Consider the following 255,377-nt stretch of genomic DNA (forward strand, 5'->3'; position numbering starts at 1 on the left):
GGACTAATGCAAATCCGTAGTTAATATTAAATCATTGACCCGTGAGATAAAACCCATGTGATTCAATATTAATAGTCCCGTTCAGTGAACTCATTCCTATAACGAGCACCCACTCGTCTTCCTTTTGTATCTTATAAAGAGTGGTACGAGACCCACCAATCTTGTCTTTCGGTATCTTATACCGAACAAGGAGGAAAACGATGTGCCAGCTTTTGCGAGTTACTAATTATCCAAGTTAGGAACTCCATGGCCAGGAACATATTTATAGTATAACGTATTGTGGATTATCCGTCTCGATTATTCTTAACAATTAAGAATGGTATCCACTCCTTATTATACTAAAGGATATTTGTATGTTCAATTCAAATCATATTGCAATTTCAATTAAACATAAAACTTGCCATTAAATAAGGTTTAAAGAATTATAAGATCAAGCCCTATTGTGTCACTAGAACTGGTCTTAAGGGCTTATATCTAACAGGTCTGACCAAAGAAATTGGAGCCACTAGGCTTATTGCAAGGAGCGATTTCCAACTGGTGGCTAATCAAGTCAAAGGTGAATTCCAGGCAAAAGATCATTAGCTCGGCAAGTATTTCGATAAGGTTAGAGTCCTATCCGAAGCCTTCAAGTCTTTTGACATTGAGTACGTCCCAAGGAAACAAAATTCAAGAGAAAACTTGCTCTCAAAGCTCGTTAGCACCAAGTCTCCAGGAAATAATCGGTCTGTTATATAGAAAATATTGGATTCACCAACTGTTGACCTAGAAGAAATGCACGTCATGGGGGTTCCCCATCATCCAATTCTTGAAGGAAGGAGTGTTACTTGATAGCTCAGAGGAAGCCATAAAGTTGAGGAGGATGGCCAGCCTTTATACCATGATCGGTGATCAGCTGTACAAAAGAAGCTTTACCATGCCACTTCTCAAGTGCGTGGACAGAAGGCAAGTTGTTTATGTGATGTCCGAGGTTCATGGGGGTCTGCGGAAGGCACATTAGAGGTCGGTCCTTAGCAACAAAAATACTACGGGCCGAATATTATTAGCCGACCATGGGCAACGAGTGCCTGGAATACGTGAGAAGTGCCAGAAAAATGCAAATGCACATCACTCCCCATCGAAAGAACTGCATAGTCTTATCGTATCATGGCCTTTTTACAAGTGGGAGATTGACTTACTCAGGCCTTTTCCACTAGTCCCGGGCCAGCTCAAGTTCATTATGGTGGCCATTGATTACTTCACCAAGTGGATCGAAGCTGAGCCTCTAACAACAATTGCTGCGAAAAAAGTCAAAAAGTTCATCTGGAAAAATGTCATCTGTAGATATGACCTACCCGGGTTAATCATTTTCGACAACGACACTCAATTTACCAACGGAAACTTCTGAGGATTTTGTAAAGAGCTCTGCATTCATCAGGTCTTCACCTCGGTCGAGCATCCCCAGACAAATAGGCAAGCCAAAGTTGCCAACAAGGTCATCCTTGTTAGGCTTAAGAAACGACTGGACCAAGCAAATGGGGCCTTAGTAGAAGAGCTCCCTATGGTGCTATGGTCATACCATACCACAAGACAAATATCAACGATGGAGACCTCTTTTGGGCTTACCTGTGGGTCGGAAGTAATGATTTTGGTGGAAACACTTCCAAGAATATACCAATGGAGACAAGCAAAAAGTTAATTTGGATCTCCTCTAAGAAGTACGAGACCTAGCCCATATTCGAGAACAAGCATCTAAGCAAAGGGTAGCATGGAGGTACAATTCCAGGGTCAAGCCCAGGAGTTTTCAGGAAGGACACCTAGTCTTGAGGAAGGTATGGATCGCAAGGTAGCAACTCAGGGAAGAAAAGCTCAGTGCTAACTAGGAAGACCCCTACCGCGTTACTCGTAATCTCGCCAATAGAGTTTACCACCTTACTGAGCTCTTAGGGTGACCTCTACCAAGGTCATGGAATGCAGCTAGCTTACAGATGTATTATAGTTAAGTAACGGTCTCATGATTGTTCTTGAGAATTATTTATGGTTCAAATAGTACTTGAATTAATTTATGTTACAGTATGATTTCGTGTTTCTTACCTAGATTTGATCTATTATATTCTTTGATTATGTCATTGTTCCTTTTGTTCTACCATATGGTATATTATCCGGTTCTACACCGGTGTCTTCTTATCAATGAAATCAAATATTCAGTTCTTTTGCATGTCACACCTCTTAAGCCGTGCCCTACTCAACTAGGCTTGGTTAGTCTGCCTACCTGTACTCGGGCTAGTCCCGGTGGACGAAGCTCGGGTCATCCTGGTCTCTTAATCCGTGAGGCTCGGTCAATCCGCCTACCTGCGCTCGAGCCAGTCCTGGCAAATGGACCTCGGGTCATCTCGGTTTCCTACGCCGTGCCATACCTAGGCAGGCTCCGTCAGTCCACCCACCTGCGCCTGGGCCAGTCCTAGCGGGAGGACCTCGGGTCATGTCGACCTTCTCAACTCACTTTGAAACAAACGCACTCACTCGACCTAGTGTTGGAAGTAAAAAGGAGGCAATAACAAAATATACTATGCATAGTCAAATTGACATGCAAAATCAATCACGTGCAATAAATAATCGAGCAAAAGTGTCATTTAAAGAGTTAAAATTATAGAAACCTTACACCGAACAATGTAGAAAATCGATGAAATATTATTACATTTCCTGACTTAGCCTTAGAAAGAAAATAGAAAGCAACATAAGAGATGCAGCCAACAAATAGACAAACATCGAACAAGGCAAAAAATCAAGAAAATATTCTTTATTGCATCAAAGTTAAAATTACAGAAGATATGCTGACCTATACTATAAATTTACAATAAAAAAAAGAGAAAAAATGAGTTAAGGTCCAGCAAGTCGCACGACCACGGGCTCAACAACTGCTCCCGAATGAACTCAAGGGTAGCTATGGGCTCGCTAGGCTGTTCGGCGTCCTCCGGTCCCCCTTGACTGTCGACACTTTTGCCAAAGCTTCAACTTGGCCAGCTGGATCCGCCAAAGGCAATTCCACAAGCTGACCAGCCACGACCTCTGAAAAGGCACCGCATGCTGAGAAGTCGGCCTCAGGAAAAAGCACTTGAGTTTGGGACAAGGTCTTCACAAAACCATTCAAGAATTGGTCGACAGCCTCATCTTTCAAGTTCTCAATCTCGGTTTGCACTGTGGTTACTTGAGTCTTCAACTCGGTAGCCTCGAGTTTCTCTTGGTTAGCATAGAGGATAATAGTGGCAAGGTCGGCTATTAGCTTTGCCACCTTCTCAGCCCCTTCTAGAGTAGTGGCATTGGCAGCTTGAGCTTCCCCTTTTAACACCCGCAGTTGCTCCAAATTGCACTCCCGCTGTTGTAGAAACTTCTTGGAACGTTCGTCAGCCTGGAGAGCTAGATCATCTGCCTGTGCCACCCACTTCTGTAGCCCCTCCATCTTAGCGGCCACCTCCCCCCTTTCCCACTCTATTGCCTCCTGGCAAGCTTGGCCGAACTAGGTCCGAAACTCTAACTCTAGTGTCCAGCAAGCGCTAGCGAGACGAAGGAACTGTATCTCGGCCAGTAGCATAGCTCCCCAACTCCCTTTGTCGATCGAATGGGAGGGAGAGATGATCATCAATAAAGGCCTTGAGCTGGATCTCCTTGGTCTAGAGGCTCTTCGAGTCGGTCTCGACGTCATTGCAACCCCACAAGTTGGGCCTCGATAGAGGTTGGCCTGCGCCCGGGTGGCTGATAAATGATCGAGCTTGAGTCCTTAGAGTCCTTATCTCGAGTAAGTCTTGGCCTTTTCTGCTGCAACGGGGTATCCTCGACGTTAACTTGCTCCTTGGCCCATTAAGGGATTGTGCCTTTTGAAGAAGCAGGTTGAGAGGCTGAATGGGGAGCTGGCGCTGTACCCTTGGACAGCCAGGCACCCTTCTCCAAAGTAGGGGCTTTCTCGACAACTTTGTGTCCTGACCCCAAGCTCGACTCCACCCCTCTCTTGGGAACGAATGCTTTCTCACCTCCTTGACAGTCATCTTGGGGGCCATTTCGCCTGAAATAAAGAACAAATAGGGTAAGAAACAAATAAATACAATCGAAAAAGAAAAGAAAGACAAAAACCAACCCATATAGGCGGCCAAACCCTCTTGCTTATTCCCCTATTTGATAAGGGCCAAGCTCTCCAACACCGGGTAGTCCTTAAGGAGATCCATCATTAGTTGGTCCTCTAAGCTTAAACGCTGGTATTTCACCCTCGTGATGGAGCTCGTCTCCTTGCTCCAGCACAAAGGGAATTTGGCGGTCGCTTTATTATCCAAGAAGAAAGCGAGAACGTCTTGCCAAGAGGCCACTTTGAAGTAGTTGGCCTTGAAATTCTTATAAGACCTGTCGAAGGCCTTCAATAATTTCCTCATTGGCAACCTAATCAAAGAGACCTAGCTACCCTTGTTAACTCCTTTCCACTGGAAAATAGAGAAGAAGACCCCCATGCTCTTTTCTCAACCTAAGAAGTTTAACAACGCTTCAAAGGCTCTCAGAATGGCCCAACTGTCTGGGTGCAATTGGGTCGGGGCGACATTCAACATCGCCAACACTGAGCATTGAAACTTGATAAATGGGAGTCAGAGATGAAGACGTGTGAAACACGTCTCGTACACAAATATTGACCCCGAGTCTGCAGCCATGAAGACTCGCTCTTCCTTATCACAAGGTTGACACTCAAACGAACCCTCGTCCTCAATCGCCAACAAAAGGATCCATGACCTCAGCATGACAACACTGCCCGGGGAGTCGTATATTGAAACGACCTTCGATACATCCTCATTTACCCAGCTATAATCACCACCTGCACTGGAAAACGGACTTGAAGGTGACCTAGCCATGGATGTTGCACCTACACTGCCCTCGGGGGAACCGGAGAAAACAGAGTCATTAGAAGTTGGTACCTCGCACCTACTTAAATCTATGTTTCAACTACCCCAATCACTTCCCTAGGCTCAACCAGCAAAGCGCAACGACCAAGTGCTAGATTCCTCGCCAAGAACTCTCCTACGATGGTCACGAAATCACTCCATCCCCCAGATTCGCTCCTCGAACTCGTCATAACACTAGATAAACCAACAGAAAATAGCAGAAAAAAATGGAATAGTGAAAAATCAAAAGAGTTGATTGCTTGAAGTTACCTGTACAAATGAGTGACTCTGTAGAAGAAGAAGTAAAATGGGAACTTGTCCCAAACACATGAGCGATCGAAGGAAGGAATAATGCAAAAGCTCTCGGGGCACCAAGGTTCGAAAATCAGTCGAGCGAGAAGTGGGAAAATGACCTACAAACGTCCTCATATAGATATCGTCCAACAATTATGATCTAGTCCCATCCCAGATAACAAATCAGCACCGCACGATGCATCCAACGAAGAAAAATTAAGCGTCGGCAATCACCCATAGAGATCATGCCACTTGTCATGTCGCTTGACAGACATTAAATGCCTTGGGTTAAGGTGTTGGGATAACTCCTTATTTGCCCATGACGTCACATATTTTGGAATAGATGCCTCAAGTTTTGAGACCGTGTGTGCTTCTAGTTAGTGCCACAAAAAATGGCCCCTAAGAATTGTCGAACCTGGCTTCACCAGGCTCGGCTCCTGCCAACTTGGCCTGAGGCCAAGGCAAATCTAGGTGTTATCTTCACCTCAGCTACGTTCCAAGCTCGGATGCTCACCCCTGTGAACATCTGACCTGGGGGGCTTTGGACCATATTGACCCATTGGGTCGTTCCTAGCCTGCAAGCTCGTCACATGGCACCTAGCCCAGTCCTCAAGCCAGATCTTGGCCCATGAACCTCGAATAATGTTTCTATCTAACTCGAGATTCTTGCACCAATAACATATTTTATCAACCTCGAACAACTTGCATATTGATTTTCATCAACTCGTAATTTTCATCAAATCCAAGATCCTCGAGGATGATCCCTATCACTACTGTGCATCTTGGCCTTCTACCCTCCTACGACGGCCGGCAACACGCAAGGCACCTATATTTCTATATAAGTCAGTTTGATCACAGGCCAGCATATCATGTTCTTTCTAAGGCTTACCAACGTTCTGATATTCTGAATCCTTACTGACTTGAGCGTCTGAGTGTTTGCAGGTGGCAATCACCCTCATTTCAAAGATCGCCGGATTATGACATTTCACCGTCATTACAACCAGTCCTACCAACCTCGTTGGGTCGGAAGGAACAATAGGGTTAGTATCAAAGGTTCTGAAATTGAAGTAAACCTACTAAACCTTTGTTTTGTTTTATTGTCAGTGAAATACCTCTAACAAAGGAAAAGCAAAAGAAAAAGGAAAATTGGAGGGAGAGAAATAGGGTGGACACAACACATACAGTCTATGTATGCCTATTTTCCTATATTTTTTTCTTAAATCTTGTTAAAGAAAACTAATTAAAATAAAGTTAAAATAAACTGGAATTCGTGTACTCATTTAGAAAAATCAGAACCTCATTTAGAGTTTCAAAGCATATATAATCGGAAAACTCAAGTTTTACACTAGGTTTTAAATAGAAGAAGAAAGCATTTTTACGTTAACTGTCGAAACAACCTGTCCTTTGAATAACCATATATATATATATAATATATCTATATATTTTGATTTGCAAAGTTACACTGAAGTTTTGAGACTAGATTCTACAACACCCAGTCTGCTTATATATATAAAGTTTTCAAAACAATTGTTACACTGTTCACACAAGGTTCCAACACTAAAAATTTGAACTTCATAATGTCTCGAAACTTGTTAGTTTTTTGGATTTTCCCATTCACCCCACTTGTGAAATTTCCAAAGCTACTGCTCTGAGAAGAAGAAAAGAAGTAATTAAAATAAAAATGGATGATTCTAATGTTTTAAGTTGATGTTCTTGAGAGATTTAGGATCACGGCAACAAAAATAATTTTTTTTGTCAGTTTGGCGCTTTAATTTTTCAAGATAAGTTTCGATGATCAAATTGATATTAGACAGTAAAAGAATAACTTGGACTAACAAGTAAGAGATAAATAAATGGTTATCTATTGTTAGAGAATTGTGGACTTCTATAACTTGTACAGTGACAATTTAAGTGTGACTTACATTGAAGATCTTATTTGAAACGTGACCCCGAGTATGATCAAGACATAGTGTTAGGGTCTCGAGCCATGATCATTAATGATTAAGGCTCCAAATCTTGCCATGTGGTAGGTCCAGATGCTTTCCAAGTGACATTCAGGTTAATTTATTAGGATTGTGCCACGTGTTAATTTTTTATCGATCCACATATCTTATTTTGGATTAGCCCACATGGTGTTTCGGGTTTCCCTAGTAGATTGATTAATTATCTCTATTTTTTTGCCTTCTACACTTATAATTGACTTTACTCAAGTGTAAAAGTCTTTTTGGCTTAACTCTTTTAACTTATTTCTTGATATACTACTTTCTTCATTTTTCTCTTCTATTTAGGTATTTCAATAGACATTTTAGATTATACCATGTCATCATATAAGGAAGAAAAGGAGAGGCATCTCAATAGAAATTTTAAATTATACCATGTCATCGTATAAGAAAAAAAAGGGAGAGGCATCGTGATCGCTTGCCCTTCTCTCAAACTTTATAAGTTTATGATTTTCTTTTGTTTGAACACTTGGTCGAAAATATTTTGAAATTTTTGTAATTTAAAAATATATTTTGATATACTTGTGACGTAATTCTTTTACTAGAACCCCAAAACCCCCCCCCCCCCCCAAAAAAAAGGTAAAGAAGGGTGTTAGTGCAATTCACCTTTAAATAGAAGTAAACAAGGACGCAGCGTTTGGGAGGGCCGTGTTCTACTCAATTGAAGGGGTTTCTACGCATGCAAAGCGGGGATAGCTCAGTTGGGAGAGCGTCAGACTGAAGATCTGAAGGTCGCGTGTTCGATCCACGCTCACCGCAATTCATGTCCTTTTTTTTGTTTTAGAGATTCCAGCCACAGGGAATGGAGGGCGGGCCGCTGCTGTGAATCGATGGAGAGAAGGTGAAGCTCACTACTACACATAGATCCACTGCCACGAAGACGAAGACGGCCTAATCAAGAAAAGAGAAGGCCACCTCCGCGGCTATTGCTTGCTAATCCTATCTAGACTCCAACATTAGATATATAACCTTATCCAAATTACTCATATCAACAACACCTTCCTCTCCCTTTTCACCATCATATAATTATATTACAAGTTTGGTAATCTATAAATTATTTAATAAGTATTTAGTGTTACGAATATGTTATATATATATATTAATGTTAAAATAATATAATTATGAATGGCTAAAAAAGTATTATACTATATATTATAATTGTAATTGTGTTGTTATTATGATATAATAATATACTAATTTTATGCACAAATGTTGTATTACTTTTGGATCGAAAACAAACTACTACCAAACACACAAATGAATACAAAAGATTTATGCAAAAAACTCAAGTCGGGCATCGCTACCTAGGAGCTACTAGTAGTAAAACACAAAAATGCCCACAATCTACTCACATGAATCCTAAACTGAGCCATCCATCCTATGAAAACTAAGGACGTGATTAGAGTTACAATCGAGCTGAACCGAATTTCCCTAAGCTCAGCTCAACTCGACAAATTTCAACATTAGTTCGAGCTTGAGCTCGAGTCGAGCCTGGAAGTTAGGCTCAAGCTCAAGCTCAATTAACATTGTTGAGCTTGAGTTTGGCTCGAGCTAGATCTGAAATTTTTAATTTAAAAAAATCTAATAAACTGATGTACAATAAAAATATCAACTTATAATCAATAAATATACCTAAATTAACCCAACTTGATAATCAACAAATATAACATCTACATGATAATTAAGTAATAATAATTTTAGAAATTACAATAAACATAATAATATCATTTATCATACAATAAAATAATCAAAATACTTGTCTATTTTTAAAATACAAACACAATTAAAATTACAACATATCAAATCGAGTGTGTTTTTACAATTTATAATATATAAAATATAAAAATCTTAATAATTGTTATGAACTATGAAGTATTAAGTATGAACTATTATTGATAATAATAATAATAATAATAATAATAATAATAATAATAATAATAATAATAATAATAATAATAATTCTAATCACTATTATAAACTAATAATTTTAATCACTAATTCATTATTATTTAAAATTAATAATATTTAGAATGTGTATTTAATACTAATAATTCTAATCACTATTATTAATATTATGAACTATTATTGATTTTAGATAAAATTATTATAAATTTTACAATATCATGACAGTTTATATGTTTTGTTTGTAAATAAAATATTTAGAATGTGCATTTAATATTGTCTGTAACAATAAATTTTTTAAAATTTAATATAACATTAATAGTGTAAACTAATTATTATTCAAGTGAGATATGCAGTTATTAAGTATTTTAAAATTTAATGATACAAATATAGAGTTATTATTTTAACCCATATTTATTACTCGATACTTAAATTAAATGTTATAGTTCCTTAACTAATGTACCACTTAGTCGATTAACTATTTAGTTATTCAATTAAAGTCATTCTATCATATATTTGAGTAAAATAAGTATATAATTGATTAATCTATTAAATGTTTAAGTTTTACTTGATTAAAAATAAAAAGTCAGTATAAGATTTGTTAGTTGTTACTCAATTAAACATTTCCTTACTCAATGAAAATGATAATTATTCTATTAAACTCATAAATTAATTTTAAGTCACAACAAATATTTTTATTGACATGTTCTATTAATGATATATTGATATTATTATAATAATATAAAGTTTAATAATTTTATGTTAAATAATATCTCTATAAAATTATGAATAATTTTATTAACACATACACATTCCATTTTTAAGTCACAAAAAATCTTTTTTTCAATACATTCTATTAATGATATATTGATATTATTATAATAATATAAAGTTTGATAATTTTATGTTAAATAATATTTTTAGGAGTGTATGAATAATTTTGTTAATATATTTATAAACAAGTCTATTCAAAATTATGAATAATTTTATTAACACATACACATTCTATTTTTAAGTTACAAAAAAATCTTTTTATCAACACATTCTATTAATCATATGTTAATATTATTATAATAATATAAAGTTTGATAATTTTATAAAATAACGAATAATAATATTAATGTATTTATAAACTAGCCTATTCATGGGCCAGTTCGTGAGCCTATAATCAAGGCAACTCATGAGTCTATAATCAAGCCAAATCTCGTTATTCGAGCTAAATCGCTAGTCTATAATCGAGCCAGCTTGCGAGTCTATCGAGCCAAACTTTATTGAGTTCAAGTTTAGTTCGTTTATAAATCGAGTTCCAAAATTAGGTTCAAGTTTGGCTCATTTATTTTAATGAACAAACTCGAATAAGTTTTTATCGTATTGAGCCGAGCCCGAATGGCTCGGCTCATTTGCAACCCTAGACGTGATGATGATTACAACGAGCCATCATAACCTGAAAGAAGAAGCTAAAGCATGGATCCCCTTCCATAGCCCATGTGACCCGTGCACGAATTTGAAAAAAATAGAACTCTTGAGCTAAGGTAGTCAAAAATTTCCCACTCAACTCAACCTTGTTGTTTTGTCTTTGATGATGTTTTGACTATGAAAAAATTTATATATTTAGTATTTAAAAATGAATTATATTTTATCTTTAGAATTTAAAAATGATCAATTCAATCCATGTCAAAGGATATATATGCTTTGAATGTTTACAAAATCTTTTATATTTGTTTTTGTAATCAAATATTTTGTATTTGTTTTGAAATCAAATGTGTTAAAGTATCAAAATATTTTTCATATCATGAACAATCTATTTAAAGGCAAAACTGTCAACTATTTTATGTTTTTAAGTTTTGGGTTGTCGACCATTTTAGGTCTTTCAACAAAAACAGTCGACCGTTTTCTTGATCTGTCGACATGGCAAATTTCTAGTCTATGTTCTTTTCATGTAAGTTCAAAATTTGTCAACTATCATTATATAGTGTTTGTTTTCTCTCAAATCTGTCGACTTGTTACTTCAAACTGTTGACCATTTGTTAAAGAAGTTAACCTCTTTTATAAAAGAGTCAACTGATTGCCCAAAGCCATTGTGAGCTTCAAATTTCTTGAAGAAAACTGGCAATTGATTTGGTGAAATTGTCAACCATTTCCTTCATTGACATGTTTTAACGACTAGTTTTTATAGGTTCTAAATGTCTCCAACGGCTCTTAACGACTCGTTTTCTTTAATGCTCAGGAGAAGTCTATAAATATCAGCCCCAATGATACACTAGAGAGGCAAATGGATGGAAATGAAATGACTGGAGCATACAAGAATTATTCATCTTCTCACTAGTGCTTATACTTTCCTTTTTTCTCTCAACCAAAGTTATTTATCATTTGTATAATCTTATTTAAAGCCTTTGTGTATTTATTTGAGAGATATTGTAACTAAGAGATTCATCACTCAAATAATCTTTTTTGTAATTCATTGTTATAATTCCTAGCGGTTGTGCTAGAAGGCTTACTTTGGTACAATTAAGAGGTTGTATTTTCTAGCAGTTTATACTAGAGGGCCTACTTGGTAAAGTAGGAGGATATAGTGGATTTTAAAATCTCTAATGAGAAGTTAGAGTAGTGGAGTAGGTTGGGTTTAGCTGAATCACTCTAAAATTCTTGTGTTTTTAACATTTTTTTTTTATTTTTTTTTACTTATATTTCACTATTTTGCTATCTATTTTCGAAACATCCACAAAATTTTTAAAATTATAAATATCCAATTCACCCTCTTCTTGGGTGTGAGGTGCCATTGTTTACATAAAGCTAACAAAGTTCTATTTGACGAAGAACAGAGCCATGGGGGCTATCAATAAGGGATTGATGCAATTGAAAGAACTGAGAACGAAGATCCACTACTCTATCGGTAACATGACCATTAGACTTATTGAGAAGCTTTATGGTGGTTTTCACCACCTTGAGCTTTCGAACCAACCTAAACATAGGATGCTCACGAACCTCCATTGCCCAACAAGTAGCCACTATGCTAAGAAATAAAGGATGATCCGTTGTTGTTTCAGTAAAGCATCAACTTAACAATGCTGTTTTGTAGACTAAGGCGATGGAGGGCAAATGACAACTGCTTATTGGTTGCTCTAAAACGTGGTCGTTTTGGAGCCCATGAACTTTGAGGGCCAAAATGGCAACCTTCCCTGTTGTTTCTTCAATTGGCACATTTACCTTGTTGTTTTGCCTACTGCATTGAGAGTCATTGATCAGAGCTTATCCCAGTCATTGCTTTGCCTATTTAAACCTATCTCTTTCTCAGGATTCGGGTAACACAACCGATTATCTTCTTAGGGTTTCAGTCTGTCTTCTCTATTTTTTGTTCTTCTCTATACATGTTTTTTTTTTCTCTTTGGTTCTTAGGATTTTGACTCTGATCTCTATTTTGTGGTTATGTGGTATTTTTGTTAGCAAACCATTGAGTGTACAGTGAGTGAGATATGTATATGAAGACTATAATTGTTTTTTTCTAATTAGTGCAATGAGCTCTCCTCACTAGAGCTCAATGTGGACGTAGCCCTATTGAAATGGTGAACCATGGTAGAAATCGTTGTGTGCCATTTATGCTTTCTTTACTGCTTTCATTTCTGTATATGTGTGTGCTTCTGTTTATTAAATGTTCTTTACAGATTTTTGTTTTGAATCGAAGTGCTTGAGGTGGCTGAGACTTGTGCTCGACCCAACATATGCCAAATGGTTAAGGAAGTGAAATGAACCCCTATTAGACCTACTAGAGTCCAACATGTTAACCACCACAGGGCTATGATTAGAGATCCCCGACTGCAAGAATAAAGCCTTGCTATGTTGATACCGAGAAAGCTAGTCATCGTTAACAAAAGCTCTATTAAGCTTACAAAAAATACAATCCTCCATTGACTGCTTATTATTCCACATTAGGGTGGTACCATTATAAATGAAGTCCTAAAGCAAGAACCCAAAAATGAAATTATCAAAATGGCGCATGTTGAGAGACAAGGAGGTGTTGTCACCACACATCTCAGAGATATACCAACAAATATTAAAGTCACCCATGAAAAGCCATGGGTTGTCAAAAACTAACAGACCCACACTCTTAAGGGAGGACCATAACCTAGCCTAATACACATTTTCATTCTTAGCATACAGACACATTAAGAAGAAAGGGTGCAAAGAATATCACTCGAAACTCAAAAATGGAAAAACTTGTTAGACTTACTTAGACAAACCAAATTAACAACCCATCCTATCCAAATACGACTGCACTCACAACAATCATAATAAAAAATCGAATCCCAAAATGACATAATCAGATGAGAAACATTATTCACCCAATTCTCTTATATAGAGATAACTTATACTGGGCAACGAGAGAATGAACTTCTCACTACTTCGAGGCCTAATTAAGGCCCCCTAATGTTCCATGATGCAAGTTGTATCATGGTACATCCAAATTCTACTGACTCCTCGGGCTCGAACCAAATGGGCACTTACTCTTCACACCTTCATCTCACTTCCTTTTTTGCTCTCTCTTAGATCTTGATTTTGATTTCATTTTTTTCTTTGGATTACTAGAACTTGAACTATCCATTTGATCAGGATTCGAAACCTTGTCATCCTCACCGTTGTTAACACTACCTCGATCTTGCCCCTTTATTGATAGCATCGTCCTTTTGCTTTTTAATAGGCAAATCCAATTCCCTCAAAGAAGGGATATCATCGAATTCCTTAGCTAGCATGCTAAAACGATTAGCTATTGAAGTTTCAACATCCATAGGTTGGATAGTCATTGTCTTAGTCGCATTATTTAAGATATCGACAATAGGAAAATGGACTGTATCATGCCTAATCCTACTCACAGACAGTAGGGCTGACCCTGAGATGTTAAGAACCCTAAGTGAAATTTTAGAAACCAGACCATAAGTTGATTAACCTTTACTTTGGAGGTAAGATGGGCTTGGCCCATTTGCTCAAGAAAGAAAACATAATTCCCTATTTCCTTAACCTAAACCTAATTATCTCTATATAATTTGGGGTCCTCCTTCCTCCTTCTGTCCTCAGATATTCGCACAGCACCTAAAACCCGAGCCTCCCTATTTTGTTGTGTTACGACTTCTTGGCTGCCCCATTGGTTTCTCAGGTTTGATTGAAGCTCGGTGCTTCTGCTATCTTGATCAACTGTTGGCTTCCTTTCTTTCGCTCCTTGCTGTGTTCATCGAAATCTTTTTTTATTTATGTGATATTACTTTTCTTTTGCAAACTTTACTCTATGTAGAGTATGGGTTTTCGTGAGGGCTCGATTTGGGGATTGAGTTGTTCAAAGTTCAATGGTCCTATTCTATGGTGTTGCCTAAGCGGTGTGTCAGATATCAGATCTGAACATTGTGCATTCACTATTTGTGATTGCCATTGGTTGTCGAAGGGAGTTCTTCAATTTCTTTCATATTTTCGGATTTATGGGTTTGTTTAATCTTTGCACTAACTTGTTTCTTTGTAAGTTTTTCCGCTCATATGTATCAACATTATCAAGATGTAATAACATTGGTAAAAAATTATACGCAAATTGAATCCTTTTTTGACAATGACATGCAATCCAAATTAGTCAGAGATTGAGTTGTTTCCCTAACAAACACCACAAGATCGACCAAATTTATTGGGTAGGATATTCCATTCAAAAATTGAAGAGTAAAAAGATAGATATGTTGACTATAAATGTACTTGAAGAAGTAATTAGTAATTACCTATATTTATGTCATTGAGTACCAAAAGAGATGTCTCCAGCATGCTCATGTGCTTCTAATTTTAAGAGAGAGAGAGAGAGAGAGAGAGAGAGAGAGATAAGCCAATTACTTCAAATGATTATGATCAAATTGTGAAAGCAAAAATTGCATACAAACATTGTTGAGGTGTGATACCCAACAAGTCCAAGGTAATGATGTGTTTGGTCAAGTAAGTCATCTATTACAAGTCTCTACCCAGGATTGATAGTTTTGTTGAGAGGTCTAATCCCACAAAGAGATTGCCTAACAAGAAGATGGCCCAAGCACATTTACCTTGTGTTTGAGGAAAGCTGGGCTTGGCCTAGCTGCTCAAACCAAAGACTAAGCCCACTTGTCTAAACCCACAATGCCTTATCTAAAACTCCACATATATATACCTTATCTTGACCTAATCTCTTTGTTCTGTTGAAGGTTGTAGCATCTATTCTTCCTTGGCCGATTCCAACGCAGGTTTGGACGTTACGTAGTTTCTAGAGGTTTGATCACACCTCAGTTGATCAGCTTAATACTAAAATCAATCAATACTTGGGGCATCATCTTGTTGATTGAACGTTCATGGTAGATAGAGATTTGATCATACCTCTCAACGAAGATGTAAAAAACAAGTTCTTAACCTCAATTTTTTTTTGGAGGATTACCACCAAAATACTATGGTTGAGAGACAAGTGCACTGAAAATGTTGCTTATAAATTTAGATCCTGCTCGAGTACTTTGAAATAGAACTCTGCTAATACGCTAAAGTTAGGGTAACTATTTCATAGATGCAGAAACCTCATTTTTATTTTTTTTAGTAAAGAAAATGTTCAGGCAGATTACACAACTATAACAAGGTAATGTTTCATATTAAATTAAACACTTTAACTTGAATGCATTTATAACATTCCTTAATTTAGGACATATATTTCAATTCCTTATTAGTCATTTTAGACTACTTTTTGTTAGATTAGACTGTACATAGAATCTTTTCACATAACATTTTTCATACTTTTAGTATTATTAGTTGTCAATAAATTGATAATTTGTTCGGATTACATATGCTAAGATAAATAAGGGTGGTTCCACATTTACTTGCTAACCCATTCAATAAATGATAGTTGTACACGCATGTCAATAAACAAGTTGCACACCCACCTAGGGCTAGTACACAGGAAAGAAAGAAAAAAAAAAAAAAAAGAGAGAGAGAGAGAAAAAGACCAAATAGATATATATAAAGGAAAGTTGTTGCAGCTCATGTAGCCCTAGCACGAGTCTGTTGGTAAGCACTATTTTTACTTTATTAAATGAAATATATATATATATAAGAATTATAAGCTTTCCTATTCTTTCAGTTACAATACAACTACAACTACTAAAATAACAAGTACAACAATCAAAAGAATTACTACCATATCCTTAGGGTCGACAGACAAAACGAGTCTTTAGAGACCAAAATTGAGGATTCTTCTCCACCGGTCATGGTGGTTGTTCGAAATATTGGTTTAGGTTGAGGGCTCAGATACGATGAAGAAGTTCAAAGGACAATATGTCTCTCTTTCTCTCTCTATTTTCTTACTAACTTTACAATAGAAAACTAACATATATACAGAAAATACAAACATCTCTTTGATATGGAAATTACCTATTTAGAATATGAAATTACTGATATCAAGGAGGAAAGAACTAATCTACCTTTGAAATAGGAAACAACTAACAAACACTAGGGAATCCTACAGATTGACTATAACACATTTCCTAATACGAACAAGGAAGGTAATTGGATTTAAGGTAGCAATCTTCAGTAGAGAAGATTGCTGAAATAGGACAGAATCTTCTGATATCCACAAGATGGATTCTTCTTCTTACAAGGACTAGTAGAAGCAGGCACCAACAAATGAAGGAGACAACTCATTTAACCCACAGTCAGCAACAGATAATCTTTAGGCTTTTTCCTTTTATTTCCTCGAGTTCTTTTTTCTTGCTATTTTGTTTTAAGGCCTCAGTTTCTAGGCTTTTATCCAATTAAGTTCAGTTTTGTCGAACAGTATTGTTTTTTTTATCAAAAATAATTTTAAAAGGCAAAGTTGGGGCAAGTGTCCAAGTACCCCACAAGGAGTGAGATGAAGGTAAAATTGTCTCCAGATAATTGTAAAAAATGCAGATCTCTTTAGACGAATGACTCAATGGTGAGGCGTTGCATTGGTTGTTTTAAATTGTGCATTTACACCACGTATGCTTGAGTCATACACCAAATTAACTAACAAAATTTAATGAATTTTTTCTATTATGACCATTTATTATAACATTAATTACAGTTGTTAGATACTCTGACTTTGATTAGACTGCTTATGCTAATAATAATAATAAAAAAAAGAACTAACCAATGTAGAAATTTAAGAGACTCAAATAAATTGATTAAAGTTATTTTATTTGACAAATATGATTTATTAGTACCATTAGTTACTAATCATTAAATCATTAACTTGTTTATGAATTATTTCGATAATAGAATTTTAATTAGTTACTCTTATTTATTATTGCCTGCAAGAACAATACTTTTAATAAGTAACAACATTGGGTTACAAGGGTTACAAGGGATTCATATATTTAAATCCTCCTTTTATACCTTGTAACATGTTCATTTGATACTTATTCAGCCACATTTATTTTTTTTTATATTTTTTCTAAAATTTTCCTATATGTTTAATAAAAATTTTATTCTTAAAATGTTAAAAATTCAAAATTTCTATAGTTTAGGGTTTAGGCCTATACAACTAGTGCCTTAGGAAGGTAAAATGTCTCATGTTGTACCTTTGTCTTTTAAAATACTATTTGGAAAATTAATTTACTACTAAAATTCTGTTAAAAAAAGTCCCTCACATTTTACATATTACAATATTCACCTCTTTTTTTATATTTCAAAGTTTCATTAAATTGACGGTAACGCCTAGCGTTAAAGATCTATTAGTAGATTTAACTAAAATTTGATGGCAGAGGCAAAATATGAGTTGCATTACCCAATATGTTCTTAAATAAGTTAGATGACTATTGTACTCTATAAATCGTTAAGAAAAATATCAAACAACCTTCTATTATATTTTTTTATGCCCAAAATGCCTTCAAGATTAAGAGTGCTCATGGCCCAAGTTAGTTTGAGTTTAATAGGAACCTAGATCTAATGCACTTGTGATCAAATTTGTTATTTTACTAGTTCAACTATATTAAAGTCAGGTTTAATCAGGTTCGGCCTTGGTCTAAAGATAGAAAAAAAGATGAAGCTTGAAATTAACCCCAAGCCTATTCAATCATGTTTCCAATTTGGATTGTACTATTTGTACAAAAGAGGGTTTACAAAACTCTTTACAGACGTGATTTGTCGCGATTTTTGTTCACCCCCTTCTCTCTCTTTCTCCCTGCTCGCCTGCTCTCGTCGCCACCTCGTCTCCTCTCGCCGTTGCCGCCTCACCTCCTCACCACCGTATCCTCCAGCAATCGGCAACCACCCAAACCAATTGAGGATGCAGTGGGCAGCAATGGTCAGCAAGCGGCAAGGGGGGGCGAGAGAGAGAGTGTGCGTTTTGGGTGAGTTTGGGTCATTTATCATAGGGGCAAAATGGTCATTTCATCATTCTGTAACCCTCTTTCTGTACCAATAGCATTATCCTTCCAATTTTTGTAATTGGATTTGAACCAGCTTTGACAAAAGAATGGAGACAACCCAATCCAATCACCTTAATTCTATTCAATTTTGAACATATGCACTTCTACTCAAGATAATAACACACCGATTTCAAGATTATCAAAATAAATTACTCATCTTTTTTGAGAGATCATTGAAGTGTGCCTTCTCTTTCACTACCCATAGTCACTTCTTATTTTTTGGGTTACTGGCTAAGATTCTTCCTTCTCAAACTTCAAGTTCAAGTGTTCGTGTAAAATAAAGAGAAATTTGGTTGGTGGTCTTACCTTGAGAGTATATACATGGGTATAAAAGATGTATAATTGGTATATTTCTTAAGGATTTAAAGAGTTAATAGAGAAGTAACTAGTTCGTAAAGCATTTTTAACATTGCAACTCAGTTCACTAATGTCCCCAAATTTCAATTAGTCTGTAGGCTCACCTCATTTCTGTTCCTCATTCTTTGCTGGGCCTTTCCACTTGAAGTTGTCTGCGTAAGCTTTTTGCTGCAAACCAGGCAAAAAGCAAAAAGGAGGCTTACTATTATAAAATAAATGTCAATAAAGCAATGTTTAGAACAAACAATCCTCCCCTAAGGAAAGTAAGGCTGCTTGCAGAAACAACTCCGCAATGCGTGAAGTCTCGTGCATAGGGACATCCCCTTACACAAATGGTTTAAACGCAATGTAAAAGTTAAACATATGGCAAATACTTCCTAATTTACCCAATGAAAACCAATTCAATTTTTCCATACGAATAAGAAAACATAATCACCAAATGACCCAAAATTGCATTGTCTTTGCCACATAAATACAAAATAACGAGAGAAGAAGGATTTAAATGCAAATGTATTCCAGAGCCGAAGAATTTAGGGGTAACAAGTGAAGGAAGTTTTTCCGTCACAAAGGATGCCACTTTTTCTCCCACATAAAAAATACTTGACTAATCAAAATTTCTCTAAGAAAGCTAATTAAGTAAATGTCCAAAAACAGAATTACCTTCAGCAATGGAGTGTGACGCTTCTTAACCTGCACAAGAGAATGAAATGTGTCAAATGAAATACAAGAAGCTCCAACTTGAAAACTGCTGAAGGTAATTTGTGAGGTAATGTTGATAAGCCCCAACAAGAAACACATCCAACACAAGTAACCTAGCAACTTCATTTTTTTTTTTTTTTTTTCTGCTTGGTCAATCTAGCAACATTTGCTAGTAAGCAAATGCCTCGTTTTGCTACTCTTTTTCTTTTTGATGTTTCTTCTTCGATCTTCAGCTTTCTCTTTCTGGTTTTGGATTGCAGGTTCTTATTTGTCTTACCCAAGGTATCATTTCTTTGTCCGACATTTACAACAATTTGAGTTCACTAATTTGTTTGTTAATTAGTAAGTTGAATCATATAGTACGAAATCAGTAATATTACCTTAGACTTGCATTTTGAAGGCCCAACACTTGGAATTCTATATCGTATCAAATGTTTAGGATCCTTCCAAGGGAGGGGGGTTTCTGAGGAATTGCTCTTCTATACAAACACCATTATTGAAGAAGTGATCAAGTCTGTGAAAGGAGATTCTGAAACTAAAATCAATAAGATTCAAGTCATTGCTTATTTTTTAAATCATATAATCTACAAAGAAATCCATCACTTTCCCTGAGTCATGACAATAAGACGCTGCCGTTGTTATTAATCCATGCTAGGTACAACTCTTGATTACTTGGAAACAACTCTCTCCAAATTTAGAGTGATGGAACCTTATTTCTGTTATTTTGATCTTGGTTTTGGTTTTGATAATGAAAAACATTGGTTTTATATCCATGCCCAAAATCCATTTATAAGAAGTTTTTGGTTTCAATGAAAATCAATTTCCAACTCATCTTAGAATACAAATTATTTCTTTGTCAAAATATCTAGATGGAGATTGGAAAAACAAAGTTTTATGATTCAAAAAATTCTCCTAAATGTGTTTCAAATTAAAGTGTTGGAAAAAATGAAGCAAAATGTTTTAAAAACCAAATGACAAGCTATCGACCAATTCCAAGGAACGGTTGACCGTTTTTGTTCTCGTTGTCGACCGGCCTTCACAGGTTGTCAACCGGTCAAGTGATAGCTCTCGGTCAAATGCGGTCAACATTTACTGCATAAAAATCGGTTGACCGTTTTTAAGCATGTCGACTGTTTTTGTTCTAAATGTCGACCGGTTTTCAAATTGATGAACTAACTTGTCGACCGATTGTTAGAATCTGTTGGCATTTTTAACGTTGACTTCTCCAATGACTAGTTCTGGTAGTTCATTAAATGCTCCAACTACCCACCAACGACCATATTTTTGGAAGCACTCGTCAAGCACTATAAATAGAGGGCTAGCGGACCATTTAAAGTTCTTAGAGGAATTTATTACAAGCATTCAATTGTCTATCTACTTGAGCTCAGATTGTTTTAAATCCTTTCTCTCTTTAAGTCTTTATTCTACATTTGTATCTATTGCTTTAAGCCTTGTGTTGTTTGAGAGATCTTGTAACTGAGAGTTTCTTTTCTTAGATTTATATCTTCTGTAATTTTGATTGCATTTTCCTAGCAAGTGTGCTAGGGGACCTACATTGATTGCAGGGGGTTGTAATTCTTAGTCTTGAGTACTAGAGGGCCTGCTTGTGATCAAGTCGGAGGATATAGTGAAGCATTTAAAATCCTTAGTAAGAAGTTAAGGGAGTGGATTAGACCATTTGGCTGAACCACTATAAATCTTGTGTGTCCCTCTATTGCTTTTATTCTTCATTTCATTTATCTTGTTAAGCATTCCCCTAATCGCCATCACTTGCACTAAATCCTTATTTTTCAACAAAAAGATTTCCGTTTCAATCAAAAATTTTAAATAACCCAATTCACCCCCTCCTCTCGGGTTGTGTGCCATTGCTATACAATTATATCACTTTCTTGGTTAGTTTAGTCTAGTGAGTTGCATTACCAATCATGAAATCTCGTGTGTGTAGTGGTCCAAGAACTGATATCTAATCACAACTAAAAGATTAGTTCGTTGGCCCATTAATATGGATAAAACTAAGAGAAGCCAATATCTTCAAATTTGATTTTGACAGTGTTGAAAGTGATATTATGCATTTGGAGAGATTTTCTCAAACTCAATATCAGATGGAAAAGTTTTTAATTTTAGGATAAGCAGGTAGCTAAAAGTAAAAAGCATAGTAAAGCACCCATTCCTATAAGCCAAGTAGACTTATTTTTGGTCTTTCTAGTTTTGGATTGTCATTTTTTCTTTCTTTTCTTTTTATGCTATGGTAGTGTTTTGCTTTCACTTTCGTGTGGAAGTTGTTGAATAATTGAGTACTATGCAATCCTACAAATCTTCCTAAATCCAAAAAGAAGGTATCTTCATTTTTATCTAATTCACAGTGACATATGGGGTCCATCTCCAATTCCTAATCTATCCAGGAGTTGGTGGATTGTTCTATTTATGGATGATTGCACACGTGTAGTTTGGCTTTATCTTTTAAAGGCCAAATCAGAAGTCTGCACCATCTTTCCCAACTTTCGCAACATGATTAAAACTCAATTTGGGGTTGAAATTAAAAGGATTAGAATAGACAATGCCAAAGACTTCTTCATCCAAACCCTATCTAATTTCTTCCAACAAAAGGGTATAATTCATGAGTTTTCTTGTGTTTATACCCCTCAACAAAATGGTGTAACTAAGAGGAAAAATGGGATACTTGTTACAAGGGCTTTGCTATTTCACAATAATGTTCCCAAACATTATTGAGGAGAAACAACCTTGACAACAACCTATCTCATTAATAGGAGAAGTCTTGATTCAAATAGCCCAATTCAGCTACTCCCTAAAGCTTTCCCAGATTTCATGCCATCTAATGGTCTTTGTCCTAAGGTGTTTGGTTGTGTGAGTTTTGTTCATAATCACTCACCTAATAGAGGGAAATTGGATTCTAGAGCCCTTAAATGCATCTTTGTTGGATACTCCTTCACTCAAAAGGGTTATTAGTGTTTTCATTCTCCATCCAAACGTTTCTTTATCTCAGCTGATGTAAGCTTTGTGGAAAAGAATTCCTATTTCAGTGATTCTTATCCTCAGGGGGAGACTGGATTCTTGGAAGAAATGAATAGGGAATTGTTCCTCCCAACTCTTCCTTCTTCCTCAAATCATTCTTCATCTTCTCCTCAGGATATTCCACAGGATTCTCTAAAAGTGATACACAGGGAAAAACATCAGACTTCTCCTCGTCCACTAAAGGTGTATTTAAGGAGAAAGGCCATAGATTCTCATCCTATACATGTCGAATCATCTGAACGGTGTTTAGAACCCTATAATTCCAATGTTGAACCTACTTTATCACCTATCCAACATATGCAGTCCACTAATCCAGCTATGTCAAAACCAGACCCAAGTACCTATCCTCAACCTGAACTTGAATTTAATGACCTGGACATCCCCATTACCCACAAAAAATGAACTAGGACCTGCACTAAACACCCTCTCCATCTGTTAATGACCTACTCCCACTTGTCTCCTACTCATAAAATCTTTTTAACCAACTTGAATACCATACCTATCCCAAAGACCTTGTCTAAAGCATTAAGTAATGAAAATTGGAAGGATGCCATGAAGGTTGAGAAGGCAGCCCTTGAGAAGAACCAAACCTAGGAGTTGGTTAGTTTGCCAAAAGGGAAGCAGGCTGTAAGGTGTAAATGGGTATTTACGATCAAGTACAAATCTGATAGGTCTCTAGAAAGGTACAAAACTAGATTGGTGGCTAAGGGGTATATTCAAATTTATGGAGTGGACTATCTTGAAACTTTTGCCCCTGTAACAAAAATGAATATTGTTAGGGTATTGTTGTCCTTAGCAGTTTATTATGATTGACCATTACATCAATTTGATGTAAAAAATGCCTTCTTACATGGGGAGTTAGAAGAAGAGATTTATATGGAGATTTCCCCAGGATTTAGGTTGCAAACTGAAGAGAAGAATGTTGTATGTAGGTTGAAAAAAGCCTTCTATGGGTTGAAATAGTCACCAAAGGCCTAGTTTGGAAGGTTTACTAGAGTTATACTTGGGTTAAGTTACAAGCAAAGCTAAGGTGACCACACTTTATTTGTTCATCACTCAGTTACAAGAAAGATGACAACACTCTTAGTGTATGTTGATGGTATTATTGTTATCGGTGCTGAAAAAGAAGGGATGGATAAGTTAAAGGCATGTTTGACAAAGGAATTTGAGATCAAGCAACTGGGAAGCTGTAGAAGTAGCAAGGTCTAAGGAAGGGATATTCATTTCTCAGCACAAATATGTGCTAGATTTGTTTACTGAAACAAGCATGCTTGGAGGTAGGGCACTTGATACTCCTATTGAACAAAATCATAAAATTGGTGCTGATTCTAAAACAGGAACAGTGGACAAGGGATTGTTAGCTGATATGTTTAGAAATGCTGCCAAGTTGTCATGTTTTGAATATTTCAAAATATTGTTTCCTAGTGTTTAGGAGTTTATTATTTATTATTTCCCAGTGTTTAGGAGTTTGTTAATTTTCTGATTAATATGTGATCAAGGCTTATTTTTAGGACCATGATCTTAGTGGTTAGTTATTAATTTTCAAGTCTTTTTAATGTAAGTTTCAGAATTTATTAAAATATCTCCTCTTTCGACATAATTTTGTGTGTTCTTTTCTTTAATCTTCATCTTTCTTTCCTTCCTTCAAAATTATCTTTGTTTTCTATTGCAACCTCAAAACAACAACAATTGACATCAAAGCTCCCTTCTTAAGGAACCTGAGAGAGTTTGAGATTGAATTCACGTGGACGCCATGGATGCAGAAGCCAGTCTTTCATCAATTGTTCCTCCAGTGTTCGACGGAGAAAATTATCAGATTTGGGCTGTGAGAATGGAGACCTACTTGGATGCAATGGATCTTTGGGAAGAGGATTACAAAGTTCTTTCTCTGCTAAACAACCCCACGATTGCCCAGATGAAGAATCACAAGGACAAAAAAATAAGGAAGTCAAAAGCAAAGGCCTATTTGTTTGCTTCTGTCTCATCGACTATCTTCACCTGAGTCACTCAAATAAGCAAAAGCAATCTAGGATTATCTCAAAACAGAGTATGAACGAAATGTGAGGATCAAAGGGATACAAGTGCTGAATTTGAATTGCAGAAAATCAAGGAATCAGAAACCATTAAAGAGTATTCTGACAAACTTCTAAGCATTGCCAATAAGGTAAGACTGCTTGGGTTTGATCTACATGACTCGATGATTGTTGAAAAAATCCTAGTAATGGTGCTTGAAAAGTTTGAGGCAACCATTAAGACCTTGGAGAACACCAAGGATCTGTCTAAGATTACCTTGGCAGAGCTCTTAAATGCTTTATAGGCGTAAGAGCAAAGAAGGGTCATGAGGCAAGAAGGTGTTGTTGAAGGAGCACTATCAGTCAAGCATCAAGAAAGAGGGAAAATGAGAAAAAAGAAGAAGAAGAAGAACAAGAAGAATTTTGCTGCAAGTGGCGATGCTACAACAAACAACAAGAACAAGACTGAAGGTACGAAGGGAAATCATCCTCCATGCCAACATTGTGGCAAAAAGGGTCATCCCCCTTTCAAATGCTGGAGGAGACCTGATGAAAAATGCAGCAAGTGTAACCAACTTGGACATGAAGCTACGATTTACAAAGGAAAAGCTCAGCAGCAAGAAGTTGAAGCCCAAGTTGAAGATCAAGAGGTTGAAGATCAGCTCTTTGTAGCAACATGCTTTGCAAGTAGCAGTCCAAGTGAAAGTTAGCTCATTGATAGCGGTTGTACTAATCATATGACTCATGACAAGGAACTGTTCAAAGAATTGGAGAGCACTACAATCATAAAAGTCAGAATTGGCAATGGTGATCACATTTCTGTCAAAGGAAAAGGTACTATAGCTATTGAAAGCTGCTTAGGTACAAAAACCATCTCTGATGTCTTATATGTGCCAGAAATTGATCAAAACTTGCTAAGTGTTGGTCATTTGATAGAGAAGGGCTTGAAAGTGATTTTTGAAGACAGATGATCAAAGATGCAGCTGGTTAGGAGATGTTGAAAGTTAGAATGAGAGACAAGGAGCTTCTCTCTAGGTCCAATGGAGGAGAAACAGGCTGCCTTCCCCATCTCAGAAAGCACAACACAGGTTTGGCACAAGAGGCTTGGTCATTTTCATCACACAAGTGTGCTGTACATGCAAAGGAAGCAGTTTGTGCAAGATTTACTCCCTCTAGAAGAGCACCTACCAAGTTGCCAAGCACGCCAGTTTAGCAAGCAAACCAGGCTGCCATTTCCTATAACATCTTGGAGAGCTACTAAAAAATTGCACCTGATTCACACAGACTTGGAAGGGCCTCTATTATATTGTTTTCATCGATGATCTAACTAGAATGTGTGGGATTTTCTTTTTAAAATTCAAGTTAGAAGTTGTTGCCGTGTTCTGGAAGTTTATATCAAATGTGGAGAACCAAAGTGGCTGCAAAATTCAGGTTCTGAGGTCTGATAATGGCAAGGAATACACCTTAGAACAATTCAATTTGTTTTGTGAAGAAGCTAGGATTGAACATCAGTTGACTGCTCCCTACACTCCACAACAAAATGGAGTTAGTGAAAAGAAGAATCGATTCATCATGGAAATGACTAGGTGTATGCTACACGAGAAAGGACTGCCAAAGAAATTTTGGGCAGAGGCAACAAACACTGTTGTTTTTCTTAAAAACAGACTACCCACAAAAGTAATGAAGGATCAGACACCATTTGAGGCATGGCATGGGTATAAACCTTCATTGAAATTATTTAAAGTTTTTAGTTGCTTAAGCTTTACCTATGTGCCTCAAGTTAAGCGAGATAAGCTTGATAAAAAAGAAGTTCCTGGCATATTTGTGAGTTATAGTACAATATCCAAAGCTTACAAAGTATTTCAGCCAGAAACAAGAAACATGGTGATAAGTAGAGATATGCATTTCATGGAGAATGAGCAGTGGAACTGGGAAAATTTAAAGAGAAATCAGAATTAGAATTCAAATGATGAATGATCTGGTGGATGATCCTCCTGTCAGAGGCACTAGGTTGTTATCTGACATCTATCAGAGGTGCAACATTGTTGTATGTGAACCTGCAGGATACGAGGATGCAAAGAAGGATCAAAAGTGGATAGTTGCAATGCAAGAGGAGCTGTCTATGATTAAAAAAAAATCAGACCTAGAAGCTTGTTGATAGACCTCAAGATAGAAAAATTATTGGGGTCAAATGGGTGTTTAGAACCAAGCTCAATGCTGATGGATCCATCAACAAACACAAAGCCAGGCTTGTTAAAGGATATGCTCAAATTTTTTGTATAGACTATTCATACACATTTGCAACAGTAGCTAGACTTGACACTGTCAGGTTGCTACTTGCTGTTGCAGCACAAAAAGATTGGAAAGTGTACCAGTTGGATGTAAAATCAGTATTTTTAAATGGTTTCTTGCAAGAAGAAATCTATGTTGAACTAGAAGATTTTGTGAAGAAAGGAGAAGAAGACAAAGTTTATCTCCTCAAGAAGACTCTCTAATGATTGAAGCAAGCTCCAAGAGCTTGGTACAGCAGAATTGATGATCATTTGCTAAGTTTAGGCTTCGTAAAAAGCCTATCTGAGTCCACTCTCTATGTCAAGTATTGTGAGGTTGATATTCTTGTTATTTCTCTTTATGTAGATGATCTTTTGGTGACTAGAAACAATGCAGCTTTGATTGATGAATTTAAGCTGGATATGATGAAAGTATTTGAGATGACTGATCTTGGATTGATGACTTACTTTCTCGGAATGGAGATCAAGTAGAGTCAAGATGAGATTTTCATTTGTCAAAAGAAGTATGCAAAGGAAATTCTCAAGAAGATTCATATGGAAGATTGCAAGTCAATGAGCACTCCTATGAATCAAACAGAAAAGTTAAGCAAGGAAGATGGAAGTAAAAAAGTGGATGAGGCACACTTTAGAAGTTTGATTGGATGCCTGATGTATCTTACAACAACAAGACCTGATATTTTGATTGATGTGAGTATTTTATCTCGATTCATGCACTGTGCAAGTGAAATGCTCTTGAAAGCAACTAAGAGGGTGGTTAGATACATCAAAGGCACAATCAACTTTGGCATCAAGTTCAAGAAAAGAAAGGAATTTAATCTATTTGGTCTTTCTAACAGTGACTGGGCAGGATCCATTAATGACATGAAAAGTACCACATGGTACTGTTTTAGTTTTGGATCAGGAGTTTTTTCATGGAGTCCTAAAAAATAAGAAACAATAGCTCAATCTTCATCTCGAGCAGAAAGAAGACACTAAGATCTTTGTTGATAATCAAGTTGCAATAGCTATTTCTCACAATCCAGTTTTTCATGGAAAAACTAAACATTTCAACATCAAGCTATTTTTCTTGAGGGAAGTGCAGAAGAATGGTGTTGTAACTCTTGTTTATTACAGAACGGATGAGCAAATAGCTAATGTTTTTACTAAACCATTACTAGTTAGCAAGTTCGAGTTTTTGAGACTGAAACTTGGTGTTTGAAGTCTCTAAAGCAAGGAGGAGTGTTAGCTGATGTGTTTAGAACTGCTGCCAAGTTGTCATGCTTTGAATATTTTAAAATATTGTTTCCTAGTGTTTAGGAGTTTGTTAATTTTCTGATTAATAATATGTGATTAGGGCTTATTTTTAGGACCATGATCTTAGTGGTTAGTTATTAATTTTCAGGTCTTTTTAATGTAAGTTTTAGAGTTTATTAAAATATCTCCTCCTTCGACATAATCTTGTGTGTTCTTTTCTCTAATCTTCATCTTTCTTTCTTTCCTTCCTTCAAAATTGTCTTTGTTTTCTGTTGTAACCTCAAAACAACAACAGGGCTCCTATCAACGATTGGTAGGGAGGCTTATTTACTTGTTTCATAGTTGGCCATATATTGCTTATGCAGTGAGTGTGACTAGCCAATTCATGCATGATCCTAAAGAAAGTCATCTAAAGGTTGTACACAAGATTCTCCACTACCTAAAGGGCACTCCCAATAAGAGTATTTTATTTAAAAGGCAAGGAGATTTATCTTTAGAAGCATACACTGATGCTGATTATGCAAGGTCCCTTGTGAATAGAAAGTTCACTTTAGGCTACTGCACATTCTTAGGGGGGAATCTTATCGCTTGGAGAAGTAAAAAACAGAATGTCGTGGCTAGATCTATTGTTGAAGCTGAGTTTAGAACTATGGTCTGATAGAGTTGTAACTTGGGAGCCAATCATAAGAGTTGTGAGTTGACTGCATCTCTTATAAATCTCGGACATATTTTGATTATTAAAAGTATTTTTCCTTTTCAATACTTGGCAATACGTTCATCTTTATGTTCTCTTATTTAGATGAAGCCCAAAGAGTGTAGCAATGTCAATCAAGTTACGATGAGATCATACTAATGAGACCGAATAACTGATACTTCATTCTTAAACTATTCCTGGTCGTAGGACTATAGAGTGGAGCCTCTATAGTATCATCAAGACTGGTACACACTATGCATGCTCATAAGGAGGGTAGTTAATCTCATTAACTACTTGTGTGGTGACATTAATGCAAGTGTGTAGGTGTTCATTGGTGAATGAGTTTACTGAATAACCTAACCTGAGAACACCCAAATGGTAATTCTTACTAAATGTCAATTGGGAGTTCTCTGTGGTGACATGTGCTAGTAATCTCTTTTCCTGAGATACCACGGTTATCTTGTATGAGGAGTGTCATTTTTTGATGCCACTGTACGGGGTTCAGCAAGATGGCTCTCTAATAGGGTGGTTATTAGGTATGATCTAATTCATACGAAGGTAGGTGAGTACACAATAATGAATCTATCGACCTTAGTAAGAATCTTGAAAGGTATATGCTCTATGTGAATGATGAAATCACAACTCAGAAAGTCGTTGGCCAACGCGGATAGTTGAGAATTAATAAGAGTTATTAATTCAACTATAGAAGTTGTGGACTTAGCATTCATACACATAGTGTTGGTTATTAGAGGTTTGACATTTCACCATACTTCTAGACTATATCGGGGCATTATGATAGAGGGATCGAATAGCACTGAAACTCGTCGTGGAAAGTTTCATTTGAAGTGTCGATTGCATTTCATTATGACATGAGGGCCATGATACATTGCTAAACATCGATTTTGGTCTAAGGGCAAGATGGTAATTTTGTAATGTGATGACATAAATTATGAGTCATGGTCAAAGAGTTTGATTAGGAGTAGGATTCTAAAAATTGTCATTTGCCATCTTCATAGTGAACCTGTAAGGTCACACACAAACAAAGAGAAGTTTTATAGTAAATTCAATAGGATTGAAAAGTGTTATGGGCCCGGATGAATTCGTGGGTTTTTTAGGCGAGCTAGCACTCACGGAAAAATCCATGGGATGTTAAAAAGTTGAGCAAAAACGAGAAACGGGTGAAAAAAGGCAACGGGCCTGGGACCTGCCTACAAGTGGCCCAGCTCGTGGCAGGGCACTCATGCGTGCACCGGCAGCTTTGGGTTGGCCACGGCCCAACACATCCAGAACGTGCTGGGACTTTGTGTTTTACCCTAGTATAACTAGGGTTTTCCCTCCCCACCTATAAAAGGCCTCTTATAGCATTTGCCTCTCACGGGAAAAATTACTTTTGAGAAAAGTAAAAGAAAAATACCCGATTTTTATGAAAAATTGAGTTAGATGTTGCGTTCTTGTTGCAAGAAGATTGAAGAGGCATGCTCGCTAACATTCATAAAGCTTCTCTCTAGTGTGGATCACTTGTAGAGGGTGGGTGACACCTCACGACACGAAGATCCAAACTTTTCTCGCGTCGAATAACCAAAAGGTTGGTCTTCATTATTTGTTTTTAATTTTGAAAAGATTATACATTTGCAAACTATATCCATTCCTTTTGGGTTTCACGATCAGTGAAAGAGTTTGGTTAATTAAATAATTTTGAAATTTCCACTGCGTTTCGTTCCTCAAAACCCAACATGGCCCTAGGTATTTCTGAATTGTTATGGCTGAAGATTGTGTCAACCGATTTAAAAATCAGGTAGACAGGTCCTATGAGGCTTTATTGTGACAATAAGTCAGCAATAAGCATAGCCCATAACCCGTAACCCGGTTCAACATGATAGGGACCAAACATGCTGAGGTAGAACGGCACTTCATCAAAGAGAAATTTGAGAGTGGCCTGATATGTACACCATTTGTTCCTACAAGAGGTCAGCTGGCAAATATTTTAACTAAGGGCTTACTGGGACAAGTGTATCACAAGCTCTTGGGAAAGCTGGGAATGTATGATATACACTCACCATCTTGAGAGGGAGTGTTAGAAAACGAGTAGATCCTTGCCATCCTGAACAAACTCGGTTCCTAGAGTAGGGAAACCAGAATTCAAGCTGAGTTTATCATCAATGAACTCGCATTTTGATTGAATAGATAGGAACCTATTTATACAAACTTTAAAGTAATCTAATCCTAGAATTTAGGAACTAGTATACAACAGAAAATTAAAATAAGAGAACTTCTATCTATTCCTATAATTTTTCCTAGATTTTAGGAGCTTTATCTAGCTGCATCTTTATCTCTTTTTTGAAGATTTTATCCGCTGGCATCCGCTTCTCTATCTTCTTCCGTGACTTCTTCATAGGTTAGGATTCTCTCTCCAACACCCCTCCTCAAGCTAAGGAATAGATATTTCTCATTCCTAGCTTGTTAATGAGAGATTCAAAACCTGGTCTAGCCATGGATTTTGTTAGTATATCTGCCTCTTGTTCTGTTGTGGGAATGTAGGTGAGTTGTATTCCTCCATCTTTTATTTCTCTTTGGATAAAGTGTCAATCAATTCTGACATGTTTCATTCTATCATGCTGTACGGGGTTGTTAACAATGCTTATAGCCGACTTGCTATCACTATAGAGTCGAGTTGGTTTGGTCAACGGCATTTGTAGATCTTCCATCAATCTGACCACCCAAATTAATTCACAAACTCCTTGAGCAATCGCCCTAAATTCTGCTTCAGCACTGCTTCTTGCTACAACGGATTGTTTTTTACTTCTCCATGTGACTAAGTTACCCCATAGCTTTGTACAAAAACCTGATGTAGATCGACTATCAGCCACTGATCCTGCCCAATCTGCGTCAGAAAATCCTTCGGCCCCTCTTTCATTAGTCTTTCTGAACAACAGCCCCTTACCTGGTGTGCTTTTTAGATATCCCAGAATGTGGTATACAGCATTCAAATGTTGTTGAGTTGGGGCATGCATGAATTGACTTATGATGCTTACGGAATAGGCTATATCTGGACGTGTTAAAGACAGATAAATCAATCTTCCAACTAATCTCTGATACCTTTCTTTGTCCACTAGCGGATCATCATCCTTCTTTATATACTTCCAATTCCTTTCAAGTGGCGTTTGTCTTGGTTTGCATGCAAGCATTCCTGTATCTTTCAGAAGATCAAGAGTATATTTTCGTTGAGATATTACGATACCTTCTTTACTTCTTGCTACTTCCATTCCCAAAAAATACTTCATATTTCCCAAATCTTTTACCACAAACTCTTCTTTCAATCTTTGTTTTAGAGCTGCAATTTCATTAGTATCATCCCCTGTAACAATTATATCGTCAACATACACAATCAATATGCATCTTTTCCCATTTGAGTGTTTAACAAATAGAGTATGGTCAGCTTCACCTTGCTTGTAGCCAAATTTGGTTAAGGTTGAGCTAAACCTTTTAAACCATGCTCTAGGGGATTGTTTCAATCCATAGAGAGATTTGTGTAGTTTGCATACCTTCCCAAATCTTTCCTCGTTTTCAAATCCAGGTGGAATCTTCATATATACCTCTTCTTCCAGTTCTCCATTTAGAAAAGCATTCTTAATGTCAAACTGAAATAACTCCCAATCTAAATTAACTGCAATTGATAGAAGTATTCTAATGGAATTTAATTTTGCAACCGAAGCAAACGTCTCTTCATAATCTATTCCATAGGTTTGAGAATACCCTTGGGCTACCAACCTGACTTTATAACGTTCTATGCTTCCATCTGATTTATACTTGACGGTAAATACCCATTTGCAGCCTACAATCTTTTTATTCTTTGGTCTGTCCACCAGTTCCCATGTATTGTTGCTGTCCAAAGCCTCCATTTCTTCCATCACAGCATTCTTCCAGTTTGTATCACTGAAAGCTTCATGTATATTGCTGGGAATAGAAGCTTCATCCATAGTTGCCGTGAATGCCCTGAACTGTGGGGATAATTTAGAGTAATTTAGATGATTTGATATGGGGTATTTCACACAAGATCTGACTCCTTTTCTGATTGCAATAGGTAGATCCAAATCGCTGCTAGCTGTTGTACCTTTTCCTTCATTTTCTGGACCAATCTCAGGTTCCAATAACTGGCTGATTTGAGGAGTAGGATTTTTTGGCTTTCTTGAGTACACTTTAAGTTGTTTTTCTGGACTCAATTCTTCCCTTAGGTCAGTCTCCCCTAGTTCATCTGGGTTGTGATGAGATTTTGGACTTGTAACAGCTGATGGTTGACTGTTGCTATGTTCAATCATTGCAGGCTGTGAACAAACAGCTGCAGGACTGTTGCAAGTAGTAGTGGACGATACAGGCAGTGTGATAGGCATTAAAATTGTAGGATCCCAATGACTTTCTTCCACTAGTGATGCAGTACCAGTGTGATAATAAACTGTTTCATCAAATATTACATCACAAGAAACAAAGAATTTTTGTAATGTTGGACAATAACATTTATATCCTTTTTGGGTAGGTGAGTAACCAACGAAAATGCATTTGAATGACTTCGGTTCTAGTTTGTGACGATTTGGACTGGTTTGATAGACATAGACCACACATCCAAACACTTTTGGGGTAAGAGTATTGAGAATCCGAACATAAGGAAAGGTAGTCATCAAGTTATTCAAGGGCGTTTGGTATTTTAGGACTTTGGTTGGGAGCCTATTAATCAAGTAGGCGGCTGTTAGAATTGCCTCCCCCCAATACCTATTAGGAGTAGAACTTGTGAACATCAAGGATCGAGCCACTTCAAGTAAATGGCGATTTTTTCTCTCGGCTACTCCATTTTGTTGAGGAGTGTAAGGGCATGTACTTTGATGAAATATTCCATTTGTACTAAGGTATTGAGTAAATGGGTAAGAAAAATATTCTCGGCCATTATCAGTTCTAAGGATGCAAATAGAGGACTGAAAAACGTTTAGGACGAGCTTATGGAAATTTTGAAAGATTGCACATACCTCAGATTTTTCTTTCATTAGATACACCCAACATACCCTTGTGTGATCGTCAATAAATGTCACAAACCATCTGGTACCATTCAAGTTTGAAACCCTAGCTGGACCCCATATATCACTATGGATTAAATGAAATGGTTTGGAAGGATTACATGGTTTTTGAGAATAGGAACTGTGAGTTTGTTTGGCAAGAATGCAATGGTCACACTTGAGCTCCAAATTGGATTTATTGATGAACAAATCAGGGAACAAATGTTTCAAATACTGAAAACTATGATGACCAAGACGTTTATGCCATAATAAAATTTCTGAATTCAAACTAACCGAAAGAGAAAAACTACGAGTCAACTAACTAAGGAAAGCCTTGTTGTCCGACACCCAATAGAGCCCATCCTTCTCCTCAGCACTGCCAATCATCTTCCCCGTGGACCGATCCTGAAAAACACAATGTGAAGAGAAGAATGTCACAGTGCAATTTAGGTCATTAGTGAGTTTACTCATAGATAGCAAGCTACACTTTAAATTAGGCACATATAGGACAGATTCGAGTACTAAACCAGCCACACACACTTTTCCTTTTCCCTTAACTGAAGATATCGTTCCATCTACCATTAACACAGTTAGATCCCTATTTTCCAACTGAAAATTTTCAAACATAGCCATGGATCCGGTCATATGATCGGATGCTCCTGTATCCACAACCCAGCTGCTGTTGCTTATCCTTCTAGTAGTTAAAGAAAAGACTAAGTTACCTCTTTGAGTCACAGATGGTGTTGTCATGGCTGCTGCTGGTCCATCTGACTCCTTTGAAATATTTGCACCATTCAGTAATTTCTGCAAGAAGTCTACCTGATCTGCTGTTAGATTTAATCCCATACCTCTTTCATTATTAGGAGCATTTGCAGTTGCAGGTATACTTGTAGTTGTATAGGCTGATCTTTCCTTCTCCTTCTCCTTCTTGTTTCTTGGTTGCCAATTCGGTGGCTTTCCATGAAGTTTCCAGCAGTTGCTTTTAGTGTGGTAGGGCTTATTGCAGTGTTCACACCACTGTTTAGCCCTCAGGTTTTCCTCTTTTCTTGTTGTAGCGAGAGCAGAACCAGTGTTGGGTTCTGCTGGAATAAGCATAACTCTTCTGCTCTCCTCGCGTCTAACTTCTGCGAATGCTTCTCTAAGTGTTGGCAGTGGTTTAATACCTAAGAGGCGTCCCCGAACCTCATCCAAGTCCGAATTGAGGCCTTGAAGGAAGTCGAACACCCATTCTTTCTCCTGCATCTTGTTATACTTCTGGCTGTCACTTGAGCATTCCCACTTTGGATCATAATAGAGATCCATCTCTTGCCACAACTCTAATAGATTGTTGTAGTATTCAGTAACAGAGAGTCCACTCTGTTTTGTAGTTCGAATGGCTGCTCTAATCTCGAAACATTGAGCAGTATTCTCAAGATCCGAGTATAGCTCATGCACTGCACTCCATACTTCCCTTGTAGTCTTATAGAACAGATAGGTTCGACCTATCTTTGCTTCCATCGAGTTGATTAGCCACGCCATGAGAATAGAGTTCTCTACTTCCCATCGCTGGTAATCTCCAAATTCTTCTTGAGGTGTTGGAACGGTTCCAGTGAGATAGCCAAACTTTCCTTTGCCTTTAATCACCAAAGTCACGGATTGAGACCACTCCCTGAAATTCCTGCCATTTAGTTTGTGCTGTGTGATTTGCAAAGTCTGGCTATCCATGGAGAGGGTGCTGGCTGGAATAATGGTAGGTTGCATACTCGATTGTTGGGATGCTACTCCGAGAGAAGACGACTCATCTGTCGTTGGAATGGCTGCTGGATTAGGGCTAGCCATCTAGATACTCAGTTCTGAAAATCGAGCTCTGATACCATGAACAAACTCGGTCCTTAGAGTAGGGAAACCAGAATTCAAGCTGAGTTTATCATCAATGAACTCGCATTTTGATTGAATAGATAGGAACCTATTTATACAAACTTTAAAGTAATCTAATCCTAGAATTTAGGAACTAGTATACAACAGAAAATTAAAATAAGAGAACTTCTATCTATTCCTATAATTTTTCCTAGGTTTTAGGAGCTTTATCTAGCTGCATCTTTATCTCTTTTCTGAAGATTTTATCTGCTGGCATCCGCTTCTCTATCTTCTTCCGTGACTTCTTCATAGGTTAGGATTCTCTCTCCAACACATCCTAATATGGCTCTTTCCTAATCTGATTTGGATCGTGAGTGTGCGCTGATTGATTTGATTATATTTGTATTGTAGTTTACAGTTCCAAAGTCTTTATTTTTCTGTACATATTTCCAGTTGGAGAGTCCTAGCTGCTAAGGAGTTAACATAAAGAGAAGAAGCCGTAGCTAATATGCAACAATAGGAGAATGATCCGGTGGTGATAAGGGATCAAGTGCCGTTAAGATAAACTCCTAAAAATCAAGATAAATAATAGGAGTAAAAAATAGAAATTATCTTGATTTATTTGTACTCTAAAATCTGTTGTTTATTATCTCCTAAATAGTAGGACTAGATAGCATAGAAACTTGTATAAGTAGAATTCCTACCTTTGAATAAAAGTATCAAGATTTTTCATCTCAATGCTCGATCCAAATCCTAGGTTCCTTGTTTAGGAACCGACTGTGTTCATTTCCTAAGCTACTTTAGGAAACTATCTGAACACAATCGGTTCCTAAACCAAGAACCTAGGATTTGGATCGAGCATTGAGATGAAAAATCTCGATACTTTTATTCAAAGATAGGAACTCTACTTATACAAGTTTCTATGTTATCTAGTCCTACTATTTAGGAGATAATATACAACAGATTTTAGAGTATAATTTAATCAAGATAATTGCTATTTTAACTCCTATCTTCTCTTATTATTTATCCTGATTTTTAGGAGTTTATCTTCACTGCACTTGATCCTTATCTTCATTGGATTATTATCCTCTTGTTGCATATCAGCTACAGTTCCTTCTTTTTGATAACTTCCTTAGCAACTAGGACTCTCCAACACCCCCTCTCAAGCCTAGGAATAGATATCTCTCATTCCTAGCTTGTCAATGAGAGTCTTGAAACTTGGTCTTGACATAGATTTGGTGAGAACATCTGCCACTTGATCTGCTATGGGAATATATATCAGCTTTATATCTCCCTCTTTAATCTCTCATTGGATAAAACTTCGATCAATCCGAACATGCTTCATTCTATCATGTTGCACAGGGTTGTTAACAATGCTTATGGCTAACTTGCTATCACAATATAGCCTTGTTGGTTTGGTTAGAGGCATTTGTAGATCCTCCATTAGTCTCACTACCCAAATTAGTTCACAAATCCCTTGGGCAACTGCCCTAAATTCTGCTTCTGCACTACTTCTTGCCACAACTGTTTGCTTCTTATTTCTCCATGTGACTATGTTTCCCCATAACTTTGTACAAAAGCCTGATGTGGATTGACGGTCAATAACTGAGCCTGCCCAATCTGCATTGGAAAAACCTTCAGCCCCTCTTTCATTTGTCTTTTGGAACATCAATCCCTTACCCGGTGTGCCTTTTAGGCGCATCTCAAAATGTGATAAACCGCTATCAAATATTGTTGAGTTGGAACATGCATAAACTGGCTTATGATACTCATTGAATAAGCTATGTCTGGCCGTGTCAATGAAAGATAAATTAGTCTTCCAACTAGCCATTGATACTTTCCCTTGTCAACCGGTGGATCATCATCTCTTCTTTCATACTTCCAATTTCTTTCTAGTGGAGTATTTCTTGGTTTGCACCCAAGCATTCTTGTCTCTTTTAGAAGATCAAGTGTATACTTTCTTTGGGATATTATCATACCTTCTTTGCTCCTTGCTACTTCCATCACTAGAAAGTATTTCATTTTCCCCAAGTCCTTTACCTCAAACTCTTCTATCTGTCTCTGTTTTAGGGCTGTCATTTCATCGATATCATCCCCTGTAATGATAATGTCATCCATATATACTATTAAGATGCATCGACTTCACCTTGCTTATAGCCAAATTGTTTCAAAGTTGAGCTGAACTTCTTAAACCATGCTCTAGGGGATTGTTTTAAACCATAAAGAGATTTATGTAACTTGCATGATCCTCAAAACTGGGTGAAACTTTCATATATACTTCCTCTTCCAACTCACCATTTAGGAATGCATTCTTGACGTCGAATTAGAACAGCTCCCAGTCTAAGTTTACAGCAATAGATAGAAGCACTCTAATTGAATTTAGTTTTGCCACCGGAGCAAATGTTTCCTCATAATCTATCCCCATGGGTTTGAGAGTACCCTGAGCAACTAACCTTGCTTTATAGCGGTCTATACTTCCATCTGATTTGTATTTGATGGTAAAAACCCATTTGCAGCCTATGATCTTCTTGGTTTTTGGTATATCAACCAGTTCCCATGTTTGATTGCTCTACAATGCCTTCATCTCCTCCATCACAGCCTTTTTCCAGTTTGGATCTCTCAAAGCTTCTTGTATACTGCCTGGGATCGATACTCCATCCATGGTTGTATTAAATGCTTTGAACTGAGGAGATAACTTGGAATAGGTTAGATAATTTGATATTGGATGTTTGACACAAGACCTTACCACTTTCCTGGTGGCAATTAGCAGATTCAAATCGTTGTTCACTGTGTTGTCTTCTTCACTTGGTGGACTTATCCTTGGTTCTAACAATTGGCTAATTTGAGGATCCAGTTGTTTTTGTCTCTTTGAATATACCTTAATAGGTTTTTCAGGACTCAAGTCTCCCTTTATATCAGTTTCCAATAGTTCTACTGATGGGTGAATAGATTTAGGACTTGAGGTAGACAGCAATTCAAGGCTATTTTGGTTATAGGTGGCTGGCTGAGAACAATTAGCAACATCTGTTTGAACAAGATTTTCATTTGGAATAGAGGAGGAAATAGGTAGGATGACTGGTATCAAAACAGTGGGATCCCAATAGTTTTCCCTAATTTGTGACTGATTACTTGAGTGGTAGAATTTAGTTTCATGAAATGTTACATCACAAGAGACGAAGAACTTTTGTGATGTAGGATAATAACACTTATACCCCTTTTGTGTGGGTGAATACCCAATGAATATGCACTTGAATGCTTTGGGTTCTAATTTATGGCGATTAGGGTTTGTTTGATAGACATACACCACACATCCAAAGACTTTTGGAGGAAGAGTGTTGAGTATCCTAATACGATGAAAGATGGACATGAGGTTGTGCAATGGAGTTTGATATTTTAGAACTTTGGTTGGCAGCCTATTGATCAAATAAGAGGCTGTTAGGACAGCTTTTCCCCAATATTTGTTTGGAGTAGAACTAGTAAACATTAGGGCTCTAGCCACTTCAAGCAAGTGACGATTCTTTCTTTTAGCCACTTCGTTTTGTTTTGTTGGGGTGTATAGGGGCATGTACTTTGATGTAAGATTCCATTTGTGGTGAGGTATTGAGTGAAAGGGTATGAAAAATATTCCCAGCCATTATCAGTACTAAGAATATAAATGGAGGACTGAAATATGTTTAGAATTAACTTGTGGAAGTTCTAAAAAATTGCACAAACCTCAGATTTTTCCTTCATTAGGTATACCCAACATACTCTTGTGTGGTCATCTATGAAGGTCACAAACCACCTAGCACCACTCAAGTTTGGAACTCTAGCTAGTCTCTAATATCGCTATGGATCAAGTGAAACGGTTTGGAAGGAGTATATAGCTTTGGTTGATGAGAACTATGAGTTTGTTTGGCAAGAATACAATGATCACAATTGAGTACCAAATTGTTTTTATTGATGAATAAATCAAGATATAGGTGTTTCAAATATTAAAAACTAGGGTGACCAAGACGTCTATGCCATAACAAAATTTCTGAATTCAAGCTAACTGAAAGAGAAAAACTAAGAGCTAATTGATTAGGAAGAGCCTTGTTGTCCAATATCCAATAAAGACCATCCTTTTCCTCAGCACTACCAATCATCTTCCCCGTGGACCGGTCTTGAAAAATGCAATATGAAGGAAAGAAAGTTGCAATGCAATCCAAATCCTTAGTGAGTTTACTCACTGATAGCAGGTTACATTTTAAATTTGGCACATACAAAACAGAATCAAGAGTTAAACCAGCCACACACACACTTCCTCTTCCCTTAACTGAGGATACGATTCCATCTGCCATTAAAACCGTTAGTTCCTTCTCTTTAACTTGAAAATTTTCAAGTATGGTGGTAAAACCGGTCATATGATCAAATGCTCCGGTATCTACAACTCAATAACACTCATTCATCCTTCTAGTAGTCAAGGAGAACATTGAAGTACCTCTTTGTGCCATAGGCATTGAAGTATTGGTTGTAAATCCATCTGATTCCTTTGCCATATGGGTGCCATTTAATAATTTTTGTAAGAACTCCACCTGATCAGCTGTAAGATTCAACCCCATACCTTTTTTTGTTGTTTGAGCACCTGTTGTTGTTGCATTCTGAATACTTGCAGCTGCATAAGCTAGTCTTTCCTTCTCCTTCTTACCCCTTGGTTTCCAGTTTAGTGGCTTTCCATGAAGCTTCCAACATGTTTGCTTCGTATCACATGGTTTGTTATAGTGTTCACACCACTGTTTGGCCTGAGAAACTTCTTCCCTCTTAGATGCAGCAAGTGCAGAACCAGCATTTGGTTCTGGTTGAGTCAGCATAACCCGTCTCCTACTTTCCTCTCTTCTGACTTTTGCAAAAACTTCTCTCAGAGTTGGCAATGGCTTGATGTCTAGAAGCCGACCTCTTACTTCATCCAAGTCCGAATTTAAGCCTTGGAGGAAGTCAAACACCCACTCTTTCTCCAACATTCTGTTGTACTTTTAACTATCACCCGAACACTCCCATTTTGGATCATAAAACATATCCATCTCTTGCCAAAGCTTTACTAGGCTATTGTAGTATTCGGTGACCCCGAGACTACCTTGTTTTGTAGTCCTAATAGCTGCTCTGATCTCAAAACACTGGGTTGTGTTTTCAAGATCAGAGTATAATTCTTGGACTGCATCCCACACCTCTTTTGCAATCTTGTAAAACAGATAGGTTCAGCCTATCTTTGATTCCATCGAGTTGATCAGCCATGCCATGAGAATAGAGTTTTCTACTCCCCATCGCTGGTATTCCGTTGACTCTTTTGGAGGAGTTTGGATAGCCCCGGTGAGGTAACCGAACTTCCCCTTGCCTTTGATCACCAGGGTTACGGACTGAAACTATTCCCTGAAGTTTCTTCCGTTTAACTTGTGTTGTGTAATCTGCAATGTCTGGTTATCCATGGTGAGAATGTTGGCAGGAGGTATGGTCGCCTGTGTGATCGGTGGTTGAGGGACTGAACTACGAGAGGATTCTTCTACTGTAGGAGTTAGGGTTGCTGGATTGGAACCAGCCATATTGATCAAGAGTCTTGGTTATGATAACTGAGCTCTGATACCATGAACACAATCGGTTCCTTAACCAAGAACCTAGGATTTGGATCGAGCAATGAGATGGAAATTCTCGATGCTTTCATTCAATGATAGGAATTCTACTTATATAAGTTTCTATGCTATCTAGTCCTACTATTTAGGAGATAATATACAACAGATTTTAGAGTATAATTTAATCAAGATAATTGCTATTTTAACTCCTATCTTCTCCTATTATTTATCCTGATTTTTAGGAGTTTATCTTCATTGCACTTGATCCTTATCTTCACTGGATTATTATCCTTTTGCTGCATATCAGCTACGATTCCTTCTTTTTGATAACTTCCTCAGCAACTAGGACTCTCGAACACTATGTAATTAGGAATCTTCCTAATTAGACTTAGGAAACTGCCCATTCGAATGATAGGTGTGTATATATGTTGTTTGAGCCTTGGAATGAATAAGATTGGATGTTTTTTGTCTCTTTTGACAGAGATCAAGGACTTGGGACCCCTAAAGTACTTCTTTGGGATGCAATTTGCAAGATCTAAGGAGGGAATCTTTGTCAACTAACGTAAGTATGTCCTGGATTTACTTAATGAAACATGAATGCTTGCGTGTAATATAGTTGGAACTCTCATCAAACCTAACTTGAAACTGCAACTTGCTGAGGCTAAAGATGTGGTAGAAGGGGAGAAAAACGAAAGACTTGTGGGAAAACTCATCTATTTATCCCATACTCAACCTGATATAGCATTTGTAGTAAGTGTAGTAAGCTAATTTATGTACTCACCAAGTTCACAACACTTTGAAGCTACCTACAGAATTCTAAGGTACCTAAAGGGAACACCTAAAAAAGGACACCTTCACATAGAGGCTTATATAAATGCAGACTGGGCAAGCAGTATTATTGATAGAAGATCTACGTTAGGCCATTGCACCTTTGTGAGAGGTAATTGTCACGACCCTAGGGTGAATTAGTAAATGGTCGTTAATAACTACTTGTATGTGATGTTAGTTTCTAACTAGCTGGGGGTTAAGTGGTTAGGGAATTACCTTACTGTTTTGACTGTTATGTTAGTTAGCTGTTATATTGTTAGAATGTTGTTATGGTTGCTGGAGGCTCTATAAGAGACCTACAGCAGTATAAGGAAGGATCATTGGAGAATAATATAAAAGTCTTTCTCTCATTTCTCCCTCGCATGTTCTCTCTTTCATTTCCTCTTGTTCTCTCTTTCTCCCTCCCTCATTCTATCTGTTTTCCTACATTCATTTCTTTCTTGGAATTCAATCGGAATTCCCTCAATTGTCCAGCCCATAATCTGAGGGCTTGACAAGTGGTATCAGAGCCATGCAATCCTTGGCTGTGAATTTTTTAATTTGGGCAGAACCTTTAAGCAGTGCATTGGGGGTTTAATCCGACACAAAACCAGCAGTGTCGGAAGCGATTGAGTTGCAAGAAGCAGGCCAGTGAAGTTAATTTTGTGGATGACGGCTCGGAATTAAAGTCGTAGCAGAACGCGTGCAGGCAAGGTAGGACATCCTTGGGTGCCAAATTGAACGATTCGTAGGTCGACTCAAGAAGCAATAAATTCTGGTGATTAAGGAAATTATAGAGCTGGCGGATTCAAGATTTTTCCAATTTCATGAGGGTCAGTGATTGGGTAAGAAGACTCGAGCAAAGCCGGATGATCTTGAGGGTCAGAAGCAGAAGGTGGCCATTGGACAGGCATTGGAATTGGCTAACAAAGGCCGTGAGGGGGGTGTGATCGGAGAAGTGCACTGTCTAATCTTGAAGATGAGGTAATACGCGGCTGTGAGTTTTGTTGATTTTTAGCCATCAGATTGAGATCGACCTAGGATCAATTGGGTTATGGGAGGGTGGCGAAGTAGTTCTGGGATTTCACCTTCTCCAACCCTTGTTAATTTTTGTCGGGTTTTGGCATTTCGGTTCAGATTTATGGATTCAAGAAGCGATCTTGCTAAAAGATTCAGAGCCTAGAAGTGGTTCCCATAAGCAGTTCGGATTTGAGGATTGTTTCATTTGTGGATCAAATTCTGTAAGTGAAATAAGAGGTGGTTCTCGGTTGTTGTTTCATTGGAACTAGGATTGGAAGGCGTGAAATGGTGAATTGAATTCTAGGCAGATGACAGAAGGTACAAGATTGAAGCAATTGGAGACTAGATTGGAGACAATGGAAGTTGGGATGTTCCATACCCAAGATGCCATGCACCAAATGCGAGAAGAATTAGCGAATTGGAAGGAAGCCATGCAAGCTGTAACAGAGTAACAGAGAAGCAGCAAGAAGCTATCGAAAGGTGTCAAAAAGCAGTCAAAAAGTGTCAAAAAATGGTAGAGCAGCAGGGGCAGAGGATCAACAACATGTTAAACATGTTGGCCTCTCTACCCCAATTCTGGTTGCCGTCAGAATTCACACTAAAGTAGGCATCTGAACTGATCTTGCCTCATCAAGGCAATCGGTCGGGAACCTCAGGAATTCTGGAACAAGTGGATCAACATACATTCCAAGAAAATCAGGGAAGAAATCTGCAATAATTGAAGCACGCCCATGTACTTATGCCAAGGTTAGAGATTGATTCCCATGTTCGAGGGGAAGAAACCACGATGGTGGGTAAGGAGGTGCGAAAGGTTCTTTCAATTCTACTGGATTCCCTAAGATCAGAAGATTACCCTAGTGGTGGCCTATTTGAATGAAGTGGTAGATTCGTGGTACCAAGGGTGGGTCCAAGATGAAGGGTTGCAAGGGGATTGGACAGATTTCTTGGAAAGGCTATGTGAGCGCTTTGGGGAGAAGAATATGGCAGATGTTGTATAAGAATTCAGCAAGCTGAAGCAGGAAGGGACTGTAATGGAGACCAAGCCCGATTCGAGGAGCTGAGATCCATGTTATGTATGGTGCAATCAGGGCTTACTGAACAATACTTGGTATCCAGTTTTATTAGTGGATTGAAGGAGGAGTTGCGGCCCATGGTGAAAATGATGACACCCTTGTCTGTGAGGCAAGCTGCAGAAAAAGCTAGGCTGCAAGAAATGACCTCAGAGGCCATTTTCAAGAAGCATAATGTTCCCTACGAGCCGAGTTTATTAGCCGGGCAACATAGAGGTGGTAACTCTAGGCTTTTGCTTGCAGGCCCTAATCCAGAGGCAGCTAAAGCACAATCTTATAATAATGGCACAAAGGGTAACCTGATAGAGCAGAAGAGACAACTAGGGCTATACTTTAGGTTTGGAGACAAATTTAGCCTTGGCCATCAATGTAGGAGGTAGTTGATGAATATGGAAGGTTATGATGGGGAAGAGGAAGAGGAGGAGGAGGAGGTTTCCCATGAAGAAACTAGTGAATGCAAGGTGATCATAGGGGAGGAATCACAGTTGCATTCTATACCAACTGAAATATTTGAAGGAATGATTAAGGCAGCGGTGGAACAATCAGAGGCTGTGAACACTGCTACATTTCTACTACTCAAAGGGGAAGTGCAAAATAGTAACAAGAAGAGAAGGAGGCAGCAAGTATTGAAGGTAGGGATTGGTTGAACCATAGCCTTTGCTATCAATTCTTGGGGACAAGAATTGTTTGAAGGGGTGGGGATTGTCATGACCCTAGGGGTGAATCAGTAAATGGTCGTTAATAACTACTTGTATGTGCCGTTAGTTTCTAACTAGATGGGGGTTAAGTGGTTAGAGAATTAGCTTACTGTTTTGGCTGTTATGTTAGTTAGCTATTATATTGTTAGAATATTGTTATGGTTGTTGAAGGCTCTATAAGAGACCTACAGCAGTATGAGGAAGGATCATTGGAGAATAATACAAAAGTCTTTCTCTCATTTCTCTCTCTCTCTCTCTCTCTCTCTCATTCTCTCTTTCTCCCTCCCTCATTTTATCCGTTTTCCTGGATTGTCTAGCCCATAATTTGAGGACTTGACAAAAATCTTGTCACTTGGAGGAGGAAGAAACAAAACATGTTGGCCAGAAGTAGTGTTGAAGCTGAATTTCATTCGGTAGCCCACGAGATTTGTGAGGTTATATGAATAAAGAGGATATTGGAAGACTTAAAGGTCTCCACTTTCTTACCGGGTAAGGTTTACTGTGATAATAAAGTTGCGATTTCCATTACCCACAATCCGATACTCCATGACATGATTAAGTATATAAAGGTGGAAAAAGACTTTATTAAGTAGAAAATTGACAATGGGATAATCTGTATCCCTTACATTCCAACAGTTGATCAAGTCGTTGATGTTCTTACAAAGGGGTTACACAAAAATCAGTTTGAAAAATTAGTAAGCAAGCTTTCCATGGAAGATATCCTCAAGCCAGCTTGAGAGGGAGTGTAGAAATCGGAAAGGAGCTAATTTCCCTCTTTGACTAATGGGAATTATCTAAATCACTCACTTGATTGATAGATTATATTATAGGAATATTATGTATACATTCTTCTTTCCTTTTTTTGTTCTCTCCTATTATAGGAATTAGCATATTTGGATATACTGAAAATAAAGAACTTTATTTCTCCATCTCCTTTAGTTTATAAGACCATACTCTATTCATAAGACATTTTGTTGCTAAAAAAATGATTGTTTTGTTGGTCAATGTAGATGATATTATAATGATAGGAGATGATTTGGAAGGAATGGAAAGCCTAAAGAAGTTCTCAATAAAGGAATACAAAATTAAAGAGTTAGTCAAGCTGAAGTATTTCTTGGGTATCGAAGTGGCTCACTCTCAGCAAGGTATTTTGAAATCCTAATAGAAGTATATACTTGATTTATTAACTGAGATTGGTATGCTAGGATGCAGGCCAACTGAAACCCTTATTGAGCCTAAAGATGTAGCAACAGATAAATGTCTCTACCAAAGACTAGTTGGGAGACTCATTTATTTATCACATACCTGACCTAATATAGCATATACAGTGGGAGTGGTAGTCAATTTATACACAATCCTAAGGAGGTACACCTGAAAGCAGTGCATAGAATTTTGCATTACTTAAAGGGCACACCAGGTAAGGGAATTTTGTTCAAAAGAGGACAAGAACTAACTCTTGAAGCCTATATAGATGTTAACTACAGGATCAATAGTTGACGGGAGGTCAACATCCGGGTATTGCACTTTCCTAAGAGGAAATATTGTAACTTGGAGGAGTAAAAAGTAGAATGTTGTGTCAAGATCAAAAGCACAAACAGAATTCAGGTCCATGGCCCTTGGGATTTGTGAGTTACTATGGATAAAAATAATTTTAGAAAATCTAAAAGTCAAATGGAAAGATCATATGAAGCTATATTGTGATATTAAGTCAGTCATTAATATTGCACACAATCCGGTGCAACATGATTGCACTAAACATGTGGAAGTTGATAGGTATTTTATAAAAGAAAAGCTTGAAAGTGGTTTAATTTGTACTCCATTTGTGCCTAAGCTTGCAAATTTACCCACTAAAGGTCTTCCAGGAACATTTTTTCAAAAGTTAACAAGCAAGCTGCGAATGAAGGATATACATTCTCCAACTTGAGGGGGAGTGTTGAAAAATAAGAAATAATTTTCAAAATTATCAGATTTATGAATTATTGTTTTTTTCATATAGTTATTGGTTTGTTTTTTCAGTTGTTTTTATCTGGTAGTGGGCTGAGTTATGGTCCTTAATTAGTGTTTTGTTTCAGATTAGGTGGTTAGATAGTGGCTCTTTATTTTATTTTAAGGAAGTGGGTAGTGCTTCTTCTAAACTATATATATAATGAGCTATTGTGCTGGAAATAAAGTATGTTTTCAATAGGTGGCCTCTATTTGGGTTCTAGGGGCTTTTGTGGCTGGGAATTGGACTCAGACTCGGTTCGGGGTTTAATAGGAGTGGATTCTAGAGAGGCTGGAGAGTCAAGCTATTGGGTGGCAAGAATAGGAAAGGAAGGACAAGAAGTTATTCCAATCATTTTCTTCCGCAGGCCTAGGCTCACCCTGAAGATTATGATTGGCAAAGAAATGTTCATGTTCAAAAAAAGTGACATCAGCCGAGACAAAGGTTTTGCGAGATGATCAGTGGTAACTATTAAATAAGATAAGCAAGGGGTATTAGTGTAATTAACTTAAAATATTTGTATATATATTCTCTTGTATTATACATTTTTAGTAGAATACAGATTATTTTATTCACCTGGTATTAGAGCCATTAGATAAACCTTAACCCTAGATCCAGCCGTTGTAGTTGTTGCTGCCAACCGACGCCATCACCGTCAATCACTTCGTCCTTCACCGTCGCCGCCGCTATCCAACGCTAATTTCTCAGATCTCGTGCATCGCGGCTAGTTTCCCAGATCTCATGTGGCTATTTCCATCTATCGTCATCGTTACTTTGCTGATTTGCCTTCGTTGCCGTTGCTCCATCCGTCCTAGCAAGACATCTCGCCTACTTCCATCGCGACAGGTTTAAGATCTTACCTCTGTTGTTCCTGTGTCCCAAATTTGTCGTCACCATCAGCTTCTGTCACATGTCACTGGCTGTTGTTCCAATTTCCTCGTCACGATCGATCCCTACAAGCTTTTTCTATTGAAGAAGCTTCTAGCTTCTCACCCCAATCTTGCCTAGATCTGGACCAGATCTAACTTGATCTAGATCAGGTTAGCCAGAACAACGGGATGTTCCTTCTGTATCATGTCCTCATCTACAGCACACTCTTCATCCACAAGCCTCTCCACTACGTTCACAACTGTAACTATTCCCCATTTTTCGGGCACACTAGTTATTACCACGGAGAAATTGAATGGACAAAATTATTCTACTTGGTCATCAGTGATTGAAATTTGGTTTCTTGGACATGGCCTTAAGGATCATTTATCAAAGAACATTTCAACTATTCTCGAGGGAAATCAACCTCCTTGGCGACAGGTCGATGCACAGTTACTCAGTTTGTTGTGACAAACTATTGGGATGACTTTGATTCCTATATTTCGACCTCTTCATGAGTGTAGTGTTTTATGGACTCGAGCTCGTGAGCTGTATACAAGTGACATCACTTCTATTTATGATGTGATCGGTGTTTTGTTCAATTTACAACATGTTGATTTAGATATGACCACCTCTTTGGATAAGCTCCAAGCTTTCATTACTAATTTTAACAAGTTAACGCCCTTTGATCCAGATATGAAGAAACAACAATAACAACATGATCAAATGTTTATTGTCTTCTGTCTTCATGGGATTCGACCTGAGTTTGAATCAGTTAAGACAGATTCTAGGCAGTGCCTCTCTACCTCCTTTGACAAAAGGTATTTGCCAGGTTACTTAGAGCCTCTTCTATTACTACTAATCATGGCACGTCTGTACCTGGAGATCACTCAACCCTTGCTACTAGCCAGACTGATTCTCATCCTAGTCAAGGAAGTCATCCAGGTGGACGTCGTGGTGGGCGTCCTCGACCCTAATGCTCCTATTGTAATAGTCTTGGTCACACTCGGGAGACTTGTTATCGTTTACATAGTCGCCTACCTCAAGCATCTAGTACTACTAACATTTTTGTTAGCGCTTCCAAGGCTTAAGCATCTATCACATCCAGTGATTTCTCACCAGTGACTATCTCCGAGAGGGAGTATGCTCAGTTCTAGGCAGCACAACAACCCTTGCTCTCACTGGTAACCCTACTGTTTGCTTTACTAAGTCCTCATCTTCTCTTAGCGCATGGATCTTCAACTCTAGTGCCACTAATCACATGTCTAGTAATTGTTCTCTTCTATCCCATATTAAAACTTTGAAGTCTCTACAGTTAGAAAACTTAGATTTGATCATACGTAGTGGAATAAAATTAATTTTTCAAGTATCACGTTTTTCAGAATTTTATGGTTTACAAAATGAAAGAATAAACGAAAGAATACTTGTTGACGAAATTCGATTTCAGTCTTGGGTCACCCATTGTTGAATCCTCCACATGTAGGATCTCGAGTCGGTCCATCTGAAATCACTTTTGATCCAAACGCGTCTCAAGAGAAGAAGCATAAATTTTCTGAAATTTTTTACTGAACCTGGATTCACACACATTGATTTTTGGGTTTATGGTCCTACTTATAGGGAACTATAAGGAAACCCTAAGCACTATTAGGTCAGGCTTAATGTGCTAGCATAAAGCCTAATCCAATTATTAATAATTAAATAATATAATTATTTAATTACCCTTATTTATCTAATAAATAAATGCGTCAAAATTAGTAATTTCCAAAATTACTAATTTATCATTCTTCTCTTTAAAAGTGATTTCTTATTGAGTGAGACTTTCTGAGTTCACAATTAAATTGACAATAAAAATAATCAATTATTAATTCTCATAAATAATGAGTGACATCTAGCAATATGTCATGATTACCTAATTTAATGTAAAGCAAGTATGGTGAACATTTTACTATGATACCGTGTAATATGGTCCTTCTATCATTGTATATCTCGACAAGAGACGAGATCATGGACAGCATGTCAAATCTCTTAATTTCGTCATATGACCAAATCTGAAATCAATCTTGACTAATATGACGCAACATATGACGCACGCATTCCATCGTCATATTACCTCGACCAAAGATTTATCGTCAAGTGATTATCGGATCGCATAGAATATCCTCCTTGCAAATCTTGTGGTGATAGATTCCATGTCTAATGCACACATACTTTATGCACCACTAAATTAGGCACATAGATACGTATAATTGTTCTTGATTAGAACAATTATATAGTATCACTGATATCCTAATCCACCAATGCACATATATCTATATCATCTCAGGTCTAAGGACTAGTTGCACATTCGCAGCTAATATTGAATTATTGACCCATGAGAAAGAACTCATGTGATTCAATGTTAACAGTCCCGTTCAGTAAACTCGTTCTTATAACGAGCACTCACTCATCTTCCTTTCATATCTCATATAGAATGACACGAGATTCGCCAATCTTAACTTTCAATATCTCATACTAAACAAGGAGGAAGACGATGTACTAGCCTTTACGAGTTGCTACTATCTAGGGTATGAATTCTACGGCTAGAAACTTGTTTATAGTACAACGAAATGTGGATTAACCATAACTCATATTCTTAACGCATAAGAATGGTATTCACTCATTATTATACTAATGAATATATGTTTAATTTAAATCATATTACAATTTAAATCAAAAACATAAACTTGTCATTTAAATAATATTTAAAGAATTACAAGATCAAGTCCCTTTATGTCACTAGAATTGATCTTGAGAGCTCATATCCAACATCTACCTCTTGTTACATTGGTTGATTGCTCTCGCGTCTCAATCGCGAGTATCAGCACAACATCACCCCTTCCTACTTTACCATTGTCATCGATTTTACATTTACCATAGTGTCCCTTTAATTTGTTTTCTGTCAGTCAACTCACTCGTAGTCTTAATTGCTCTATAACCTTTTTGTCAGATTATGTTCGTGTTCAGGATCGAAGGACCGGACGAATCATTGGCACAAGGCTTAAGTCTTATAGACTCTACTATCTATCTCACCCTGCTTCATCAGTGGCGTGCACGATGACTGCTTCCCCACCACAAGGGTCCACTGTCGGGTAGGACACCCGTCTCTACCCAATCTCAAGAAGATGGTTTCCAGTCTCTCTAGTATTTCTTCCATAGAGCAGTGTTCTAAAACGCGGCCAAGGCGGCTGCCTAGACGCTAGGCGGCCCTTGGCCACCGTGATTAAGCCCTAACCGACACCCTAGGCGCCGGGCCAATTAATCCGGCCCGATCGGCGCCTAACCGCCTGGGTTGGGCGCAGCCTAGCTGCTGCGATTTGTAAGAGCCGTGTAGAGATGGTGGACGAAGTGTCCTCGCTGTTCCATTCTGTCACTGCTTCGAGAAGCGGAAGAGGAAGAGGAAGAGGAAGAGGAGGAGGACGAAGTGTCCTCGCTGTTCCGAGAAGCGGAAGAGGAAGAGGAGGAGGACGAAGTGTCCTCGTTGTTCCATTCTATCATTGAACAGAGGGAGAAGAGAAGAATGGAACTCATCTGGGAGACGAGAGATTTAGGGAGGGGGGGAGAGAGAGAGAGACCAGACACCAAAAGTAAACAAAAGTCAAATAGCATATGTTGAATGGGCAACAATTAGAAAATTTGGAAAAAATGTGAAATAAATCAAGAAAAATATATTTTATGAGTTAAATTATTGTTAATATATAATTTAATTTGTGTGTGATTTACTATTAGATGAAAACACAAAATAATGCAAGAAAGCAACAAATGTTACAAAATAATGCAGGTTTATGTGCTGAAAATAACAATTTTCCTAGGCCCTGCCTAGGCACCCTAGGAGCTAGGCCCCGGTCTGGCGCCTGACTAGCGCCTAACGCCTTTTAGAACACTGCCATAGAGTGTGAGTCTTGTCAACTTAGGAAACATAGTAGTAGTTTTTTCCTAAGTAGACTCAATAAACGTGTTAGTTCTCATTTTTCAGTGGTCCATTCGGATGCATGGGGTCCCAATCATGTCAGTTCAAAAGATGGTTTTTGTTATTTTGTAACATTTTTTTGATGATTTTTCTCGAACTACATGGCTATATTTAACGAAAACGCGTTCAGAATTGTTTTTTGTCTTCACTACATTTTGTGTTGAAATTAGAACTCAGTTTAATGTGTCTATCTGTGTTCTCCATAGTGATAATGCTCTTAAATATTTGTCCTCACCATTTAAATCTTATATGGTGTCCAATGGGATTCTTCACCAAACTTCGTGTCCTAGAACCCCACAACAAAATTGTGTGGCTGAACGAAATAATCGTCATTTACTTGAGACTGTCGTGAATCAAGGTTGTGATCATGTGTGTGATTAGTCAAATATTCTGTAGATTTAAACGCTGTAATTAGTAGGAGTGTTCAAAAAAACCGCTGAACTGCGATTTCCGGCCGAACCGAATCGAACTGGACCGAACCGACCGATTTTTTGAATTGGCGGTTCGGTTTGGTTTGAAAAACTGCCAAACCGCTCAGTTCGCGGTTTGGCAAATCGGCGGTTCGGTTCAAAACCGAACCGCCTGCATAAAATATATAATTAAAAAATAAAAATTATAAATATAAAACCCGCCCCTCTTCGTCTTTGGCTACGGGCTACCTCTCCTCTTTCTCTTCATTTCCCCCCAACCAAACCCTAACCCACCCACCTGCTGCATCGTCTTTCTCTCCCCCATCCCTCGGACATTGCCGATCGGCGCCAACCCACCGGCAGCCCCCACGTTGCAAGCTCTGGTCGCGGCTGACGCACCTCAAACCGAGCGTTCCACTCACCTAACGCCTGTCGCCTTCTTCCTCCTCCCATTCCGATCGCCGGTTGCGAGTATGCCGAGTCTCTCTCTCTCTCACAGTTAATGTTTCTGTTGTTTACATATTTTGAGTCACAAAATGCTTCTGAGGAAAAACTTTCAGCGGCTGTCGATCCTTCCTTTCAGCGACGTCTTGTATTTTCTGCATTTTTACTTATTTTACAAAAAATGCTATAGCGTGTATCTCTGTATTAGCTTGGATTTTCGATTTGTTCTGTTAACATTATATTGTTCTGGTTATTTGTGTGTCTGTTAAGTGCCTTGATCCAAATAAAGTAGTCTAAATCTGTTGTATTGAGAATGCATTTTACAGTGACTTTGTTCAGTGAGTTGATCCTTGTGCTGAAACCGCTGAAACCAAACCGAACCGAACCGCAAAATGCAGCGCGGTTCGGTTCGATTTTCCACACCAAATCAAACTGCTCGGTTTGATTTGGTAGCAAACCGAGCCTGCGGTTTGGTGCATTAAACCGGCTCAAAACCGGCCAAACCGAACCACGAACACCCCTAGTAATTAGGATATAATCATATCTATATTACTGTAAATAGAAGATTACTCAATTAGGAGATTTGTTTCCATAGTTAGGTAGACATCCTATGTGTATATATGTATTCTCCAACTCAATGAGAAAGTAAGCCACATTTTTTCAAATGGTATCAGAGCCTAAGAAACCCTAGGACTTTTATTTCTGAGCCTTCATCACCAACTATTCTTCTGCTGCTACCGATAGCTCATCACCAGCAACCTTCATTGTTACCTAGCCTCACATTCCACTGAGACTTAGGACTTGGTACCTCTTTCGAAAGGTAAGTCTAGTGTTGGTTGTCGTTGGGTTTACATTGTTAAAGTTGGTCCTGACGACCGGATTGATTGCTTTAAGGCTCGCCTTGTTGTTTATGTGGATGACATTGTTATCACAGGGAGGGATCATCAGGTTGGCATACAGAAACTGAAAGAACATCTACATCAGCACTTCAAACCAAAGACATGGGCAAACTCTGGTATTTCTTGGATATGGAAAGAATAAGTTAAGGGAACGATAAATTCTTCCACCATACTAACTTCATTGACTATAGGAAGACTTATATATAGAAAAACAACTAAAAAATCTCCTAGAAACTCTTCTGTTTTACAAGAATGGACAACAACAACCTCTAACTAATCTAATTTATAGATTTGGGTTAGTATGACTTGGATATCTTTAGTTGATTCCATGATTACTTTCATCCTTACTCTTCTTTATCTAATAGTTTAATTTGCTGTGAACTTTTACACACTCTCCATCCTTTTCCATCCGACCTCTTTCTTCTTCCAACAAGTATTGATGATATTTCAATCTCTTAGAGGAAGTACGCATTTGATATCTTAGAAGAAACGGGTATGGTGGATTGCAAACTGGTTGACACTCAAACGGATCTGAATGTCAAATTCTTGCCAGGATAGAGGGAGCTCTTTTCAAATCCTAAAAGGTATCAAAAACTGGTAGGCGAGTTGAATTGTCTCACAATCACTCGTCCCGACATTACTTTTGCTTTTGCTGTGGGATACTATTATCCAAATTCTGAGATACATCAAAAGAGCACCGAGTAAAGGCCTACTCTACAAGGATAAGGGACACAGATATTTGTTGTTATGCAGATACAAATTGGGCAGGATCTCCTTTTAATTATAAGTTCACCTCTGGGTATTGTGTTCTTGTGGGAGGAAATCTGGTTTTTTGAAAAGTAAGAAACAGAATATAGTAGCTAGATCTAGTGCAGAGGCAGAGTATCGAACTATGACTAATGCAACTTGTGAGCTCATCTAGCTTAAGCAACTCCTACAAGAACTCAAGTTTTGTGAAGTGTTCCCTATGAAGCTTGTTTGTGATAATCAAGTTACCTTGCACATTGTTTCTAATCCAGTGTTCCATGAACGGATCAAGCATATTGAAATCGACTATCATTTTATTAGAGAAAAGTTGGTTAAAGGTGTTATTGTTACAGAGTTTGGTAACTCCAATAATTAACTTGCAAATGTCTTCACCAAGTCTCTAAAAGGTCCTCGAGTAGAATATATTTGTAACAAACTTGGTGCATATAATATCTACTCCAACTTGAAGGGGAGTGTTAAAATTATTAATATAGTGTTGGAGGAAGCTAAGGAGTCTCGGTTAGCAGTCTCATGCAGATAAGGAGTCCAAACAGAAAAGATAAATTTTAAAGTTATCCTAATTGTTGTTAGATTAGATTCGTAAAATAGATAACAAAGGGTTGTATTCTACTCCTATAAATTAGGAGAATTGTTAGGAGAAAAATCATGAGTTTTTGTAGCAGATTTTTTAAGAGAAGTTTTAGGATTTTTGTGTATATATATTTTTCAGATCAATGAAATCAGGGTGTAGTGTTTTCCCTAATTCTTTTAACTAGTTTCTTCATGGTATCAGAGTAGGTTCTTGTGGCACTTGGTAGCTAGAGTTCTATATCATAAAGGACTCTTAGGCTCACGCAATGGTTGAGATTCCAACGAGACCTCAACCACCAATCCTCTTCTAATGAAGAACAATCAGGTTCCAATTACTACTCTTGATAGTCATTCACTTCAGATTACTCTACACAAGCTGAATGGAATCAACTTTCAAGAGTGGTACCAATCAATTATGATGGCAGTTCGAGGGAAAGATAAAGCAGGCTATCTAACTGGAGATATTGCAAAACCGAGCAACGAGTTAACAACTTATGGAGTATGGGAAGCTGAGAATGCTATGGTTATGGCTTGGCTAGTAAACTCTATGGAACCCAATATTGGAAGAACTTATTTAATTTACAAGACAGCTAGTGAGATTTGGAAGGCTGTCAAGGAGATTTACTCAAATCTTGAAAACACAACCCAAAGTTTTCAAGTCCGGTCTATCACCTGCTCTACAAAGCAAGGTAATAACTCTGTTATTGAGTATTATAACACTTTGACTGAATTATAGCAGGAGATGGATCTCTTCTATGAGATTAAATGGGAGTGCTCAGCGGATGGAAGAAAGTATGACAAGATGGTGGAGAAAAAAAGAGTTTTTGACTTCTTACATGGTCTAAACTCAGATTTAGATGAAGTAAGAGTTTTTGACTTCTTTCTAGCTTTGAGAGAAGTGTTTGTTGAAGTAAGAAGAGAAGAACGTAACCTCCTCTAATCATTCAAACAACAAGGTATACTTTCAAAATTATGCCCTAAATATATCTCGAGAAAAGCTTCCAATCACAACTAAAGGGGAGGTGCAAAAAGACAAATAGTGGTGTGACCACTGTAATAAACTCTATCATACTAGGGAAGCTTGCTAGAAGATACATGGCAAGCTAGCCAATTGGAAACCAAGAAATTAGTGAAAATGAGGTCAGTCCACATACTTGGTAGAAGCTAAAAAGGGAAGTTCAACTACGGTTTCTCTTACAACAGATCAACTAGAGGCTTTATAGTAGCTACTAAGCCAAACTAAAGTGCATATGGCAGCTGAAAGTGCAGACAATAATCCAATGGTTTCCTTGGCAAAACAAGGTAATATAAGTCATTCCTTATTTTCACAAAGATTTCTTATAGATTTTAGGATTATAGACACTAGAGCATCAGACCACATGGTTCTCTCCAAATTTTATCTAATTATGAACCTTGTAAGCAAGGCATTGCTGTGTTTATGGCTGATTGCACAACCTCTCTAGCCCAAGGGAGAGGAACAACTTACATAGCAAGCTTAACTCTAAATTTAGTACTTTATGTACCAAACTTGAGATGCAACCTGCAATCAGTAAGCAAAATATCTAAAGACAGGAATTGCTCAGTAACATTTTTCCACTCTCATTGTGTTTTTCAGGACATATCCTCGAGGAGGATGATTGGCAAAGCTGAGGAAAATGGTGGACTTTATTGTCAAGCCTCGAGGAAGAGGCCTTGAGGCTTGAGTTCGACTACTTAAGAAGAGAAAGAGAAAAGGATCAGAGAGAGAATTTAGGAAGGAAAGTGAGAGAAGAAATTAGAGGGAAAGAATTCAATTCTCATTCTACAATGAATTCTCATCCTCCCGCTTAAGAGCCTTATATAGGTTGTTCCTTGTGGTTTACATGCAACCTGAGGGTATTATGGTAAGAGCTACTAACAGAATCGGTTAGTTCCCTCTAATTCTACAACTGAAAATTTAAAATGCAAATGAAAAATACAAAACAGCCCTTGGGGTCGTGACATTCTCCCCCCCTTCAATTACATTCTTGTCCCCAAGAATCCTTCATAGTAGACCGACCACTTGTGAGGACCTTGTCAGCAACTTGGGTAGGTTTTCCCATGTAGTATGGTCCGGTTGTAGTTGCGACCATTGGACTAGAACTTGTGTTAGGGGTGCTGCTCCTTGATGACCACCCTCTTGTCTAGGATGGCCCACGACTCTAGGGTCTCTTCAAGCTCATCTTCTGCTATCGGTAGTTGTTGGCTGATGGAAGCCCTTGGTTCAATGGATTTCTTGAGAAGTGACACATGAAACACTGGGTGCATGTTGATTCCTTCAGGTAACCTTAACTTGTAGGCTACTTTTCCCACTCTAGCTTTAATGACATAGGGTCCAAAGTACTTGGGATTGAGCTTTAATGCAGGTGTGGAAATGAATGGTTGTTGCAATGACCTCCTAACCTTAAGGAACACCTTGTCCCTAATCTCAAAAGTCCTGTCACTTGTCCTCTTGTCCGTTGCTTGTTTAATCTATTAGATCGGGAGGTGCTATGGCACACACCAAGAGGGGGGTGAATTGGCTATTTTAAAAATCTTGATAGGACTTGAAATCTTTTTGACCCAATTGAGGTTTTAGTGATTTAAAACATTAAACATATGAAATGACAAATATAAAGCTCAATGAATGTAAAAGCAGGAAGGATAAATGACACAAAGAATTTATAGTGGTTCGGCTTAAACCAAGCCTAATCCACTATCTTAGCTTCCACTAAGGATTTTAAACCAATTCACTAAAACCTCCTACTTACACAAGTAGGCCCTCTAGCTACACAAGCTAGGAAATACAACCTCCTACTTAAACCAAGTAGGCCCTCTAACTACACAAGCTAGGAAATACAACAAGTATAACAAAGAGAGGATCTAAGAGATAAATCTCTTAGTTACAATGTCTCTCAAAAATGATACAAGGCTTGAAATGAATAATTACAAGTGAAGATCAAATCCTTAAAGAGAGAAAATTAAAGCACAGTCAATATAAATACAAATGTGTATACGATATAAGCTCAAATAATTTCCTTTCCATCCATTAGTCTTCTCTTGATCATCCATGACTTGTATTTATAGGCTTCCCAAAAGATTGAAGAGAAATGTAGCCGTTTGTGACCGTTGGAGTTGAAAAACTAGCCGTTGGAAGCTTTCTGCAAAACACATAGTCGACAGAAGAAAATGCATAGTTGACTATTTTTACAAATAAAACAAAACATAGTCGACAGACAAAAATGTATAGTCGACTATCTTATAACACAAAAATCCCATAGTCGACAGATACATATGCACAGTCGACTATTGCAAAAATGTAAAGAAAATTTTGAATTTTATGAACAAAAATAGTCGACAGATGAAAAGCCATAGTCGACTATCCTTACTTGATAGTCGACAGAAGCCTTAAATAGTCGACAGATCAAATTAGCATAGTCGATTATCCTTATGCATGGTCGACTATTTTCAGGTATAGTCAACAGCATTAAACCACATAGTCAACTATCCACAAACATAGTCAACAAAACATAAACACATAGTCGACTATTCTTTTTATAAAAACTGAAACGATAAATGATAACATGAAAAAGAATATTTTGAATCATAAAATTCTTTAACATTGAAATCTCGTAACTTTATTTCATCATCAAAAAACAATTGTTTTTCATCATCAAAATTATATCAAATGTAAAACATCATCATCCTGTTTTGAGCACCAATTAATTCCTTCTTTAGAACAGAGAGCATATCCTTTCTCTATTGTAAGTACTGCTCCACTATTGCTAGGCTAGAAGAATTTCTAGCTATAGCTGGCAGTAGAGGGGGTTTGTACCCAAACACAGCCTCAAAAGGACTTCTCTTGATGGCACTATGAAAACAAGAGTTGTACCACCATTGGGCTAGTAGCAGCCATTGGTTCCAACTCTTGGACCTTATAAAACACATGCACCTTAGCTATGCTTCTAGGCATTGGTTGACCCTCTCTGTTTGGCCGTCGGTTTGAGGGTGGTAAGCAGTAGAAAGTTGCAACCCAACTCCCAGCTTCTTGAACAATTCTTGCCAGAAATTGCTGGTGAATATTTTATCCCTGTCAAATACCATTGTCTTAGGGACCCCATGTAGCTTTACCACTGAGTCCAAGAAAATCCTAGCCACCTCTTGGGCTGAGAAGGGGTGCGTGAGGCTGATAAAGTGCCCAAATTTGATTAGTCTGTCCACCACCACTAGAATCATGTCTTTGCCTTTGGATTTTGGTAACCCCTCCATGAAATCCATAGAGATACCTTCCCATGCCTAATCTGGAACCTTTAAGGGGTGCAACATGCCGGGGTATGGCACTTACTCGTGCTTACATCTTTGGCACGTCTCACATGCCAGCACATATTCTACCACGTCTTGCTTTTGTTTTGGCCAAATGAACAGTGTCTGACCTTGTGGTAGGTAGCCCTAATCTCGGAATGATCCCCTAAGGGTGAGCAATGTAGTGACTTCAATATCTTTTCTTTTAACCCCTTATTGTCTCCCACCACCAATCTGCCCTAAAATCTGATGAGACCGTTGGACAATGAGTAACCTTTCTCGTTTTTAGTTTGGACTGCCAATTTGGTTAAGAGTTCTTTCACCCACTCAGTGTTCTCGTAACTTTGCACCACTTCTTTCATCCATTCTAGCACCATTGTCGTGATAGTATGGGATTAGCCTTCCTTGTCACTATCCTCCCTTCTAGATAGGGCATTTGCCACTATATTTTCCTTCCCATTGCAGTAGAGTATGGTATAATCCAACCCCATGAGCTTAGATACCCTTTTCTTCTGGAGCTGGGACTTTAATCTTTACTGGGATAGGAATCTGAGGCTCTCATAATCTATTTTAATCACAAAAGAGTTACCCTCTAAATAATTCCTCCATTTGTCCACAGCTTTTAGTACTGCTAGCAACTCCTTCTCATACACACTCCACCCCAAATGTTTAGGTCCCAAAGCTTGACTGATATAGGCAATCGGCCTTCCCTCCTGCATTAATACAGCCCCTATTCCCTTGTCACAAGCATCTGTCTCTACTGTGAATTGTTTGGAAAAATCAAGTAGGGCCAATACTGGTGCTTGGGTCATTGCTTTTTTAAGAGTCAATAAGGCTGCTTCTGCTTGAGGGTTCCAATGGAACCCTTCTTTCTTCAACAGATTTGTCAGAGGCCTACTAATTACCCCATAGTGCCTTATAAATTTTCGATAATAGCCTGTTAATCCCAAGAATCCCCTCAGTTCTCTAACAGATCCAAGCCTTGGCCACTCCACCATTACTGTGACCTTGATGGGGTCTGTTTTAACCCCTTTCTCCGATATGATGTGCCCCAAATACCCCACCTCATTACTGGAAAAAATACACTTAGATAGCTTGACATACAATTGGTTTGATCTAAGGACTTCAAATGCGGTTTGAAAGTGGGCTAGGTGTGGTTCAAGGTTTGGGTTGTAGATGAGTATGTCATTAAAAAATACTAGGATGAACTTTCGAAAATAGGGAGCAAAAATCTGGTTCATGAGTGCTTGAAAGGTAGCAGGAGAATTAGTAAGACCGAAGGGCATGATTATAAATTCATATAGGCCTTGGTGGGTTTGAAAGGTTGTTTTGGGAATATCGGTAGGTTTCATCCAGATTTGATGGTATCTGAATCGAAGGTCTAGCTTAGAGAAAATTTTGGCTCCTTCTAACTCATCCAACAGGTCATCTATAAGGGGAATAGGGAATTTGTTCTTGATGGTGTGAGAATTGAGTTAGCGGTAGTCAACACAAAATCTCCACAAGCCATCCTTCTTTTTAACCAACAACACAGGTGATGCGAAAGAGCTTTGGCTCGGTTGTATAAGGGAAGTGGCTAGCATGTTGGAAATTTGTTTTTCAATCTTAGCCTTTTGGGTAGGCGAATAACGGTAGGGTCGAATGTTTACAGGTGTAGTTTGAGGTTTGGGGGGGATGGCATGGTCCAAATTGGGTGGTAGAGAATTAGACTCATTGAACAAGTCCTTATATCTTTTCAAAAGTAAGTTCAAGCTATCGATGGTACTTACTTGGGAATAGGTTGTGTAACATCCTCCCTTCTCATGCCGTTGAGGCCCCATTTCTTCATCTGATTCTTCCCTTTCTACAACTTGGATTGAGTAGAGTTGTGTGATTTGCCTCCATTTTTTCTGAAACAACTTCTGCAATTTACTTCCTTTAATCATCTTGCACTCCCCCTGTTCTAGGCTACCAGTCAGTTTTAATTTCCTCCCCTCCATGTCTACCATTACCTCTAACTTGTTGAAGTCAAAGGTAAGTGGCTGATTGTCCTCATCCAATCCACTCCGAGGACAATATCGCATCCTCCCAACTCTAGTATTCTCAAATCAGCCTTGAACTCATAGCCATGCACACACATTTGAAGTCAACACACTTACAATGGTTGTACATCTTATGCCTGTTGGCTACGATCATTGATAGTGGGGTGGGGTGGGTCATTTTGCATTTCAGTTCATGGGCAATAGCTTCGTTCAAGAAGCTGTGAGTACTGCCACTATCAATCAACACCATCAGCCTCTTACTCCCTACCTGCCCCACCACCTTGATAATCTTTCCCATAGGGCAACCCTTAAGAGCATGAAAGGAAATTTCTCCCCCTTCTTGTCCTTGATCTTCTTCATAATCATCCTCTGCCTCTATCTTTTTCTTCCTGTTCTTCTTCCCCTTGGGTTTCCTCTTCCTTTCCTTCCGCTCCTTCCATGTTAAGTAGGTGCCTCCTGCATTGATGGTTAGGTCTGTATTTATCACGACATTTGAAACATAATCCCAGCATTCTCCTCTGTCCCATTGTTGGGGCTTTGTTAACCAAGGTATTAGGACCCCTTTTTGCTCTTCCCGTCTCTAGAGTTAATTCTTGCAACCTTGCCTTATCCGCCACTTCCCTCAAAGTGGTGGGTAAGAACATTTTTACCATGGACCTTAGCTCGTCTTTAAGGCCACTAATGAAAGTAGAGACAAAATATTGGTCTGTGAGAGTGGGTTGAGCACTCCACATCAACACCCCCAACTCTTCAAATTTTTCCTGATACTCCATGACCGTCCCTTCTTGCTTGAGTTCGTTGAATTCCTCAATGACATCGGTCATGTTCCTTTCTCCAAACCTCACACACAACTCTTTTGCGAAGTTAATCCATCTCACCCCCATATCCCTGGATCTGAACCATCCTTGGTACCAGCTATCGGCCACATCGTTAAGATATGCCATAGCTATGGTGATCCTCTGATTCTCAAGTATGTGATAGAACTAAAAATACCTCTCACATCTTCAGATCCACCAGCGTGGTTTGGATCCTTCAAAAAGAGGTATCTCTAGCCTTGGTAGGTGACCTTGGCTAGATTTAGGGGAATTCAGCTCTCTTACCTGATCACGTCTCCTCGAAATGTGATTCTCCTGCCTCTGAAAGTCCCTGTGGTCTTGACAATATGCCTGGTCCCGATGATCCCATCTCTGGCTCTGCTCGAGGAGGAAACTCCAGTGGTAACCGAAATTGAGGCAATGCGGACAGCATGTTAATCACGTTGATCCGCTAATCCATAGACTCCCTCTGCCTTGCCAATTCCCTCAGAACTCCATCATTGGATGTTGCAATATCCTCTCGCAACTCTTCCCAAATCGTTCATATTTCTTCCCTGCTCTGCGTAACCACCTCCTGCATCTGGGTGAGCCCAACCTCCATCACCTCCATTCGATTCTCCAATTGCTTCATTCTAGTACCTTCTGCCATATCTCTCGACGCCTCTTGAATCGTAAGCTCGCCAATTCTGTTCCACCTTCACCGGATCACAATCGAGTATGACCGACTCTGATACCAATTGTCAAGCCTCGAGGAAGAGGCTTGAGTTCGACAGAGAAAGAGAGAAGGATCGGAGAGAGAATTTAGGAGGGAAAGTGAGAGAAGAAATTAGAGGGAAAGAATTCAATTCTCATTCCACAATGAATTCTCATCCTCCCGCTTAAGAGCCTTATATAGGCTATTCCTTGTGGTTTACATGCAACCCGAGGGTATTATGGTAAGAGCTACTAATAGAATCAGTTAGCTCCCTCCAATTCTACAAGTGAAAATTTAAAATGCAAATGAAAAATATAAAACAGCCCTTGGGGTCGGGACATTTATCAAATTTCCAAACTGGAGCATCCTACAGAATTTAGGTTTTCTATTCAATCCTCTTTAGCTAGTGTTTCGGAATCTGAACTAATGTTATGGCATAAAAGATTAGGACATCTTATCTTAGAATATCTTAAAGTTTTGTACCCTTCTCTTCCTAGCAATAAAATTCAGAATTTCTATTATGAACATTGTATCCTTGCAAAGCAAAGCAAGAGTTCTCATCCTAATCATATCTATAAACCTTCAAAACCATTTCATTTGGTTCATAGTGACATTTGGGGACCAGCTAGGACTCCCAACCTAACAAACACTCGATCGTTTATCACATTTATTGATGACCACACAAGAGTATGTTGGTTGTTCCTAATGAAAGACAAATCTGAAACCTATCTTGTTTTCAAAAGGTTTCATCAAATGGTCAAAAATGTTTTCCAATCACCTATTCATATACCGAGATATAATAATGGTCAAGAGAACTTCTCCAATGAATTCAATCAATACTTAAATGAGCATGGTATTGTTCACCAAAGCTCATGTCTTTACAAACCCTAACAAAATGAGATAACTGAAAAAAAGAACCGAAATCTCCTTGAGACAGCAAGAGCCTTGATGTTTGCTAAATTAGTTCCAAATGTCTAAACAACAATATATCCAGCCTTTATCCCACTATGTGAGGTCGGCTACATGAATTCTAGACTTCCATATATTTCTATCTTTTGTCATATCCTCATTTAGATCCATATATTTCATATCAAATTTTAATGTCTCTCCCAAAGTCTTATTGGGTCTACCTCTACCTCTTTTTGTGACTAATTGTTTCATTTCATCAACTCTCCTCACAGGAGCGTCTCTTAGTCTCCTTCTCACATGACCAAACCATCTTAGTCTAGTTTCTCTCATCTTCTCCTCGATTGGCACTACTCCTACCTTATTACGAATAACTTCATTTCTAATTTTATCCTTTCTTGTATGTCCGCACATCCATCTTAACATCATCATCTCCGCTACACTCGTCTTTTGCTCATGCTGGTAATTGACTGCCCAACATTCTGAGCCATACAGTAAGACTGGTCTTATAGCTGTCCTATAAAATTTTCCTTTCAATTTTAATGGGATTTTACCATCACATAACACCCCCGATGCATTTCTCCATTTTAGCCAACCTGCCTTAATTCTATGTGCGACACTCTCGTGGATTTCTCCATCTTTTTGAATCACTGATCCCAAATATCAAAAATGGTCTTTTTTTTGTAAGATTTGGTCTTCTAATTTTATTATAACATCATCCACTCTTGCATTTTTACTAAATTTGCATTCCATATATTCTGTTTTCTTTCTACTTAATTTAAATCCCTTAGATTCTAAATTGTTTCTCCACAACTCAAACTTAGTGTTCACTCCTTCTTTTGTTTCATCTACCAACACTATGTCGTCTGCAAATAGCTATCTTTAGTGAGTTCATCCATTACTAGGGCAAATAAGTATGGACTTAGTGCAGAATCTTGATGCAGTCCTATTGTAGTTGTAAATGGTTCAGTATCCCCTCCGCATGTTCTGACCCTTGTCTCTACACCATGATACATATCCTTAAGGGCTTATATATAGGCTATTTTGACTCATTTCTTCTCTAAAACCCTCCATAGTACTTCTCTAGGGACCCTATCATAGGCCTTTTCTAGATCTATAAACACCATATGTAGGTCCTTCTGATGATCCCGATACCTTTCCATTAGACGCCTCAGTAAATATATAGCTTCCATTGTTGACCTACCAGGCATGAAACCAAACTGATTTTCTGACACCTTTGTTTCCTTTCTGAGCCTCTGTTCTATTACTCTCTCCCAGAGTTTCATGGTATGGCTCATTAACTTAATTCCTCTATAATTTTCACAGTTTTGAACATCTCCTTTGTTCTTGTATATAGGAACCAAAGTACTCTTCCTCCACTCATCTGGCATCTTTTTTGATTTAAGGATGGCGTTAAATAGTTGCGTTAGCCAGGAGATGCCCTCTTCTCCCATGCATTTCCATGCTTCTATTGGTATATTATCTGGTCCCACTGCCTTATGATTTTTCATCTTGTTTAATGCTTGTCTTATTTCATTTGAACTTATGCGTCGATAGAATGTGTAGCTCACATTCCCTTCGGAGTTACTAAGATGTCCCAACCTAACTCTTGTGTCACCACCACATTGAATAATTTTGTGAAATACTCCTTCCATCTCTCCTTAATCGCTCCCTCATTTACTAAAACATTTTGATTGTCATCTTTTATGCATTTCACTTGATTTAAATCCCGTGTTTTTCTTTCTCTTGCTTTAGCTAATTTATATATATCCCTTTCTCCATCTTTCGTATCAAGTCGTTTATATAGATTCTCATATGCTTTTGACTTTGCTTCACTAACAGCTCTTTTTGCTACCTTTTTTGCTTCTTTATAATTTTTTTGATTTTCTTCATTGTTGCATTGATATACCGCCTTATAGCAAGTTTTCTTATTTTTAATTTTCAATTGTACCTCTTCATTCCACCACCAAGACTCCTTAAGGTTAGGGGCTCTACCATTTGTCTCTCCAAGGACTACATTTGCCATGCTTCTCAAAGCATTAGCCATTTCTTTCCACATTTGGTTTGTCTGTCTTTCTCCATTCCATTCCCTTCTACCCCTTAATTTTTCTTTGAAGATTAGTTGTTTCTCCCCTTTTAAATTCCACCACCTGATTCTTGGATTCTATTTTATGTGATTTTTTCTCTTCCAATTTCTTACTTGGACGTCAAGTACTAGAAGTCTATGTTGAGTAGTCAAACACTCTCCCAGTATCACCTTACAATTCCTACAACATAACCGATTCTCTTGTCTCATGAGGAAGTAATCTATTTGGGTGCTTGAGGTGATATTTTTATATGTGATTAAGTGTTCATCCCGTTTTTTGAACCTAGTATTGGTTATAATGAGCCCATATGCCATAGCAAAATCTAGGATAGATTTACCCTCATTATTAATTTTCCCGAATCCATACCCTCCGTGTACCTCTCTATATCTGTTTCCGTCTCTACCCACGTGCCCATTTAAGTCACCTCCTATAATCACTTTCTCTCCTCTTGGTATCATTTGTATGAGTCCCTTTAGGTCCTCCCAGAATTTTGCTTTTATCTCATCACCTAACCCCGCTTGTGGTGCATATGTACTAAAGATATTCATAGTCATTCTTCCTAGACTAATCTTCACCATAATAATCATATCCCTTATTCTCTTTACATCCACTACCTCATCTATTAAGCTTTTATCCATAATAATCCTCACTCCATTTTTCGCTCCATCAGTTCCTGTGTACCATATTTTATATCCAGCTTCTGATAAAGTTTTTTCTTTTTTCCCTACCCATCTCGTCTCTTGAAGGCACATAATATTAATTTTTCTCGTAATCATCACATCCACCACTTCCATAGCTTTGCCTGTTAATGTTCCTATGTTCCATGACCCAATCCTTAATCTATGATTTTGTTTTTGGCCTTGACTTTGGATTTGATTTTGTTTTTGGCCTTGACTTTGAATTTGATTTTGTTTTTTATTTTGATTTTGGTTTTAGTTTTGATTTTGGTTTTGGTTTTGATTTTGATTTTGGTTTTGATTTTGATTTTGATTTTGGACTAGCTTCTTTACCCATATCCGTCCAAGCAAATGCGGGAACCCTTGCTCATTTATCACTACATCCGGGCGCCGATGCAGCGGCCCTAGCTCACTTGTCACTACACAGGGGCAGTGTAGCGCGTCGCTATGAAGGGTTACGCCCACGCCCAAACGATTTTTCATAATTTGTCTAGAGTTCATGTTTTGGATCCGACTAAGTTTTACGTTGGCTGTCGGCTACCTAACACAACCCTCCTCCTTTATCCGGGTTTGGGACCGGCAATGGATAACATCTCCAGGCGGAGTTTAGTTCCAAATGTCTATTGGGGAGAAATTGTCCTTACAATAGCCTAACTCATCAATAGACTTCCTTCAAAAACCCTGGGGCCTGAATTCTCTTTCCCCTAAGGTCTTTGGATATACTGTTTTTTATACACAAAAACCAACTCACTCAATCTAAATTGGACCCTAAAGCACTCAAGTGCATATTTGTTGGTTACTCCCTTACTCAGAAATGATATAAATGTTATGACCCCACTAATCGAAAATTCATTATCTCTTTTATTGAGCATTAATCTTTTTTTTCAAAACACCCCTCTGTAGGAAAGTACCTCCAAAACAGACGATGTTTGGGGTACAATCACTCCCATACCTAATCATTCTACTCCTATTTTTCCCTTTGATTCGTTACCAAACCTTATTCTCAATCTTGAAAATTCTCAAATCAAACCTGATTTCAGTTCAAATTCCATTCCTCCAGCCCTAAACCACCGAGGGGGAGAGAAAGAGAACACCAAAATTCAAGAAGATGTTCAAGTACAAAATAAACCACCACTAATCAATCTTTCCATCCACACCATCTCACAAATTACTCTATAGTGATAGCAAATCAGATATCAGCATTGTAAGCAATCCCGTACAACACGACCAGATGAACCATGTCAGAATCGACAGGCATTTCGTCAAGCAAGAGATGGAAGAAGCAGACATAAGACTCACTTATGTCCCTACAGAAAATCAAGAAACAAATATCCTAACTAAAGCCATGCAAAAACGAGGTTTTGAAGCTCTTAGAGGCAAGCTGGGAATGATTGACATCTATTCCTCGATTAGCAGTTTCGTGCAAATAGGTGGTCCAAACAGAAAAGATAAATCTTAAAGTTATCCTAATTATTGTTGGATTAGATCTATAAAATAGATAACAAAGGGATGTATTCTACTCCTATAAAATAGGAGAATTGTTAGGAGAAAAATTAGGAGTTTTTGTAGCAGATTTTTGTGTATATATATTTTCCAGATCAATGAAATCAGGGTGTAGTGTTTTCCCTAATTCTTCTACCTAGTTTCTTCATATAGTTGTACATATTTTATATGTGTTTTATTTGTAATTATTAGGCCATGTAATTAGCCTTAGGTTAAGCCCATTATTTCTTTAATTGCTTGTACAACCTACTATAAATAACAAGGTGGCTCTCACATGGTATCAAAGCCTCTGGTGAGAAAACCTTGAGCCGCTACTGTGTATCCTTCTCCAATAGTCTCCCAACCCTAAAATTCCTTATTTTTTTCCCTCCTCCCTCCCTTTCTCTCTCCTCGTCGCCCCTGTCAAGGTAGAAACTCCATTTTCGACCACCGTTTACCAGCACCGCCATTGTGTTCGCCAGCATCAGATCAGCCAACCACCGGAGGCCATTGCCTCCAGAGCTGCCACGCGCCACCACACGCCGTCTGAAGTTCTCTGGCCAGATAGCCATGCGTTGGAGCGTGGGGGCATGTGCCTTGCCGAAATTCAGCCATATTCTCACTGAAACCTCGCCAGAGCCTCCTGAACCCGTCCTTAGTGTTCATTTTCCCAAAAATCATCCCAATCTGTGTGTATCAATTACACAACACCTTTTTACCCACTTTTATCACACAAACATCTGAGTTTCAATCTATTTGTCTAAACCCACACCATGTCGTCCTTGTGCAATGCCAACTCTACTCCTGGTGCATCATTTGCATCTCAACCCTTCACCATTTCCAACATAGGGACCTCTATTATCACCTCTAACAAATTGATAGAGTCTTCCAACTATCTCTCATAGGCAAGTCTCTGTCAAGATGTGGTTCAAGGGGCAAGGACAAGCAGACCATCTCACCAAGAAGGAAGTAGATGTCAACGAAGCCAACAAGACTAAATGGGAACAAGTTGATGCTCAGTTGTGTAATATTTTATGGAATTCCATTGACCGATTTGTTATGCAACTCTTTTGGCCGTTTGAAACTTGTCATGAGGTTTGGAAGGAAGCCTTTGAGTGTTATACCAATGACATTTAGCCTTTCTATATTGTTATCCATTCTATCAAGAACATCCAATAGGGTCAATCTATGGAATCATATATAGGTCAAATGCGTTCTCTCATGTAAGTTTGAAGCTCTTATTCCATACTCTGATTCCAAAGTTGCTCATGATTCTCAAATAGAAAAATTGTTCATGGTCGGCCCAATAGAAGGGTTTTAAGCAACCCAAGCCATGGGATTACTAGTAGATTGCTGAGAAGTCTGGAATTTCAAGAAAATCTCATAGTCAGTAGTAGGTAGGGTTACCATTGGAGGGCCTGATGCTGGACTAGGGTCACTCTGTGCAACATGAGCCACCCGGGATGTTTGAGAGGCAGGAAGGGCAGCTGGTCTACCATGCTTCTTCCAACACTTGTCTTCCTCATGCCCTTTCTTTTTGCGAAAGTTGCACTGGGGACAAGAGTGGCTACTAAACCGGCCCTGATTACTGCCTGAAGTCTGAGACACAAGAATAGAGGCCTCGGGAGGGGTACTGGTAAAAGCACCAATTGAGGAAGAACTATCAACCATATTAAGCAATCTTTTGTATATATCTTTCATACTGGGGTTAGCAGACCCAGTCAAGATCTGATGGCGGACAGTCTCCAACTCAAGTTTCAAACCGGATAAAGTAAGGATCATGAACAATTTTCCCTGTTGAGAATCATGAGTGGCTTTGGAATTAGAGTATTGAAGAAGAGCTTCCAACTCCTACATGAGAGAACGCATCTGGCCTATATATGATTCCATAGATTGACCCTATTGGATGTTCATGATAGAGCATACAACAGTACACAGAAGTTGAATGTCATTGGTATAACACTCGGCGACTTCCTTCCAAACCTCATAACAAGTTTCAAACGGCCGAAAGAACTGTAAAACAAATCAGTCAAAGGAATTCCATAAAATATTACACAACTAAGCATCATCAACCTATTCCCATTTAGCCTTGTTGGCTTCGTCGACATCTACTTCCTTCTTAGTGAGATGGTCTGCTTGTCCTTGCCCCTTGAACTACATCTTAACAGACGCTACCCATGAGAGATAGTTGGCAAACCCTATCAACTTGTCCAAGGTGATAACAGAGGTCCCTATGTTGGAAAGGGTGAAGGGTTAAGATGCAAATAACACAACAAGAGTAGAGTTGGCATCACACAAGGATGACATGGTGTGGGTTTAGGTAAATAGATTGAAACTCAAATGTTTGGGTGATAAAAGTGGGTAAAAAGGTATTGGGTAACTGACACACATAGATTGAGATGGTTTTATGGAAAACGGGCACTGCACTGGGGACGGGTTTAAGAGGCTCCGGCGAGGTTCTAGTGAGAAGACGGCAAAATTATGGCGAGGCACAGGCTCTAGGGGTGTGCAATCGGTTATAACCGAACCGAACTGTCCAAAAATTACTAACCGAACCGAACCGAATTGTCCCTAATAACCGAACCGACCGATAATCCTAGTATAACCGAACTAACCGAAACCGAAGTAACCGAACAATAAAATGCAATAACCGAACCGAACTGACAATATATAGCCAGAGAGTTTTCAATCCCCAATCAGAACCAATAATGGTAGTATAACCGAACATGAAACCAAAACGATTTTCTAGTCCCCAATCAGAATTTCCAAAACAAATGAACAAGAATAAAAAATAGCCAGAGAGTTTCCCAATTGAAATTTTCCAGAACAAGTGAACAAAAATCGCTGAATCAGAAATACGTGTACCTTTGAGTCTTTGACGCAAGAGTTGAGGTCGGGTCGCTAGGGATCTTGTAGTGGTTGGGAAGAAAAAGGGCCTAGTCGACGAGCTTCGAAGCGCACGTCCTCGTCGCCGATTGCCCCTCCGCCACTACTAGCTCCGCCGCCATGGCCCAGATCTTGGAATAGCCCTCGTCGATCGTCCAAGCACAAGAAAAAGAAGAAACGAAGGCAAGGGATGGTGGGGTGAGGGTTAGGGTTTGATTTGGTTGGGTGTGGGTTCCGGAATCGAAGACGATGGATGGTGGGGTGAGGGTTAGGGTTCGATTCGGCGAGGGATGATGGGGTGAGGGTTAGGGTTCAATTTAGCGAGGGATCGTGAGGTGAGGATTAGGGTTCGATTCAGCGAGGGTTAGGGTTCGATTCAGCGAGGGATGGTGGGGTGAGGGTTTGGGGCCGCTTGAATCGATCTCATAGTCTCGCCTGCGAGTGGGAGGGTGGGGGGAGAGAGAGAAGGGGGGTGCACACGAACTCGCGTGGGTTCTGTGTTTGGGGGTGGGGGGGTGTCGGGCGCGGTTATGCTGAACCGGGTCGGGTGCAGTTAGGCTGAATCGATTAATTCGGTTAATCGAATAACCGAAAATTTGAAATATTATTAACCGAACCGAACCGTCTAATAAAAAAATGGAACCTAATTAACCAAACTAAATTATTTCATCTAAAAAATCGAACCGAACCGACCAAATTGGTCGGTTCGGTTCAGTTAGTTCGGTTTATCCGAACTTCTGCTCACCCCTAACAGGCTCCCACATGCCAGCGCGTGGCAAACTGGCCGGAGAATTTTGGATGGCGCATGGCAACAATGGCCTCTGGTGGTCAGTAGATCTGAAACTAGCGAACACGATGGCAGTAGCAGTGCTAGCAAACGGTGGAAGGAAAGTAGAGTTCCAACCTTGAAAGGGGCGGCAAAGAGAGAGAGAGTGAGGGAGGGAAGAAAAAATAAGGAATTTTAGGGTTGGGAGACTGCAAGAGAAGGATACATAGTGGTGGCTTAGGGTTTTCTCACTAGAGACTCTAATACCATGTGAGAGAATAATTTGGAGAGAAAAACATGACATATTAGTTTCTCTCATCTTGCTATTTATAATAGGTTGTACAAGCAATTAAAGAAAGGCCTAATCTATGGGTTTAACCTAAGGCTAATTACAAGGCCTAATAATTACGAATAAAACACATGTAAAATGTGTACAACTATATTAATAATTCTAATAGTCCTCTTTCATCCCATATTCAAACTTTGAAGTCTCTACCTCCTGTTACATTGGTTGATGGCTCTCACCCCTCAGTCGCGGGTAACAGCACAACATCGCCCTTCCTACTTTACCATTGTCATCTGTTTTACATTTACCACAATGTCCCTTTAATTTACTTTCTGTCAGTCAACTCACTTGTAGTCTTAATTGCACTATAAGTTTTTGTCTGATTCTGTTCTTGTTCAGGATCGAAGAACTAAACAGACGATTGGCATGGGGCTTGAGTCTCACAAACTCTACTATGTATCTCACCTTGCTTCATCAATAGCATGCACAACAACTATTTCCCCACTACAATACCCAATCTCAAGAAGATGGTTCCCAGTGTCTCTAGTATTTCTTCCTTAGAGTGTGAGTCTTGTCAACTTGGGAAACATAGTTGTAGTTCTTTCCCGAATAGAGTTAATAAACGTGTTCTCCTTTTTCAGTGGTCCATTCAAATATATGGGGTCCCAGTTGTGTCAATTCAAAAGATGGTCTTCATTATTTAGTAACCTTTATTGATGATTTTTCTCGAACTACATGGCTATTTTTAATGAAAATGCGTTTAGAATTGTTTTCTATCTTCACTACATTTTGTGCTAAAATTAGAATTCAGTTTAATGTGCCTATATGTGTTTTTCGTAGTGAAAATACCCTTGAATATTTATTTTCACCATTTAAATCCTATGTGGCATCCAATGGGATTCTTCACCAATTTCGTGTCTTGAAACCCCACAACAAAATGGGGTGGCCGAACAAAAGAATCGTCATTTAATTGAGACTGTCCGCACGTTTCTTCTTCATATGCATGTTCCGTTTCATTACTAGGATGATACTGTCTTAACTGCATGTTACTTAATTAACCGAATGCCATCCTCTATCTTTAATGACTAGATTCCTCATTCTGTTCTTTTCCCTTAGGTTGACTTATACTCCATTCCTCCTCGTATCTTTGGGAATACCTGTTTTGTTCACCATCTTGCCACAGGTTATGATAAGCTATCCACTCGTTCTCCTAAATGTGTTTTTCTTAGTTATTCACGCCTTCAGAAGGGATATCATTGTTGGATATAAGCCCTTAAGACCAATTCTAGTGATACAAAAGGACTCGATCTTGTAATTTTTTAAATAATAATTAAATGGCAAGTTTATGTTTTTTATTAAAATTGCAATATGATTTAAATTAAACATATATCCATTAGTATAATAAGGAGTGGATACCATTCTTAAGCGTTAAGAATATGAGTAACGATTAATCCACGGTTTGTTATGCTATAAACAAGTTCCTAACCTAGATATTAGCAACTCGTAAAGGTTAGTACATTGTCTTCCTTCGGGTTTAGTATGAGATACTAAAAGTGAAAGTTGGTGAGTCTCGTGCCATTCTATATGAAATATGAAAGGAAGATGAGTGGGTGCTCATAATAGAACGAGTTCACTGAACGGGATTGTTAACATTAAATCACATGAGTTCTCACGAATCAATAATTCAATGTTAGCTGCGAATGCATAACTAGTCTTTCCTTAGACCTGAGATGACATAAATATCTGTGCATTGGTAGATTAGACTGAAGATCAACTTTCAGATTGCTTTCATCCGTTTGTAGTAATTATGCTTGGCACCTGTGAACTAGACTCATCCTATTCTTTATTGTTTTAAGCACCAATTTCCTTGGATCGTTTATCAGAGTCGAGTGAAGCGTCAATCATATCAAACATATTTCGAAGAGGTTCAAGAATTTTCAAAAAAAATTCTTCTTTTACATTGTTCTCCCCCTGAAGATGATTTTTGGTAAAATATGGTTGATTCCCCATGAAAGAAGCTTATGTGAGTTTTCTTTGTCAAATCATCAAAGCACTTGTACCCTTTTTCTTGGGAGCATAACTAACAAAAGCACATTTTTCAGCCATTGGATCCAATTTGGATCGAAAAATTTGTAAAATGTAAGTAAAGCAAATGCATCCAAAAAATTTTAAAGGTAGCTCAGAGTATAACCGACACATAGGAAAAGTATTTTTTAGATAATTTAAAGGTGTCTCAAAGTTTAAAACTCAAGTGGGCATTCTATTGATTAGATAGCAAGTAATTAAAACAGCATTTCCCTAGAGGTATTTCGGAACATTCATAGAAAACCTCAAGTAAATGTTTATTTTTTCGTTCAGCTATGTCATTCTACTGAGGAGTTTCACAACATGATTGATGGAAAATACCTTTCTCTTTCAAAAAATCCCCTAAACATTCATTGAAGTACTATATTCCATTATCAGACCACAGAATACAAATTTTTGTTTGAAATTAGGGTTCGATCGTGTAAAAGAAATCTTTGAAAACCTTTGCTACGTCAGATTTCTTGTTAAGCAAGTAAAGTCAACATAGTCTAGTATGATCATTGATAAAAGTTATAAACCATCTTTTACCAAATAAAGTGGCAACTTTTGAGGGTTCCCAAACATCACCATGAATCAAATAAAACGGCTTTGAATGAGGGTAAGGTTTGGGAACAAATTTAACTCAATGATCTTTAGACAAATGGTGGCTTTCACATTGAAACATAGAGCAATCCATTCCTTTGGACAATTTAGAAAACAAGTGTCTTAAATAAGGAAAGCTAGGATGGCCTAACCTAAGATGCCATTGCATTATTGGATCAGAAACAGAAATTAAATTCTTACCACTGAATCCATGAGCTTTTTTATTACCAAATAAATCCTTATTAAAGTAATAAAGTCCGTTTATCTCTCTAGCGCTGCCAATTGTTTTCCCCGAGTCCTGGTCCTGAAATAGGCAATAAGATTTGAAGAAGATAATACGGCACTTAGAATCTTTTGAGAGTTTACTGACCAACAAAAGATTACAAGTTTAGGAATATGAAAAACTGATTGAACATCAATACTTTCAGATATTTTAATGAGGCATTTGCCAACAATAGAAAAAAAATTATCGTCCGCTATTCTTACTTTTTCACTACCTAAACAAGGAGTATATGAATCGAATGGATTAGACAAACTGGTCATGTGATCAGATGCCCTTGAATCAATAATCCATGAAGCAGATTTTAAGGAACTTGACAAGGCTAAAGGAGTTCTACTTGAATGGGCCAAAGAACAATTAAGCGTACCCGGTAACGGATTAGATTATAGTAGTTTCAGAATTTGAACGAGTTGTTCTGTAGAAATGAAGGAAATGGAGACAATGGATCCATACTTTATGGGATCCCACAAATTAAGGAAACATGTATCCATGTTTCATGGGTTACATGTATCCTTATTTGATGGGTTTTGCCTTTCTATCTTTTTATGTGTGTATAAGATGTTGTATGTAGATTAGAGAATGAGTAGGTATCATTGTATTTTCATATTGGTGTGTTTTGTAATATGGTATCAGAGTTCGGTTCGGTAGTCGGTGATCTGCCATTCTTCTAGCAGACAAGTCAGCTGCTGCTATCAAAACGCCAGGAACAAAGAAGTTCCAGCGTTGTTGTCAAAATGCCAAGAACAAAAAAAATTCCGGTGTCCGTCATCGTTCCGACATCACACAACCACCCACAGCAGCCATCGTTCTAGCAGACGAACTTGCCACTAAGCGCCAAGAGTGGTGAAGACAAGGGGTCTAATGTCCGTCATTTTCCAAAGACCAAGACCTGCCCATCGTCGCTTGCCAATTGCGCACCACCACCATCACCATCACCGGCATCAGATCGGCCAACCCCCCCCCCCCCCGAAGCACAGCTGTTGTTGAGCCTTCACGCGCCACTACACGCTGCTCCCAGATTCTTCCTCCCAGTCGCACCGTCGCGCCTGCAATCTGCCATAGGCCTATTTCGGCCATCATTTGCTCTTGCAATCACCGCCATTGACGTCGCTGACCTAGGATTGGCCTACCCCCGAAGTCAAACCACCATTGCCGTCTCCACACTCCACCACCAGACCTCACCACTACCACTGTTTGTTGCTCTGATCTCTCTCTCCAATACTCCAATCACGACGTCGTCGCCACCATTGGACTTGTCTCTCTCAAATCTTGCAGATCCCTGTGTTTTCGTCGCTATCAGCCGTCGACTACTGCTCGTCGACGTCCAACTTAGTCGATTCTCTCGTGACTGCTGGTGGGATTTCTCCATTGTTGCAAGCACGTTTTTAAGCAAATTCAGATTATTGTCAAATCTGGGTCAAATTCACCCTACTTCAAATTTGGTTAATCAAAGTTGATTCATTAGGCCAAATCCAACTATCAGATTCCTCAAACAAATCCAGCAAACCCAGCCAACTCAAATTAAAGGGCAAAGGATGATTGGATCTGCAATGTGTAGTCACTTATAAGTCAATAGATCATCAGTCCCTACCGCCACCATGCCGGACGTTCTCTCCACATCTAGTTCCTTCAACAAAGAGCAATTCAATCAACTCTCGACATTGTTACTGACCAATTCGTTACTTGGTACACCTAATGGTTCTTTGGTACATTTAGGTAGAACTACTTTAGCCCTGTCAAGTTCCTTTAAATATGCTCCATGGATTATTAATTTAGGGGCATCTGATCACATGACTAGCTTGTCCAATCTTTTTGATTCATATACTCCTTGTTCAGGTAATGAGAAAGTAATGATAGCAGACGATAGTTTTTCCTCTATTGCTGGCAAAGGCCTCATTAAAATCTCTGAAAGTATTGATCTTCAATCAGTACTTCATGTTCCTAAACTTACTTGTAATCTTTTGTCTATCAATAAACTCTCAAAAGATTCTAACTTCCATATTACCTTCTTTAATTCTTATTGCCTTTTTGAGGACCAAAACTCGGGGAAGACAATTGGCAGTGCTAGAGAGATAAACGGACTTTACTACTTTAATGAGGATTTCTTCGGTAATAAAAAAGCTCACGAATTAAGTGGTAATAGTTCAAACTCTATTTCTGATTCACTAATACAATGGCATCTCAGGCTAGGCCACCCTAGTTTTCCTTATTTAAAACAATTATTTCCTAAATTGTTTAAAGGAGTGGATTGTTCTAAGTTTCAATATGAAAACTGTCATTTGTCTAAAGATCATCGTATTAAATTTGTTCCCAAACCTTACTGTCCTTCAAAACCATTTTATTTGATTCACAGCGATCTTTCAAGACCCTCAAAAGTTACCACTTTATCTAGTAAAAAATAATTTATAACTTTTATCGATGATCATACTAGACTATGTTGTGTTTACTTGCTTAATAAGAAATCCGACGTAGCAAGTGTTTTTAAAGATTTCTTTTACATGATCGAAGCTCAATTTCAAACAAAAATTTGTATTCTTCAGTCTGATAATGGAACAAAATACTTCAATGAATGTTTAGAGGGGGTTTTTGAAAGAAAATGTTGTTTTACATTAATCAACATGTCGTGAAACTCAGCATAATGGCATAGCTGAACGAAAAAATAGACATTTACTTGAGGTAACTAGGGCTATTATGTTTTCTATCAATGTCCCAAAATACCATTGGGGAGATGTTGTTTTAACTGCTTGCTATCTAATCAATAGGATGCTCACTCGAGTGTTAAACTTTGAGACACCTTTAAATTCCTTAAAAAAGACTTTTCCCATGTGTCGATTGTAGTCTGAGCTACTTTTAAAAAATTTTAGATGCACTTGCTTTATTTACATTCCACAAATTTTTTGATCCAAATTAGATCCAATGGCTAAAAAAAGCGTTTTTGTTGGTTATGCTCCTAGAAAAAAAGGGTACAAATGCTCTAATCCTTTGACAAAAAAAAACTCACATAAGCATGGATGTGTCTTTCATGAAGAGTCAACCCTATTTTACCAAAAATCATCTTCAGGGGGAGAATATTGTAGAAGAAGATCATTTTTCTAAACCTGTAGAAGAAGATAAAGATAATTTTTTGAAATTTTTTTAATCTCTTCCAAATATGTTTGATATAATTGACACTCCAATAAACAATACAAGGAAACTGGTGCTCAAAACAATAAAGGACAGGATGCGTCTAGTCTAAAGGTGCCAAGCATAATGGAGTTGAAACCCGAGGGAGAATTACTAGAAATGGATCAAAGTAATCCAAAACCTGAGCTTTAATTTTATATCAGAAGAAAATCTCAGAGAAATGCTATTGATCTGAATATCCTTCCAGTAACTGAGCAGTTGGCATCTTCGGATGATGGTCCTTCTTCCACTCAGGGTAATTCTAAACTTACGCCTTTAAATTCTTCCTCAGTTGATTTGTTTGATCTTGATGTCCCCATTACCACTAGAAAAGGAGTAAGATTTTGTACTAAACATCCTATTGCCAAATACTTGTCCTATCAAAAACTGTCCAATAACCACAAGGCATTTCTTTCAAATATTTCCAACTACATGTACCAAGAACAATTAAGGATGCTCTAGGTTATCCAAATTGGAAGCTAGCCGTAAAGGAGGAGATGAATGCTCTTCAACGAGACTTGGGAAATTGTGGAGCTACCGAGAGGCAAGACAACTGTAGGTTGTAAATGGGTCTTCACTGTAAAATGTAATGCAGATGGAAGCATAGAGAGGTATAAGGCAAGACCTATTGCCAAGGGTTCACTCAGACATATGGCATCGACTATCAAGAGACATTTGCTCCAGTGGCAAAGATAAACTCTATTTGAGTCCTCCTCTTTCTCCCAATAGCCCAAGATTGGCCTCTACACCAACTTGATGTAAAGAATGCCTTCCTAAATGGCAATTTGGAGGAAGAAGTGTATATGGACCTCCCACCTGAATTTGAGAAGAGCCTTGGCACTAACAAGGTATGCAATCTAAAAAAATCCTTGTATGGTCTGAAACAGTCTCTAAGAGCGTGGTTTCAAAGGTTTGGAAATGCGGTAAAAAGTTATGGTTATATTCAGAGCCAAACAGACCACACAATGTTCTTCAAGCACTTTGGTGACGATAAGAAAGCTATTTTAATTGTCTATGTGAATGATATAATAATGATTGGTGATGACAGGGGAGAGATTGAAGAACTTAAGAGGAAACTAGCATATGAGTTTGAGACCTAGGACCTGGGACCCCTAAAGTACTTCCTTGGGATGGAGTTTGCCAGATCTAAGGAGGGAATCTTTGTCAACCAACATAAGTATATTCTAGATTTGCTCGCTGAAACAAGAATGCTCGGGTATAAGATAGCTGAAACTCCCATCGAACCTAATTTAAAGCTTCAACCTATCGAAACCAAAGATGTGGTAGAAAGGGAGAAATATCAAAGGCTTGTGGGCAGACTCATCTATCTGTCTCACACTCGACTTGATATAGCATTTGCAGTAAGTGTAGTAAGTCAATTTATGCACTCACCAGGTTCACAACATTTTGAAGCTGTCTACATAATTCTAAGGTACCTAAAGAGAACTCCTGGAAAAGGTTTGCTCTGTAGAAAACATGGGCATCTTCACATAGAAGCTTATACAGACACAGATTGGGCAGACAGTGTTACTAATAGAAGATCTACATCGAGATATTGTACCTTTGTGAGAGGCAATCTCGTCACTTGGAGGAGCAAGAAACAAAACGTGGTGGCCAGAAGTAGCGCTGAAGCTGAATTTCGTTCAGTTGCCCATGGGATTTGTGAGGTCATGTGGATAAAGAGACTTCTAGAGGACTTAAGGGTCTCCCCTCCCTTACCAACTAAGGTTTACTGTGATAATAAAGCTGTGATTTCTATTATCCATAATCCAGTACTCTATGACAGGACAAAGCATGTAGAGGTGGATAAACACTTTATTAAGGAGAAAATTGATAATGGGGTAATTTGTATGCCCTACATTCCAACAGTTAATCAAGTCGTCGATGTTCTTACAAAGGGGTTACACAAAAATCTATTTGAAAAATTAGTGAGCAAGCTTGCCCTGGAAGATATCTTCAAGCCAGCTTGAGGGGGAGTGTAGAAATGAAGGAAATGGAGACAATGGATCCATACTTTATGGGATCCCACAAATTGAGGAAACATGTATCCATGTTTCATGGGTTACATGTATCCTTGTTTTATGGGTTTTGCCTTTCTATCTTTTTGTGTGTGTATAAGAAGTTGTATGTAGATTAGAGAATGAGTAGGTATCGTTGTATTTTCATATTGGTGTGTTTTGTAATATGTTCTTTTCTAAAGGGTCTTGCTTGTGGCTGATTGATTGAAGAGTCTAACTGAGGAATATTGTACTTCAATTTAGCCATTAAATAACCCTAAACAATATCAAATCATTTAAATGAGAAACCCAATTGAAGACAGACCATAAGTACCAAATCTGGGTTAAATCTGGGCAAACAAAGAGATTTGAAACAGGCTGGCAAACTGTAACAGGTTTGGAGCAACCTAACTGGTTAAACCAAATCTGGATCAGATCTAAGTTGAGATATGGGTTGGCTGAACAGCCAACGATGCAACTCACGAGGACGTTTCAACACGAACAAAACCCAAGGTCGGTGACAACCTTAGGACAAGGCAACGTCGGTGGTGAAGACCAGGCCGACGATGGCGGAGACGAAGGTGGTCGTCAGCAGTAGTTGGGGGGGGTGTACGTTGGTCGAATTTGAAGAGGCGGCGATCAGCCAGATCTGGACGTTAATGGCCAATAGGAAGGCAGTGTCGGCTAATGATGGACAGCGGTTGTGGCGGCCCGTAGATCTAGCGAAAAAGCAGCTGGCGGTGGAAGGATCTTGACACAAAACGGTCGGATCTGATGATAGCGGCCGAAGATAGATCTGGTTGGCAGCAGCGGTGGCGCGGCTGGAGCGGCGACCAAGGTTAGATCTTAGTCAGCGGTGGCCAATTCTTGGGTACGGTAGGAGACCCTTCATCTTCTCTGCTCCTAGCGCTGAACTTCAGGCTAGCAGAACCAATGGCAACGGTGATCGGTTCCAACAGAGGAAGCCAGAGAGACCCTTCATTAAATGAGGGCAGGTTAGCCAATGATGAAGACCGGGAGAAAGAACAAGTTCTAGGAACCTTGCTCTGATACCATGAAAACTAAGGGAGATGAGAAAATATTTCTCTATTTTCTGTAATCTCAAAGATACATGGATTCCTCTCTTGTATCTATTGAGGAAGAGTACAACATGAAAGGAAAGAATAATAGTAAAAAGAAAGAAGAATATGCTTTAGCATATACTCTACCAATAAAATATTTCTACAAAATATGATTGCCTATCACCTACCTATTTTGTCTTTATTTCGAGTATTTTTTGTCCCTATTCCTAAAAATATAGGTGAAGCTTTATCCCATCCCAGTTGGCACCAGGCTATGATTGAGGAGATGGAAGCCTTGCACTCCAATGCGACGTGGGAATTGATCCCTCTCCCTCAAGGAAAGACCACAGTTGGCTATCAATGGATTTTTACTCTCAAGATTGGCCCTGATGGAACTGTTGATCATCTCAAAACACGTTTGGTCGCTAAAGGATACACTTAGATCTTCAGGCTGGATTACAGTGATACATTCTCTTTGGTGGCCAAGATGGCTTATGTTCGTCTCTTCCTTTCTCTAGCTACTATGCATCATTGGTCACTCCATTAGCTTGATATTAAAAATGTGTTCCTTCATGGTGACTTGCAGGAAGAAGTACAAATGGAGCAACCACCTGGGTTTGTTGCTCAAGGGGAGTCTAGGTTAGTTTGCAAACTCCTTAAGTCTCTCTATGAATTGAAACAATCTTCTCGAGTATAGTTTAGCCGGTTTAGTACTATGGTTCAAGCACTTGGAATGACCAGGAGTGAAAATCAATTACTGCTCTCAATTACGACCGAGAATCAACTGGCTTCCTAAATCAATTGGTCTGATTAACCTTCAAATTCTAATCAAACTTGGATTTAATTTTCAGTAAACCTAATCCACTTTTTGAATTAGCTGCTAAAATTACTAGAATCGCTACCGCGAGTCAGCTGACTATTGAATTAGCCGGAATTACAAGAATCACTGCCCGATCAACGTCATCACCTATTGTGGTTTGACAATCCACAATTCCATGCTACAACCTAAGTCACGATGCAGCAGCCGAGAATAGGCTGCTACGAATCCACCTTTCTAAGAATCTGCTTCGCCTGCTAAATCCAATTCGCCTTTCTCAAAATCAAATTTCAGCAGTCTTGAGTTCGCCTCACTCAACTACACATGGCCGCCTATGTCCGCAATCACCGTCAGAATCACCTTCCAATCAAAACTACAACACACAACCACGTACCTATCGGAGATTTCACCAGTCTAGGTCAAAATTGCTCAAGGCGGGCAACACCCCACAGAGCGTCGGTCGAAATTGTTTTCTGCTCTGACTGCTTCGGTCCTGTCACCTCCTCGATCTGGGTCGAAATCACCTTCCGATCAAAGTGAGCAGCACACCGTCGAGCACCAAACGGATTCGCCTTCAAATCTAAGCCGTAATAGAAACACAGCCGAGGATGGTTCGACTCTAATACCAAATGTCACGACCCTAGGGTTTGGAAAGGGAATTGAGAAGAATTCAAAAGAGAGAGTAGAATTAGAGGCAGAGACTGAGCAGAAATAGGGAGAATGGAGGAAAATAGGGGAGAACGAGAGAAAGAATGTAAGAGAGATTTGAATTCAATATATTATTTCCACCTACATTTCTCTACATATTATAGCCTATTTATAGGTTGTTTAACTGAAAATAGATTCTAGAACAACACCCATGTGCACTTCAACATAATTAATAGCATCTCCTAACAAACAATTGAAACTAATTACAGTATTGCCCCTCTAATTCCCATTGGGTCGTGACAAACATGTACTTTATGTACCAAATTTGTCATCCAATCTTGTGTTTGTTCACCAACTAACCAAAGATTTGAATTATCATGCTATTTTCTCCCCTCATATGTGTGAATCTTGTGTTTGTTCACCAACTAATCAAAGATTTGAATTGTCATGCTATTTTCTCCCTTCATATGTGTGAATTTTAGGCCATGAAGACAGGGAAGATGATTAGTGTTACTAGAGAATAGAATGGGTTGCACTACCTGATGAGGGAGGGTGATTATCCTAAAGGGGATCAGCTAGGAATTGCTTGCTCGTCTCAAGCTACCTTAAATCATAAGGACATTTGGTTGCATCACTACCAACTTGTTCATCCTCATTTCACTCTCTTAAAGAATAGGTTTCCTTCATTATTTAGGATTTTAGATCCAAGTATGTTTTAGTGTGATGTGTGTGCAATATCCAAGCATCATCATGTGTCATATCCAATCAGCAATAAAAAGTCTTCTAAACCTTTTGCCTTAGTTCACTCTGATGTGTGGGGACCCTCTAAAATTCCTAATTGTTCTAGGGCTCGATGGTTCATCTCTTTTATTGATGATTGTACTAGAATAACTTCGATTTTTTTGTTAAAAGATAAAGTTGCTATTGGAAATATCCTACCATATTTTTGTAAAACGATTCCAACCCAATTTGGTTCCCCTATACAAAAATTGAGAACTGATAATGCAAGAGACTATTTCAACCATCACTTGCATCAATTTTTTCAATAAGAGAGGATTGTCCATGAATCTTCCCATATAAACACTCCACGGCAAAATGGAGTACTTGAACATAAGATGAGACATCTCATAAACGTTGCTATATCCCTTCTTCATCATCATTATGTTCCTAAGAATTTCTGGGGGGCAAGCTGTCCTTACAGAAGCTTACTTAATTAACCGAGTACCGTTCAAACTATTACAACATTATAGTCCATTTCAGTGTTTATCTAGTTACTTTCCTGACCTTAGTTTGCATAGTCCTCTTCCTCTAAAAGTATTTGGCTATGTCTCCTTTGTTCACATTCCCAAGTATCACCAAGATAAGCTTGATCTTAGAGCTATTAGGTGTGTCTTCCTAGGTTACTCTCCCACTCAAAAGAAATACAAATGTTTTCATCCCTCTACTAGGAAATTTTATGTGTCCAAAGATGTCACATTTGTTAAATCTACTCCTTTCTTTGGTTCATCTCAAGTTGGTCGCTAGGAGGAGACTTTGGTTTATGGTGACCAAAGTAGTAATGATGTCTTTCCTAACCTAGGGTCGACACCAACAAACTCTAGTATTGATCAACAGCCCTCGTCTATCCCATCTCCTCAGCCTCCTATCTACTCTTCAAGCAGCCATCCAAGCTACTCCTCAAAAGCTGCCATCTCTGGTAAGGTATAAAGGATCTCCTTATGTATTCAAGTGAAGGCAGCCTATTCTGAGCCTCAGCATGCACCAACATCAGACCCTAGTCAAGGTATGGACTTCATACAACCTTTAAATTCAGTTCAATCTAACCCTACTCCTAATGATTTAGACCTACCTATTGCTGTTAGAAAGGAGGTTAGAAGCTATACTTAACACCCCTTGGACAGTATTTTGTCCTACCATCGTCTTTCCCAAAACCACAAGCTATGCATCTTTGGATTCCATTGTGATTCCTAAATCAGTTGATGAGCCTCTAAAGGATCAAAACTAGAGACAAGCTATGCTGGGAAGAGATGTGAGCACTAAAGAAGAATCAGACATAGGAGTTGGTATCCATGCCAAAACAAGTCACACTAATAGGCTACATGTGGATTTTTAATGTGAAATACAAGGCTAAAGGAACCTTGGAAATGTATAAAACCAAGTTAGTAGCCAAAGGCTATGCTCAATCTTATGACATAGATTATCTCGAGACCTTTGCCCCTATAGCAAAGATGACAATTGTGAGAATTCTCCTTTCACTAGCAGCCTATTTTGGATGGAAGCTATAATAGTTAGATGTAAGAATGCTTTCCTACATGGAAATTTGGAGGAGGACGTCATCATGGAATTGCCTCTTGAATTTAAAAAGGGGATGCAAGGAAAGTTTGCAAGCTCAAGAAGGCCCTCTATGGGCTCAAGGAGGCCCTCTTTGGACTCAAGCAGTCCCCAAGAGCCTGATTTGGCCGATTCTCTAAGGCCATGAAATCTATGGGATATAGTCAAAGTAGGGGTGATCACACCCTCTTCACAAAGCACTCAAGGGAAGAAAAGGTCATTGCATTATTGGTGTATGTGGATGATATAATCGTCACTGGGAATGACGAAGAAGAGAATAATATTCTCAAGGAAAATATATCCTAAGTATTTTATGGGAATTGAAGTTGCTTACTCTAAGACTAAGATTTTCCTCTCTCAACCAGTGTTCTAAAACTCAGCCTAGGCGGCTGCCGAGGCGCTAGGCAGACACAGACCGCCGTGATCCGCCTGGCCGATTAGGGTTTTTGTTTCCCCTTACCTCGTCGATTTCCTCTTCTCTCTCTTGCACACCACCACCGACTGTCTCTTGTCGAGTCATCGTCGCCATCGACGTCGCCGCTTGCCCTTTCTGTCAAAGCCTCTTTCATCGCACGCCACTGCCGTCTCTTGCAGAGTCGCTGTCGCCGCTTTCCATTTCTGTTAGCCTTTTCGTCTCACGCTGCCGCCGCCGCCGACCTTCATTCCACTCTGCTTTCCAGCTCTCTCTCTTGTCTTCCTCACTCCTCACCCTGCGGTAAGCAATAAGCAAGCAGCAAGAACGCTTGCTGTTGCCTTGCCCTTTTTTTCTTTTTGTTATTTAATTTATTGTTTATGTTAATATTTATTAATGTGTGAATTTATTATTTGAATATTTATTATTGTTTTAAATATTTTAATATTTGTAACTTGTAAGCAAACAAGTTAAATGTTATTTATATTTTAATATTTGTTAATGTTATTTAATATTTATAACAACTTCTTGTTGCTGCATCTTGCTATTGTTGGCTCTTGGCAAACAACAATTTATTTTCTGAAGCTTAATTTCATTATTTCACTTCAACTTTAATTTACTTAAAAATAACATCAAAATGTTTAAAAATAAAAATAAAAACAATTTTTCTAAGCCCTGCCTAGGCGCCCTAGGCACTAGGCCCTAGTAGGGCGCCCGACTAGCGCCTAGCGCGTTTTAGAACACTGCTCTCAACGAAATTATGTATTGGAGTTGTTGGTTGAAACAGGGTTAACAAGTGGCAAAGGATCTAATATTCCAATTGAACCTAACAGCAAATTAGGGGAAAATCCTGGCAGTCAACTAGTAGATAAGGGGAGATACCAATAGTTGGTGTTGGCCGGTTGATATACCTCTCCCATACTAGGCCGACCATTGCCTTTGCTATCAGCCTAAAGTCATTTCATGCACAACCCAACCGAGGAGCATATACAGGCAGTAAGGAAGATTCTAAGCTATCTAAAAGCTACTCCAGGCAAGGGGATCTTGTTCAAAACAAGGGCTAAGTTGGACATTAAAGGATTTATAGACGCTAACTATGCAGGGTCCCTCACTGATAGAAAATCAACAAGCGAGTATTGTGTGTTCCTAGGTGGAAATCTTGTGTCTTGGAGGAGTAAGAAACAAAGCATTGTGGCAAGATCAAGTGCAGAGGCAGAGTTTAAAACAATGGCTCTTGGCCTATGCGAGATATTGTGGCTAAGGATCATCCTAGAAGATTTGAGGATCAAGATTCAAAGTCAAATTGGGTTATTTTGTGACAACTAATCTACTATTAGTATTGCACACAATCCTGTCCAACATGACAGGATAAAACATATAAAAATAGACCGACACTTCATAAAGGAGAAGTTGGATGCAGGTCTAATTCATATCCCTTATGTTCCATTCGAAGAACAAGTGACTAACGTGTTAACTAAGGGGCTAACAGTCAAGTGGTTTAAAGATCTAATATGCAAACTAAGAAAGATAGACATTTATTCTCCAACTTGAGGGGAAGTGTTGGATCTCGAAAATTTATCAAAGAAGAAAAGTTGTGATGGTCAAAGTGTGCTCATTTTAGAAGTTTCCAAATATGATACTTGCCTAATTTAGACTTAGGAAACTTTCCTAAAGGTGTACGTATGAATCTTTCCTTTCTTCAGTGATATAGGTTTCCTATGTTGTATTATTTCTCCTTTATAAGAGGACTTACCGTGTACATGTGAAAATATGAATCAATTATTCAGTTTCCTAGAACCGAGAATGATCAGCAAGAAAGGCAAAGTCTAGGCCAACACTTAAAGAAGGAATTTGAAATCAAAGAGCTCAAAAATCTTAAGCACTTCCTAGGAATTGAAGCAGCACGTTCCAATATGGGGATTTTTATTTCTCAACAAAAGTACACTACTAATCTCTTAAGGGATACAAGGAAGTTGGCATGCAAACCAATAGATCAAAACCACAAGCTAGGGGAAGCTGATGGTGAAAAGCAACAAATAGAGAGGCATATCAGAGACTTGTTGGCCAACTGATCCATCTATCTCACACACGCCTATGCAGTGAGCTTTACGAGTCAATTTATGCATAACCTGATGGAAATACATCTGCAGCCGATTTACAAAATATTGCACTATTAAAAGGGACTCTAGGGAAAGGAATATTGTTCAAGAAGCATGCCAAGATTGCACCCAAAGCTTATACCAATGATGACCATGCAAGTTCAGTGACAGACAGATGATCTACTTCTAGTTATTGCACCTTTGTTGGAGGGAATTTAGCTACATGGAGAAGCAAGAAGCAAAATGTTGTGGCAAGATCGAGTGTAGAATTTGAATTCCAAGTTATGGCACAAGGTATATGTGAATTACTATGGCTAAAGATTATCTTAGAAGACTTAAGAATTGAGTGGGACAGTCCTACGAAACTCTACTATGACAATGTTGTATGTTTGCATCAAGTGTAGCCTAGAAGAAACTAGTGAAGTCAATCATATCAAACGGCAAAATTGTCTAAGTGAAGTTATGTGTGTTGGTAGCTTACGTATGGGGGGTATGATAGGAAATGTGGTATGTTATATTCCTTGTAATATCCGCCCACAACGTTTATAAATAAAAGACATAGGGCAATCGTTTTGGGTACAATTTGATCATTCTGATTTACAGGTGCAGTGTGTGAGATGAAAGCCTATGTTACATAGTTGGAGGGTACTTAGGTAAAATGTAACGATGCAAGTGGGAGTGTAGTAACGAATAATAACATAATGTAGTTGGGCTATTTGTAATTAGCCATTGGCGGGAACGGCTATATGTACGCGGGTAATGGGTATAAATTGCATCCCACCCCACATGCAGAAAGATCTAGAAATTGAATATAGAATTCTCTAAATTTCCCTCCAAACTTTTTGTTCTCTCTTTCATTCTTCTGATCTCTCTCTCTTTTCCATCAATTTGTTCGTCCCAATTCCAGGAAATTCTCTCGAATTTCCGATATCCATTGTCAATTTGGAAAGAGCTCCGAATTGATCATTACCAGATCCTCGAGAATCTAACAATTTTGGTATCAAAGCAATGCTTGGGTCGCGAGAGTTTGAAGTAATCAGCGATGGCCGAAGGAACGAGAATGAAGAGTATGGAGGCTCAAGTGCAACATATTGGATCCACAACAAGCGATCTACAAAACAAAGTGGATCAGTTGGAATTGGGGTCCAACTGGAATCATGAGGCCATTTTGGCGGTTGATCAAAAATTAGAGGCAGTGATCACACAAATCCGCGATGATTTGGGAGTCTAGATAAGGGAACAAATGTAGACATTCGTAGTAATGTTTGCGAGGCAAAATCAGATGCACCTTTCACCTTATTTCCTTCCAAGGGAAAGGACGAATCCCATATTACCAAGACAAGGACAGATGGGGTCGATGACGCAAGAGCAAGGGATGAATCGGAGGCCACCAGAGACCTCGAAAGGTGGCGAGGAGAGTGCTGAATTGAGATGGAGAAGACGACCAGAGACTCTAGTTGGTCATCACCAACAAGGTATGCCCCTACCATGATTGGAAAATTTCGTTATTCAACGGCCTCAACCCTTACTAGTGGATCAGGAGGTGCGAACTGGCGTTTGAATGGTACAAAGTGGCTGAGAGGCAAAAAGTGACGATGGCAGCCGTGTACCTAAATGACACTAGTGACGCATGGTACCTGGGGTGGTCCAAAGTTAGAGGAGAGTGCAGGTGGGAGGAATTTGCAGAAGAGCTGTGCGAGAGGTTTGGGGATTGAGGCCTATCTGATATGGTAAAGGAGTTCAATAAACTCAAACAGGTAGGTTCGGTGATAGACTACCAATTGCGGTATGAGGAGCTCAAGGCCTTAATGCTCAATCACAACCCGTACCTAACGGAGGCTTCCTTCGTTTCAAGTTTCCTAAGTGGCTTGAACGAGGAGCTGAGGCCAATAGTGAAGGTACTCCGTCCCAAAACTCTTAAACATGTCGCTGATAGCACTAAGCTCCACGAGCAAACGGTAGAGGCGTTGATGAAGAAATAGAGGATCGTGGCTAAGGGGGTTGCCCAAGGAAGCTTGCCACCGAGAAGGAATTATGGTGAGGAGGTGAGTAGGGGGCCACCAGGGGGAAGGAATTTGGCGCTACCAGCCTCGACTACCCAATATGGAAAAACCATGGAGCAGAGGAGACGGGCCAATCTACGCTTCAAGTACAGGGAGAAGTACTTTCCCGGTCACCAATGTAGGAAGCAGCTCCTACTGTTGGAGGGAGAAGAAGAGGAGTTAGTAAAAGAAGAAGAGGAACCACCCCTCCAACAAGGAGAAGAGGAAGAGGGCAAAGGAGAGATCTCCTTGCATGCCCTGAAGGGCTTGACTAATAGCAAGATTACCAAGGTTGAAGGGAATGTGAATGACAATAAGCTGATGATCCTTATTGACAGTGGGAGCATTCACAATTTTTTGGATGAGGGAACAGCCCGAAGATTGAAATGTCCCCTGATTACAACACAGCCATTGTCAGTGACTGTTGCGAATGGAAGCAAGGTCTTAAGCAAATCAACATGTGCTGAGTTTTACTGGGAGATGCAAGGAAAAGGGTTTGAGGCTGATTTGAGGCTTCTTAAATTGGGAGGTCGCAACGTAGTGTTAGGCGTGGATTGGATGAAGCAAGTTAGCCCAATTTGCTTTGATTTTAACAAGATGGAGGTGAAGTTTGGGAAAGAAGGTAAGCTGATGACCTTAACAGGAAGCAAGGAATGGGCAACTTAGAAGATGATAATGGGGAGAAGGCTGCAAAAGATGCTTAGACATAAGCTAAATCAGGTGGCCCAATTATTTTCAATCCAAGCTATGGAAAGGGAGAATGAAGAGTTAGAGGAGGAGGGAGAATTCACGCTGACGGTTAGCACACTTCCTCAAGCTAACCTAAAGGTACATCAAACTGACCACCTTAATATGCTACTTATTGAGTTTCAAAATCTGTTTGTAGAACCTGTAACCCTTCCCCAAACCAGGCCTATTAACCACACAATCCACCTTAAACCCAACATTGACCTAATTAATGTTCGTGCCTATCAATACCCCTCTAACCAGAAAACAATTATAGAGAATCTGGTTAGAGAGATGCTTTAAAAATCACTCATCAGACCTAGCTATAAATCCTTTGCCTCCCCTGTGTTGTTAGTAAAGAAAAGGGATGGTGCATGGTAGTTTTGCATCGATTACCGCCAATTGAATGAAGTTACCATCAAAAACAAATTCCAAATTCCCCTTATTGAGGATTTACTAGATGAATTGAGCCATGCCACCATCTTCACTAAACTTGACCTAAGATCCAGTTATCATCAAATCCGGATGAACCCATTGATATACATAAGACTGCCTTCCGCACCCACCAAGGCCACTACGAATTTCTTGTAATGCCCTTTGGCCTAACAAATGCCCCAGCCACCTTTCAATCCCTCATGAACCAAATTTTTAAACCCCACCTTCGAGACTTGATACTCGTATTCTTTGATGATATTTTGGTGTATAGCCCCACCTTTGACCTTCACTTAAAGCACCTAAGGACTACATTCGAGATTTTTAAACTCAATAGGTTGTATATCAAGAGGTCAAAATGTGCCTTTGCACAAAATCAGGTGGAATATTTGGGGTATCTGATATATGGGCAGGGAGTGAGCACCGACCCCAACAAGGTGGCATCCACGATCAATTAGCCAAGTCCTACATCAATTAAGGCCTTGAGGGGATTCTTAAGGCTGATGTGTTACTACAGAAGATTTGTGAGGGGATATGGGACAATCAATAAACCGTTGATTGACTTGCTAAAAAAGGACAGTTTAGCAATGAGGTACCGGCGGCGTTGAGGCAGCGATGGCGTAAAGGCAGTGAGGAGGTCGACGGTCGCAATGGAGCTAGAGGCAGCGATGAGGTACTAGTGGCATAGAGGCAACGGCGGCCTTGGGCTAGAGAAGGGGGAGACGACTGAGAGATAAATAAAAAATTACATGTCCCAGGCAGCTAGGCACCACCACCAGCCAATTAATCGGGTCGACGCTTAGGGGGGTGACTAGGCCAAATTAACGGCGACTAGCGGCCGCCTAGGCTGATTTTTAGAACACTGGAAAACAATGAGTGAAGCCCCTGTGCTAGGCTTACCGGATTTTAACAAGACTTTTGTAGTTGAAACAAACACGAGTGGGGTGGGAATAGGGGTTATCCTAATGCAGGAGGGGAGACTCCTTGCCTTCATAAGCCAGGCCTTGGCTCCAAGGCATATAGGCCTCAGTGTCTACGAAAAAGAGCTGTTGGTTGTGATATTTGCAGTAGATAAGTGGCGGCATTACTTGGAAGGCAAAAGATTTATCATAAAAACTGACCACAAGAGCCTAAAATTCTTGTTGCAGCAGAAGCTCCACACCCATTTACAGAAGAAAGGGATGACAAAGCTTATGGCTTGGATTATGTAATTAAGTATAGGAAGGGGAAGGAGAATGTTGCAGCAGATGCCCTATCTAGATGTATGGAGGAGGGGATGGTAGCCTCTATTACAGTTGTGATACCTAATTGGTGTCAGGAGATAGTAAAGAGTTATGAAGAGGATGAACGAGTAAAAAGTCTCTTGGAACAACTAACTGTAGAACCAAGGAGTAAACTAGGGTACACCTATGAAAATGGAGTGATCAGGTGCAAGGGCAGACTGGTGATAGGGGGTAATGAAGAATTGAGGAAGAGAATACTCCAAGCTCTGCATGAGACTCCAATGGGGGGACACCCAAGCGTGCAAAACACCTATCACAAGGTGAAACAATTGTTTTATTGGTTAAAGCTCAAGGAGGAAGTGATGCAATACGTGCTAGCTTGTGAAGTGTGTAAACGGTGCAAACACGAGACAGTAACCTACCCGGGGCTACTGCAGCCACTCCCTATCCCAAGCCAGGCATGGGAGAGTATGTCGATGGATTTTATAGACAGTCTATCGAAGTCAGAAGGGAAGGACTGCATCCTTGTCGTGGTAGACCAGTTCACGAAGTTTGGTCATTTCTTAAGCCTTACTCGCCCCTATACTACCCAAGAAGTGGCCCGGATTCTGCTAGATCAAGTGGTTAAGATGCATGGAGTCCCTAAAACAATTATCTCGAACAAGGACAAAATATTCACCAACTTTATGTGGCAGACCTTGTGGAAAGCTTTGGGGTCTAAGTCTACCTATCATCCTCAAACAGATAGGCAAACAGAAAGGGTTAACCCAATGCTTGGAGACCTACCTTCATTGTCTGTGTTTCGAAAACCTAAGAAGCTAGCACAAATGGTTATCAATAGCACAATGGTGGTATAATTCCAACCACCACAGTGCCATCCGGATGTCCCCTTTCGATGATCTCTTTGGCTACAAATCACCACTACTACTAGCCCTCTCGAGACCAATGAGTGTAGCAGTAGTGGACGAGAACTTACAGCAATGACAGTAGGTCCTGCAGCAGTTTAAGAAAGACCTAGCTATGGCCCAAAATTGTATGAAGCAATTGGAAAATAAGGGAAGAAGTGAGAGAGAATTTGAGGTAAGGGAGAAAGTGTACTTGAAACTGAGGGGAGCTCACCTAAGGTCCCTAACTACAGGCCCTATCTCCAAGCTAAGTCCGAGATACTTTGGTCCCTTCCCAATTTTAGCCAAGCTTGGCAAGGTGGCCTATAAACTGCAATTACCAGAGGAAACTCAAATACACCCAGTCGTTGAGCAGGGGACGATCAAAAATTACATTGTATGCAGTTTATGAGGCTTTAACCACCATAAAGCAGGCCTAGCGTGTTGTGCTGTAAGGATCAAAGCCCAATGTGACTGGCAACTGAATTGAACCAGCCACCAGAGCAGTCTCCCCAGTGAGCCCATATAAAGGGGAAGAGACATTTTTCAGTCGATCTTGGGAAATGTGCATTTGCTTAAAGCAATTCCAATAAATGAGGTTAACTGAGTTACCACTGTCTACCAAAATTCTCCCAATGGGATGCACTGCAATGACAGCTAAGATTACCATCGAGTCATCATGTGAAATGATTACATCTCCTCTGTCAGCAAGTGTGAACATAATGGGCTCTTCATTTTCTCTAACCTCCATTATTGAATTCACCTGGTAGGCCAAATGGGCATAAGCCTTTCAAGAAGAGGAGCTGTCACTAGCCAAGGTTTCGCCACCAGAAATGACGTGTATAGCCTGATGCGCTGGTTCATTATCCAAAGGGAGATTCTGTCTGTAGTCACTTCCTCTCTCTTGATGTCTTGGATTATGTCTTTCCTGTACTTCAAGCCTCTCTTCCCTTCTTTGTGGCTCCATGTTATTTCCCTCTTCTTCCTGTACATATCTTCATAAGTACTCTTCCCGGATAAGCATCTCAATTTGATTTTTCAGTTCCCGACATTGATCAGTGGAATGGCCACAAGTTCTATGGTACTGGCAGTACTCACCCTGATTCTTTCCTATAGGCCGATCCACCTTTTTTGGAAGTCTAATTAGGCTTGATCCTTCTATGGCTGCCAATATGGCAAATCGAGGTTGGGTGAGCCGGGTATAGTGATTGAATTGGGACCTGACATCATCCAGTCTTCGGGCCCTCTCTTGTCGCCGATTAAGGTCTTCTTCAATATCTCGCTCCTTTCTTTTCGACTCCTTGTCTTCATCAATTGCCACAGTCCTCATTATTTATATATGGTGTATATATTTATTGGCCCTTACAAACAAATCTACCAAGGATTTTGGCGGGTCTAGAGATAGGGATTCTTAGAAGGAAGTCAGTCACGCCCCTTGGAACATGAAGGAAACTGCCATCTGAATCAGTAGGTTGCAAATCTCAAGCGTAGCGTTCCGAAATCTATCCACATAATAGCGTATGGTCTCTTTGCTCCCCTGTCGAATGCTAAGGAAGTATGTCTAGCTATTAATAATGAATGCTTTGTTAAATTCCGACTTTAGCTGCCCAAACGAGGAAATGGATGTTTCGAGTAAACCATTAAACCAAGCCTGAGCATGTTCCAACTAGGGTTAACGAGAAGGCCCTACACATCATCTCGTCGTCCCATCCAAAGAGCATCATCAAGACTCATAGTTCTGCATGTGATCGTAAGGATCATCCTTGCCAGAGTAAGGGGCATCTTAAACTTCCTTAGCAAGGGCTTTTCTAATACTTCTGCCACAAATGGCAACCTCCCCCATGATTGCTCTTTTGAAACTGGTAATGACTTATTTTTCTACAACACCTGCTCAATCATTTTCTTCATATTCGTCGTCTCCCGGGCACTAAAAGTTGTAGGGTTGTCATTGGGCTCATCATTCCGCCTTGATAGTGATTTAGAAGAGTTATGTCCTCCCTCCATGGGGGTGCTAGCCATTGTCTCAAAGTATCTCCCCCTATGAGGGCTTCGTCTACCTACCTTTTGACATTCTACCCCTCCTTGATTTTCTTGACAGGGAAAGGTTTGGGTAGGAGCCCCTCAGGTAGGAGACCTTTGTCGGTTGTTTTGAGGGGGGGGGGGGTAGATTAAGCATGAGAGTTAGGAGTAGCCTCTCAAAAGGAGTCGTTTCCTAACACCTCTTAATGTGTCCCATTGGACGGAGCTGTTTCTGGTATAAACTTCCTCAAGGTAGTCAGCATTGAGGCTCGAGGAACCAAACCTTGCAATCTCCTAGCCATTTCACGAAGGGTGGAGTTGGTACACTTGAGCCAATGTGAGTAGGGAAATAGGGTCCCGGAAGGGCATGTGAGTTGATAAGTGGTGAAGCTTGAAACTGAATATCCAACGGATGTGAATGCCCTAGGAAGGGCGATTGATATGCTGATTGCAAGTTAATCAGATGAGGAAATTCAAAAGTTAAAGTTGCAACTAAAATTAGCTTTTGAGATGAAGGAGTTAGGAGAAACTAAGAAGATTTTAGGGATTGAAATATTAAGGAATAGGCAGAAAAGGTTGGGTTGTTGCACGATTACAACAATAAATTTATGTATAGGAAACCACCGATGGATGGCTCACGTGTGACTTGTCCAAGCAATGGGTGACTCACTCGGGGGGTGGATGACTCCCTCGGGGTATGGATGACTCCTTCCGGCGACGGGTGATGTGTGACTTGTCCGAGAAATGGGTGACTCACTCGGGGTGGATAACTCCTTCCAACGATGGGTGGTCTGTTTGGAAAGAAAATCGATTAGGGGCGCGGGTGAGAATCCCCACGCAGACCCTCTTATGCTTAAGTCGGACTCTCGTGGAAGTGAAATGCTTGAACGCAAAGAGTAAGTACGAGTATCAGAGTTTGCGTACCGAATGAGGGGAAGAGACCCCGTATTTATAGCAATGGGAGGGACAACAATGTGTCAAGTGGCCCGATTTTCTCGACAAGTAAGTCGGAGGTAGTTTTGACTGGGTCTCGTGGGGGGGATAGCACGTGGATCGCAAGCGTGGGCACAAGGGTGCACCTATGGCACCCCCGAGTGAGGGTCACTCGGGGGTGCGGCGCGTGGGGCACCCCCGGGTGAGGTCACACGGGGGTGCAGGCATGGGGGACCCCCAGGTAAGGGTCAACCAGGGGTGCGGACACAGGCATGGGCACGAGCACGAGCGCACACGTGGACGCCATGGGCCATGCAGGGCAGCAGGGATCACCCCCGGGTAAGGGTCACCCGAGGGTGTGGGTGCGCGCTGTCGCGTGCGTGCACTGGGCGGCGCGGCTATGCCGGGTTGCGAGACTGTGTGGGCTTGGGCACGCGCTGAGGCACGTGGGGGTGCCGCAGCGGCTGCGTGGCAGGCCGCGGCCATGCGCTTTGTCCTAGCCACATGGCGCCGTCTCATTTTTTCGATTCTTTGATTTATTTTCAATAATCCACTTCATCCATTTATTTTTACAAGTCACATCAATTGATTCAACTATCCCAAAAGTCCTATCTAGAGAAATTACTTAAGAAATTTAACATGCTTGATGCAAAGGAAGTAAATGTGCAAATTTCAAATTAACCCATATGAAATCACCAAGTGATGAAGAGAGCATGAGAGAAATGACCAAGACCCCCTACTCTAGTGCTGTAGGAAGCCTTATGTATTGTATGGTATGCACTAGGCCGAATTTAGCCCATGCTATAAGTATTACAAGTAGGTTCATGGCTAATCCAAGAAAAGATCATTGGGTTGTTGTTAAGTAGGTCTTTATATACCTTAAAGAATCAATGAACATGGTTTTAGTTTATGGTGGAGCTAGTGTAGAAGATGAACCTAATATTCTAGGGTTCACTGATACTGACTATGTAGCAGATTTGAATAAAAGGAAGTCATCTATCGAGTATATTTTCAAGCTATGAAATACAACCATTAGTTGGAAAACAAATTTACAATCGGTGGTGGCTCTTTCAACCACCGTAGCCAGGTATATAACTGTCATAGAAGCTATAAAAGAGGGTCTATGGTTGAAAGAAATAGTAAGTGAATTACTAGGGAAAAATGCCAAGGCTATCCTAAAGTGTGATAGCCAAAGTGTTATACACTTGGCCAAAAACCAAGCCCACCATGAGAGAACTAAACACATTGATGTAAGGTATAATTTTATCAAAGAAATACTTGAAAGAAAGGAAATAGATTAGATTAAGGCTGCAAGAGAAGAAAATGCAGCTGACATGTTTACTAAGGCAGTTCCTATGACTAAATTACACCATTATTTAATGCTCTTACAAATTTGTATTTGTGAATGATCAGGTTTTATGCAAGTCCATGAGAAGAGCAGATCAAAGGAGTGAAGATTGGGCAACACTCTTGCAAATGGTGGAGACTTGTTGTATGTTTGCATCAAGTGTAGCCTAGAAGAAACTAGTGAAGTCAATTGTATCAAATGACAAAATTGTCTAAGTGAAGTTATGTGTGTTAGTAGCTTACGCATGAGGGGTATAATAGAAAATGTGTTGTCTATTATATTCCTTGTAATATCCGCCCACAATGTCTATAAATAGAAGACATAGGGTAGTCATTTTGGGTACGATTTGATCATTCTGATTTATGAGTGCAGTGTAAGAGGAAAGCCTAGAATCAAGATAGTCTTTGTAATCTCCATTGTGATTGTGCTCGTGTGTGAGAGGGACTCTTGTGTACTAGTTTCATCATTCATGGTGGATTGCTCTTGGGATCTAAGAGGCGGGATGTAGGATCGTATATGCAGTCTGAACCAAGATAAATCATGTTGTCTCTTGTGCGGTTTGATTATCTCTTTCTCTATTTCCATTAGGGTGCGTTTGATTGCAAGCATGAAACTTGCATGGAAAGAAAATAAGTTCTAGGTAATTGAATTACCGAGAAATGATTTGCATGAAAATTGTCAATTAAGGGTGTTTGATTGACTTAAATTTTTTTCCTAGAATTTGTTGTACTTTTCTAGCTTTTGGTGTTTGATTACCACTATTTTTCATGGAATTAGTTATTTGTTTCAAAATAAATTAATATAACGAAAAAATGAACAAAAAACTCAAAATAAATTTAACAGAAAAAAATTGAACAAAAACTCACATAAACAAATGATGTGGCTGGAAAATGAAAACATAGGATAAAGCAAAATTAAAAACTCCAAGCAAGCATCTGCAATGAACGCGGGGGAGCTCGGAAGGGGGCCAAAAACTAGGAAATAAGGGGACAAAAGCTGAAGAGGAAGATGAACGGCGGTCTGGAATGGCAACGAAGATGAACAGCAGTCAGCAGTCGAAGAGGAAGATGAATGGTGGTCGGCAGAGATGGCGATGAACAGGAAAGGGAAGGGTCAGCAACGAACAGGAAGGGGAACGGTCGGCGACGAACACGAAGGGAATCTTAGAGGTTGGCCGATGCTGTGGACGAAGAAGAAGATTGCAACAATCTAGAAAAGGATCCCAGAGGTATTCAGTAAAGATGGCGACGAACACAGTGGGCTACTTCTCAAATTTCAATTCCCTGAAAAAGTTTTTCCAACCCCCCCCCCCCCCCCGGCAAGAATTAGTTTTCTACCAAAAGTAGGAATTAGCTATCATGTGACCAAAAGATGGAAATCATTTTCCATGGAAAATTTAGGTAATCAAACACCTCAAAACCTGGAATTTGAGTGGAAAATAACTATTTTCCATGGGAAATGTGGCCAGTCAAACAGGGCCTTACTATTTTTCAATTTTGTTTTATATTTCTGTTGTTGGGGTTTGTTCACGAGTGTGTGCGATTGTAATTGGTTGTGATTTGAGTGATCCTTTTTTTGAAATAAGTGAGCTCAATTATATTAATGAAAGCATAGAAGATGTACATCAATGACCCAGAACAAAAGAGTTCCAAACAAAACTATACCACCCAAAACACCCCCCCCCCCCCCCAACACAAGCCATTAGAGGGAAACGACAACCCAAAACTGACATTATAGCCAACAAGCCTAGAAGAGGGAGAAGAACTTAGCGGCTAAGAGCAGAGGCTGACATGATGACCTGATCCACCGAGTAAGGGAAAGATGGCTCCACAGCCCTCACCCATGCCACTAACCTAGCAAGCACCAAGTTAAAGATATCAACTGCACCTGACCCTCGATCTTTGAAAATTAGCCTATTCGGCTCCAGCCACAATGTCCATAGCGTTGAATAAAAGAGAGACTTTCATACCTTCCTTTGACCTTTACCTCGAGCAAAGAAATCCCACTGCTCAAATAGACCCCCAACTGATCTCGGACAAACCCACTCATAACCCCACCAACTAAAGATTTGCTGCCACAAGCACAAGACAACCTCACAATGGACAAAGAGGTGGTCCACAGACTCCGGGGCAAAGCTACAAAAGATGCAAAGTAGATCATCTCCTTGCAAAATTCCTTTCCTACCCAGATTGTTCTTTGTGTTAATTTTACCCCATATGGCCAGCCACACAAACAGCTCCACTTTTGGAGAAGCTAGACTACTCCAAACACGAACTGCCACTTAATTAATTTGAGGGACATTGGAACCAAACATAAGGGAGCAAAGCCCGACGAAAAGGAACCAGCCGCTTCAAGCAACCAAAATACCATATCCCTCCTCTCTCTCACCAAATGAACTTGGGAGATAACTCTCAGCAGCTCAGCCCGGATAAACTAGTCTCTATCAAGAAGCGGCCTTCTCCAACTAAGGCTCCAAAACCATTCATTATTGACCCAAAACCCCAAATCTGCCACTCTCTTCCCTTTATCCAGGGACACCGCATACAACTGAGGGAACAAACCCGATAGGAAGGAGGTACCCACCCAAGTGTCTTCCCAAAACCAAGCCAAACCGCCCTTACCTAGCCAGATTTTAACCCCTTCCATGGCCACAGCCCGAACATCATTACTGTTGGAATAAGAGTCAACAATGCCCCTCCACCAAGAACTAAAACTTCGCTTGACCTCCACATCATTGATTCCAACGAAGATACCACTATGCCTAGCCACAATGACTTTACACAAAAGTTGATCGCCCCCACTAATCATCCTCCAAAGCCATTTAAAGAGAAAGGCTTTGTTTTTTGCCAACAAGGACCCCACCCCTAGCCCGCCTAGCTTCTTAGGCAACTCAACCAATTCCCATCTAGCAAGAGCCATTTTAGCCACACCCTCATTCCCAAACCATAAGAACTTTCTCTGCAGCTTAGCAATCTGCTTCGCCACCCCAATAGGAATTCTAAAAAGAGACATGTAGTAAATTGGCAAATGGTTCAAAACCGATTTAATCAGTGATAATCGGCCAGCCATAGATAGAATCCCAGCCTTCCATGAAGCCAACCGACTCTTAATCCTGTCCACAATTGCCTTCCAAGCCACAGCCCTCTTTGGATTAATTCCCAGCTGGAAACCTAGGTATGGAATTGGGAAAGGAGCAGATTTACACCTCAATAGAGTAGCAGCCTCCATTAACCAATCTAGATTAACATTAACTGCAAAGAGGCTGGACTTTTTAAAACTAATACGCAGGCCAGACATGAGCTCAAAGCATCTAAGAATCCGCTTGAGGGCACGCATACATCCTAGCTTAGCTAGGTAGAAAATCAATGCGTAGTCTGCAAACTGGAGAAAAGGGATTTGCATAGGAGGAGACCCCACCGGGATACCTGTAAACATATCCAGATCCACGGCCTGCGAGAACAACATGTTAAGACCCTTGGCTGCCAATAAGAACAGGAGCGGGGACAACGGATCCCCTTGGCGAAGACCACACTCCATATCAAACTCTCCCGCTATAGAGCCATTCACTAACACCAATATTTGTTGTTTCAATACATTGTTTCTTATCCAACCTATCCATTTAGACCCAAACCCCATAGCTTCCATAACCCCCGTGAGGTACCCCCAATCCACATTGTCAAAAGCCTTACAAAAATCCAATTTAAAAAAAGTTGCCTTTTCCTTGGCCTTCTTCACCGCTTCCACCACCTCACTAGCAATAAGCACTCTATCTAGGATTTATCGGCCCTTAATAAAGGCACTTTGGCAGTCACCAATTAGGGAATGGATCACCAAACCCAGCCTGATAGCAAGCAGCTTGGATATAACCTTCTGAACGCAGCCTACCATACTAATTGGCCCAAAATCACCTAAGCTTTGAGGGGTGTCAGACTTTGGGACTAACGTAAGCAACGAGCCTTGGGCCTTCCTAGGAATTAGGCCAAAGCCATAAAAGTATTGAACCAATCTCATAAAATCTGGAGCCAAAACATGCCAAAATTTCTTGATGAAGTTAAAGTTGAATCCATCGAACCCAGTCCCTTCACATTGCCATACCACCCTCTTAACCTCCTCGAATGAGAAAGGGGATTCTAATGATGAAGCCACCTGAGTTGACAGCCTCCTAAAGCCCAAGCAAGAGACTCCTAGCCGTTGGAAGCCCGAGTGACCTGCCAAGCCATCAACGATGGCCTCCTTAATCGACTTCGAGTCTGATACCATAACCCCCCTAACTCTGAGAGCCCCAATATAATTTCGCTTACGCCTAACTGAGGCCGACAAGTGAAAGAATTTAGTGTTCTTATCCCCTTTGCGAAGCCAGATGATCCTGGATTGCCGACGCCAGTAAGACTCATTGAGCCTAGAGGACCTCCAAAGCTCAGCTTGCAAAAATCGTCTCCTACATTTTAAGCCTGTATTGAAGGATCTGATTCCAGCTCCAAGTCAACCTTATCAATGTCAACCTCAATCGCTTCTATTTGCTTCGGAAGATTACCCCTGAGACTTGTTCCATTGCTTTAACATACAACGCAGAACCTCCATCTTATCCACAAAACAGCAAGAGCCCACAAACTTAGAAGCCCAGGAGGACCACCAGGCCTCCACCATCTTCCCAAACCTCGGGGTCATGAGCCAATAGTCAAAGAATCTAAAAGGCCTAGGGCCCAATTTACTGTACCAGCCTCAAAAACCAACGGGTAATGATCAGACAAGCCCCTCGGCAGCCCCCATAGTCTATAATCCGGGAAAGCCATCGGCCACTCCGAAGATATAAAACATCTATCAATTTTGCTAGCACTGACACTGTTTTCCCAAGTAAACAGCCTCCCTTCCAGAGGAACTTCTATTAGAGCAGCATCGTCAACAAAGCCAATAAAATCACTCATGCCCCTTACCGAGACCAGCCCACTTAACCTCTCTTCTATTCTAAGCACTTCATTGAAATCCCTAAAAATACACGATGGCAAGCTACAATTCTGCAAAAACCCCAAAATTTGGGACCACACCTCTGCCCGAACCCCAACATCCGTGGGGGCATAGACTACCACCAACATGTATCTAACCCCCAAGCACCTTCAAGTACTTTCAACTGCAATCCATACCCCGAACTTCCACTACTGATGGACTTCTAGCCTATCATTATTCCAAATAACCAAGATACCCCCCGACAAGTTCACTACCTTAGCAAGACACCACCTAAAATCCGAGAACCTGGACATCTTCTTCACCTCCCCCTCCGAAACTGAAGCCAACTTGCACTCCAAAATTGCAACAAACTCTATGCCCCTCCTTCGAACAAGCCTAAGGACTGACCATTTTTTCAAGTCCGCCCTCAATCCCCGAATATTCCAAGACAGAATCTTCATTGGACAGCGTCCCTCCCCTTCTCCTACTCCCAAGCCTCCATATCCTAAACATCCCAAGTCACCAACGCCTGAATCAATTCTTCCTCATTACCATTAGCTTGTAACCCCAAGGCCTTTCCCAAGTTCAGAGTGTCCACCGCATTTGCGTAGGGATCCAAAGGTACCCCATCATGGGAATGATTCCTTTCTTCCTCAGTCTGATCAGAGCCACCCTGATCGCAAACAGGAGCACCCACACCTGGTTTCTTCTTCTTTTTAGAGTACGTAAACCTTAAGGCATTCCTTCTCCAAGCCTTCTTGGGAAGAACACCTAAAATAATCTCCATCTGAGGGGACCGAGACCTCTGCCTATGTCAATCCAAGGCCGAAGATGAAAGAACCAACTCCCCTGAACCCCCCACAAGAGGATGGGGATCCCTGCCGGGAGAATAACAACCTCCACATCAGCTTCACCATTAGCCCTCGGGGACGAGACCGCCACCCCCGCTGCAGAAACTTAACCTCCAATAGCTTGAGCCTCCTCGCCAGAGCCCACCTCCCTACACCCTTGCATGGAGCCGAGCTCGCATCCAAGGGGGTCATCCAACTCACAAGCAAGACCATCTAGATCATGCCCATCCAAGGCGGTCATCGCTCGAAGGTTATACTCATCAATCCCCTTAGGCATCTGACTATTCAAATCAGCAAGTAATCTTTCCATTACCGCTTTGACTCCAACCAGAGTTTTCACATGAGTAATTCCCACATGTTTGTCCGCCTCACCCACCTCTCTTTGATGCCAAACAGAGTTTTCCAAGATGCACCCCGCAGCTTCAAAGGGAGTGGATCCACCCTCCACATTACCCACCAACTTCCCGCCACCTGGAATGTCAAGAAGAATTGGAAACTCTGCATGGGCATGCATAGACTTCACCGAAAGGCCCAACAAATGATGATTGATTTTGTCCCAATCATTCCACACCGCAGATTCCTCCTCACAATGCACAATAAATTCCCTGCCATCCACAAATATCGACACCCGTTCATCGCTAATCATTGAATGCCTTGTTGCAACCAAGAACTGAGCAACATCCAGAAGCCTCTTTTCTTTGGAGTCCGAGTGCATTATAACGAAATCCCCCCACAAGGCAGCCAACGACTTGAGGTTTTCCTCTGTCAAGGCAGCCATTGGAAGACCCCAGCATTTTATCCACGAGAGCCTCTCATCGATCACACAGAGCTTATCACAATCAGAAACTCGTTCAAACCACTTAGAATTCTCCGACAGGCAGGACCTCTTAGCTTCAGGGCTCAGAAATACAATAAGGAAACTCTTTCCCCCCATTGGCCTAAGGCCACATGGAATGTCCCAGTATTGATGCCTTCCACATAGGAAATCAGCAAGTACCCTGGACCGAACGTGCCCAACAGAGCAAGATTGCAACCAGTCCTCCAAACCAGCATCGATAAACAAATTAAGGGAAGTATGCGTGAGAGGCACCCCCCCCCCCCCCGGCGAAATGCACACTCCGGACTGAATCACCACCCCTCTGCCTAACCACATCTACAAAAGATTGGTTAATGGTATCTGAGTGACGAACTAGTGAGGATGACCCCCTTCTCACGCCCCCAGGCCTCTACCCTTTCCGCTACCAGCTTGGACATGCCCATTTGACGAACAGCCTTTCTTCCATGCAACAGCCTAGCATTTCTCCGAATCTGACTTGTACCGCACGAATCCAAACCAATGGTCTATTCTTGGCCTTACTTTACTAGGAATGAACACGTCCATAACACAGCCAAAATATGAGAACATCTTGTATAGGGATCCCCTCGACGAATTCAAACCAATGTTGTCCATAAACAGTGTCTTTAGTTTGCTCCTCCACTCGACTGATTGCGGAACTGCCCTCCCCATTGAAACTAACAGGCCGCCTAATGGCAGAAGAATGAATAACGAGCACCAGAGAAACATACACGATGAAAGAAGACAGACACGATGAAAGAGATGGCCGACGGACGAGAAGAAGATGGTAAATTGGTCGCGAGAGAGATGGATAATGGACGCATGAGAGATGACCAACGGATGAGAGGGAGACGATCGTCGGACGCAAGAGAGGATGCCCAACGCACGCAAGAAGGGATGGTCGTCGGACGTGAAGAAATATCGACTAACGGAAAAGGATGGTGACAGTAGCGAGAGATATAGCCGACGAACACAAGAAAGATGATTGCCGGCCGACGGACACGAGAAGGCCGACAATCACGAGAGGGTGGCCGACGGCCGCGAGAGAGACTTAGGGTTTCAGACTTACAACCTTCATCAGTCTCATGATTCTCATCAGTTTCAGACTGCTGTCAACCAATTTCAGACTTACAACCTTCATCAGTTTCAGAATGTTGTCAGCCATCAATATAACACATAATCTCGTGCAACATGATCGAACAAAACATATAGAAGTTGACAGACACTTTACCAAAGGAAAACTAGATAGGAATCTTATTTGTACTCCGTATGTGCCTTTAGGGTCTCAACTAGCAAATGTGTTTACAAAAGGAATCAACAATCCTCAACTTCAAACATTAATTTTCAAACCGGGAATGGATAATATCTATTCATCAGCTTGAGAGATAGTGTTGGAGATCATATAGTAGATTGATTGACGATTTATTTAGGCAGATTTATGGGAGTTATCTTGGAAAGTTGAAGGGTTGTCAATCAAGTTGTTTTGCAGATTGATTGAGGCATATTTATGGGAGTTATCATGGAAAGTTTAAGGGTTGTCAATTAAGCTGTTTTTGAATTATTTCCTAATGTATAAATAGAAGATTAGGTGTACAGATTTGGTAGGTTCTGTAAATCAATTAGAGATTATCTCCATTGGAGGAAATTTCTAATTAAGAGTGTCCTATTGTAGATTGGCTAGTTTTCTGTATATATATATAGATCTGGACAGAATGAATAATACACGCATTCAGCTTTCTTCCCAATTCGTGACATAATTGACAAAGGCAACATAGCCTGTGGTGGACACTATAAGTCTATGGGAGTAGCTTCAACGAGGAAGCTATGTGTGCTTTCACTATCAATGAGGATCATCAACCTCTTCTTCCCCATTGAACGATCATAACCCTATAATGGTCATTAAGCATGCTGCAATTACTTCTTTAATGACTATTATGCCCTAGGATCATGACCCTTCGCCTGCTATCTCTGGACTGCTTGCAGTCAAGCCCTTAAGTATCAACTTATGCTTCTTGAAAATCGCCTCCAAGGCTAATTCCTAAAGCCTAGCTTTCTCTATAGCCTGCTTGATTGTGGTTGGCTGCATCATCTTAACTGCCAATTGTAGCCTCATCATTCAAACCACTAATGAAGCTAGACACAAAATATGATTCATCCAAGGTCGGATGAGAGGTGATCAATAATGACTTCAGCTCCTCAAATCTAGTTTGATAATCATTCATTGAACCTTCCAGCTTTAACTTGTTGAATTCCTCGATTACATCCGTTATAGTTCTTTCTCCAAAATGAACATAGAAATCTTCTACGAATTCCTGCCAAATCAACTCTATTCTCCTCCCGCTCCAACCTTGGAACCATACATCTGCTATGTCACTAAGATAAGCGGCTTCCAGATTGACCTTCTGGCCTTTAGCCACCTAATAATGGAGAAAAAATTGCTCACATCACCAAATCCACCATCTCAGCTTGTCACCTTCGAAAACCAGAATTTTCTGTCTCAACATGGGGATGTGGTATTGATTCGTATAAGCTCCTCTAGTTGATGTTCCCAGCACAAACTCCAACTGCTCCTCTGTTCCCAGAAGATCAGGAGCACAAGGTCAAATTCTTGCTCCAACCAGAATTGGAGTCGTGGTGGATCTCGAAGGAAAATTCACTAACAAACTCACATTAGGCAATCTAGAAAACAGGCTCGGGACAGTGTTTAACCGTTGACCAAAACCAGAGAATTCTTCTTTGAGGCTAGAGAAGTCTTCTCTGACTCTGGTGATCTCGGCCTTAACATTCTTCTCCAGCGACATCATCGTATCTCTAGTAGATAAATTCTCAACTTTGCCACGACTCACCTCCTCCTGCGTTTGGCAAAGCTCGAGCTCCATCATATCCAATCTAATCTCCAGTTACTCTTAAGTCTGGCAAAGTCCAAGCTCCGTCATATCCAATCAGGACTCCAACTACTTCATTCTAGTCCCTTCTACCATCTTCACAATTCAGTAGATCATGCCTCTGACTGATAATAACCTCCAAGGATGCCCGCCTTGATCTGTATCGATAGCAACTTATTGTGATTGACAGTTATCTAATCACGATCGCTCAGATCTGATTCGATCCGACTCCTTCTACTGACTTCAATCTTGAGTCAATGGTTAAGGACAACCGCTTTGATACCAATTGTTAGATCCAAAGATTAGACAAGGGTTAATTAAGGTGGAATTTGAGAATTAGAGAGAAAAGAGGGAGAATTAGACTAAAAGGGAGGGAGAATAGCAAGAAAAGAAGGGAGATCAAAATGTGTGTGTGAGAGAGAGAGAGAGAGAGATAACAAAAAAATGGAGGGAAAGGATTCAATTTCATATCACATGATAATCCCCATCCTCTAGATGTGGCTTACTTATGGCCTTTTGGCCTCAACAATACAACTAATTCAAAATGTACAACTGGTGATGCACAACCCATTCTACAACTAAGTATAAATATCAAGCATAAGAAAAAAACATAATTACTATCCTACCCCTAGGAACGTGACAATGAGCCCTTTTAGTTTTCTACTACAATAAGATTTCCTATTGCAATTTGGATTTCAATTTTCTACTGCAATTAGGATTTCAGTTTTCTACTTCAATTAAGTCTCTTATGTTTCCTATTTCAATCAAGATTTCACTTTTTCTTGATTCAGTTTCAGTTTTTGTTTTTCTTTTCCTAATTCAACTAGGATTCCCTTTTCCTAGTGAATTAAGATTTAGGATTAACCTATGAATATTCTTATTCTAAGTTCAGAGAGCAGCTTTTGAATAAAATCATATTTCTTCATCTAAATTTGGTTTCATCCTCAATTTCAACGTGAAACTAGTTAACATCACTTCCTACACTGCGTCATCTAACGAATATGTTAACAAGGCCTATGACTCAAGAGAAGTTCAATAGAGTCAAAACTTCACTCAAGGTCAAAGTTGCATGATAATTATTTTGATGCCAACACACTTGTGGTTGCTTTATGTTTATGGAAACATGTGTTCAAGTGAGAGAATTGTTAGGAGATAATCCATATCTTAAGACATTTATCTAAAGCCATGTTTTGTAATTATAACTCTTTTTAGATACTACTGGTGGTTAAGTTATGATCGAGATAATTATCATTTACTCTCTTTAAGATAATAGTTGTCAAATTTTGATTGAGATAATCATGATTAACTCACTTCGAGGTAATGATGGCTAAGAGATGATTGAGATAATCATGGTTTGTATTAGAATTATTAGTATAATTGTACATATTGTATGTGTATTTTATTTGTAATTAGGTTAAGCCCGTAGGTCAAGCCCATAGATTAAGGCTTGTTATGCCTATTATAAATAACAAACTAAGAGAGGCTAATATCTTAGATTTTTCTCTCCTAATTCTTTTCTCACATGGTATCAAAGCCAATGATGAGAAAAAAACCCTAAGTCATTGTTGTGTATCCTTTTCCAACGGTCTTCAAACCCTAAAAACCCTCTTTTCTCTCTCCTCGCCGCCCCTGTCAAGGCCTAAACTCCACTATCTAGCCACCGTTTACTAGCACCACCGCCACCATAGGGTTCAACGTCATCAAATCGGCTAACCACTAGAGACCCATCGTGTAACATCCCGCTCGAGCGATAGGAAGAACCGGAACAACTTACCCTGATGGGCCTACACGAACTTCCCAGGGGGTCACCCATCATTGGATTGCCCCAGGTCAAGCACGCTTAACTTGGGAGTTCTTTGCCAACATTCAGCCCAAAAGGTATCCAGCTGGTGTTGTTTCCTTTCTTACACTATCCTCGATATATATTAACTTCTCTGGGCTCTCGGGGTATTACATTTTCCCCCCCTTGAGCACATGACGTCCTCGTCATGCGACCTTACAACTAGTCTCAGACCTTCTCCCCTTGGGGGCTGCCATCCTAGAAGCCTGTCAGAAGCCGCTCCTTGTACAGGCCCTCAAGCCCCGGCGCCACTCCCCGCCCTCATCGGACCGCCTTCGCCAAGGGTCGGCTCTGATACCACCTGTAACATCCCGCTCGAGCGATAGGAAGAACCGGAACAACTTACCCTAATGGGCCTACACGAACTTCCCAAGAGGTCACCCATCATTGGATTGCCCCAGGTCAAGCACGCTTAACTTGGGAGTTCTTTGCCAACATTCAGCCCAAAAGGTATCCAGCTGGTGTTGTTTCCTTTCTTACACTATCCTCGATATATATTAACTTCTCTGGGCTCTCGGGGTATTACACATCGCCATCGGAGTTGTCACGCACGACAGACTTTTTCTAGCTAGCTTCCACATGCCGATGCGTGGGAGTGCATGCATCACCGAAAGTTCGTCGTCTTCTCACTAGAACCTCGACAGAGCCTCCCGAACCCGTCCCCGATGTCCATTTTCCCCAAAACCATCTTGATTTGTGTGTATCAATTACCCAACAACCTTTTTAAACACCGGAGTTTCAGTTTATTTGCCTAAATCCCACCATGTCGTCCTTGAGTGGCTCCTCCTCTACTCCTGGTGCCTCGTTTGCATCTCAACTCTTCACCCTTTCCAACATAGGGACCCCTATTATCACCTCTAACAAGTTGATAGGGTCTGCTAACTATCTCTCATGGGTAACCTCTGTCAAGATGTGGTTCCAAGGGTAGGGACAAGCAGACCATCTCACCAAGAAAGCAGAAGATGTCGACACAGCCAACAAGGCTAAATGGGAACAGGTTGATGCACAATTGTGTAATATTTTATGGAATTCTATCGATCGATCTATTTTACAGCTCTTTTGGTCGTTTGAAACTTGTTATGAGGTTTGGAAGGAAGTCGTTGAATGTTATACCAACGACATTCAGCCTCTCTATACTGTTGTTCACTCTATCAAGAACACCCAACAAAGTCAATCTATGGAATCCTATCTAGGCCAGATGCATTCTCTTATGCAAGAGTTTGAAGCTCTTCTTCCATACTCTAATTCCAAAAGCCACTCATAATTCTCAACGGGCAAAATTGTTCATGGTCCTTACTTTATCCAGTCTCAAGCCTGAGTTCGAGGTTGTCCACCATTAGATCTTGACTAGGTCCACTAACCCCACTATAAAACACACATACAATATGTGCAATTATACTAAAAAATATAATAAGTTAAGAGGGGTTAATCTCTTAGATTTTTCTCTTCTAATTATTTTCTCACAGTTTGTAATTAAGATATGGTAGAAGTGGGTGATTATCTAATTAATCTATGATGCCTCTATCTCTATCTTAGAGGGGTTAATGTTATCTCCTTTTTCCTGTAAATAAAGGCAAGATTTGAGATATTGTAATTTCATTCTTTTGTATACTTGTTCGCATCAATACACAAGCTTGAGTGGAGGTCTTGCCAATAGATGTAGGCAAATTATTGAGCCACATTACATCAATGTGTTCTTCTCTTGTTTTCTTTGACTGCTTTATTTTTCTATTAGTTGCATATATATTCAACTCTTCACTCTTGATCCGTTTATTGTTCCAACAATAGCATCACTGGGCTAATAGGTATAGTCTGCCTCACCAATAATTTCCTTAAAGTTGTGGGTATAAAACCCTTTAGCTCAACTACAAGGATTGTAGCATTGGTGTCTCTTAGAGAGAGCATCATCCTCTTTAAGTCATTATCATCCCTTCTAGGGGACATTAGAGTTGTTTATAGCTCCCCTTGTGGGCTTTCATTCAAGTTATCTAGACTATTAACAGGATTGGATATAGGAAACGATGGGTTCTACCTAATGGTTGCCTTGTGTACACGAATCTATGTGGCAATGAATGGGTTGGGTTGCAAATAAGTTGAATCTATGATTGGATATTAGATATTATCATTTTGTTTGATCTTTGTTTGGTTGTGTTGTTAAATCGACTTCCTTTGATTTACTCTTTGTTTTGGTTGCGGATTGATTCAAACTATGTTATGTCCTTTTGTTATTTTTATTAACAAAAGGAGATGGAGAAAATAATTTTCTCTATATTCTATCTCAAAAAGATGCATGGATTCCCCTTCGATTTTATAGAGGAAGAGAACAACATAAAAGAAAAGGACAAAAAAGGAAAGAAGAATATGACTAACATATACTCTATTAGTAAAATATTTCTACACTCCCCCTCAAGCTGGCTTCAAGATATCTTCCATGGCAAGCTCGCTCACTAATTTTTCAAACTAATTTTTGTGTAACCCCTTTGTAAGAACATCAGCGACTTGATCAATTGTTGGAATGTAGGACATACAAATTACCCCATTATCAATTTTCTCCTTAATAAAGTGTTTATCCACCTCTACATGCTTTGTCTTATCATAGAGTATTGGATTATAGGCAATAAAAATAGTAGCTTTATCATCACAGTAAACCTTAGCTGGTAAGAGAGCGAAGACCCTTAAGTCCTCTAGAAGTCTCTTTATCCACATAACATTGTTAGAAACCGCCAACTGTGTAGGCTTCGATTTCGATCCGTAGAGACACAAGCGCGATCTCCTCCAAGTAAGTCCACACGATCAATCCTTCCACAAACAATTTGGTTGTGCTAGCAACCCTAGACGCCTTTTGAGAGAATCCGAATTTTCTACACCTTTTCCAGCTTCTTAAGCGACATATAAATAGAGTTCAAGAACCCTAATTATGCCATGGAAAAACCCTAAACACTTTAGGCCCAGCCCTAAATCACATTGGGCCGGCTCTCTCCTTTTTAATTGTGGAATGGACTCAATCTAAGTGTGTGGCCCTTTAGCTCCACCATTAAACTAGATGTAGGGTCAATTCTATTTGGGCTATTTCAAGGCCCAACTCATTGGTTTAATTAAACTCATCTTATGGGTTTATTAATTAAACTCTTTAATTAATAACTTTGGAATTAATCAAATTAATTCTAATACCCTACATATCATGGTTAACGTCTAACAACATGCCATGAATACCTAGCCAATGATGAAAAACACGGACTTTTTCAATTGCAATTGCCGTGCAATAAAATCCTTTCATCGATCTATGTCCCGATTGAATTTAGGGTATGATTTTATGATGAAACCCTAATCATTCAATAACTATGTATCCATTCCAGACTTATGACTTGATAGGTGAAATCAAAACACCTTTTGATTTCCACCTCACCTTGGCCAATGATTTCCTCAGTCATGAAGTCATCGGAATACATAGGACATCCTCTCATCTTGACGATGAGTGATGAATCATATTTCGACATTCACAAGCATTCATATGCAACAAGGCCACGTCCAATGACAGCTTGTTAACGACTCCATTAAAATCCAAAAAGCACCAAGGCGTAACCAGTCAAATATAAGACTACCATGATGTCTCAAGTCTAAGGATTAATCTGCACAATTGCAACACAGGAATTCCAATTCGACATAAAACAATAACCATTAGGAATTCTGTAGCGGGTCAGTTCAGTGTACTTATTCTTATAATAAGCACCCACATATATGCACTGATGTCCTCACACCAATGTCCATGAAACGTGACATTATCCTGATTGAGCATGCATCATATGTGCTAGTCTATCCGAGTTATTAGTGTCCATTCCTAATAACTCTATGACTAGGAACATTTAAGATCAAGGCTTATAAGGAATATGTTTCATGATTGTCATCTCTATGCACGACCATATTCCATGAGCCTATTTGATCTATGGATTTTGTCAAATATGGATTGCAAATAAAAATGATGACAACCATCAATGACAAATAAAACATAATGCCCTGCAATAACAATTGATTGAAGATAAAGAATCCCAATGTAAAGTATGATTAATTACATAAAAATAGAATTGGCTTGTAGGGCATTAACTCTAACAAACCTCACAAATCCTATGGGCAACTAAACGAAATTCAGCTTCAGCACTACTTTTGGCCACCACGTTTTGTTTCTTGCTCTTCCAAGTGACAAGATTACCTCCCATAAAGGTGCAGTATCCCAATGTAGATCTTCTATCAGTAACATTGTCTACCCAGTCAGCGTCTATATAAGCCTCTATGTGAAGAAGTCTACGTTTTCTGAAGAGCAAAACTTTTCCAAGAGTTCCCCTTTAGGTACCTTAGAATTCTGTAGATAACTTTAAAATGTTGTGAACCTGGTGAGTGCATAAATTGACTTACTACACTTATTGCGAATGCTATATCAGGTCGAGTGTGGGACAGATAGATGAGTCTGCCCACAAACCTTTGATATTTCTCCCTTTCTACCACATCTTTGGCTTCGACGAGTTCTAGCTTTAAATTTGGTTTAATGGGAGTCTCAACTATCTTACACCCGAGCATTCCTATTTCAATGAGTAAATCCAGGACATACTTACTATGAGAATCCCACATCGCCTCAACAAGGGAGACCTGGGTTATATATAAGGAGAATGATCCCTCCACCTGTTAAGCTGTCTTTTCAGGTTGGAGTTCTATCTCTGACATCTCACATGGTATCAGAGCCAACCCTTGGTTGGGAGACTACCCTCGGTCGTGGTCGTGAACCAGTACCCTGCCCGATCACTTGGGCATGTATCAGTTACTAGAGAAGTTTCGGCGTGGAAGGGAGTGTGAGAATCCCACATCGCCTCAGCAAGGGAGACCTGGGCTATATATAAGGAGAATGATCCCTCCACCTGTTAAGCTGACTTTTCAGTTTGGAGTTTTACCTCTGACTTTTAACACTTACGTTGGTTAACAAAGATTCCTTCCTTAGATCTTGCAAACTCCATTCCAAGGAAATACTTTAGGGGTCCCAAGTCCTTGGTCTCAAACTCATGTGCTAGTTTCCTCTTAGGTTCTTCAATTTCTCCCCTATCATCACTAGTCATTATTATATCATCCACATAGACAATTAAAATAGCCTTCTTATCGTCACTAGAGTGTTTGAAGAACATTGTGTGGTCCGCTTGGCTCTGAGTATAACCATAACTTTTTACTGCATTTCCAAACCTTTCAAACCATGCTCTCAGAGACTATTTCAGACCATACAAGGATTTTTTTAAACTACATACCTTGTTGGTACTGAGGCTCTTCTCAAATCTAGGTGGGAGGTCCATATACACTTCTTCCTCCAAATTTCCATTTAAGAAGACATTCTTTACATCGAGTTGGTGTAGAGGCCAATCTTAGGCAACCGCAAGAGTTAGGAGGACTCGAATAGAGTTTATCTTTGCCACTGGAGCAAAGGTCTCTTGATAGTCGATGCATATGTTTGGGTGAATCCCTTGGCAACAAGTTTTTCCTTATATCACTTTATGCTTCAATCTGCCTTACATTTTACAGTGAAAACCTATTTACAACCTACAGTTGTCTTGCCTCTCGATAGCTCTACAATCTCCCAAGTCCTATTCTTTTTAAGAGCATTTTACTGCTAGCTTCCAATCCAAATCACCTAAAGCATCCTAAATTATTCTTGGTACATGCAAGTTAGAAATATTTGAAAGAAATGTCTCGTGGCTATTGGACAGTTTTTGATAGGACAAGTATTTGGTAATAGGATATTTGGTACGAGATCTTACTCATTCTCTAATGGCAATGGGGACATCAAGATAAGACAAATCAAATGAGGAATAATTTAAAAGAGGAAGTTTAGAATTATCCTTAGTGGAAGCAGAACTATCATTCGAAGATGACAACTATTCAGTTATTGGAGGAATATTCGGATCAATAGCATTTCTTTGAGGTTTTCTTCTGATATAAAACTAAAACTCAGGTTTCGGATTCCTTTGATCTGTTTGTAATTCTCCCCCTGGTTACGACTTCATTATGCTTGGCACCTGTGAACTAGACGCATCATGTTCTTTATTATTTTGAGCACTAGTTTCCTTGGATTGTTTATCATAGTGGAGTGGGTTTATCATATCAAACATGTTTGGAAAAGGTTCGAAATTTTCAAAAAAATATTATTATAAATTTTCAAAAACTTATCTTCTTCTACATTTTTTTTATTCTCCCCCTGAAGATGATTTTTGGTAAAATATGGTTGATTCTAAATAAAAGACACATCCATGCTTATGTGAGTTTTCTTTTCAAATGATTAAAGCACTTGTACCTCTTTTTTTTTTAGCATAACCAACAAAAACACATTTTTATTTTTAAGCCGTTGGATCCAATTTGGATCAAAAAATTTGTGGAATGTAAACAAAGCAAGTGCATTTTTAAAGGTAGCTCAAAGTACAACCAGCGCATAGGAAAATTCTTTTTTAGGGAACTTAAAGGTATCTCAAAGTTTAAGACTCGAGTAAGCATTCTATTGATTAGATAGCAAGTAGTTAAAACAGCATCTCTCCAGAGGTATTTTGGGACATTCATAGAAAACATAATAGCCCTAGTTACCTCAAGTAAATGTTTTTTCATTTAGCTATGTCATTCTGTTGAGGAGTTTCACGACATGTTAATGGATGGAAAATACCTTTCACTTTCAAAAAATCCCCTAAACATTCATTAAAGTACTTTGTTCCATTATCAAACCAAAAAATACAAATTTTTGTTTGAAATTGGGCTTCGATCATGTAAAAGAAATCTTTTAAAACTCTTGTCACTTCAGATTTATTGGTAAGCAAGTAAACCCAACATAATCTAGTATGATCATCGATAGAAGCTACAAACCATCTTTTGCCAGATAAAATGGTTACCTTTGAGGGTCCCCAAACATCACTATGAATCAAATAAAATGGTTTTGAAGAACTATAAGGTTTGGAAACAAATTTAATACGATGATCTTTAGACAAATGACAGATTTCACATTGAAACTTAGAACAATCCACTCCTTTAAACAATTTAGGAAATCAGTTGTTGACGTACGAGAACCGTCAACCGGAGTCCGAGAGCCCACAATGCGATAACGGGTGCCGAAGAGTAAGGAACAGAAGCAAAAGAACAAACAAGAAGCACACAAGATTTTTACGTGGTTCGGCCCGAATCGTGCCTAGTCCACGACTGTTCTCTAGTTATTCTGGCAGAGTCACAGTATGTAATTCAGTCATCCTTCTTTTTACAGTGGCGTATCCTCCTCTATAAATAGAGTCGTGTTGTTTACAATTCGAATCAGTTCTAAGTATGGAAGGAGTTTATTCCGTTGATGGCGCTTTCCTTATCGTTCGGAATATCAGGGATAGGTTCCTTGTCTTCAGGGATTTGAATTACTTCTGATAGGCAGGTGTATATCGCTTCCGATTATCTTGCAGTCTTCTGGCTGTTCTAATCTTTGGCGCGTCTTTCGGCGAAGCTGAAGTCGTGATGTTGTGATGCTGGGATGTTGTTTCGAGCGAGCGAGCTGTCTTCAAGCGACCTGACTTTTTACCGTGAGACTCTTCATTGGTGGTCCTCGATCTCTGGGTCTAGCAGGCCTCTAAGGAATTTCGGCCGACCTATTGGGCCTTGGGTATTTGGGTTCGCCCTGCAGGATCGGGTCCAGCCCATTAGCTGATTCCCGGAGATCGCCCATAACATCAGTGTTTTAAATAAAGAAAACTAGGATGGCCTAGCCTGAGATGCCATTGCATTATTGGATCAAAAACAGAGATTGAACTATTACCACTTAATCCATGAGCTTTTTTATTATCGAAAAAATCCTCAATGAAGTAGTAAAGTCTGTTTATCTCTTTAGCACTGCCAATTGTCTTCCCCGAGTTCTAGTCTTGAAATAGGCAATAAGAATCAAATAAGGTAATGCAGTAGTTACAATCTTTTGAAAGTTTACTGACAGACAAAAGATTACAAGTAAGTTTAGGAACATGAAGTACTGATTGAAGATCAATACTTTTAGAGATTTTAATGAGACATTTGCTAGCAATAGAAGAAAAACTATCGTCGGCTATCCTCACTTTTTCAGTACCTGAACAAGGAGTATATGAATCGAAAAAATTAGACAAGCTAGTCATGAGATCAGATGCCCCTGAATCAATGATCAATGGAGCAGATTTTAAGGAACTTGACAGGGCTAAAGGAGTTCTACCTAAATGTGCCAAAGAACCATTAGGTGTACCAGGTAACGAATTGGACAGAAACAATGTCAAGAGTTGATTGAACTGCTCTTTGTTGAAGGAACCAAATGTGGAGGGAACGCTCGACATGGTGGGGGTAGGGACCGATGATTTGTTGACTAGTGTGTGACTGCACATTACAGATCCAATCATCCTTCGCCTTTTAATCTGAATTGGCTGGGTTCGCTGGATTTGTTTGACAGATTTGGCTGTTGGATCTAGCCTAATGAGTCAACTCTGGTTGACCAAATCTAAAACGAGTCATAGTTGAGCGGGTCAGATCTGGACTAGATCTAGCAAGGATCTGGGTTTGCTAAAACTATGGCCAGCAACAATGGAGAAATCCAATTAGCGACGGTGGCTAAACGATAGCTCAAACGGCCGACGGACTGAGACAATGGTAGTCGATGGGGAGGCCGACGTGAAAGTAAAGCAATATCGCTACAGGGCAAGTAGCGTAGTTAAAAAATTTTGAACCTTACCCTGATCCCGGCGATTAGATCAACGTCGAGATTAAATCATTCACATACAAATAAAATAAATCTAACATTTAGATTTTCAAGTCGTTCGCGGATTCAAACCGTCCAAGCGTCCGGCCTCTAACTCGTGATGCGCGACACGCGTCCGTTGGCAAGGAGAGCGAAATAGAAGTGCTAGCTCCTTCTCCTTTTTGCGGCTTGTGTATGGACGGAAAAGAACGTCCACGTTTCAAATGGATGCCAAAAAGAAACGGAGAAGAGTGAATGGCATTCGTTTTTTCAACTCTTGAAAAACCACACAACCAACCATTAATTTTTGGGCAACCCATAAAGGGATATTTATAGAGTAAATATCCTAGGGTTTCTTAAACCCTAATGGATTGGGCTAGCCTATTAATCCTAGTTAAACTAAAATCTTAAGTGGGCTTATCCTAGTCCAACTAGAAATATAATTAAGTGGCCCAAATCCATTTATAAAATATTTAGTCCAAATCTAATTTAAGCCCAAATATTTATTATTTAATATTTGGTCCAAATCTAATTTAGCCCAAACATAATATTTAATATTTGACCCAAATCTAATTTAGTCCAAAAATAATATTTAATTTAATATTCAGCCCAAATCCAATTTAGTCCAAATATTAATTTAAGCCCAAATATATTTTATTTCTTATTTGCCACTCTAACAAATAGAAAATTATTAAATTATAAACTCCTTACTAATTTAATCAATTGTCATTTTAGGAAACTATTTCCATTATGACAACACCTCGTCATATCGACATCATTACGTTTATTTGTTATTTTTCCATGAGAACCTATGACGGCATAACTTCTTACCCAAGTGTCCCACTTAACCATACGTCCGCTCTCCTGGTTTAAGCCAGGGATCGTGCCTATTGCGCATGACTTATTAGGCTTCCAAATATGTTGGCAATGTGTCAGTACGAACACATAAGACAAGATTGGCCTTTAACAAGGCGTCATGCCTACCCAATTATTCAGAAGGATTCATAATCCGCAAATAACCTTTCACGAGCATAGTTACTGTGTAATACGATTCTCTCATCAATGTATCTTATGTGATCTCAAGTCTGGCAATGTGTTGTTTGATTATGATCACATGAATTTTTCTTCGGTCATTCGGATATCTTCACTTAATAGAAAGTGAATCAATAACTCCTTATTGATCTCTTTCACCATAGCCACGGATTTAAAGTGAATATCCACCAAAGGCGCCTTAGATACATCATCCTCTATCAAGGGATAGACGAGTCTTATCTTGGTTATACACCCATCTCCATAAGCCTCACGATATGCCCAACGATCGCCCACATGCAACCTTTATCTAGGCTCATCGAAACGATGTGAAAGCATACCGATTTTCTTATGAGATGACCGTGACAACCTCAGATCCAAAGATTAGTTACACCCATCTCGTATGAGAATTCTATCAACATATAACCAAAATGGATTCTCATGGCGAGTCATGTCCAGTGATACGTTCTCCAACATTGGTCACCTATGTACTTGTCTAGGCATCCCCATGCCTATGGGTGTGAGACCCCCATTGCTATCACATAACAAAAACATAACACATATAAGTTTTACCGCAATTGTCAATGTCCATTCCTGACATTGCTACAACTTGGGACATTTAATGATGTCTAGAAACTATGATGCATCATCTCACATCTTTATAGATTAATCACAGTATATATCATATGGACTTCTATCTAGTTTCATCCGGTCATTACAATAATAACAAGAAACTAATAGAATGACTTCTTGTGAAATTGAATAACTCTTTATTCAATAATAAATATGATTGCAATTGTCAGTGTATAACATGTCCAATCTAATTGGGTCTAGAGCACTTACACTAACACGACGGTCACAGCCACGGTTTGACCAACAAACAAAGGGCTTTGATGGCAAAGAAGCCCCAGTGATCTAGGGTGTCAACTAGGGTTGGGTAGTAGTTGTCGGAGTTGGACGACGGCCGAACCTGAGCAACTATAGTGGCCAATGTGGATGGTGTTGGCCGATTATGAGGCGGCGGTCGCTGGATCTTAGGGACGACAGCTGATAGAAAGGCAGCGGTGGCCAACAGATTTGGACGGTAGAGGCCGATGTAAGGCGGTGATGGCCGGATCTTGACGAAAAAGGCCAGATCTAACGAAAACCAGTCGTATTTGGAGTGACAGTGGTGCGACTGGAGCGGCGACAGCCTTAGGACACGACAGCAATGGCGGCTGAGGTCAGATCTTGGTCGATGGTGGCCAATTCTTAGGGTATGGCAAAGGGATGAGAAGCGCTCTCCATATTCTATCTCAAAAAGATACATGGATTCCCCCTTTGGTTTTATAGAGGAAGAGAACAATATAGAAGAAAAGGATAAAAAAGGAAAGAAGAATATGCCTAACATATACTCTTATCAGTAAAATATTTCTACAATTTTAATCGATCCTTTGGTTGGGGCCCCTTAGGATCCTTCTATTGCAACCCCTTTGGCTTGGCCGCTCTTCTTAATCTTTACCTAGCAAAATAAAGCAAAATGTGATTCATTGAGTTACCACCTAAAGACAAATGGACAAATTAAGCAATTTAATGTGTATATTGGAGAAGAATCTACACCACTTTGTTAATGCAAACCAACACGAGTAGACACAATTACTTGATGTTGCTCAACTATGTTTCAACACCAAAAAAGCAACTCAACAAACAAGGAAAAGCTCTTCAACTTGTCTCTATTTTATTCTTCCAAGCTCTGTTGAGGGAAAAGATTGACTTTACCACTTCAATAGAGTGGAAGGTGCTCTAAGTGTAAAACGAGGGTGATCAATAAATCCAAATCTATGACATCAGGCCATGACACAGAAAGTGTAACAAGTTCATGTGAAACTGATACAGCATAAAGTAGGAAAACATCTTTCTTCATCTAGTAAAAACTTCAAAGAATAAAATGGGTTCAAATAAGTCAAATGTATGGATGGATGGTAAACACCTTATTTGAGTTTGAAATGACAAGCCAACGATGTTTGATTTTCGGAACAATTTATGAATTCATCGTTAATGTATAGTTTGTAACACTTTCTACCAAGCCTCCCAAATTATACTCTACTCCTAAGCTGAGCAACAGTAATAATAACAGGTAGCAGGCCGTCCAAAAATTGCTCAGAGATATCAGTTAATATTTTAATATTTTATTGCTCACAGATGCAGGCATATTAATGTTCTAGCTAAGAGTGTAGGCATTTTAATTGACTTGCTAAAGCGGAACTGGTTCAAACCAATATGTTATGCTAGGCTATTAGAATTATTATTGGCTACAAGAGAAGGGGTGCTGGTTGCAGAGACTTCCTTGCACAGTAACAAGGCCAGAGTGCATTCAAAATTCCCCTGTATAAGACCTATGGAACAGGAATAAGTAAATCTGCTTGTGCATCACAGGGAGAAACAACAATAAAGAATAAGCTATATGGTTGCACTTTGAATATACCGTGTACTCCCAGCCATGTTTCTCAGCGAAGGCCTTTGCAGCTTCTTCACTGTCAAAACTAAGACCTGCTTCACCAACATTGGCATAGGGGTCTCCAGTGGATGTCCAACCCATCAAAGGGTTCTCCCACCTAAAACAACATACCAGCTAACTCCTCTTAGCATGAATAACAAGTACTGAACTAAAAGGCAAAGTTAAAGACAATAAAAGATTTTCATAAAGCAAGAGAAGAAAAAGTCATTCTAAGAACACGTGCAATTGTTGCCTGAGACAATTCAGAGTCTATCATCATAAGGCTGCAAATCTTCCCCTTTTTTCTTTTGTTTTCCAACCAGTGACAGGTTTAACCACTAAGAGGCATCAAGGGCCCAATGAACCAGAAAGGAAAACTTGTACCAACCATAAATCTACTTCAAGATTCTACAACAAAGTGCAGATAGAATCACATGACAGTTATAAAACAAGACGAACAAGTCAACAAGAAAAATTTTAAAAATTAGGACCAGAGGAACAGAAACATGACAATAATAAATTTTTATACTTACGTATATGGGAAGACAAGAATTACTATTTAGTTTGTATGTTACAAATGCATTTATATTCTATGCAATTAGTAAAAGATCGTCTATTACATCTTCAACCATATCTTTGTAATTGTATTAGGTTTTCATGTGTGTTGAAGCAATAGACAATTGTTGCCACAATGATTGCTCGTTCTTTCAACCATCCCACACAGAAATAAGCATGAGTTGGTTTGACAGTTGGTGCGGCCATAGGCTCTTGTGTGAACTTACCTGTTCAGGTTAGTCATTGATAGGTTTTCTTGTTTGTCTAGCTCTATGGTCTAATCCTCACAATTCAGGCACAACTTTTAAGGACTAGGCAATTGATTTTTTTCCCCTGACATGCTCTAAACTCACTCAGGAATGGGCAACAGAAAGGATGCTATAGGCGTCTGACAGAATTGAGTCTTTTCAGACTGATCATTCTATGAGGTCTCATTTGACAAAGGTGGTCAGGCTTTTCTAGGAAATTCATATGGTAGTTAAAAGTTCCTCCCAGAGTGGCTTTTTTTTTTCTTTTTCTTTTTTTTTTTTCTTTTTGGACAGCAATGGTTTGAGTTTACTTTGATCTCTGATCATTTGAGAAAGCTCTTGAAGTGATTAACTGACAATACCCATGCAAGAAGGGAGGAGAAATGATGGATCATTCTCTTCTTTACATTTGGTGGCTTGCAATTTTTTGAGCATGTTTTTCCTTATTTTTTATGTGTAGAGGGTGATGACAACAGATATGATTAATTTTTTGTGTTAGAAAAATACTGAGATTCCCATTATATTCAAGGATTTATTTGCTTGATTTGTATTTCTATATTTCCTTTCTATTCCTCTCCTTAATCTTGACTGTATCTTGTAAATCTTTCCTATTTTCAGTAGTAACTAGATTAGGAAACTGCCTAATGTAGAAGACTATTTTTTTTTTTTTAATTAATGTAGAAGACTTTTAGTCTTTACCAACTGTATATAATCTTGTAAACCCTACAATGAGGAATAAGATTGGTATTTTCTTGGCTACCTTTGACATGGTATCAGGGCCCTGGGTTCATATTCTTGGAGCCGGCCATTGTGTTTTTTGGTTGACTATAACCGACATTGACATCCAATCCACTTTCATAGCTATCAAAACCCTATGACCATGATAGATTCAACGGAATCCAAAGGTACAACAGAGGTACCTTTTTCTGGAAATAATAGTATTGCTTCAAGTGGAGAACTACAAAATATTCAAGCTGCTTATAGACTGAATGACAAGAACTACTTGAAGTGGTCCCAGTTGATCTAGACGTTTTTAAAGAGTAAAGGGAAGCTTAGCCATCTACTTGGGACTAGACCTAAGGAGGAGGATCCTACATATGCATCCTAGGATGAAGAAGATTCATTGGTCATGTCTTGGCTCTGGAATTCCATGTTGCCAGAGATCAATAACACATAAATCAGAGGAAAGGGAATCAAACAGCCTATGGGCGAGAAGCAAAAACAAGGAAATCAACAAATCTGACTTTATCAGCAGATCAATTGGAGATCCTACAACAGCTACTGAACCAAACAAAGGTGACTAAACCTAAGACAACCGAAGTCCCTAACCCAACAATGTCTCTTGCCAAACAAGGTATACTTAGTCACTCTTTAATCTCCCTCAAATTTCCTACAGATTGTTGGATAATTGACACAGGTGCTTCAGATCATATGACTGGATCTCCTGAGATACTATCAGCCTATGAACCTTGTTCTCAAGGTCTGACCATCTCAATGGCTGATGGTACTACAACCATAGCTCAAGGAAAAGGTACAACTAGTGTGGGAGGCCTAAATCTAAAGTCAATCCTATATGTTCTTGATTTAAAGTGCAATCTTATGTCAGTGAGTAAACTAACCAAAGAAGAGAAATGTTTGGTGACATTTTTACCTTCCTATTGTGAATTTCAGGACCCATCTTCAAGGAAGACAATTGGCAATGTTGAGGAAAAATGAGGCCTCTATTATATATCAAAGCTTGGACAGCCCCTTGGATGTAGGTCACAAATTCAATCCTCTTTGTCTACTGTTTCAGCTTCTCAACTTATGTTATTATGGCATTAGCGTTTAGGGCACCCTAGTTTTAGTTATCTCAAAGTTTTGTATCCTCGTCTCTTTATTAATAAAAGAAGCAACCAGTTGTTTCATTGTGAGCAATGCATTCTTGCAAAACAAACTAGAAGCTCTCATCCTTCTCATGACTATAAACCCACAAAGCCCTTTTATCTTATTCATAATGATATTTGGGGTCCAGCTAGAACTCCTAATTTGACTAACACTAGATGGTTGATCACATTTATGATCATACAAGGGTTAGTTGGATGTTCCTAATGAAAGATAAATCTGAAGCCTATGATGTATTTAAGAGGTTTCATCAAATGATAAGCAATGTTTTTCAAGCCTCATTCCATGTTTTAAGATCAGATAATGGCAGGGAATATTTTTCTAATGATTTCAGTCATTATCTAGCTAAACAAGGCATTATTCATCAAAATTCATGCCCTTACAATCCCCAACAAAATGAGGCGATAGAAAAAAAAAATTGCCACCTCCTTGAAACTGCAAGGGCACATATGTTTACAAGCTTGGTTCCTAACACATATTGGGGGGAAGCTGTTCTTACATCATCTTATCTTATTAATCGCCTTCCCTCCAAAGTTCTTGGCTTCAAAACCCCTTTAAGTGTCCTCCTTGATTTCTATCCCCATCATACTAGGGTGCTAAAGTCTTTGTCTCCTAAAGTGTTTGGGTGCACTGTCTTTGTTCATAAATATCAGCCCTCCCAATCCAAACTTGAACCTGAAGCCCTCAAGTGCATATTCATTGGTTAATCTCCAACTCAATAAGGATACAAATGTTACCACCCTTCTACTCGGAAATTCATTATATCTTGTGATGTATCCTTCCTTAAAAACCAATTGTTTTTTTCACACTATCTCTCTACAAGGGCAAGTACCTAACACAGAGGAACAGTGGGGATTCCACTTTGTCTCTACCTATGGTCTAAAATTCAGAAACCTCTCCTATTAGTAAATCAGTACTTGAAACTCAGCCTTTTACTCAAACCTCAATACCTAGTTCAAGGGGAGACCGTGAAGATCAGATTCAAGAAAAGCCAACTTCTGATAAGCCTCTTTTGGTATATTCTAGAAGGCCTCGTGCCCCTCAGCCAAACCCGTTGTCAACTCCAGAGGTATGTCCAAAAGCTTATGACAATGGCAGCATGGAAAGGTTAGCAACTAACAAGACTGATAATCTTGATATTCCAATTACACTAAGGAAATGGGTCAAATCATGTACTAAGCATTCTATTTCAAATTATGTGGGTTATTCAAAGCTCTCCCCACAATTCAAGGCCTTCACAGCAAGCATTGATGATATAGTAATCCCTAAGGATATATATCATGCATTGCAAGATGAAAAATGGAAGACAGCAAAACAAAATATCAAGTAGACAAGGGAAGATATCAGTGGTTGGTGGGGAAATTGATCTACCTATCACTCACACGACCCGATATTGCATATGTTGTGAGCATAGTAAGTCAGTTTATGCACTCTCCCACAAGAAGACATCTTGAGGCTGCATATCATATTCTAAGATACCTAAAAGGAACCCCTAGAACAGGACCCTTGTTTAAGAGGAGTCAAGATAGAGGAATAAAAGTATTTGTAAATGCTGATTGAGCTGGTTCTGTTGAAGACAGTAGATTTACCTTTGGTTTTTGTACAAAGTTATGGGGGAATTTGGTAACTTGGAGAAGTACAAAGCAATTAGTGGTGGCAAGAAGCAATGCAAAAGCAGAGTATAGGGCTATTGCACAAGGGTTATGTGAAGTGATTTGGGTGGAAAAAATGCTGGAAGACCTACACCTACTAGTACTCTCTCCAAAAATTCTCTATAGTGACAACAAATCGACAATTAACATTATGAATAATCTGGTTCAACATGACCGAATGAAACATGTGCTAATTGACCGATATTTTGTCAAGCAAAAAATAGAGAGAGAAGGCATAAGTCTCACTCATATTCCTATTGAATTCCAAGAAGCAGATATCCTTACTAAAGCTATGCAAAAGCAAGGATTGTCCATTAGAGGCAAGCTGGGAATGATGAATATCTACTCACCAGCTTGAGGGGTGGTGTTGGAAAGATAAAGAGGAAGAAATCAAGTTTCACACAAGAAGATAAAGAAGAGAAGCCTTCAAGATACAAAAGGATAAGGATATACCTTAAAACAAATAAGGAAATCCTTGAGTAATCCTAATTCTAATATGAAAATATGTAGTTATTGTAATCTAGACCTAAATTATAGGAGTTTTTCTAGGAGTCTTGTGTATATATATTTACATCTCTTGAATTAATGAATTATGGAAGTTATTTCCTCCAATTAGAACTTCCACTTGGTTTATTTTTCAGTTATATCTTTTAAAAGCTAAATCTGAAATATGCATTGTTTTTCCAATCTTCTATAACATGGTCAAAACTCAATTTGGTGTTTTGGTGTTTAAATAAAGAGGTTTCAGTCTGATAATGTCAAAGACTACTTCAATCAATCTTTATCTTATTTCTTCCATGAAAACAACATAACACATGAATCTTCTCGTGTCCATACTCTTCAACAAAAGGGGTAGCTAAGAGAAAAAATGGTCATCTTTTAGCTATTACAAAAGCTCTTCTCTTCCAAAATAATGTTCCAAAACAATATTGGGGAGAAGCAATCTTGATGGCCACATATCATATTAATAGACTTCCCTCAAGAAGTCTTGACTCTCACAGTCCAATTCATCTTCTTGAAAAATTTTGTCCTGGGATCAATGTCTCTTTATCTTACTCCTAAAGTCTTTGGATGTCTATCCTTTGTTCATATTCATACTCCTCATCGTAGAAAACTTAATCCTCATGCCTTAAAATGTATTTTTGTTAGGTATTCTTCCACTCAAAAGGGATATAAGTGTTATCATCTCCCTACCGAGAATGTGCTTATCTCAACTGATGTTACTTTGAAGATACTTCCTATTTTGATCGTCCTTATCTTCAAGGGGAGATTGCCTTCCTAGAAAACAAGGACAGGATTCGTTTCTACTTGATTTCTCTTCTTCTCTAACTCCTTCTTCTCCTCCTTTGGTCTTTAACTCTAAGGACTTACAGGGCATCATACAGGGACAACAATTACCCAATTCTTCTTGTCCACTATAGGTATATTTAAAGAGAAAGGCACCAGCTCCTCCACTTATGTAGGTACAATCATTTGAACCAAGTCCTGACCCTGATATTCCTAGTCCTGGACCAGAACTTGCCACTAAAGCTACAACTGACCCTGACCCAAGTGATTGTGACAAACTTGACACCAATGACCTTAACCTTCCTATTGCTATCAAGAAGGGAACAAGGACTTGTACCCAACACGCTCTGCATTTATTCTTATCCTATTCAAACCTATCTCCTAAGCACAAAGTTTTCCTTACCAACCTAAACTCAATCCCTATACCAAGGACCTTCTCCGAAGTAATAGGCAATGAAAATTGGAAGAGTGCCATGGAGGTAGAGATGGCAGCACTAGAAAAGAATCAAACTTGAGAGTAGGTGAAGTTACCAGAGGGAAAGAACCCGGTGGGATGTAAATGGGTGTATACTGTGAAATGTAGATCAGGTGGATCCCTAAAAAGGTACAAAGCAAGATTGGTTGCTAAGGGATATACACAAACATATGGGGTAGACTATTTGGAAACATTTGCTCCGATGGCAAAAATAAATACAATGGGGGTGCTATTGTCCTTAGTTGCTAACCTAGGATGGAACCTGCAGCAATTAGATGTAAAAAATGCGTTCTTACATCGAAACTTAGAGGAGGAGATCTATATGGAAGCACCACCTAGATTTGGACCAAAGACAGGAGAAAATGTAGTATGCAGACTGAAAAAGGCTTTATGTGGACTAAAACAATCACCAAGGGCATGGTTTGGCCGATTCACCAATGTAATGCTTGGTATGGAATACAAACAAAGTCAAGGAGATCACACCCTGTTTATACATCACTCAGTTATAGGAGAAGTGACTGCATTACTTGTTTATGTGGATGATATCATTGTAACAAGTAATGATATGGCAGGAATGGAAATGTTAAGAGCCTGCTTGGCCAAGGAATTTGAGATTAAGGAGCTAAGTAGATTTAAATATTTTTTGGGTATTGAGGTAGCTCATTCTAAGCAAGGAATCTTTATCTCTCAACAGAAATATATAGTTGACTTGTTGATTGAAACTGAGACGTTGGGAAGTAGGGTTGTTGACGCACCAATTGAACCTAATCACAGGCTAGGAGATGTTCCAGAGGATGCTGCAGTGGATAAAGGTTCTTATCAAAGGATAGTGGAAAGGCTTATTTATCTCTCATACACCCAGTCGGACATTGTTATGCAGTGAGTGTGGCTAGTCAATCCATGCATAATCCTAAGGAAACCCACCTAAAAGCAATTTATAGGATCCTACATTATTTAAAGGGGACACCAGGTAAAGGTATATTGTTCAAGAAGGGGGAAGAGTTGTTTATTGAAGCCTATATCGATGTTGACTATGCATGGGTCAGTGGTTGATAAAAGATCAACATCAAGGTATTGCACATTCATAAGTAATAATCTTGTGACTTGGAGAAGCAAAAAACAAAGTGTTGTACCCCGATCAAGTGCAAAGGCAGAGTTCAGATCAATGGCCCTAGAAATATGTGAACTACTTTGGATCAAAATACTCTTGAAAGACCTAATGATTAAGTGGACAACACCTATGAGGATCTACTGTGACAATAAATTTGCTATTAACATTGCTCATAATCCGGTACAACATGACAGGACAAAGCATGTTGAAGTAGATAAACATTTCATAAAGGAGAACCTAGACAGTAGCCTAATTTGCACACCCTTTGTGTCTACCGGTGATCAACTTGTAGACATTCTTACAAAAGGTTTGCCTAGCCTAGTGTGTAGAAGATTATTGAGCAAGATTGGAATGCAAGACATTCACTTAGAATCTTGAGGGGCAATGTTAGAAAAATAACGAGATTCCCATTATATTCAAGGATTTATTTTCTTGATTTGTATTTCTATATTTCCCTTCTATTCCTCTCCCTAATCTTGATTGTATCTTGTAAATCTTTCCTATTTTCAGTAGTAACTAGATTAGGAAACTGCCTAATGTAGAAGACTATTAGCCTTTACCAACTATATATAATCTAGTAAACCTTGCAATGAGGAATAAGATTGGTTTTTTCTCGGCTACCTTTGACATTTTGTATTCATCAAGGTGAGCTTACTAAGTAAGAGATGGGATCGAGTTCAAAGGACTATTCTTTTCTATGTTATGTGGCACATTAGAGGACTCCTCCCTCAACACCTCTCCCTCTCTCTACACATATTTAGTAACAAAGGAAGTTTTTGGTGCCTTCGATTGTTCTTATTGGATTAACACCAACTCTTTCTTACCTTTTTGTTTTTTATCTTAACTTGATACATATATCTAGAGGAAACTTTACAGGCTTCCCTTTTTCCTTATTGATCCCCCTTTCTCACTATCTATTTTGAGCTGCACAAGGACTTATTTTCTTTCAATGGCATTAGCATATAAGTCACGCCAAAATGTTTTAGCATCTTCCCACTTCATTGTTGGACCAATACAACCCCCCCCCCCCCAACCCAATCAAAAATAATATACAAAAACACAAATTTATTCCTTTTGCCCTCCCCCAAAGAAGTATGAGGTAACCCCCCCCCCCCCCCCCCCCTAACCACAAAACCAAAACACACACACCCACACGAAAAGAAAAAAAAAACCTCTAATGCTAGGGATTTAAAGAATCCAATAACTTGGGTAAAATGAACTGCATAGTTTCTTCCATAGTTTTAAATTGTTTTAATTGATTTCATGCATTGCTTGGGATCCCCATTCTTGGGAACCCTAATCGCATTCCTTGTAATCCTAGGATGAAAATGAATCACAATCCAGAATGTGTGGTCTAGGTCATGGTTTCAAGGGACAGGGGGGAACCTGAAAACTATGTGTAGGACCAAAAGGAGAAGTTGGAGAATATAACAACAAAGATAAAAGAGAATCAATAGAAAGAATTAGAATAGTGAGATTGTAGAGAAGAACGAACAATAGAGAGAGATGAGAAGAGAGGAGAAGGGACACAAGAGAGAGGAAGAGTACCAGAGGAATCTGAATTCTGTATTCAACAATCAATTATCCAATCTATGAGAGTCCTTACATAGTAGAGTTTTACATATACCCAAATAGAAAAATTAAGGAATGAAAATAAAAACCATATGAGAAACAAATCAAAAGAAAAATGAAATACCTTATAAATCTCCTAATTAAGCCCTAAACACCAATTCTTTGGATTTCTTATACGATCTCTGTCACTCTTCTCTGCTGGTAGAGCTTGCCCCTTGACGGTAGAAAGAGATGCTATGGCTCAGATTTTCCAGGATTAAAAAAAGAAAAAAGCAATAGACCACATCATCAAAATACAAAATGCTAACACCTGATGATTCTTCAAATATACAAAAAATCTTCAAAGTGCATCTTTTATATCACAAGGAACACCTAACATCATGGCATGGCAACAGTGGCAGAAGTGAAATAAAGCATTCTTAAGCTCCATGAGTAGTTAAGCCTACAGATAAATATTTTTCATGTTAATCTTGAGTTCCGAAAAGAATTGTGATGCCCCAAGCTTATGTGATACTCCACAAAGCTAGCTCAATTTCTAGCCCTCCAGCATGTAATAGGTCTGCTTTAGTTATGGTTGCTAAGTGAGGTCTGCACTAGAGTTAGTTTGAACTGTGTCATAAATGGGTACACAAAATAGGAATGGGTATTGGAGCTGATTCAACAGAATGAAATAACAGGTTCTAATTGGGCATTAGATACCAGGCTAAGTTCATGGAAACTTCTTGATAGCTTATGCATAACAAAAATAACAGGTTGGGACTGAGACTCATTGGACTGTTTAATAGATTACTTTGGCTTGAAGTTAATAAACAAATGGTATGGGAGTTATTTAGGCACAGAAGTGAACACTCTTTTTTTACTCCTCTTTCTCACACAGACAATAAAAGCCCTAACTTCCTATAAGTGTAGCTGCTAGAGCAAAATGAGAAGTGATAGCTAAAACTAACTCCAGCAATTGAACACCAATGACACTAGAGGAGCAATAGGGTTAGTTTCGGCATCAACATGGGTCACAAATTAAGCAAGATGACGGGTCTACTGAAGGTAAGCAGCAGCAAGGTTTCAGAATAGCCAAATTCCAATCACTTGCAGCTCTGAACTCTTGAACATGATGACCTCATTGTTTTTTTTTTTTTTTTTATGAACTCATAAACATGATGACTTCATTGTTGAAAGTTCTTACAATGAATATGAATAAAAAACAGAATGAAGCAGTAGTAGAAGTTTGGGGTGAAAGGAATGAATTTTAGTGGTTGATGTCTTCAACTGTGTGCACTGATGTTGTAACATGAGATGGGTTCTTGAATGGTGAAGCAGACATGGTGATGGACAAAAGAGTGGGTTTTTGTAAGGGCATTAATTTAATGAAAACCAACCAAAAAAGTTCAAGGCTGAATGAGTCTAATCCATGTTCATTCAAAGGGCACAACTCGTTAATGGCTAGTTTTTAGGTTAAAACCCTACTTTTAAGTTGCTGCTGTTTTCATTTCATTTTCACAATTACAAACAAGCTTCAACTATATTTTAACCATATGACAACTATAAAACGAAGAAGATGCACCACTAAACTAAGACGTAAAAACCTAATTGTAAAAAAATGGATGTAAAAACCTACCTTGAAAAGAACAAAAAAGATACACAAAATGTTGCTACACTACATTATCATACAACAATAAAGAGAAGAGACTACTCACAAGGCTAACTCAATAATGTCCAACAATAAACAAGTATTAAGTCAAATGAAGATAATAAATGGAAACAATTCGATACCTATCCACATCATATACCAACTCAAATATTATTGATCTTCCAGTGTTGTAGTTCAGAATTAGGACCTCAAGTTTAATTATTTAAACACTTTTTCATCTTTAATGACTTGCTAGAAGTGGCAACGTAAAAGGAAAATAGCAGGACTACTTTTGCGTGGACAAAAAGTTGATCTTCCATTGGCCAACTTTTCCAGAGCCTTGCTGTGTTGCAGTACGAGCAGGTGAGTAGATCACAACCTGGCACAATAGATGGAAATTCAGGAACAACAAAGTTACTCTCAATGAAGAAATCCAGAATGATTGATCATCATGGAGAAGAACAATGCAAAAAACATAGATAAGATCCTTTAGATTAAGTTTAGAAATTAACTCGATCCCCAAAAGATTCAAGTACACATTTAGCAATTAACTCATTCACATATTTACTAGTATGCTTCTTAGTGTTAGAAATTAAACCCCTCTTCAAAAATCAATAATTTTTTTTTTGCTTGACAATAATTTAAATCGTGTTCGCTACTGTCAAAATGTGGAAATTCCTAAATAATAGGATATTGAGATGTATTATGTTTCATGCAAAAGCTTGGAAATAATTAATATGCAAATTCTTAATGTCATATTCATCTTTATCATCATCAATTACACCTTATCCTATCCAAATTAGGATCAATGGCACATAATTCATAATGTAAATTGGCTTCTAAAGCTCACATTGACAATACAAATCCACGCAAAAGAACAATGTGGCAACCAACAAGGGAATGATGAAATAAAATTTCAACACCATCCTCGTATGGAAAAGTTTTATGAGTTACGGGTGAATGAAGATAATTGATATGGTCGTGTTCCATCACCTAGTTGATATTGTGAAAACAACTATGTGATATTCCTAATGTTGTATTAATAACTTAAAAACAAATTAACTCAATGTGGCATACTAAATGGGCACTTGGTTTTGGGTGATTAATAAATGCCTGTGTAGATAGCAAATTCACAGAAGTTTACACAAAAATTGGTCATTCCAATTTAGTGTTATTTCTTGTCATCACCAAGAGGGAAGATTAGGTCGAAGCCTTAGTTGGCTATTTTTGTGTATTGTATATCTAACCTATTGAAAATGGAAATAATTGCTATAACTAACTGCATATTAGAATTTGAAATGGACATGCAAATGCACAGATGGACATGCCCCTTCTATCAACCAGTGATAATTTGACATGCTACCAACTATGCCAATATTGTATTGGGAAGAATAAATGGTTCCTAGTCAAGACCCATTAGCATCTCCCTTGGCGTAAGTCATTATGGAAAGCAGTTACATACCATAAACTATCAACACAATAGAAGGGAAACACTCACTTTCATCAAGGAAAAGCTATGGAGGAATGCCAGAAAATGCTGGACAACATAAATTCACCATAATTGAAAACCTAACCAGATAAGTCCATAAAGGATAGAAGGGACCAACAGTTTTCCAAACTCACTTGTGAAAGTATTTTTTTTACATAAATAATTAATCGAACTCAAACATATGTTTGGCAAGTGACGGATTTTTTTTTTTTATTTTCAAAACAAAAGTCACAAGATTTTCTAGTTGACTTCCTATTAAGATCAACTCGAGCTGTCACTTACTAATTTCAAAGGAAAGTAATTATATGTTTATTTAATTAATGAGAAAAGAGAAGAGCATTCTCGAAAATTATATCCTTTAAATAATTAATTTCTATGATTTATTAGATCAAATTTCAGGTTTGAATTCACCTTATTGACCTATTGTAATTAGTTACTTGGTTAAATAATGTAATAACTTCTTTAGCAGATGGAAGATAACCCACTAGGATAAAAAGTTTTGAAAGGAAGTTGATTTTAAGCAAATTTTCTATTTCTTGACAACCAAATTATACTCAAAACAACTGCAATTTATTTCGTACATTCTCAACTTTTTCTTCTTATTAAATATGTTTAGTATAACCATTCCACTATACTCTAGCGGCAAAAAGAAAAGTACTAATAATTCAATAACCCTTATTCCTCGACAAACAACGATACCTCGTCTTAAACGGCGTAAATATACGGGTAATTGATATAAAAATAATAGTAATAATGATGAGAGAAGTGTTACGCACTCTTCTGCGGAGGTGCTGTTCGGGAATGCCGGAGACCATGCCGACCTCACCGGGCTTGATTTCCACCAACGCGTCCGACGAAGACGAACACAACCTCGTCGGCGGCAGAAGGCGGGCTATAGCTGAGCTCATGCCGCGTCGCAGAGAACACGCCATTTTGAACTCGAGCCGTGGTCTGAGATCGGCAGGGAAACCGTTGCAACGGTCGTATTTCTTGGTTCTTTCTGGAGATGGGAGAAAGGGACGTTAAGGAGCGAACAAGAATTCACTGGAAGGTTCTTTATTTTAACGTTAAAAGTTTGAGAAGAGGGCCTGCTTTTATAGCCCGACTATATGATAAAGGCCTCCAAAGCCACCTCAGAGATACTCTAAAATCTTACAGCAAATATAAGTTTAAATAACAACATAATTAACCTTAACTTCTTCTTATAAAAAAAATAAAAAATAAGTATATATTAAGCTTGCAAAATGTGAATTATTATTTTTAGTGTAAAATTTAAATATTAATAAATATATATTATTTTTAAATAATATATATCTATTATATTTTATTTATAATATTTAATAATTTTATTAATTAATAATGAATGTATCGTGTTTAATTAATAAAACACGATACATTCATTATTAATTAATAAAATTATTTAAAAGTTAAAAAAAATACAGTGATGCATATTTTCTAAAAATAAGGTTACCATTTTTTATTATTTGGATAATAGTTAGAACTACTCTTTATATTTAGATCAAATTATAAAAAAATATTTAACTATTGAGGTATGTTTAATGCACTTTATTTTTAATAATTAAATAATTTTATTAATTGATAAAATTTACTAATCAATAAATAAAATGTTTAGATGATAAAAGCAAAGTACATTATATGTATCTTAACAAAACCTTTTAATAAAAAATAAAATTAAAATTATATGTAAACTATAAATATAAAATAAAGTATAAAAATACATTGACAACAATCTCATTATAGAGGGCAATTTACCCTTTAAGATAGTGTATATTATATAACAGTTTGGACAACCACCTTCAAAAATGATTGACCAATCAACAAATACAAGTCCAGCACTCCCCCCCAAGGGAACCACCATTGTCATGACCTAGGCACCACCTTCTAAAGGTTGATGCCTAGTCCGAACTTAAATAGTCTAGCATCCTCATTTGGCCAACTGATGCAGGATTCGCTAAGGTCACTCACTGGTTGTAACGCATTGGGTCTGCCCCCATTGAACCTCTTGTTATCAGATGGTAGGGCCAGCACATGTAGGGGTGCACGTGTCCGAAACGAAGGCAGACTTGGTGAGTGACCTTGGCGAATCCCACATCGACTGGGCAGGAAGGGATGTTGAGTTATTTAAGTCCAAACGAGGCATCAACCTTTCAAAGATTGTGCCTAGATCATGATAAGTTGTATTAGAGCCAACCTCCTATTATTGGATGGTGGGGCCAGCATGTGCGAAGGCGCATGTGTCTGAAAGAGGGCAAACCCGGTGCGTTGCAACCGATGAGTGACCTGGGCATGAGGGTATATGGGTTATTTAAGTTCGAGCTAGGCATCAACATTTAAAAGTGGTGCCTAAGTTGTGACAAGTGGTATTAGAACCGACCTTTTGTTATCGAATGGTGTAGCCAGCATGTGCGGGGGTGCACTTGTCCAAATAGAGGGTGAACCCGGTGCATTACAGCCAGTGAGTGACCTTGGTGAATGCCACATCGACTAAACAAGAGGAGATGATAGGCTATTTAAGTCTAGGCTAGGCATCAACATTTTAAAAAATGTGGTGCCTAGGTCATGACAAATGGTGTCAAAGCCGACATCTTGTTACCTAATGGTGGGGCTAGCACATGCGGGGAGCATGTGTTCGGAGGTGGGGCAAACCTGGTGCGTTGTAGCCGATGAGTGACCTTGGCAAATCCCACATCGACTGGCCAAGAGGGGATGTTGAGTTATTTAAGTCTGGGCTAGGCATCAACCTTTAAAACAGGTGCCTAAGTTGTGACACGTTAATCAAGATCTAGGTTTGAAAAGGTGAAATATGAAAAATATTTAAAATAAAATTATTTTCAGTTTTGTTTGTTAAATTTATTTGACAACCCTTAGAAAATAAGTCACGTGTGTAACACCCCACTTTCTTGGGCATGTTATAACTTAGAACAATTTTGGGATAATAAATTTTTTTTCTTAAAAACTATTGCTAAACCATATCATTCCTCATATCCATCCCAAAATTTTCATACATCTATCTCGAAAGAGAAACATCATAAACATCAAATGCGGAAGCTAGAATCGAACCTAACATCTTAATATTAATCATAAATCAATTCTTACATCCTCATTAACCATAAATAAGGTTATACATTATCATTTCTCAAAACGTTCAGAATTTGAAATAACATAACTTAAATAAATGAACTACATAACATACATTCAATTCATCATACACTTTGTTAAGTATCATTTCATACCTCATTCATTCTCGTTTCTGCTACAATTTCCATCTAGAACGTTTGAACATTCTAGGGGCAAAGCCCAAGTTAGATGATGAATCATCTAAGTGAAAAAAAACATTTAATGCACATGTATGAATGCAATGCACATATCATTATTACTCATATGTTTGGGTTGACTGCACCCAACTGTTGCCCATCATTTTTACAATCTCCCTGCCAAACCAAGGTGTATGAGTGGGACCCTAGCAAAGCAACGGTGCCAGTCCCTAATCCCAAATCCATGTAACGTATAACCGTGAATCTTATCATGCTCATATGCATATTTCATCATTAATACATGTAATTGCAATATACATGACATATTCACATCAAAACATGACAATATGATAAAATCAGGTATTTGGGGTCGAACCATTTACCTTCTCAAATTTATCGGGATACCTCAATATTTGCGTCTTGCCTCAAAATACGTGTATCGTCTTGATTTGCATGTCAACCTCAAAATTCGCACAAGTCACTTCAATTTAAGCCTCAAATTACCCTAATCATCATATTTATTTAAATAAATATTAAAACCTATTTTTCCATAATTTCTTATATTTTCTTTATTTTTCTCTCTATTTCTTCCTATTTTCGCTCAATAAATCCAAACTAAATATTTCTCAAATATTTTCTCAAATATTTTACTATAAAAATTCATAAAATAACATTCCTGAATTTCTAAAATTTTCTATGAAATATTACTCACCTTAAAGGTTTATCTGTGGAAGTTACGGTTTCACAGCAAACGGCCTATATTTCTATAAAAAATACGAGTTTTAGTAAACCTAATCTCTAAAAATTTTACATAGGGTTGAAGGAAATTAAATATGGGTCATAGATGAAAATTTTCGATAAAAATAGGCAACACACGTGCCCTCGCACGCCCTTTGAAGGTGGCTTATGCGCCTTCACGCCCAACCGTGGCAACACTGCATCACTTTCATATTTCGGCCATATCTCCCTCATTTTAACTCCAATTCGACCCTAGTTTGAATCTATAGGTCCCTTTCTTCCCCCTGTACAGGAATATTAAAAAAAATTGGGCTTACCTTACCTTTTTCCTGACTGTTTGGGATGAATTTCAATGAAAACTCAAAACTCCGGTGAAGCTCGTTCTCCTTCATTTCTCCTTTAATTCCTTCCATTCATCTTGCAAAAATTTCTCCCCTCTTTCAAGAACAGGCTCCTCACCTTAGAATCCCTCAAGCCTCAAACTCCCTTGGAATGATTTGAGAATAACTCATGGTTCTTATTTATAGATTTCTCGGACCAATCACATGACGTCACTTGTCCCTTAATAAGCTTTGGACTCCAAAGACTCAAAACTGAAATTGAATGTTGTTTGAAATCCAAAGCCATATTGGATTGAGTTTTGAAATCCAAAGTTAATACCCCACGCTGCTTTCAAATTCCATTTTGGTTCTTATCTCAAGTTCTCAAGCTTTGATATTTTACCACATGAACTCCTAATTTAATCCTTATTTCATTTGGGTAATTATTTAATTACAATTACACCCTCAAACATCAAATTAATTCTCATTGAGATACTTAAAATCCAAAATTAATAACTCAAACTTACTCGATAAGGATGATTTCATCTCTGCGCCCTCTCAGGACCTTTGTTTCGTCTTGAAACCACCTCAGGGTTGATCATTATGAAAAACCGAAATCTCCTCAGGATTTTGTTGACTTCCCAAAAGTCCCCTACAATGATTAAGTTTTTTTAACTTGAATCGAACATGTATTTTAGTTGTACAAAAAACTGTTTCAATTTTGATTTCTTTTAATACCATAAATTCTATCTCGGGATACTCGTCGAGAACATATCTGTTTTCTTAGGCAATTACACTTCGGGGCATTCCCTATAGTCGATTCGGTACTTATAACTGTAAGAAATTATATTAAGTCCTTAATTTTTTGATAATTTCACCTATAGCCCACGTTAAAATTACTCTTGAACCTTTTAAAAAATTTGGGATATTACAACATGACTTTTTATTTAAGATTATTTAGATAAATTTATCTCCATCTCCATCCAGATAAATTTATTTTAGACCTTATAGATAAGAAAAAATGACCCATATAACCCCCAATGCATTCAAAAAAATTTAACAAACAGTTTGATAAAAATCTCGAAATGTTTTTCAGTTTTGTTTTCACCATTTTATATTTTGATTCAGAAAGCATTCAAACCTTATCTTGATACAAGCTTATCTTGCTTGTTTTAATAAATGTTACCTAAGAAAAAAGAATTGTCATCAACCTTATCCTTGGTAGCATTTGTTAAAATGAGTAAAATAAGATTGTATTAAAATAAGATTGTAATGTTCTTCGGACCAAGATAAAGTTAAAAAGCATTCCAATATTTTTATCAAACTATTTGTAAAATTTTTTGGAATACATTGGATAACACATGCATCATTTTTTCTTATTTATAAGGTCCAACATAAATTTATCTGTAAGAGGGAGAGATAAATTTATCTAAAAAATTTTAATTAAGAAGTCACATAACTTCTTTTTCAATAGTCAACAAATAAATTTAATAAGCACTTTTGTCAAAATATCTATAAATTGAGTTATTTAAAAAAAAATGTAACTTTATTAAATCATCCCCAATTTTTGTCAAAATTGAATTGGGAATCTCTATTTTTTAAAAAATTGCACTGACTTCTTTTTCAATCAACAAAACGCATTCTTTACGTGTAAATAATTTCCCTTCTCTTCCCCATTCGTTTTGGTCTCATGCACCTTTCTTTGAGACCCACTAACCAATGATGCGTAAATCTCTCTTTCTATGAAAAACCTCATTACATAATGAAGTTTTATAAGAAACCTAGCAGTCTATGTAATACCCTATATTTTCGTAAGGTTGCCACGTATTTTAAGTGAGTTTAAAATACCAAAAAAGTGACTTGATAGTAAAATAAACCACTGAATCAATAGCAAAGAGCGCTCCGGAGTGTAAATACCTAAAGATAAGGGTATGTCATTGACGAGAGTCTCGATGCGGGATTTATGGTATTAAAAGAAATTAGAATCGAGACAATTTTCGGTACAGTTGTAATTCAGTCTGAAAAATCGAATGATCATAAGAGACCTCCGAAAAGTTAACAGAATCTTGAGGGGGCTCCAGTTTTAATTCAGATTAGGCCTAAAGTGGTTTTGGGATGAAATAAAAGTCCTGCAAAGGCGCAATGATGGAATCGTCCTTATCGAGTAAGCCTTAGAGTTATTGATTTTGCATTTAAAGTATCGTAATGAAAATTAATTTGATGTTTGAGGATATAATTACAATTAGAGAATTTCCCAAATGAAATAAGGATGAAAATTGGGTTCTAATTTGTAATTTCTCTTATAACATAGTGTAATATATAATATGTTATATATATATATGCACAAATTTCAAGAAATCCTGAATTAAGTACAAAATGAGGCTTCGATACTCAAACTCATATTTTTATGTAAAGCTCATATTGCATAAAACATATTTTGTGTAACCCTTTTTTATGCAAACTCATGTTGTTCTCTTGTATGAAATCATGTTGCATATATGAAATATATTTTCGTAGAAATATATGTTGTTGGTTTTCAATTGTTGCATTTATAAAATTCGAATGGCCATACTATTGTACCTATTTATTATTGTTCGAGGGTAAAAGTCGAGATATCCCCCGAGAGGAACTATGCGTGCACCATTGAAAAAGCTCTCGTAGAAAAGACCATGAGTCTAAGGGACATCGAATGTGGTGTTTGCATGAGTTTTATGAGATCAGGCTGAGGTGACATGATTAGGGACCTTTCGAGAGGCATTATGCATGCACCGTTGAGAAAGCTCTCATTTGATGAGGCTGACATGCTCATGAAGCACTTCGGAGTAGTCCTCGTTATTTCCTCATGCGTTTTATATATGTTCATGCATGTATATAAACTGTTTTGGAGTTCTCACTATAAGATTCATCTTCTGATAGGACTATGTTCCTAAAATATTCAAACGTTCCAGATTCGACAAGCGGCTCTAAAGAAAAAGAGATAGCTGAAGAATAAGCTTATTTGTCGCGTGTAGCATGTTTAGCATGTTTTTGATTTTGTGCGAACCTATGTAAACTTTAGTATGGTTTGGTTATGTTTGAGACGTTCAATTATCGTTTCAAGAGATGATATCCAAGTAATTTGTTTTGTAAATGTCTCGAATGGCTTCTTGTAAGATAAATAAAGCACTATGGTTATGTACCATATCAGGTTCGATCAAGCTTCTGCAATTGAAATTTTAACATATGTCTTAGCTATTCGATTATTGGGTTTGTTAGGCTGTGAATGTGAAAATTAAGGTTTCTAGGAATTTGTGTGATGTATATCAGTGGATGTGTTGTGGAAAAAAAATTATTCCTGAAATTGTAAGATATTTTAACGTTCCAAAATTAAGGGTGTTACAGTCTAAACTGATGGGTTTTTAGTAAAACCCTATTCCCTTGTTCTTTATAGTTGATTTGAATCCAAAAGACACTGGTCATGGTGATGCCTACCATATATATATATCCCTATAATTTCATTGAAAAAGATAAGGGAATTTTGGGAGGTTTACAAAGAATAAACAAGTCACTTATTAAAAAACAGGGGAAAATAATTTACAACTATAATGGAAAAAAATAGTAATAATATCTCATGATATTAAACAAATGGATAAAATGATTATTTTACTCTTCATTATCTATTATCTTTCCTTTCATTCTCTCACATCTCTTATCTAATTCAAAAAAAAAAAAGAAAAAAAATCAACCTAGTTGTTGGCTGCCAGTAACCAATGTTGTAGTCAATAAAACTTATAAAATGAGGTTCAATTTCAAACCCATCCTAGCATCAATCCCATCGATCGATGCCAAAGGAAATAAAAGAACAAGAAAAAGAAAAGTTTATTGATGCCACCATGAACCTCATATTTGACCAATAGAAAGAAAGATAAAAAGAATGAAGGAATGATAGGTAATAAGATCCGATGAGGTTCTTGCAACCACATCAACGATAGGGTTATAGAAATCCCATTAAAATAGAGCTCAAAGCCTTATTAGAGATGATGAGGAATGAGGAAAGCAATAGGTGTGAATTGGGTTAATTACAATTTTTAAGATAATCATAACTATAATTATAGTTTTATGTCTGTAACTGTGCCTATAAATATAATTACACAATTATAAGTTTTTATAACCATTTTTGAAGCTAATAGATTAACTATATATTCGTAGTTTTTATTTGTAATTGTTTAACAAATTATATAATTAAATAAAAAATTATTTATTGAATTAAAGAATAGGCAACCAACATACAAAAAGTTTATGAAATTGACAACTAGAATTGAAAATATACATTTAAACTATATTTAAACTAAAGGATACAAATTAGAATTAGCCTCAAGAAATTTAACAAATGAAATGAAAACCTTAAAATGATTACATATTTTATATTATAAAGATATTTTGATATTTTAATGTTTAATTTAGATTAACTAACAATGAGAGAAAAATTACTACATAACCTTAAAGGTTAAAGATAATTTTTATAATTATTCTAAATTTTAAGAGTGTTGCATGCAATTTTCTCTTAATATTAATAACAAAAATGACGACCAATACTCTCATTAATTGGGTCATCTTTCTACTTCAAAATATAAAAAAATGACTTCCCAACAAAATTTTGTTAAGTCGTTTTTTTTTTATATTAAGGCAAAGTTTAAAATTTTATTAGTTTTATGAAGAATCACATATAAAATACAAAATATTGTGGGATTTTTTAGTATTCAACTTTTTTAAACAGAATATTTTTGCAAAAATAAGATAAAAACACATTTTTTATGCAAAATATTTTCTTGAAATAATATGACAAGTATTTTTCATTTTTATAAATTGAGAATATATATATTTTTTATTTTTTTAGGATACAAGCCTATCACTAAAAATAAGGAATTATTTGTGTCTAGTTTTTTAATTTAAAATATTAACTAAAATCATTAAGTATTTTTAATTTTTATTTTGGTATGGAAATGAAAATAAAAAAGGAAAAGATAAATTACAAGAGCATTCCTAAGTTTTGACAAAAAGACATAAACCTCCATAACATTTGAAAAATGACGAAGGCCCAAGTTGTATTAAAAATAAAAGGTAAAAACTATTTTACCCTTATGATTTTAATTATTTCTCTATTTTTTTTCTCTCATCAATGACAGCAAACCATCTCTCATTGATCTTTCTCTTTGTTATAGAAAATATAGATATAGAAATTACATATAGGGAATTTAATGTTATGAATATCGAAAGTGTAGGATAGTCAACTTTGTAAATATAAAAAGTAGAATATCCTAAACATAATCCTAGGATCTAGAATGTATATATAATAGTGTAATGTGCCTTATAATGATATGAGATACATAATATTTCTTCTCTCTATTACATGGTATCAGAACAAGGTTATTTGCCCTAGTTGAGCAAAACTATTATCCTGAAGTTGAAGCAAACCTTGTTGTGTCCTAGATCCAATCACGACATGTAGTTTCGAGCCTAAGTGTGCATGATTCCAATTCGAGTTGAAGTTTGTGACAGGATCTTATTGAATCTCGATATTGCATCGAGTTCCCAATATTGGATCTTTCAAGTTTCTAGTAGCCAATTGTGTTGTTGGTATCAATTATTCCCTATTTCAAGTTGCAATTATGGTATTATTATTGGTAACCAGTTCCCAGTTTTGTATCGTTTTTATTCTTGGTGGTGATTGAGATTTGAGTTGTAGTTGTGTTTTAATCTTTTCTGCTAGCCAAGTTGAATTAGTTGGGTATAGATCTCAATGGCAGCCCAAGAACCAAACACCATTAATGCTACTGGACATGTAGATTCTAATGAGGTAAAGAATGTGATTTCTGATGTCATTCCCATGACAACAAAAATCATGAAACATAAACTCAATGGTAGAAATTATTTTGACTAGAGTAAAATTGTTAAGGTATACATTCGCATCATCGAAAGAGATGACCATCTCGCTAATGAACCATCATCTAATGCTGCTGCAAAGAAGACATGGCTACGTGAGGACGCTAAGATATTTCACTAGATCTGAAACTCTATTGACGCCGGGGTAATTAACCTAATCAATCATTGTGAATTTGTTAAAAAGCTAGCTAACCTTTTTATACTCCATTAAAGGTAATGTTTCTAGTATCTATGATATATGTTAGGAGTTTTATTGCTTAGAAAAACATGATAGGACTCTTACATAACATTTTATGGACTTTAAACAAGTGTATGAATAGTTGAATTATTTTCTTCCATTTAACACTGATGTAGAAACGCAGCAATCTCAATGTATACAAATGGCTATTATGAGTTTTCTAGTAAGCTTACCAACAAAGTTTGATGTTGCCTAAATGCAAATTTTGTCAAGCCCGGAGCTTGGATCTCTCCGTGATGCTTTTATTAGGATTCTATGAGCAGAAATTCCTCATCCTCCTCCAGGTACCAATTTAGCTCTTGTAAGTCACAATAATTAGATTGCAAATGGACATTGTGGTGGAAAATATGGTTGAAATGGTCGTGGAGAGAGGCGCAATGTGATACTAATGGCAGTGACGGTCGTGGTTTAGATACTAGTAGCAAACTTACATATTATCATTGTAGTGAAATTGGTCACACTAAACGAACTTGTTGGAAACTTTACAGAAAACCCTTACAACCATTAGTTGCCAATATTACTACTCATGATAAGAGTCATTCTGAATAAACAATTCTGATCTCATTTGACCTAATACCAAGCCTCTAAATAGTCTATCAATGCCTCGACATCCATTGGTGATAGCTCAAGTAATCTTACTACATTTCTTATGTCATCTTTTACCAAATAGGTTATTGATTATGGTGCTATAGATCAAATGACGGGGAATCCAAGTATTCTCTTATCCTTTGAATTCCAAACTCATTTCCCAAATATGACATTGACTAATGGGTCCATTGCATTTGTAGTAGGTTCTGAGCTTGCCCATCCTACTCCATTTCTTTCATTGTCCTCTATTTTATGTCTAATTGATTTCTCTTTTAATTTACTCTTTGTTAGTAAGCTCACTCATGTCCTTAACTATTGTCTCATTTTTTCCTACCCATTGTGCCTTTCAGGATCTTATGATGAAGAAGTTTATTAGTACAGGATATGAGTTTAGTGGTTTGTATCTCCTTAATATTACTCATACATCAGCAGTTCTACAACTAGCCATTTGATCCAGTGTCCTCTATCCTCTCAATCTCCATTGTTGTCTGGGACATCCCTCCTTATCTACTTTGAAGTTGTCTCCTCATTTTTCTTCTTTATCTCATTTAGAATAGAAGTCCTATCAGTTTGTTAAACATCATCGTATGTCTTATTTCACTTGCATTATTGAACACATTTCATCTCCTTTTATGTTAGTCCATTCAGATGTTTGGGGTCCATGTCCGATACCTTATAAGTTTGGATATTGGTAATTTGTAATCTTTGTTGATGATTACTCTCGTGCTCTATGGCTATCTTTAAAGAAATATTGCTTTGAATTATTTTTTGTATTTCGTTCCTTTCTAGTTGAAATCCAAACATAGTTTCATATTAATATGTGTGTTTTGCGCAGTGATAATGTCACTGAATATTTTTATGCCTGATTTACTTCTTTTCTATCACAACATAGCATTCTTCATAAATTGTTTTGGGTTGATACCCAACCCTAAAATGGTGTTGCCAAAAGAAAAAATATACACCTTTTGAAAACTACTCTAACTCTTATTTTCCACATGAAAGTTCCTAAACCTTTTTTGGTTGATGCATTCTCTACTGCTGTGACGCCCCATCCCCACTACCAGGTGTCACCGTAACCCAAGGTTATGTCAGTAGGTCCCACTCCGGAGGCTGGCTATGCCCTAACAACAGGCGATAAAATAACGTGTTTCCCTGGGTGGGGTCCAGGCTTCACCGCCTCCGGACATCGAGAACTCGAGGTCTAGGACTCATTTGCAGCAGAAGGACACTCGAGTCTCGAATCTGACTTGTGCCTTATATATGAGCAGATTATTAAATTGCAATTAGGGTATAACATAGTTTGCTCACACAAAGTACTCATTAAAAGTAATAAGTCCAACTGAAAAATACAAGCAGCATTCAACACATCCACAAAATAATTACATGACAGACACAAGTTACTAGGTCGCATTCCCGTCATGGGTTGCCATTCTCATCATTCAACTGGTCTTCAACATACACTGCCTTCCCTTTGTCGGACCTCGAACTATCTGTGTGGTTAGTGGGAAGGGTGAGTCTTAGGACTTAGTAAAGGTAATATGCAATGTAGTAAATTATTCAACATGACATCATAGATAAATATGAAGTGCAACATACATGCAAGCCTGTCCATCGCACCTATCTCAGGCTTTAGGTGGCCCCTAGTGATTCCAGCTATGACCCCGTCCTAGGACCCTCACGGTCAACAATCCACTGCCCCATGCCTAGTCACTTCCTCAATATCTTATGCAAGTCATGACAAAAAAAATTTACGTAGAGCATATTAAACCCTTACCTCAAAATATGTGTCGCCAGGTAATTCGTACCGTTGACGCACTCAATTCCCTTAACAAAAGTATTTTCAAAGCAAGGTTAACTCGTAATTAAATTTATTAACTACCGAATCCACAAAGTTATTAACTAATTAACTAATTTAGACATTGCCCCTTACTAATTAATTTAACTAACTAACTAATAATTAAATTAACTAATTAGAATAGACTTTAGCTTAACCAAATACACCACCTTACTAATATATTCATCAATTGACTAACAATAGAATAGCTTTAAAATTGAGCATACCGTACTGTTCTGCTTCTCCTCAAATTGACCTTCACTTCCCCTGCCTTCAATTGCCCTCCCAGACTCTCTATTTATACCATTCTTCACTAAGCACTTTCTTAATTTACATCATTTCATGGCATAATTGGGTAGTCCACTCTTTGGACAATATCATTGATATTATTCCCAAGTTCCTAGGGCAATTGCATCAAAATGTGAAGAAAATTAAGGTTGTGGCGGTCAAAAAATGGAAAGCAACGCAAAAGGTAGCCCAAGCTGCCACCTAGCGTGGCCAAGAAGGTCGCGCGACCGAGTGGCCGCGCACATGGAGTGTGCGCTGGGCATCTCATGGCGCCCGGCTGGGAATAAAAATTCCCAGCCTTTCTTTTGCGCAAGCAGGGGTTCGATCCCCCGTCCCTCACGTGCACACGAGCACTTCAGCCACTTGGTCCAGCCACTCCTTGCTTCATATTACCCTTCATTTTATTTTTAAGGTGACTTTTGCTCCAATTTTCAATATCTCCATAATTACTTCCAAGTGAAATAATTAATTATCTTAATTTTTTATTTCCTCAAAACACCATAAATAAATATTTTCTCCAAAATTTTCAAATATTCCTCAACCAACTATTATTTATTTTTCAAGATTTACAAAAATTCGGGACATTACAACTGTTGGCTTCTTAATTAATTGCATGCCTTCGTCCATCCTTGGCGAGGATATTCCTTACTCTATCTTATTTACTTCTCAATCTCTTTTTCCTATTGAACCACGTATCTTTGGTTGCACTTGTTTTGTTTGTGATGTCCTCCCTTACTTGTTTAAGTTGGATCCAAAATCTCTTACGTGTATTTTTCTTGGATATTACCGTACTTAGCAAGGGTATTGAATTTTTCTCCTACCTAAGGCTGGTATTTGGTTTCTATTAATGTCATATTCTTTGAGGCCACGTCATTCTTTTATATCTCCACTGATCATAAGGATGATGTTTTTTTGGTTTACATTATGACCACTCGAGTTGCCCCACTTGTGTCTTCTAACCCACATATTATTCAAGTGTATTCTCATAGGGCTCCATATCCTTCATCTACTTCTTCATCTGCAAATCCTCTTACCACCATGACTACCCCGATTCTTCCATCTCTTGATTTAAGCCTTAACCTTCCCATCATTCTACATGAAGGTAAACGTCAATGTACTCATCCTATATCTTCTTTTGCTTCTTATACACATTTATCTCCCTTTTAGTGATTTATTCTATCTTCGGTTCAGTCTCAGTTCCTAAATGTTTATCTAAAACTTTGTCTCACATTGGTTGACTTGTGGCTATGGTTGATGAGATGTTGGCCTTTGATGATAATGGTATTTGGGATTTTGTTCCTTTACCTTATGGAAAGACAGTTATTAGATGCAAATAAGTCTTTGTTGTCAAAGTTAATCCTGATGTGGCTCGGCTTAAAGCCCATTTGGTTGCAAAAAGGCATACTAAGACCTACGATGTTGATTATTCTGATACATTTTCTCTAATGGCTAAACTTATTTTTGTTCACTTCTTTATCTATCTAGCTATTACTAATTATTGGCCCATTTATCAATTCGATGTCAAGAATGATTTTTCTTCAAGGTGACTTACAAGAAGAAATTTATATGGAGCTACCATTTGGGTTTGTTGCTCAGGGGGAGTCAAACAAGGTTTATAAACTTAAAAAATCTTTATATGGTTTAAAATAGAGAAAAAGTTTATGTGATCATTTTATGTTATATTAACAATCGAAGATTGGTATAATATTGTTAGTTGTATACGTTGATGATATTGTTATCACAAGGAATGACAATGCAGGCATTGCAGCTCTTAAGTCCTTCATACAATTGAGATTTCAGACCAAAGACTTGGAAAAGTTGAAATATTTCTTGAGAATTAAAGTAGCAAGATCTAAAAATTATCTATCTCTTTCCCAATGTAAATATGTCCTTGATCTCATGACTGAAACATGGAAGTTGGGGGTTAAACCATGTAGTGTGCCAATGATTACAAACTTGCAACTAACAACCGATAAGGGATAGTTGTTTGAAAATCGTGAAATATATAGGAGATTGGTTAGGAAACTGAACTATCTAATTGTGACTCATCTTGATATTGTTTATTTTGTCAGCATCATAAGTCAATTATGTCTTCTCATATAATACCTCATTAGGCTGCTTTAGATCAAATTTTGTGTTATATAAAAGAAGCCTCAAGACATGGCATATTATATAAAAATCATAGGCGCTCTAATATTGAATGTTTCACAAAAGCATATTAGACTTCTTTTAAGGTTGACATGAGATTGACAATAGGATACTATATCTTCATTAGTGGTAATTTGGTCTCATGCAAAAGTAAGAAATATCGCGTAGTATTTCTATCTAGAGTAGAATCAGAATATTGTGTAATGGCACAATCAATATGTGAACTTATGTGGATTTATCAACTGATAAGCGAAATTGGATTGAACAATTCTTTACATATGAAGTTATGGTATGATAATCAAGTTGCTTTTTATATTGCATCAAATTTGGTTTTCTAAACAAATTGAAGTTGATTATCATTTCATCTGAGAAAAAATCTAACAAAAACTTCACATCAACTGGTTATATCAAGATAAGCGAACAACTAGGTGATATATTCATAAAAACATTGAATGGTTCTAGAATTTATTATCTATGTAACAATTTGGGCATGATTAATATCTATGCTTTAGAATGAGGGAGAATGTTATAGAAAGTGTATATATATAAACCAGATCTAGAGCATTCAATGTCGTAAATAAAAGGTGTAGAACAGTCGACTTTGTAAATATCGAAAGTAAAATATCCAAAACATAGTCTTAGGATGTATAATGTATATATAATGACATAATATGTACAATAGTTGTATCTCTTTCTCTTCTCCACATAACACTCTGGTTTACCAAAGCATTATTGCCTAAAAAATTCAAGAAATTTTCTTAGATATTATATTTACACTTACAAATCTTTATGAATTTCCTTTTAAGTCCTTAATCTTAATTAAAAAAACTAATCAAAATAATGTATGAAACATAATTTAGATCAAATTTTATCAAGATGTAATAGTAAAAATTAAATATCAAGTAAACGAAATCAAATTATTACACCTCTTATTATTGTGTTCAATAATTTAAAAAACTAATATTTCAATGAAAAAATATTCTAAGTATGGAAACATAGAAGTACCATATTCAAATCAGTTATCTACTCATTTCCCATTAAAGTGCTCAGATCACCTAGCACATTTGAATATGTTAAATGAAGTGACAAATCGCCTAGCAACACTTTCAAAACAATTTTTGTGTATATTATGGTCAAACACATGAATATTTTATATTTCTTACATCTTTATGACAAAATGAGATGGTAATCATCATATATTATTCATCAATTAAATCCACACTCTTTGATTCAAGATGAAATATCAATTACCTAATAATAACAGTGTAACTTTTCATTTATTCACCAAGATCCTAATAATTTGTCAAATTATCTCTAAATCCCCTTCGATCAAATTTCAATTAACTTAAAAATAATTTCAATCTTCAAAATTCTTTAAAATTTTTAGATATTGCGTGTAATACATCTTGCAAGGAAAGGATCGAAACTTGTATTGACTCCAACAACAATAAATGAATCTTGAAAATTTGATCGAGGAAGACCCATGGAAAAATTTCAAATTCCTAAATGGTTTGGAGGTCAAATTTTCAAAATTGTTCAGCTTGCATTGCCAATTAACCCATCTAATAATGCACAAATGACTAATTTATTTCGCTAGACAGTCAACACCATATGGCATTATCGTGGGGTTGTGTTTTACAAAAATGGTTGATCATGATTACTATGTTATTAATATTGGTTTAGTTCTGGGTATTAATGGCTTAACACCTCCCGTGCAAATAAAAGCAAAAGTAGCAGTAGCCAAATGCTTATGGGTGATGTTCTGGTCAAATTAATATTTTGTTTAAATAATAATCAATTTTTTATTTTTTATGAAAAGAAAATTTACCCTCAAAATTTCCTTAAAGCTCAATTCTTTCAATTTTTTATAAAATCTCGAGTATTACACTCCATCAATTAGGGGTGTTCATGGTGCGGTTTGGGCGATTTAGGGTATTTTCAACACGCCAAATCGCACGGGTTCACGAAAATCGCACCAGACTGCACCGCAATTTGTGGTGCGGTCTGGTGCGGTTTTCACGGTCTAATGCAATATTAATCAAAAGCAAGCAACAACCACATATCTAAACCAAATTCATAGAATAGTCCTAAAGCCTGAAACTTGGAACCCAATAGAGCACAAAAAGAGATAACTTACAGTGGTAGTGAGCGAGAGCGAGCGTGAGAGAAAAGCAGGGGTGCTGGGAAACCCGCACAATAGCACCGAGTGAGATGCAACGAGTCAGCAACCATAGGCTACAGCGTTGTGGATGGCGATAGTAGGGGGCGGTGGAGATATCGACGGTGGAGCTCGTGGCAATAAGAGGCAGTTGCAGCGATGGAAGAGAGGCTATAGGAGCAGAGAGCGAGAGAGAGATAATGCGAGAGAAAAAGAAGTGAGAAATGGAGGTACCAGTTGTGCCGAGCACAGAGAGTGTGAGAGAGAATGGTGGGAGCAGAGAGAAAGAGAGATATGGGGCGTCAGTGTGCCACTTATGCTGCAGGAGAGAGAGAATGGTTGAATCTGTCAATTCAAAATGGCTTATAATTAATGCAAATGACAAGTCTTCATGGCATTAGCAGTGGCACTTGCACAACTTTAATTAATGCAAAGGAGATGAATAGCATTGGCATCCGCCCAAGTAACTTTAATTAATGCTAAGGACGATTTTTTATTAATTTAATAATAATTTATATAATTATAATTTTTATTATACACAAAAATTTGAAAAATTTGGGCGGTTCGGTTTGAAACCAAACCGCCAAGGGCCCAAACTGTGTAAACTGCGATTTGGGCATACGGCAAACCGTTTTCGACCGCTCTGATGAAAAAATCGACTGGTTCGATGCGGTCTGGCCGGTTTCTGCGGTGTGCCGATTTTTTTGCACACCCCTACCATCAATACTTTTATTTGCTCTCATTTTTTCCTAATAAATTCAGCAATAAATCCAAGCATGTTCATTCTTTCTAAGCATTACACCAAGAATCCTCAGACAATTATGATGACTCTTTTATTAGTTTTTCTCATTGACAACAAAGGTCTCATCTATTTTCTCTCATATTTTCTAAGTAATTAGGAAACCATATTGACAATAAGATTTCTACAATGCCATCATCTTTGTTAAGGTTGTAAAAACCCATTATTGATTAGGTTTTTGTTTATTTTTTCAATTATATATATATCTCTCTTTTTCTCACACACATTATCTTTCTCTTTATTGACAACTTCATTGACAATAAGTTTTTTTCAACCCCATTACCAATAATGTGGTTAACAAAAACCCCATAAGTGATGTTTCTACTCAATGACCTCTTATATGTCTCATTTTGTCTTTATGTGTTTATTTGTTATGTGTGTGAACAATCTCATTAGTGACGGGGTTCCATCATCAATTAGGTTATTGTAAACCTATTGGCTAAAGTTCCATTGTTGATGAGTTTTTTCTTCTCTATTCAACATTTCTCCTATTTATTTTTCTTATTTCTTTGTATTATCTCTCTCCCTCTTTTTATTTGTGTTTTTATTTATTTCTTAACAACCTCATTAACAATAAAGGTTTTACAACCACATCATTGTCAAATATGTCAAACTTTTTAATCTATATTTTCGTCTGTCTTTTTCACTATGTAAAACTCTTCGCCCAATTTTTCTCACCAATAAAAAACAACAATGTGTTTCTCTTGAAGGAATCCAGATCGTTGGGCTCCATTGATTGAACCCAATGATTTGGGTTTCCTTAATTGCTTAATGGAGTCAATACTATTATTGGTTTTTTTGTTATTTTTATTGTTTTGTAATTTTTAAAAAAGCTTGAGATGAGAGAGAAATGACATTTTAGTATTTAAAAAAAATTAACAATCATTTTTCTAGGAAAGTGATGCATAGTTAATAAGCTCAAGTGAGATATTTGTCAATTTTCAAATGTCACGAGTCTTTTTGCCAAAACTCAAGGTGCTTGGTGTTATTTAACCCAAGAAGGAAAAATTCTATTTCCAGTTTTGGACAGATGGACCGGGCTTCAAGCGATCCAAGCCCAACTTAAGTAAGGCTTAGAAGAAAGCCCAGTTGGTCCTTAGAATTATCGGGCCATTTCGACTAGTCCTAGGTCACAATATTTCCGTTACCTTTTGGACTGATTCAAGCCCCACCGGCCTTTTTAAATCGCTCCCTTGTCCGTTTCCGATCGCAAATGCCATTTGTTCTTCGATGGGATCGAGCAGCAGAATATCCGGCTAGTTCTATCGCCACATTGTGATTCTCACTTATCAAAAACCATTTAACCAGTCGATCGAGCTCCCCAAAAACTCTGTTTCAGACCATCCATGGAGATCGAAGAAGACGAATCCACTCTCGCCAAGCTAGAGTCGGCGTGTTCCGAGCTCAAGAACCAGCTCCAAGCCTCCGCAGCACTGGAGGCGAATCTCGAGAATATGGACGACAAATTCGACGCCTTTCAGAAAACCCTAGCCACGGCTTCAAGAAGGATCGCCCCTCTGCATTCGTTGTCCATAGCCACCAAAGCTCTCGACTCCAGAATCAACCGTGCCGTCTCGCCGGCGCTGGCGCTCATCGAGAGCTTCAAGGTCTCGGAGTCTCTCCAGAGCAAGCTGCTCGCTCTCTCGTCCAAGCTATCCAGGGAGAAGTCGCCGAAATCGCGGCTGAAGCGGCTGGAGAAATACGTGGATTGCGTGAACAAGCTGAATTCGGCGATTAATTCGATCAGTCAAGAGTGCGAGCCGGCAATCCAGAAGCTTCAGGAGGTTGTGGAGTTTCTGAGCCGGACTAAGGCGACCGATCAGTACAGGATTCATCGGCTGAGAGAGACGTTGATCACGCTCAAGGCTTTGTGTGAAACGGAGGTCGATGCGATAAGGTTTGACGGATTGCTGGACGAGGCTTTGCTCAATCTGCAGGATGAGTTTGAGGCCATTTTGCAGCAGATGAGGCACCGGAACATCGGCGAGGCGCTAGGAGATGACGGCGATCAGGCTGAGGAGACGTCGATCGTGGCTGCCGGTTTGGGTTCTAAGCTTGAAGTTGAAGTTCTCAGGCAGATTTCGGAGACCCTTGCTGCCAACGATTGCTTGGATATCTGTGTCGACATCTTTGTCAAGGTAATAACAGTTAACAAATCTACTTTAATAAACAATAACAATGCATTAAACTTTTTATCTCATTTTGGATCGTTGCTCACCCAATTCATTTATCTACTGTTCATGTTGGTTACCACTTTGAGCCATAATTTAGTAGTGGGTGGAACAAACGCCCATGAGTTGGTAATGACCTAATTATTTAATGAAGTATTATTAGACTTAAAAAGTTTCATAGGTGTTGCTTGACCCTCTTAAGTCTTGAACAGATTATTTCTATGTCTGTTCGTGGAACAGGTGAGATATAGAAGAGCAGCAAAAGCGCTGATGAGGCTGAACCCAGACTACCTGAGAACATACACTGCCGAAGAGGTCGATGAGATGGAATGGGAGAGCTTGGAGACATCCATTACTCTCTGGATCCAACACTTCGAACTCGCAGTCAAAACCGTTCTTCTATCGGAGAAGAATCTCTGCAGTCAAGTCCTGGGGAACATCATGGACGGCCTGATATGGCTGGAATGCTTCGTCAAGATCGCCGACAAGATCATGGCCGTCTTCTTCCGGTTTGGCGAAGGGGTCTCCAGGAGCAGCAAAGAGCCCCAGAAGCTGTTCAAACTGCTCGACATGTTCGAAGCCTTGGAGAAGCTCAAAACCACATTCTCCGACGTGTTCGAAGGCGACGCCGGCGCCGATATCTGCCTCCGGTTCCGGGAGCTTGAGAAGCTCCTCGTCCACTCCGCCAGCAAGGTGTTCTGGGAATTGGGCCTGCAAATCGAAGGCAACCAAGACGGCTTCCCGCCGCCGCCCGACGGCTCGATCCCGAAGATCGTCCGGTACGCGACCAACTATCTCAAGTACCTCGCCACCGATGCATACAGCGCCTCAATGGCGAAAGTGCTTCGAACTGAGCAAATATGGAAAGCCGGGATTTTCTCGAAGCTGGAAACCGAGGAGAACTTGCTCAAAGACGCTATTATCAACGTGATGGAAGCTCTTCAGAGGAACGTGGAAACAAAGAGATCGAGATACAAGGACAAAGTCCTCCCCCATGTTTTCACTATGAACACCTTCTGGTACTGTTAAATTGTTAACAGTGAGTGATCTCATCTAAAGGTTTAAACTAGTAGACTGAAGGCTAACTTTAATCTTCTTCTATATCAGGTACATTTACATGAGAACCAAAAACTCTGAACTTGCGAAGCTGGTCGGTGACCAGTACATGAAGAAGAAGTACAAGGTTGTCGCCGAAGAAGCGGCGTACTTATACCAGAAGCAAGCTTGGGGCGCTCTGGTGAGATTTCTGGACAAGGAAGAGATGAAGAAAGTGACCAAGGAAGGCGTGGAAGCCATGGCGAGAGGGAAAATGCAAGCCTTCACAAACGGCTTCAATGAGATACTACATCGCCATAGAAGCTCTTACAGGGTGCCTGATCCGGACTTGAGAGAGCAAATCAGGGAGGCCACTGTGACGCTCATTGTGCCGGCTTATACCGAGTTTTTGAACACTTATGCCTCTGTTTTGGGGGTGAAGTCCTGTTTATCGCCGGCGGCAATCGAGGAGTTGTTGGCTCAGATGTTCGGCTGCGGTGAAAGGGAAAGAGATGGGAAGAGCGCTCATCACCGTCGAGATTCCAGGGATGGGACGGACGAGACGCAGCCGGAATCTGTTGATCGGAAACGTGAGGCCGGAGAGTTCCGGCGGTCCAAATCGAACGCCAGTGAAGTATGAAATCAGACGAAGACTCCCTGGTTATGTTGCCATGTTAGGAGGGAGAAAATATCTGCATGTACTATATTACATCTTTATTAAAGTGGTATAATCCGTTAATGATATAATAATATATTTATTTTTTCAGTTACTTTAATCAATGTTTTCACATCCAACCGAAACGGCACTGGTCGAATTGGGTCAGTTCATTTTAATTTTTCATTAAATAAATATTTATAATAATAATAATACTAACCTCGCAATTCAAATTTTATATAGTAAAAAGTAATTTTTGTTCCTAAATTTTACGTGAAACTTTAAAATTTTTGTGATTTTTAAATATATTTATAAATCATGTAAAATTACTTATTTAAACATATAAACAATAAATACACATGTAAATTTGACAGTTTTCTAGTGTCTCTTTGACTCATTTTTTCTTTTTTTCAATGTCTCATTTTTTTTGACATCTTCCTAACTCCTCTCTCATTCCAATGACAGAATCAACACTTTGGGTAAAGGAGAGCGCATTGTCTATCATCTTTTTTATTTTAAGGAAGACAAGTGTAAAAAAATATAATAATTTATATGCATTACAACAAGGGTCAGGGACAATTTTAAAAGTTAAGAAAGGCAATTACACACCCTCAATTGTATATAGTTTCACCTCTATCTTTAGCTTTGATCTCTCTTTCTCTTTGATGTCTCTTGTGTTTTCTCCTGCTACGTTTCTTTTCTCTATCTTGTGTCATCTCAATTTTCTCTATTTCTAGTTGCATCATTTTAGATTTGGCGATATCTCCAATCTCTTATTCTTAGTTTTCTCTTTCTATTCGATTATGTCTTCTTAATTTCCTTTATTTTTTCGCTCTCTTGATTTTAATGATGAGAAAGAATATGATTTTTCACAATCAGCTATGTATAAATTATGAGCACCTATAGCTTTGGCCTTTTCATTTTTCTTTTTATTTTTCAGATCCTTCTCATTTACTTTTAGTTGTTTCAGTTACCTGAGTAAAAATTTGTAACTTTGCTAAATAAAGTGATGAAGCTAAGTAGACGTCACCAAATAAAGAGAGAAGAGTTGAGAAGACATTGCTAAAGAAATAAAAGGAGCTAATGAAATGTTAGAGAGAGAAAAAAGATACTGGAGAAGGCTCGGAGATGCAATTGAAAAATGAGAAAGGTAGTTGAAGAGACGTTGTTAGACAGAGAAATGGAGTTAATAAGATGACAAAGAAAAAAGATGCACTAAAGAGAAAGGTATGGAGCTGAGGAGACGTTGAAAAACTATCATGTCAACGCATGTGGATATCACTTGTTAGTTAAGTGTTTAAATTAGTGATTTTGCATAGTTTAGAGACGTATTTAAAATTATAAAAGAAATTAAAATTTCACAAGAAAAAAACATAAAAGTTCAATAAGAAAAATATGCTTTTGACTAATATTATATATAGTCCATAATACATTAATAATATCATCATTTGCTACATCATCCACAAAAATAACATATGAAATGGTAAAATATCAAACAAAATATGTCACAAACAGTAATTTATATAATTTCATATATTTTTTATTAAAAGATATAAAATTTAAAATTTAGAAGGCATTTACCTTGACCAAATGGGTAGTTCATATCCTATTCATTGTCAATTGAGAATTCATCATCTTTATAAATTGCATTATCAAAATTTTCAAAATCAATAACAAGATCTAATTATTCCTCCTTAACCTAAAAATTGGTCAAGGTTGAAGAAATAAGCCGCTACATTTAAATGAAAGTGGATTCAATTTATTGGTAAAAATTTTAATATTTAAATTAATCACTATATTTAAAATTCAATAACATAATAGTGATATAATCAATACATAATAACGAGATATTTAATTATTGAAAAATCATTTGTTTATATAAATTTATTATTGAATCATTGAAGAGACAAGATTATGTCACGTCAGTAAATTGAATTTGATTATTAAATTAGCTTGGGAAGCCCGCGGCCGCGAGCTGGCACCGCCTTGCATTGCCCCAACCGAAATGTCAGAACAGAAGTAACCATTCCCCCCTCTGGTCTTTCTCAAGAATCTTTTCGCTTTCCAAATACTAAAATTTTTTCCCTCTTCCTTGTCTCAATCAATCTCCAGAACAGAGGCAACCATTCCCCCCTTCGGTCTTTCTCGAGAATCTTCTCGCTCTCCAAATACTAATTTTCCCTATTTCTTGTCTCGATCGATCTCCTTGTTTTGCTGAACCCTAAATCGATTAATTCAGCCAACCAGCGGCATACCCATTACCCGATTCTATGGCGAACCTCACGGCCGACGAACAAAGGATTTCGTTTTCTTTTTCCTTCTCCGATTTCCCCGAAGATGTTCAGTTCTCCGTCCTCTCGTTCCTCGCTCCGTCGGAGCTCGCCACCTTCGCCTGCACGTCGAAGCGCTTCCTCTCCCTCTGCCGCAGCGACGGCAAGCTCTGGTTCGCCCTCTGCCACCGCCGCTGGGGCTCCAGGACCCAGATCGCCAAATGGGGCCAGGGCAATGTCAACTACCGGCGGCTGTACAGAACCCTAAACGAGTACGAGAACTTGATTGGCTTCTGGCGCCGCAGCGGCCAGGGCAAGAACGCCGCCGGAGCCGCCTCGCCCACGCTCGTCTTTTTCGAATGGGGCCCCTCTTTCGTCGTGGGCTCTAGGGTTTTCCCGTCGAAGACTAGGACGTATCAGGTTGTAAAGACTCCGTTTCTCTGGCTGAGCGTCATGCCTGATGGTTCGCCCGTGAGTTTTCTCGATCCCGATTGTAGATCCGAATCGGCTGTTGACGTGGTTCAATCAAGTGAATTTAGTTTCCGAGAGAATGAATTGCTAGCGGTTAATGTTTATTTTATGGGTAAATGTCACTTAGTGGTCGAGGAAAATATTAACTTCGCCTACTCGAATTCTATGGAGGAAAAAAAATTTAGTTTCGTGGAGGAGAGTGGGTCCCCGGTGAGATTGCCTGACCCGTTGATGTCGGAGATTTATCAGTACTTTGCGAACCGGACGAGCCCGGGCGGGGACAGGGTGGCGAGGAGGCAGAGGAGGAGAGAAAAGGAGAAGCAGGGGAGAAGGAAGTGGGATCCTGAGCATTTTGTGAAGGTTATTAATTGGTCGCCGACGCCATCGAAACCTTTGCAGGGTTTGTGGAAGGTAGCTTCCTTGTTCTTCTGTTGATGCATTTTGTTAGATATTGGTGTGCTCCTTTATGCATTTTAATTTATACCTGTGGATTGTTCATGGAAGATGGTGTTGTTCTTCTTTTTGTTGCTACAGTTTTTTAGAAAGTCTGCTTTTTTATGTAATTTAGCGTGCACTTTTTTAGGTTTTACTAGAGATTATGAACTAACAAATTCATTTAGGTGATCCCATCTAGTGTGATTAAGGCCTGATATGTTCTTGTTGAGGGTTTACTGAAGGGGTGGCATTGCTGTTCTGTTTGTCTTGCTACCTCTCATTAGAAATTTGCGTGTTCTGTCATGCAGTTTAATTTATACCTGCAAGCAAATTACAATCTCACAGGCTACAAAACTCTCTTTTCTTTTTCCCCATATCGGGGTTCCCCCCCCCCCCCCCCCCCCCCCCCCCACGGGGCTGTTTTTTGATCTGTTATTGTCTTCACAATGCATTCTTTGAATCTTGTTTCTCTAGTTATTGGATATTGTAAGTTATTATATTTGCTCTTGTTGGTTTTATGCCTCACTTGCAGAGTCACAGCATAGAAACAGTAACAGAATTGCTTGGTCTTACTATTATTTAAGGCAGAATACTTATAAAGCCTGACAGTTTAACATGTTACTGATGTGCATGTGTTACTAGGGTTTGGACTGTGTAGGTTATCTCCAGTTGTGATGTAGTAGTTGGTCAAGTTTCTTCTTACCAAATGGAAAACATTAGCGAGACTTTTAATTGCACTCCTGCATTTTCAGAATAAACCTAACTTGCTCTTGATGATGTTTTAGCGAGGCTTGAGGATTAGCTTTGACTTTACTAATTGGCGAATTAGAAGTGGATTCTGCAGCCTGTATGTCTTGTACCTATGTGGGGAACTACTGTAATAAGTATAATTGCTGATAGTGTAAGTGTAATGGGCGAAAGTGTAAATTTGAATGCGGGAAGTGGTAACTGTCCAACTTCTCGTCGGGACCGAGTATGTAAGCTTGTCCCAAATTCATTGTGAAGCATTGAATACAATTTGAAATGTTTCTCATTCAATTTCCATATCTGATTCTCTCTCCCTCTCATTTCATTCTCAATTCTCCTCCCTCAATTCTCTAATTTCTTCCTTCCCTCCATCTCATGTCCCGCCTAATTCTCTCTACAAGGAAGAGAGAACTCTGTCAGATCTAAGGGAGTCGATACTGTACTAGAGTAGTTGATTAAGAAGTTGTTCCCCACTGAATTGGTTATATTTAGGGAAGGAGAAAGCAATGTTGACCACCTTTAGCAGTATTGACACTGGCACCGATGCAGAACTAAGAGGATGAACAGGAACAAACAAAAAACTTAATATCTCAACGCAATATTCAATTCAATAATCAAGGCTACCTAAGAATACATCTCAAAAAGATTTATGTAGATTATAAATCCTACCTAATTCGGAAACGTAACCAAAAATTAAAACCATTTCCTAATTAGAACACTAAACAATTGAAGTTAATCTTTCTAAAACTACTTGGGAAAGAAAAAAAACAAAGGAAGAGATAGAAAATGTTAAAGACAAATAAAAGAAATATACTAGTTTCTGTATTTGTCCGGAAAATTATTTCTGCTAAAAAATATTTGCCTTCTTGTCTTCCATCAGGCATATATCCCATGCTGCTTCACTTCATGAACCTTATCGCTGTTCCCTTCAGTTGCAGCATTTTTGTCCATAATTGTTAAATCGAGAGTCTAATCGAGAATCGAAATCCTTATTTTATGAATCGTGAATCGAGAATCGAATCGAATCGTAAGATTCGGTACACATTCTCAATTTCAACTATAAATAATATATATCCATAGAAAATAAATAATGTGTCCACCATGATCAATTCTTTTAAATATAAATAGATAAATAAACTTCTAAATATATTTGCTAAGTTTAAAATTATACCAAAAGGCAAAAGTATATTCATGTTGCCTTTAAATTCAAATTGCACCAAACCAAACCACTTTCAAAATAACAAGCTAGAAAGAAAAAAAAAAAACTACAACTATAAGGTTACTAATAAACTTCATTGTCCATAATCTTCACTAGTTATCAATCATCTTCATCTTCAAGTTCAAGAGCATCATCATCTTCATCATTTTCATCTGCTTCTTTGTTTTCAAAGATAGTCAAATCGAATGAATATTTGATTAAAGTGCACATGCAGACGAAGTCACTCGAATTGGATGAATCGGACGAATCGTGCTATTCATGCGATTCACGGTCGATTCGTCCGATCCATAGTTGATTCTAAGGGATTTTCGATTCATTCTATAAATTCGACTCGATTTCTATATGAATCGAGTCGAATCGTACGAGTCAAATCGTGAATCATACGATTATAAGAGATTTTAGATTCACCCTATAGATTCGACTCAATTTCTATATGAATCGAATCGAATCGAATCATACGATTTAAATCGTGAATCGTAAGATTCTAACAACAGTGTTTTTGTCATAAATCATAACAGTATTGCAATCCATCTGCACATTTACAATAAATACTAAGTTAACAGTGCAACATTATATAAACTAAAAAACTAACTACACGAGGTAATAGGAAAAAGATAGGGATTGCAGATGTAGTCCCAGACCTCAGAGACAACAGAAGGGGAAAAAAACAACACTAAATCAAGGGGATGAGAATGAGATCAATATCAGTGCGAGTGAGTGGCATTGAGAGATAGAGAGAGCTTCTGAGATTGATTGAGAGAGAAAGAGATATTGGTTGGTAGGGATGAGTAAGTGGATATATTTTAGGTTAACTAGCAGGGTGTGTAACAATTTAAATGGTAAAACATATTTTTTTTTAATTTTTAATTTTTAATTTTTATGAATTTTGTTTTTCAAGTATTATATATTTAAAATGGGTTGTTGTTAAAGACTCGCCTAGGTGCAAGGCGCTAGTTCGGAGCCTCACCTAGGTGGAGGCGAGGCGATTTCAGCGAGACCCTCGCCTTACACGATGAGGCGCTGGGGCAAGAGATGTGCCTCATGAAACCTAGGTTTTAATTAAAACTTGGGCAACCCAATTCGCTCCTCACTCCATCTTCCTCCCGACTCCAGCTGCGCCTGCATCCTCTCTTCCTCTCCTCTCTAACCTCCCATCTTCTCAGTTCCAGCATGTATTACAACATATTTACATTTCTTTAATATATAAATGTAAATAAGAAAGTACCCCCCATTTGGATTCAATAAAAATATCTTAAAAATCAAAATTCATAACAATAAGAAAATAGAATTTTGGTTTTAGTACAAACTTGAAATTAAGTGATTTTACCTCCCCCAAAATACATACATATTATTTCTTGAAAAATTAATTAAAAATCATTTTAATAGCAATGAATATTAGCTATTCAAATATCGGGATATAGTTTTTCAAAATAAAAACATTTTCTTATATGTCTCCTTATAATGCACTAATATTCCAGATATAGAAAAATAGCATTTTTCAAAATGAAAACATTTTCTTGATTGTGGACTTGTAGTGTTTATTGATTGTGGACTTGTAGTATTTTCAACTTTGATGTTGTTAGTTTAGAATTTGAAGATGATAAATCATGAATGATATGCATGTGTTATTATTGATAATTTGATAGTTGTTTATGATTTTACAAGTTTTTGAGTTTTTTTTTTTTTTTTCTAAAAGGTGCGCCTCGCTTCTCAAAGGTGCACCTCGTCTCGTGTGCCTTGCGCCTCAGGCTCAGGCTCCAGGACCCTTTGCGTCTCGATGCGCCTCTCGCCTTTCAAAACTATGTTAAATAGGTCATTTCAGGTTACACAGCTTAAATTGGTTAGATTTATACAGGTAACACGATTTGACTTGATTAACCTATTCGGTTAAAAAATTTGTGCTATTTTTGAGCTAGTGAAGTCAACTCAAACCTGTGACGAATAGTCCGTATTGGATTTGGGTGACCTGGTTTTGACATGAACCCATTTAAGGCTAACCCAAAACCACTTACTTTGTGTTGTGTTAAGAGTTCATGTGTACCTATTTGTCATCCTAATAGTTGGTTGACAATTTAAATATACAAAAAATTATTGTTTGTGTTTAACAATTTATACAAACTAATTATTTTATAGTAAACAAATTTGCTGCATATGCAGCAAAGAAAATAGGAGGGGAGAAGATCGGATCCAGGCCAAGGCCACGAGGTTATTTCTTGCATTTATGACATGAAAAGTAAATGGTCTGCCACCTCATTGAATGCTATAAAAGTTTAGGTTGAGCCGTGTTGGTCTCATTTACACGATATTTGACAAACTACATAAAATTGCTTGCTGAAAAATGCTCTCCTGTCTTTTGGCATCTCAGCTTTGTAATTTGTTTTTGATTTGTTACCTTACAGCTAGAAAAATGGCAGTGTGAAATGGCATTCTGTACGTTACACTCAGCAGATGCTTTTTCTCCTGCAGGGTATTTCTGATGACATGACTTTGGATTTCTATCTCGTAGCTTATGATGACATTGGTGGTATTACATGCCGGAGGGTTGGAGACTCATTCTCTATCTATTCCCCAGTATTCTGGACATCAAATACAACATTCATTGAGGCTCCATTTTCACCTGAAGAAGAATATCTATACGAGAACCACATACATCTCCAGCAAGTCGCGATAGCTGATACCATCCTAGGGCGACCTCCTTGTATGGACAGTCAAGTTGTCTCACACATTCTATATATTAACTCAAGCTATGATCTCGTTATTCCAGACCTTGTGGGAGCTACCATGAACCCTCGGCATGTGGAGGGTCGAATATGGCGGTATAGAGATGGGACATTTGGATTTGGGTTTCTTAGGAACAATCACATTACAGACCTGAAGCCTATTGCTCAAGATGGTTGTATTCTTGATACAATAGATATATGTAGCGGTTGATATGTGGTGTTTCATCTAATGTAGTTTGTACAGATCTAGCTTGCCAATAATGTTTGTGAATTGCTACTGTGTAATCATTAAAAGATACAATCTTAATATTAAGTAATTTAATCTATTCAATCACGATGCATCATCTCTGAGGCTCATTTATGTAGACAATCTCATGGTATCACCCAAAAACAACATATGAAGTGGTTCTCAGTAACTGGAGAAGTGAAGAAATCCATCTGCTTCATTGGCAGTGATGAAGTAATCCATGGCAGAGACAGCAGACACTGGGTACTAGGCAAGCACCATACTGGATGGAGATTGGGAAGACGATTGAAATGATTCATAAGCAGATCATGGCTCGGCACCAACGTCCTCCACTCTTGGTCTCCTTTATCAGTTGTAGGTGGTGATGCTTGCAGTAAAGCCGACCCTGATGTGCAATGTAGTTGGAGGGGCTGATCAGGCAACCTCTATGGCTGCATCTGAAACAGCTCTTGTGGTGGTATGGGCTTCCATTCACGGTAACCTTGTATCAACATCAACATCAACATCATTATTTACTAGCAAGCATATAGTTGAGTGGTTTCGTCTAAAATTGAACTGTCAGCTCATTATCTTGATTCTTACCTTTTCAGTTGGATGGAACATCCATCGGTTTATCTGGTTTCACAGCTTTTGGTGTCCCTGCAAGTCAAAGGGCATGAGATTAGATTCATCCGAAACTGATAGCCTTCTCCTTCTGGTACCACAAAGATCTCTCTACCTTAAAAGCTTTGTCCAGACTACCAGTTCTTTTGTAGAGTTGATCAAAATGTGGCCTGCAGCAGAGCACCACCCCATCAAAGGAATTGTAGTTGCCAAGCTATAGAAATTGTATAGAGTAATAGCTGAAAGGTCTTATTTGATATGGCAAAATCAGGAGGAGAGATCTAATTAAGTTGTACCTTAAGTGTGCCTTTGCAGTGATGGCATCGAAACAGGCTTTTTGGTAAATCCGCGGTTATCGGCAGTTAGCTTGTTGACGAGGTAGACAGTCTTGTCACAAGCCATGCATCTCAGGGTTGTTCCTGGAAATGCCGTTCTTGCAAGGGGCTTGACAAAACTCTCTCTCTCTCTCTCTCTCGTTCTGGGTTTCTTGGTGTGAGAAAGAAGCCAATGGCATGGAATCTGTGTCCTAGAGTGGAGGAGAAGATAATTAAGGAGAGGGTGAGATGGAGAAATGTGGAGGCCAGTGGTGGCCACTTTGAGACAAATCATTTTTATTGCTTTGGTAGGCCTGGAAGGACTTAATAAAGGAGGTATCTTCGCTAATTAATAGAGATGAATTATGGGGATGGATGGCTGCATGCTTGCATAAAGAGTCTTATATATAATTGTTGCTTGCAAATTAAGTCTTGGAAGCCCAGTTTGATAAATGAATGGTAGCATGTTGTTGCTAAGTTAAATTGGTGGCCAGCCTCCTAGGAACGATGGTGTTTTTTTACCTTCCATTATTTCCCTGTGCGTGCGTGTGCATGCATGTGTGACTTACATTCCATTCCATTCCATTCCACTGATGAATTTGTAAGGGCCATGGCCGGGCTTTACTACTAATGTTGCCATAAGATGCGGAATGGTTCAAAGAGCTATGCTATTCGGCCATACTCAGCACCACCCTCAGTGCCATCTCTCACCAAATTATAATTTTGCCCATAGCTAAAATAATTATTACACCCTCAATTTAAATACCCAAAATTGAGCCCTTTCTCTCGAACATTTGCGTTCATTCGACTCATTGCTACACGATCTCTCTCTCTCTCTCTCTTAACGCTTTTGCTCCGACCGTTTCTTTATTTTTATCTTTCGTTTGGTGGCGTCTCCAGCCACCTTGCTTGTTCCCATTTAGTCTCTGTTTCTCCCGACTGTGCGATGGCATATCAACTGTAAGAACCCATATTTTCATGAGGTTATCATGCAATTTAAGTAAGTTTAGAATATCGAAAAATTGGCTTGATAGCAGTTATAAGTACCAAATCGACTGTAAGGAATGTCCTAGAGTCGAGATATCTAAGGAAAATAATACGGCTTTGATGAGCATTTCGAGGCATGATTTATGGTATCAGAAGAAATTTGATCAGGAATGATTTTCTGTACAGCTAAAATGCAACTGTGATTCAGGCTAAAAAATCAAAATGTTATAGGGGACTTCCGGGAAGTCAACGAAGTCTTGAGGGGGTTCATATTCGGCATGTAGAGCAACCCTTCAGCGGTTTTAGGAAAAACCAAAAGGGTTTACGACCAAAATGAAGATTCAGATCTAAGTGCACTTTTTCGAAATTGTTAGAAGGAGGTCGAAACGGCATTATTTCCAAAACTTCGAGGGTCAAATGAGAAGGTTAGAATGCGAGGGTCACAACAGGAGTTTTGGAAAATTCAGGAGTCTTGTGAAAAGGACCAAAATGGTATTTCAAAAATTCAAGGGGTGAAAGTGTAATTTGCAAAAAAAGCATCCATGGCCGACCAACATTTCAATCGTCGAAATCGGCCACAAGGAACCCATGAGGGTTGGTCGGGGACGTCTTTGGGTCAAGTCTTGCCTGATAACAGCCACGAAGGTGGCTGAAAAATTGAGATTTTCGATTGGAAGTTCGATCATTTTTGTCAAGCTCTGGAAGTGAGATTTTTGGTCTGCTAGGGTCGATTCCAGGGGAGGTTGAGGCACTTAAGAGGTTGAATTGAGTGGCTAAGGGCATTTCATTGCTCAGATTTGCTTATAAATAGCGATGGGTGGCCAAGGGTTTCAAACAAATGGAGCTTCAAATTGCTCTCGATTTTGAACAAAACGAGGCTCGAAAATAAGTGACTTTTGTTACCCATGAGTAATAGATGCATTCTGGTAAGTTTGAAGCATTTTGGTGGCCGTTTGGCATGGTTTCGAAGATGGCCGGAGATGAGAGGTGGTCCGTGATGCCGAGACTTTGGTTGGCAAATATGAGGCCTTAACGTGCTTCTTTCGAGCCTAAGGATAGCCATTCGAATCAACTGAGGAGAAGATGATGGCATCAAGATCCATCATCACGGGTTAGCTGTCGCCAAGGAAGATGACCGGCGAGTGGCTGTACGCGCTAGTTTTCATGTGCAGCCACCTCCCCTACCGCGTGTGGGCGCATGGAAGGTGGAAAAAATTGGGAAAAAATCCTATAATTTCTAGAAAATTGTGTTCTCGAGGGTTGTACAAAAATATTTGATGTTTGCCTTCTCGATGTCTCGGTTTTCGCACCGATCAGCCTTATTTTGCGTGAAATCGAAGTAATAAGATAAGTTCAATAATTTTCTCTTGAAGTTCTTAGGTTATTATGATTTGCTGTGAAAAAAGATTAGATAAAATAGTTAAAGAGGTATTTATTTAGAATTTTAGAAGTAAAAATGGGAGAAAAATGAAGGAAAATGTGGAGAAATTACAGTATTGATATTTTTCGTGATAGATAAATATGTTTTATAGGATTGTTGTGTTAGAGGATTAGTGATTTGTTCAACTTTTGAGGTTTGACACAAAAATCGAGGTCGAGCACGCAAATTAAGGCGATGCGCATTTTTTGAGGTATCCCGAATCTCGTGCTAAAGGTAAGTGGTTCGATCCCAAAATCCGATTTTATGTAAATAATTTTGACATGTTGTTATGCCTTGATGTGAGTATGTCATGTAGATTGCATTTACATGTATTGATGATGAAATATGCATATGAGCATGATAAGATTCACGGTCATACATTGCATGGGTTTGAGATTAGGTACTTGCACTGTTGCTTTGCCAAGGGTGCACCCATACACCTCGGTTTGACAGGGAGACTGTAAAAATGACAGGTAATCTTAAGGTGCAGTCGACCCAAATAGAGAGTTATGATGTTATGTGAATTGCATACATTCATGAGCATTAAATGTTGTGTTCCCTTACTTAGATGATTCATTATCTAACTTGGGCTTTGCCTTTAGAATATTCAAACGTTCCAGATTGAGATTGTAGCAGAAACGAGGATGAATGAGGCATGAAATGGCACTTAGCAAAGTGCATGATGAGTTGTATGATGAGTTGAATGTATGTTATGTAGCCCATGTAGTGAAGTTCTGCTACTTTGAATTCTGAACGTTTTGAGAAATGATGATGTATGACCTTAATTATGGTTAATGAAGATGTAAGAATTGATTTATGATTAATGTTAAGATGTTATGTTCGATTCTAGCGTTTGCATTTGATGTTTATGACAATTCTCTTTCAAGATAGATGTATGAAAATTTTGGGATGAATATAAGGAATGATATGGTTTAGCAATAGTTTTAAGATAAAAATTTATTATCCTAGAATTGTCCTAAATTATAACACACCCGAGAAAGTGGGGTGTTACATTAGCCATAACGAGCCGAAGGAACTTCGGTAGTCTCTCTCGCCTTCTATCTCTCGCTTTCGATTCCGTCTCCATTGACCTCGATCTACAAGGAGATAAGTCATTTAGTTTTATCAACTATGATTTTTAGCACACAACGATGATATATACGTATATACACAATATTTTGGTTTGGCTGAAAGCTTTAAACTTAGATTTTTGTAGATTCGTCTGTTGGATGTTGGGGGTTTTTGGCTATGTGGTCAACAGGGATAAGGGTGTCAGGTGGTTGCCTCTGATTGCTAGAAGCCACCGGCCACAGTGGCCGGTGGCTATTGGCAATGGGTTTTAAAATTAAAAATCCAATCTACGAAAATACAATTGTGAAATGTGGTCCACTTTTGTGTATGTTAACCCCCATTGACCTAGTGTTTCTAATAGTAGGCTCTAATTGTGGAAATTTTCGGCCGGCGCCAGCGATGGTCATCGGCAACAGCCGATTGCAGGGTTGGCCAAGTTGGTTCATGGGCCTAACCTATTGTGGTTGGGGCTGGGTTTGGCCCAGTTGCGACAACCCTTTGTTTACATTTCAAATGATTCTATTTCTTTGACTTTACTTAATATATTCATATAACATAAATGGTAAGTTGATCACATATAACTCATTTTGTGAGCATGGCTTTATGAGCAAGTCAGTGAGCGACCAACTTACCTGTTATAAATTATTGATAACAACTTTTAATTGTGACTGTAAAATTGGATATATATTTTTTATTTCAAAAGGCCTTAATTAATTTAATTATAAAAGATAAAAACCATTTTTACTTCGATTAGAAAGTATTTTCATTAGAATGGACAATTAAAGAGGAACAACAACCAAATGCTTTTTGGTTTCTACCAGCTGAAACCCTACTCGTAGTTTGTGGTTTCTAGACAAAAAGCAAAAACTGCAAACTTAGATATGTTGTTTCAATTCAAAAGGCTACCAAAAACCACATTTGCAATTTCTATCTTTTGACATAAAAAATATTTGGCATTTTTTTTTTGTTTGGGTTAATTACAAAAAAGAATACCCATATTTGACCAAATTTTTAATTTTTTTAAATAACTATCATTATCTATAAGTTATAACCTTTTCTTTTGAAACCGTAGAAGGCAGAGAGAATGGTTGAGAAAGAGTCTTATTTTAAAATATAATTTTGTTTAATTATCTCAAATTAAGTCTAATTGCCTATAGTGAAGGTGGGCCTTAGATTATCAATCAACTGTATCCTAACAAATTTCTTCGCGTACCATCACTATGGTAAATGGTAACTTAATATAGCATAAATGGTAACTTAATATATTCAGTTATGGCAGCCCAGTTGTGGCAACTCTTTGTCTCCTTTCTGTTTCTCTAGTGTCTCTTTATATATTCATGTAGCATAATATACTTCTACTCTAGCATTCACTTGCTATAAATTTTCAAAATTTATTGCAGATAATCAACTCTATTTTAGAAAACGAAGAAAAGCCAAAATGAGTAACATAGGTATGTATGATTTTTTTATGAAAAATGGCACTGATTTCTTAGATATATGACATAAGTCAGTATAAATAGCTTGAATTGCACATATATTTGTTTCCCTAAATGGTAACTTGATCACATATAATGCAAATTATATAGGTAACATTGTATTATCTTATGATTGTACCTTGTTATGATCTAGGAAGCGATAGTGTGCTTCCGGAATCATTTGAAGATAATAAGAATTTTTTCAAGATAATGAGTGTCCTCCGTTAAATGATGAACTGGTAGGAAAACACAATGATCTTGTCCCTAAGGTTGGAATGAAATTTAATGATGAGAATGAAATTTATGAATTTTATAAAAGATATGCTTACGATGTGGGGTTTCTAGTAAAAAAAGGAATTCAAAGAAGAGTAAGGATGGGGTGGTAAGATATGTGGCCTATGCATGTAGTCGAGAAGGTAAAAGAATTAGTCAAGCTAGCACCTCTCTAAAGCCTCAACCAACTATTCGAATAGGGTGTAAAGCTAAGATCACTGCCATTTTGGTTGTTTTTGGAACTTGGCGAATAAGCACAATCCATCTTGAGCATAACCATGAAACAAGTCTAAGCAAATCTAGGTTGTATCGATGAAATAGGCAATTGAGTGAACATGGAATTTCACTACATAAAACTTATAACTCAGCTGTTGTTGAGGTTGGTGGGTATAAAAACCTGGCGTTTGTGAAAAAGGATTGTAGAAATTATATTGATAAGGTGAGAAAATTAAGACTTAGGGAAGGAGATGTTGTTGCTATTCAGGCGTACTTTTAGAGAATGCAAGCCCTTTGTCTAGGTTTTTACTTAGTGTCGATTTGGATGAAGAGTGTTGATTGAAGAATGTATTTTGAGCTGATTCTAGGTGCAAAGACGCATATAAAGAATTTGGCGTTGTTGTCACATTTAACACCACATACCTTACTAACAGGTATGACATGCTATTTGCTCCATTCGTTGGAGTAAATCACCATGGACAATCGACACTTTTTGGATGTGGTCTAGTTTCCAATGAGGACACTGGGACTTTTGTGTGGCTATTTAGAACATGGCTTTAGTGCATGGAGGATCAGGCTCCCATAGGAATAATTACTGATCAAGATAGGGTAATGCAAAATGCAATTTAGATAGTCTTCCTTAATACAAAGGACATGTGGTGTTTGTGACATATATTAAAGAAGTTGCCGAAAAAAATTGGGAACCATTGATATAAGGCCTCCATTCTTTCAGTCGTACATGACGTGGTGTGTGAATCACAAGGTCCTGAAGAATTCGAATAGGGATGGATTTTAATGATTGAAAAGTATGCACTGCATGAGAACAATTGGTTGTTTGGACTCTATAGAGAAAGACCCCGTTGGGTCCCATGTTTCTTGAAGACTAGTTTTTGGGCCGAGATGTCAACAACACAATAAAGTGAGAGTATGAATACATTTTTCGATGGTTATGTGCAAAAATCTCACTAAAACAATTTGTTGAACAATATGAGCGAGAAATGAAGTCTAAAGTTGAAAAGGAATTTCAGGCCGGCGTTAAAGTCATTTTCTCAGATGGTCCCATGTGCCTCAAGATATCCCATGGAGAAACAATTTCAGGAAGTGTACATAATCTCAAAATTCAAGGAGTTTCAGAATGAGTTCACAGGGAAGATGTATTATGAGGTTTTGTCTACTGAAGAGGGATCGTTTGGTATGAGGTACGAGGTCCACGAAGATGTAATATTTGATGAAAGAGTAAAGGGAAAAAAAAATCAATTCTTTTGAGAAAGAGCAATGCGATTTTGTTTGCAGCTGCCACATGTTTGAGTGTAGGGGAATAGTTTGTAGACATGTTATCACAGTATTGATCAGAAATGGTGTCAGAACAATTCCTGAGAGTTATATCTTAAGGCGATAGAGGAGAGATGTAAGTAGAGCTTACATGAAAGTCAAGATTAATTACAACGGGTGGATCAGTACTCCTAGCCAATTAAGATATGATGAACTGTGTAAAAAGTTTTTCAAGATTGCAAACGTGGATGACGAAGAACGTACCCGAGCAACTACGGAGTGGATGGAATCTCAAATGAATGAACTAAGCATATGTAATATGAATCCAAGCTATGGGTTGTCTAATAATGATGCTGAGAACATTGTGCAAGAACTAGTTCCTTATTGTGGAGAGGCAAGAACAGTTTCAAGTGGGTAAATCTTGGATCCAAGATGCTCGCAAACAAAGGGAGCCATTAGGAAACTTCACAATGGAAACGAGTTTAAAGAAGACAAAAGTATGTTTTAATCTATTTTTTACTTACCTGAAAGCAAGATGTAGTGTTGGAATTTCCAATTGTAATGGCTATTACTTTTGTTTGATGTTTAGGTGGGATTCTCAAAATCAAAACAAGCCAAGACCCCAGCATAAAACACTGTTGAATACACTCAAGCATTCAATAAAGGTTTATCACAAGAAGCACAATACCCTTCTCTTTTGTTGCAGGCCGTTGACTATCAAACATGGAATGTTGCTCACGAAGTGCATATGGTGCCTACTTTTGGCACTACTCAGCCTTTCATGCCGATGTACGTGCCCCATCCACAACCCGATGACAACCCACTAGATGTTTGAGGCACTCATTCCAATTGAATGCACAACATCCTTCTCTTTTCTGTTTCATTCTTGCATTTTATTGGTTGTCAAAATAGAAGTAAATTTAGCAGGTTGTAGTGATTCCAGTAGGTAGAAGTTAGAGGTAAGTATTTTTTGTTTCATTCTTGCATTCAATTTGGGTTATCTTTATATTCTGGAAATGTAGCTTTTAATAAGTTATATCCCTATATCCTAGAATTGTGCTCATGATGTTACTCTTTATCTTGCAGGTGATTGATAAGGCCCGAGGCAGTGATGTAATTGGGTGTATCTAAACTTCATAGGCCTTAGCCCGTGGATAAAGTCCAACACTATTTATAGGTGGCCCATATAGAAGACGGGTCATCAGCCTTTAACCCTTTCTTTGGAGGAGAAATGAGCCTTTGACCATTTACTCAAGAGAGGGAGGAGTCCAAGCCTAAGTGGTAAGTATTTTCTATTTTGATTTTTGGCTGCTTGGGTTCCTTTGTGGCTTGGTGTCCTCATTCTCGGTGTTGCCTAAGTGATGCGTGGGTTGACCCAGATCTGAGCCTTGAATGCAACCTTCGTGACTGCCATTGTTGCCGATTAACAGGGAGTTTACTTTGTGTTCTAAATGTCTTTGTTCTCGGTATTTCTGATTTCGATTATATTGTGCACTGACCTTCTTTGTGTTCTAAGTGTCTTTGTTTTCGGTATTTCTGGTATTATCATATTGTCTTCGGAGTACTGTTATCCCTTTGGTGAAGTTTCCTTTCATTTTATTCCAACTTATTTGTCCTTTTTCTAGCAGTCTAACAATGAATTGGAAAATGAAAACATATGTTTGTGGTTGTCTACTAGTTGTGCATAGGGATGACAATTGCAACCAAAACCATGGGGAATCGAACCGAAACCAAATCGGTCAACGCGGTTAAAAACCATTTGACTGGGTAATTGTTTGGTTTGGGAAAAAATTGAACACTGTTTAAATGTGTATGGTTTAGTTATGATTTTCACTAAATCCAAACCAAAATTTGAATCGAAACCGAACCGAATGTGTGAGTAATCGAACCAAACCGAATTGAATATACATATATATATAATAGATATTTATTTATTTAATATATTATATATACACATAATATATATATTGACTAATGCATTTTTTTACAAGTATTTTAACTAATGCATTACAAATGTATAAAATATTTAACATTTATAAAGTAATTAGCAAATAAAAATAAAACCTAATTTTAAATTATTTTATTTTTATCAATCAAATAATTATATCCAAGAAGTTTGAAGTTAATTTGTAACTTTATGCAAAAAGAAATAACTTTATTAGATTTTGTCTTTATTTGTTGTGAAGTTATAAAAAATTTTTATGAATGCTATTTGCAAGAGTTTGTCTTTGTTTGTTGGTATGGATCAAACTAAAAAACCATGGTTAAAATCGATACCTAACTAAAACTGAATGGTTTGGTTATGGTTTTTAATTTTTAAAATCAATGGGTAATGGTTTGGTTTTGGTTTTAGTAGTTTAAGTTTGGTTTGGTTATGATTTTGGCAAAAACCGAACCATTACCAACCCTAGTTGTGCATGCAATAGTACATGTTTCAAGTATGAAATCTCTAACCAATGAATTGTTCTTTAAATGCATCATTTTTATGTAGGAATGGACCATTTGATTGGCAAAATGGAAGTTTCAGGGATTTTTTAGTCCTTTTCAACTTGTGGAGTGCATCTCTCTCTCTCTAGAAAACATACAAAATTTAGCAGAATTGACTAGAGTTATTTATTGTAACCCTAGTCATCAAACGACAATTTGATTCCAATGAAATGGAATTCTAGGAAAAATTAGCGATTGAGTGAAAATTTGTAAGATAAGTAATGATGCTTGTTTTGTTGTAAAAGTGTGTATAACAGGCTCCTAATCAACAGTGAGCATATGAAATTTGCCTAGTTGGATTGCACCTGACGTGTTGAAAATGTATAAACATTAGATAGTGTCAATGAGAGAATGGTTGTAAAATTGACTTGTGCTTCATTGTTGACATGTACCAATTTTACTCTTATAGTGCCAATCTGCCATGAATCAAATTTTTTGAATGATTTTTTATCGCCCACAATAACTCATTTTGAGTACTTGGAAATCACTTATTTGTATTAGTCAATTACACAAACACCACTTATTCTTTTGCAAGAAAACTAAAGAGATAAGCAAAACATGGACATTTTCAAAATAACAATAAAGCTAGACAACTAATGGGAATACGACATCAATAACTTCAGGCCTTAAGTAATACATGTGACGCCCTGTCCCCACTATCGAGTGTCACTGTAACCCAGGGTTACGTCAGTAGGTCCCACTCTGGAGGCCGGCTATGCCCTAACAACAGGGGAAAAAAAATAAAGTGGGCACCCTGGGTGGGGTCCAGGCTTTACAGCCTCCGGCCATCAAGAACTCGAGGTCTGAGACTTATAGGCAGCATAAGGACACTTGAGTCTCAAATCTGACCTGTGCCTCATAAACAGATTAATAAATTGCAGTTAGGGTATATCACAACTTACTCACACAAAGTACTCATTAACAGAAACAAGTCCAACTGGCAAATACAAACGACATTCAACACAACCACAAAATAATTACATGACAGACACAAGTTACTAGGCCTCATTCCCATCATGGGTTTCCACTCTCATCATTTAGCTAATCTTCAACATACACCGCCTTCCCTTTATCGGACCCTTAACTGTCTGTATGGTTAGCGAGAATGAAGGGGGGTGAGTCCTGAGACTCAGTAAAAGTAATATGCAATGCAATAAATTATTAAGCATGACATTATAGATAAATATGAAGTACAACATGCATGCAAGCTCGTCCACCGCACCTATCTCAGGCTCTAGGTGGCCCCTAGTGGTTCTATCCATGACCTCGTCCTAGGACCCTCACGGTCAAATATCCACTACCCCATGCCTAGGCACTCCCTTGACATCTTATGCAAGTTATGACAAAAAAATTTTACACACAAAGCATATTAACCCTTACCTCGAAATATGTGTCGCCTGATAATTTGTTAGACGAACCGTCAATGCAGCCAAAATCCCTTAACGAAAATATTTGGCAAAGTAAAGTCAAGAACTAATTTAGCAACCCATAATTAAATTCATTTGGCTAGCGAGTCTAATGAATTAGCTAATTCTTTAATAGACTAATTTATTAAATTTGTTAATCTAAACATTAACCACCAAATTAATTAGCTTATAGATTAACTAATCGCTAATTAACTAATTTAGGAAGATTATTTACCTCAAGCTGATGAATCCCTTACACCTCTTCTCTACTTTGCTTCTTCTTGCCTTTAATTTGCTTAAGATCTTCATGTCCAAATTACCTTATTTATACCCAAATTTTACATCCATTACATTGCAGATTCAACTCAAATTATTCTCTTCACAACATCATCATTTGATTCCTTCAATTTCCTAGGGCATCATTCGGTAGTCCACTCTTGAGTACATCATTCATATTCTCATCAAGTTCCAAGAGTATTTGCATTATATAGTATATTATATAATACTCCTTGAGTGAACCCATTGATTTCACTCACAGACTTGGCTATGCGTACATATACATGTTATAAAGCTTATTTGCACACCCATATAACATATGCCTCACTGCACACGCGCACATATAAATTCATAAATTATATTCATACTCTCACTTCAACCTTTCACATTACAATTACATCCTCAAATATCAATTTTATTTAGATTAAAATATCGAAATTCCAAGATTAATAATTCAATGTTTACTCAATAAAGGCCGATTTCGTCCATGCGCCTACACGAGATCTTTATTCCACCCGAAAATGCTTCAGAATGCCTCACTGGCAAAATCGAACCACTCCTAGGGTCCTTTTAGCTTCCCGAAGGTCCTCTACGACCATTCGGTACCAACATCCATTCGGGCTTATACACAAATTATTCCATAATTTATTTTCGGTTTAACTGTTTCCAGTATCATTAACCCCAGCTTGAGATGCTCACCAATCTCATGCCCTATTCTTTGGACATCCAAGTCCCAAGGCATTTCCTGTCGTCGATTCAACAATTTATTAATTATTTTCAAAATCAGGAATGTTACAATATATGTGCACCAATGCATGCTTAACCAAAGGCAAACATATGCCTAGTTCATACTTGCTTAACCAAAGGCAAAACATGCTTAACAATGATAGTTTGTAGCATTCATTACTTGTCGTCTGACCTTGATGTAAAAAATAAAATACAAAAAAAAAAAAGTTTCTACAAAAATGAAGCACATAGTATGTTTTACCATTTGCTATCTGAAACATGTTTCAATCCTCATCACTATCATGGACAATAGCCATTTTTTTGTATTTTAATAAATAATTAAAATATAAAGAATAATCGCTATAGAAAGGAAGCCCCAAGTGTGAAATTACGTTTCATTTTTTCATTATCATACTAATAACAAATATAATAATAAATTACAAATACATAATTACACCAAACCTAAATATCTAAATTTGCTTCCATCATTTTTCATCACCCATAAACGAATAACAAACAACCCAATCCTAACACTATCATACCCTTAACAATTTTTTTTTTCTCTTTTGTGTTATATTTGAGTTTTATTTTCAATTCTATATTTTCTTCTATAATATAACTATACTCTCGCCGAAGCTTCAATTACATTTCTTTTTCTCCTTAAAACTTTTTCTTCAAAAATCTTGACTTGTTCTTGTAGTACTCTGTCCTTATCCAACAAGACTCCAATAATTTTTTCTTACAAGCTGTGCGTTCATCATTAATCCATTGAAACCAGCTGCAATCATCTTATCCACCAAACCATTCAACAATTAATTTCATTCATATTAACGACTTAATACTTTTATAAAAGAATATATTACCTATCAGAACTGACACCTTAAGAATTTCCTTCCAGGATTAGTCTTAGTTCATGATGTGTAGTGACTGTACTCTCACCCTGCAATTAAAACACAATAAAAACAAATCATAATAAAACTTTTATATTTTTTTTATTTTAGTGAGAGGTTTATACTCGCCAGTGTACGAGTGCAGTTGTAGTCCAAATTTAAATTTATATTTTCTGGATGAATCCAGGTCGTCTACTGAGAGATTTATTTATGGCAAAAGAAAAAGAATGTCACACACACGCACACGCATTTGGACAAATTGACAACAAGATTTTTTATGGTTTTGTTTTTAGACAACAGATACTAGAAAATAAAGTAAGGCAAAAATTGAAATAAACATTAAACGTAAAAATATGAATTTGGATAGTGCTTGAGTTAAGACAATTTCAGTACCAACCCGTTGATTCCCAAATTTTAGCATATAAGATTAGCAACATTAATTTAATTTCAGATATGAGGGTTTGTTATTAAATGCAATTAGAGATGATGATAGTTCTAGGTTAAGCAATCCCCATACATGATATGCGGGATTCTAATTTAAGCAACTACCATAAATCCAATTACAATTAATATACAAAACAACTAAATTAATCATCCGGGTTTGGGTATGATAGCGTTTCCAGTTCTAGTAACTCTCATACATGGCATGAAAGCTCTAAGTTAGGCTTATGCTCCAATCCAAACCTAGTGATTTTTTAATAATTAATACACACTCATACTGAAATTTAAATTAATGTTACTTATTTAAAGCGCAGCTTTCTTTGGGAATCATTTGCATTGGACACTGTCCTTGCCTTAACCCAAGATTAGATTTAACTACTCATTTTTATTTGAAAGTTAATTGACAGAAATTTAAATGACATAATTTAAATAACAGAATTTAAATGACAAGAAATTTAAAAGCATAAACTAACCGGCCATTTAGGCGGTGGATAATTAAATGACAAGAATTAAAATTGCAGAAATTTAAAGGCACAAATTAACTGGCCATTTAGGCGGTGAATAATTAAATGACAAGAATTAAAATTACAGAAATTTAAAGGCACAAATTAACCGGCCATTTAGGCGGTGAATAATAAAGTAATAATAAATGACATAAGAATTTAAAAGAAGAAAGAAAAAAAAGTAAGATTATAAGAGAAAGTACTAAAGAAAATGAGAAAGAACAAGAACAATTCTCAAAGAGAGAATTATAAGGAAACAATTAAACTTTTATTCAAGAATAATAATCACACTTACAAATGCAATCAAGTGAGCTATTTATAGGCCACAAGATGCAATACAAACCACACAATTTCAATTATTCAATTAGACATAATTATATCTAATGGGCACTCACACACTTAAAGTTAAATGGATTTTAGCTATAATACACACCTAATATTAAATGGATTTTAGCTAAAATACATACCTAATAAAGCACTCATAAAGTTAAATGGATTTTAGCTATAATATCCACCTAATAGTTAAATGGATTTTAGCTAAAAAACACACCTAATAAAGCTCTCACATAAAAAATAAAAATAGATTTCTATAAATTGGTTTTTAATCTTCATTAGGATTAAAAATAATCCTTGGGCCTTCTCCAAATAATATTTTCCATGGGTTGCTCAAATTGGGCCTTAATTCTTCATGGACTTGATTTCTCCATGGCTTTGATTTCTTCATGGACTTGAATTCTTCATGGACTTTAAGTCTTCATGGGCTTGAATTCTTCATGCCTAAAAAAAATAAAAATAATTTAATGTTATTATATATTATATATATGTATTACACATGGCACATATATATATTAGATTATATTATATATATATTACATGCATGCATATAATGATATATATGTATTATATATAATTTTATATATTATTATTATTTACTTTAGAACTTCATTTCATTCATCTTTCAATTTAAATTTACATATAACCATAAAATATATATTAATATCTAATTTAAACCATATTTAAGATCGAAAGAAGGGTATAATTATAACAAAATTTTTACAAAATTAACCACTAATCATGTAGCACAAAACAGATACACCATGCTTGCACACGATTGTTTGATGCGAACTAGAGGAGTTAATTAAAGTTTCACCCATTTCCAAATTGGAAGTTATAATTCCTAAAATAGTCAAATTTTATTCAAATCAAGGATGGAGCAGATGATGAAGGCAATGTTTTCTGACTGATGATTTGCTATATCTACTAATACTTTTTATTTGTTTTAAATACTATAGGGAAAGACAAGATGATGAAGGAATTACAAAAATTAAATTCCCAAAATCTAAACAAATACTGACCAGCTACATCTAAGCAAATTACAAAAATCTATGCAGAAATATTTGTATGACCCAAAAATATAGTTTTGCTAACATGGTTCTGTCTGATACCTAAACATCATCCCAGCAAATTACAAGATTAACATTATATCCTAAGTAACACTAAACCCATCCAAGAACCTGATGTTTTGCCTTTGATATGATTTTGATGATGAAAAATAATTGTATTTTGATGATGAAATAAAGTTAAGAGAGTTCAATGTTAAAGAATTTTATGATTCAAAATATTCTTTTTCATGTTATCATTTATTGATTCAGAGTTTATAAAAAGAATAGTCGACAATGTGTTTGTGTTCTGTTAACTATACCTATGGATAGTTGACTATGTGTGTTAGTGCTGTTGACTATGCGTAAGGATAGTCGACTATGCTTGATGTTCTGTCGACTATATATGGTTTATGTCGACTATATTCTATTCTTTCGACTATTATGTAAGGATAGTCGACTATAATTTTTGTTCTGTTGACTATGTATAAATATAATGTTGTAAAACTTCTTTGTATTTTTTGATCTGTCAACTATGTGAATGTGTTTGTCGACTATCAGTAGTTTTTGTTAGACAATAGTCGACTATGCTTTCTTGTCTATCGACTATGCCTTAGTTTTATTTGAAAATATAGTTGACTATCCATTATCTTCTATTGACTATCCTTTTTCACAGAAAGCTTCCAATGGCTAGTTTTTCAAATCCCAATGGTCACAAATGGCTACTTTCGGGCAAGGCTCTTGGGATGCTTATATATACACATTAAGGATGATCTTGAGGAGGCTAATAGACGGGAATGAAATGATTTGAGCTTACTGTTATTCTCATTTGTATTTAAATAGTCTGTGCTTTATTTTTCTCTCTTCAAAGGTTTGATCTAAATCTGTATACATTCATTTAAGCCTTGTTTAATTTTGAGAGACATTGTAACTAAGAGATTCATCTCTTAGATTATCTCCAATTGTACATTTCTTGTATTTCCTACCTTGTGTAGCTAGAGGGCCCATTTGATTGGGAGGCTTGTGAATTTCCTAGTCGAGGACTGGAGGATCTACTCGCGTTGAGTAAGGGAATGATAGTGGATTGTTTTGAAAATCCTTACTAAGAAGCTAAGGTAGTGGATTAGGCTTGGGTTAAGCCGAACCAATATAAATTCTTGTGTTCATCTCTTGCTTATGTTTTTATTTCATCTATTATTTCAAGCATTTCAATAATCCTCACTTGCATCAAATTTTCCATCAAAAGGATTTCAAGTTTTTAAAATAACCGATTTACCCCCCATTTTAGTGTGAGCCATAGCACCTCCCGGTCTAACAAATCCTTCAAACTATAAATACATAAAATAGGATGATGCTCTTCTTAATTAAGATTAGGGAAAAACTTTGAAGTTCCAAATTCAACAAAAATCATATGAGGGTTTAACCAGCTAGACAAAAGATTATCTTTTTTCTTCTTCCTAGAAATGTGCAAACTCAACTTAAAAGAACAAAATCTAGACACAATGATAACATATTTCAAATATTTTGACAAAGGTTGTGGTAAATTTTCATGAACAACAATACTTGTTTTCAGGCTCAAACTGGATGTCTTGGTGGTTGAGGTTTATTGAAGGGCTAAAAAGTCCAGCCACTGGAAGTTGGTTTTACAAGGGCATAAGTGATTTTTAAAAAACCTTCAAAATTTTAAAATATAACCCTTATTTTCGGCCACATCAAGAAAACATGGGAAAGATCCTGAACTGAGTGAGAGGGTCCAGCTAGACAAAAAGGGATGAAAATGCTGATGCGCAGGACACTCTTGGATCATACAATTTCAAGTTTTCAAGACATGGATCATACAATTTCAACACTTCCCATTTGAGCATTCAAATAAAAAGAAATAACTTATGTATCAAAAATAAAAATATTTATCATCCGAGCATTCAAGGTGATATATGTGCATTTTAGCAAACAGAAGGAAGGTAACTTCAATAAATTCACTATGCTAGTCATTTTAGCAAATAGAAGCTAGCCAACTAACTGCTCCCTCACCTTACACAATATTTTAAATTAAATATGAAATTATTATTTTCAACAAAAATGGGTAAGGCGTTTATCCTTGCGAGTGTGCATTGAGTACAGTTTTAAATTTATATTTTAGCGAGTTCCAGGTCGATCCACAGGGAGATTATATGGATGGAAAACAAAAATTCCAGAATAAGTTGGTTATTAATTATTTTTTTTTATTTTTGTTATTTTGTTGGAATACTTATACACATGATCAGAATTAGCGCAAGGTAGTGAATAACCTAATTTAACAACGATGAAATATACCAATGCATATTTTAAATTAAAAATAGAAAGTAAAAGTACTTGGGTTAAGACAATTTCAGTGCCAACACCAATTAATTCTCAATTTAATAGAAAAGATCAGTAATATTAATCTGAGTTCAAATTTGAGCTTTTTTCATTAAGTGCATTTAGAGATGATGATAATTCTAAGTCTAGCAATCCCTATACATGATATGAGGGATTCTATGTTAAGCAATTACCATAAATCAAAATGCAAATAATATGTCTGTCAGTAACTATAATTTAAGATAATGATAATTCTTGATTAAGCAATCTCCAAACATGGCATGAGAGATTCTAAGTTAAGCAATTACCATAAATTGAATTATATTTAATAAACAAAATTTGTAACTATAGATTAATCATTTGGGTTTGGATATGAAAACATTTCCAAGTCTAGCAATCTCCATACATGGCATGAAAATTCTAAGTTAGGCTTATGTTCCAACCCAAACTCAAAGATCCATTATACACATGCTGTAACACGCCGCCTCGCCAAGCGTGTCACTATAAGGGTATTCCTAGGAATCTTTTTTTTTTTTTTTTTTTAAGTTCATCACGCGCGGTGATTTCAAGAACCATATTTACATACAGAAAACAATTCCCGAGAACCCCAGTCTTGCCCGTTTAACTAACAAGATAAATAATCTTAACAACTAAACGAGACATATTATAATGCAACGAATACATTAACATCAAATACCGTGGCCTACCACGAGTTCATACAAGGTGTTTCTACACCGAAACACTTATTACAAAACTTACCAAATGATAATCAACATTATCAAACTACCATTCATACACAACCAAAATACATACTAAAGCTTCCAAAACGATACCACGACTAGCAAGCTAAACACCGTTGGCCCCAGCTGGCCTCGTCCTTGACCTTGTCGCAGTCCCTGGCTGGAACGTTTGAATGTTCTAGGGGCATAACCCAGATTAGATGATAAAACATCTAAGTGATGGCATGAAATAGTTTACATAATGTATGAAAGACATACGAGCATGGCATACACAGACAAAACGATAATATGCAAACCACGTCTAACTTGAGAAATCTCCCTGACATACTCAACCTCCTGTGGAAAATCCATTCCACACACCGTTGGGGTTGACCTTGCCGCGACATACTTAATCTCTCGAGTGCTCTACCATGTCACTCGTTCACCTAGATTAACCTTGTCCCATTCTCAAGAAGACCCCATCCCGTCCCACACGGACCCAACAACAACACGAAAAATAATACTCCGATGATATGAAAATCACACGCCATGCACTGACTTTTTTACAAATAAAAACAGTTGATGAAATATACCACATGATCAATAAGCATAGCATCCCGAGTTCTGGTAAGACTACTCACCTGAACTCACTATGCTCACACCAAAACATTTCCAAAACAAGGGTAAAACTAGAGTCAGACCACTCACCTCGAACGTATTCGGATCGCCTCGATCCTCATGCACTGCCTCGATTTGCGTGCTAAATCACAAACCTTTGAACTTGCACTCAATCTCGAGCCGCGATACTTTCTAAACATCATTTTTAATTAAGGAAGCATTAAAATCCATTTTCCTTAATTTTTCATAATTTCCTCTATTTTTCTCCCTATTTCCACCTTGATAATTCCAAAATAATTATCTCCTCAAATATTTTCTCAAATATTTCAATATGATAAATCCTAAAATAAATCAATAAAAATATTGAAAGAGAAATTACCAAATTACCCTTTGTCACGCGCTCTCATGCGCCTAGCACGTGGGTGCGGGTGGTGTGTGGCGCATGGCTGCACGTGCCACTTATTTCCCCAAATTTCTGGCCGCCGTCGACGTCTCCGATGTCCAAACAAAAAGTACCCCCATGAAGCCCATGAAGAATCGATCACGTTGGTATCGGTTTCAGGCTGAAAGGCCACCGAAAAATGCCTCGAACGACGAGTTACAGGTTTGGTAAGGCGGACCACCACCAATTCTCGGCCGAGCTTCAATTGGCCTCTACTATTGATGAAAATGCTCCCAAAATCTTCCCCTTGATGCAAGCACCAATAGCCCCTTAACCACTCCCTCAAAAACATCCAAAATCATGATCGATTTGCTTGCCAAGTTTCGATCGAAACCCTTGTTATTTATAGCAAAAATCCGGCCAATCAGCGGCCAAGGCTTGGCTACCAAGCCAGCCCACGCCGTATACGACCTCCCCCAGCCCCTCCCCGGCCGTCCCATCGTCGGGATCGGCCTCCACGTGCATAGATTTGCGGCGACCGATTTTCAGGTTCTATGTTCACACTATGCAATTTTTGTTAAATTGCACTTTAGCCCCATATTTTCTTCAAATGACTATTCTGCCCTTTCCCAAGCACCCCTAAACTATCCAACTACACCACTAAGGCCCACAAGTTTAGTACATCTCATTTAACTCTCGAAATTCTTGAAAAATTACCGTTTTGACCTCCCTCGGGCAAATTTAAAAAATTGCACTTTGGCCCGATCGATCGTTTTGACCTTAAATCCATTCGTTTTCAACCCAAAATCACTTAAGGGTTGTTCTATACATAAAATATAGGTCCTTGACATACTCCGTTGACTTTTTGGATGTCTCCTAGGTTGATTAAGTTTTCTCAGCCTGGTCGACAGCTGTATCGAAAACTGTTCCCGATCCAATTTCTTTCAGCACTAAAAATCATAATTCATATCACTTGTCAATACTATACCATTTTCCTTGTCTATCTAGGGTCCGGGGTACTCCCTCGGACCGTTTCGGTCACTTAAAACTGCGACAGTGTGTCCTATAGTCTTATTCTTTCGATAATTTCACTTGTACCCTTCATCAAATATTATTTATAGCCTTAAATTATTCTTGGGTATTACACATATTGCTCAAATTAAATCAAATTAATATTACATATTTGAAGCGCAGTTTTCTTTGGGAATCATTGGTGTTAGACACTGTTCTTGCTTTAATCTCAAGATTGGATTTAGCTACTCATCTTCATTTGAAAATTAATTGACAAGAATTTAAATGGCGTAATTTAAATGACAGAATTTAATGGACATGAATTAAAATAGCAGAAATTAACCGACCATTTAGGCGGTGGATAATAAAAAGACGTGAATTAAAATTGTAGAAATTTAATGGCAGAAATTAATTGGCCATTCAGGCAGTGGATAATAAAGTAACAATAAATGACATAAGAATTCAAGAGAAGAAAGAAAAACAGAAAGATCATAAGAGAATTCAAGTTAAGAAAAAAAAGAAGGGAGAACAAGAACAATTCTCAAAGAACACAACTAAGATTTCATTCAAGAATAAAAAATAGCCTCCTTACAAGTGCACCCAAGTGAGCTATTTATAGCCCACAAGATGCAATAAGGACCACACAAATAAAATTACCCCATTATCACAAAACATAATCATAACTAAGCTAATGGAGTATTTACCAAAAAAATATAAGACTTTAACTAGTGGAAAGACAAAAATACAAAAGACTTTAGGTGGTAAAGCACTCATAAAAATACAAAAGACTTTAGGTGGTAAATCACTCATAAAAATATAAAACAAAGAAAAGTCTTCTACAAGTTAGGCTTTTGTTGGGCCTTTGGTTGGTCTTAGGCCTTTTATGTGATTAAAATGATTGGACTTGTGATTAAAATGTTTGAACCTTTCTTGTGTTGGATTCATTAAATAGTTGATCCAAGTGCACTTGAAACATCTTTTAGACTCCATAATTAGCCCTTGAATTTGAGCGGCAATAATGAGTCATCCAACGTTTTCAATTTATGCCCCTAATTAATTGTAGAAGTCAACTTCCTCGCTTTATCTTGAAAATAATATGTAATGCGTATAATTATTTATTTTAAGCATAAATATAAAATCACAATGGGGATATAATTCATTAAGATTTAGGAAATATTAACCCATCATCAGCAACTCGCCCAAGATCAGTACTAAAATCCACAACAAGAAGAAAGGTAACTTCAATACTAGAATATCGATCGAGCTGCGTACCTTTTACAGAGAACAGTTCTTCAAAATGCTCCATAAATCACAGTTTAAACTCGGTAATACCCTAATCGCGCGTATATGCATATATATAATGGATGTATGCTGAAAATCATTATTGATAAAACTAAAAAACTTACATTCTTGTTCAGCGTGGGCAATATTAAGAGAAGGATGGCGATGATGGCCTACGTTCAACGCAAGCGAGAGGGCAATGAGAGGGAGGGCGACGGCCTGCGTTTCAGTGTGGGCGAAAAGGGAGGGAGAGGGAAACAATAGGGATAGAGAGACCGACGACCAGCAGGGAAAGGGAGACCGACGAGCGTTTTAGCTAGGGTGAGAGAGCAGGAAGGGGGAGAGGTCAGACCATTTCATCGTGGGAGATAGTGAGAGAGAGGGGGACCAAACTTGAAGTATTTGGTCTTGGGCCACTCAAAATATCGCAATATTTTGTAGTCGCTAACTCGCGATATCCCATGATATATCGAGGGTGGCTCTAGAAGGTGGTCAAATAGCATAACTGTGGTTGAAATGAAGGAGGTAACAAGATTTACCAAAAAATGTTTGGAAGATGAGCTAATCGTTTACTTAAAATTGATCAAAAAAGACAAAGTTGGCTCAATCAACTTAGAGGTTTTTTGAGTATTATTTTTTTTTATAAAAAAATAAATAATATATATTTTTATGAGATAATTTTATCAATTAATCATAAATTATAATAATGTTAGTGAATTTTCAACTAAAATATAATGTCTGAAAGATCAAAAAAAGTTAAATAACTTATTACAATAAATAAAAAAAGGATAAAAATTGGAAAGAGAAAATGAAGAATAATGAGATTTTTTTTAGGTTTATAATTAAAAGATTTATAATAAAAAATAAATTTATAGTCTTAAAATCTATCAAATATTCAAGAAAAAATGATAAAAATTAAAAAGAGAAAATTGTGAACAATAAAAAGAGAGAACAAAAAAATTAAAAAAGAGAAAATGGGAAAGACAAAGTTGAATTTTATTTTGATCTCAATTTTTTCTTAATAATTTTTTTTAAAATATATATATATATATATAAATTATAAAATTTTAAAACCTTTATAAATAGGAGGTCTTACATGACTTCAAGACCAGACTGAGTCTCAAAAAAGATAAAGCTTGCTTTGGAGGAGGTTGACGATGGTGAGTGAGTGTGGAGGTTGGGCGAGAGGCGCCCTGTGATCGGGTCGCGAGAGAAATTGATTATAATTGGAAATTATTTTAGACAAATTAAGATAAATTAAATAATGAACATTTAGAGGTTGTTTGGTTTAGCGGTTTAACCACTTATAAGTTGCACAAGTAGCTTTTAAGCTAGGCAACGTTTTTTAGGGATGTGTTTGGCAACACAAATTAGTTTAAAAGTTAGGTAGCTTAAACACTACCATAATAGCGTTTGAGAAAAGCTGGTACCCCCAAATTCTGTGAAAGAAGCTATTGCGTTGATTGATGCTATTACTATTTTGCCCTCAAATATTTTGAATATTTACACCTTATCTCTTTTTTCTCCCAGTTTCCTTCACAGATTCGCCATCGCCCATTCTTCATAGATTCGCCTTCGTCGTCGCCCCTCTTCCAGATTCGCCGTCACCATCGCCCCTCCTCCAGATTCGTTGTCGGTGTCGTTCAGCAAAGCCGCCTCAAGCAGTTGTTAGGTTGGTGGGTCGCCCCATCGCCGTGTTCTTCTCGCTGTGCAGCATGTATATATATATATATATTGTAACACCCCACTTTTCCCGAGAGTTAAATAACTTAGGAATTTCGAGAATATATATATTTTTTTCAATATAAATCATTTCCTAACGATCATGTTCTACCTTCCCAGCATTCCGAAATAAAAATTAATAAGCTATGACAGGTAATCATCATAAATGCGGAAGCTAAAATCAAAACCTAATATGGTACATAATCGAATTTGCTTTAATCATAACATAAGAATCTGTACCATCGTATCATCAAATACTTAATACATGGAGACTCATTTCTCGAAATAACAACTAAGCACCTCAAATACAATCTAATGATGCCTAAAAAATACATTAAATCGTAACAATTATACATGATTATCAATATAGTATAATCTTCTAAACATGACTAAGAACATATCCCGAATCCTCACAAAGGTGCATATACCAGAACAACTCACCGAACCCATTAGTCACGTTATCACGTACTGTTACATCTCAATTATCCCCTTGTCATACCTGCAAATCCTAATTGGAACGTTTGAATGTTTCAGGGGCATAACCTAATTAGAAGATGAATCTCCTATTGATGGTTTAATAATATGATACACGAATGCATGATGCAATAACATGAACGATCATATGCCCTAGTGTAACTTTCCTAGCCCGACATGGAACCCTAGGCAGAATCCCAATCCAGTTACACTATCATTTGTTCTATCATTTGCCCTTAGGGAATTACAGTTACACTATCAGGGCGGCATCCCAATCCCATGCACGAGTATCAATATGCCAATAATATCGTGTCATGCAAAAATCATAATCCATTGATGCGACAATACATGTATAAATATGATAGCATGCTCTTATAATACATATAACTTAGCCACTTTCATGACTATCATGCTTCAACATAGGCAAAATACATGTCTAAGCTTTTCGAAAAAAAACCACTCATCTTTAGCACAAAGTTTGATTACCTCGAAAAACGTGCAATGCCTCGATTTGCATGCACGACCTTGATTTTAGTGCTAAACCTCAAAAGTTGCACAAATCACAAATTCTCGAGCGCAACAATCCTATAAAACATATTTATCACAGAATATATCAGTACTCTAATTTCTTCACATTTTTCTCCCATTTTCGCTTCTAAAATTCTAATTAAATTCCTATTTAACTATTTTCTCCAATCTTTTTCCACAATAATTCATCATATTCTAAGAACTTCAAAAGAAAATTTCAGAACTTATCCCGACCCTTTGTTAGCACACAAAACGAGGCTGATCATTGTGAAAAGCGAGAAACCAGAAAGGCAAACACCAAAACTTTTTGCACAACCTTCAAGATCTCATTTTTCTCTAGCCCCTCTCATACTCCAGTTGAAGCTATTCATCACCTCTTGGTCGCCGCTGCCTGAAGCTCCATCGTAGCCTCCTCGCTGCTCAAAGTCGTTGGCGCTTCAAGCTGCCTCTACGTCGCCGCCTCCTCACTGTCTCAAAGTCGTCGTCGTCGCCGCCGCCTCCAGCTCCATCGCATCCTCACCGCCTCTGTTGAATCGCCTCTGCTGCCTCAAAGGTATATGTATTTTGTGGCCCTATCGCATCCTCCTCACCGCCTTTAGGTACTGGCTCTGCCGCCGCCTTCAGCTCGCGGCCTTTGTGCTGTCGCGGCCACCCGTGGTGCTTAAGCCATCGCCGCCTTAACTTCTACCGCTGCCATCAGCACTTGCTCCGGTTGCGGCCGACGGATTAATGTGGTCATCGTTTGCTGCTTCTTCCTCTTTTGGCTTTCTGGATTTACACTATTTTTGTATATAAAGCTTCCTCCAGAAGCTCCCATATGTATATATTAAAGGGCTGTTGGAATTTCTCGGAGGACGAACACACCATTGTGCGTCGCACGCACAACGTGTTCTGCAAGAAGATGCTGCAGAAAATATACAATATACAATATATACACAGTGCACTTCTTGCTGCTGTCTTCTTAATTTTTATTTTAATAATAATAATAATATACAATATATACACAGCCTGCACCTCCTTTTTCCAATCAATCTTCCCTTTTTAATTCTAATTAAGGCTTTTGAATCCCCAGCAGCGCCTTCTACCACGATACTTTTTGTGTGTTTGTTAAAATGATCATTATAAAATTTTATTAAAATAATTTATTTATAAATTTAAGATAAATTTTATTTGAAAAAAAAGAATAGATAAATTTATTTTAAAGTTATGTAATGTTTTTAAAAAAATTATATAAATAAAGTTATAATTTATTTTTTATTTATATTTTGATTAAGCTTAATTTATATAATAAAGCAGAAGATACATTTTCATTAGATGAGTTTTGGACGTTGATGAATGGCTTGCATGAATTGTTCTTCCTGCCCAAGCCAAGCTCTGCCCCTATTTAATTTTTCTAGGTGCAATCATGCCCTTCTGCCATTCACCATCAAATCTCATAATAAATGAGTGACAAAATTGCATTTTGAATATCTAAATGAATGCATTATCTTCAATAATGGAGTTTGAGATTCCCAAAGCTTCTGCAACGTGCATTGCGTTTGTGTGCCCCAATTAATTAATTAATTAAATTAAACACAGAGGGATAGAGAGTCGCTGACCTCAAGTCCCTACGACAAGATGGTGACTCTCACAAATGCTGCTAAATCATATTGTTTCTGGAATAATTGTAATGATGTTATATCGTCATAACGAGGTAACATTATAATTCTATTTAATTAAATATTTTTTTTAAAAGTATATATCCATATCTATTTTTATTTATTATTTATGCTATGATAGATATTTTTTAAATGATTGAGATGAGTTTCTTCTTTCTCAATGACAAAGATCAATGATTTTTTTCCTCCAAATACATTCCATCCCAACCTCTCTATGTGCCCAATGTATTTTCTCTCGCTCAAAACCCTTGCATCACCGCCCTTGCTGTCCACCGTCGTCACCCCCCGCCAACCATCCTCCTCTTCCTTCGTCACCCTTGCCGCCCATCGTCGTCGCCCCCACTCGACCACCGCCGTTGCTTCCCGCCAATGCCGTTCCATCCCATCCTCTTCTTCTTTGTCTCTTTGTCCCTCTCTCTCAAAGCCATCCTCGCCGTCGCCCCTGCTAGGCGATCGCCTCCACCCAGCCATCACCGTCGCCTCCCGCCAACGTCGCTCCATCCCTCCTCCCCTTATTTCTCTCTCTGTCCCTCTCTCTATCAAAGCCACCGCCATCGCCCCCCGTTAAACCCACCGTCAGCCCCCCCATCTTTGGCAGCCACCATTTCCCTAGCCCTACCTTATCTCCATTGTATCTCTTTCTGTTTATATATATATATATATATATATGTAATCGCCGACTGAGTTGCTGGGGAGGGGGGTGGTCGGGGGTAAGGGGTGGGTTTGGAACCACAAGAAGGGGGTGGCTGGGGAGGGATGCCCTATCCCCGGCTACACGCTGTTGGAAAGGGCACCCTTCCCCGACTGCTTTTTTATTTTATTTTTCATTTTTTGTTGTTGTTTTTTTATCCTACACTTATAATTTGTGTAAAAATATTTTTACACAAATATTTAAAGTTAGATAAAATAAAAAGTAAAAATATTTAAAGTTCCTTAATGGATAAAATAGAAAGTAAAAATATTTTTAAATAAAATTACCTTAATTGATTTTTAAAGTTAAAAACATTACATTTATAATTTGTGTCTACTTACATATGCTTGTTAAAAATTTGTGTCTATTTAATTATCGCTTTTGTTAAATACAAATATTAATAATTTAAAAAAAGCGATAATTATTGGCTTATTAATACATATATAATTATTTGTGTCTACTTACATATGTCTATTTACTTTTGGAAAATTTTATTAAATTTTTTTTATGTATTAAGTAAAAAGAATTAAAAAATATTTATTTTATGTCTCAAGTCCAAGTAATGATGCATAAATAAAAATTTATTTTCAATATTATTACAAAATATTATAGCTCAAAAAAATATTAATAAATAAATAAATAATACTCTACTTTGGTGAATTGATGTTGTGATATTATGACAATTAAATGTTTTTTAAAAATGTTTTGTTGTATTTTGTTTAAAAAATAAAAATTAATTATATAAAAATTATTTTAAACTTATGATGTTTAAATAACAACTAAATGATAAATAATTTTACCATTATATCAACACACTAGCGTATACTCTGCCTAAATGCGTGGTTTAAATAATATTAACAGTGTGTGTGAGAATATGTATATGTTTGCATGTGTGCGTGCGTGTGTGTTCGCGACCATGAAGGGGGAAAGTGGTCATCAACAGTCTCGAGGGGGGCGGACATCAACGGCAGCAGGCGGGAGATGGGGGGTTACGGGCGTCATGTCCGTTGGAGGGGCTGGCAGTCGCCATGGGGAAGGGAGGAGGGGGGGCTAGCGGCCGATGGGTTTAAGGAACTAAGGTTCCCTGAACCCCGAAAGTCGGGGAACCTGGCTCACGGGGTTCGAGGAACTCGGGATTCGGGGAACATCGATTCCCCAAACCTCGAAAGTCAGGGACCAAGGTTCCATAAACCCAGCGGTCGCCAACGCTTCCCCCTGCCCGTTGATGGTCGCCACCAACCCCTTCTCGCCCATCAATGTTCCCCAAATCCAGCAGCCGTCATAGGCGACCGCTAACGCCCCCTTTCCCTCACCTGTTGTTGATGGCTGCTTCCCCTTACTGTTAATATTATTTACATCGTGCCTTTAGGCACAGGTATACATTAGTATATATATAAAACAGCAATAATATATGTTATATGTATATATATATAACACAAAATAATATATATTATTATTATGTATAAAATATATAGTAATATTGTATTAATATATTTTTTATAATAACATTCAACATTTAATAATAAAATTTACATCATTCAACATCATGTTTATTTTAGTTTTTTGTCAAGTTTTAATAGCTTATTAGTTTTTTCAAACTAAACAAATAAATATTAATTGATAGGTTAAAAGTATATTTATTTAAACACATTATCAATTTAAATGCTATCTAACTTTTAACTTGAAAGCTAAATAACTTAAAAGCTATGAAAAAAATCGATAAGCCAAACGTCTTAGTCTGGTCTGGTGGAAAGGTTCCTTATAGGGAAATTCTATTTGCAACCATACGTTTTGCTATCTGTAATCCACTTTTAATATTCTTAAAGTACCTTGAGATGAAAACTCACATTTGTCATTCATTTAAATATTTGACCCTCAACCGCCCATCATTACTCTTTAAGCACGTGCACTCACTTTCTCAACCACCATCGTCACAACCACTTTCTCACCCACAACTGAACATTGCACAACCACTATTATTCAACACCGAGCATTACACAACCACTATTATTCAACACCAAATATTGCTCAGCCCAATTCTTTTCACCATAGCCAATTACCAGTTACTATCAGCGATGGATGATTATTATCCGCAAATATTTACGCAGAGTTTGACAAAGAAGATAACAAGTATTCCTATTTCGGCGAGAAAAAAACACAATTTACAACATTTATCACTAGTTCAATTTCATAATTTACATATACATACACGACAGATGAATTAAAAATATAAGATTAATTAAAAAATAAAAAATACACTGCCTTGAAAGCACGAATCCCGGGGTTTTGGTGATTTGGGGTTCCTTGAATCCTGAGGTTCTGGGAACCCCTAACCGCCCGAACCCCAGCGTTCTAGGTGTTCGGGGAACACCGAATTTCAAGGTTCGGTAAGCATCCCGAATCCATAAATTCGAGAAAAATTAATTCTCCCTCATTTCTCCCAAATTCAATTATATAACATATTATATAATGTTATACTATATAATATATAATATGTATATAGAATGCAATAGTATCCATTCTCCCAAATCCATGGGTTCGAGAGAATGGATACTATTATATACATATATATAATAATTTTGTATATAAATTATTTCGAATCATCATGACCCGAATCTTTGAATTAATATTATATTTATTTTTTCTTGAATTAATGTTGCTTTAATTTTAATTTTTTTAGTTAATTTTAATTTTTTATATCAATAAGTCAACCTAATCTTATCCAAATTTCACTGTACGAAATTAGGTAATTAAGTTCAATTTCAATTTTGTACATGATTTGCTTTCATATTTTCTAACATTGGTATCAGCTAAGTTATGATTGCTTTCATATTTTCTAACATTGGTATCAACTAAGTTATGATTGCTTTCATATTTTCTAACATTGGTATCAACTAAGTTATGATTGCTTTCATATTTTCTAACATTGGTATCTGTAATATTCAAGAACTTTAGATTGTTATTTTAAAGGAAAAATAGAAATTCGGGGAAAATAGGTATTTAAAAAGCCTGAAAAATTTACTGAATCAGCTGAAGGGAGAACCTTGAAGCTTAAATGCCTAAGGAAATGGAAACGCCTTTAATGAGCATAGCGAGGCATGATTTTTAAGACCGAAAGAAATCAAATCAGAAACCATTTTCGGTACAACTATGGATGGGGCTGAAAAATTGAATTCTTGTAGAAGACTCCCGAAATGATGACGGAAGTCTCAAGAAGCTTTGATTCGTCGAGTAGAACAACCTTTCAGTGACATCAGGAAGAAACGAGTAGGTTTACGACCAAAATGAAGAAACAAGCTTAAGTGTAATTTTCCAAAATTGACTGAGGGGGTCAAAATGACATTTTTTGAAAGTTTCAAGGGAGAAATGGAAAGATTAGAACTTGAGGGACTTAATGGAAATATTCAAAAGTTGAGGGGCTTTTGTGAAAGAGGACCAAAACAGAAAAAAAAAAAAAAACAGTGGGGCAAAAGTGTAAAAATAGAAAATCTTGACCATGGAATCCGACCAGGCCATGAGGGGTCGCTGAAAGTTGTTGGGTTCACGTGAGAGGTGGTTAGGGAGGGCTAATGAGTGATGATGAGCCGACAATGGCCATCAGAGTGGCCGAATTTTTGAGAAATTCGGCTAAGAAAGCTGGCTGATTTAGCAGCGCCTGCAACTTGCTTTTCAGGCACGGGTGGATGCTTTTAGGTCTATCCAGGGGAGGGGAGGACGTTTAAGGCAATAGGTGAGGACGTTTAAGGCATGTGTTGGCCGAAAATTTCAAAGAATTGAAGCTCGAAATCAAGGCCATTTTAGAACGAATTCAGAGGCAAGGATAAAGGACTTTTGTTACCCATAGGTTGGAGAGCATTTCTGGAGAATTTGGCGAGCAACGAAGTAGAAACGAAGGAGATCCAAGGCTTCACCGAAAACCTAGAGGGATCGCCTGGCTAAGTCTTCGAGCTTCAAGTTGATTGGCTTCTCGACCTCTTTTCGAGCCATCTCAAGTACCATCGTGATCGACTTGGTCTGGGCTTCGTCGAGATGCAAAAATCTTAATTTTCTGATGTACCGTTGCCAGAGAAGATGACCAGCGCGTGAAGCTCACGCGCAAGTCTCACTCGCCCTATCACGTGCTGGCGCGTGGGACCTTGTTAATTTTTGATTTTTTTTAATATTCTTGAAAAATTATTTTAAGATTTTCTGTGAAAAAAGATTTGGAAAAAAAGTGATGTAGATATTTATTTTGGGTTGTTAGTGAAAATAATTGGAGAAAAATAGAGAAAAAAGGCAAGAAAATTAAGAAAAAATAGTTTTTATTGATTTTTTAAATGAATGTCTTGTCTTTGGTGTCTTTTGATTTGAGGTGAAACAATTGGTGCGATTTTTGAAGTTGACACGAAAAATGAGGTAAGTTGCACGCTTTTCGAGGTATCTCGATTTTTGAGAAATGTGAGTGATTTTGTCCCTATAACCTGTAAACGACATGAATACCTTTCTATGCATGATATTTATGTATGTTATGGTCATCTTTGTCATATTTGTCCATATTCTATTGCATGAAAAGTTATGATATTCATATGACACGATATTATTGTCATATTGAAACTCATGCATGTGATTGGGATGTCGCCCTAAGAGTGTAGCTGTAATTCTCCAAGGGCAATTGATGGAACAATGTTAGGATTATCCTGCAGAGGTTCGAGATTCTGCCTAGGGTTCCGTGTCGGGCTGATGAGCTAGGGAAGTTACACTAGGGTATCTGTTTATAAATGTCCATGCATTATTCATTCATTCATGCTTATCTAACCCTCACTTAGAAGATTTCATTTTCTAATATTAGACTATATCCCTGGAATATTCAATATTCCAGGCGAGACAAGTGGTTGGAAAGGCAAGGAGATGATCGAGGCCTGATCGCAATGGAAATTTTGTGGGCCCATGTGAGGCCATGATCATTTATTACATTCAGTTGTATTGTTTAGATTTTTCCAATAATTGTAATATCATGTTGGGTGAACAATATGTATGTACCCAAGTATGTTATGTTTTCGAGGTTTCATGCAGGTTCTGATCTTGCTTCCGCTGATGTTAAAAATGTATTATTTCTTAGCTATGTTTTGGAGTGTTATATATAAAGTTTATATTGAGAATTTATTATTGATTTATGTTTAAATGGAAGAAAAAAAATCCTAACATATATTTTAATGCCTTAAAAGACAGGGTGTTATAGTATCAGAGCTAGGTTCGTTTTCAATTTTGTACCCCGCGGTTCGGGGAACCCCTTACCCCCCGAAAGACGAGATTCGGGGAGCCCCATACCCCCCGAATCTCGCTGTTCGGGGGGTTAGGGCTTCCCCGAACCGCGGGGTTCGGGGAAGCCCTAACCCCCCGAATAATGAGGTTCGGGAACCCTTAACCCCTCGAAAGAGGGGCATTACCTAGTTCTGCGATTCTGGGGAACTCTAATGAAGGAGATGGGGGAGGTATGCGAAGTGGGCGACGATGAGAGGTCGGCGGTGGTCTGTGAGAGTGGTTTGAAGAAGAAGAAGAAGAAGAAGAATAACAGGTTTTGATGCGCGAAGAAGGAGAATAGGAAGAAGACCAGGGTTTAATGCGAAAAAGAACAGTTTGGATGCGCGTGGGGTATGTTTTTTGAGAGATGAGTGTTTGGAGGATACATTTGATATATAAATGATTGGATAAAATAATAAATGTGCTGTAAATAGTAAAATTTACAGCACATTTAATATTTTGCGTGTAGTGATTGCAAAAGAGTAAAACTTATAGTTTCACATAGAATTTCCCTCCGTATAAGGTCGTTCGAAGGTGCAGAGTAAAACCCCGAAATGAAATGACAATCATACCCCTTAAACCCTGAAGGTGAAGGACGGCCTCACCAATACTATTACTAATGGCCAGGAAGGGAAGCAAGTAACTAGTAGAGAGTAATTGCGAAGATCTCAGATGGCTTCACCGGCACCGGTCTCTCTGCCATCTACGGTTTCTTCACGCTTTCCTGTAATCCTCTTTCTATCTATTTCCTTTTTCATCACTCAAATTTACACACACATACGCCTTAAGATATCTACATATTTAGGGCTCCTCTCTCTCTCTCTCTCTCTCTCTCTCTCTCTCTGTTTCTTGTTCAGTATGCGTCGCTATGCGAGCAGAATTATTATGATTTCGTGCTAGGGTTTAGGTTTTGAGGGTTGTAGTAAACCGCCGCCAAAGTTACTGTTATCAGAATCAGCTACAGCTACTTTTAAGTTTGAGACGTAAGAAGTTATGAGACAACCGGAATCAGGTGCAATTGAACAGGAACATCTACTGGAACTGTGTTCATAATTTCTTAACTAACTCTCTTCGAAAAGGGAAATTAGTTAGGAGTATCATTAATGTATGACATTTAGTGTAGAGTTCTGCTTGCAGTGGGAGTGAAACCAAGGCTAATCCGGACTAAATTTGTGCCTAGCATAAAATGGTTACCTTTTGTCAGATTTGTTTGGAATGGGCTCTAATTGGGCAGAAAAAGGCAGGCCCACGAGCAATTCTCAATCTTTTGCGATGAATTATGGCATATTTTGGATGAGTTCAACATATAGGGCCTCAAAACAAGAAGCTTTCTGCAACAACAACACTAGCCTTAGTTCCAGTTGGTGGGATAATCTTGTTCTAGAATTTCTGTCCATTAAAAGCATCATATTTAGCTACTTCTGATTTTTTTGACTGATTTCTTTGGAACTTCTTGAAGGTAGATCTATTCTTAGACTGGTTCTGGCATTTTTTTTGGTAAATATTGAATTTTCTGTCTAAGAAAGATTCTGTAATGTACTTCAATATTAAGAGTTGTATCTTCTATTTAGGATTAAAAAAAGAAACTAATGATATTATCTCATGATTTCCCAAACATATGTGTTATTGTATTACAAATTCATGAGTTTGTCCTTGGAATGTGATGTGCCCAAAATACAAAAGAAATATTAGCACCACTTGTTTGATAAGAAAGTTTGCCACAAACAAGAAAATACTAGTTTCGATTCGCCACGCTCTAAGATAGAAGAAGGAAGAGTGATAAGAATCAAGTAAATTCGTCACTAAACAAATAAATTGTTTAGATAAGAATTAAGATAAAAATGCTCTCTACACTTTCTTCGTAAAAATGTTCATGCCAAAACATTACAAGATCACACATATAAATACTAGTCTTAAAGACAAACCTAATAATTAAAGACAAACAACATCATTGTCTTTTTTTGGCAAAAGAGGGCTAATGATGATAAAAGACAAACTAAAAGCATAAAATAAAACATTATCATGCCACTTTTGACAAAGGAAGTTATGATTGCCTCTTTTGACAAAATGAGACTAATGATGATAAAAGACAAACCAAAAGCATAAAGAAAAATATCATCATGCCACTTTTGACAAATTGAGTTATGATGATAAAACACAATGATACAAACAAGACAAAACACTCTCAAACATAAAGGACAAATGAAGGGTGACATCATCCATGACATCAGTTATGAGACTTGGGCTTGTTGGAAAGACTTGAGCCTGGCAGATGAGCTGATTGCTTGGGCTTGATCATGGAGTGCCTAGGTTGCATTTTGGTTCTTGGCTTCCAAGCAAACAAGCAATCTGATTAATTTGGGCTTTAAATTCTTCACTTTGAATTTTAACTCTTCCAAATGGGCTGGAGTCTTCCCAATAAATAACTCAAAGTTCTTTTTGAAATTCTTTAGCCCTTGAACGAGTAATTGGCCCTAGGCTTACATGCTCTTGGACAAACTTTGCCTTTGTTTCTTTACTGTTCACATCATCATCCCTTGGTGGAATAGGATTTGCCCTCAAATCCAACTCTTCGGTGTCCTCCAAATAAGGTGTTAAATCCCTTACATTGAATGCTGTCGATACTTGATATTCACCTGGTAAGTCAATTTTGTATGCATTGTCATTCACCTTTTCTAATACTTTGAAAGGACCATCTGCTTGTGGCATAAGTTTAGACCTCCATTTGCTTGGAAATCACTTTTTTCGAAGATGAATCCACATAAGATCACCTGGAGTAAATCGAACTTGCTTTCTTCCTCTATTTGCCGCTTTCTCATAGGTTGCATTTCGCTTCTCTATTTGTTGTTTAACACTTTCATGCAACTTCTTGATCAAGTCAGCTTTCCTTTCTTCATCCAAACATGCTTGTTCATTAAGCAGAAGTGGTGCTAAATCAAGTGGTGTAATGGGATTAAATCCATAAATCACTTCGAATGGAGAATGCTTGGTTGCACTATGCACACTCCTGTTATATGCAAACTCAACAAAAGTCAAGCACTCATTCCAATTCTTCAATTTTTTATTAACATCTCCAAGTAAAGAAGAAAGTGTACGGTTTACCACTTCGGTTTGTCCATTGGTTTGAGGATGACAAGCGGTACTAAAGAGCAATCTTGTGCCAAGCTTCTTCCACAATGTCTTCCAAAAGTAACTCAAGAATTTTGTGTCCCGATTAGACACTATACTCCTTGATATTCCATGCAATTTTATAATGTCTCGAAAGAATAAGTCCGCTACATGAGAAGCATCATCAGTTTTGTGACAAGGCAAAAAGTGAGACATCTTTGAGAACCTATCAAGGACCACTATGATTGAATCATTTCCTCTTTGTGTTCTTGGCAGTTCATGCACAAAATCCATACTCACATCTACCCAAGGCTGATCTGGAATAGGTAATGGTATGTATAACCCATGAGTAGCTTCCTTACTTTTCGACTTCTTACAAGTTACACACCTTTCTAGCACTCGATGCACATCTCTAATCATTCCCGAAAGTGTTCTTTAATCAGCTCCGGAATAGGTAATGGCATGTACTAGTGTTCTTTAATCAACTCTAAAGTCTTCTTCTCACTGAAATGACCGGCTAAACCTCCCTCATGTGCTTCCCTCACCAAGAGTTCCCTTATTGACCCATTAGGAATACAAAGTCTCCCAAATCTAAACAAGTACCCTTCATGCTTGTAGTAACCATTAACAACCCCTTTCTCACAAGCCAAGTAAGTAGAAGCAAATGTTGGATCATCTACATACTAATTTTTAATCAATTCAAAGCCTAACGGTAAAGAAGCAAAGTCAAGGGTTATCCAAGAGCATGTAAGTCGGGCCAATTACTCGTTCAAGGGCTAAAGAATTTCAAAATGAACTTGAGTTATTTATTGGGAAGACTCCAGCCCATTTGGAAGAGTTAGAATTCACAGTGAAGGAGTTAAAATCCAAATTAATCACATTGCTTGTTTGCTTGGAAGCTTAGGACCAGAATGCAATCTAGGCACTCCATGATCAAGCCCAAGCAATCAGCCCATCTGTTAGGTTCAAGTCTTTCCAACAAGCCCAAGTCTCATAACTGATGTCATGAATGATGTCACCTTTCATTTGTCCTTTATGTTTGAGAGTGTTTTGTCTTGTTTGTATCATTGTGTTTTATCATCATGACTACATTTGCCAAAAGTGGCATGATGATATTTTTCTTTATGTTTTTGGTTTGTCTTTTATCATCATTAGCCCCATTTTGTCAAAAAAGGCAATCATGATTCCCTTTGTCAAAAGTGGCATGATGATGTTTTACTTTATGCTTTTGGTTTGTCTTTTATCATCATTAGCTCTCTTTTGTCAAAAGAGGCAAAGATGTTGTCTGTCTTTAATTATTAGGTTTGTCTTTAAGACTAGTATTTATATGTATGATTTTGTAATGTTTTGGCATGAATATTTTTATGAAGAAAGTGCAAAGAATATTTTTATCCTAATTCTTATCTAAGCAATTCATTTGTTTAGTGACGAATTTACTTGATTCTTATCACTCTTCCTTCTTCTATCTTAGAGTGTGGCGAATCGAAACTAGTATTTTCTTGTTTATGACAAACTTTTTTATCAAACAAGGGGTGCTAGTAATTCTTTTGTATTTTGGGCACATCAGAATGCTATCTAGCCATTGTCAATTTTGACAATATTTAGTTTATCCTTTTGAGTTGCATCAATGTGGGCATGCAAATGGATTGATTTCAAAATTGTTCTCTTGGAGTAGGGAAAACCTTGACCCTAGAATTGGTGGATGCTTCTCAAAGAGAATGAATAAGAACACAATTGAAAAGGACAACTAACTTTGCTGATACAATGTGCTGTGCTGATGCATTTGTTATGGTTTAATGTGACTATATGAGCCATTTAAGCTAATGCTCCATCTTTTTCAAGCGAGGAAGTGGAAGGAGAGAAATTTTAGATGGTGGAGAATGTCCCACCGCCACAGAAAGCGCATTCCAGTGTCTGGTAGATATATTTTTATGTATTTAGCAATTGGCAACTTTTGTTGATGTGGGGAAAATAATCTTCTGACCTGTCAGAGCATGATGTAGTATTCATTTCTTTTTTTGGTTTTGTGAATTCCCTTGTATGCATTTCTTGTTCTCATACTTAAAATTAGGATATAGGCTCATTTGATTTATACATTCAACAAAGACTCCTCCAACAGCCTATTGGTTAGGAGCATAGCTTTGCGTTTGGTCATTGACACTTATTTGTGATGAGTTTAAAAATAACTTGTAATTTGTGAAATGATATGCAGAACTGAGAGAAAAGAAGAGAGGGAAAAGAGAGATTGGAGGCAAAAGCTGATTCAATTATATTCAGCTAGGGACAAGTATTTATACTAAACTATTAGCTAAGCTAGGTACAATGTACAACTAATATATACAGCACCTAATACAGTCAAACTAATATGTTCTCTACATAATTATTAGTTTTTGCTGTGTCCTATAGTTTATGATGATCCTTGTTAAGAAAATTAATCAAATTTGCTGCAAATCTTGATTATTTGGAAGAACATTTAGAATTTTGAATATTGAGCTAACCTACAATCTTGTAAATTGTAGCATTAGGATGCAATATTTATTCAGTTTCTTGAATTTGATGAACTAGTGGATAAATTTCATGAACTTGAGATACTTTCAACAAATGTACTAAAATAGTGACGGTTTCACTTGAAAAGTTTAATTCTTTTCACTCACATTGTGCCAATAAAATAACAGAGTTTGGATGCTCAGTAATGCTTTTAGTTTTGAATTTTACTATGGCTTCAACTCTTTTTAGAAGTGTCTGTAAACCTTTAACTAGCTTTTAATTTTAAGCTCTTTTTAATCCATTAAAATTCTAAGCACTATGATAAATTTGATTTGAAGTCCACCAGTAAGAAGAAAGGGATTATTGAGTGAGCAAAAAATTATTTGGCAGGCTTTGCAAAGAGTTTCCATGGCTCTGTATGAAAATTTCAGATTCTGTATTTGAATGATAAGATTTCCATGCCTATAGCTTGTAGGATCCAACACTTGACCTACTATGTTGTCAACAGCCCTATCTATGTGTTTTTACGAGTTGCATTTTGTTCTTTCCTCTATGGCAGATTTTAAAAGAATTGTTAGAACGTGCAAATTAAAACTAGGATTCAGTGGTGAACATAAAATTCTGGTAGAGCATGCCTCAAAACTTAGTGAGAGAGGCAGGTATGCTGAATGGCTTTGCTGACACTAGAGAAACTTAGTTGTCATCTTAATGAAGAGGCAGTGAAAGTTCCTCAAAATTGATCAGAAATTTTTGGGAGTGTCCTGTTCAGAGTTAGGGGTCTCTACCCAGGTCCAAGACACTCTGGGTGTTGGATTCATGATTTAAGATTTGTGATTTCACCTTTTTTCCCTTTTATGCAGTTGCCCCTTTAGTTGTGTTGCTTTTATATATGGTTATTTGTTAAAACAAATGGATAATTGTTTTAGGAGTCAGATTCTCTTTCAGCAGATAGTCTGGCTAAGATGAATCAGTCTTTGGAGGAATAGAGAATTAGAGATGGTAGGTTTGTGGGTATTGTTTGAATCTTTTAGGAGTAAAGAAGTTGGTTTACCTCCCAGAATTAGGCAGGCCTACTTGGTTTGACATTGCTTCTACCGTTTTTGAGTTTGTGAGAAATGGAGAAGATTCTAAATAGGTGGAACTCCTTGGTGTCTGACTAATCATCTGAAGAAACTGCTTCCTTTGGATGAGGTTTTTTGTAATTTTTTGGGGGACTGTGTAAGTGGTGGTTCTAGTTTGGAGGATTCTTTGAATCATGTTTGATTGTGTCACTTTTGATTGGGGGAGACGTTCTATGATGCTACAAGCTGGGCAAATCTCATGGCAGTGCTGATTGGTATTAAGGTTAAGCCTTCCCCAATCGGATCCAGTTAAGATTTGTCCTTCATTTAAAGGCACTCCTAGGAGCTGCACCTATTCTAGTATCTGATCTGTGTCATTTGGTGTCATTGTTTTTCTGGACTGGTGAGTTGAGGGCTTGTAAGCGTTATCCTCTTGTGGATGGGATGGAAACTGACTTTTCCAATTTACCTATTTCTTCTCCTGCCTTGGCTTCAGTGGGACGGAAATGGTGTCTTCACTTGTGGCTTTTCCCAGGGAAGCTTGGACCTATTCTGCCCAGACAGCTTGTGAAGCTTTTTTAATCCCTAAATTGAGGTGTGTTAAATTGTGGGGACTGGGTAACAGTTGCTAGTGATACTGGTACTTGGGCTTGCTGTCTTGGCAGAGAGCTTCTGGGATGGAAAACAGGGTGATAAGGGAGAAGTAGGAACTTGGTCTAGGTCCAGTTGGTGGCTCCTTGTCTGAACATCTAAATAGGGACCTTGTTTCTTGACATCTTACTAGCTCCTCACTGTTGAATTATGAGTCAAGTTTCTTGGACTGTGACCTGTTAGCCATAGTGGAACCTACATGAATACCACCAAGTCAAATCATGTTGTACTATGCACAACTAAAGAGTTTAATACACACATTAGGTGGAGAAATTAAAATCTGATTGAGGTCTTCCATTCCTAGAACTTAAAAAGTATTTTCCTCTCAATCACCAGTTTGTGGGCATTTAATAGAGTTTCTAGTGTTCTATATTCAGCTTCAGTTTTAGTTTTTGTTTTCATTAAAAAAGAAAAAACAAAAACTTAATATGTTTGATAACTTTTTGGTTTTTTTTGGCTGATAACTTTGGTTTGTTGCCAGCTTTGTTGTTAATTATATATTGGCAATTATATCTATACATGTATGTATTTTCTCCTTCTTTCCCTGTTTCCCGTTGTGGTTGATGGGCTCTGGCAACTCCCAGAGCTGGTCTGGGAGTCTCCAGGTGCAGCAACATCCTGAAAACTTTCACATGGACTTGCTGGTTCTCCTGCGACTGAGGTTGCTAGTGGTGGGGAGGGAAAAAAATAAAAACAAGATAGAAAATGTGAAAACATCTTTTTATTATTTTCATTTTTTTTGTTAATTTCTGAAAACAAACTAAGCAATCAAATGCCATTATCTATTTTTGTTTCCAAAATAATGAGAAAAGGGAAGGACTACCAAACATCTTTTTTCTTGCGTTCTTTTTTTTTTTTTGGGGGGGGGGCCGCTAGGAGAGCATCATCTTGCTTTTTTTTTTTTTTTTATTTACAGAAAAATAGACTAATCTTCTGCAGATGAAGTCAGATGCACAAAGTCAGTAGTTGGCAACAGTATCTTTCCCCAGTTGCTAGGATACAAGCTTCATATGGCCAATCAAACATGTGAATGATTCATCTGCCCAATCAATTATATTATCATGATTGTGTATAACAATGGTGTAACACCCCGTATCGCCGGGCGTGTCACTATAAGGGTATTTTTGAGAATTTTTTTTTTTTTTAAAATAACATCACGCGCGGTGCTTCATGAACAATCTTTACATGCTCACACAGGATCTCGAAAACCCCAGCCTTGCCCGTTTAACTTAACAAGATCAATAATTTTAACAACTAAACGAGACATATCATAACGCACCAGATACATTAACATCAAACATCGAGATTCTTACATAACATTTCCATAATGGAATACATATTACAGATAACCAAATGATAACAATGTTATCGTACAACTATTTATACACACACTGGAATACATACCAAAACCCCACAGTTTACAACGACTATCAATCTAAGCACCGTTAACCTTCAATCGGCCATGTCCTTGTCCTCGCAACAGTCCCTGACTGGAACATTGAACGTTCCAGGGGTATAACCCAGGTTAGATGACAAAACATCTAAGTGACGGTATGAAACAGTTTACATAATGTACGAAAAACATACGAGCATGGCATACACAGACAAAACGACATGCAACATGTCTATCTTGAGAAATCTCCCTGACATACTCAACCTCTTGTGGAAAACACCTTCCACACATCGCTGGGGTTGACCTTGCCGCGACATACTTAATCTCTCGAGTGCCCTACCGTGTCACTCGTTCACCAGGATTAACTTTGTCCCATTCTCAAGAAGATCCCATCCCGTCCTAATCCCCATACGGTCCCGACACGAAAATCAATACCCCGATGATATGAAAATCACATGCCATGCACCGACTCTTTTGCAAGTAAAAACAGTTGATACAATATACCACATGATCAATATGCAAATGATGCCATATATACATGAATAAAACGCATAAGCATAGCATCCTGAGTTCTGGTCTCGAGTGCCTTACCGTGTCACTCGTTCACCTGAACTCACATCAAGACATATCCAAACAAAGGTAAAACTAGAGTCAAACCACTCACCTCGAACATATTCGGATCGCCTCGATCCTCGTGCACTGCCTCGGTTTGCGTGCCAAACCACAAACCTTTGAATTTATGCCTAACCTCGAGCCACAATATTCCCTAAACACCATATTCAATTAAGGAAACATTAAAATCTATTTTCCTCAATTTTCCCACAATTTTCTCTATTTTCTCCCAATTTTCACCTTTATAATTCCAAAATAATTATCTCCTCAAATATTTTCCAAAATATTTCAACATGATAAATCCTAAAATAAATAATTAAAAATACTGGAACTGGAAATACCGATTTTGACCCTGTCACGCGCCCTCACACGCTCAGCGCGTGGGTGCGGTTAGTATATGGCGCGTGCAGCCCACGCGCCACCATCTTCTCCGATTTTTCAGCCACCGGCGACGACTCCGATTCCAGATCCGAGGGTACTCCCTAAAAGCCCTCTCAAAGTCGATCCAAGTGGTGCCATTTTCCGGCCAAAAGGATGCCGGAAAAGCCCCTTAACGGGCAGTTGCAGGCGGCCAGTGGCGGTCCGCTACCCTCTTTCGGCCGAGTTTAAATCGGCCTTAAAACTCACCCAAAATTCTCGCAAATGATCCCATTCTCTTCTCCTTGACACAAGGATGAAAACCCCCTTATTCACTCTCTCGAAATCATTCAAAATCACGGCCGTTCTTGATGCCAAAAACCAAAACCCTCGGCCTCCTTTTATACTCGAAAATCGACGTTCTTCTGGCCAATCACCGGCCATAACTTGGTCCCCAAGCCTCTTAGCATCAGTCACTACCTCCCCCAGGTCGCCCTTGGCCGTCCCATCGCCGGATTTGGCCTCCACGTGCGGCGATTTGCGGTGGCCGAAATCCTTCTTGCGTTCACACTGTGCAATTTTTGCTAAATTGCACTTTAGCCCCCTGTTTTCTTCAAATGCCATTTTTGCCCTTTCCATGATACCCCTGATAACTCCAACTATACCACTAAGACCCACAAGATTAGTACTTCTCATTTGATCCTCGAAACTCCCCAAAAAATTATCGTTTTGACTTCCCTCTGGTAAATTTAGAAAATTGCACTTAGGCCCAGCTGATCAATTTGACCTCAAATCCATTCGTTTCAACCCGAAATCACTTAAGGGTTGTTTTATACATAAAATATAGGTCCTTAGCATGCTCCGTTGACCTTCCGGACGTCTCCTACATCGATTTGTTTTTCTCAGTCCTGTCGTCAGCTGTACCGAAAATTGTTTCTGATCTCACTTCTTTCATCACTAAAAATCATAATTCAATTCACTTGTCGATACTATACTATTTTCTTTGGCTATCTAGGGTCCGGGGTACTCCCTCCGATTGATTCGGTTGTCTAAAGCTGCGATAGTGTACCCTATAGCCTCATTTTTCCAAAAATTCCATTTATGCCCTTCATTAAATATTATTTATGACCTCAAATCATTCACGGGTATTACATTCTCCTTCCCTTTAATAAATTTCGTCCTCGAAATTTGGTCCGTGATAATTGAATCACTACTATTGCCAATGACTCCCAATTGAAATGTCCTAAATATCATTTCTAATCCTTATCAATCATTCATAACTTATGTCCTAACGCGATCCATGCTTACCAAGCATCTTACTTACTTTCCAGAATATCCCGTTGTAGTTTTATACCAGCGTCTACAGGAATTCCAAAGTTATTTATAAAACCCAATATCACTTCTAATTGAGTCCTCAAAACCTATTTTTATTTGACTAATAATTCTCCCAACCCATTCTTATACTAAGGCATATGCCACGATCATACAGAAATTGATAACATTGAACTTTAACTCGGCTGCCACGATCGCACAGAAATTGATAACATTGAACTACCTCAGCTGTCATGATTGCACATTAACTTTGAGATAATCTCTTAACCTCTTGCGGCTGGTTACGCAAATCATCAATTTAGGTTTATCCAGAACACAATTTTTTTCTTACGATAACCTAACATTCTGGCATATTACTATCTTTCTTTCAAACACTACCTATCATTCAGACCAGTTGTCTCAACGCAGCACTCTCATTGTTTCAATTCAATTTTCACAAACAATATTCCATAATTATACCTTAGACACATACATCATTTGTGGTATCCAACCTAGTACTGTCAAATTGCTCTATCAACTAAGCGATGTTTTCCTTTATCTTCCCATGTGAGAAACAATTTCTCTATTAGGTCAGACAAGATCCCTGATCATCTTCGATCCTAAGAATAGATTTAATCTCGTCCCTCTTAGCCGATCCAGTTTTCACACAACTTCTTTAAAGGAAAACCTTACGAGACAACTTTTGATTCTCACTGGATTTTTCGGCAACACTTAGCAAAACTTTAATAGCTTAGCCTACTATCTTACAACCCAAATAAAATTTCCATAGTGGAACTAGAAACTCTCATTTTCCTTCATAGCATCTCATTACATGCTTCCTGAAATCATAACATGTTTCTCGAAAAGAGCAACACTTTCGTTTCTTTATCGACTTATAACTTATTACATCTTTATGTCAATTTTCGTCCCACTCTAAAGGTCAACTCATGCTTTTGAGAGTACCAAGATATACCTACCATTGCTCTAACCTTTTTATATCACCAAAGATAAGATTTAAAAATTTAATCGAAGACAACTGCTCACAATTAATAAACATACGAAACTAAAAGTTAAGTCAATAACTAGAGCTAAATTTATTTCAAATGCCACATCCAGGGAACATTTTTTTCCTACACAAGTTCGTAACACACACCTGTATCAGGGTTCGTTCCATCCCTGGTTAGGACCTGCCTTGATCTATGAACACAATTACTATTTCCTTCCTCCAACTTTCTCCTATCTATCGACTATCATAATCCACATAGCAATTATTCCGCTTAGGTCATCTTCCAAGCTTTTACCCTTTTCCATAATGATTAGGGATCCTGCCATGCTCCGTTTCCTTGGATCCTGGACTCTAAACCATACATAACATCCTTAGTGTTGCCCAAACTTTGGCACCTGACCGTCTCCATAGTTCACTGTGTTGCTCTGACTTGTAGGTATCACACCCCAAACCGCGAGCCAACCACCAGTCATCTACCTTGGTCCCTAGGCTCAAATCCATTGTTACAGACCAAACACCAATGGTGTTATTGCTACGCTAGAACTCCTTATTCTATCTCCGAGAGCTATAGTGGTTCTTATTAATACTAGTCCAATTTCTTGATCTCCTGGATTCTCATTTTTCTTTTCTAAAAATATTACTCAATTGAGTGGTGCATCCTTATCCCAACCATTCTCAGTACTTCAAATTTTTTTCTACAATCTAATCTTCTTTAATTTCCATCTTGACACTGAACCTCTCTTTCTTGTTGCTACCATTATAGGTGCTGTAATCGTTTCCTCCAAAATTTATTTGAAATCCATCCAGCACTACTATCGTATTTCCACTCCTTATGTCACAATCATGTGCTCTATCTATCGCAAATCTAGTTCTAAAAGCTCTGCCCTCCTGTATATGTTTCTAACATCCTATTTCAACTTGACACCTCACTTTTTGAATCACCAATCCCATTTCTCTCTTTGAATCCATTAGGATCAACTTCAATTTGTTAAGGTCTAGTCATATCCCAAGATATCCTTACGAGCTTAATCAAGTTTTAAGAAGTCCTATCTCATTGCCCGGTGCCTTAAAACTCAAGCCAAGACTTTTATGATTACCTCCTGGTCCTTAACAATTATTGTGCTAACTATGTGGCTTATAAGAACTTATCTTTCATACGACCCCTTGGTGTGCATAATTTTTGATCTGGCTATCGCGTACCTTGTTAGCTCTTTTCTTCCGAGTTCTAACTTTCCTAAATCAACTAAGGCCGATTCAAGCTTTAGATGTAAGCGTCTCCTCAAGTGGAAATATTTATATCCCCAAGTCTATACAGTACGCTTAATTTTTTTTTTTTTCCTTAGAAACATTAAAGTCAGACTCGTAACTCTCGTATCCCAAATTTTTTCTAATTTCCAAGGTTCGTCCTAAATCACGAATCTCTAATCTATCGTTGATCCTTATAGTCTTAAGATCATCAAGTAAGGTTTCATTTTGCAAATCCTCTATAGGCCAAAAGATTCTTTCAAATTTCCAACGGAAAATTTTAATCCCCAAAACATGCGTACTTCACATTTCGTAACCTAGTGGTTTTCGGTCGCTTCTTGACCTTAACTATAGCTGATTTACGGTCGTTCCCTCTTTATCTTGTAGTCACTATTCGAAATTCCAAAATCCTAGATCACCAAGATTTCACTCAAAAGGAAAATTCTCACTATAACCTAGAGCATTTTATTCAAGCCAATTACTACCGAGAAAAACTTCTAAACACCTCAAACAAGAATTCGATCCTCAATTAGTCCTGATTGGATTTCCTCGTCTGATCCTGGGTTAACGTCCTTGTTACAACTATTCCTTTACTAAATCTTCCATAAGACTCAAATCTACACCTTGACTCTCTTTGTCCTTGAATAACATATGTAACCAAACACTTATGACTCGGTCTTACTAGCCATTTTCTTAAGATAATCTTTCCTTATTTCTTCTGTCAATAATTCCGATTTCTCTATCTCAATATTCCCATCAACAATTTCGGATTCCTAAAATCCTCAAATTCTATTTTCAAAAGCCTTTATCAAATCATCCTGGGTTGCTTACTGCAGATCGTTTCTCGGAATCTATATCAAGTCATCCTTACCCTCGATTCTTCATATCATCCGTTCGCAATCCTAATTTATCATTAGATTATATCATATCAAACTAAACATCCCCAACTCGCTTACTCCTAATAACCACTAGATAACCCAATCATTTAGTGGAAAATGATTTCGACTAATGATCTCCAATCTACAGTTTCCTAATCTCAGGGATCCTTAGTTAAGGCTACCGTACCAACCTTACATTCGAATCACATTGTTGGATGCTAACTCCCAATCCAACGTTCTATCACTTAGCAAGGTCTAGTATTCTCCAATTAATAACCTCAAGGATTTCAATCGAAAATCCCCAAGTCTCCAAGTAGGGATTTTGTTTTTATGATCTACCAGTTTCTTTTTCCTTAGTCTCCATTCAGGATTTCTAACTCAATCTTCAGATTTATATTGGCTTCAAGCCATTCTTACTCTCCCACGTCCCTTGACAAGTTTTCCTAGTAACCTCAACCGTTTCATTTATCTCCTCAGGATATGACTTCACCATTACTATCATGTCCCAATCAGGAAGTACTCAAACGATTTATTAAAATTCTTCCAAAAGAGATTTATACTATACTTCAAGTTGTACCAAACTTCCTAAAGTACTTATTTTTCCAATGTTTTGCTGATCATATATCTATATCCCTTCAACGATTCTTATTACTGGCTTTCTCACCTTCTACTGATGCGCCCAAAATATAAATAGAATTTGTCCGTCTCCTCTTGTTATTGAATGTATATTCAAATTAAAACCTCAAATCTCACCTCTCTAGAGTTTCCATACTACTTTCAACTATGTTCCGAATGTTTCTTAGAATCCATAACCCTGTTCTAAGTTCTCGTTCAACAGTTCTAACTTTTCGTTCAACAGTTCTAACCATGCTAAGTTCAACAACCTAGCTTTACCATCCTAGGGTTTTAACCTAGGGCTCTGATACCAATTGTAACACCCCGTATCGCCGGGCGTGTCACTATAAGGGTATTTCCGAGAATCTTTTTTAATTTTTTTTTAAAATAACATCACGCGCGGTGCTTCATGAACAACCTTCACATGCTCACACAGGATCTCGAAAACCCCAGCCTTGCCCGTTTAACTTAACAAGATCAATAATCTTAACAACTAAACGAGACATATCATAACGCACCGGATACATTAACATCAAACACCGAGATTCTTACATAACATTTTCATAACAAAATACATATTATAGATAATTAAATGATAACAATGTTATCGTACAACTATTTATACACACGCTGGAATACATACCAAAACCCTACAGTTTACAACGACTATCAATCTAAGCACTGTTGACCTTCAACCTGCCATGTCCTTGTCCTCGCAACAGTCCCTGACTGGAACATTGAACGTTCCAGGGGTATAACCCAGGTTAGATGACAAAACATCTAAGTGACGGTATGAAACAGTTTACATAATGTACGAAAAACATACGAGCATGGCATACACAGACAAAACGACATGCAACATGTCTATCTTGAGAAATCTCCCTGACATACTCAACCTCCTGTGGAAAACACCTTCCACACACTGCTGGGGTTGACCTTGCCGTGACATACTTAATTTCTCGAGTGCCCTACCGTGTCACTCGTTCACCAGGATTAACCTTGTCCCATTCTCAAGAAGACCTCATCCTGTCCCATACGGTCACAATCCCCATACGGTCCCGACACGAAAATCAATACCCCGATGATATGAAAATCACACGCCATGCACCGACTCTTTTGCAAGTAAAAACAGTTGATACAATATACCACATGATCAATATGCAAATGATGTCATATATACATGAATAAAACGCATAAGCATAGCATCCCGAGTTCTGGTTTCGAGTGCCCTACCGTGTCACTCGTTCACCTGAACTCACATCAAGACATATCCAAACAAAGGTAAAATTAGAGTCAAACCACTCACCTCGAACATATTCGGATTGCCTCGATCCTCGTGCACTGCCTCGGTTTGCATGCCAAACCACAAACCTTTGAATTTATGCCCAACCTCGAGCCACAATATTCCCTAAACACCATATTCAATTAAGGAAACATTAAAATCTATTTTCCTCAATTTTCCCACAATTTTCTCCTAATTTTCACCTTTATAATTCCAAAATAATTATCTCCTCAAATATTTTCCAAAATATTTCAACATGATAAATTCTAAAATAAATAATTAAAAATACTGGAACTGAAAATACCGATTTTGACCCTGTCACGCGCCCTCACGCGCTCAGCGCGTGGGTGCGGTTGGTATATGGCGTGTGCAGCCCACGCGCCACCATCTTCTCCGATTTTCTAGCCGCCGGCGATGGCTCCGATTCCAGATCCGAGGGTACCCCCTGAAAACCCTCTCAAAGTCGATCCAAGTGGTGCCATTTTTCGGCCAAAAGGACGCCGCAAAAGACCCTTAACGGGCAGTTGCAGGCGGCCAGTGGCGGTCCGCCACCCTCTTTCGGCCGAGTTTAAATCGGACTTAAAACTCACCCAAAATTCTCGCAAATGATCCCATTCTCTTCTCCTTGACACAAGGATGAAAACCCCCTTATTCACTCTCTCGAAATCATTCAAAATCACGGCCGATCTTGATGCCAAAAACCAAAACCTTCGGCCTCCTTTTATACCCCAAAATCGACATTCTTCCGGCCAATCACCGGCCATAACTTGGTCCCCAAGCCTCTTAGCATCAGTCACTACCTCCTCCAGGTCGCCCTTGGCCGTCCCATCGCCGGATTTGGCCTTCACGTGCAGCAATTTGCGGCGGCCGAAATCCTTCTTGCGTTCACACTGTGCAATTTTTGCTAAATTGCACTTTAGCCCCCTGTTTTCTTCAAATGCCATTTTTTCCCTTTCCATGATACCCCTGATAAGTCCAACTATACCACTAAGACCCACAAGATTAGTACTTCTCATTTGATCCTCGAAACTCCCAAAAAAAATTACCGTTTTGACCTCCCTCTGGTAAATTTAGAAAATTGCACTTAGGCTTGGCTGATCAATTTGACCTCAAATCCATTTGTTTCAACCCGAAATCACTTAAGAGTTGTTTTATACATAAAATATAGGTCCTTAGCATGCTCCGTTGACCTTCCGGACGTCTCTTACGTCGATTTGGTTTTCTCAGCCCGGTCGTCAGTTGTACCGAAAACTATTTCCGATCTCACTTTTTTCATCACTAAAAATCATAATTCAATTCACTTGTCGATACTATACTATTTTCTTTGGCTATCTAGGGTCCGGGGTACTCCCTCCGACTGATTCAGTTGTCTAAAGCTGCGATAGTGTACTCTATAGCTTCATTTTTCCAAAAATTCCATTTATGCCCTTCATTAAATATTATTTATGACCTCAAATCATTCCTGGGTATTACAAATGGCATCTGTATAACCTTTACTGTTTAGTGCTGTTGCTATGTAATTGTTTTCCATGTAAACTGTATTCTCAATCTAACATTCCTGCCAATGAGATCTCTTCTACCTTGTTTTGTGTGCTCAAGGATCATAGTTCAGAAAATCCCAATACCCACAGCTTATCAGTCACATGCATTTGGTTTCTTTTTGAGAATATTCAGACACTAGCCATTGTTATGTGCATTTTTGCATCGAGATGCTTGAGAGTTGGAAATTGGCAGGTTCATATTTCGGAGGACAGAATTAATTGTTGATCCTCTGCACAGATATTCAGGGGCCAACAATGGCAACTCTATAGGGGCTCAGCAGTATGTGCATGGAACTCCCGAACATCTGTCACTTGTTGTGTAAGACCTCCCACAATGGCACTGTTTCGTGAGCCTCCAAAAATCATGGTACACCTGAATAATTTCAGGGAGAGATTGTGGGAGGTTGTCCCTCGTTCAGTTAAAGATTTTCCCTGGAAGAAGACAGAGGATATACTGCTACAACAATCGCTGCTTGTTGGACGTGAGGCTTTGAAGTGGTTACTTCTTTTGCTGTATGTTTGTAGTTCAGTGTCAGATGTTATATACTCCATCTCTAGGAACAAAGAGTTAACGATTCCCTTTGGTCTCTTTGTTGGTTGTATGGTGGCCAACTTCTTGGTGGATACGTCTCAAGAATTGTTCCCTATCTCACAGGTAAAAATACTATCTGCTTTTGCATTTTCCTTCTGTTTGCTTCCATGCATGCATTTTCAGCTTTGTGTAAGCCAAAAGATTTTCTGTTGGGCAGGAAAGAAGTGTGCACTGGCACCTTTGTCGAATAGGTGGTTTTTTGGCTCTTGCAAAGATCATGCTTTCATATTACAAGGTACAAGGAGGAATGTTTCTCCTGCATGCTGCTAATGGTGGGTTGATGCAAATTCTGTGGCTCTGGAGAAACTCAACGGAGAAACAAGACATGGACACGGGCGATTACACTTTGCAGCAAGACAGTTCTGTGGCGCAAATGTTGGACGACTAAGTGGAAAGCAAGCTCTTCTGCTGAACGTTTGGAGTTTGTGTATCGCCGCCTTCTTTCCTCAAAATCGAGTTACTTGTAATTTTTTTGTAGTCTTTATGGGTCTTTGAAGTTTGAAGTAATAGTAATCAAAGACCACTATTGTACATCTGTTTGTGGCTATCAAATTTTGGACACACTGAGCAGTTGATATGCTGTAAAACTGTACTTTCTCCTCCTGTTTGGTTATCTATGTTTGAATTAGATGTGTGGATACTTGATCATTTTTTTAAATAAAATATTAAAAGAGTATTTCAACAGTCACTTTATTATCAAGATTTTATAGTACAAAAATAGTGTGTTCACTTACATAATAGAATAGATGTTATATCTAATAATTTTTAATTATTGTTTAATTTATTTTTTTTTATCCCTTTTACTAGTTAAAGACTTATTTCATATCATCCACCCGTCTTAATTTTATATGTATTTAGTTACATACACTTTATTTATCAAAGGCACCTATTTTTATTTTTTCTTCACAAAATGAAAAATTTGTAAAAATTGAAAACAAATATTAACAAACACAAAATGAAAATAAACAAAAAATTGAGAACCTCAACCATAGCATAAGCAGTAATAGCTGGGGAAAATTTTATGCAAGGAATTAGACTGAGGAGGTATAGAAAGAAAGTTGATAAAATGAGGAGTTATAATAATTTAATTGAAGTTGACCATTACAGCTTTGTATACATTTACTGGGTGATGATGAGACTCTACACCCATGCAGTTATCTCAAAGACTGCACCACTGACAATTATGCCTGTTTACCACAAAGAAACGATTGGAGAGCAACTGAGCAATACACTTCCTTTCTTGTGCCTATTTACCCTTCCTTTATTTTATTTCTTTGTTTTTTTTTTTTTTGGTTTCCTTAGCCGGAGTAGTAATCTCGTGATAGATAATAATGCTAGTGAACTCAGTGAGTTCAAGTTCGTGAGCTAGTTTTAATTGCTTCTCCACTAGATCTTTAAGTGGCAATAATTCTATTCGATCTCAACTAGCCATCCCTTCTTGTCCTCTATTAGACCCGATTGAATCCCAGCTAGAGTTGAAAAGAGATCCTGACTTGTGAGGCCCAGTGTTCTGTATTCAAACCTGCATATTGACCCAGAACTGGCTTAGATTGGTTCAGAAGCAGCATGAGATTTTATGAAGAAAAAGCAATTTGGTTGTGCATGAAGCAGAATATTTCAACCGGCATTGGCCGCAGTTAAATTCTTCTAGAAAAGTTTTAAGCAGAATGTTTCAATCAGGCAATATGAAGTTCTTCTACCAAAATTCTGTTTATACAAACATTATCAGTATATCAAACTAGGCGACCTCACCCAAATTGAAACCCTGGCCTTTTTAACTGCCAACCTGGAAGTCAATTCTGTTTCAAAGTTCTTCACAGTTCTGCTCATCCTTCATTTTTGTTCCACAAATATCTCAGTACAAAGTTCAGTGGCCATTTAATTCTTGGGTTGGATTTAAATGACGTGATATTTTAATATTATATAAGGGTCTATGTTGTTAGCCATATCAACATTTCGTTAGTTTCTTTTAATAATAACTGAAGATAGTTATAATCTTATATACAAAATTAAAGTTCAGTGATCTTTTTTGTATTTTAGTGCAAAGTTGAATAACTACTTTTGCAATTTAGCCACAAATTTGTAGAGTAGAGCAGCTGGGTGCGTACCTTTTACCCTGATACGTGATGCTTCCGACAGGAGCAATGCCAACTGCAGTTCCTGTGCAGAAAACTTCGTCGGCCTCAAGCAGTTCCTCTACTGGAAGAATTCTTTCCTCAACCTGATCCGGGGATTTGTCATATACAGCATGAGAGAGAGAGAGAGAGAGAGAGAGAGAGAGCATGATACAGGCAATCAATTATAGAAAACATCAAATGCGTATTTAGGTACTATCATCAACAATACCGTTAACTTCTCAAGTCCATCACTACTTGAGTTCTGTAAGATAAGACTGACTATCCATCATCCCAGATCACAAACATTATGATCATCTATTTTTATTGTTCATAAATACATATTCAGTTCTACCATATGACAATATTTTACCAAATTCAATTCCACAATGTATGCAATTCCAAGTTCATGGATCAAGACAAAATTTTGAGGTTCTGTGTCAGTATTAGCAAATGCTAAAAGAAATTTGGGTAACGTAGTAGTTTTGTGTCCCAAGATTAGATACCTGGTACCCATGATCCCGTGCAATTTCAATAACGGTTTTCCTTGTGACCCCAGGAAGGACAGTCCCACTGGTTCTTGGAGTTGATACGAGATTGTCCTGTGAAGGTGACCTCAACATGAGCCTACTGTATATTTTCTTAGTTGAAGGGAACACAATATAAAAAAATGTAGCTTTCACAGAATAATAAAAGCTCAATAGATAAATGAGAAAAAAAAAAAATAAAACAAAAGAAAGAAAAGAACACACATCCTGGCACCCTTCATGAAGAAATCCACAAGCAATATCAACTTTTCTTTTGTTTCTTTGCCTTGATGCAGCATATACGACTAAGTTCGGTACTGAAGTTTTCAGTGGGATTCCAAGTAATTTGGTGGACAAAGATGTAAATGATGCTGCTACCACATTTCATTCACTATGTTGGGTTCCCTCTGTAATTTTTTCTCATTTCTCACTTCCACGGAAAGAAACACTATTATTAAGGTAATAAATAAGAATCGAATGGGACAGTAAGCTCATGAACATTACCTTCACCACAAAAATGTTACAAGAAGTGGCCTCCTGAACATTTTTCTTGTGCTCTGGGTCAAGGTATAAGACATCAGAAAATCCTCCGCTCTTTGCTCTTGTTAATGCTTTCAGAACCTACTTGACAGAAAAGGTTACGATTAGAGAATGATCCATCAGAGCAGGCAACTTGAAAAGCAACAAATAGAAGGTTTTGAACGTGTGAGCTGGAGACTTCGGTAAATTCTACAGATCAAAGCCTCTATTTGATAGAGATAGAATTTAGGGGAGGAAACCTGCTGAATTGCGGCGAAGAAAAGAGGAGAAAAACTGTAGAGGGAAGATTCATGAGAGATTTGATTTTCTTAATTCCTCGTAATAATTAATTCAATTTGAGTGCTTATTAAATAGACTTCAACAAATCTACTAAGCTAAAAAATAGGAAAATACTAACAACAGACTAACCCACTAATATCTACTAATATTATCTAAACAGAATAAATAAAGTTAAATCAAATAAAATGATCAATTCTTGATCCACATAGCCATATTTATATTGCCATCTCCATTTCTTGTGCTAACTATTTTTATTTTATTTTTTTGCACATATCATTCCTCTCCCCTTAAAAATTGTCCTTGTTCTCAGGGACAAAGAAAAACTGCTGGTGATATCTTTTGGCGGAAAATACTTTTTTTTTTTTGGTCTATGCACAAGAACCATACGTTGAGTTAATCTTTCCAATGAAGGAGTGGAAGAAAGCCCCTAAGAAGGCACACCAGTAGATGCTGTTGTTGCAGAGGTTACTGTGGTTGCTGCTGCTAGGTTGTTGGAAAGGTTCTTGTTGGATTGCCGGTGCTAGGACTGGCGCTATCATGGTTGCCTTTGCAGGAGCTGCTGCCATCTTATAGTGAGCGCTGGTCTCGTTATCGTTGTTGGTCTTGGCAGAGGAAGATGATAGATTCAAGAGCTTGGGGATGGATCGAAGTTCAGTACGCATCCTTTCGAGAGTTGACTGAACTTGGAACAACCTAAACTTGATTTGAGTTAGAACCACATCCATGGTTAGAACTGAACTCTGATACCACCGATAGAGATAGAATTTAGGCAAAGGAAACCTGCAGAATTGCAATGAAGAAAAGAGGAGAAAACTATAGAGGGAAGATTCATGAGAGATTTGATTTTCTTAATTTTTCATAATAACTAATACAATTTAAGCGCCTATTAAATAGCGTTCAATAAATTCACTAAGTTAGAAAATAGGAAAGCACTAACAACAAACTAACCCACATTAATCCACTAATATTATCTAAACAGAATAAATAAACTTAAATAAAATAAAATAACCAATTCTTAACCCATGTAGCCATATCTATATTGTCATCTCCATTTTCTGTGCTAAGTGTTTTTATTTTTTATTTTTTTTCACATATCACTATTCAAGAATGAAGGTTTCTTACACTAAGTGAGGACATACATGTCTTCACTTAGTGAAGACATCACTAAGTGAAAAGTTATTTCATTTTTAATTTCTTTTCCATTGAAAGATCCCAGCTCCAAACAGAAGATCATTAAAATTGCAAATTCTTGAAGGAACTAAGCCAACTTCTCGTTACGTTTAAAGGGCAGAACTATTTATTTACTGGAGCATAATTGGTAATGGACTTGACGCCTCCAGCTCCACCACGACAGGCGCGATGGAATTCGTCCTCAACATATAGGTTCAAGGGTGACAAGCCTTCCTGCACATGCAATTGTCGAGTCCAGATAAATTATTATTTTTTCTATCAAATTTAGAGTCTAGTTATCTATCAAGAAAATTTTAAGAAACAGAGGATTCTGACCTTGAAATAGTTGCCAACAGGGGAAGCATACACAAGGAATGTGTACTCGGGCGCAGGGGCCAGACCTAATATTGGCCCACTTCCCATGAGCAAAGGCCTGATATAGAGAGTCCCTTTCCCTGGAGGGGGAATCTACACAAATTATAAACAAGACAGTTGATATATCATTTGTATAAAATCACGATATATATCGCAGTATAATGAAGAGAGAGGATTACCCAACGCCTGTTGGCAAGTGCAGTTTGCTTCACAGCATCAATAAATTGGTCAATAGAAGGGGAGGGCATGCACATTCTCATAGCACCAGTCTGCATTCGGGTCGCGTTCTGATCTGGCCGGAAGAGGAAAATGCGCCCATCTTCCCTCCTAAATGCTTTTGTACCTTCAAACAGTCCCTGTTTTGGATGTGAAATTTGGTAAACAGATGCGATTTAAGTAGAGAACTGACCGTCTAAATTAAATGTCCTTGAATTTGAAGTTTTGTGGGAAATTGGCAACAATATACCTGTCCGTAGTTTAAAACTCCGGCAGAAGGGTCCAATTCAATGTTGCCATATCGGCTAAGTTGGCCTTGCTCAAAAGTCCCATCTGTGAAGCATTTCGTGGAATACATGAAGTCCGTTGGCTTGAAACCAAATCCAAGATTGTTCCAATCAATATCCGCACCCTCGTCGTCACTGCCACGGATTGAGAGGTGAAGGAAATGAAGTGGCAAATACGAAAACGAACAAAATCAATAAATGGAAGCCATTGTTTCATAAGTATATTCAAAAGAGTGATATTGTTTCGCATTCATGGAAAAATTTCACGCTTGAGTACAACTTGAATATAAACTTTGCACGCCCACAAATTGATCGTCAAGTGAACAGAGTTGCTAAACGTCATTGAGCAAATTTTAAAGTTCAAAAAATATGTAAGTTAAATGACCAAAGTTCATAGGGTATTTGGTCAGTTTACTGTTATTTATGTTATTCAAATTCTAAATATACATTGAAGTGCACTAATTTGATAAGTTTTATATGAAAGAGCTTATAGAGACTATTACAGTTAATTTGCTATTCTTTCAGTTTGTTAGTTAGAATTATGAACAGTAATTAGTTTTAGCTAGTTAGTATGTTAATTGTGTTAGTTAAAAATGGAAATTCAACTTCTTCTCCCGGACTTAAATTTTCTCCCAAACAGATCTTCTCCTTCTTTGATGGTTTCATAATGAAACTTCTCCTCACAACTTTCCTACAGAGCTTAAAACCATACTTAAAAATAGGTTTCAAATTTAAAATTCATGAAAGACTAATAAGAAATCCGCTTAAAACTCGTCAACCATTAATGAGCTGAGTTGGGGCTTCACAAAAACTCTAAATAAAGGAGCTCGACTCAAATTTAGCCAAACCCGATAAAATTCCAAATCAACAAGCCTAAACTTGTATGAATTCCAAGGAACTCATTTACGTTACCTGTAAGCAGAGGGTTGGCAGGCTTCTTGGAGGGAAGACGCAGTCTTACATACGAAGGAAGCTCCAATCTGTAAAGATTACAGAATTCAGAAATACCGTAACGTGAGTGGGCCGAGCAAAACAACACGCTGTGAACTTGAACTGGACTTAGAGAGGCAACCTTGGATGGAGAAGCAAAGCTGGAAGATCGGATCAAATGGCGAAGAAACGCGCTCCTATGCATCATGCTCGGTTGCTATCTGCTATTGCTCTGTCTTCTTACACGAACCACTGAATGAGCGGAGCACTGTCTGTCTATCAATAGAAGAGAGAACAAAAATTTACGAAGAAGAAAGGGACAACTAGCGAAGATTGGAGTTGGTTCACACACATTAACAACACTAACATTAGCTAATTCTCAAGAAAGGCATGCCGCCTAATTTATAGAATGAACCACAACTCACTCATGCTATACTACATACGCGTATATGAAGAACGTACGTGAAGGCGGCGCGCATGCGAATGCGATGACGCGAACAAAGCCGAAAGCCCACGGCACTGCCAGCCGGACCTGCTTTTTGGGAAAAAAACCTTTCCGATGACAATAGCGAGGGGAGAGCCAAAATTAGAGGTCTAAGGTTATCTCTTCTCTTGCATTATTTGGAATTCACTTACTCATAGATGACTGTTGCTTGGTTGGAGTGTGAGTTTTGTGGCCCATTCCGGTAGTGACTTGGAATCTCGCGTAACTACAAGTGGGACAATTCAAGAAATATCATTATTATTCAATCTCTTTTTGTCATAATGTTGATGATCCGTAACTTTTTTTTTTTTTTTACTTCAAATATATTATCAATAAACAAAGAAAGATATGAATATATATATATATATATGTATAGGAAGGAAGGGATAACGTTTGAGTGGGATGATTTGGAAGGCCGAGCTGATGAAGCAGAGTTGTCCTCTGCGAAGAGGTTGAAAGAGGCTTTCACTTATTGATAAGGAGGAGGGGGCAGGAGAGCTATCTCAAGGCGTAAATTATTTAATTAAGAAAAAAAAAAAGATGAATCCATGCATGCCAAATTAAATTAAATTGGATTGGATTGAGTTGCACCACTGGTGTGGAACTAAGACCTCAAGTGTTACTGTCGCCTCATTGATTGGTAGAAAACGATTATTAAGACAAAACCATTCTCAAAATCAATTTTCTCTATTATTTGGTAATGTTATTTTTTCAACAGAAATGTTATTTTGACATTTAAATTTGATATATGTGATAACATGTTACATGTGATATTATCGACGTTTAGGGTTGGTCGACCGTGATTCGTAAGCCCGCAACGAGAGAATGAACACAAATACAAAAAGGAAAAATAAATAATAAATCGCACACAGGTAAGTTTTTATGTAGTTCGGCCAGAATGATGTTTAGTCCACGACTGTTTTCTGGTTATTCCGGCAAAGTAACAGTATATCATTATTGTCCCCCTTTACAATAGTTTTTGACCCCTATTTATAGTGTGAGGTGTTTATAATTTTCATAAAATTCAAAATAAGAGGATAATATTATGGAGACAAGATGTCCTCATTAACTCTATAAAATCGGGAATGGATTCCGCATTATCATGGATCTAGTTTGCCTCAGATAAGACAGGTGGACATCGCCTTCGATTATTCTGCGGCCTTTTTGTTATGCGAGCTAAATGGTTTGGCCAGCGAGCTGATAGCATCACTAGGAGCTCACTTGGTTCTGCGGTCTGAGCTCGGGTTTTTCACGATGTGCGACCTTACTCTGATGACCTCAGCCTTGGGCCTGTTGGGCTTCTGGAGGTAGGGCCGGCCTGTTGGGTCGAGTCCATCTCCAGCCCGTAAGAAGTGGTCTAGAAAATACCCATGACACTAGCCCCCTAGCTTGCAATGCGATCTTCGGATTGGGAGTTGGTGTATGTCGATCAAATTGAGCTATTCCAGTTGTCAATCCACCTTTCAGACTTCTGCCAAATCGTTTCAAATCATGCCATTTCATGCCGCACGCCTTGTCTGAGGCGCATTTAATGCACACATTCCCCAAACCCGTTTAATCATTATTCTTATGGGACCCATAGCTTTACGTGTCACTGTTAGATCTAGGGCAGCTCGTCGGCCCCTCAGATCAACGGTAGAGCAACCCAACATATATAAGCGTGAGGGAATTCTTTTCCCTCTCACTGTGTCATTTTGAAAAAATTCTTGCTCCCACACTCTCCTTTTTGCTCCTTAGAGACTTTCATTGCGACGAAGCTCTTCTGACTACGATCGTCCGAGTGTTTACCATCGTCTGAGGCTTGCTCCAGGTTCTCGTACTGGCAAAAGGTCCACCAATAGGCAAGTTTTTACAACTTTTGTTTCTTTCTTGAGGTTTGTTTCATTAGGCCGTCCATCGCTGGTTAAGCATCCTCGGTTTCTTTGCTTTCTTGATTCTATTAGCATTTTTCTCTTGAGTCACTTCTTATTTCTTGGTGCATCGATTTGAATCGGTTCATTTGGTATTCTTTGGGCCTTCGGGCTTGCTGATTGTAGGGTTAGTTTTATATAGAGTACTGGGTTTATTGTCTTAGCCCCCCCGCCTTAGACGGTGCCTTGTTGCGAAGTGCATAACCTTATGAATAGGGAATACCTTTAGGGTTTTTTGGTTCTCCGAGGTTTTGTCAGCGAACTGCGGCCTAACTGTTCTTTGTTTCACTATAGATGTTCATTTATGTTCAAGGGAACTCAAGTCAAAAACGCTGCAACCCCATTATAGGAGAAGACGATACCTCAAATTCTGAAGATTGCATCATGGTAGAAATGCATAACGCCGAGGGGACAAGTTTACGAGTTGGGGAGGTCGCGAAAGAGATGGCTCTAGAGACTACTTTGAATGTCAGCGAGCAGGTCGCAGAAGAAAGTCAGGGGCGAGAGGTCTTCAAGAGATTCCCCTCCAAAACCAAATTCCATGAATTGGGGACCTGTACTCAGGAGTTTTGTTTTTCGAAGGACTGCCGAGCGATGGTCCCTTCTCCGAGCTGCCATGCGACCTATCCTCAAACTGGCTTTATAGCTATTAATCCCCAACACATCGAATCTAGGTTTAGGTTTCCTGTTACCACATATCTCCCCAACTTGTTGAACGAGCTCAAGCTCGCCCCTTTTCAATTAACCCCAAACTTCTATGCCCAACTTACTTTCTTAGCCATTTTATTTCTTTGGAATGACCTTTCTTCTCCATCACCAAAGCTCATAAAATTTCTTTATTCTTTTAAAAATGCCAAGGAGGGGCTGAATTACTTGACAGCTAATCCTTCAACCTATAAGTCCCTTTTTCCCTAGGGCAAAGCCAAGGGGAAGTCCAATGTGGGTGATTACAAGTCCCATTGGTTCTTCGTTTCTTGCCCCTCTCTCCAGTCGCTCAAAAATTACAGCTTTGCACTAGTTCTGGGTAAGGGCACACTTGCTCGCACGGGTTCTTTTATTTCATTTTATTATTTTTTTGACATCCTCGCTCTGTTGTGCAGACTTTGGAGGCGGAAGGCCAAACTTGTCGGCCAAAGAGGTCGAGATTCTCGAGCTTCTTGCTGCCATGGGGTCAGGTTCAAAAGACCTCGATGTAATACCCAAGAAATTTGGATTATTATTTTAAGGGGAAAAAAGAAATTCGGAGAAAAATGGTATCTAAAAAGCTTAAAAAATTTACCGAATTAGTTAAAGGGAAGACCCTGAAGCTTAAATGTCTAAGGAAAAAGGAACGCCTTTAATGAGCATATCGAGACAGGATTTTTAAAACCAAAAGAAATTGAATCGGGAACGATTTTCGGTACAACAAAAATACAACTGCCATCTATGCTGCAAAAACTGGATCTTTAAAGGAGACTTTCGGGAAGTTAATGGAAACTTGAGGGGGCTTCGGTTTTTCATAAAAAACAACTCTTTAGTGGTTTCAGGAAGAAACGAAGAGGTTTAGGGCTAAAACAAAGATTTGGGCCTAAGTGCAGTTTCTTAAAATTGCCAGAGAAAGGTCAAAACGATATTTTTTTCAGAATCTTCGGGGTCAAACAAATGTTTTAGGACTTGAGGGTCTCAAATGCAATATTGAAAAGTTCAGGGGCTAAGTAAAAAGGGCCAAAAAGGTAAAAGCCAAAAGTTGAGGGGCCAAAATACAAAAAATTCAAAGATGGCAACAATGGGAAACTGACCAGGCCACGAGGGTCATCGAAAGCTTCTGGGGTTGCATGGGCAATGGTCAAGGAGGGCCAAGGGGTGATGATGAGCCGACAATGGCCATTGGAGTGGTCGAAATTTTAAAAAATTCGACCAAGAAAGCTGGCCGAAAATGGCAAACCTGCAACTTGCTTTTGAAGTTGATTATTGATGCTTTTAGGTCGATCTAGGGGCGGTGAAGACGCTTAAGGCAATGGGCAAGGCAGCCAAGGCCATTTGGAGCTTCAACATTGCTTATAAATAAAGCTCTTTGATGGCCAAAAATTTCAAAAATAGGAGGCTCAAATCGAAGGTGTTTTTGAAAGAATTGGCAGACCAAAATAAGGGGCTCTTGTTTCCCATAAGGTAAGGATTATTTTTTCATTTTGAAGCATTTTTGTTGAGAAATGAAGGGGTTTCAAAGCTCGCCGGAGGTGGGTGGCGAACCTCCTGGCCGAGAGTTTGGCTGGCCCGTTGAGGGCCTTGCGGTGGTTCTTTTGGGCTAAAACCTATGCCATCGTGATCGACTTGGCATGGGTTTCCTGGTGGTGCAAAAATCCCATTTTTCTGACAAATCATGGCTCGAGAAAATGACCGGCGCATGGGCCCCACGCGCCAGTCTCACACGCCTTATCATGCGCTAGCGCGTGTGGGCTTGAAATTTTCTAAATTTTTTTTAATATCCTTGAAAAATTATTGTAGAATTTTCTATGTAAAAATATTTTAAAAATCAGTGATGTAGGTATTTATTTTGGTTTATTAGAGAGAAATAATTGAAGAAAATAGGGGAAAATGTAAGAAAATTGAAGAAAAATAGGTTTTATTTATTATTTAAATAAATATCTTTCCTAGGGAACTTTTGGACTTGAGGTGAAACATTTGGTGCGAGTTTCAAAGTTAGCATGTAAATCGAGACAGTTTTACACGCTTTTCGAGGTATCCTAATTTTCGTGTAAGGTGAGTGGTCTTATCCCTATAACCCATATTCGATATAATTACTTCTATGCATGATATTTACATATGTTATGATTAATTTCGTCATATTTGTTCATATACTGTTGCATGAACAGTTGTGATATTCACATGACATGATATTATTGTCATATTGAAACTTGTGTATGGGATTGGGATGTTGTCCTAAGAGTGTAACCGTAATTTCCTGAGAGAAATTGATGGAACAACATTAGGGTTATCTTCCAGAGGTTCGGGATTTTGCCTAGGTTCCGTGCTGGGCTAGTAGGTCAGGGATATAATACCCCATATTTTCGTGAACATGCCACGTATTTTAAGTAAGTTTAAAATACCAGAAAATATGTTTGAAATGGCAACAAGTGACCAAATCAATCGCAGGGAGTGCCCTAGAGCTTAGATACCTAAGGTTAAAGGTATATTTTTTACGAGCGTCTCAAGGCGATATTTATGATGCTAAAATAAATCAAATCAGATATGATTTTTGGTTAAGCTAAGTTGTAGCCTAAAAATACCGAATGATGGTAAAGGGCTTCCAAAAAATAATATATATTAAGTAATTTTGAGTTATTAATTTTGAGATTTTAAGTATCTCGATAAATTTGATGTTTGAGAGTGTAATTGTAATTAAAGAATTATCCAAACGAAATAAGGATAAAAAATTAAGAGCTTATGTGGTAAAATATTAAAGTTGAGGACTTGAAATAAGGGCCAAAGTGTTATTTGAAAGAAGTTTGGGGTTTTAGCTTGGATTTCAAAAGTTGAATTCATTCTAGCTTTGAATTTCAAAAGCCATTCAATTATAGGTTTGAGTCTTTGGTGTCCATGGCTAAAATTGTGACAAGTGGCATAATGTGATTGGTTGAAGAAATCTATAAAAAGGCACCATGGGTTATTCTCAAATCATTCCAAGCAAGTTTGAGGAGTGAAGCACTCTAAGAGAAGGAGCTTGCTCTAGAGAGAGAGAGGGGAGTTCGGCAAGAAATCGGCGAAGAAGTGACGGAGAACGAACCTCGTCGGAGTTAAAACGAGGGAGATATGTCCGAAATACGAAAACGACGCAATGCTGTCCGAAATCTGGAAGCAGCGCGTGAGATACATGCGCCGGAAGTGGCTGCGCGTGAAGGCGCGTGAGCCACCTTCTTGGGGCGCGTGAGGGCGCGTTAGAGGTCTATTTTCCTTCAAATTTTCCAGTTATGCCCCTACTTTAATATCCTTCCAACCTATGTAAAAATATTTGAGGTTAGGTTTACAAAAACGTGTGTTTTCTACAGAAACCTAGGTCGTTTGCTGTGAAATTATACCGTCCAAGAGATAAACCAATAAGGTGAGACTCTTATACTCCAAATCCTATTTTTTATTCTCTTATAAGAGACTTCTATTGCATGAGACGTGTTTCGTGAAGTTTTTATACGTAAACTCTTCTCTTACGTGAAATCATGATGCATATATGAAATGTATTTTTCTGAAAAATATATGCTATTGTCTTTTTAACTGTTGCATTTATAAAATTCGTGTGGCCATACTGTTGTACCTATTTGTTGTTGGCCGAGGGAAAAAGTCGGATATCCCCCGAGAGGCGCTATGCGTGCACCATCAAGAAAGCTCTCGTGGGGAAGACTGTGAGCCTAAGGAACAACGGATATGGTGCTTGCATGAGTGCTATGAAGTTGGGCCAGAGTGACATGGTTAGGGACCTCTCGAGAGGCGCTATGCGTGCGCCATTGAGAAAGCTCTCGTTGGAGGAGACTAACGTGTTCACGAGGCACTTCGGAGTAGTCCTCCTTGTCTTCTCATACATTTTATATCTGATCATCATCAATATAAACTGTTTTTGGAGTTTCTCACTAGAAGATTCATCTTCTAATTGGACTATGTCTCTGGAATATTCAAACGTTCCAGGTTCGATGAGCGGCTCTAAGAGAAATGAGGTAGCTGAAGAATAAGTTTAATTTACTACCATTGTATGTTTAGCATATTCTTGCTTATGTGCGAACCTATGTAATTTTGGATATGTTTAAGATGTTCAGTTATCATTTGCGAGAGATGATATAATTCATTTTGTAAACGTCTTGAACAATTTTATGATAAATAACGTATTATGGTTGAGAACCATATCAGGTTCGATCTAGCTTTCGCATTCCAGATTTTAACCCCTGTCTTAGCTATTCGATTATTGAGTTTGTTAAGCTGAGAAGGTGAAAATTAGAATTTTTGGGATATTGTATCATGTATGACAACTATTGTGATATGAAAAAATTTTATATTCCCGACATCCTAAGTTATAACACACTCAAGAAATTTGGGGTGTTACAAGGGAAGTTACACTAAGGGTATCTGTTTATAAATGTCCATACATCATTCATTTATTCATGCTTATCTAACCCTCACTTAGAATATTTCATCTTCTAATATTGGACTATGTCCCTAGAATATTCCACATTCCAAATGAGGCAAGCGGCCAGAAGGGTAAGGAGATGATCGAGGCCTAATCGCAACGAAAATTTTATGGGTCCCATGTAGGGCTAGGACCATATATTTCATTCGACTGTATTATTTAGATTTTAAATAAATGTGTTGGGTAAATGATGTTATGAACCCATGTTATGTTTTCAAAGTTTCTTACAAGTTCTGATCTAGTTTCCGCTTATGTTTAAAGTGTATCATTCTCTTACTATGTTTGGAAGTGTTATTAAATAAAGGTTATGTTGAGGATTTATTGCTGATTTATGTTTGATGTGTATAAAAATAAAAATAAAAAATCCTAGCATATATTTTAATACTCTGGAAAGCGGGGTGTTACACTCGAGCTGACAGACGAGCTACTAAGGGAGCACAAGCTCGCCCCTCCCCTTGACTCTGAGATCGTAGCTGGAGAGTTCATCGAGGTGCGAGGAACGAGGCCCGTCCTGTCTGCTTTTAAACTCGCCGAGACCAATAACAATAAGGAGGGGGAAGGTCCATCTGCAAAAATGGTGAAGCTAAACCTCCTCAAGCCTAACCAGTTCGCCGTCACACCAGCTGCTACTCCTCTTGTGGCTTCGAGCTTTAGCTCACTGGATGGGGGGTCGGAACAGCGGCTACAACAACGGCCGCGAACACAACAGCAACACCAGCAACAAGCCCTCGTTTCCTTTGGAAGAGGTTGCAGAAAGGAGCCCGTTAAGGAAACTCAAAATGCTCATGCTATTAGATCGAAGAGGGGACCAGATCGGCAACAACAACGGAAGGAAGATAGGAGTAAGAGGGTTAGGCTTCTCAAGAAGAAAATAGCTCTAAAGCCCATGGCTGAAGGGGTCTACTTCGACGCCCTCCTTAATGACATGTCGTTAATCATGGGCTCATATGCCAAAAGTCTGGAAAAGGAGGAGCTGACCTGGGTGGCACTCTATGAATATTTAGCTCGCCACAGCCTCCTGGTAAGCTCCATATCTTTATCCTTCAGATTGTTAGCCTTAGCTTCTCTTACGAGCTAACTCTTTTTGCTCTTTAGGCCTCCCTTGTTGCCATGAAGATTAAGGGGCAACAGGTGGATTTTGAAGGACCGCTCAACATCGCCTGTGTGAGCTTTAAGGAAGAAGTAAAGAAGCTTAAGAAGGAGAAGAAGTCTCACATTCCTGAGCTCTTTAAGGCTCGAAAGAAGGTTGGTGGCCTGGAAATGCAGCTGCGAGATGCGCAACAGAGAAATAAAGACCCCGAAGAGGAGTTTCACCAGGAGAAGAATATATAGGAGACCTTGAACTCCAGTCTCACTGGCAAGCTAAATAAGGTTGAGGAGGAGCTGAAGAAGGTGAATGACGAGTTGAAACTAGCAGTCGATCGAGCTGAAGAGTGTGAACAGATGGTGGATAGCGTCGTTAACGAGATCAAGGCGGATGTGGAAGCCCACATAGCCAAGGTGCGCAAGGAGACCGAATTCAACACCTGCTCGAGGTTTCTCTACACCTTGTGGGTGAAGCATCCAAAAATGGACTTTTCCTTCTTTGGTGAGGAAGCCGTCAAGGAGGTGAAGCGATTCGAGGCTCAAACTACCAAGGAAAAAGCTGCCGAGGCTTCCACCTCGCTGGACCAAAGTGGCACCGTCCCATCAGCTGATAATGTCAAGGACTAGCCAGCTGAAGCAACAACTCCTTGTTAGGGCTTCTCTTTGCTTTCTTTTTCCTTCTGTTTTTGTTTTGTAATACAAGTACTTTTCCAATGAAATTTAATATTCTCTGAACATGTGCCTTTTGCTTTAAATTTTTCCACGAACTCAAGCCAATCAAACTTGGAGTTTAAGCAAGACTTGGCGGGATAACACTTGAAACTAATCTTCATGATATAACTTAAAACGAGCTCCAGGAAGCTTCTGTATATCGGGATAGGCTCGAGAGTATAACTTGGAAGAAACTTTCAAAGTATAAGTTAAAATAGACCCAAAGAATTCACAGCTCACAACTAGCAAGCTTGAAATAGCTCGTCATTGGTGGACATAATAATTAACAATCAGGATATGTGTCCAATAGGTCACGAGAAACCATACTTAGGCAAATCAAGGCAAACCTTAGTTAACACTAGAGGTGTCAAAATGGCCGGGCCAAAGAATTTGGGCCCATGGCCCGGCCCAGCTCATGGCCCAATGGGCCTAGCTCGTTGGGACCCCATGGGCCGGGCCCATAAGGCCCTTATGGGCCCAGTCAGTTAGGCCCTTATGGGCTGGCTTATTAAGCCCACAAATTTACAATTTGCATGTTACTTTACTTGTGAGTTGACATAAAGGCAAAGCATGTCACAAGTCTTGTGACAACTCATTTGAAATTGAAATTGAATATTCACCCATAAGGGCTGCCTGACAAATGTTCCCTAACCTTTTTGTCACAACGTTTGAAAATTTGAAGGCTAGTAGATATAACTTGACAAGGCTGAGTCAGGTTGTCACCCACGTTTGCCAAGCTGCTTGACAAATGTTCCCTAACCTTTCTGTCACAACGTTTAAAAATTTGAAATTCACCAAAGTTCGAATTTCTCATAACATTTGAATTTGAAATTCAAATTTGCAAGTCCCCTGATTGTCTATAAATAGGAGAACAAATATGAGTTATTTTCATTTGCTTTCGAATTCCATGCAATTCTGTTGTTCAATTGTTCTTGAGTTTTCACTTCTTAATTCTTATTTATTTTGGTCTTTCTATTTTATAAGTTTTATCCATTCACAATTTAGATATTATTCTTATCAATAATAATGTCTTTCCTTCGTCGCTCAAAATCCACCTGTTTTTCTCGTGGAACTCCTTCTGGTTCTATGGATTCACCACGGTCTAGCACATCTAACCCTATAATCTGTCCACCTCATCGTCCTCAGCCCCAACCCCCAGTGGATTTCATTCATGATTTGTATAACACAAATTATGCAGATAATGATGAAACACTTCCACCTGACTCACTAAAAGAAGATGACAACATTAACTTTGCTGGGCCTACTGATTTTCCACCCCCACCAACACCCAGAGAGAACGAAGAAGATGATGCAGGTCCGTGAAATGTGGGAACTGTTAGGAAAAGACAGCGGACAAGTGCTTTTTGGAACTATTATGAAATAGTTCAGGTTAAAGGCGAGGGTGAAAGGGCCCAATGTAAGGTATGTAAAACACTTCTTGTGTGTGGCGATGGAATAGGTCATCTAAAAAGGCACGTGACAAAGCATAAGGAGGCAATGGCTTGTAGTGAAAAAGGTAGTACACAAACTCAATTAAATCTTTCAGGTAATATTCGTCGCTATAATCCAAAATTAGACAATGAATGTTTAGCTAAAATGATAATTAAATCAGAATGCACTTTTTTGTTTGCATAAGATCCCGCTTTTAAGTGATATTGTAAAACTGTATACAATTCACAGTCTAAAGGTTTCTCTAGGAACACTATTAGAAATGAAGCAATGAGATTATTTTTAATATATAAAGATAAGCTAAAAAATGTATTTAATCAACTTACTAGTAAATCTCACTTACGTTTGACATATGGTATAACGAACTAACAAATAATCATTATTTATGTGTGACTAGGGCTAGCAATTCGGGTTGATGGGTCGTAATCGTGTTGTGTCGAGACACACGTATAACACGTATCAGGCTAACCTGAACACGACCCATTTAATAATCGTGTCAAATTCCTTAAACCTGAACATGACACATTTATTAAACGTGTAACACGACACGACCCATTTAACCCGTTTAATTAAACGTTTCGTGTCATGTCACCTGTTAACCTGTTTAACCCGTTTAATTAAACGTGTCGTGTCGTGTCAACTGTTAACTTGTTTAACCCGTTTATCACACACGACGACACGGTAACCCACTTATTAAACAGACACAACACGACACGTTAACACGAATAAAACACGTTTAACCTGTTAAAATAGACATACACAAGCTATCCAAATCTTTGAATGCATTATGCATCATAAACAAAATGAAGTAAATGAGCAACTAACTGCTGAAAGTAACATCAATAAAATAGATAGGCAAGCTATCCAAATCTCCGAATGCATTATGCATCATAAACAAAACCAAGTGAAGGATGAGCCAATCGGCAATCGAGAGGCAGCAAGCTACCAGCAACAACGACCAACAAAGCAAGGGGCAGCGAGCCACCGGCCACGAGCACGAGGGCCAGTCAGCAAGGTAAAGATGGAGCAGAGCTTGCTGGGCGAGCGACGAAGCAGCGAGCCATCGGCCACGAGGGCTAGGCGAGCTGGCGAGGACAAGCGACTGCTGACTGAGCAGCGAAAGGGCGAGGGCGAGGACGAGGACGAGTGATCACCGACCGAGCAGCGAAAGGGCGAGGATGAGCTACCGCCGACCAAGTAGCGAGAGGCGAGAGCGAAATGGCGAAGACAGAGGCGGAGACTAAGGGGCCGACGATGGGAGTTCAGGGAGTGTGAAAAAGAAAGAGAGCGAGCGAGCGAGGGGGAGTCAGGGGAAGAAGAGTGAGAGAGAGAGAGAGAGAGAGAGAGAGAGAGAGAGAGAAAGAGAGAGAGAGCGAGCAAGCATGGGGGAAGAAGAGTGAGAGAGAAAGGGGGGAGTTTAAGCAATTAGGGTTTTTAGTGGAGCGGATTCGCCGATTCGGGAATAAGGAAATGGGGGGGGATTTGGTTTTTATTTTTATTTTTTGAAATATTTATTTGTTAAATATAAATAATATTATTAATTATTTGATTAAAATTTATTAAAATAATTTATAATTATGATAATTAATAAAATAATAATCTAAAATATGATTTGTCACAACTTTACTCATTTTTTGAATTTTGCAAGAAATTTTTTTATGAATGGTAGAAAAAATATACATTTTGTGACAAAATTGAATCTATCACGATAATTTTGTCATAATATGCTAAAATTCTTATAATGCTCTTAGTTTATGAATTCATTTTATAAAGTTTAGAACTCTTAATATAGTTTTTTTTTCTAATCTTTATACATTTAGTTATTTTTTTAGTTATCATTTATAGATGTAATTGAGTTGATTGTTATAAACTAATTAAAAAATAAATTTAATTATTATAAACTTTTTTTATTAAATTCAAATTGGATTTGACCATAGTGCTAATATCTCATAATTGTTGATTGGAGATCAAATTTAGAGAAATGACATAACATCAACTAATAATTGCCCAAATGAATTTAGTGACTCTTTAATTGAAAAACCCAATAATTTATTAGAAATTCTAATAAAATATATATGTATATTAGATTTATTTAAAAAAATAACATAGTTAAATTTTAAAACTATTTGCTATTTAAATTTATAACTTAGAGTGAAATTATCTAATAATTTATATTTGTGACTTGATTACGCAAATTTTTTTTAAGAGTTGATCCATGTACTACTATAAAGTCATTATCAATATTACACATTCATATATGCTACTAAGAGGGAAAACATTTAATTATTAATTCTAAAGTATTATAAATAACTCTTGATCAAATGTCTATCTCATAGTGCAAGAGATTAATAATTTGAATATTGTCATCCATCCTTTTCCTCAATTGATCTCTCTCTCTCTCTCTCTCTCTATATATATATATATATATATATATCGTTTTATAAATTTTATAACCTTGAGATTCAAAAACTTAAAAATTTACATATTAGTCTACTAATTATAAATATTAAATTATAATCATAAATTTTTTAAATACATAATAGTTTTTTTTAATATTATAATTGTTTTTAATTTATTTTTGTAAATTAGTCTTAAACGTGTCATTTCGTGTATAATCGTATTAACGTGTTCAGATCAACCCACTAACCCTTTTAATTAAACGTGTCATTTCGTATATAATCATGTTAACGTGTTCAGATCAATCTACTAACTCTTTTAATTAAATGTGTCATTTCGTATATAATCGTGTTAACGTGTTCGGGTCAACCCGTTTAGTTAAACGTGTCTAAACAGGTTAGGCGGGTCAACCCGCATAAGACACAAAAATAACCGTGTCATAAACGGGTTGACCCGTTTATGACCCCAACCCGATTAGCCCCAACCCTAACCCGCTTAACTCCGTGTTGTGTCGTGTCAAAAATTGTCAGTTCTATGTGTGACAGCCCATTGGATAGATAACATGTGGGTTGTTCAAAAAAGTATAATTACTTTTAAAGAACTTTTGAAAGCACAAAGTGAAAACTACATAGTTCAAGCGATTTCACAGTCCGTATTAGATTACAATATTTTAGAAAAATTATTTGCTATTTCTTTTGATAATGCTAGTAATAATAATGTCGCAGTGGAACGATTAAAACTTTGTGTGCCCTTAATTTTAGGGGAAAAATTGTTTCACAATAGATGTACATGTCACATTTTAAATCTATGTGTTCAAGATGGTTTTTGTGTAGGTTCAGAGTCATTAGAAAAAGTAAAAAGTTATTTAAAATCCATATGCACTAATACGTCTAGACTTAGAGAATGGAAACAATTAGTTTATGCTTATCAACTGCCCTATAAAAAATTTCCAAATGACATTGAAACTAGATGAAACTCAACATTTTTGTTATTACAAATGATAACACCATATAAAGAACTTTTAACAATGTTTTGGAATAAAGAAATACCCCCATCTCATCACATAACTGAACTTGATTGAAATTTGTTAGATATACTTATTTTTATATTAGAACAATTTTATCATGCTACAGTTATATTTTCTGGTTGTAAATACCCAACAACTCACCTTTTTTTAAGAGAAATATATAGTATAGTAAATTGTTTCAATGAATATAGAGAACATCAAAGTTACATGCCATTTCTTGACCCAATGGAAGCAAAATTTAAGAAATATTGGACGCAAATTCCATCACTTTACCTAATAGCTAGTACGTTAGATCCCACACAAAAGTGGAATATTGTAGATGGTTTTTTAGATTTTTATGGCAATGTTATGAATATCGATACAGATGATACGAAATATGAAGTTAAACAATTAGTATATGAAATGTATAATTTGTACGAATTTCATTTTAAACCTAGACAACAAATTGAAGACTCGTCAAAACAAACAAAATCCAAAGGAAATTTAAAATTTGAATTTTCAAAATTTTTGAGAAGTAAACAATAAAAAAAAACAACTACAATGTCAAGTAGTGCATTTAATGAATTAGACTTTTATTTCAATAGAGATATGCAATTTTCTGATAATGAAATAAATGATTTTGATGTTTTGGCTTGGTAGCGCCTAAACCAACACACATATCTTGTTTTGGCTGCCATGGCTCGTGATGTACTACCTCTTCCGGTGTCCACAGTACTATCGGAGTCTGCTTTCTTTGCAAGTAACAGGGTGTTACATCCAAAACGATCAAGATTATCATCAAAAATATTAGAAATGTGTGTTTGCTTTAAAGATTGGCTCGATGTGGAGTTCGAACAACAAAGGATTAAGTTAGTAGATCAATTAAGTGAAGATGATGTTGATAACTAGCTGAAGCCACTTTACCTTTGCAATTTTGTACTATTTTCTTTTATTTAATCGAAAAGATGTAAAAATTTAATTTAACTATTGTACTCCCTCACCAATCAGTATTGGCAATCGCCATTTGAGTTATGGGAGTTTTTTACTAGCCGCAAGATAATGATCTTGCTGCAATAATGGATTTAAAAATTTTCTACCTCTAAAAAATGACTAGGATTATTAGGGATGGTTGCTAGCTCATGTAAAAAAGGTAAAAAAATTATTTTATTGAACTTCTTCGAATGATGGCTTGAAAAGAGAGGAGTAAGCCATTTGTTTACCAAATGGTTCGAACCTCTATAAATTACAGTGTCCTTGCTCATTTATTTTTTTAATTATGTTATTTTTTTTATTAATTATTGATATTAGATGCTAAAAAATTTACATTTCGCAATATATATAAATAATAACCATCAATATATTTAAAATTTTCAACCTAAATTTTTTATATATTTAAATTATAAATAAACATTCTTCTTTTATATTCTTCTTTCAAGCTAAATTTTTTATATATTTAAATTATAAATAAACATTCTTCTTTTTATATATGTATTAGTTTTCATATCAATTCACAAGAAAATTTATAAGGCATATAGAATTTTAAAATATAAAATGATGAAATAATATTTAAAACTTAAGATAGAAAATTGTTAAAAAAGAAAAAGAAAAAAAATAGTTTTTATATATGCATTATTTTGATATTTATATATGTATATATTATATGCATTATTTAAAAAAAAAAAAAAGAAAAAAGGGATCGGGCCCGGCCTTCTAGCCCACGAGCTGGCCTGGCTCGACCCCCCTGTAGGGGGGCCGTGGACCAGGCAGGGCCCTATCCACGACAAAATGGGCTAGGCCAACCCTTTTAGTAAAAGGGTCGGGCCAGCACGTTTAAAAAGCCCGTGGGCCAATCCGGGTCGGTCCGAACTGGCCCTTTTGACATCTCTAGTTAACACGTCCTGACGAAATAATATTTGGGTCATATTGAAAACTTTGCTGAGATATATGTCCAGATAGATCCCACTGCGATCTTAGCTAACATACCATGGCTCCCATTTAATTGACTTGCATCGCTAAGCTATATGTCCAAGTTGATCATAGGCTAATCTCAACTAACATACCAAGGCTTTTTACAAGCTTAATGAGCCGAGAGGGAACACCCAGGTAGGTCGCAAACCATGACTTGAGTCAAGATAAAATGACCCTAGCTAATGAACCTTAACTCGAAATCATTAATGAAAATGGTTGCTTAGTAGATACCAAACCATGACATTAGGTCAAGATGAATGGTTCTCAGCTCGCAAACCACAACTTGCGAGAGGACCAAGATGAATGCTCAGTTAAGCTGCAAACCATAGCACGATGGCTAAGATGAATGGGCCCCTACTCGCAAACCATGGTATCTCTACTCCCAATTTTAAGGATATTCAATCGAATATCAATAAGAATAAAGTGCAATGAATGAAAAAAATCATAAATTCCAATCATAATTATGAAAATTAATTGCAACAAAAAGTTAGAGCATAAGTAAGAATAGTTACGTTCATTGGGAGTAAGGACGGAGGTGTTTCGCATTTCAAGCACGTCGGAGAATAACCTCATCCATATTTGCCAAATGATACACTCCGTTTCTCATGTCTTCTTTGATAACGAAGGGTCCTTCCCAGTTAGGACCTACTGTGCCGTTACTCGCCTTGCAAGCTCTAGGAAGTATTAGGCACAATACAAGATCTCCAACATTGTAGCGTCAAACTGGGACCTTCCTGTTGTAGTATCGCGCCACCCTTTATTGGTAAATGGCGACTCTCATGCGAGTTATGTCTCTCGCTTCCTCTAGCATGTCTAGGTTTGCCACTAATAACTCGTTATTGTCATTCGGATGGAAGGTAACCCTTCATTGGCTTGTCACCTCATGCGCTGCTGGGATCATAGTCTCAGACCTATACACCTTTGAGAACGGGGTCTCCCCTGTGCTGATTTGAGCTGTCGTTTGATAGGTCTAGAGCATTGTTTGCAGTTCATCCACCCAGGCCTTCTTTTTGGCCTCCAGCTTCGTCTTCAAGATTTGTTTGATTATTTTGTTGATAGTCTCAACCTGACTGTTGGCTTGGGGGTGGTCCACGGCTGTGAAACTCTTCTGGATCTCCAGCGATTCGCAGAATTGTATGAACTGCTCGCTGGTGAAATGGGTTTCATTGTCCATGACTATTTGTCGTGGAACTCCAAACCTGCAAATGATGTTATCCCATATCAATTTTTGTACCTTTGAATTAGAGATCTGCGCGAGTTCTTTGGCTTCTGCCCACTTGGTGAAGTAGTCAACTGCCACTATAACGTACTTACACCCTCCGCGGCTTGTTGGAAGCGGCCCAATCAGATCCATACCCCAGATGACAAACGGCTACAAGCTGCTCATTTGCTGTAAGTAGGCTGGCAGAGCTCATGGGACTTTAACAAATCTCTGACACTTATCACACTTTTTAACCAGCTCTATTGCATCTTGCTTTATTTTGATCCAATAAAACCCTTGTTGAAGTGCCTTTTGTGTTAGTGATAATGCCCCAGCATGATTACCACAATGGCCCTACATGAATATCTTCCAGCACAATTTGATAGTCAGGGCCATCGATACATCTCAAAAGTGGGGCTGTGAACCCCCTCTTGTATAGCCTATCATCATAGACACAATACCGAGCTGCTCAAGCTCGCAATCGGCGTGCCTCCAACCTATCTTCCAGCAACTTCCCATTTTGCAGATAGTATAAAATGGGATTCAACCATGAGCCTTGGGGCACATTGATCACCATAATTTCAGCTTGATATTCTATGCTCGGGGCAGCTAATAGCTCTGCTGGTATGGGCCCCCCAAAACTCTGCATCTCGAGTAGTCGTCAGATGGGCCAGTGCATATGCATAAGAGTTCTAAGAACGGGAAATCTGTTGTATCTCATACTTCTCGGAGGCACCTAGGAGCTCGTGTACCTTCTGCAAGTATGCTGCCATTTTCGAGCCACTGGCATAGTATTCTCCCCATATCTGATTAACATCCAGCTGGGAATCACTAAAAATTACAAGGGCCTCTGCTCGTGTAATACCCCATGTTGCAAACTGTCAAGTAAGTTCAAGAAACTGAAAATTAGTTTGAGAATTTAGTTAACTAATTGCTGAATCGACTGGAGGGAGTACCTTGGACCCTAGATTTTTAGGTAAATAGTATGGTAATGATGAGTAATACGAGTTATGATTTTAGGCATCAAAAGAAGTTGGATCGGGAACTGTTTCCGATACAACTATCTATCGGGTTGAGAAAATCAAATGATCGTAAGGGATGTAATACTCGAGATTTTTAGATTCAGATACTTGAGGAAATAGGATATTTTAAGGGATTGTGGATGTTTGGAGACAAAAGTTCAATTTCTGAGCCAAGGGTAAAATCGTAATTTTTGAGATTCGGATGAAAGTGTAATTTACCTAAAAATTAAGGGCATTAGCGTAATTAGTCCATTTTTTAGGGACTAAAATGCCAATAAAAATTAGCCTTGAGGATAATGTTGAAAAGGGTCTAAGTGCAATTACTCAAAAAGTTCGAGCCAAAGTGTAATTCTTGAAACCTTTTTACTATGGGCATTTGGGAGATTCAGGAAAAGTCTCATAAATGACTTTAAAGATAAGGATGAAGTCTCATAATAACGTTAGAGATAAGATAAAGGCTCATGATACGTTAGAGATAAGATGAAGGCTCATGATGACTTTAAGGATAAGATTTGGATAAGATTTGATTGGATAAGATAAGATTTGAATAAGATTTGATTGGATAAGATTTTGTTGGATAAGATAAGATTTGAATAAGATTTGATTGGATAAGATTTTGTTGGATATGATTTGATTTGGATAAAGAATTGATTTGAATAAGATTTGATTCGGATAACAATGATTGTATAAAATCTTAGAAGATTTAGAAATGATTATATAAAATCTTAGAAGATTTGAAATGATTGTAGAATATCTTAGAAGATTTGATAATAATTATATAATATCTTGGAAGATTTACAATGATTGCAGAATATCTTAGAAGATTTGGTAATGATTATATAATATCTTGGAAGATTTAGAATGATTGCAGAATATCTTAGAAGATTTGGTAATAATTATATAATATCTTAGAAGATTTAGAATGATTGCAGAATATCTTAGAAGATTTACAATGATTGCAGAAGATCTTTAGAGGATTTGGAATGATTGTAAAAAATTTTGAAGATTTGAAATGATTGCAAAATATATGTTTCTTGGTGGCTAGGTTTCCAAAACCTATAAATAGGGGTTCATAGCCAAAGGTTTCTCATTCGAAATTGTGAGAAGTTCGTGCTAGACAAGAGTGCTTCGGGATTAGTGGATAAAGGGCTTTTTAAGCATACGCAAAGCATCACACGTGCAGAGCACTTGAGCAGCTCATGAGGGCGTGAAGAAGGTGGTTTGATCAAAATACTTGAGGAGTTACACAAAAGTCGAAGTTGGGCACAAGATTCAAGGTGTTTTGAGTTTCGTTCGAGGTGAGTGTTCGCCCCCAAAACTTTGTTTTGACTTGTGAATGGTTCTATCCCAAAAGTTGGTTTTGACTTGTTCACGCAAATGGTTTTTGTTGCATGTAAATGATAACCTGTGACGGTTGGTTTTATGAGGGAAGTTCGTCTCTAAATATTTTGAACTTGTGCATTGTATTCTATAAAATGTTGTTTATATGATGCATTAAATTGTGAAATGTGGCATTGTCTTGCATTTTGTGCGTTCGTATGGAATGTCAGCCTAAGATGTTGTCTGGATAGTGTAGCCATAATTCTCCAAGGGCGTGACGAAATAATAGCGGTATCTGATGCTGGTGTGCATGTTAGGATAGCCACCTTGATTTTCGTGATAAACCGTTTGGTCAGGGAAGTTGCACTAGGACGACTAGGTAGTCCATACTGTGTTGTTCATGTGGGATGTCAGCCTAGGATGTTGTCTGGATAGTGTAGCCGTAATTCTCCAAGGAAGTGACGGAATAATAGGGGTATCTGATGCTGATGTGCATGTCAAGATAGCCGCCTTGGTTTTCGTGCCAGGACGTTTGGCCAGGAAAGTTACACTAGGATGACTAGGTGGTCCATGTGAAATTTTGGAGTTGGGATTGTATGGTGGTTCCTGGATGCTTAAGGTGGGAACGTATTCTAGTGAGATGCGTTGGCAACCCCATTTAAGCTAGAATCGTGTCGCGTCGTCGTGTCGTTGAGTCGGTATGGTGGCATAGCTTTTAGAGAGATTGCTATTTTCCCGTGGTAGGGTTAAGCGCGTGGGATTCTCTTGGGTTAGGGCTTACCAGGTGTATTAGTTTATTTCATGTCTTGCATTCATTCATGAAAAATGTGATTTTGAACTCTCACTTAGATGATTCAACATCTAATTTGGACTATGTCCCTGGAATATTCAAACGTTCCAGGTGAAGGCAGCGGTGCGAAGGGAAAAGGAATTGTCGAGGGATGACGGCAATAGAGGATGTTTTATATTATATCCTTTTAGTTATGTTGTTTATTTTGAGAACGTCATGTAAACGTTGGTGCAACTTTATATAATAAATAAAGTGGTTTTGGTTATGACCTGTTAAGGTTTCGATCTAGCTTCCGCATTTGAGTTGATGAACCCGTCTTAGTTTATTGATAGTTCATAATTGATATATTGAGAAGGTGTAATGTGATCTTCGAGGAACAGTGTTTGTGTTGGGTTTCTGTTGTTTATTTGGAAAAAAAAATATATTCCCTGAATCTTACGTTACCTAACACTCCCGAGAGCGGGGTGTTACAGCTCGCACCTTCTTCGCTAAGCGGAGTCCTGCCAGTAGTGCCTCATACTTAGCTTCATTATTGGTGGCTCGAAAATCGAATCTCAGGGTACAGAGGATCCTGTGGCCCTCGGGACTTATCAACATGGCTTCAACTCCAACCCCCTGTTCAGTTGATGATCCGTCCACATATAGGTCCCAGGACGGTTCTTTCAAGCACTTTGCTTCCTCCACAACTGGCCCAGTGAACTCAGCAATAAAATCTGCCAGTGCTTGCCTCTTTATTGCCATCCTCGGTTTATAATCTATATCGAACTGGGCAAGTTAGGTAGCCCACTTCAGTAAGCAGCCTAAGGTGTCTGACTTCTGCAAGATCTGCCTCAACGGGTACTTGGTCAGGACTTCAATCTGATGAGCCTGAAAATAGAGGCACAGCCTCCTTGATGCCATCATCAGACAATACACAAGCTTTTCCATCGACATGTACCTTGTCTTTGCATCCACCAGGCTCTTACTGACAATACACGGGGTATTGCACCATTTCCTCCCCCCCCCTAACAAGGGCTGCGTTGAGAGCATGTTGAGACACTCCCAAGTACGTAATCAGTTTTTCTCTATCTTTGGGCTTGGCAAGGAGTAGAGCTCATCCCATATACTCCTTCAGCTGCTAGAAGGTGGCCTTATATTCTTCTATCCACTAGAAATCCCGTGCCTTTTTTAGCACCTCGAAGAATAAGAAGCATTTATCAGTTGCCTTAGAAATAAATCGGCTCAGGGAAGCGACCTAGCTGGTGAGGCTTTGCTCCTCTTTCATCTGTGTGGGCGACCTCATATCCAACAAGGCTCTTATTTTCTCTGGATTAGCCTCGATGCCTTTATTATTCACCATAAAACCCAAAAAAATTTCGGAGGCCACCCCAACAGCACACTTGAGTGGGTTTAACTTCATTTGATAACTCTTGAGGATTTTAAACATCTCCCCCAAATCATGAGTGTGATCAGCTACTCGCTCGGACTTTACCAGCATGTCGTCAACATAGACCTCCATGGTCTTTCCGATCAACGCTTCAAATATCATATTCACTAGTCTCTGGTAAATCGCCCCAGCATTCTTTTGCCCAAAGGGCATCACCTTGTAACATTATAGGCCCCGGTCAATGATAAACGATGTGTGTTCCTTGTCGTCGGGGTTCATGGGGATCTGATTGTAGCCCGAATAAGCATCCATAAAGCTGAGGAGCTGGTGACCAGCTGTTGCATCCATGAGCTGATCGATCTTGGGGAAAGGAAAGCTGTCCTTCGGGCAGGCCTTGTTCAGGTCGATGAAGTCGACACAGGTCCTCCACTTTCCATTCTTCTTTTTTTTACCAAAATTGGGTTGGCTACCCAAACCGAGTAGTGGTTTTCTCTAATGAATTCGCTCGCTAAGAGCTTGTCTACTTCATCTTTAAGAGCGATGTAGTGCTCAGGAGTCATCAGCCTTCTCTTCTGACGCATTATCTTGTAGTTAGGGTCTACATTGAGCCTGTGCGACATAACCTCTAGGGTTATCCCTACCATATCCTTGTGATTCCATGCAAATACATCGAGGTTAGCCTTAAGAAAATTGACGAGTTGGGATTTTACCTTGGGAGCCAGATTCTTTCCCAGTTTGAGGCATCTTTCTTCATCTACTTCGCTGACTGAGATGTCCTCAAGTTCTTACACTGAGCCGATGGCCCTGTCACAGTCCATCTCGCGAGGGTCCAGATTGTAGCTAACACCCCTATATTTGGCAGGTCGTGGGTCACCTCCTACAAGAACATTCATTTTCTTCCCTTTGCCCCTCATTTTTACAGCATCTTCATAGCAGCGCCTTGCTAGGTGTTGCTCCCCTCGTACACATCCTACTCCATTGGGGGTCAGGAACTTGACAGTCAGTGACCTAGTTGAGGTGACCGGATCTAGATCGTTCATTGCTGGCTTCTCGAGCACGATGTTCTATGCCGAAGGGCAGTTAATTATAATGAACTTTGTCAATGTCATGGCCTGGCGACCTGTATCTCCAATGGAAAAAGGAAGCCTAATCCGCCTGACAAGGACCACCGTGTCTCCTGTGAACCCAGAGAGTGGCTCTAGGGATAGCTCAATTGCTCCAATCCTAGCCCCATCTGGTCAAAGTAAACTCTATACATAACATTCATCGAGCTGCCCGTGTCCACCATTATTCTCCGCACTTCCGCGTTGCCGATCCGGGCACGAATGACTAAGGCGTCATTGTGCGGCCAGTGTACATCTTTGGTGTCTTCCTCTTAGAAAGTGATCTCCTCAGCCATCACCCTAACTCGCTTCGTGGATCTGGCCTACCCGCTTAATCCCGCCAACAAGACGTGGCTGGCCTCACGTATGTACCTTTCATGGGATCTGTGGGGAGTTCCAGCGAGGTGAGGTCCACCATGAATTGTGTAGATCGTTCGAACCGCCAGCGCACACTCATGATTAGGGGGAGGCCGCTGTTGTGCTAGTTGCTGGGATGGCTGATTGGTCGGTCGCACCATATAATCCCTTAGCAGACCTCTTCTGATCAGGTCCTCAATGGCATCCCTCAAAGCCCAGCACTCAGAGGTGTAATGACCCACCTCATTATGGTATGCACAAAATTTCTCCTTGTTTCTAAATTTGTTGGGAGTTCTTATCTAGTTAGGCCTCCTGAAATCCTCCTTGTTTCTCTCCATGGCGAAAATCCTCTCTCGGGGATCTGACAAAGCACTGTAGCTCTCAAACCTACCTTGCCGCGGAGGTCGCTCCTCCTTCTTCGCTTTTTGAGCTCGCTTGGAGACTTGGTTGTTCGAGCGTTCTCCCTAAGCTTCCCTTCCATTGTTCATTTTCTTATTCTAGCTGGAGCTCCTAGCCTTTTCTTTCTGTCTGGCGGGCTTCTTCAAGCCAAAAGCCTATTCCCACCGATCTCCTTGGTAGCTCGTTCATAGAATTCCCCAAAATCTTTAACAGGGGTCATGTAGATGCTCTCATAGAGCTTCCCATCTTTGCGAAGACCTGCGAAGATCGTAGTCAAGACTCTTTCATTGAAGGGATCTTTAATATTGCTCACATCGAGCCTAGACCTGGTAATGTAGTCCTTCAAGGACTTGTTTGTCCTCTGGAACATCGTGGCAAGGTGGCACGGCGACGCGAGCTGCCTTCTCAATGCCCTGTATTGATTGAGAAACCTCCGCTAGCACTCCTCCCAATTGCTGATGTTGTGAGGCAGAAGGCTCCTGAACTAAGCTCGAGGAATATCGCCCAAGGTTGCTAGGAAGACGCGACACTTGACTAGCGAGCTGGTTGTCTGTAAATCCATCTGGACATTGAACACGTCCAGGTGGTCATAGGGATCACTGTCCCCATTGTATTGCGGCAAATTCGGGACTTTAAATCTACAAGGAAGAGGTTCGAGTTCAACTTCCCTGGTGAATCACGTCTTATCCCCATGGCCATTATTCTGGTCACGAATCTCGTGTTGCGCCTCCAATTATCGGACCCATTGAAACAACTCCTCAACGGCCGAGTCTGGATCCGCAGATCGCTAGGTCTGCGATCGCCTTCTTCGCCCGCTCTCCTGCTCTAGGGATTGACGACCTGAGGACGGGTAATTATCTATAATGTCCTTCTCACTCGGTGGAGGTCTCTCCTCCCGCGACTGGTTAATCCTCCTAGGTGAAGGGATTTTTGGTGGTCTCTAGATAGCCCGCGTCTGAGCTTGGGCTAGGCCCTGACTGTGTCAATGAGCTGCATGATTGTATTTTTGAACGCCTCCTAGAGTTGCTGCCAGGCATGGATCATCTCTATCTCGGCGGTCAGATCGATAAGTTAGACATGAGCTTGTGGGGGCATGCCGACGGTGACTCCAGTTGGCGGTGGAACAGGGGCACCCGTTGTGGAAACAACGTGTCCTCCGGCTAATGGAACATCCTGTGGGGGCATGCCGACGGTGACTCCAGTTGGCGGTGGAACAGGAGCACCCGTTGTGGAAACAACGTGTCCTCTGGCTGATGGAACATCCTACGGTTGATCACGGTAATTCTCTAGCAAATCGGCCACCACATCAGAGCTTCGTGCGTTCCTTCCTCTTACAATGGCTAGCGATCAAAGCGGGCCCTTCCTCAAGCGTCAAAATGTCGACTTTCGGGGTTGGTCGACCGTGAGAGAATGAGCACAAATGCAAAAAGGAGAAACAAATAATAAATCGCATACTGGGAAATTTTTACGTGATTTGGCTAGAATGATGCCTAGTCCATGATCGTTCTCTAGTTATTGCGGCAGAGTAACAATATATCATTGTTGTCCCGCTTTACAATAGTTTTTAACCCCTATTTATAGTATGGGGTGTTTACAATTTTTATAAAATTCAAAATAAGAGGATAATATTATGGAGACAAAATGTCCTTATCAACTCCATAAAATGGGGAATGAATTCCGCATTATCAGAGATCTAGTTTACCTAAGATAAGACAGGTGGACATCGCCTCCGATTATTTCACGACCTTTTTGTTATGCGAGTTGAATGGTTTGGCCAGCGAACTGACAACATCACTGGGAGCTCGCTTGGTTTCACGGTCTAAGCTCGGGTTTCGACGATGTGCGACCTTGCTCTGACAACCTTGGCCTTGGGTCTGTTGGTCTTCGGGAGGTTGGGCTGGTCTGCTGGGTCGAGTCCATCTCCAACTCGTAAGAAGTGATCTTAAAAATACCCATATCAGATATCAATATAAATATACAGTATATCAATACAAAATGCTAATAAAAATATCAAATTTGAGAGTGAAAGTAGCAATTTCGTTTTTATAAAATTGTCAAACTAATCCTCTAGGAAACACAAATAAAAAAAGCACACCAATTTTGGAAGATGAGAAATAGAGTTTCGATTTTGAGGGACGAGAAAATGAAAAATATTTCTATCTGTTCCCATTTTACTCTATACCATAACTATTTTCTTTTATTGATCGTTTTTATTTATTTTGTGTGTTGTTTTTAAGTATGTTGGTGAGAAGCCATTGTAATCGACAAAGTTAGAATAAAATATATTAAAGAAGTGATTCATGTTACACGTGTGTAAAAAAATTAAAAATTTTAAATATAAGTTCATTGGGTGGTGATAGTAACAGTTTATTACATAATAATAATAATAGTAAAAATAATTTGTTTGGCTTCTTTTATTTGATTGAATCTGTTCCCATCAAAAAGAGTAAAGAAGACAATGGCACCTTTTATCTTTTAAAGCCCAGCAGCTTATCAACTTCAATCCTTATAAAAAATAAATAAATAAAATAAAAACAACACCCAACTTGTATTGTATGTACTTTCCATGAAAAGAGAGAGATGATATTGTATGATAGATATTTAGAAAGGGAGAATTGAATACATGGAGCCCAATTCATATATTCATTTACTTTTTTCTTGTCTTATATAATCTTGATCTTGATTTCTCTTTTGAAAAAATAAACCAAGGATGGGTATAATAACATATATTAATTAATATATAAAAAAAAATTCTAAACACTTGGGGGCCTATGCTATGACCACCCCTACTGTCAGCTTAGACTCACCTCACCTGTAGATAGACCACCCATTGGGTTTTGTTGGCTTATGGAGCTACTATTCTTAAATATATATATATATATATATTAATTAAGTGGATGTAAATTATTCAAGCATAAATTAGTCATATAACTGGCTGAATGTAACGAATAATGATGGATCTTAGACTAAGAACTGGTTCATTGTTTAATGGATGAATGAATTGGCCGCCATTCATAAGTACAGGACAAAGACAAAGGCAAATTCCTTACATCATTAACCTACAAAACCAACCCCCCTTTTTCTTATAAAGTTAATTGGAAAATCTTACAGCAAGCAATAACAAACAAACAAACACCATCAACAAATTCAACGAATAGGATATTCTATGAACAGTAATTCGAAATTTAAAGCACTCGACTCCAGGGCCAGGCATGTAAAGCCAATCAAAGAGTTACCTTAATACAAAATCATACAAGAGACAATTGAATTAATGCGAGAGATATCAGAGAACAGCGCAGGAGGAGGAATTGGGAGCATCGGCGGCGCCTGAATTAGCGCCGGCGGTGGCCTTGTCGACTCCCGGCCATTCCTTGCAGCGGCAGTGTTGGCCGACCGGAATCCTTTTGTAGACCGAGGGGACGTGGCGGCCGCAGCCGGCCCAGCTGGACTTCCCACACGACGAACACTTCACCTCGTAGCACATCGGTCGATGGATGGATGGATGGATCTTCTAAATCAATTCGGTCGCTCGTTTCTCTCTGTAATTAGTCTTGCGGATGCGGATGCGTCGAAGAATTGAGTTGGGCTGTATATCGATGGCCGCCAGTTGAATTCCCATCTTGTTATAAATATAGAAGGATTATGCGGGTAAGTTAGGGCTAGGGCTAGCTGTTTTTGACCATCACGCAGTCTACTTACTTGTTTCGGTGGGTGGGTGGGTGGGTGGCGTCCATAGGAAGGGATTTGTCATTGTCAATTGTCAACTGAACCATGCTAATTGGTATATCTTGTGCTACATTTTAAGGTACATAATATATTATAAATAATAAAAATATCTCTCATATTTTATTTTTTTTTATCTCACGTACCGTTCCATCGCTTTTAAGTATTTTAATTATATTATATAAATTAAAGTATAAGTCATAATCTACTTAATAGTATTTCCTCACCCACCCCAAATCACAATAACAAAGGCATTCTCTTTTCCTTCTCTTTCATACTACTATATAAAATATTATTATTGTTCCTTTCTTACAGAAGCAGCAGGCAATAAAAATTCTAGAAAAATACTATTGTTACATCTATTTTATATATTTTGAGTCACATAAGGGGGTATTATGATAAAAAAAACCCTCATGAGACGTATAGAGACGCGTGAAATGCATGTGAGGCGTAAGATATTTTGGTCATAATACCCTTTATGTAGTCCAAGATGTACAAAATAGATATACATCTAGCATGATTCAAAATTCTGTGGTTAGGAAAATCAGTGGATCCTTCCTTGCAAAGACCGGCAATGTGAGTGAATATGAAAAATAATCTTTTATTAGTGTTGGCCCTTAATAATAATAATTAAACTAAGGATACCAACAAAAACAATAATTACTTTTACTTTTGATTTTGCTTGCTTGCAACCTGCATATATATATATATATATATTATAGGGGCAATTCTACGATTATCGTTTGCTAAGCCTTTGGGCCATAAGGTACATAGCATGGGTTGAACAGCCAGCATCGGGTTTTCTGATGTCCAGCCCACTGAACATCCATCTACCGCTCGGCCCAGCCATTAAGGAATCAAATTCCAAAGTGGGCCAGAAAATTCATCATGTAAAGCTTACTGATCATTTGTAGTCTCAGTATATACAACAACGTCTCTCAGTAATTAAAAAATATATAATTTAATTCTTGACTTGTAAAATGTTAAGATTCTAGATTTTGTACCTCAATATTAAAAATTATTATTTTTTTGTCAATATCATTATAGAATGTTAGTTTGTGTATAGACACGCCTATTTCTCTAAATGACACATCATATAAATGATCGGATAGTAAGATTTAAATAAGTTAATTGACTTGTTGTACTCCCTCATCAATTAAAAAAATATGGTGTTTGATTCTTAATGTGTAAAATGTCAAAATTATGTATCTCAATTATTAAAAATTATTATTTTAAATCCTTACCCTAAGATACAAAAAAATATTTAAACAAGAGAGTGAAAAAGCGATAAAACCAAATTCAACAAAAAGAAATGATAGAGATTAGTTTTGTCATATTTTGTAATTAAGAATAAAAGAAAGTATCGTATTTTGGGTTAGTGGTTTAGAGATTTAGGATTTTTTTTATTGTATGTATAATTCGATCTTTTTTCAATAAAAATAAATTTTAATCTGATATGTCTCGTTGACGTAATTTTTTTTATGACATGACACTTTATATTTTTTATGTGTATGTCCTAATTAGCATAAATAACAACTCTGCTTATTCTCAATCAGGATAAAGATTTAAAATAATAATTTTTAATAGTTGAGATATAAAATTTTAACGTTTTACATATTAGAAGCTAAACATCATATTTTTTAAGTGTTAACAGAGCTTAACAAACTAGTCAACCTATTCAAATACTTCCAACTAATCATTCACGTTGTGTATCACTCACAAAAATGAGTGCACATTCATACATGTGCTAAAGTTCCATCACACAGTAAGGACTTTGTTGAACTCTTGATTTTGATATTTATCCCAAAACATATGCCTCAGAGTAATGAACAGATACTTAAAGATAATATTAATTGCTCAAATAAAATTTGAAATCAGGATGTTGTTGGAGTAATATATTTAGTTAATTGATTAACATCATCATTACTTGAGTACAATTTTGTTTTAGTCGAGTAACTAGTGGATCACCCATGCGATGCATTGGATATCGTAAAAAAAAAAAAAAATTGTTAAAGTGAAAGTTATATAATTTAGTAGTTACAATAAATGAAAATCATAATAAAGAAGTAAAAAAATAAATAAAATAATCGTATTACAATCATGAAAATACAACAAAAAATTACAGATTTTGAAATATTTCCTTATATACATTTAAGGGTAGATGAACAATTAAAAGCACATAACACTATCCCGAAACTATGTAAAAAATAAACCTAAATTAACATGTAATACAATAAGTAATGCGTAAAAAAATACAAAAATTACACAATAATAGGAAAAAAAAAAAATGATAACCAACATCTTTAATCTGAAATATGCAATCAAGGGTAGACGTTTTTTTTTTTAGATTTTCACATGCATTTGTCTCATATGTACATACCACACAAACCCTCAAGGCCTAATTTTTCTTAATTGCATTCACATTACTTATTTGACATAATAGTAATGCTATGTTACACTAGAAGACCAAACTGGATAAAAAAATACGGTTAAATTTACTAAATGAAAGTAAAGAATAAGCGAAAATTTGAGAAGAATAATCGAGAAAGGAGATGAGAGGAAATGGAATGGTCGAACGAGAATAGAGAAAGAAGAGAGAGATATTTGATTTCTTTTATTAATTTTTCTTCCTTTAAATTCTCATATTTCTCTCAATTTATCAAATCACATGTCACCATTAAGTTTCTCTTTTTTTCCCGCTTTGCCACACAATTCGAATCTTACTCACTTAACATAATTTTTAAAACACAAATTTAATTTGCATTTAATTTCTCCAAGTCCAACATATAACACATCTTGGGAGTAGATTAATGGGAAAATAGGAGAATTAAATAAATGACAATAATCAATTAAGTTGAAAAATAAAATTATGACATTTAAAATTATAAAAAATAAATTTAAATTAATTAAATTGTATGTAAAATAAAGATAATTTAAATAATCAATTAATTATATAAATATTAATAATTAAATTTTCAAAATTGATTATCCATATATGACTTTACATATTTTTTCTAACAATTACTTACTACATTTAAAACACGTCAAATTTTTAAGGAAGCAAAAAAAAGAAAAAAGTTAAAAATAAAATTATAACATTTAAGTTATATATAAAATTATAATATTTAAAATTATAAGAAAATAAATTTAAATTAATTAAACTATTATAAAATAAAGATAATTTAAAGAATCAATTAATTATATAAATGATAATAATCAAATTTTCAAAATTGATTATCCATACATGACTTTACATATTTCTCTTGACAATCAATTACTATATTTAAGATATATCAAATATTTAAGAAAGCAACAAAAAAAATAAAGTTAAAAAATAAAATTATAACATTTAAGTTATATATAAAATTATAACATTTAAAATTATAAGAAAATAAATTTGAATTAATTAAATTATATAAAATAAAGATAATTTAAATAATTAATTAATTATATAAATGATAATAATCAAATTTTCAAAATTACCACATTTAAGACATGTCACTTTTTTACATTGATTATATATAAAATTATAAAAAAATAAATTTAAAATAATTAAAGTATATATAAAATAAAGATAATTTAAATAATCAATTAATTATATAAATAATAATAATCAAAATTTTAAAATTAATTATCCATACGTGACTTTATATATTCCTCCTAACAATCAATTATCACATTTTAGACAGGTCATATTTTTAAGAAAGCAACAAAAAAAAAATAAAGTTAAAAAATAAAATTATAACATTTAAGTTATATATAAAATTATAACATTTAAAATTATAAAAAAATAAATTTAAATTAATTAAACTATATATAAAATAAAAATAAAATAAAAAATTTACTTAGTAGTCGATATTCGACGGTATTACCTGATATCTCAAAATTTTTTCCGATTTAAAAAAGTTTCATTATTCTGTAATTTATTTTAATTAAAATTTTATGTTAATATTTAAAAATTAATAATATGGATTAGATCTTGACTCTTCATATACCAGCATGCTTACACATTCTCCAAACACTATTTAGCCATAAAAAAAATCATTTACATATTTCTAGAACTACACGTTTTTCACAAATCTAGACTTAATTAATAACCTATAAAAATTTCATTTCAGGTAAGCAAAAAAAATTAAAAAAACATAATAAAATATCAAAATAGTAACTGGAAATGGGCGGGAAAAAATTTGACGACTGTTTTGTTATAATATACATATATAGATATATAGATTATATTAGGAAAATTCAATTTAAAATAACATTCTTTCAAATTAATTACTCAAGTACAACTTTGTGTTAGTCAAGTAATTATATTAAGGAAAATCAATTTAAATTAACTTTCAAATATTATTCGAGTACAACTTTGTGTTAATCGAGTAATTATCTTAGAAAAATTTAATTTAAATTAACATTCAAATATTATTTGAATACAACTTTGTATTAGTCAAGTAATTATTTTAAAGAAATTCAGTTTTAACTAACATTCAAACATTACTCGATCGAGTAATGAACTTTAGTTAGTCAAATAAAGTATACTGAAAACACAGTACTTAAAAAATTAATGGAGTCAGAGTTATTTTAATCAGGTGTTATCTATGTTAGTTGAGTATTACTTCTCTGCACTTAAAAGTTAATTGACTAAAAGATATTTCTTAATTGAGTAATATCTTTTTTAGTCGAATAACATATTCGAGTAATCGAGTAATATCTTTTTTAGTTAAATAATATATTCATATAATTGAGTAACATTCTTAAAGTAGTAAGGTGGTTAAAAGATTAATTGACTAAGAGATGTTTGTTAATTGAGTATTATTTTCTTTAGTTGAGTAACTAAGTTGAAGAGTTGAGTAATGACAAGTTTGTCTGGTAATCTTAATCGAGTAAGATTATTCAGTAATTGAGTAATAAATCATTTAATCGACTAAATGTTAAAATCACTTAAGTAATCTCTAATCTCACTCGAGCAACACTTGACATTACTTGACTAATAATCTTACAAATTTGAAAAATATAGTTGTTGAGACTTCATTAAATGCAATTATTTTTCATTTTTAGACTATTAAATCTTCATTAAATGTTGTATGAACATTTTTTTCATTAAAATTATCTACATTTGATCTTCAAATCTTATACTAACAGTTGGGATGGACAAGAAAGAAAATGTTCTTTACAGGTTTTCAAGTTAAAGATTTTATCTATTGAACAAACTGACAAATGCATTAAAGAAGGAAAAGCTATAAATATCATAAGCATCGAGACAACACCAGGAGATTGTTGATCCAAAAACACATACTGAAATGTTGATCATATAGCTCAAAAAGTCTTTCAAGATATACTTTTGTTTTATGTTTCAGAGAGTTAGACCTTAAGATCACACATCCTTATTCTCTAAACCCGAGTGAGAAGCCTACTTTTACATAGTGTACAAAATATCAAATAGCTTCTCTAAGTGCTTACGTTGAAATTTAATATCATTCACCTTGTTAAAAGTTGAGTGCTTGATTCTTAAAAGCATAGATTGTAAAAGTTCAAGTTTTCATTCTATTAAAAGCTGTGTAAAAGACTATAACTTAGCATTTGCAAGCTACTGATGGTAAGTTGATTAAAATCCTTAATAAAGTGTTAAGGTAATGGAGTAAGCAATTGAGGTCGAACCAGTCTAAAAATCTGTAATCTTTATTCTTATATTCTTTACATTTTGGTAAATATTTTTTTAGGTGAACTCAATTCACACCTCCTTATACTAATCAATCTTTCATACTTAAAACAACAATTTTTAATAACTGAAATACAAAATATTAACATTTTACACATTAGGGAAACACCATATATATATATATATATTTTTTTTTATAACCTAGCTAGGTTCCAAGTTTTACTCTACTAGTCTTGGGGACATGCGACCTTCCCCCCCGATTCGCCCATCGAGTAAACTCGGATGCAGTCACAACCTATACACACATAGAGCAGAAACACACTCTTAGGTTTGTCCCAAGCGATGCTTGATGTCAATATTAAAAGGGAACACTAACTTTTTTTCTTAATGTATTAATGCAAGGGTTTTATTATTTTTAATTTTTTTTCAAAAACATAAATAAGAACGCAGCGGAAATAAGTTGAAAACTACTATGCAAGACTCGGTTTCCCATAACCATATGCAATACAACATCAAACCATGCCATAGAGGGTTTAGCATATATACCTTATGGTGGTTCGAAGTCCGATATAAAGGCTGGAATCTTCTTTGAGGCAACAATAGTTGCACACAAACAACTCCCAAACAGATAACTAGTTAGATTGAATTGTCCCTCAAAAAGCACGAGGGGCTTAGTTAGTCCACGCTTCGAATAATGAATGAATCCTATAACTTAACTTATGTCCTAACCAAGCTAAATGCAGTAGATGAAAGCTAAATGAATTTCAAAGACTAATAGACTCTTTATTGGGTTGAACTTGCTACACTAGCAACAATAGAATCAAAAGAAAAATGAGTAATAGCAAAGAAGATTCCAACTAGAATGACAAGAAAGAAAACTTATGGCTAAGAGAAAATATAGCAACAACTTGCAAATGGTCAAGTATTTCTCACACACTTTCAATTCTCTCCATGATCACCTATTTATATAGGAGAAGATGACCATTTTATTTCGAAAATAATATATCACATATTATATATAATGAAAGAGCATTTCACATATTATATATAATGAAAATGTATTTTTCTTTTCAATATAATATATTATATATTATATATTATATATAATGGAAGTACAATTTTCTTTTCAATAATATGTCATATATTATATATATATAATAAAAATTCTATTTTTTCCATATAATATATCATATAGATAATGAAAATTCTCTTTTAATTTTCATATATTGCATTTAAATTAATTCTCTCAATATAATATAATACATGTATAACTATCATACACAAAATATTATAAAAGAATTAATTACCCAATGATAATCATTCTCATTTATTCCTTCCTGACCAAAGGGAGCAGTCAGAGATGGGATCGCAACGGCAAGGAGCGGGCTAAGACAACGGGTCCATCTGGGAGGCAGTTGACACTTGTAAGCACTCTAACGCTCAAGTGAGTGAGAGAGTAAAGAAAGGGCATTGTATCGATAGGTCAGAAGGCAGAACATACCTTGCTAACAGCTAACAGGCCGGATAATAGCTTTATCCCGTTTCCCCCCAAAATCGGGCAGATCAAGAAAAGCCATTCTTCCAATACCTAAAAAAATCAGTTGAATTCCAGTGAACGAAAGATCATTATTAATATCTCAATAAAAATCATTAACTATTAATGAAGATTATAATTTTCATCGCTTAGTCAACCACTACACTCGAATATATATATTGTTGAGCCAACTTGCTCATATTAATTAATTTGTGATAATTAACAAAAATATTTTTATAATATAAATATATTTCTTTCTCATATAAAAAAATAAATTTATTTTGAAGTAAAAGTGGGTACAAAGAGTAAATTTATTTTGAATTAAAGGTGGATTATCTTTAAACATGTTTCCTTATTTTGATCATTTATGTCTCAAAAGTTTATGTTTGAATTTTTATTTATTGATAAATGTTTTTATTACTTATGCAAAAAGTATATTTATTTTGAATTAAAGGAGAATTACTTTTATACATGTTTTCTATTTCTCATACAAAAAGTAAATTTATTTTAAATTAAAAAAAATTGATTTTAGACATGTTTTCTCTTACTCATGCAAAAAGTAAATTGATTTCCAATTAAATGTGAGACATGGTTTCTTATCGTTTGATAAAATCTAAACATTTTTTGAAATTCAAACTTCATATTAACCCTTTCTTTAGTGGCTAAAATACTTATAAATACCCCCATCAAACTCATTTTTTGAGTATCCATTACACATATTGCACATCCAAAACTTCCAAAAAGATCTCAACCTAATTTTCAAGCATTCCAAGTCTATCAAATATTCATTGTTCATCTACCAAAGAGCCATAAGACAAAAGGAGAAAAAAAGATCACAAAACCAAATCTGATCTTCTCCATTCAAATTGAGGCCACTGTTTATTTATTTATTTAAATATTATTACCTAGTATAATTTGTTCTTAATTGGTTATTTGTGTCCAAGTGTAGACAAATTATTTGTAATATTTAAATTACTATTGTGGATTGTATAGGTTTCCTAGAACCGTTAAAATCTATGTGAATTTAGTTTCCAAGATAAGCTAGGGAGAAAACCTTGGTGTTGGTGATTTTTTTAGAACCCATTGTAATCTAGGAGTGCACCT

At 37.7% G+C, this 255,377-nt stretch overlaps 6 protein-coding genes and 1 non-coding gene across 14 annotated transcripts; 5 read left to right on the plus strand and 2 right to left on the minus strand.

Moving 5' to 3' along the window:
• The first annotated feature begins 7,875 nt into the window (after positions 1-7,875).
• Positions 7,876-7,948, plus strand: TRNAF-GAA (transfer RNA phenylalanine (anticodon GAA)). The gene has a single exon. It is a non-coding gene; the product is annotated as a tRNA-Phe (tRNA).
• Positions 7,949-14,733: 6,785 nt separating this feature from the next.
• LOC127808806 (NADH dehydrogenase [ubiquinone] iron-sulfur protein 4, mitochondrial-like) lies at positions 14,734-133,391 on the minus strand. Of its 4 annotated transcripts, XR_008024981.1 has the most exons (7): positions 133,124-133,391; positions 131,149-131,237; positions 120,436-120,565; positions 74,629-74,731; positions 19,534-19,563; positions 18,978-19,041; positions 14,734-14,896 (listed from the first exon to the last, which is right to left on the minus strand). XR_008024981.1 is itself a non-coding variant. In XM_052347440.1 (6 exons), the coding sequence occupies exons 1-5, from the start codon at positions 133,277-133,279 to the stop codon at positions 19,559-19,561; spliced, it is 483 nt and encodes a 160-aa protein (XP_052203400.1). In that variant the 5' UTR covers positions 133,280-133,391; the 3' UTR covers positions 18,722-19,041; positions 19,534-19,558. The 4 variants fall into 4 exon arrangements, 2 of the variants coding, with proteins under 2 accessions (XP_052203400.1, XP_052203402.1); XR_008024982.1 differs by lacking the exons at positions 14,734-14,896; positions 74,629-74,731 and adding an exon at positions 34,172-34,282 and having other exon boundaries at positions 18,722-19,041; XM_052347440.1 differs by lacking the exon at positions 14,734-14,896 and having other exon boundaries at positions 18,722-19,041.
• Positions 133,392-151,879: 18,488 nt separating this feature from the next.
• LOC127808265 (exocyst complex component EXO70I-like) lies at positions 151,880-154,631 on the plus strand. The gene is made up of 3 exons (XM_052346726.1): positions 151,880-152,793; positions 153,067-153,845; positions 153,934-154,631. Exons 1-3 carry the CDS (start codon positions 152,002-152,004, stop codon positions 154,499-154,501), a joined length of 2,139 nt encoding a protein of 712 aa, XP_052202686.1. The 5' UTR covers positions 151,880-152,001; the 3' UTR covers positions 154,502-154,631.
• A 1,864-nt stretch (positions 154,632-156,495) lies between these two features.
• LOC127808949 (F-box protein At3g12350-like) lies at positions 156,496-162,712 on the plus strand. The gene is made up of 2 exons (XM_052347700.1): positions 156,496-157,668; positions 162,125-162,712. The coding sequence occupies exons 1-2, from the start codon at positions 156,787-156,789 to the stop codon at positions 162,587-162,589; spliced, it is 1,347 nt and encodes a 448-aa protein (XP_052203660.1). The 5' UTR covers positions 156,496-156,786; the 3' UTR covers positions 162,590-162,712.
• A 144-nt stretch (positions 162,713-162,856) lies between these two features.
• Positions 162,857-164,025, plus strand: LOC127808950 (uncharacterized). Its single transcript, XM_052347701.1, has 2 exons — positions 162,857-163,101; positions 163,216-164,025. Exons 1-2 carry the CDS (start codon positions 162,990-162,992, stop codon positions 163,446-163,448), a joined length of 345 nt encoding a protein of 114 aa, XP_052203661.1. The 5' UTR covers positions 162,857-162,989; the 3' UTR covers positions 163,449-164,025.
• Positions 164,026-195,629: 31,604 nt separating this feature from the next.
• LOC127808378 (uncharacterized) lies at positions 195,630-213,887 on the plus strand. 2 transcript variants are annotated; one of them, XM_052346900.1, is made up of 3 exons: positions 195,630-195,791; positions 212,851-213,267; positions 213,346-213,887. In XM_052346900.1, the coding sequence occupies exons 1-3, from the start codon at positions 195,738-195,740 to the stop codon at positions 213,472-213,474; spliced, it is 600 nt and encodes a 199-aa protein (XP_052202860.1). In that variant the 5' UTR covers positions 195,630-195,737; the 3' UTR covers positions 213,475-213,887. The 2 variants fall into 2 exon arrangements, with proteins under 2 accessions (XP_052202860.1, XP_052202858.1); XM_052346898.1 differs by having other exon boundaries at positions 213,362-213,887.
• Positions 213,888-214,464: 577 nt separating this feature from the next.
• Positions 214,465-220,270, minus strand: LOC127808831 (branched-chain amino acid aminotransferase 1, mitochondrial-like). Of its 4 annotated transcripts, none has more exons than XM_052347482.1 (11): positions 220,105-220,270; positions 219,785-219,918; positions 219,625-219,692; positions 218,676-218,847; positions 218,389-218,565; positions 218,171-218,302; positions 217,970-218,068; positions 216,350-216,466; positions 215,825-215,920; positions 215,313-215,425; positions 214,465-214,726 (listed from the first exon to the last, which is right to left on the minus strand). In XM_052347482.1, the coding sequence occupies exons 2-11, from the start codon at positions 219,848-219,850 to the stop codon at positions 214,615-214,617; spliced, it is 1,152 nt and encodes a 383-aa protein (XP_052203442.1). In that variant the 5' UTR covers positions 219,851-219,918; positions 220,105-220,270; the 3' UTR covers positions 214,465-214,614. The 4 variants fall into 4 exon arrangements, with proteins under 4 accessions (XP_052203442.1, XP_052203443.1, XP_052203445.1 ...); XM_052347483.1 differs by having other exon boundaries at positions 219,785-219,914; positions 220,105-220,267; XM_052347485.1 differs by having other exon boundaries at positions 219,785-219,914; positions 220,086-220,253.
• Between the last annotated feature and the right edge of the window lie 35,107 nt (positions 220,271-255,377).

This window comes from Diospyros lotus, chromosome 8 (assembly GCF_014633365.1).
Source record: "Diospyros lotus cultivar Yz01 chromosome 8, ASM1463336v1, whole genome shotgun sequence".
Lineage (NCBI taxonomy): Eukaryota > Viridiplantae > Streptophyta > Magnoliopsida > Ericales > Ebenaceae > Diospyros > Diospyros lotus.

Bases quoted from the DNA above. Each gene is read 5' to 3' on its own strand.
- LOC127808806 (XM_052347440.1), bottom strand. From the start codon at position 133,279: ATGGCGTGTTCTCTGCGACGCGGCATGAGCTCAGCTATAGCCCGCCTT. The intron at 131,238-133,123 runs GTGCGTAACACT...CTATTGTGCCAG, and splicing joins AACAGCACCTCCGCAGAAGA to GTTGTGATCTACTCACCTGC. The intron at 74,732-120,435 runs GTATATTCAAAG...TGCCTATTTCAG, and splicing joins AACATGGCTGGGAGTACACG to GACCAGGACTCGGGGAAAAC.
- LOC127808265 (XM_052346726.1), top strand. From the start codon at position 152,002: ATGGAGATCGAAGAAGACGAATCCACTCTCGCCAAGCTAGAGTCGGCG. The intron at 152,794-153,066 runs GTAATAACAGTT...TTCGTGGAACAG, and splicing joins GTGTCGACATCTTTGTCAAG to GTGAGATATAGAAGAGCAGC. The intron at 153,846-153,933 runs GTACTGTTAAAT...CTTCTATATCAG, and splicing joins TTCACTATGAACACCTTCTG to GTACATTTACATGAGAACCA.
- LOC127808949 (XM_052347700.1), top strand. From the start codon at position 156,787: ATGGCGAACCTCACGGCCGACGAACAAAGGATTTCGTTTTCTTTTTCC. The intron at 157,669-162,124 runs GTAGCTTCCTTG...TTTCTCCTGCAG, and splicing joins CTTTGCAGGGTTTGTGGAAG to GGTATTTCTGATGACATGAC.
- LOC127808950 (XM_052347701.1), top strand. From the start codon at position 162,990: ATGCTTGCAGTAAAGCCGACCCTGATGTGCAATGTAGTTGGAGGGGCT. The intron at 163,102-163,215 runs GTAACCTTGTAT...TTACCTTTTCAG, and splicing joins GGTATGGGCTTCCATTCACG to TTGGATGGAACATCCATCGG.
- LOC127808378 (XM_052346898.1), top strand. From the start codon at position 195,738: ATGGCTTCACCGGCACCGGTCTCTCTGCCATCTACGGTTTCTTCACGC. The intron at 195,792-212,850 runs GTAATCCTCTTT...TCCTCTGCACAG, and splicing joins CGGTTTCTTCACGCTTTCCT to ATATTCAGGGGCCAACAATG. The intron at 213,268-213,361 runs GTAAAAATACTA...TCTGTTGGGCAG, and splicing joins AATTGTTCCCTATCTCACAG to GAAAGAAGTGTGCACTGGCA.
- LOC127808831 (XM_052347482.1), bottom strand. From the start codon at position 219,850: ATGATGCATAGGAGCGCGTTTCTTCGCCATTTGATCCGATCTTCCAGC. The intron at 218,069-218,170 runs GTCAGAATCCTC...TTGCATGTGCAG, and splicing joins CTGTTGGCAACTATTTCAAG to GAAGGCTTGTCACCCTTGAA. The intron at 215,426-215,824 runs GTATCTAATCTT...TCCCCGGATCAG, and splicing joins CACGGGATCATGGGTACCAG to GTTGAGGAAAGAATTCTTCC.